Raw genomic sequence first — 286694 nt, 5'->3', positions numbered from 1 at the left:
GTTCATAAAGGCAGACCCACAAGTGGACAACTTATGGGGCACCCATTTTGCAGAGCTGTGGGAACACTCATCTTTTGGAAAAGTCACTGTCATATCTGTGAAAATCTTGTGAAGCCATGATTCTTCCTTTCAAAATGGGGTTCATTCCTAAGACACCTGAGGAATGTAACTTCTGCATGGGCAATGGCGTGACCTTGCTCCATTGCCTTAGCGCAATAACATTCAGTCTTCCTTCTAACAGTCAAATTTACATAGAGACAGTCCCACAAAATTACCTGCTAACAGACCACAGAGAAATTTCTATAGAAGACAGGCACTGAGCAGGAAGACAGCATGCCCCACTTTTACTAACAAATCTGGGTGTCCCCCAAGCTGGTTATTTGAAATTGGATGAGGAGAATTGGTGAATCCAAGATTCAGGGACATTTAGTAACTTTATTTAATGGTTTGGAATGTCAGATATTTCCACTTGGATTTTGGCTCTTTCCTGGGTCCTGTCACCCGTTCCAGAGAACAGCTTTGTCAGGGTCTACCTGCCCTTTTTGTGATTTTGATATACATATTATCATTGGCCTTGCTTATGGAATTTTTCAAACCTCATGGAGATCACCCCTTCTCCTCCTCCTCCTCCTCCTCCTTGATGCTTCTTCTTCTACTTCTTCCCTCACTCTCCTTCTTTCTTCCTCTTATTCTTCCTCTTCTTCTCCACACCCCTTCACTTCACTTTTTCCCCTCACACAAAAATAAAGAACACGCAGAGGTATGTACATGAGTTAGTTTTTTACCCTCAGATTCCTGCCTGCCATAGACACCCAATTCTGAGCCCTGAGGGGATACTGAGGCTGGTGCTCAAGGCCCCTGATATTCTTATACATACATATATACTCATACATAAATATATATTTAAGGAAAGATTAAAAAATTAGAAGGAAAAATTCTGTGTCTATTTCACTCAGTGTAGTGATTTAGAGATGGAGTGTTACCCAGAAGGCTTCTGTGTTGAAGCCTTGGTCCCAGCTGGCAGATACTTGGCTATGAGGACTTCACCATCACTAATGTATTAATCTATAGACATCCACAAATGACGGCATACTCGGGAGCTTGTGTGAGGCAGTGCCTGGTTATGGGAGGCTCCTGAAGCCATGATTTGAAGGCTACAGGGTCTCTCTCTCTCTCTCTCTCTCTCTCTCTCTCTCTCTCTCTCTCTCTCTCTCTCTCTCTCTCTCCCTCCCTCCCTCCTGGCCATCATGAGGTGAGCAACTTTGTTCCAATGCTTCATTTTCTGTCAGGTTCTGCCTCATAATGGCCCAGAAAAGATGAAGCCAGTTCACTGTGAAACCTCAGAAACCAGGAGCCAAAATGAACAGCTCATCCTCCAAGTTGTTTCTCCAGATCATTCTTGCTGTGGTGGAAAAACTAACACTTCAGGATTCCCTAACTGTTAGCATTTTATCATGCCTTTTCCCTTCTTCTCCCTTCCCCTCTCCCTCTCGCTTCTCTCTTACAGATATACCCACACATCACAACAAATAAGCAGTATTCAAAGCATATTATTCTTCAGATACTGCTAACTATATAGACTTTTTTCTAACTTACAGCTAGTGACTTTGTCCACTTGCTGATTTCAGCACCACATTCCTTTGCTGTCTTTTCTACATATGTATGTGTTCATGCCATCCGCAAAAGAAAGATCACAGTTTTGCTTGCTTTCCAGCTTTCTTTTGTTTTCTTTTCTTGAGCTATTGCATTGGCTAGCAAATCGAGTGAAATGTTAAGTACAGAAGTGGAGGTAGGGGATATTTTTATTTTGTTCCCAAATTCAAGAGAAAGGGTCTTGTGCCCTTAAGGCGGATGCTAGAAGCCAGTGTCTCATTGATAGTATGAGACAAGATACAAACATAATATCTCCAGGACCCTAATATTTATCAAATAAATGTACACAGTAATGAAAAAGAAGGCATCACTACTATATTCAGCAATATGCTGCATCTCACTAATTCAACACTATTTTTAAAAAATCCAGAAACTTGGCTGGAGAAATAGCCCAGCAGTTAATACCAACTACTCTTCTAGTAGATGCATTTCAAAAAATTATTTATTTTATGTGTGTGTGTGTGTGTATGTGTGCGCACATGTGCACACAGGCGCCTGAGTGTATGTAAGCGTGTCATGTGTGTGTAGGAGCCCAAGAGGGTGTTGGATCCCCTTGGGACTGGAGTTCCAGGGGGTTATGAGCTGACATGTGGGTGCTGGGAACTGAATTTAGATCCTACACAAGAACAGTAGTATTTTAGCCTCTGAGCCATCTCTTGAGCCTCAGCAGCAGATTCATTTTAATGACAAAAAGTTGTGCTTAACTGGAAAACTCCAAATTCTGAGTTTTACATAGAATCCTTTGGTTTTCTCTCAGTAGGAATCTCCAGCAGGAACTGCCTCCCACTGCAGTTTACCTACATAGCCCCCTGAGAGGTGTCTTTAGAGTCCTCAGATCTACCTAGTCACGTGACATCCACGTAGCACTTCTCAAACTCTTTTTCTTTTTGCTTAAGACCTGGGCAATGGGCCGGGCGGTGGTGGCGCACGCCTTTAATCCCAGCACTCGGGAGGCAGAGGCAGGCGGATCTCTGTGAGTTCGAGGCCAGCCTGGTCTACAAGAGCTAGTTCCAGGACAGGCTCTAAAAAAGCTGCAGAGAAACCCTGTCTCGAAAAACCAAAACAAGAAAAAAGAAAAGAAAAAAAAAAAGACCTGGGCAATGATTCTTTGGTTCTGTTTTAAAATAATCTCTACTATCCAAAAAAGCAGTAGTAGGCTTTGCTTTTAGCAACTTCTATTAGTAGGTAGGTGTTTGGACTGTGTTTTTGCAAATTTGTGGAAATTCCAACAGTAGCTAGGAGTGTCTGTTTACCCAGCCCAAGTGTCAGTGGTCCACGCTGGTTGTCTTAGGACAAGGAAAAAAGCCAGTCTCTAGATGACTCGATCTTGGTGGATACGTGGTGGTACCCACAGATTGAGGAACTCGGGCATCATTCAGTCAGGGATCGCTCTAGAAGGCTTCAGGTTCAGGTTCTGTGTGAGGATCTGCACCTGCTCTGCAAACTTCCATCCCCCTCCCAGCTCCATCCAGGCTAAGACTGTCACCTGCTAGCTGTAGTTGGAGATACCCAACCTGATTAGAAAAGGAGGCTTCTAGGTGACAGGCATTTTGAGACAGCAGTGGAACTCTCTCCTCCAAGCATAACAGTAATTATCATCTTCATCAGAGCAGCCCTGACTCCTTGCAAAAGACAGCCAAGATCAGCCCATTAGTGTCCCTGAAAGAAGGAGGGGGCAGTCAGGCGGTGGAGGCACTCACCTTTAATCCCAGCACTCAGGAGGCAGAGGCAGGTGGATCTCTGTGAGTTCGAGGACAGTCTGCTGTACAGAACTAGTTTAGTCCAGGACAGCTAGGTCTCTTACACAGAGAAACCCTGTCTGGGGGACAGGGGAGGTGGGAGAGTGGGCAGGGAGGATCATTATTAGCCCCTTGACCAAGACTCAGCCACTCCCACCTGCACCCCCTCCCACCCCAACTTGCATAGAATTCTACCCCAGCTGCACACAGTCTTGGAAGGTACTAGAGTACAGTGTAGACAAGTAACTGAAGAGGAGGAGAGATTGATTCTATCTGAGCTGGTTGACTTTGTCAAGTTGACACGACCTAAATCCTCTGGGAGGAGTCTCAATAAGAGATTGCCTACACTGAGTTGGTCTGGGGGCAAGTTGTTAGGGATTATTTTAACTAAACTAATAGATGCGGAAAGGCGCAGCCCACCATGGGAGGCATCTTTCCCTAGGCAGAGGGTCTTCAACTGTTTACGAGCAAAGAAATTGAGCTGAGCACAAGCAAGCAAGTGAACATTTAGGAACCCATTTGTGCTGGTTTGAAAGGAAACGGCCCCCAAAGGGAGCAGCACCATTAGGAGGTGTGGCCTTGTTAGAGGAAGCATGTCATCGTGGGGCGGGCTTTGAGGTTTCACGTGTGGGGATCCAGTGTCATGCAGTATGGCAGTCAGTGGGCTTTCCATTGCCTCTGAGTGAAGATGTAGCACTCAGCTCCAGCACCTGCCATGCTCCCTGCCATGCTCCCTGCCATGGTGATAACACACTGAACCTCTGAAACTGTAAGCGAGTCATCCCAATTAAATGTTTCCTTTATAAGAGTCATGGTTTCTCCTTATAGCAAGAAAAACCTAAGATGCCATTCTTTCTGCTCTTCATTGTGGATGTGATGTGGTTGGCTGTTTGAAGTTCTTGCCTTATTATCCCCACAGTGATGGACTGTAACCTGTAAGTGTAAACTGAAATAAACTCCCTTTTCCCCAAAGTTGCTTTTTGTGATTGTATTTTATCACAATAACAAACATGAAACTGGCAAACCATCTTTGTAGCTACAGGGAATGTGTCATCCATGCTGGACTGAGATTGTTTTTGTAGTTGCTTTGGGGGTCACCCATACTCCTATAAGCAGTCCCTTACCTAGCCTCTGTAAGGAAACCCAATAACCTTATTGGTTCCCCATGTTGGACTTTGGTGCCATCATTGCTTTGGTTTGTCATTGTTGCCCTGTCTGGGGTGAGCAGACATTTGTTCACTTCTCCTCCAAAAGCTCATACAGCAGACCCAATGGCATGTGAGTCTCCAGTCAACCAAATGAAGCAGATGCTGGTTACCAAGGAGACTGAGGTTCGGAGTGAGCATTTGACCTTCTCTGTCTGGGGAATTCAGGGTCTGATTCAGATCCTGCTTTTGCCTCAGCACCCATTTTTTCCACAGCCCATAGTTTCCTTCTTAACCACTCTGACATGAGTGTCTTGCACTCTCTGGTTTGACAATGTCGTCTTTGAAGAAAGCATCCCTTTCCAGGAATTCTTTTCAGCATGCCTATCCTACAGTGTAAGCTTGCACTTCAGATCTTTGTCCTTGCATCCCCAACATTCCTCCAACTGTATCAATAGCATTCCATGAGTGGTTTGGAAAATGGCCTTCCACTTTGAGTCATAGATTTATCAATATTAAATTTTTTATATTTATTCATTTATGTGTGTGAATGTTTCACCTGCATATATGTCTGTGCACCATATGTGTGTCTGGTGCTCAAGGAGTTCAGAAAAGGGCATTAGATCCCCCTGGGACTAGAGTTATGGATAGTTGTGAACCACCAAGTGGGTGCTGGGAACTGAATCAGACCTCCTGCAAGAGAAATAAGTACTCTTAACTGCTGAACTATCTTTCCAGCCCCAAATATCAGTATTTTAAAGGTTCTGCTGGGAGAGAGAGGCTGGAAAAATAGCTCAACAGGTAAGACCACTGCTCTTCCAGAGGACCCAGATTTGGTTCCCAGCACCCACATGGCTGCTCACAGCTGTCTATAATTCCAGTTCCAGGGGATCTGATGCTGTAATGGTAAAAATATCCTCTGCAGGTCCCCAAGTGGCAGCAGTGGGCCACTAGACCACAGCGGACCATGAAGGCAGCTGGTCCCAGAAAGGGAGCTGCATGGCAGGTGAAAGACCAAGACAGATAGGCACACCATGGAGAGTGAGGTTGGATATTTATTTAGTGGGTTATGGAAGGGAGAGGGGTAAGAGGAGAAGGGAGAAGAGCAGAGAGGCAGAGAAAGAGAGAGAAAGAGAAACAGAGAGGGGGAGGGGGAGAGGAGAGGAGCCATGGCAGCAGCTACCTCTTTGGGAGAGAGACAGGAAAAGGAAGGGGCTCAGGTTGCAGGCATGAAGGAAGATCTGCCTGCCTGGACATTGGGTGGGGGAGGGAGTGGGTGGGCTTGTCTCTTAAAGGGACAGAACAGACCATTACTTTCCCATCTCTTTTTTATTTTTTTTTAATTTTTAATGATTTATTTAACTTTATGTTCATTGGTGTGAAGGTGTCAGATCTCATGGAACTGCATTTTCAGACAGTTGTGAGCTGCCATGTGGGTGCTGGGAATTGAACCCGGGTCCTCTGGAAGAGCAGTCAGTGCTCTTAACCGCTGAGACATCTCTCCAGCCCCCCATCTCTTTTTTATAATAGAAAGGCAGGAGGTTAAAGGAATTGGGTGGCAGGTTCTCAAGACTGCTTCCTGCTTATTTGTGGGTGTCGTCTTGTGGGGGAACCCGAGAAAGCTGGATGCTGGTTACATCCTGGTGTAGATGGTCTCTTTGTTCCTGTCCAGTATTAGTGGTATGGAAATGTCTAGTGTCTCTTACACCTGTTTAAGGTATTGGCAGAACAGAGGACAAAGTTAAGTTTAGGGAAAAAAAAATAGAGCCAGGGAATTGAGAGGGGTGTATCTGATCTGTTTAAGGTGGATCCTTTAATTTAGCTCCCTGGAACTCTCAAGAATTTTTGGGGCTTTTGAAAACATAAGTTTTAAACAGCAGCATATTTATATCAGAATGACTGTGACAGATGTTTTTACAAAATGGAAAGTATTTTTAAGACTATGGAAGGCAGCATGAGAGAGAAGTTTGATTAACTTGTATTTGTCCTCACACCTTTATAACTTGCAGGTACACACCTTAATAACTCGTATTTGTATTTTACTGAAATTTGTTTGGTGAGGTTGTCCTTTTAAACTGATAAAATCTTTCAGCTGTTAAACCGTATCAGAGATCTTTGAGAAGGATAAAATTTTAATTGATATTGATTTAAAAACAACAACTTGGTTGGCACCTAGAGCTACTCCTCAGGGTCCTCCATGGTCACTGAGGGTCGTATTTTTCTTTTGCTGTTTAACACAGGGCCTGCCAGACTCCAGAAGATCCTGTGGGCTAAGAAATCTGTAGGAAGACAAGCCTGCCTTGACCTGAGCAGCAAGGCTGTCGATTCCAGTGATTCTATGCACATCTGGAGATCTTCAATTTAGATGAAAGGCAGTTTTCCCCAGTGTTCAGTGCTTGGCAGTTGAAGCGAATTGCAGATGGACATTCTTCTGTGCCCATTTGTCTTCTGTCTTCTTTGGAGGAAATAGAGTGGTGCTGCTAGGAGCCAACCTGTCTCTTTTTCTTATCAAAAGTTTTTTTTTAATAATTAAATATTTAAATGCCATATTCCCCAGATCTCTGAGCAGTTGAGGGCTGTTTACCAGGTATAGATGAGTTATAACTCCAGTATAGAATCTGTCTGGAGAGATGGGTTTGAGTTTGATTGTACTGGCTCTCAACTTAACAGGTAAAGCAGGGTTGGATTAAGAGACTTAAAAGTACATACCAATTTAAAACATGAGACTTACTGTTTTGCAGTCTGTGCTTTGGTGGGCCCTACCAAAGGCATGCCGCTGCATAAAACACACAGGTAACAGAGTCAACACTGGGAAACCAGGCAGGGAATACCTCAGTAAAGATGGCAGGACTTTTTTTGGCTCTCAGTTAAGATGGTGGTAAAGTCACCTGACCTCAGTCAAAATGGCAGCAGTCATATGTTGTATGGAAAAGCCATGATTTTTGAGCTGTGGGGGTTTTAAACAAAATAACGAGAGACCTAGAGGCATAATCTGCCCTGTCACTGAGCTGCCACGCCATAAGCTGTGGTGGGGAGCAAAGGCTGGAATTGAAAACAGCTGGTTCATACACCTACCAAAGGCATGCCACTGCACAAAACACACATGTAAAAGAGTCAGCACGGGGGGACCAGGCAGGGAATACCTCAGCAAAGATGGCAGAACTTGGTACTGACCTGGCTCTCAGTTAAGATGGCGGTAAGGTCACCTGACCTCAATCAAAATGGTGGCAGTCACGTGTTGTATGGAGAAGCCATGATTTTTGAGCAGCGGGAGTTTTACCTAGAGGTGTGATCTGCCCTGTTGTCAAGCCGCCATGCTACAAGCTGTGGCGGGGAGCAAAGGCTGGAATTGAAAACAGCTGCCTCGTGGATCCAACCAATCTAGTCAGTAGCGGTTGCAGGGACAGTCTGAGGAAAAACGGAGCTGGCAGGACACTGGTGGAGCATAGTTTGAGGATTTATACCATAGATGAAAACCCATGAAAAACACCACAGGGCCTATAGAAGAGTGTCCTCTCTATAGGCAGGGTGTGAAACAGCGGTGAATACCGCAGGGGTTGTAGAAGAGCATCCTCTATCTACAGGCAGGGTGTTAAAGTCTGACTGGCTCCCGTCTGGGCAACTTGGAAGCCAGAGAGGCTTAGAGGCCGTTCCGAGCAGTCTCTCATGACAGGGACCACTTACAAGTGGTCCAAAAAGGAAAAAAAAAGAGAGGAGAAAGAAAAATCCAAGGAACCCGGGGCCCCCAAATCAAATGTATCACACAACGTGCAGCGCTAGTGGAGGAGGGCCAACCCTGGGTTTCACCATCATGTTTTTAGCTATGGAAAGCAGTGAAGGCTCAACCATAGCCTTGAAGGCTGTGGTTAGGGGCTGGAAGGGAAAACTTACCACCAAAGCTGCTGGTGTGAGTAGAGGTCAGTGTTCAGGAAGATGGAACATGTGGTTGTTGTGGAAAAAATACCCAGTTCTGAATCCTGACCCTGGGAGAGGGGCGGGAGAGCCTCCTGAGTCTTAGGCACCAATGTAATGGTAAAAATATCTGCTGCAGGTCCCTGAGTGGTGACAGTGGGCCATGAGATCATGGAGGACCATGAAGGCAGCCAGGCCCCAGGCAGGGAGATATGTGGTGGGTGAGAGACCAAGATGGATAGGCTCGCCATGCAGAGTGAGGTTGGATATTTATTTAGTGGGTTATGGAAGGGAAAGGGAGAAGGGAGAAGAGCAGAGAGGCAGAGAGAGAGAGAGAGAGAGAGAGAGAGAGAGAGAGAGAGAGAGAGAGAGAGAGAGAGAGAAATGAGGGGGGGAAGGAGACGGGCCATGACAGCAGCTACCTCTTTGGAAGTGAGATGAGAAAAGAAAGGGGCTCATGCTGCAGGCAGGAAGGAAGATCTGCCTGCCTCGGCATTGTGGGGGTGTGTGGAGTAAATGGGGCTGTCTCCTAAAGGGACAGGACAGACCATTGCAGTTGCTTTCTTCTAATCTCTTCAGGCCCCAGGCATGTCTGAGGTCCACTTACATACACGCAGGCAAAACACTTACACACTTAAGATAAAAATAACTTTAAAAAATATTCTACTGAGGCCTGCAGTAAATAAGCTATCTAATTTCACTTAACCCCCTGGGGTCCAGCACAGGTACCTATGTGCACATCCACCAGTACACACGTCTGAGCTGGGTGAGGTAGAATTGAACCTAGACTCTAGAAAAAGAACTCCTTGGTCACAAACTCCCATTTTACAGGAGCAATTATAAAAAGTTTGGTAGAAAAAATAAGTGTTTCTTGGAACAGAATTTGGAAAATCCTGATATAACAAAGCAAATTCTAGGCTTGAATCAGAGACTCCGTTGTCTGGCCGTTACAGACTCTATCTAAGCGTTGGTGTATCAGAGCAATACAGGACATTATTAGAATTCAAGTAAGATGGAAAACCCTAATAGCAAATGGCTGCTGTGTGCTCCTGTACTGGCCTCCGGGCTTACCCTTCATCTGTCAATATCATTCTCACTGCACTCCTTGGTGGTGGATTCTGGCACTGCATGCAACAGTGCTCCCCAGCACCCGCAGAGCCACAGCAGTCCCTGCATGAAGGAGTCGGAGTTTAAACTCAGGACCCAGTGTAAAGTCTAGACCTTAGCCCATTGCCCCACCCTGTTTTCTTGTTCTCTGTGTTCTTCAGTTACAAGGATACCCTGGGAATATGGCTCAAGCTTCTGCTCATTCATTTTGGCCTTAGCTACTTTAAACCAAAGATGATGGTCTCTGAGCACTTGGGCTGCACTGGAGAGGCTTGGAAATTCCACATTGGCACACTGTGGCATTTCCACCCTGGGTGTGGTGTGGCTTTAAGACAACTTGTTCCGACTGCAGACTGTGGATGCAGCGGATGAGGAGGGAGCACAGGACACTTGGCATCACTGTAGCTACCTCCACCTCCAGGCCTGGGCTTCTACCTACTCTGAGCCAAACTTGCTTTCCGGACCAGGCCCACCTGGGGATGCTTTGTCTGGCCCTCCCTTCCATTTCTCCTGTCATTTCTTCTTGCCTTTTAACTTTTTGTTTTTTTCTTTGTTTGTTTGGTTTTGGTTTTTTTTTTTTTTTTTTTTTTGAGGCAGGGTTTCTCTGTGTGGCTGTCCTGGAACTCATAGAGATCCACCTGCCTCTACAGTGAAAATCCTCTTTAATTCTTAAAAAAAGTGGACGGATGAAGAACTTACAGGCAGACAGGTGTGCAAATCTAAACTGGATGGAGTTTAATATACGTACACATCTGGAACCATTGACTCCAAGTAGCTGCCCTTTTAACTTCCGTTAGCACAAACATTGCATAAAAGAAAGAAACAAGATGTGTGCTTGTGCTTAGCTATCTATGTATACTAGAAACAGAAGCTGTTATTGTTATTTATCTATTAAGGGAAAGCAGGGCTGGAGAGGAGGTTCAGGGGTTAAGAGCCTGTGTTGCTTTCGCAGCGGGCTGGAGTTTTAATCCCAGCACTCAAATGGGTTGCTCACTACCCATTAATAACTCCAGCTCCCGGGATCCAACACCCTCTCTGCCCTCCCTGGGCACCTGCACTCCTGTGCAAATACTCCTTCACAAACACACGCATAATTAAGCACAAAATACATCTTCTTGAAAATGAATTTTTTTCAAAACTTTTTAAAGCATGAAAGCACTCATAAACTGTGCATGGTGGCACACACCCAACACTCAGGAGGCAGGGGTGGGTTCAAGCTCTGTGAGTTCAAACCCCGCCAGGTCTACAGAGTGAGAACTTGCCCCCCAAAAGGGAAAAACACTCCCAAGAATGGGAATGTGCTCGTGAGCTGCAGAAAGGCACGCAGTCTTTTGCCATCTTCTGTTCAACATTATTTGGTGTGTGTGTGTGTGTGTGTGTGTGTGTGTGTGTGTGTGCGCGCTAAGAGGGTACATGCACACGTGAACACACATGCATGTCACAGTACAGGTGAGGTCAGAGGACAACTTGTAGGCCTCAGTTCTTTCCAGCCACCATAAAGTTTCCAGGGACTAAATTCAGGCCCTAAGACTTGGCAGCAAGCACCTCATCCTCTGAGCCATCTTGTTGGCCCTCCTTCATGCTTGGCAACAAGCTCCCCTATGCTCTGAGCCATCTTGTTGGCCCTCCTTCATGCTTTTGCATGAATTAAAGTCTCTCTTTTCACCTGTTGCAGACTGGGGACAGCAGACTTTTGTAAAGGGTCGGGGAGTATATGTCTGAGCTTCCGTTTTCAAATGCATTAATAGATGGCATACAAACCTCTGCCTTTCAAGGAATTTCCATTCATGCCCTCCTCCTCTCTTGTTTCAACGGAGTCTTGCTATATAGTCCAGACTGGCTCCTCTCTCTCTCTCTCTCTCTCTCTCTCTCTCTCTCTCTCTCTCTCTCTCTCTCTCTCTCTCTCTCTCTCTCCTTTCTTTCGTCCCCACTTCTTCCTTTCTGTAATGAGGATGGGGAACTCAAGGCCTTGCCACGCTAAGCAAGTACTTTACTGTTGAACTACACCACACCCCAATGGCTCTCCTTTTTCCTCTCCCTTCCTCCTTCCCCTCCTTCTCCTCCTCCCCCTCCCTTCTTGGCATGGCCATACTATATAGGTCTGGTCAGCCTAGAACTTGCTGCCAGATCAGAACTGTCTTCAAACTTGTATCAATCCTTTGGCTTCTGTCTCCTGAGTTCTGGGATCACAGGCATGGGCGCCGTGTCCAGCTCTCGTTCTCTCTTTCTCTAGTTCTTTCTTTCCTTTTTTTGGTGGGGGGGGGGGAGGTGCTGAGGCTGGAAAAGCTGGAGATTTCCAAGAAACTACCAGTGAAGAAAGAAGCACCAGATCCACATTAACTTGTCTCTGTTACTCTTCGTATTCTGCCGGCCACACTTTGGACAAGAGGGAAGCTAAACTACCAGAGACTCGGGCGGGCTTATGCTGGCAGTGCTGGCAACTGGGAACGTCCCGTCTATTTCCAAGCCCCACCACCATTTATTTTTGTCAGGAAAAGAGAAAGTGTGTGGGCTCAGGTTCCAAACACATCACACCAAGAACTCATTTTTTCCAGACAGAGGTCTTGTGTTCAGGACTTTCCCGACCTCTCCCCAGGGATTCTTGCTGGTACGTGAGCCTAGGCAGTCACTCTGTCATCTGCAAGGAACAAGACAGCTACTCTTAGACCCAGGGTGAGTGAGGCAGAGGTTGTATGTGTTTTCTCACCTATTCCATAGCCAGGGCAATGTGTGTGTGTGGCAGGTGTGTGTGGGGGGGTGGTTAAGCCAGAGGGGACCTGAGGAATGCTGGCCTTAAACCTGGACGAGCATGCCACTCTTGCACACCAGCCTTCAGCTTCAGGGTGGCTCCACCTGGACAGAAGACACCCTCTGAGCGCTTGGCTCCACTAACCCAGGCACATCCTTGGGGTCCAGAAAAATTAACAAATTCCTTCTTCTCTGCCGCGTTCATTCACACATTCACGCAACAAGTATTTCTGAAGGCACCGAGCCATGCATGGCATCTCCAATAGTGTTCTAGACAGTCACACATCCTTCTCCTAGGGGCTTTCATTCTGGGGCCTGGGGAAGAAATGATGAAAACTGATCAGGCAATCCAAGATGGGATGGGGAGCTCTGTGGGGGATGTACAAAACAGAGTCTGGGGATGAGGAGGGTCAGGGAGAAGGGAGAGAAGGGAGAGAAGGGCTGGGATCTTAAGTAAGGATGGTAGGGAGCCCAGGGTGTGGCTCGGTGGTGGCATGCTTGCCTGGCATAGACTAAGTCCTGAATCCATTTCTGCTGCTGCGAAAGAAGTAAAAGGATGAGTGAAAAAAATAGATAGGCAAATAAAAAATAAATAAGGATGGCGGGGCTGGCCCGGACAAGGAGGTAACATACAAACAAAGATGGGGCACAGTGAGTCGTGGGTCACTTTAAGAAAAGTTGCCCCTCCATAGGGGCAACTGCAGAGGCCTAAAGGCCTGGGTTCACCCCAACATTAGGGTGATGCTAAAGCCTCGAGCTGGGATGGGGAGTCTCCAGCCTTCTCTTCGATTCACTTTAACTGGGTACCATTTGTAGATCAACCTCTCTCACCCACCACCTTGAGAGTCCAAGGATCAAGTTCTCCTGTCACTCAAACAGAAACTGGGCATCTTCAGAAGACCCACCGCCACCTGCTGTGGCAGAAGAGATTGGCCTGGGGATGGATGGCGCCTCTCTAGTGTTAGAACCCCAGGAGTGGCCCTGCGATGAGATTGACTTGGAACACATTCACTCCAGCTGGCTTTGTTTCATGCCATAACCCCTGTCTTGGCTGGTCTTTCTTTGATGGGCATTTTAATTAAGTCTGAAGAGTCCTTTGTTTCCAAGGGGGAATTCAGCCCCTTCACCCTCCCACTTTATCCTGCCCAGATAGGAATGTGCCTCCTTCTAAGCAGAGTGCTGGGAGGCAGGATCCCACTCTGAACAGCTGGACCCCTGGCACACCCCTTTGACAAGCCCCTCTTCCAGGCTCAGGGAGTCTTTGCCCTCCTGGCCCCAGACATTGCTCTTTGATAGAGAAGGTGAAAAGATCTGTCATGAATCAGGGGATAGGCACGGAGCCCGCTGCTTAGGCCTTCAACCAGCTATGGCAGCAGCCATGTGGCATCACAGGAATAGTAGCCACCCTCATTCCACAGTTTGAAATGTATATACCATGGGTGACTGGTGGGCTCTAGACCCCAGAGCTGCCCTTTGCCAACAGAGTGCCCAGGCTGGGCAAATGCCTTCTTTCCTAGGGATCTCAGTCAAGCTCTCCGCCCTCCGGAGCCCCGTGAGGCTGCTAGCAGGGAGCTTTCTTTCCAGCGTGCTTTACGTACCCCAAGCTCCCCTCCTTCCATCTCATTTGCTTTTGTTTTTATCATGAAACTGGAGGCTTCCTCAATAAAGCAGCAGCAGCTGCCTTGGCTGTACTGGGTACCGCAGGTGAAGTTATGCTCTTCACACTAGTGCGCCAGTTACAGATAGCGGTCTCCTCGGACCCTAGGATGAGAGGAGCCTGCTCAGTTGGGAGCGTACAACCTATGCTCTGACCCTCAACCACTCAATTCCTTTCTTCCAACTGGTCTAACCCAAGCCTACCTGTAACTTCAATGTCTGTTCACATCCCACATCCCATCATCTTGTCAATCTCCACTACCCATGTCTCTGGGCCAGAGGGCTTTTCCAGAACCAAGGAAGGCACGTCTGTCCATAGCAGGCCTTACGGAATCACCCTCTCCGAGATCAGCAGCCTCCTTCTGTGATGTTCTAAAACTGTTGAGAACAGAGCCTGGTGACACCCTGAAGGCTGGGTCACTCAGCCCTATACACTGCCCCACTTCACCCTTCCCCTGGGGCAACACTCTGCCTGTTTGGTACCGCATCTACCGTGTGACAGTTGGTTTACCCCTCCTGGCTCCTGGCTCCCATTCTGTTTCCTCCCCACGACCCACCTGCAGCTTCGAGATACTCCACCTGTACCTGACCTTGAGACACACCTCAGATGTCACCTGGTTATTAGTCCTCCACCTTGAGGGGAACTGATTTGGGGGATGTTGACAAGAGACTGAGCCCTTAGTTGCAGATAGAGCACTCAACCAGCCTGTGTGAACCTGTGGGTTCAATCACAGCACCGGCCCTTAGAAGCATCCCTGTGAAGCCCCGCCACTCGCTGGCGGGCTGCCTGCGTGTCCAGGCCTGATTTGTCACTGGACCAGCGTGCACCGCAGTTCAGGGACTCAGCAAGCAAGGACTGAACATCTGGCACACCCTGGGCCTGCTAACCCCGGGACAATGACCTGGGCATTTCCAGCTAAACTCCCACCTCTTCCATCAACCGTAAAGTCATCTAACACGGCACAAAAAGGAAACTAGCTACAAGAGTTTGTGTGACTCAGGCTCTCGGCTGGTCATCCAACAGATGACGTGGGACTCAGAGGCTGGGGCCCAGTGAGGGAGGGCAGGTACTCCTTCATGAGTCAGGACGCTTCTTAAAAAGCTGCTTTTCTGTGCCTTGTTTTCTCCTGGCAGATGAGTGGAATGTGGTTGAGAAAGGACGTGCGATATGCCGAAGTCACCCGGGTGTGGAAACACATCATCTGCGTCCCTTTGTGTCCTAACCTCGTAATTAAAAATCTATCTATGCATTTCTCTCTCTCTCTCTCTCTCTCTCTCTCTCTGTGTGTGTGTGTGTGTGTGTGTGTGTGTGTGTGTGTGTGTAGATCGAATGACACTTGTATGAGTTAGTTCTCTCCTTCTACCGTGTGGGATCTAGGCATAAAACCCAGGTCCTCAGGTTTGGCAGCGAGCACCTTTGGTTTTTGAGACATCTTGTCAACCGCTTAAGTAAATATATACCTAAGAAGCATTTGTCTTTTGCTTTTTGGTACATTTAGCCCATTTTGAGAGGGCTTCAGAGGGCCTTAACTAGAGAAAAGGAAGCTCAGAGGGCTCATGCAACCCAACTAAAGAGGCACAGCCACTTAAGGAAAGCCAAGGATGCAGATGAAACTTATGGGAGGTTGGAGATGACCGTGACATGATCTTCTAGTTTTAGCTTCCCAGTGCTGAGATTATAGGTGTATACCAATACACCTGGGTCAAACTTTGTCCTTTTCCATAACTGGAGAGCCAATCAATTTCGACAGACATGATCACATGAAAAAATATTCCAAATATCAGAAATTAATATTTTGTGTGTTTCCTGAGTCCCCTTTGTATTGCTTTAGGCACACTGGTCATTCTGTGAGAAGCCTGCTTGACCACAAAGAGGCTCAGGAGTTCCGGGATATTGACTTTGCATTTCTATCATCAGTGAGGGAATCTATTGAGTGCCTACCATACGCAAGGGGCAAAGACACAGCTAGGCGCAGCTGCACACCACCCAAAAGAGATGAGAGTGCCACGGGTTACTGATGTGGGAAGGGTTGCCAAAGACTGGGAGTGGCCAAAGATCACTTCAAAAAGGAGTTGGGAGGAGCCAGCAAGGGGAATTGGGGAAGAAATCTAGGATCTAGTGAATGTCAGAAACCTTGCAGCCCTCACCTCACTTAGTCCTCAGAAGGCCCTGTGCAGAAGCTTGCTGGTCCTGTTCTGCAGCTAAAGAAACTGAGATTGAGGGACTTGTGGGGTGGAACAGGAACACAGCCCACACTGGCCTCTCAACCCATCCGCACACAATGAGCCAAATGGTGGTACCTACAGAAGTGCAAGGCAGCCAGCTGTGTCCCGCTGCCAGCTGTGGCTGACCTGCGACCCTGAGCTTGCTTTTTATAGTTCAGGCTGGCCTCGAACTCACAACAATTTTTCTGCCTCTGCCTCAAAGCGCTGGAATTGCTCAAGATCATCCTTGGTTTCATAGTGAGTTCCAGGCTGCCCTGGCCTACATGAGGCCCTGTCTCAAGAAATTAACTTACCAACCAAACAAAAAGGATTTCAGATTTCTGATTGTTGCTACTCCCGAGGGCCTGGGAACATTGGCATCTGGGCGACATAGCCTGTGCCCAAGAGCCATGGGAAGGAGTGCAGCATCTCAGGGATGGCCAAGTGGGAGTTTCCTTCTGTGGTCTGTGAGCCAGCAGACCCCCTCTCTGAGCCCCAGTGTCCCTCCCTCCTGCAAAATGGAACAGTGTTGTCTTGAGATTGGAAAATGGAACAGGTTGTCTTGAGATTGGGTATCATGCCATGCTCATAGCAGTGCGTTGATCCTGGTTGCTGTCCAAGCTGGGCATTGCTAGAACCACAGAAAAATAGGGTCAGCGTGGCAGATGCGTCTCTTCTCGAAGCCCGGGTAGTGTGGACAGATGGCTCTCTCCATTCAGAGCCTGTGTAGGGTGGGCTTGCCTGCTTCCCAGGATCACCATGGAGATCATGGGAGTTCACTTTGGACACATTTGCCCAGTATCATGCTGAATGAGTTCTAACGAGTTTCCCATAAATACACACATAGTTCTAGGTCCAAACCCTCCTTCATCCCTGGGGACCCAGTCCTCACTTCTCTGGGCTGCAGATCCCTCTGCTAGTTGAAAGTAAGGGTAGGTACATTTTATCTTCGGAGCTGAGACCAAACCCAGAGCCTCCCACTTGTTATGTAGGCTCTCTACCACCGAGTTAAATCCCCAACCCCTAGGGTAGTACTCAGGGAGACAGCTCCTTTGTCCTCCACCCTGGGCAGGGACTCTGCCTGCCAGCACCTCTTTCCATAGTGTCAGAGATGCCACCGAACACTCCCGCCCTGGGGGACATTAAGCAGATTGACACAGCTGTTAGTGCTGTCTCAGTCCCTCTACTCTGTGTCCTCATGCAGTGAAGTGGGCACAGAAGATAGGGAACCCCCTGGGGGCCAGCAAAAATCCTAGATCTCAGATCTGGGTTAAGCCTCAACTCTGTCACCTACAAGCTAAGTGGTGGCCCACTTTTGGGTGTCAGTTTTGTTGTTCATGAAATCGGGGTAATAGCTGCACCGGTGGCTGGAGGGTTCAGCCAATGAGCTGAAAGTCAGGCCTGGTTATATTCACTCGGCAAGTACTCAGGGCATGGAGCTTGTAAGTATTCTAATGATTGGTAATTATTACGGTGCCTGAGAAGGAGACAATGCCAAGAGAGGCAGCTGGGTGGTGCCCGAGGGCAGGTCTGAGAGTTGAGCTACCTTTAGGTCTTTTCCTCGTTCTGTCTCTCAAAATGAGTTTGAGGGGTTGGAGCGGGAGAAGGGAAAACACTAACTGTGAGCGGGGACTCCAGCTGACTTCCGTGATCCACAGTGTTCCCGCTGTTTAATCCACACAGCTCTCCTCTGAGAGGGCTACTGTGACCAGTCTCATTTTATAGACATCAAGGATCACAAAGTGTCCTGCTCAGTAAGCCTTAGCTACTCAGTCAGTGTTTAGTTTTGAATTACGTTTGTGGGTGTGTGGGGTGTGGTATATGTACCTGAAGACAAGTGTCAGAGGTGACAGATCTCCTAGAGCTGGAGCCATCTCGTGCCAGTTCTAGGAATCGAACTCAGATCCTCTAGGAGAGCAAACATGTACTCAACGCTGAATCGCCTCACCAGCTCTCTGACCACTGCTTTTGCAGAAAGACCCTTGAAGCTGTTGTAAACGGAGGGCCAGCTAACATGCATCACCTTCAGATCCTGTCAGGGACAGATCTGCTGTATTTGAGGGACACCCATCCTAGGATGGAGGGGCTGAGGAACGCCACAGTTTGGCTACTATTGGTGCTATGCCGGAGATGCCCAGGAAGTGAGGGAGGAGGGAATTTCTCCCTGCCCATCCACCTTGGGACTTGCACTGCCCCCTGCAAGGGGCCTACCCTTCTCCACCTGCCCTTCAAAGTGCCCTTTGATTTCGCCCCCGCAGAGTTCACCTGCCATGTCCATCAACAGCAGGCATCCAGGAATGCTGCCTGTTAGGTGAGCGGTGCCAAGGGGAAGGCGGCTTTTCAGGCCCTGAAGCTGCGGGCAAGTGGGAGAGGGAGATCTGGGACAACCTCCACGAGTCCTGTACCTGCCGACAGAAGGGTAGGGTGCTGCAGAAGCTCACGGTGTGCTGGCTCAGAGACTGCTATGCGGCAGAGTCAACCTCTCTGTACTGCTATTTTTATTCTCCTTCTTCTCTTCCTGTTCAACGGTTATGGGGATTTCCATACAACATCCTGAACACAGCGTGTCCTTTACCTCCATGGGTTTCCCATCCTTAGCGTCTACTAACTGCTGACCAAAAAGGGAAATATTTAAATTGTTTCTCTAGTGAACATGTAGAGACAGTAAGCCCTAAGCATACGGTATGGCAACTATATATGTCCTTTAGCTTAGTCTGTGTTTGGTATTAAATATCATCTAGAAATGATTTAAAATGTTTGGGAGGAGGGGTTGCAGTGTGACTCAGTAGGCAGAGTGCTCGCCTAGTGTAGGTGAAGTCCTAGGTTTCATCTGCTGCACCGCACTGGTTAGGTGTGGTTGAGCAAGCTCAACCCTCAGGAGCTGGAGGCAGGAGGACAAAAGACTTGAGGTCATCCCTGGCTACACAGTGACTACACTGGCCTATAATTCCAGTTATTCAGGAAGCTGGGACAAAGCTCAAGCCCTACCTGGGCTTAAAGGGGACAGAAAAACAGAAAGTACGGGAATGGTCTAGGACACATGTCAGTGACAGAGTGCTCACTGAGCATGAGGAAGGCCCTGGGTTCAGTTCTTAGAACCATACATAAAAAGAGGGTGCGGGGGGGGGTGGAGTTTGGTGGCTGCTGAACCTGCTGGGGAAGGCTGATCTGTCTGAAGGTAAGTGGTTACACTGACCCACAGCTCCATAGCTCAAAACATTCTCTTATGTTTACATCTCCCCTTCATCATTGCCACCCATTGCTCGCAGAAATGGTCCAGTGTAGCAAGGACGAGTGGCTTTTCTGAGCCTCCACAGCTGACCTGTAGTGGAGCTGTCACTAGAACCCAGGACCTTGCAGGTTTATCTAGCCATGTCCTCAAAGCCTGGTGCTCACCGAACCATGTCCTGTCCCCTGCACCAAACACCACGGGTGATAGATGATGGGTTGGAATAGCACCGGAGGGGGCACGGTGGCCACAATGGCCAGGCTGGTACGTGAACAGAATGCAGAAGAACAGTGGAGAGGAGAAATATCCTCCACGCTCCTACCCTGAGCCAGCATATTGAGGTGCTGACGGGTTCTGGTCATCGTCCACTCACTCAGCTGGTAGCACAGATTCACCTGAACTCCAGGCCCGGGGTCTCACGCCTCCAGAGAGTGAAGAGTCAGAGGTCCACGGCTCGTCACCACAGGAAGGCAGCTCTGAGCACTGTGATGTGGGTCATGCTTTCCTTGGAACCCGAGGTTCCTGATGGAGGGATGCTGACAGCAAAGAGATGAGGCTAGGGAGGCTCCCCAGAGCCTGTGTTTGGGGGAGTCTATCTGAGATGTGTCTACGAGGGCCAGCAGGGCACAGTGCCGAGACAAGGAAACGTCATACATACCCTGGAGCATCACTGCCCGTGCACCCAAATCTCTTCAGTCCAGTAACAGATTAAATAACAGAATTTGGACTTATTTTTATGTGTTTGGGTTTTTTTTTCCGGTTTTTCGAGACAGGGTTTCCCTGTAGTTTCTAGAGCCTGTCCTGGAACTAGCTCTTGTAGACCAGGCTGGCCTCGAACTCAGAGATCCGCCTGCCCCTGCCTCCCGAGTGGTGGGATTAAAGGCGTGCGCCACCACCACCCTAAATAACAGAATTTGGCCAAGTATTTAGGTGCAAAGTAGGTGAGACCCTGGAAGATTCTATAGATGGGAAACTGTAGTATCTGCTTTATGGCATTTTAGGGTTGATGCATGTATCTGTTGCAGGCACATCTGGAATATTTGGATGCATAAACAGGGGCTAGGGGGTCCACTGTGGGAAACTCCTGAATTCTGTCCTTACATGGCTCTAGCTGCTTTGGGGCCAGGCTGCTTCCATCACTCTGAACTTTAATCATCCGTTCTTATCCTTAGACTTTGTGCTCTCCATTACGGGCTCAGTCTCTCCCCCATTTACTGCTTATTTGGGTTCATCTGGTTGAAGCCTGAAAGGAGGTTGGCTTTGATATACTGAAACCCATAGGGGTGTGTGTGCGTGTGTGTGTGTGTGTGTGTGTGTGTGTGTGCGTGCGTGCGTGTGTCTAGGTAAACACGGAAGCTAGAAGACAATCTCAGTTCTCGTGTCCCAGGCACCATTCATTGCCTCTCAACAGCCTGGAGCTGCCTAGTAGGCTAGGCTGGCCAGCAAACCCAGGGATATTCCTGTCTTTGCCTCTGCAGATCTGATTTACAGGTGTACGCCACCACACCCAGCATTTTATCATCGGCTGATTGGCTGATTTCTCGCTGTGCATGCACAGTGGCACACATGGAGAGGTCAGGGGACAATTTGTGGGAGTTGGTTCTCTCCTTCCACCGTTTGGGTTCCAGGAACCCAGCTGGATCTCCAGCCTTGACAATAATTCCCGTCATCTGCTGAGCTATCTCCCCGACCCATGCCCCGCACCTTTATATGAGGTTGAACTTAGGTCCTTGTGCATGCAAGACAAGCACTTTCCCAGCTAGCCCATCTCCCCAGTCCAACGACCCGATTTTTAATTGATTTATTCACTCGACGACTTATCTACTCTCTCATTTCTTTGAGAGCACACATCTTCTGGGTGACTCTTAGTTTGTGTATCTTAGACAAAAGCAAAACTTTGAGGCTGGACTGAGCTTGGGAAACTTGGGAAAATGAGTGGACATGGGTAGGGTGTGTCAGGACAATGTGACCCGGGGGGACTTTCCTCCTCCCTGCTTGTCCCCTTTCCTCTAATACTGTCATTTTACTTTCATAATGGAAATTTCCATGCCATGTATGAATGCTTTATTTGAAGCATTATAGCAAATTATAACTCATCTATTTAGGTTTTTCAAAACGGGGTTTCTCTGTATAGTTGTCCTGGAACTCACTCTGTAGACCAGGCTGGCCCAAACTCAGGGATCTGCTTTTTTCTGTCTTCGAAGTGCTGGGATTAAAGGCTTGTACCACCATGTCGAGGTAGGAAATTATAATTCTGCATATTAGAAGCTATACTATAATGCTCACTGTGAAAAGGAGACTTTCCCCTACCATGCTGACCAAGCTAACTTACTAGTAGTGGGAGAATGCCAGTCAATCAGTATCTTGGAGACTTCTCTGTGCCAATGGCCTGCCTTCCATCCTTTCTACAAAACCCTCCTGACGGATGTTGCAGGGTCCGTTGGAATACTGGTGTCACCCAGCATCACTGGCCTTCTGGAACCTGGACCTGTTTTCCAGCACGTTCCATACTGTCAGTATTTCCCAGCTGCATGGACTCCTGCAAACTGAAAGTGAGAGAACAGACAGGAATTAACCAGAGAGCTCCATGCCCAGAACAAAATTCCCTGAAACCCACAAGCCAGGCTATGTGGTTTAGCCAAGAATAGCCTCCCTCTCTAGTGATCCAGTATTGAAATGGCTATCTGCTGCCAAGTGGCCACTGCCTTGGACTGGAGACCAGGAAGAGGTGGCCTCGCTGAGGATGCACCACACAAAGTGATGTAATAGTGCCCGCAGAGTAGGAGTGCCCATCATAAATGAGCTAACTGCACACACGACCGGGGACTCTCCCTTTGGGATTGGAGACTATGCAAAACAGCTCTGCACAGTGGATATAAAAACCTGATGGTTGCTGCCCCTGCCACAGCTTCACAGGGAGTTGAAGACTGAGACTCTGGCCTCAGAGGACTCAGTGTCACTGGCTTGAAACTTCTCGGCCACCTTGGTGAGGGGACTGGGCAGTTAGAGACTCTTTTGAGGTTGGGTCTTGCTCACTCCAAGGAGTAGCATAGGCAGCTGCAAGGTGAGTCTTGTATTAGGGACAGCTGCTCTTAGGAGCGGCTTCCTGTTTGGGAAAGCTCAGATCAGACTTTTTTTTTCCCCCTCTCTTTATGTGGATGGGCTGAAGCAGATGGAAGGTCTAGGGAGAACAACCACGGGAGGTTGTGACTGTTCAACAGGGCATCTTGGTCAGATTCCTTCTCTACAGATCTTTACTGTGGTAGCTAGACTACAAAGAAAAGCTTTCTAGAAAGTTCAGAATAGGGGTCACCTGCTGGGAATTTTTTTATATAGCATATCCTGGCTAATCTTTATAAAATGTACCCCTTTCCCACCCCCAAATCTGAAAAAGTGGGGATTATTAATCCCATTTCAGGAGTGCAGAAATGAATTTCAGTGAACTAGCTTCATTTAGATCAAGTGCCTAGAAAGACGCAGGTTGACATCTAGGTCATCAGGGCTCTGAGGTTCCTGGGTGGGCTTTGCTCCCATCCCATCTGAGGATGTCTTTCCCCAGGGAAGGCACTGGCCCCTTAGGAAGCCCAGACACCCCGGGCTGCCAGGCTATGTCTCTCTCCATTTCTTAACTTTTTCTTTTCCTTTTGCTTTTTTTGAGACAGGGTTTCTCTGTAGTTTTGGAGCCTGTCCTGGAACTAGCTCTTGTAGACCAGCTGGTCTCGAACTCACAAAGATCTGTCTGCCTCTGCCTCCTGTGTGCTGGCATTAAAGGCGTGTGCCACCACTGCCTGGCCTCTTATATTTTTCTTAAAGAAGATAACCTCAAGTGCTGAGAATTTAATGCTCCTTTTCCACAAATTATTGATTTCTCCTGGAATAACAAAAGGGAACGCTGGTATAGTGTCCTTGGCTTAAGATGAATAATGATTTCCAAACCAAAGGAAAGGTGGCGAGGATCAGAGCGCCAGCCCAAAGTGCAGGTCTAGCGGGAAGGTTACTATTGATGACTGTTGGCTCTTCTCATCAACAGGAAGCAAGAAGGGTCAGGCGGGTGTGAACACCTCGCTTCAGTGATCCCCAGCTCCTGTCCACCTTGCTTGAGGCCAAGGATAGCTCTCCCTTGAGCCACTGAGTTTTCTCAAGAGGACTGTGGACGCTTCCTTTGGTAGGTGGCTATGTGGCATCCAGTGTTGTTCCTTTGACTTGTTATATGTCTTTGCAAAACAGGAGTCTGTCCCACAGGGTTTCAACCACCGACCCCCAGAGTGCGAGCGTGGGGAAGGTGGCCCAAGGCAAGACTTAGCTGGACTTGGTCTCCATTCTCTGGGACACTGGCACCTGTGTTCATTAAGCGCTTTTTTTCAACCCCGCCTCACAGCCTCCCTCCCCTTCCTCAGTCCCACAGAGATCATCTCGGAGTTGAAACAAGGGTAAAGTCACAGACATGGCCTGCCCCTGGAAATTTCTGTTCAGAGCCAAATCCCACCAAGGTGACTTGAAGGAGGAAAAGGACATTAACAACAATGTGGGGAAAACCCCAAGGGCCGTTCCCAGGTAAGCAATCTCCACCTCCACCTGCCTGGGGTTTCCTTGCCCCTGCTGCCTCTCTCTACTCCCAGCCTCAGAGAGCCTGGTCTCCAGGGCACTGCTCGTAATTCTCTGCTTGCGTCTGTGCAGCTAGGGTGTGAAGAAGGAAGGCCTAGGGCTGTTGCTGCACCCAAGGGAGTTTGGACTCTCTGGAGGAAGAAGGAGGGAAGAATTTGTGAAAATGGAGGCTGGAGAGCCTAGTAGTCAGCTCTGGTGATGTCCTGATTGGCCAGGACATGCGTGCCACCAGTTGTTAGATATTTTGACTATTAGACTACAGAAGGGTGTCAAAATGGCCCTGTGCTGTCCTCAGTGACCTTGTGACTTTGGGCAAGTCCACCTATTTGAGTCTCAGGCAGGTCTGCAGTGTGACCTACCTGATAGCAAGCTGGGGATGAAGTAAGGTGTACTCAAGGCTTGTTGAAACATCTCTGTGTGCCACAGGCGCTTGATAAACAGAAGGGTTTGTCACCATTTACTGAAGCTTTTTCATCACCAGGACTACACAGTGCTGTACCTACACACTTTGACCTTGACCTCCATGGGGTCCTTCGCTGTGGTCTCATTCTGCAAATGAGGCCCTGGCAGGAAAGACTAGGTTGCATGACTGCTAATGATGCATTTTAGAACTGAACTAGTTTAGATGCACAGGCTAGGAGAATTCTAGAGAACGCCAGGGGTCCACAGCCATAGGTTGGGACTTGATCAAGCTGAAAGATGACTTCTGCAAATGTTGCGACAGAGTCATATCCAAGCCTCAGTCTGTAACTGGCTCAGGTTTTGCAGGACTACAGTGGGCAGCGCCCCCTGGAGGCAGTATGCAGGGCAACCCTAAATTTCCCTGTCCCTGTGCTACCAGATTTAGAAAGGGAACTTAAGCAGAAAGGAAGGAATAGCTTTGCTACTTCATAGCCCTGTGTCTTTCGTCAAGTCCTTTAGCCTCCAAACCTCCATCTCCTCACTTGTAGGAAGACAGTTGTCCTGGTAGGATTAAAGGAGGCCGACGCCCCAGGCGCAGAAGGCAGAGAGAACTGGAGGCGACCGTACCAAGGCTGTCAGGAATCCTGGGGCTCAGGGGCCCATGAGCAACATTGCTGGCCTCTAGGCCACCTGACAGCACTTCAGTCTGAGAGTGCTGACTTCATCTCCTCCTTCTCATTTCCTGGTCCCTGCGACCCCTGACCTTTGTCCTCCCAGAATTCATCTGCCCCCACATACCTTTCCCTCCAACTCTACTTCAAACAAGTCATGCCCCTGCTCCAAAGTCTTTGGTAGCTCCCACACTGAGGCTTGACCCTGCCCAGACAGAGGGCATCCCCTCTGACAATCCGGAAGGGGAAGGCTGCCTATCTTCTCCTTTAGGGAAAAGAACAAGAAAGTCCAGGGTGCTTAAACCGTCTTAAGATCTCGTAGTTGGCAAATGGCAAAGGAGGGATTCAAATTGGACAGGCTGGGTTATGATCACTATCCTGGCTGCTGCGCTCTGGGTCCTGGATGAGTTTTATCCCGTTAATAATTATACTTGAAGCTTGCTCACCTGGCACCGTGCTGCCGGTTAACATGCCGACGGAACCTTCCTGTTTAATCAGTGGATCAACGGAGCCGTTTATTAATTGCATAGCAGCCACAGATAATTATAGTGTACATGGTACTATGTCAATAACCAGGCGTGAACTGTTTTTATCTTGTCTAACAAGGCCAGTTTCTAGAAAGTGAAGGAGCTGAGATTTGAGCCAAGTCCTCTGTGCTCTTTCCCTGAGGACCTACTACGTACTACACTGAGAAAGAGAAAAACAAATCTAATTGCCACAGTCAGGGAGGAAACGGGGAGGCAAAGGCTTCCTCTCTAGTTTGGAAAGTCCTGGAAAAGCAAGATGTTAGAGAGCTTTATGTGTGCTGGAGGGGTCAGGGAAGGGAGGGGTAACAGGAGAACGTGCTGAGCCCTCTAAAGGTATGGCCTAGCTGTCGGGCCAGGAGGGGCCATGGCAGATGGCTTTCTGGAGGAGGGAGACCAGCTGAAATGGGACTGCCCAGGAAAGGTGACCAGAGGATGTTCCTGGAAGAGGAAGCAGCCTACAAAGGGAGTTTTGGTCTGAAAGCAGCAGGAGCCGGTTATTTATTTTTATTTTAAAACATACTTTTCAGATCCATGCAAATCAAGAGCCTGTTCCTGGTGGCTTTCAGCTTTGTGTAAACGAGTGATTCAGACGTGTGCAGGGTGTGTCCATGCGTGTGCAGTGTGTGCTTTAGAGACAAAGGGGAAATGTCAGATCATCTAGGTGAACCACAGGGAATTCTGAGCAAAGTTAAGCTAAGCCTTAGTGACTGCGTTACAGAATGCTAAAACGAAACTCTCCTCGGAAAGTAATTTGGACTTGGGTTTCATTTGCCAAAATCTTGGCCAGGAGGGTCCCTGAGGGCTGCAGCCCTACTCCACCTGGGTCCTACTGGCTTCCCTGTTCCCAAATTACAACCTACCAACAGAACAAAATATCGTGGTCCTGTGCCTTCTACATAGTGGGGTCCAGAGGTCTTGAGAGGACCCTAGGGATGCTTTGGGCCTGATGGGCCCCCACTTTTTTCACAGAAGTCACCCGCAACCTTAGGCATTCTTTCTTTTCCTTTTTGGAATCATAAAGGACAGGGAGAAAAGACAGGACGATTCCTGGGAGAGTTTTGTGAAGCAGAGGCAGAAATGGCCCTGGGGCTGTTGTGCGGACCCTCATTTCTCTGGTCCCTCATCTTCTGCCTCCACAAAGCGAACGTAAAAAAGAATTGCCTTCTTGAGTGAATTTCGTTAGGGGAGAGAAAATAAAGGAAGATGCTGGTGCAGCGGAGAGTCTGGGTCGCGATCCTTATTGTCACCGCTAAGGGAATACACAAACCGAGGCAATTCGCGCCGCCCTGCTTGTTGTCCTGGGCCACTAGAGGCCGAGCCGCGAGAGGTGGGCGGGCGCTGCGGTGTTCCGCCGCGATAAAGGGACAGTGCGAGCGAGCGAGCGAGCGAGCCGCGGTGGCCCAACCATGCGCGACGGGCTGAGCAGCGCGTGCGACGCCACCCGGCCACGGCTCTGCCGCTTCCTGCGCAGGATCTTCGGCCCGAAGGTCGCCCGCCGGGTGGGCCCAGCCAGGTACAGCGCGCGGGACCTGGGGAGCAGCGAGGGCGTTGGGAGCCCGGGTGACCCCTCTGGGACGCAAGAGAGGTCCGGCTGAGCGCATATGCCTGCCACCCTGTGAGTGCTTCTGCACCAAGGAACATCTGCATCGCTTTGAGACGGGTTCTGGCTAAGTTGATAGGTTCACATCAAACCTGGAAATCCTTCTGCCTCGGCTTCCCAAATACTGGGATTACAGGCGTGTGCCACTATTTAATGTGTTTTGTCGTCCCTCCACTCCCATACTTGGAACTGACCTGCATTTAAACAAGTGCTCTTCCACACACACACACACACACACACACACACACACACACACACCACTCACCCCACCTTGTTGCACTCCATCTCCTTACTGTGTTCTAGACAAATACCGTGAAGAGGGCAAAGATGATCTTTTACAATAAGACATTCACCCTCTCACAAGACAGGTGGGGCTGACTGGGAGCAGTCGGGACCCTGCCGGCTGTGGATTTAGTACTCTCTCCTCAGCACTGAGTTTTGCCACACCATGACTGCAGATGGTTCTATGGACCTGAGCGAATCCTCATGATTCCTTTTGCCTCCAAGTCCTTAAGGATTCTTCATTCCTATAATGGGCCAGGCAGGTCTCAGCCAGGCTGTGGGTCCTGGGAGTGTCTGCAGGTTTGCCCATATACAGCCCAGTAATTTGTAACCAAGAATCCTGAGCCTTAAATCGCTCATCCGATACCTGGTCCTTGGTCTCCTTTAGCAGATGGCCAGAATAAATCTGCTAACTGATGGCTGGACATAGGAACTGGAGCAAAGCTCTGTTTATTCACGGTTACTCTTTTTCTCCTTAATCCTAATTATAAACGTACTTGAAGAATGATAAAATCTCATATCTATGTGTATATATATATATGTATATACACACACATATATATGCCTTCTAGATGCATAAAGTTAAAAAGGAAAGAGCGAAATGTAATGTTTATCACATTATGCTAATCGTTGTGAACCTTTCCTGGCCTTTCCCCCAGGTGCTTCCAGGACTGCTGGAGCCCACATTCATTCACACGCATGCATCACACGCATGCACTCAGACTGACACCAGAGGGTCAGCAGATATCCAGTCTGAGGCATTAGGCACAACCTAAGCATGCAGCCGTGGACCCTGGGGCCAGGCTAACTGTGGCTCATCTCAACAGTGGATTACAGACAGCGTTTAAAACCTTCTGAAGCACTTAAGTAGACAGTGGCGTTGTCTTCACATCTATTATTGTAGCCCAGCGGTTGTTTCTGATGTAATTCTAGTCTCCAAATAGTGACACCCAGCTGGATCTGAAGGATGGGTCAAAGGAGGGTGGTGGGAATGCAAATCTTGGCTTCCTTTTCTCTTTCTGGTGAAGCATACCAGTCCAGACCAGAGAAGCCTGTCAAAGAAAACATTGCTCAGCTGGGTGTAGCAGAACCTGCCTGTAATCCCAGCACTCAGGAGGCAGAAGCAAGAGTTCAGCTGAATAGTGAGTTCGAGGGCAGCCGGAGGTACAGGAAACCCTGTCTCCAGCAACCAAGAAAGAAATGTTTCGTGATTTTGTTTGTTTAGTTTTGGGTGGTGGTTAAAGGAGGGGTTATTTGTTTGTGGTTTTGTGTTTGTTTTGTTTTTTGAGCTAGCCTCTCACTGGATAACCCAGGCTAAACAATTCCCCCACCCCCGTGGGTGCTGGGGTTCTTCCAGACATCAGTCAGACACCCCACTTTAGTGATACTTAATGACACACCACAGGAGGACTTTACTGAGGACGGTCACTCAGGTGAGTACAGGGACCACTGCAGACTTGCAGTGGAGGGAGAGAGAAGGTTCCACACTAACACAGCAGGGCAAAGGTGAGATATTGACAAAGATAAAGAAGATTATCATTGAACTGACCCAACAAGATTCCTGTAGAAGGTAGACCTGGACAGTCAAACCTCTCTCAGGGATGAGGGATCGGGAGGTCGGTTATTACTAAATGACTAAGCAGGGAGGTAACAAAAACTGGAGTTTGGGCTCTTTGTTTCATTTTATTTTAGATTTATTTATTTTATATGTATGGATGTTTTGCCTACAGGCATGTTTGTGTACCACATGCATGCCTGGTGTTCTTGTAAGTCAGAAGAGGGTTTTGGATCTCCTGGAAGTAAAGTTATAGATGGCCGTGAGCCACCTTGTGGGTGCTGGAAATCAAACCTTAGGTCCTCTGCAAGACAAACAAGTGCTTTTGTAAACGTTGAGCCATCTCGTCAGACCCTGGCTCTTTTGCTTGCTTGCTTGCTTGTTTGTTTGTTTGTTTGTTTGTTGAGACAGGGTCTTACTATGTAGCCTAGTCTGACTTGGAATGCACAAGAAATCCCTCTGCCTCTGCTTCTATGCTTCTATGGTCACAAGTATGTGCTACCATGCTCAACTAAATTTTTATTTTATAAGGACGCACACAAATGGTCTATGTCAAGGTATCACCAAGCCAAGAGACTTTTTTTATAGCTCATACACAGGACCTTTTCAGGGTCGGTGTATAACTTGGTTCAGATGTAAGTTGCTTTATGATGGCTGCAGCTGTCCTTTCCATCTGAGGGGACACACTCTAGGACCACAAGGCACGCCTGAGGCCACCACAGTAATGAACCCTGACTGCGTACCCTTATTGTCCTACCCATTCTTATCAATGATGAAGCTTAATTTATAAACTGGGTAAAGGAAGAGATGTCCAACATTGACTACTAACAACACAGAACTGTAGTAAGAGACCGCTTATTAGTTCCCGGCTGCTCAGCCCCGAAAAAAAATCACACAGAAACCATATTATTTGCCATACTGTTTGGCCAATAGCTTAAGCGTATTTCTAGCTAACTTGTGTCTTAAATTAACCCATCTCCATTAATCTGTGTATTACCACGAGGCTGTGGCTTACCGGGTAAAGTTCTGGCGTCTGTCTCTGGTGGGGCTACATGGCTTCTCCCTTGACTCCAACCTTCTTTCTCCCAGCATTCAGTTTAGTTTTCCCCACCTAGCTCTGCTCTGCCCTATCACAGGCCCCAAACAGCTTCTTTATTAACCAATGGTATTCACAGCATACAGAGGGGAATCCCACATCACAGAACCATTATAGCAGTGCACTGTAGCTAACTGTGGGGTGTGGGTAGTTGAGGGATTGAGCGTGTCAGTAGCTGTCTTGTTTTTTCCATTTTGTTTTGTTCTTCTCTGGTGCCAGAGCTTCATCTTCAACTCTGCTAGAAATGTGACTGCAATTTCTTCACCAGCAGACATGGCTTCTCCACTATTCCTCCCTCTCTCCCTTCCTCCCTTCCTCTCTCTCTCTCCCTCCCTCCCTTCCCTGTCCCTTCCTCCCTTCCTTCTTTCCTTCCTTCCTTTATTTATTTTTGTTTTTCCAGACAGAGTTTATCTGTATAGCCTTGACTGTCCTGGAATTCACTCTGTAGACCAGGCTGGCCTCAAACTCTGAGATCCGCCTGCCTCTGCCTCCCAAGTGCTGGGATTAAAGGCGTGCGCCACTGTGTCTGACTCCTTTTTCCTTTACATTTTCTTTGTTCCCACCAGTTATTTTTTTTAATTTTTAATCTTATTTTTTAAATAGGCATTATATAGCACAGGCTAGCTTTGAATTCCCTATGTAGCTAAGGATAACCTTGAACTCCTGATCTTCCTGTGTCTACTTTCTAGGTATTGGGATCACACGTATGTGCCATCCATACCTGGCTTTTGTTCCTCTCACTTTTTACAAGATAAATACTTGGAGTACCAGGCACTGTGACTTCTCTCTGGCTTCTCAGTACTCAGGAGGCTCAGGGGATGGAGTGCCATGAGTTGGAAGTCAGTGTGATATACAGAGTAAATAAGTTAGTGTTTGGGGGTTGTTTATGTGCTTTGTAGAAAGTTCTCATGTAGCCCAGAGAGGCTTTGAACTTTCAGTGTAATCGAGACTGGTCCTTCTGCCACCATCGGCCAGATGCTGGGATCCCAGGCACGCATGACCATGCCTAAACTAAGGCCTAAAAGGACTGGACTGTTGGAGCATTTGCGCTTGGCTCTCTAAGCGGGCATTTCCCCAGAGCTTCTGTGTGGTCCTGTCTGAGCAGTCTGGCTCATTCCCCCAGACCGTTTTAGCTTTGGGTGGTCAAAGTAGAGATGAAGAGAGAAGGTAGTGACAAGATTCTCTGAGACTAGCTCCCTCGTCCTCCTTGATGGGAAGCCATCCCATCGAGGTCATTCCCACCTCTAGCCCCCATGCTCTGCCTACCAGACAGGGATTCGCAGAGGCCTCCCAAGACCCCCTCCCCGATTCTGTCTCTTCTCATGAGAACTTTCTTTTCACAGTCCGACAACACAGGATGACCCAAGGGTTCACAGAGCTGCCAGGCACCAAAATGCCTCTCCGCAGCCCCTCACTGGGACAGCGCAGGTCAGTGGTTTGATCATAGAGTATGGGAAGGTCCTTTTTCCTTCTCCTGGGGAGATTCAGGCTGCACAACCCTTTGGAGGCTGGGCGGGAAGTTCTAGGGAGTGGAGCAACCCAGACCTGGGGTACAGAGGGAGCCAAGGAGGCTGAGAACAACAGAACGGTCTTGACAATCAGGAGAGGAAGTCCCCAGGATGCACTAGCACCGGATAACTTCCTGGACGACTGACAATATGGGTGTCAGCGGTTTAAGACCACCTCTGGAATTAAAGGTGGGACATTCTAGAATGATCTCAGACTTAGCTACTAAGCCTCTAGAATCAGTCCCTCGCTTCCAGCCATGAATCCCATCTTTCTGAAGCCCTTCCACTCTAGGACTATAGGGAGGTGGCAGAGAGATGCGGACTGGGAAAGGTGTCCCAGGGGAAGTGAGACAGTGGGTATCTGTTAACTTTGTAGCTCCCAACTCAGTCCTTGGCAGGCCCAGCTGCAGCAGTGGCCTTCCCATCTAACTTGAATTCCCCTTATGAGCCAGCACTGGCTGGGCCTTGGGAAGGACAGAAGCCTGGCTCTGGCCCAGCCACCTGCAGTGCTCACCTGGCACTGGGCCAACTTCTGGGAAGGGTGGAGGACTGAGGACTGGCCCTGTGTCTGTGTGCCCCGCTTTGTGTGCCCACACAGAGCTCCGTCCCTCACCCAAGCAGAGGATAGAGGTGCAGGGGACACTTGTATGGGTCGTTGGGGTTTCAGGTATTTGGAAAACCCTGGATGTTTACCCATTTTAGAATGGTCCGGCATCCCTGGAGAAGCTGCGTGAGCCTCCATCGACCTGCCCACAGCATGTGAAGATCAAAAACTGGGGCAGTGGAGAGATTCTGCGAGACACCCTTCACCACAAGGCTGCGTCGGTGAGAAGTCTGGGGGCTGAGGAGGACCAGCTTTGTCCTAGCTAGGGTACCATAAGGGCCCTCTGGGGGTCCATCACATATCCCTTGTACTTAATAGGCACCCTTCTTCTCAGACAAAAGATGCTGGGAGCTCTGTTTTCATAAATTACAGTCAGAAGTCAATAAGGCCAGTTTCCTGTCCAGCACCTGATTAGGCAGCAGATAACTTAGGAGATCAGACAAAAGGCTACGGGAACCAATGTTTTCTTAGCGTTCAAGAGTGTCCGAGAGTTTTCTATTAGGCTTGTCCAAAGCTGACTGAACTGACGGGAAGCAGTGAGCTCCCTGTGACTGGAAGGAAGGGTCCAATGCTGTTTGATAGGGAGGCGACAGTGGTTCAAGCAGCCAATGAATGGGGACTAATTATCTTTTAAGGTTCCCTCCTGTCTTCACATTCCTTATTCTGACTCGAGAATTCACACTAAGAAGCTGAGTATGGTGGTGCACGCCTTTAATTCCAGCACTTGGAAGAGGCAAGCAGATGTCTGAGTTTGAGGCCAGTCAAGTCTACTTAGTGTGTTCTAGGACAGCCAGAGCTACACAGTGAGACCTTGTCTCAAAACAACAGAAACAAAACCCAGAAACCAAACCAAAGAGAGAGAAAGAAAAAAAGGATTCATGCTGTGGTCATAAAGTGGGAAAGAACCAGAAAGCCTAAGAAGGTAGGATGATTCTCAAACCCTCAGGAACTGTGCTTGTAGTCCCAGCACTTGGGAGATAGAGGCAAGGAGTTCAGAGTTCAAGGTGACCTGCTACGTAGTGAGTCTGAGGCCAGCCTGGGCCGTTTAAGATCTTGTCTCAAAAACAGTACCTATCTGGGTGGTGGTGCACACCTTTAATCCCAGCACTCAGGAGGCAGAGGCAGGCAGATCTCTGTGAGTTCAAGGCTAGTCTGGTCTACAGAGCTAATTTCAGGACAGGTTCCAAAGCTATAGAGAAACCCTGTCTCAAAAAGCAAAAACAAAACAAACAAACAAATAAACAAAAAAAACCCAACAACAGTACCCAAACCCCCCAAACAAAGCAAAACAGAGAAACACCATAGTTAGCAACTCGGTGTCCATCTTTCTGGCGTTTCTTTCCGTGCCTCCCTGACTTTAGAATGTTCCGCCACTCATCCATTTTCTCTAGGCTGGCACTGTACCTATGTTCCCCCAGGAGCCAGCTGGGTCTCTTAGAAAGAAAAGAAGACAAGAAGTCCTCTAGGAGAAAGCTATGGAGCTTTCTCTGGGGCTGGTACTGGGTCTTTAGCTAACTGAAGAACAGGGACAGAGAGAAACCAGCTGGTACTCATTGGATCTCAGGAAAAGAAAGAGGAGCGAGGCTGGTAGACCCCCAACGAGAGGATGCCCGCACAGAGTGACCGTGAGTGTAGCAGCCAGAGGAAGGCCAGGCAACTGGCTCAGGGTTGGAGGGAGTAAAGGGAGGCCTACTTACCCCTGTCTCTCTTCCTAGGATTTCAGCTGTGGGTCCAAGTCTTGCTTGGGGTCCATCATGAATCCCAAAAGTTTGACCAGAGGACCCAGAGACAAGCCCACCTCGCTAGAGGAGCTTCTGCCTCAAGCCATTGAGTTCATCAACCAGTATTATGGCTCCTTCACAGAGTAAGTCTGGCTTCTGTCAGGGTGACATTTCCCCCTCCTCCCTGGGGCTATCCTGTCTTCAACTGTCCCACACTGACTCCTGAACTCTGCAGTCTCCAGACTTCCCAGGTTCTAGGCCCCCGAGCAGACCCTGGAGGAGGCCCAGGCACTGACAGTGTAGGGAGAGTGTAACTACCTAGGGTTCTGGCTCCACCACAGACCACTGAGACCTGGGGAGTTCACGGGGCCTCAACTTCCCTGTGTCTAAAATGGGGATTATGAGACAGCCATGAGGTCTGCGCACGGTTAGAACGGTGCCCTAGCCTAGGGGCAATGAAACAGTGACTTGGAATGGATCCTTTTGTCCTCAAGTAAAAGGAAGCTTAGAGACTGTGTGGTCAGGCTTCTCCTCCTAGAGATGTGAGCAAGATTCCCAGAGACACCCCTGGCATCATCTAATCCAGCTAGAGTCCAGGATACATGGCTCGGTGAGGTGCCACTCTCCTGGAGTGTTTTCATCTTCGTACTCCAGGAGGCTTCAGGGAGTACAATGCCCAGACTCCTTCATTCCTAGTCAGTCAGCCAGCCACTCCATTAACAAACAAGTGTCAAGCACCAAGCACGGCCCAGCTTGGTGGTGGAATAGAAAGATTTGTTCATTGCCAGTTGCCAATTTTGCTGCGAATGCATACACCTGTGATCAAGGAGAGGCTGGGTGACATGGTTAAGAGCTGGGGGCCTATCAGCCACCTACACCGGTTCAAGCCTGGGCAAGTTTCTTCCTCTCTCCGGGCCTTGGTTTCTTGACTGAAAATATCTATTAAAATATACCCACTTTGTAGGAGTTTGTATGAAGATTAAATGAATTAAAGGCTATAAAGAACTAAACTGTGCTGGCTGTAATAACTGCAGCTGAAGTCTTAGTTATTGTTGTACATATGTATTTAACTTTTAAGTATTTATTTATTGGTTGGAGAATGAGGTACCTGGGCCTCCAAGTCTTTGAAAGTCAGAGGGTAGCCTGTGGGAGTCAGGTATCTCCTTCCACAATGTGGGTTCCTGGGACTGAACTGAGGTCATCATACATAGTGACAAGTGTCTTTACCCACTGAGACATCCTTCTGGTCCCTCGCTGTGTGATTTTGACACAGCATCTCATGAAACAGTGGAGAAGGGCCTCTGCCCATGATTGTCCTGAGTGCCACGATGACAGGTCCATGTGATAACATAGAATAGAGAACCTTTTTTTTTTTTTTTTGTATTTTCAAGACAGGGTTTCTCTGTCGTTTTGGAGCCTGTCCTGGAACTAGCTCTTATAGAACAAACTGGCCTCGAACTCACAGAGATCCGCCTGCCTCTGCCTCCTGAGTGCTGGGATTAAAGGTGTGCGCAAGTCCATATCTTGGCCTCCAGTAGAAATCAACAACAGCCTGTCCCCCGGTTGCAGGGACACCGGCCGCTGAAGGCAGAGTGGACTCAGATAGCTGTACATGCAAATGTCCCCTGACTTTCTCAGAGTGGCCATCCAGTCCTTTTCAGGACCAAGGGATGCCACAGCGTTCCTAGTAACTCTGAAATATGACCCTGAGAAACCACACCATTTGTGAGGTGGGCCTGGTAGTGCAGGCCTGTAATTCTGGTTACCCTGGAGACCAAGGTCCTTGCAGGAGGACTCAAGGACTGTCAGGTGACAGCCTGGGCAGCAACCTGTCTCAAAATAGAAGTGCTGGGGCCCGGGCCTGAGGATGTCGGTCAGAGGGAGAACAAGCCTAGTTTGGTGAGGTTCAGTTCCTGGTCCCACACACAAAAAAGAACAGAGGAAGAAAAATCATAAAAGAAAATGCTAAAAATAAACTTCACTGGGTCTGGTGGCATGTGCTTTAATCCCAGCACTCAGAAGGCAGAGGCAGGAGGATCTCTGTGAGTTTGAAGTCACCCTGGTCTACATAGTAAACTTTAAGCCAAGGCTACTAAGTGAGACTCTATCTTAAAACAAAACAATGGAAAAATATCTCAGGGAATTGGGAGAAAACATGAAAATTAATTTTAAGAGTGAGACCCTGCCGGGCGATGGTGGTGGCATGCCTATAATCCCAGCACTCGGGAGGCAGAGGCAGGCGGATCTCTGTGAGTTCAAGACCAGCCTGGTCTACAGAGTTAGTTCCAGGACAGGCTCCAAAATCACAGAGAAACGCTGTCTCGAAAAACAACAAACAAAAAACAAAAAGAGTGAGACCCTGACCCAAACGAACAAAACAAAAATCCACTAAAAAACATAAAAAAAATGAAATTTAAAATATTCTTTTAAAAGTCATTGTCCTTATGTGTTTCCCATGTTGTGATTCTCATGGATGTTGGAGGCTTTGGTATTACTTTGTGTGGGAGTGGGTTTTTCAGCTTGCTTTTGCAAGCCAAACTTCCACCCAACCTGTAACTGACTTAATGTGCTTTGAGATCATTTATAACTGTGTGAGAGCCACACCCTCCCTTCCTGACAGAAAATATTCTCAAAGTTACAAGTGGGTATAGAGGGATAAAACCCGACTGTGGCTTCATGAGTTCTGAGCCAGGGAATCCAGAAAGCAAGGGTCTCCCTCTTGAGGGTGCGGTAAACAACTGATTAAATCGATGCTAGCTCCCCGTCTGGCCACCATAGCTGCTCCGCTGCTCATTACACGACCAGGACAGCTTTGCCCAGGGCCAGTCCACTCCTTAGATTAGGACGGAAGAGGCCAAAACAGCTCTTCCAAAGGAATCAGGGCCACTCCTGGGTAAACAACACCAAGAGTTTTGTCTTTCCCCTTTACATGGCATCTCCTTACCATGGGGACTGCTGTTCTCATGCTTGGGTACAGTGTGTGTTGGGGGGGGTATTTCTAGAATCTTCCTCTGATGATGAAGGACACCGATCTCACCCAGAAGTCCCCCTTACAGGGATCTCTGGGGACAAGCATCACCGAGTCTCTGAGTCTTTCTGTAATCAAAAAGGAGTTGCTAAGACCCTCTGCCAGCCCCAAAGGCTGTTCCATTCCAAGTCTCCGCTGCCTTTAATCACAAGTTCATTCTTTAAATAATTTTGTTTGTCGCCATTTCGAAAGCTTGTGGCAGTGCTAGTTGGAAATCTCAAGGTTACTGTGGTGTGCGTGTGTTTCACCGTCTTTGTGACCAAGTCCCTCTCCCTTGGAATACTTTTGAAGTATGCTTAAATCACTGCGTGTGGCTCCTTTGGGTGGGCTGTAGGGTTCTTCAGGCTGAGTCCTGACCTCAGGTCTTGTCTGGGCCTGCCTTGCTTTCTGAGGCACCCTCGAGGCTGCAGTTTTCCCTTGGGTGGAAGGTGAAACAGGTCCTATCCACAGCTAGGAGCCTGGCATTGGCAGCGAGACCACCTGGGTCTGCGTCCTCATTTCTCTGTTTCCAGGCTTGTGTTCTTGGGCCTGGTAAAGACCTTTGATTGCAGAGTAAACACGACAGTCGCTACTAACTTACTTGTGGTGGCATGCATCTGCAATCCCAGGTATTTGGGAGGTGGAGAGAGGAGGGCCAGAAGTTCTAGGCTGGCCTGGGCTACATAGCAAGACCTTGTCTCAAGACGACAGTGATGATGATGACGACAGCAATGGCAATGACAATGATGACAACTTGCTGGGTCCAGCGTAGAAGTGAAAGTGTGATTTTGTTCCACCAGGACTTAGAGCTTCAAGGTGGAGATGGCAGAGGATTAGAAACTGGCTCCTAGTAAGAATGGGTCACAGAGCCAGCTCTACAGGGGACAGCGTCCCAAGGGAGACAGTTTGCTCTTTTGGTGTCCAAATTCAGTTACTGATCTCTGGGGATTGAATTAATCCCCATGTAAGGTCCTGCTATTGTTGATCTTCCTGATGGCTTCCTGTTCCCTAGGGCAAAAATAGAGGAACATCTGGCCAGGGTGGAAGCCGTAACAAAGGACATAGAAACAACAGGAACCTACCAGCTGACACGGGATGAGCTCATCTTTGCCACCAAGCTGGCCTGGAGGAACGCCCCTCGCTGCATTGGCAGGATCCAGTGGGCCAACCTGCAGGTGAGCCTTACGGGCAGAGCCGAAGGAAGCAGGATGGTCAGGTCCTGAGTCAGAGCAGGTGGCCAGGGCTCCTCAGACTTCAGTCAAACCCAGAGATGGGGTATCCCGGGCCCCCTCTAAGAGCCTGGAAGCTTATTTTAGCACCGGGGTCTCTAGAAGACCCTCTCTCATATTAAACGTGGAAGACCACACGCCACCATGAAACAAACAGCAACCTTGGATGTCTCATTCCCGAGGCCTTGGTGCTGCAAGTGTTTGCCTCCAGTGTTTACATTCTTGGCTCCTAGAGAACATTTTATTTATCCTAACCTCCTAGGCCATCGTCTCCTTGGAGGGTCATTTTTTGTTGGGTCCTATTGAGGGCACTTGGATCGAGAAAATCCAGGAGACTCAACGATGGCACACACTCCCATGGCAAAAATTCAAACTGGGGCTATGGGGACTCTCCTTTTTTTGGTGTTTTAAAGCCAGACACTCTTCCTAAAGAGTTTTACCTGGGCCTTCTGAGAGGGATTCTATGTTGGGCTCTGAAGATGCAGAGGGAGAGTGGAGCCATGTGCGTTTGCTAGGCAGTGGTGTGCAGGCTGTCCTCTTTCCCTGGGGATTTCCTATCAGCCCCAAGCCTCTGTCCTCACAGTCTTCCATGGTGCTGTCTTGGGCTGTATGCAGGTCTTCGATGCCCGGGACTGTAGCTCTGCCAAGGAAATGTTCCAGCACATCTGCAGACACGTGCTCTATGCCACCAACAACGGCAACATCAGGTGAAACCCGTTTCCCAGCTGTGCTGGTCCCACCCTGCCAGTCTCAGGCAGAATAGGCTAGAGAGCTTAGGGGAGGGGCCTCTGGTTCCCGGAGAAACTAAGGGGAGACAAAAGAGTAAGGCTTAGCTCTGGAATAGTAACAGGGACTTCTTCCCCATTGGCCTCTGTCACAGGCCAGCTATTTCTTTTCCTTCTAACTTAGAACCATGAGGCAGTGACATCTTTAAGAAGCCACTTCTAGTAGGCCATGCTCACACGTGCCTGTTATCCAAGCACTTGGAAAAGTAGATGCAGGACGATCAAGAGTTCAAAGTGATCCTTAGCTACATAGTATGTTCAAGGCGTTCCTGCCTCAAAAACAAAAAAGAATAGAATTTCTTAGCTGGGCGTGGTGGTACATATCTATAATCTCAGTAGTGGGTAGACCGGAGCAGGACAGACGAGTTCCAGACCAGTCTGGGCCAGACCTTGTCTTGTTTTAAAGAGAGTCTACACAGGAAGCAGAGGCAGGGGGATCTCTGTGAGTTCAAGGCTAGTCTAGTCTATATAGCCAGTTCCAAGGCAGCCAGGGTTACATAGTGAGACCTTGTCTCAAAAACAAAAGCAGGGCTGGAGAGATGGCTCAGTGGTTTAGAGCATCGCCTGCACTTCCAAAGGTCCTGAGTTCAATTCCCAGCAACCACATGGTGGCTCACAACCATCTGTAATGAGGTCTGGTGCCCTCTTCTGGCCTGCAGACATACACACAGACAGATTATTGTATACATAATAAATAAATAAATAAAAAACAAAAGCAAAGCAATACAATAAAAGATTATTCTGCCCTGTTTGGAAAGATAACACTGATTTTCTGACTACACCTTTGCTTTGATATTTCTCTTAGATATGAGAGTCACTGCTTGACATTGTATGCTCCTTGTCATTCCCCTGCACACATACACAGGCCACTAATAGGACCGAACAGCACACTGAATCTGTTATTCACTGATTTTGGTGACCAGCAAATATTTGGTACACACCTGATGGGGACTCAGCACAGGACTAGAATCAGGCCAGGGAAAAGAGGTAGCAGGGTGAGATGCAGAGGTGACTGACACCCCAGAATGCAGTTGCAGTCAACTGCAAACTATGACTGCCAAACAGCCACCAACTGTGAGAAGAGCAGAACTGGCAATGAAAGCCAACATGTGAAAGGAACACAAAGCTCCCTAGAGTGGTGGTCTCTGTTGGTCCTGAAGGACAGGGAGGAACTGGAGGAGGGCAGCTCATTGCCAGGAAGTGATTTCATTCTGATTGGGGCACAGGGACTGCAGAGTGGGAAGAGTGGACGGGGAACTGGCTGGGAGCCCCTGCCCACTCCAGCCAGGGACAGTTGGTAAACTGCAATATCTCTGTCCTGGGGAAGGTCGGCCATCACTGTGTTCCCCCAGCGGAGCGATGGGAAGCGTGACTTCCGGGTCTGGAATTCACAGCTCATCAGGTACGCCGGCTACCAGATGCCCGATGGCACCATCAGAGGAGACCCTGCCAGCTTGGAGTTTACCCAGGTACCTGTCCAGTCTCTGACACATCCCTCTGGGCAAGAACCCAGAACAGATGCAGTGCCATGGCTGCAGACTCAATGCGCCTCTCTCTCCTGCAGCTCTGCATTGACCTGGGCTGGAAGCCGCGCTATGGCCGCTTTGATGTGCTGCCTCTGGTCCTGCAGGCTGATGGCCAAGATCCAGAGGTCTTTGAAATCCCTGCTGAACTTGTGTTGGAGGTGCCCATGGAGCATCCCAAGTAAGCCACCACCAAGGGTACAGGTTATGCATGTATCCTTCTTGTGGGAGGGGATGCTTGTCTTCCTGCAAAACCCAGCCTTAGGCAGTCCTCAGATGTTACAAGGCTGGCTTGCCCTCTGCAGCAGCTGTGGTCTTTCCTCTCCAGCCTCAGCTTTATGAGGAGCCATGGATGGGGACTGAAGGGAGCAGCAGCCTAGCAGACAGGGACCTGAGAACCTGGGAGCCAGTGCCTTCGGGAGAGCCCTTGAATCTCTGTCTGCGCAGCCAGGCCTTTTGCACTTCTCCCAACACTTTTGTTTTTGGTTTTTCATGACAGGGTTTCTCTATGTAGCCCTGCCTGTCCTGGAACTCTCTCTGTTGACCAGGTTGGCCTCGAACTCAGAAATCCTCTTGCCTTTGCCTCCCAAATGCTGGGATTAAAGGCATGTGCCACCAATACTCCCAACACTGTTTAAAATTTTTCTTACATTTATTTAGTGCACGTGCATGTGTGGTATGGTATGCTTGCATGTTTGTTGTGTGATATGTGTATGTGGTTATATTCATAGTGTGTGTTGTATGTGTGATATGTATACTATGTGTACAGTACATATGGTGTGTGTTTGTGTATATGATATATGTGGTATGTGTTTGTGTGTGTGTGTTTATTTGTGTGTGTTTGATATATGTGGTATGTGCTGTGTGTGTGTTTATTTGTGTGTGTGTGTGTGTGTGTGTGTGTGTGTGTGTGTGTGTGTGTGGTCAGAGGTCAAGTGCTGATTCTCTCCTATCATACGTTCCTGGGAATTGAACTCAGATCGTCAGGCTTGATGGCTGGCGGCCTTTACTACTGAGCCACCTCAACGGCCTCCCAACTTTCTTAGGAAAAGGACCCCCCTCCCAGATAGAGGAAGTGTAGGGCCTCAAGGACTTTAAGAACATAACTGACTGAACCTCTGCAGAATACCTCCATATATGGAGACTTACTAACCGGATGGCCCTGGACTGACTGTCCTGTCCTTTGAATACACTGAACTCGCTCCTGCCTCAGGACCTCTGCACTGCTTCTCTGCCTGATATGCCCTTTCCTCAGAATTCTGCGAGGCTCAAATCTTCTCATCAGAAGGTGTTTCCTGTAACATCACCATGGACTCTGAGAAGCTTTTCCTGTCCGCCCACCTTCAACTTAACATCACACTTTGTTTCTCATTTTCTTATGGGGTATTGGTTTACCTCGTTGTGGTCTACAGTCTAGATGCTGAGCTGTAGCTTCTTTGAGAATAGAATCTTGCTTTTCGTTAGTATATCCCCACTGTCTACAAGGGGCAGGGCACATAGTAGGTGCTTAGGTATAGGTGTCTGTGGAATGACTAGCTAGCCAATGAATAACGCTATGTTTGCAACAATCCATGAGTTTGATGCTGTTGGCTCTATGCTGATGATGGGGATACTGAGGCTCTGAGAGGCTAAAAGCCCCCTAGTCAGTGCCGAGGCGGAACCTGATGCCAGAGTCCTTAGCTTCTCGCTGCGTTGTGTTGGGGTCTCGGCATTTAGCCTGGCATATGCCTGACCATTTGCATGAATGATTGGGTAAAGGGGGGGCCTTATTTAATGAATGACCCCTAGCGTGCCCTGTTATCTCTCCCGGTGGGGTGACTGAGATCAACTCCTAAAACGGACATTTCTAGTGCTGGGAATATGGCTCAGTTGAGCATGCTTGCTTAGTATGCTCGAAGACCTACCTTTGATCCCCAGCACTGCATAAACTGGGTTTGAAGAGGCATGCTTATAATTCCAGCACCTGGGAGATAGGAGTCAGGAGAATCAGACATTCAAGGCCACCCTCAGCTACATAAAATCAAGACTGGTCTGGGATATAAGACACTGTCTCAAAAAAAAAAAAAAAAAAACAGAGAGAAGGAATTTCTTTGGTTGACTCTTTTGCTGAACTTAGTTATTTTTATTAAGAGGAGCAGGCAAAGAAGACCCTAACTGCAGCTGGTTCTCCCTCCCTGCCAGGTACGAGTGGTTCCAGGAGCTCGGGCTGAAGTGGTATGCCCTGCCTGCCGTAGCCAACATGCTGCTGGAAGTGGGTGGCCTTGAATTCCCAGCCTGCCCCTTCAATGGTTGGTACATGGGCACAGAGATTGGAGTTCGAGACTTTTGTGACACGCAGCGCTACAACATCCTGGAGGTGACTGGGGCTTCCCAGCTGGACCAGCTGGGGGAGCAGACAGGTGGGTGGGTTCCCAAAAACTATCTCACTCTCAACTCCTGTCTTCTATAGGAAGTGGGCAGAAGGATGGGCCTAGAGACCCACACACTGGCCTCCCTCTGGAAAGACCGGGCTGTCACTGAGATCAACGTGGCTGTGCTCCACAGTTTCCAGGTATGCCAGGCGTCTTAGGGGTGGGTAGAAGCTTTGGCAAGAAGGTCGCCCCCACGTTCCCAATTTTGTCAGGCGATCTTGTCTGTTTCCAATTTCCAGGTGGGTCTATATATGTTTTTCTTTGGGTTCACCTTATTACTTAGGTTCTCTAGGATCATGAACTATAGCCTCAAACTCACGTGGTAACTTCTGATCTCCTTGCATCCACATCCAGAGTGCTGAGATCACAGGTGTTAGCTACCACATCCGGGTTGTTCATTTTTTTAATGTGGTACTAGGGTTTGAGCCCAGGCTGTGGTGCATGCTAGGCCGGCACTCTGAAGCTGAGCAACCCTCCAGTGCCTATTCCATGTATCTTGACTGATGATATTTTCATCTTGTGATGGACCCCCCCCCCCCAGAACAGAGCCCTATTAGGAGACAAGCAGCAGCTGTAAATGGGTTTTAAGTGTGGCTAGACAGGTATTGATGGCAGCTGCAGGCCTTGGCTCCTACAACATTCTCCCTCAGGAATGCCCCTCCCTCAGCCAACTTGAATCCATCTCTCAAGACTTGCCCTCTCTTTGCAGCTGTCCTGACTCCCATCTTCCCCTGGGCCTATCCCTGACACTAGGCTTTCTCCACGGTCCCTCCCAAGCAGCCTTTGCTTGCCTCCCCCACAAATCCCACCAGGCCTTACAAAGATGGCTGACATCCTTCATCCTCCCCCAAGAGGCTTGCTGTTTGTGGGCAGCACTTGGAGACCTGTGCCATCTCTCCTGTACCCATGGCCGTCACAGTACGCGGCAGCCGGACTGGAGCAGATAACACCCACTGAGAACATGTGCTGCTTCACGTTCTTTCAACAGCCTCACGATGGAGGAGCAGAGACAGTAACTGTTGCCTCCCATTTCACAGATGAGGAAGCTGATGGTGGTCAAGGTTAAGGATCTCATAGCTCAAAGTCACATAGCTAATGAGAAGGCAGAGTTTTTTTTTTTTTTTTTTTTTTTGGTTTTTCGAGACAGGGTTTCTCTGTGGCTTTGGAGCCTGTCCTGGAACTAGCTCTTGTAGACCAGGCTGGTCTCGAACTCACAGAGATCCGCCTGCCTCTGCCTCCCGAGTGCTGGGATTAAGAGAAGGCAGAGTTTTGACCACTATATTAAACATACTTCTCTTTCAAAAAAAATTTTTTAAACATTTCTTTACTTAGTGTGGAGGTTGGAGAACAAACCTTTAGGAGTTGGTTCTCTCCTTCTGCCTTGTGGGTTCCCAAGATGGGATTCAGATCTGGCTTGGTGACAAACACCCTTATCCACTTGGCCATCTCCCGAGCCATAAAACAATTTCTCTTGGTTGAATGGCTCTCCAGACTTTGGGGGCACAGCTGCTTTTACTGCATCATTCTAGGCTAGTAGAGACCTCAAGTCCTCTAGCTGTAAGCGGCGGGTAGCTTATCTCCCCTATATTCTGGTCCTCCCTGTCCTCACAGGTGACTAGGAGGGTTTTGTATTTGCTTGTTTGGGAGACAGGATCTCCTGTAGCCCAGGCTGACCTGGAACTCCCTATGCAGCTACAGATGACCTTGATCCTCTGCCTGTACCACTGGAGTGCTGAGATTATAGACATAGGGCCCTGCGCATGCCAGGCAAGCCCTCCACCGACTGTGCTGCCTTTGAGTTCATATTTTTTTTTTATCTGAAACGAGGCGGTGCTGTGTGAGTGGCCCCCATCGGTGGTTCACTGTTTGCTGGCAATGCATGGAGTTTCCGGATGCTCCTCTAGGGTCTGGGAGAAAGCTATCATGTGACTGAGGGCTGGCCGCCATGTGAATGGCTGTGACGATGACCTAGGGGTTCAAATCTGTGGGCTTGGACCTGTGTGTATTTCTGCAGTAATCGATAGAGGACCAGGAGCAGCGGCAGAGCCATTGCATAGATCACCCGCCTTCTGGGGCCACCGCCCTCCAACTCTCCTCTGCTGCCCTTATCTCAGCCCACTCCATCTTCCCCTCCTTCAGAAGCAGAATGTGACCATCATGGATCACCATACAGCCTCAGAGTCCTTCATGAAGCACATGCAGAATGAGTATCGGGCCCGAGGAGGCTGCCCTGCAGACTGGATTTGGCTGGTCCCTCCAATGTCTGGGAGCATCACCCCTGTGTTCCACCAGGAGATGCTGAACTACGTCCTATCTCCGTTCTACTACTATCAGGTCAGGGGGAGCCGCCCCACCTTCCCCATCTTGTAGCTCAGCTGCAGACGCTATGTAGTGTGACTGCCCAGGGTAGCACATGCCAGCTGAGGGCCACCTTGTCTCTAAGGTGCCCAGATGAGACTATACATTATCTAGTGTCCCCAATAAAGAGATACTAAAAGCAGGTGGCCCTCTACCTTCTGGGACATTAATAAAGAAAGCCAAGTGCCCACTGCTTTGTGGCTCCATGTGGGACCTGAAAGGTGCCACTCTGAGCTTTTGCTGAGGTTTGGTGGTGTGGGTGCCATGGGCTTCCATGAGTGCTATAGAGGATCCTCTGCCTCCCCAGCATCCTGCAGTCCTAGCCCAAACATCCGCCACTGTCATATCTCCCTTCTTTCCTGCAGATCGAGCCCTGGAAGACACACATCTGGCAGAACGTGAAGCTGAGGCCCAGGAGGAGAGAGATCCGGTTCAGAGTCTTGGGGAAGTATGTGGAAGTAGGCAGTGTTGCTGTCTGCACTGTGTCCCTGTTCACAGACCCCGTTCCCTGGGTTTTCCATGAAGGACGGGGCATATGGAGAATGTTCTTTATGGTTTTGGTTCCCCAAAATCTAGACACCAATTCTGAGACTCATTTTCTTCTGCTGTCCCAAATGTCCCAAAGGGACTGAGTCAAGGTGTACAGGGGTCACCAGCCAATGAAAAGTGGAGGATGCTTCCCCCTACTATCCCCGGTGCTGTCCCTTTTCCATTGTCTTCTGGAAGCTGACTCAACACAGCATCTGTCTGTCTGTCTGTCTGTCCGTCCGTCTGTCCCCGCAGATTGGTGCTCTTTGCTTCCATGTTGATGCGCAAGGTCATGGCTTCCCGAGTTAGAGCCACAGTCCTGTTTGCTACTGAGACAGGGAAGTCCGAAGCGCTAGCTCGGGACCTGGCAGCCTTGTTCAGCTATGCCTTCAACACCAAGGTACACACTTAGGAGGAAGGAGTCTGGTGAGTGCAGAGGGCCTCCTGGGAGCGGAGGGCTGATGTCTCCTGTGTTCCATGCAGGTTGTCTGCATGAACCAGTACAAGACAAGCGCCTTGGAAGAGGAGCAACTGTTGCTGGTGGTGACAAGCACATTTGGGAACGGAGACTGCCCCAGCAACGGGCAGGTGCGTGGCCGGGGACCTGGTCATCTGGGGGAAGAGGGGTTTGGGACAATCAAGAAAAGAGGTCCAGGGGACAAGAGGTCAGGGGACCTGAAGAGGGCATTGGAAGTAAGTGCTCAGGCCACTCTGGGTCCTTCTTATGCCATTTTCCCAATGGCACACAATGCCTTCTTGTGAATGGACCAGGCTTTATTTATGTTTTTAGATTATTTGAGGAGATTAGCTTTATTACATTGTTTGTTTGTTTGTTTCATGTGTGTGTGCACGTGTGTGCGTGTGTGCGTGTGCACGTGTGTGCATGTGCAGGTATCACAGCCTGCATGTGGAGGAACTTGCAGGAGGCAGTGAGCTGCTACAGCTGGAGGGAGGGGCAACTGGACCTGTCCAGTGGCTTGCCCCAAGGATCTGGATTCCTTGTCTACTCGGTGTGGCCAGGGTTTAAATGGACCCCAATGGGAAAGGCAAACAGTGGTTTTGTGGCTCCTGCCCTGAGAACTCTGATCCTTTGTCTTTGTAGACTCTGAAGAAAGCTCTGTTCATGTTGAGAGAACTCACCCACACCTTCAGGTGAGGCACCCTCCCACAGCCTTGCCTCCTGGGCCGTTTGGGGTCAGACCATGGAAGTGGGTGTACACAGGATGTCTTCTCAGAGATGCCGAGGGCAGAAGCCCTGGTCTGAGTTTTGTCTTCTAAGTGGGTTGAGGATCAAAACACAGGGCTGTCCCTGCAGACTGTAGCTACCATGCATCCTCAGTCTTTGCCCGTGTTCTCCTTGGCAGGTATGCCGTGTTTGGACTTGGTTCCAGCATGTACCCTCAATTCTGTGCCTTTGCTCATGACATCGACCAGAAGCTATCCCACCTGGGAGCATCTCAGCTTGTCCCGACAGGAGAAGGGGATGAACTCAGTGGGCAAGAGGACGCCTTCCGCGGCTGGGCTGTGCAAACCTTCCGGGTCAGTTCTCACTCAGACAGGATGTAATGTCTTCATGCCAAACACACCTGAGCCTGGTGTTCCGGGGGTCATGACCTCTGCCAGGTGTAGGCCAGAGCTGTGGGCCTGATGTCTCAGGTCAAAGCAGCTCTCCCCAAACCCCACTTCACCAGGAGGGTGTCACTCAGGGGTGTTGATCCAGGTGGGAGAAGACAGCTCATCAACTCCCCGTCCTGAACTTCTGGCTTAAGGACTTTCCTACCGATATAGCCTTGGCCACCTCGGGACAGTGGTGCCTTGCTTCAGTCTCCCAGCTCTACAGAGGCAGGGACAGGGACCACACTGCTGACCTCTTGTGACCTGGCTGTATCTCCTACAATCTTCTTTCTGGATTCTTCCTGTAGATGGAGGGAACTTATCTCTGCAGTAAAAAAGGACAGAAGACTTGGGTCTTCTCCATGAGGTTTTCTATCAGGATAGGGAAGCCCTGGGCCTCCCTCACTGTGTAGGAAGAGGATTAGAATATGATTGCAGCTTTCATATTTGCTATAATATCGATGGCTGCTGTGTAGCAAAGCTGGGCTTCTCTGAGCTCCTTCAGTCCCCCATCAGATGACACACTTAGGAGTTTGGGGATGCATCCATTCGGTGTTTGACCAACGGTGGAGGGTGGTGATGGTGATAATGAATGCCTCTCTGCCTAACTTTCCAGGCGGCCTGTGAGATGTTTGATGTTCGAAGCAAACATCAAATTCAGATCCCGAAACGCTACACTTCCAACGCGACATGGGAGCCACAGCAGTATAGGCTCACCCAGAGCCTGGAGCCTTTAGACCTCAACAAAGGTACCATCCTCTCTGCGCACTACTGGTCTTTCCTGCCTGGGTTAAGGCTATCTGAGCAAGGCTGAGAGAATGTAGTGAGAGCAGGGAACCAGCATCAGCAGGAGGGTGGCAGGGGCAACTCCCCCAGGCACTGTGCCAGCCTCTTGACCCACACAAACTGGCCTATGCCACTTGTCCTGCCACTTGGCCTGTGGCAAATCCAGAGAAGTTACAGCTCAAGGACCATGAAGTGGGGGTAGCATGTGGGGGACAAGGGGGCTGGAGTCAGTCTTCCAAAGGGAGCCACATGGCATGAAGAAGGCTTCTGGGAGTGACTCAGGGCAACAGTCGGTGGCTGCACATTAGAACACACCTAGCTTTACCTCTGCCGTGGCCTGTGAATCCCAAATCCCTAAACTACATGGGTGTCCCAAGACTTTCTGTGTCTTAACATCTAATCTGCTTCTCCCAGTACTTCCCAACCTCAAAGCCACTGTTCATCTGGGATCCTTCTGGTTGTTTAGTTTTAGTTAGTTTTCCCTTCTTTGTGTTTCTGTGGAAGTAGGGAGCTGAGACAGGATTTCATGTGGCCTAGACTGTTCTCAAACTCGCTACATGGCCAAGAATGGCCTTGAACTCCTGATTCCCTCCCTCTGCACCCAAGTGCTGGCATCGCAGACTTGTGTCAGTACATCCGGCCAGGCCCAGGGTCTTTCTTTACTTGTGATTCAAAACTAGCAGGGATGTAAGGAAAACCTTACAGGTTCTACCTCAGGACAGCAAGAGCAAGGGTAGCCTGCAGGGATAATCCACTCAGCTTACGGGGCTTCCTCCACATCACAGGGCCTTCTCCCCCGACAGGGGCTACACACACACACACACACACACACACACAGAGCACAGGGGCTCCCCCTCCACAGCACAAGGGCTTCCCCCAACACACACGCAGCACAGAAGCCCCATGCCATCCTATCTCTGTCTCCCCAGCCCTCAGCAGTATACACGCCAAGAACGTGTTCACCATGAGACTGAAATCGCAGCAGAATCTGCAGAGTAGGAAGTCCAGGTAAGGATGAGCAGGGATTCCTGGCTGGTGCTCCAAGATTGCTCTGGGATGAATAAAGGACCAGAGCGAGTTAGTCTGTAGGTGAGGAGGGGAGACGTGCCTGCTGAGGATGCCGCCTTCGGGACCAGCTTCCCTGCTAGTCCTTGGCACCTCTGCCTTTGCCCAGTTTGGGAACTAGGTCTCTGCCTCACTGACCCTCCTCTTTGGACTCTCACTGAAAGGGGTGACCAGGGGACACCCAGACCATTTGGGTCTTCATATCTTCTGTGAGAATATTTGACAAGGATGGAAATCTCTCAACTGGGTACACGAGGGTCATGGGTGACCTGTAGTTTGTTACCTGCATTGTTGTTCCTCTCCCTCACTCCCACCCTTTGGGGAGACTAGCCTCGGTTCTAATGAGAACAGGGTTTGTTCTAGAGACAAGAAAAAGCTATTTCCAATGCTCACACACCCTGGGTGAGATGCTTCTTGTGGCAGAGTTGTGGCCAAACCCTATGGGCTGGGTCCCTTGCTAGGGAGAGCAGTGGCCAAACTCCTTTGGAAAACTATGAAGCTCAGAGGGTACCCAGCTGAGGGGAGGTCCTGCCACAAACCTTGGTTGGTGACCAAAGCTGGAAGAAGCCAGCAGGAAGGTGGCGGGGGAGTGCTTATCCTGGGGGAAGCTGCAGGTACCCAGGGCTCCCGTTTTCTTCTGCAGCCGAACCACCCTGCTTGTCCAGCTCTCCTTCGAGGGCAGCCAAGGCCCCAGCTATCTGCCTGGGGAACACCTTGGGGTTTTCCCGGGCAACCAGGAGGCCCTGGTCCAGGGGATTTTGGAACGAGTTGTGGATTGCCCTTCACCCCACCAAACCGTGTGCCTGGAGGTGCAGGATGAGAGCGGTAAGCCCCAGGCCCCCAGAAAGACCTACCCTCCTCACTCCCATCCCCAAGGACTGGGGAACTGTATCTGTTCTGGTGTATTCCAGTCCCAGCTCACGGGAGAAACTCTGGTCTCCACTGGTAGGGATGCCTCCTGGAGTGTGTTCCCTTACCTCAGGGGAGGTATCAGAGAAGCAAAACCTGGTAGTGTCACCATCACCCAGGAGAAAGTGAGTCAGCCTGAAACTTAGAGACAAGGGAACTTGAGGCATTCTTGGGGTGTAAGGATGCAGATATGGTCCAGATGGGATGCCACTAATATACAATCCTTTTTCCTAGAAGGAAGTGGGGGAGGGAGGGGAGAGTATGTGCCAGCATACAGTAAACACCAGGACCAAGCACCGTGCCAATCACTTCCTACGTGTGGTTCTCCTCGTTGCCGGTGTCAGCCCGGCTTTTGTCGTATCTGTTTCTCAAGAAAGCAGTCAGAGACCACAGGGTTCAGACACTCAGCTGGGAAGTGTGAAGTCAGTTTGAACCGGGTCTGCTGACCTCAGATTGTACTGTGATTGCTCTGCAAGCTGTCTCCTGGAACCCCTGAAGCCTGGCTACCTCAATTTATACCGATCTATCCACTGGAGCCTCTTGATTTAATACCTCGGGGGACTGGAGCCATGAACCTTTCTCTAAATGAGCAGCTAGCCCCTGGGACATACATCAGTCTCCAGTGAACTTAGTCACTATGAATTTGTAGTTCACGTGAGGGTGTCAGAGACTCAAGTAGGGGGCACAAAAGTACATGGTTAGTTTGTCAGGACAATGTCAATACGGGTGCCCAGGTGGGAGCAGTCAGTCAGCCCAGAGCAATTGATCAGCTCACCCAGAGCAATCAATCATCCCACCCTGGCAGCTCTGTCTCAGCACCAGTACCTGATCTTTGCTCTTTCTGAGGCCATGATGTCAGAGCTTTTCCTTCCTTGAAGCTGGGGGATAGGAGTCTTCTGAGAGACCCAGACTGGGCCTTCCTCATCCTGATACCTCCCTCTCTCCATTCAGGCAGCTACTGGGTCAAGGACAAGAGGCTGCCCCCCTGCTCGCTCACCCAAGCCCTCACCTACTTCCTGGATATCACTACCCCTCCCACCCAGCTGCAGCTTCACAAGCTGGCCCGCCTGGCCACAGACGAGACTGAAAAGCAGAGGCTGGAGGCCCTGTGTCAGGTGAGGGTCTGGCTGGGGGGTGAGGCTGGGGCATTTCATAGAGTAGAGGGACCTCTGAGACCATCCTCGCGAGACCCTAGGTGTGACTCGTCTGTGTCTGGTGGGGGCTGGGTATCCTTTGCTGCCCATCTCTAGTACACGGTAGTACCGAGTGAACAAGTTTCTCTGAGAGCCAGCATGGTGTGCCCTGTATTCAAGCCCCATTTCTCTGACAAAATATATGATAGAAGCAACTTAAGGAGCAACCTGTCCGTCAGGGTGGGGAGTCACGACAGCAGAAGTGTGGGTGGCTAGTCACCTGACTTCCCGAGTGAGGAAGCAGAGAAAGGTAGATGCAGAAACCCCGCTCATTTTCTCCTTTTCCTCTCATCTGGAGCCTCAACCCAGGGGAATTCCTGGTGGGTCTTCCCCAGTCAAACCTCTAGAAACACCCTCACAGAGGTGCGTTTCCACGGTGATCCTAAATCCAGTTCACAGTGAAGAGTAGTCAACACATAGCCGAAGGGCACTTCCTCGAATGTGCCCCATGGAGGGGTAGCCTCTACCGGTGGCCTTCGTCTTCCCAAACGTGGAACAAACGTGTGGGGTCAATGGTTGTGATGGCAGGTGGGCAGCCGAGTTAATGGATTAGTGGAGGGACACGCTTGTCTCTGTGAGAGGCACTGGGCACAGTAGCATCACCTCAACATCCCTGCGTGAAAGCTCTAGCAACTTCACTCCACAAGGACTAAGGACATCTAGCCACGATTTGAGCCCAGATCCAACTGGTTCCAAATCGTAGTGTAATAAGGAAGTGAGTCGAGCTGGACTTGGTGGTGCATGCCTGTGACCCCTGTACTCAAGAGGCTGAGGCAGGAGGATGGTGAACTAAAGAACCAGCCTGGGCCAGCAAAGGAGTTCAAAGCCAATCTGAGTTATATAGCAAGACCTTGCCTCCATTCCCCTCCCCTCAAAAAATAGGGCATTGAGCCCTGCCCATAGGGTGCTAATATTGGGGAGGTTTTTGTGTTTTGATTTGTGTTGCTTGGTCTTGGCTTTGCTTTTGTCCTTCTTTTGTGGGCACTAGGAGTTGGCCTCAGGCCTTCATAAATGCCAGGCAAGTGCTCTACCACTGGGACAAACTCCCATCTCTCTCTTATTTTTTTATTCTGAGGCAGGGTCTCACTAAGTTATCCAGGCTAACTCTCAGCTTAGTCCACAGCCCCTGCTGGCCTTGAACTTGAATCTTCCTGTCTCAGTCTTGTGACTAGCTAGGGTTGCAATACTGCCTCATCACACCTTAACTCTACCCAGAATATATGTCTAGGCACAATGGAGAAATGCTGCTTGCTACCCCAGGTCCTTGCTTCCCATCCAAGGTAGTGGCCTCAGCACCCTGGACAGCGCCCTTCTTGCCGGCATTGAGTGAATGGATGAATATTGGGTGGGAGAGCTCCTTCCCTACATACGGCAACTCCCCTAATCCCTCACATTGCCCTTGGCTTTTAGTCCTCAGAGTACAATGATTGGAAGTTCAGCAACAGCCCCACGTTCCTGGAGGTGCTGGAAGAGTTCCCGTCATTGCGTGTGCCTGCTGCTTTCCTGCTGTCGCAGCTCCCCATTCTGAAGCCCCGCTACTACTCCATCAGCTCCTCCCAGGACCACACCCCCTCAGAGGTCCACCTCACTGTGGCTGTGGTCACCTATCGGACCCGAGGTGAGGCAGGCAGAACCAATGCTCTAGATTAAGAGTGGGGGACCTGAGCGTGGACCTGTGTCCACCATGACTTTAGTCACCTATTCCTCTGTGACTCTACAATGCCAAGGGGAGAATTTGCTCATTGGGTCCCTTACAGCCTTCCCTGATCTGTGTGGAGAGTTGAGAGAGAAGGTAGCTCCTCATTCAGGAACGAGGCACCCAAGGGGTCTTGGCAGTGTAGGAAGAGCACCCATCTGGGTTGCATGAAGGCCACAGGGGTTGTTGGTAAGGTCTGTGCTGTCTTTGCAGATGGTCAGGGTCCTCTGCACCATGGTGTCTGCAGCACTTGGATCAAAAACCTGAAGCCCCAGGACCCAGTGCCCTGCTTTGTGCGAAGGTGAGCACCACTCCGGACCCTTTAGAACCCCTGGGCCTGGGGATTCTGAAAATACAGTGGAAGGATTTAGGACTGAGTGCTCCCCTTGGCCTATGAAGGTTTGAAGGGGGTGTGATTTCCCATCTGACTACAAGGTGTTGTGGAGTGCATGGCAAGGGCAATGGTGATGATGGGTGGTGGGGTCCAGCGTACCGTGAGACTGGACCTCTCACCAGAGGTCTCAGGTGTGGGGAGATACTACACCATGGCAGGGAGGATAAAACTTTGCATAGAGCTTAGAGATCAGAGTATCCCTCCATCCCTGACAATACCGCCATACCGTGTGCTCAGCTACCCGGCCCTTCCTGCTTGTGCTTCTGCCTTGGGGTGTCTGAGGTCTCCTTCCTTTGTTTCCTTGCAGCGTCAGTGGCTTCCAGCTCCCCGAGGACCCCTCCCTGCCTTGCATTCTCATTGGGCCTGGCACGGGCATCGCCCCCTTCCGCAGTTTCTGGCAACAGCGGTTCCATGACTCCCAGCACAGAGGTACAGGAAGGGAGCACACTAGTTACCATGATCATTACACATACACATGTACATCAAATTATTACACTCTACCACAGAAGCAGGTAAACAGATTTGGAGGGTTTGTGGCCTGCCCACTTCATTCATGTATCCTCATGTTTCCTTGTTCCTTTTGCTTGTTTGTTTTTTGTTTTGGGGAGGGTTGTTTTTGTTTTTTTTCCTTTTTGAGACAAGGTTTCTTTGTGTAACTTTTGTGCCTGTCCTGGAACTCGCTCTGTAGGCCAGGCTGGCCTTGAACTCACAGTGATCCAGCTGCCTCTGCTTCCTGAGTGCTGGGATTAAAGGCATGCACCACCACCAGCATCTTCCTTGTTCTTTTTTAAATGTATTTGGAGGGGTGCATGTGTCTGGGCGCACATGTGGAGGTCAGAGGTCAACTTGCTTCTCTTCTTCCACCATATCAGTCCTAGGGACCAGACTCCGTGTGTTAGGCTTAATGACTGCTCCCTTCCCTGCTCAACCATCACACCAGCCCATTTTGCCACATTTGTTTGTTTGTTTGTTTTTGTTTCTTTAATGATGGCCTTGTTTTTGGTACCATCTATGGGATAACCCATAGAATGAACCTGTGACGATGACCTCAAAGCTACGAGATGAAATTAATACATTTCAGATAGACATTTTCCTTTTGTTTGAGAAACAGCCCAAAAGAAAGGATATCTCTATGCTTAGAATTATCCCAGGAGGCTTTTGTAGAACCTTTAGCAATGCCTGACATTTAAGACCGTGAACATGAAGCATAGTCAAGAGCATTCAGGAGGTAGTCTGGGATGTCCTGGACACCCGAGGCCTCACCACCTGTATTTGATGTCAGCTGTGTCAGGAGAGATGATTTTTACAAAAGAAGGCCACAGAATTTCTGGTATTTCACTAAAAGAATGCCCTTAGCATGTTAAACACACACACACACCACACACCACACACCTACATATATACATCTGGGACAGAGTCTTGCTAGTGTATCCCTGGCTGGACCAAAAACTCCCTTTACATGGACAAGGCTGGCCTTGCATTTTCAGCAATCCTCCTGCCCCTACTAGCTATAATGATATCTTAAAAGGAAAAAGTAAAATTAAAATGCAATATGGCAAATTAAAAAAAGATCTATGTGTTGACATAATCATAACTGACACTGAACCATGTTCTTCAAGACTGCTTCCATGAACTAACTATAAACGGGGGATAATACCAAATAAGAAACTTACCTGTTGGGCACCTGGTGGTCATGGGTCTCCCTCTGGTGGCCATTGTGGTAACTGCAACCTTCTGGGTTTTAAAGGGCTCAAAGGAGGTCGCATGACCTTGGTGTTTGGATGCCGGCACCCAGAGGAGGATCACCTCTATCAGGAAGAGATGCAGGAGATGGCCCGTAAGGGGGTGCTGTACCAGGTGCATACAGCCTACTCCCGGCTGCCAGGCAAGCCCAAGGTAAGTGTGCCCACCCAGCAAGCCCGTGCCTGGGCTACACGGTCCTCCCTCTCGGAGCCTCCTCCGCTTCAAAGTGGAGAGACAGCTGCACAGCCTCAGTGATATGAAAAGCACTATGAGGAGAAGATCAAGTCCGGAATGGCTTGAGAATCCCACTGTATCTGCAATCCACAATGCGGCCAGCTGTAGGCGCCCAGCAGCCCTGGGTGCAGGGCTGTGTGGGGAAATGGCCTGTAGGTTGGCTTTATCCTCAGCTCCACATTATCATCTTGTTGAATTGATTCCACCAGGGCCCTCAAATGGGCACTGTGCTCCAGGGGCATGAGCAGTCAGTGTAAACTCTCAGCTCAGAACCTTGTTTCCCGAGGATCCCCTTCGGTCCAACGGCTGGACCATCTTATGTGGAAAAAGCACAATTCTGAGCGACTTAGGACCTTTCTTATAAATGGGAACCTGGGCGCCTACACCCCAGTCCTAAATCAGAGCTGGGGCTGCTACATGCTGGGAAGCATCTTCTTCCTGGGGCAGGGAGGGACACTAGCTCGATGGAGCATTTCTGAAGTACGGTGAACTCGGGGACGATCCGTGGGTTCCCTTGGCCTGGATGTTTGTATATCCTGAGCCGAAGTCCTTACTGAAGCCCTCAGTGCTCCTCCTCCCCTCCTCATGGCCAGTGTGCCTGACCACAGGGATCACCCAGGGCTGGTGCCACCATAGTCTCTACTTTTAGGTCTACGTTCAAGACATCCTGCGGACGGAGCTGGCCAGTGAGGTACTCAGCGTGCTCCATAGGGAGCAGGGCCACCTCTACATTTGTGGAGACGTGCGCATGGCTGGGGATGTGGCCACCGTCTTGAAGAAGCTTGTGGCCACCAAGCTGAACTTGAGCGAGGAGCAGGTTGAGGACTATTTCTTCCAGCTCAAGGTATGAAAGTTGCCGTGGGACCCTAGAAAAGGGTGTAGGTGAAGGTCCCGTGCCATTGGAATAGGCCCAGGGCCCCAGAACTGGGAGGGCCCTGAAACCCTCTGCGCCACTGCAGAAAGCTGGGACGGGTTGACTGGCAGGGCTCCTGGGGGCGGGAACTTCCTGTTTCACACTGGCTGCCGGCTACCTGAGAAGTCTGGCCGGTATTTTCCTAGAATCGGAGTAATAGACTCTGCTCCGCACACCCCTGCAGAAAGGATCCATAGAGCAGAGCAGGGCTCTGGACACCAGGACTGGGAGACCTGTCCCTACTGGCTATAGGACACATAGACTTATTTACAGCGAGCTGCTGGCTGGATGCCCTCAGGCCTCTCTGGAAGGACTCTCGGTAGCAGGGCTTGCCTTGTTCCAGGAGCTCAAGGACTGTCCTGTGACATTTCCTTCTGCCCTTCTAAGGCCGTTATGAGGGAAGAATGACTGTTACTCCATTTTGTAGAGGGAAGGGGTCCTGGTGCTGACTATGAGAGCCCAGACACATGGCCTCTCTCTCCCTTTCCCTCTCTCTGTCTCTCTGGTTCCCAAACCTGTCCTTAAGGCTTAGACTTAAGCTCCACATTTATATTAAGTGCCTACTATGTGTTAGAGATTAAAAGCAATTAACAAACCGCCCCCCCCCCATAGCATAGGACATGATCGTGCACACCTTTAATCCCAGCACTAGGGAAACAGAGGCAGGAGGATCAAGAGTTCAAGACCATCCCTTGGTTACATAGTCAGTTCAAGGTCAGCCTCGGTCACGTGAGATCCTGTCTCAACAACAACAACAAAAAAAATGACCAAAAATCCAAGCTAAATGGAGCTTACGTTCTGGCAGGGTTGATAAAATAGAACACATAGAATGTGCGCTGCTTCAGGTGAGAATTAAGTAGAACAGAGAGAGACTCAGAGCAGGTGTGCATTATTTTAGTGAAGATGCTGTGGAAGGGGTTACTGGGAGGTAGCATTTGAGCAAAGTCCCTGAAGGAGATAAGGAAGCAGCCTGTGCATCCTTGACACAGAGTCTAGACTATTCTGTTGGGAGAGCAGCAGGTACAAAGGCCCTGGGATGCAGATTGTTCTGATGTGTGGTGACTAGCAAGGACATCGTAGATGCCTTACAAAGTGTGTTCAATGTGTGTCAGATGTGGTCATGGACTTTTGTCATCAAAAGGGTTACAAGGAGCAGGTGGGGCAGAGGCATGGCACACCCGTAAACCCTAAGGCTTTGGGGAAGCTGAAGCAGGAGAGTGATGTGGTCAGCCTGGGGTATCTGGGCTGCAGAGACGTCTCGGCAGTTAAAAGCATATACTATTCTTGCAGAGGATGACCTGCCTGTAACTTCAGCTCCAGGGAATCTGATACCCTCTTCTGGCCTCTGAGGGTACTCGTACACATACAGCCATATAGCCACAGCCACACACACACACACACACACACACACACACACGAGCACGGGCATGTTCAAAAATAAAGTCATAGCCAGACATGGTGGCACATGCACGCCTTTAATTCCAGCACTCAGGAGGCAGAGGCGGGAAACCAATTTTTTTTTTTTTTAAGAAGAGAAAATAAGGGGCTGGAGAGATGGCTCAGAGGTTAAGAGCACTGCCTGCTCTTCCAAAGGTCCTGAGTTCAATTCCCAGCAACCACATGGTGGCTCATAACCATCTGTAATGGGGTCTGGTGCCCTCTTCTGGCCTGCAGGTATACACACAAACAGAATATTGTATACATAATAAATAAATAAATATTAAAAAATTTTTTAAAAAGAAGAGAAAATAAGAGCTGGGGATGTAACTCAGTCCTTGCCTAGCATATGAGAGGCCTCAGACTTGATCTCTAGCACAAAGGAGAAAAGCTCCCAAGGTCAGATCATTTGGAACCCACGTCCGGGTCCATAGAGAGCAACAGGTGGCTTTGCCCTCAGCCTGCTGCTGTGTGCTCTGGCTTCAAGACCTGGGGAAAGGGAGGCACGAGCAGCCTGCCGCATACATGCCAATCTCAAAACTCACCTCCACTGGCGTTGTGTGGGATGGACACTAAGCAGGTAGTGGGGCCACCATCCATCCATGAAGCTTGGGAAGAGGCTGAGGGAGGGCCACGCGCAGCGCTGTGGAGAAACCGAACCTGGGTGTGACGGCAGCAAGCTAGGCAAGCAGGAAGGCACAGAGTTAGTGAGTTCGTGTGTCACCAGGAAGCTGTTGCAGCCCCGACTGGGAACTGAGAATTGGCTGCTTCAGCAGAGCTGACGCCTTGGCCTCTGTCTCATTTCACAGAGCCAGAAACGCTATCATGAAGACATCTTCGGTGCAGTCTTCTCCTATGGGGCGAAAAAGGGCAACGCCTTGGAGCAGCCCAGAAGCACAAAGTTCTGACAGCCCAGGAGTTACAGCCTCCCACACGGAATTCAGTGATGGACTCAACTCCCCAGCTGGTCAGGGGCCTTTTCCACCAAGTCCTTCCCATTGTAACTCTCGTCAACACACCCTACCAAGTAACATTGTGGACTGCTTGAATCTCTCTTTCCCTCTCCCTCGCTTTTCTTCCTACCTCTCCTTCCTCTCTCATGCTTCCCTGAACCCTTGGAGCGGCAAAAAAAGAAAAAGGAAAAAAAAAAAAATCTCCTGATTGAAGCACTTTGAGTGACCGCCAGGAGGAGCCATGCATCATGTACAGTTATTTATACTTTGTATTTAAGAAAACACCCAAGGCCCTCATGGGCCTTCCCTGTATAATTTCTCGATGAAAATATTGATACAAAATGCAATTTATTTTAATCACCCTGTGTGTTTGATTGAATTTTGTACTGTATATTCCCAAGTAATATATGGGTTAGGGCTGGCGGGACCCAGAGCCTGGGCAATGATGCCCCCATTAGGGAGCATGCTAACCAGGTCCCCTAGGGGACCGCAGATGAAGCTTGTGTTTGCCTGAAACCTTCTGGTCCTGGCAAGCAGCCCGGATCTGCTTCACACACGATGCACCTTCTCAGGGTGTGGTGAGCCCTGGGGTTCTTCCTGAAGACCTTGACCCTCACCCTGTCTTAGAAGATGCTGTGCTTAAGGAGTGTGGATGTAGTTCAGTCAGCAGAGTGCTTACGTGGCATACACAAAGCTGTGGGTGTGATCCCCAGCACTGGATAACCTTGGGCGTTTGGGCACACGCTTGTAATCCCAGCACTTAGGAGGTGGGGGGGGGGGGGATTGGAAGTTTAACATCATCCTCAGCTGCATAGTGAAAGGGAGACCATCAAAAAAGAAAGAGGGGAAGTGTGGGGTGTGCTCCATGGCCTGTTTAATGAGCTCAGCCAGCCACAAGCCAGCTCCTGGGCAAGTTATCTGCATGTGGAGTCTCTCGATGTGAAGGGCACCACCGTCCTCACCTGCCAGGACACCATGAGCTCCTGTCTGCACCAGCCAGGTGCCCTTACCAGACCTCCTTACCAGACAGCACATTGCTGTTCCGTGCCCTGCACCAGGGTGGTGCTGACCTGGGGGGTTGGATTAGCTTGCCTCATCCCCTTCCACAGCTGCATCAGATGGAGCAGAAGAGGCGGGAGAAAGGAACCCACCAGTCTCTGGTTGCCCGTGGAAGCCCCCACCCCCACCTGCAGTAAAGCATCTGAACAGTGTGGCCCAGAGTCCAGTCAGTTTTCCCACATGCTCGGGTGTTCAGTCACCTGGGGGGCCGTGTTAAAATGCGGCCTAGATACTGGGAGATGGCGGAGATGGCTCTGTTGGTAAAGTCCTTGTCATTTGTTTGGACCCCAGCACCCATATAAACTTAGCTAGGTGTAGTCCTGACATCCCAACCCTGGGAAGGTGGAGACAGGCAGACCCCTGGAGCTCCCGTGGCCACCGGCCTAGTTAATCAGTGAGCTCTGGCTGCAGTGAGACACCTGGTCTCCAAAGATAAGGTGGACAGAGATTAAAGAAGATACTATCTGGGGGCCAGCCTCCAGCAACACGGGGCTTTGATAGGAATTCGGGGAGGCTAAACCTTTCTATCTGAGGGGGGTTAGGGAAAGAGGCACTCACAAACTCCCTGATGGTTTCCTTCTTTATTCTCTCTCAGCTCGTGTTTCACAGCTTCTCTCCCCAACAGAACCTTCCAGGCAGTACAAGAGTCAGAACAGCTGCATTCCATTTCTCAAGTGAATGATTTTAGGGGAAAAAACGTGTTTTTCATCTCCCCCACATGATAAGCATTTTACGTATTACAAGTGAAAAACAAATCGCCCCCAAGAACGCACATACATTCAAACCCAAGCAACTTGTTATAAATTGACCATGTGGCAAGCAAGATGTTCTTGTCGGGTCTTCTACTGGCAGGCTGCAGTTTGCAGTTACAAAGAAAGAACCAATCGCTTCATTATTTATCTTGAAAGGTAATCTTATAAGAAGTCTTAAAGGAATCCAAACCTAAACTTTTATCTATGAAAAAGAATCACTTAGCTCTACCTTAAATCTTTAGGGTACATATCCATTCATTAATAGTTTTTTTTTTTTTTTTTACATCAGGAGATTGAGGACAGAAATGGGTATAAGGATTAATCATCACCTTTGGCCATCAACCAAACCTAGCAACGTCATCCAGTAATAATTGGCCTGCTTTGTTCTCATTCCCTGACCTTAAAGAGTTCCTCACTCAACAATGTGCGTTTCTAAATCTTTAGATTGTCTTCTTGGGTTTTTTCACCTCAAAGTTATTTAACAAAAATATCTTAGTCTAATGTTATTTTCAAAGCTTTGTTTCAGCTGTGATGCACTCTAAGACCTGTGAACACATCTCCCAACATTAAGGTTGAAAGAATTTAAACCAGCTGGGCTATTGGGACTCCACTGTTAGTCATTAACTGGAGCCACTGCTTAGGTGAGATTCACAGACCCTGGCTGTGAAACATGTCCTTATATTTATTTTTTATTCATCAAAACTTTGTATAAGTTATCATTATCAAATTAGCTTAGGGAGGGTTCATCTTCTTGACAATCCACAGGTAAAAATGCCCAGTAGAACAGGATGTTTCCAAGAGATAAACACATTATATTACAGACAGTGGAGACCTCCCCACTCATACCATGAAAGAGAGCTGCAGCAAACATGTAAAGGCACAGCAGAAGCAAAAGGCATTCTGGGTTCTGTAGTCCCAGGGCCTTGCCTAACCGAGATTGGCCCATCGGAGGATTCCCTTCTGCTGGGCTGACACCTGGACCTTCAACTGCAACTCAGGGCTCCTCTGGCATGGTCCACAGCAGGAAGACACTTGGGCTGGGCATGGTGGTGCACACCTTTAATCCCTTTAATCCCAGCCCTCAGGAGGCAGAGGGAGATGGATCTCTGTGAGCTTGAGCCCAGCCTGGTCTACAGAGTGAGTTCCAGGATAGCCAGGGATACACAGAGGAACCCTGTTGGGGGGGGGGGGGGACAGGGAAGACATGGATAAAAAGAAGAAGAAATTCAGAATTGACCTCTGGCCTCCACACACATTCTCACTCTCTTACACGCACATAGGCACTTGTGTACACACACACACACACACACACACACACACACACAGGCTCAGTAGGGCAGGGAAGGACAAATGTGGCCCTTTTTCTTTCATTTGTGTTTATGTGTGACAAGGTCACTCTGTGCAGCCCAAGCTGGTCTTGCCTCAGCCTCCCAGTGAGCTGCTGCAGTTTTTTTTTCTCCAAGACATGATTTCTCTGTGGCTTTGGAGCCTGTCTTGGAACTCACTTTGTAGACCAGGCTGGCCTCACTCACAGAGATCCACCTGCCTCTGCCTCCCAAGTGCTGGGATTAAAGGCGTGCACCACCACCACCCGGCTGAGCTGCTGCAGTTCTGACCAGCTCCCAGGTGTTGGCAATGTTGCTGACCTAAGGTCTCAAAAGCAATGGAGGTCTCGATGAGTTAGGGTGCAGGAGATCCCTCATGTGGTGGGTCCCCACCCCAAGCCCCTTTGCTGGGAGGCCTACTGCAGATCAACTCCTTATCCCTTATCCCATTGTCTCCCCTCCCACCCAGCACAAGCTACCAAGACTCCCACAGCCTCTGCCCAGCCTGTCCCTACCTCAGGGGCCCGGGGTTATTTACACAGGCCAGCATTCCCATCAGAGACCATGTGTTCCAGTCCCCACCCAGTTACTCCAACACCTTGTGGGGTTTTAGAGGAGGGACCCCTGTGAGCAGGTATAGGCACCAACCTGCTTCCTCCCAATCCCTTTAGAAGGTTCCAGAATGTCTCCAGACCCATTCAATAAGCAAGTCATCTCTCATGTGTGAGAGAACAAGCATGATTTATTGTATGGACACTGGGCAAGCATGGGGAAGAACTGATGAGGTAATCTGGTCAGTTGGAGGCAGTGGGATGACACCAGGTGGCCTTCCCACGGTGGAGTGATGGGAAGAAGGGATAAAAGAACCAGAGAGGTTAAATATCAGAGAAAGGGGCAGACCCAAGGGGGTCTCTTCCCTCAGTGTATAACTAGTTGGAGAACCATGGGACTGTGGGCTGAAAGCCATGTGCCACATAGCCTGGACACCCACTTCGTAGAACGAAGTGAACTGGGAGTTCCCCCTTCCAAAACTCCTGTCCGCGAGGTGCTCTTCTGATGGCGGATTTCTGAGGAGCCAGGGCCGAGGCAGAGAAGAGAAGGGGGCCCCAGCTCTCATTTCTAGGCCTTGCTTATGTCTGCACGTGGGTCAGTTGGACATCGCCTGCCACTTCTAGACCGTTGATGGCCGGCAAATGCTTCAGACGGTGGAAGTATTCACACAGGTGCTGCCCATCCACGGCAACCTTGAAGCAGTGACCTTCACACAGGATCCACACCTGGGTAGAGACGCCACAACATTTGCAGGGCACTTGGGAACCCAGGCTCGCACCTCCCTTTCCCATCTCTCATTCCTCAAGAGCCAGCCTAAAACCTGGCCTCTAGCCAACCCGAATGGTTTGCCCTTCACCAAACATGAGTGTTCTCTTGGCCTAGTACATTAGCATAGGCTGTTCCCAAGCCTAGAATGTTGTTCCCACCCTGCACACCTTCCCTACAGGGGAAAATGCTGGCCCATCCCTTACAATGACCTACCCTGTCTCTCGCACCCCCCTGACCCCTACCCATTTCAGCCAACCGTCTGCTCAGACCATATCCCTCACCCCCATGATCACTCTCCAGCTGAACCCTAAGCCACTAGCAACAGGAATGCCGGCTCAGGCTGTCTGTGTCATTCTCAATGAGACAACTGACACAAAAGTTAAAGCATTGTGACCCATGGCCACCGCTAAGACTCATATCGCACTGTGTGAGGCACAGGCCAGCACTCATGACACACTGTATGTATGTGGGCGCTATCCAGATGCTGCAGACTCTGCCTGCTCCACCCTTTCTGCTCTATGAGACTCAAGTCTTGTTAGGTGTTTGTTCTCACTAAATTAAAATCGCAGCTCAGGGGGCTGGAGAGAGGGTTCTGCCACTAAGAGCACTGGCTGCTCTTGCTTGCAGAGGCACTGGGTTCACTTCCCAGCTCCCATGTGGAAGCTCACAACTGCCTGTAACTCCAATTCCAAGGGATCAGATGACTTCCAACTTCTGAGGGCCTCAAGCAGGCACACACATGGTGCATGTATATCCATGCAGAAAAACACTCATACACATTAAAAAACAAACAAACGAAAAACAAAAAGAAACCTGCAAAAACCTCAGCAGGCATGACAGTTCACACATGGCAGTCCAATCCTAGCAGTCAAAAAAAAAAAAAAAGCCAGGCTTGCTGCATGTCTATAATTAATTCCAGCACTTGAGAGGCAGAAGAATCAGGAGTTCAAGGCCAGCCTTGAACGCAGAGCAAGTGTCAGGCCAGCCTGGGCTACATGCCTCACCCATAACAAAATACAAGCTCCTTTCACTACCCATAGAGCCCTACACTCTCAACCTTGAGGCAGAGCATGTTGCCATGACATTTTCAAATGATGGCTGCACATTGCCCTGGGGTGGGGCCCAGGCATTGATTTTTCTTATTTAAGCTCATGGGGTGATTTGATGTCATAACCAGGGTCGATAAGGCCTGCTTAGGGTATCAGGTTTCCGGCTGAGTGCCAGCCCAGCTCTCAGTGCACTTCCTCCTGGGCGGCACATAATTGCAGAAGCAAAGGCGTGAACGGCAGGCAATTCACTTTTGGGTTTGATTGGCACAAACTGGCTGGTATGACCTCATGCACGTGCCCCAATCTTGTGAATGTGTTTGCCCATCTGCAGAAAGCAGGAACAACAGTGCCCTGGAGAGCAGAACCGTACAGGAAACTGAAGCAGCATTCAAGCAGTTCAAGACTTGGTTGGGTTCAAGACTAACCTTACCAAGGCCCCGTCTCAAAATAGAAGAAAAGAAGGGAGGGAGGAAGGAAGGGAAGGAGGAAGGGAGGGAGGGCGGGCAAAGCAAAGAAAGAAAGGCTCGGGCCTGTAATCTCAGCTTTTGGGGGGCTGAGAGATGGGTCACCTGAGCTCTAGGCCAGCCACCCTACAAAATGATTTGTAAGTAAGCCTGGGCTAAAGTGAGTCCCCCCCTAAAATAAAACAAAACAAAACACCAAGGAGGGTTGGAGATGTAGCTCAGTGGTATTGTACTTGCCCAGCATGCGTAAGACTACAGATGGGTCCCCAGAACAGGGGGCAGGGGGCACAGCAGATATAAGCCCTTACTTCAGCAGGACAGCAGTCATGAAATAATATTAATTTACACAACATTCTTCCTTCTTTGTGGTGCAGCCCTCATAGCCCCCATCCCATCACAGACTCATGCACCCTCCTCTTGCACCCCAGCATCTTACTGAGAAGCTCTGGCCACGATTGAAGGGCATTTTCCCAGGCATATTTCGCTCCTCAGGCCCCCAGGAGCTGTTGATCTGGGTGTTTCGGACCACCACCTTCTCATCCAAACGGGGATTCAGGTGAAAAGCAACGTCCATCCCTGAGCGAAGGTTGATGTGGAACCTGGGATGGGCAGTTCACATAGACCCTGTCTGACCACAGAGCTCTGGGCCCACCCTTACCCATCACCCCCAGAGTCCTGGGGGCCTGTCTTACCTCTTGGCATTGGGCAGGACCATGCCTGCTATGAGGATGGTCTTGGATGGGTAGAGCCCACTTGAAATGGAGGTGAAGAAAGGTACAGGCTGTTGGGAGGATGAAAACAGCTCATCAGCAGCTGGACGACTCAGCACAAGGGACTGTGGACTCTGAAGTCATGCCTGTGAGTCCTGCATCTTCTGGAGGGAACCCAGGGTCCTTTACTAAGTTCATTAAAGTTAAAAGAAAACCTTCCAGTGTTTCTCAAAATACATTTCAACTACCATGGGAGGAACCTTGACAGGGCACAAATGTCTTGTTGGGATGTTGGGGTTTGAATGAGAATGCCAACCCTCAGATGCTCGTATATTTGAAAAGTTGGCTGCCAGTTGGTAGAACTGTTTGGGAAGGATTGGGAGGAGTGGCCTTGTAGGAGAAAATGTGTCACTGGGGATGGGCTTTGAGGTTTCAAATGACCTGCACCATTCCCAGACACACACACTCTCTCTCCCTCCCTCCTTCCTACAAAATGTGAGCTCTCAGCTACTGCTCCAGTACCACGCCTGCCTGTCTGCTGCCATGCTCCCTGCCACGGACTCTTAAGCCCCAAATCAAACCCTTTGTTCTACGAGGTGCCACGGTCGCAGTGTTTGTGACATCAATAGAAAAGTAGCCAAGGCAGGGCTTCCGTTTGCTCATGCTGAAGGGGCCGTTTAAAAGTTGAAAGTTCTATTCAGCTGCCCACTACTTTACATGGGCATTTTTAACTGTTCACCTGGATGCAGGAACCGTCACTGATCATGCAAGTTAGAGGATGGTCCCCGCTAAAGATGCCCTCCATCTCTCACCGTGCCTAACACGAGCCAAGCTCAGGCTCTCTGTAGGGAACCACTTACATAAGCCGAGGATGGGTACACCACAGGCTGGATTCCGGAAGTCTGTGGGAGAGATCAGGATTCCACATAGAAGCACAATGTATAGAAGTGACACATGCTTCAGGGCGACCTCAATATCTAGCCCTTGAGACCTCCCATTCCCCTTCTCCATCACACCAGCATTTCTGAAACTTCCAGTTGTTTTCCTGGCGCCCATTATGGTCCCCTGCCCTTCTGCCACTCTCTGTGCAGCCCAGCCAACTTAGGGTCCCCCACCTGCAATGCACGGGTGGGGAGTTGGGGGGAGTTAGGCCAGCTGTCAGCAGCGCCTCGGCAAGGGGCTTGACCTTAGTAAGCAAGCTAGAGGCTGGAGCCTGAGTGGAAGACTAGTATGTCTGCCAGTCGTATTCCTCGGAAGACTGTTTCTGAACCTGTGCTGTCCCTAGGAGAAGTCTGAGCTGTGTCATCTTTCTAGTACAGGGCCCATGCCCAGGTTTCTCCACCCTCTTTCATAAGCACTTTGGTTCCAACTTTGAGACTCTAAGGGAATTCTGGTTTTGACTAAAGGAAAGGGGTGGGGCTGTAGAATAACAAAAAATGTTTAGACTTACAGGAAATGGCTGTCCAAAGGCACTGTGAATTGTGTGGATGATGGTTTGAGCCTGGGAAGAAGAAAGGGGTCTTAACCAGTTCTCGCCATTGTGAAAAATATCAGTGCCACCAGAGGGCGCTACTTGATCTTCGCCCTTAAGCTTGAACCTCGAATTCTAACCAGGGAGGTCTTTCACCACAGCCCCTCCCCAGACAGGGACGGGCATTTCTCGACTTCAGGGGAAGCTGGATTACACTAGAGTTCCACCTCACCAGCCTTGATTTGCAGGAGGGAGGGGTGAACGTGTGGCTCCCTCTGGGACAAAGGAACCCATTCCGCCTACTTCCGCCTCCCCAGCGCTGGGATTACAGCACCATCGCGCACCGTCACGCGCGATGTTCGTGAAGTGCTGAGGATCAGACTCTGCTAGAGCTGGGCAAGCACTTCACCGACAGAATTCAGCCCCCAGCCCCATTTTCTATTTGCTCGGAGCCAGCCAAGCAGGCACACCTGCGACCCCTTCCTACCAACACCGCTGAGGCCTGGTGCATGGGGAGCCTTGTCTGCCCTCATGGGGGAGGCTGAGCCTGCCTCTCCTTTTAACCCACAGCAAGGACCCATCATGAAGAGGTCCTAAAATGTAAAAGGATCAAGGGACTTACCACGGGTGCCTGGTGGGCAGGCCGGATGCCCTGAGGCTGAAAAGAATCAAGGGAGTAAAAAAAAAAGGGGGGGGGGAGGTGTTATCTATGGAGTCTTGTGGGTGAGAGACGATTTCAAACTCCAGATGTGGTTCTTGTGGTCAGCTGTACCTTCCTAGACACGCTCACCTCCTTCAAGCCCGCTGCACCCAGTTCTCACCCTCCTGGACACAGGGGTGTCAGGAGACTGTCTCCTGGCTTCCTGAGAGAGGAGTCAATCTGCTGGACCACAACCACATCATCTCTGGGCCCTCAGAGGCAAGAGCACCACCCCCACCCCCCACTTCACCTGCTAGGTGAAAGTTAGCATTCCTTACTCAGCCCACAGCTCCAGAGCTTTCGTAGGAGGCAGCACTCTTGCGTCCCATCCGCCCCCCCCTCCGGTGAGCCCCGAGGCTCATGAGGGTTAAGCCACTTGTCCAGACTTGCCCAGGTAGCAAGCGAGTTAGAAGATTCCAAATAGAATCCAGCCTGGCCATACTGTAACCATTGCATCCTCTACCAGGGTCAACACTAGGCTGCCCTGCGAAGGCTTCCAGAAGCTCCGCCAGTCCTAAAGTTAGTACGGTAGAAAGCGAGTCCCGGCCTGGACCATCATGAACCAAGAAAGGCTAGCACCTTTCCCTGAACCTCAACTGCCTGGGTGACCACAGAGAGAGCGGCTGGCCTTTCCTCCCTGCCCCCATCCCACTCCCCCCCAGAAACCCCTCCCTCCTATGTTTGCTTTCTATTCTCCCTGGTTGGGGTGGGGAGGGAGCTCTACTGCATGCCAGCACTGTGTGAGGAGCTGGAGATACACAAATGAACGAACGAGCCATGGTGTTAGTCTTCCAGCGGCTCCTGGGCATGCGGAAAGCGGGTGGCACGATGAAGATATACAAAGGATGTTGTGACCCAAGCCAGCACAGACAGTCACAAAGCCCACGGTGACATGGGGTGGGTCAGAGTATAAACTCGAGTGCCATTTAAACAAAGAATTATAGTGTAATTAATAGTTTGCCAGGGACCAGGTGGAGCAGTGGAGGAGGTACGGCTGAGCGGGGTCGTGAGCTGGGTCCAGGCGAGGGAGTGTTCTCTTATGCCTTGGAGGGATGGAGGGAATTGGAGCTTGTATTTATTTATTATCTAGAGGTTTTTTGTTGTTGTTTTGTTTTTTGAGACAGGGTCCCACGTAGTCCAGGCTGAGAGTGATCTTGAACTTATGATCCTTCCAGACCCTGCCCCCAAGTATTAGGATTATAAGTATCCATCAGGTTTGGTCTCTGTTTAGAAAGACTTTGGGACTCAACCCTAACAATTTTTACAGCGGGAGAGGGTGAGGTGGAATGTGTTGGGTGAGGGCACTGTGCAGTGGTGGGCAGGGTAGGGGAAAGGAACAGAGCCACAGATGCTGTGTGTGGGGAATTACCACAGGCTGGACCCAGACAGTGGCTAGGGGAGGGAGAGATGATGAAGCGTGGCAGAACAAAGGGGAAGTGACAGAATTCTGGGCAGCTGGTGAATGCGGAGATGGGGCCCAAAGGCCCTGGATAGCTTGTGGTTCTGACCTGCCTCTGGGCTCTATCATTTTGGGACTGATGGACCTCCAGGGGCCCGAACACTTAACTCACTTTCGGTTTGCGGCCCCGGGGGTTCTGTGAGAACTGGCCAGGGTGAGAGAATTGCACCGTGGAGAAGACAGGCAGGACAGGGGCTGCTGAGTTCTGTTAAAACAAAAGCATGTCTGGATGACCGGAAGCAGGGGGCATGGCCAGAGCAAGCACAGGCGAAGAGAGAGAGGGTTAGCTTCTGACCCCGTGGAAAGAGGCCAAGAAAAGGGTCAGGAAACGGGGTGTGAGCCTATGGCTGGGGGAAATGGGCCTAGCATATCCTGGCACACCCAGTTTTTCAGATTATCTCTAGATATTTATTTATTTATTTACTGTGTTTGGTATTTTTGGTATCTGGGTAACACAGAATTCAAGGCCAGGCCAAGCTATATACAGTAAGAACCTGTCTTTAAAAGAAAAAAAATGAGCCGGGCGGTGGTGGCGCACGCCTTTAATCCCAGCACTCGGGAGGCAGAGGCAGGTGGATCTCTGTGAGTTCGAGACCAGCCTGGTCTACAAGAGCTAGTTCCAGGACAGGCTCTAAAGCTGCAGAGAAACCCTGTCTTGAAAAAACCAAAAAAAAAAAAAAAAAAAGAAAAAAAAGAAAAAAAATGGATTTTCACAACTGGGCCTAATCTGTCTTTAAAAGAAAAAAATGGAGAGCTGAGAGATGTCTCAGCGGCTAAGAGCACTGCCTGCGTGTCCAGAGGTCCGGAGTTCGAGTCCCAGCTGCAACACAGTGGTTTTCGGCCATTAGTCCTGAGTTCCGGTGCCCTCTTCTGATACGTGGCGTATCAGAAAAAAAGAAAAAAATAGATTTTTCAGAACTGGGCCTGGTGTTACACGCCTGTAAACACAGCACTGTAGAGACCGAGGCAGAAGGATGGACACAAGTTCAAGGCCAGCCACGGCTATAGAGTGAGACACTGTCTTCAAATAAATAATTTGTTTTCAGAGCTGAGCCTGGTAACATATATTTGTAATCCCAGCATTCAAGAGGCTGACGCAGAAGGGTCATAAGTTAGAGGCCAGCCTGGGCTACAAAGTGAGATCCTGACACCGAGTGCAGCAAAAACTCACACACAGAAAGTTTTCTTGGTGTTTGTTTTGGCTTTTTCTCCTTCCTTCCTGCCTGCCTGCCTTCCTTCTTCCTTCTCTTTCTTTCTTTGTTTTTAATACAGAGATCAAACAGACCCCGACTGGGCTCCAGGAGCCATGCTGTGCCCTCTGATTTGAATTCCGTTTGGTTCCCCAAGCACAGGCTCTTCAGAACTGCCTGGTCATCTAGCATTGGACCGTTGCACAGAAAGAGCAGCTTTGGCATCTTGGAGACCCAGGCGGATTGTTCATTACAGAGAAAGCAACACCAAGAGGGACAGACGGACAGACAACAGGCAGGCAGACAGACACCAAACCAGAGAACCAGTGCAGCCCCAAAGCCACCTGGGGAAGATGCTTGCTGGTGCCCTGCTGAGTGGGCACACGCCCAGCTGGTCACTGCCCTTCAACCCGGGGACAGGTGCCAGCCGCTCCTGACCTGGAAGGTGATGAAGGACACGTTCAAGGAGCCGGAGACAGCAATGGTGTCCACGAGGTGGTAGGGAACACGGTGTGGGTACTGTGTGAAGAAGTTCTTGTTCACCATCACCTGCAGGAAGAGAGTTGCAGTGGGGGCATGTCGGCCCAGGCCACACCTAGCTTTACATTTGGAAATAAAGAGCTGAATCCGCATCTAGCAGCCAGCCCTTTGAGGCAGGGGCATCACCTCCAGTGGGGTGCAATGGGTCACTGCACTCAGACCCACTGTCTACTGGGCTCCTGGCCTTCAGTTCAGACCGTCTTTCACCTATTACTCCAGGCTTATCATTCCTTTTTTAGAATATTTTTAGAGCTATTTTCTTTTATGCATATAACCGGTTTGCCTGTGTGTATGAATGCACACCACGTGTATGCCTGTGGTGCCGAACGAGGGTATCTAATCCCCTAGAACTGGACTACAGATGGTTGTGAGCTGCCATGCAGGTGTAGGGAACTGAACTCCGGACCTCTGCAAGAGCAAGTGTTCTTAACCACTGAGTCATCTCTGCAGTCCCCAGATTTATCTTTTCAAACTTGATTCATGTGAGTTAATTTTTTTTGTTGTTGTTGATGTTGAAAAAGGGTTCCATGTAGCCCAGGCTGGCCTCAAACTTGCTACGTAGCTAAGGATAACCTTGAAGCTAAGAACGACCTGACCTTCCTGCTTCCACTACCAAACGCAGGGATTACAAGGCATGTCCCACCATGCCCAGTGTGTCCAGAGCGAGCTAGGCAAGCATCCTACCCAGTGAACTACATCCCAGCCCTCACCTGTGCGTAGGATGCTTATGAGCCACACAGGAAAGGTTTTGCTTAGAGCACACAAGAAGCCCAGTGTCACACAGACAAGCTCAGGAGTGGACACACTCACCCCACCCCACCTTGGAGACGGTACTCTGAGTTTCTCCTGTAAAAACACTGCCTTCTAGCCTGAAGAAAGGACAGAACAAAGCTGTCCGCAGACACACGGTGAGACTGGAGACGCAGCTCAGTGGCAGAGGGCTTGCCTAGTTCGCAGGAGGCTAGGTGTGATCCCCAGCACCACAAAAAGAGTAGATGTTACTGGGACCTGCGGTGGAGGAATGGAGCCAACTTGGACTTTGGGACCTGTGAGGCTACCTGCACAGGAGGTCCCGCCCTTCTGGAGGAGCTTTTGACTGACAGTTGACACTGGTGTGGGGGGAGGAGAACCACATCTTTCCGATGCTGTCGGGTGGCCGCAATCCAGCAAACAGCTCCACACCCATGTGTACAACACGACTCTAATAAAACCCAGTGAGCTATTGAGGGGGTAAAGACATAAAAGAGGGGGAGTGGGGAAGGCAAAGGTTCCAGAGGGAGTGGAAAGGGGCTGGGGGGGGGAGTGTGTGTACTCAAAATATATTCTACACGTGTATGAAATTATCAAAGAATAAGCAGAGATTTGGGGGATGGGGCTTTGGGTATCTGTTTGCTTGCTTGTTTGGTTTTTTGACACATGGGGCCTAAAAGCAACATGGTGAAGACTGAGGTCTTATTTTCTGAGTAATAAAATCGAGAGGTGTGTCTGTAGACACAGGCTGGAGCACGTGAGGCAAAGGTCGCATCTCTCAGTGAATGTGGCTATTAAAATGTAGTCCACCTGGGAGGGCAGGTTTTTTTTTTTGCGGGGGAGGGTGGTTAATTCCCCACTTACCTTGAAATCTGACCTCTGCACCAGGAAGCAAAGTTCAAAGGGCATTCCCTTCTGGAAGGGCATCTGCATCTTCCTCTCCTCGGGCCCCCACTGTCCCTTCTGCTTCGTGTTACAGACCACATACCCTCCATCTTCAAACCGGGGATTGAAGTGGAAGGCAATGTCATTCTCATTGAAGCCGGTCTGAAAGTTCACAGCTATCCTAAGGCAGAGAAATAAGCTTCCTGGAGCGTGGCTTACCGCCAGGGTTGGACAGAACCGCCTCTGTCCGCTTCATTAGCAAGTTGGCGTACTTCAAATTCCGACCTAACGTACCCCCTGCAGTCACTGCATTCTGCCCTTCCTGAACTCTTTCCTCAGGTAGACAATTTGTAAGGAAAAGTGATGGCAGCAGCAGCAGCAACGACAAAAAACACCCATCTTTTACCCCAGGCTCTGGTCAAGGGACACAGAGGAACCAAGCTGGAACTCAGAGCTCAGAAGGTGCTGTTCAGGGGAATCGTTGCCAACCATCTTACTCGGCCGTATAGCCTGTACGCAGCACCACTGTCATAGCTGGTTTCGGTTGTTGACACATCTGGAATGGGGAAACCTCGGCTGGTGAATTGCCTCTGAGGGTTGACCGAGGAGCACGTCTATGGGGCATTCTTCTTGATTGTCAGTTGGTGTAGGCAGGCCCTGCCCAGTGTGGGCAGTGCATCTCTGGGCTGGGGCTGCATAGATAGATAGATAGATAGATAGATAGATAGATAGATAGATAGATAGATAGATGGATGATAGATAGATAGATGATTGATAGATGATTGATAGATAGATAGATGATAGATAGATGATAGATAGATAGATAGATGATAGATAGATAGATGATAGATAGATGATAGATGATAGATAGATAGATGATAGATAGATTGATAGATAAATGATAGATAGATAGATAGATAGATAGATGATAGATAGATAGATAGATGATAGATGATAGATAGATAGATGATAGATAGATAGATTGATAAATAAATGATAGATAGATAGATAGATAGATAGATAGATAGATAGATAGATAGATGAATAAATAAATGAATAAAGATAACTGAGCACACTAGGGGACGCAAGCTGGTAAGCAGCATCCCTCTGCGGGTCTCTGCTTCAGAGCCTTCCTTGACTTCTTTCTGTGATGGATTGTAAACCTACATGCCAAATAAACCCTTTCCTCCCCAAGTTGCTTTTGGTTGGTGTGCTTTAGCACAGCAACAAAGAGGCAAACTAATACAAAGCCCATCTGGCCAGGCAAGACGTGTGTGGCGGTAGGAATGGCGCCCATGGGCTCACGTGTTTGAAGGCCTGGCCATGGGGAGTGGTACCATTAGGAGGCGTGGCCTTGTTGGAGAAAGTGTGTCACTGTGGGGATGGGTGTTGAGGTCTCATGTGCTCAAGCCATGCCCAATGTGGTACACGGTCTCCTTCTGATGCCTGTGGATCAAGACATAGAACTCCCAGCTCCTTCTCTAGCACCACATCTGCCTGCATGCAGTCACGCTTCTAGCCTTGACGATAGCAGACGAAACTGCTAACTGTAAGCCAGCCTCGATCAAATGTTTTCCTTGCCACATTCATAGTGTCTCTTCCCAGCAAGAGAAACCCTAACTGAGACGCTGTACCCACTGGTCAACAGGGGCCAGCCTGTTACGGTGGTACCAACTACTTTCTGATTGGATTTGAGGCAGAAATTCACGCCTGGTGCTGTAGACCTGGATAAAAGCCTACAGCTAGAAGGTCTTAGGCTCTAATGGAGACGCTAATACCATTGTGTTACTAAAATGGACACAATGTTCACATAAAAACATCTTTATATAATCACGTTTGTGTCTGTAGATCAAAGCTGCTGTCAGCTGTGGGCAGAGAAGCCTCTTTTTTGTAGTGGGAGGTGCTAACTGCAGAAAAAGTGACAGCCACACATGGGCATCAAAGGTAAAAACCAACAAAAACATAAACGGGCCATCTCTATCACCCTCACCAAGGTTCACAGAACGTTGCGGAAGGGAGGGCAGAAAGACTGAACGAATGAAGGCCCGGGGAAGGATGGAATGCTCTGGAACACCGTCTTCCAGGTGTAACGCAGCCACTTCCCTTCTGAGCCCAGAGTAGCTACGGTTATAAGACCCACACAAGACAGCGTCAGACGACAGCACTCTGTCTGGAGGGAGGAGGGCTCCCTTCCCTGGGGATTTTTAAGTAGTTAACAGCAGATGGGGGCAGCCAGAAGTCTTCAGAGATGCAGCCACATAGCCAAGTGACCGTGTTCCTGTAAACACACTTTCACACATGTTCACAGAAGCAACCTTTATGAAGCCCACTAGGTCACACACAATGCATGAACTGGGGGGAGGGGGACTAGTTGGGAAAGGTAAGGGGTTCAGGAGGAGTGGGAGAGAACAAGAGAGGGTACTGCGGGTGAATATGATCCAAATACATTATACACATGCACGAAAATGGCACAAGTAATGGATGATAAAAACATTTCAAAAATTCAAAGCAAGAGAAAAAAAGAATAATGTCTTAGAAATTAATTACAATTGATAACAAAGATGAACATTAGGAATTCTGCCCACTGGGGACTGGAGAGAGGGTTCCAAGGTTAAGAACACTTGTTGCTCTTGCTGAGGACCTGGATTTACTTCCCAGTCACCATGTGGTGACGCACAACCATCTGTAACTCCAGTCCCAGGGGAAACAAAGGCCTCTTCTGACCTCTGTGGGCAACAGGCACACATGTAGTGTACAGACATACACGCAGGAAAAACACTCGCACACATAAAATAAAAATTGAAAATAGTAATAAAGAAAAATGTTTCCCAAGCCAGGCAGTGATGGTGCACACCTTTAAATCCAGCACTCTGAAGGCAGAGGCAGGCAGATCTCAGTGAATTCGAGGCCAGCCTGGTCTACAGAATGAGTTTCAGGACAGGCTCCAAAGCTACAGAGAAACCCTGTCTCGAAAAAACAAAAAACATACTAACAAAAATGCTTCTCAGGAAAGTCCTTTGCACAAGTGGACAGTGTTTGGAAGCTGACACTGTTGGAAGCCAGCCATAACCTGCTTATTGCAGAAAGAATAGAACAAATTCCGGAGAGGTGAGATAGCTCAGCAGGTAAAGACACACACTGCCAAGCCTGGACTCCTGGATTCGATCCCCGGGATCCTCATGGCAGCAGGAAAGAACGAACTCTTCTAAGTTGTCCTTTGATATCCACATGTATGCTGTGGCAAGAGTGAGTGTGTGCACGCATGAGCACGCACACACACACACACACGTAATTAAAAAAATTTAAAAATCATGTGAAATTGTTCTCCAGGCATGAGAAGCCTTCACCCTGAGAGCAGTCTTTATGAAGCATGTTTGGGAGACATATGAGGAATGGAAGGCAAGCACAGACTCTGATCCCAGTTCCAAAGTGTCACTTGATATGACCCTTGACCCACACTAACTTGGCAAGTTCCCCTTTTCACCAACAGTGGTGAAAAAAAAGCTCCCATTTTTGCCCCACTCCTAGGAGGAAGCCTCTCCTAGCCACTTCTGGAGTACAGCCAGGGCTCCAAGGGCAGCAATTAAAATCACAGAAACTTCCAGAGAAGCGGGCTCACAAAAGGAGCACCACCAGTGTTTGCCCTGCTTCCCCATGTCACAGCCAGCTTGGATTCAAGATCCAAGTTCAAGTCTGAGGTTCTCCTTCAGGTGCCACCAGTCCAGCCTTCCCTGAACTCTCAAAGTGGCGGGTGCCAGCTCAGCTACTCACTGGTCTCTGTTGCCCTCACACGGAGCTCTGTCTCTTGTACCCCAACACTGTGCCACACTCAGTGGCAGCTCATGACAATTCCATCAAGTTCCTCTCAAATGGAGAGCCCATTTGAGTTTTCTGTTGGAAAATGGATTGTGGAACATTCTAGGAAGCAGAACACTGATGAAGTCCTCAATGGCTGAAGCCTTAGACATCAGGACCTACAAGAAGTTCCTGTGACCCTAAGTCAGGCACTATCCCAGCTAGGCATGTGTTTGGGAGGCTTGAGTAGACACGGGATCATGACATCAAAGACTGAGTCCTCTTTAGAGAGAGGTCTCGTGCAGCCCAGCCTGGCCTCAAACTTGCTGTGTAGTTAAGGATGAACCTGAACTTCTAATCCTCCTGCTTCTGCCTCCTGGGACCGACATTTTTATTATGTCCCACCACACCTGTGGGTTGTTGTTTTTGTTTGTTTGTTTTTATTTTGAGACAGAGTCTTGATAAATTTCCCAGGCTGTTCTTGAACTCACTCAGTAGCACAGAAAGGCCTTGAACTTGAGATCCTCCTGTCTTGGCCTTCCCTTCCCAGGAGCTTATTTTATAAACCTACCAGGGGCTTCCTTTTTTTTTTTTTTTTTTTTTTTTTTTTTGGTTTTTCAAGACAGGGTTTCTCTGTAGCTTTGGAGTCTGTCCTGGAACTCACTCTTGTAGACCAGGCTGGCCTCGAACTCAGAGAGATCTGCCTGCCTCTGCCTCTCAAATGCTGGGAATAAAGGCATTTGCCACCACCGCCAGGCATGGGGGGCTTACTTTTATAAAGATAGTATATCCCCAGCTAGTCTCAAGCTCCTTATATTGTTGAGGTTGACTTTGAACTTTTTTGTTGTTTTGTTTTTAAGAAAGGTCTCACTATGTAGCTCTGGCTATTCTGGAACTCACTATGTAGACCAGGCTGGCTTTGAACTCAGAGATCCATCTGCTCTTGTGACTTTGAACTTCCCATCTTCCTGCATCAGCCTCTCCCACGCTTGGATTACAGGCATGCACCATCATACGCTGTTTATATAGTTCTGGGATCCACCCAGGGCCTTGTGTGTGCTAGGTAAGTGCTCCACTAATTGAGCTACATCTCCATCCCTGGGATCACTCTTGATAGGAACTCTAAATATTTCCTAGGACTCAAGAGGCTATAGGGCTGGAACTGGAGAGACAGCTCGAGGGGGAGGAGGGAGTTAAGAACACTTCCTGCTCTTCAGAGGACACCAGTTCAGTTTCTGCATCCTCATCAGGTGGCTCATAACTCTGACACTCTCTTCTGGTGTCACCTGCACACACATGGCATATGCACACACACACACACACACACACACACACATCTAAAAAGAAAATTAAATAGAATTGTTATGGGAACTAATGGAACTTCCCTTTTTGCAGCACCATGTCACGGTGTCAAGAGTGCATCCTGTGGCCTCTCTGGCCATGACACTACTTCCCCCTCGGACTGGGAGCTCCCTGGGGGCAGCATACTCAGGAGCCAGGAGTCTATGGAGTCTGTCAATGGCGCCAGGATGGCAGGAGGTATAGGAAGGCCAGCTCTCCATAGCCAGTAGCTCCATGGTTGCTGAGGTAGGGGATTAACATCAGTATTAGGGTGGTTTAAATAGATATGGCCCCCATAGACTCATGCATGTGAATGCTTGGTCCATAGGGACTGGCACTATTAGGAGGTGTGGCCTTGTTGGAGGAAGTGTGCCACCGTGGAGGCAGGCTTTGAGGTCTTATATGCTCAAGCTATACCCAGTGTGGCACACAGTCTCCTTCTGCTGACTGCAGATCAAGATGTAGAACACTCAGCTCTTCTCCAGCACCATGTCTGCCTAAGTACTGCCATGCTTCCCGCCATGATAATCATGGACTAAACCTCTGAAACTGTAAGCCAGCCCCAATTAATGTTTCCTTTTATGAGAATTGCTGTGTCTCTTCACAGCAATAAAAAGACAAATGTCACCCACATACCTATTTGCAAAGGCGTGGATGGTCCCCTGGATGATGATCTGAAGGCCCTCCTGTAGTCCTCCTTGAATTATTCCAGAAAAGGGGATGGGCTGCAGAGGGGAAAAGGAGAGATATCGGTTGGCAGGTACTTGTCTGGTGTGGCAGTACACAGTTAGGGCTTGGGGGCATGGCCATCAAGGGGGTAGAATCCTAGTCACACAGAACTTAGGGTCCCCCACAGATGCAGGTCCAATCCAGTTCATTACAGTCATTCTGAGGATACCAGAAGTTTGCCAGGTTTCTGAGGCATGACTGGCGGCAGACTTCAAGTCACTTCCTTCAGACTATGGAAGGAAGTGACAGCCGAGGAACCTACCAGAAGGAAACAGCATGCAAATGTAAGGAACTAGAATGGTGGTGAGGGCTGCTGGCCCCAAACCAAATTCCCTGAAAGACCTCAGGGTCCCGACTAGGGATTCAGGAGGCTGGAAGACCAAAGGGACCTACCGTTCAGTTTTGGACCATAAACCATTTCCTCCTAAGAGAGGGCTGAGAGGGAGGAATCCCCTCCTACCACTATGTAGCAATGGCAACCAGGACCTCATCCTCAAGGCCAGCTTTGCTGTGGGCTGATGGAAGCAGCCTCGTTCCTGAAGCTCATGGCTCTTGTTCATGCTTGCCCCACAAGCCTGTGAGCCTAAATGTTCCTTCTACCCCAGGCCCCACAAGCAATCCACCCTCAGATCTCTTCCTGATCTCCCTAAAGTGTCCTAAAGGAGCACTGGGTCCCACTGTCACTGTTTTAGAGTCAGAAGGATTCAGTTTGAACCCTCATCACCGCTCAGCATCTGTGGGATCTTCCAAAACATAGTCTCTCTTTGCCTTAGTTTCTCCATTTGTAAGCGGAGATAAACTACCTCCCCTGCTCCCTGCTTGCTTCTTCACAAGGCTGGTACCCCTCTGTCCCCACCTGCCTTGCCTTGTGCTCCTAGAGCCAATTCCCAAACTGGTAACTAATCAACATCCAGAATGCCTTGGACACCAAGCATGGATGTGGGAATCAGCTAGCAGACAGACAGGATTCCCACACCACTCCAGCACTTTTAATGGCTTTTCTAACACCACCTCTGGGTCAACGCCCTAAATAAATGAAATACTCTAGGAGCCAGGCAGGTGATGGAGTTGAGTGAAGTGGCCAGGTGGGGCACAATAGGGAGTGACAGGGATTGGGACAGAGTTGGCCTCACACCGTTTAGCAGGGCACTGGTCACTCAGCTCTAATGAATGGTCATCATCCATGACCAGTGCTGGGGAAATCAAGCAAGCAAAACACGAGACAGTTTAGTACCCTGGGACCCTATTCGGTTTGGGGTTATGCACCCCTCATTCCTCTTAACTCCACTTGGCAGCCTGGTTCCTCCACCTGCTTGTACTATGCATGCACACCCTCTCCAAACGATGCAGCTAGAACCCCCCCCCCCCAGTCTCTGACGGCTGCACCTGCACCAGGCTGAACTATTCCCACATCTGAACAATAATGTAGTTTCCCTGGTAACAATCCAATTTAGACAATTCCTTTTCAAATGGATCCCTAATGTGTTCAGGTAGGAAGAAAAGAAAGGGTTCGTCCAGCCTGAACTGGTTTGGGGTATGGGAGGGTCTCCCATTTACCACCCGGTGCCTCTGCAGGTGGGGGAGGGACATGCACGGTTGAACTAACGAATATATTAGCTATCCATCAAAGCAGAGAACCGCTGAGACCACGTCCCTTAGTAACCAGTTCCCTCTTCTTCTGAACCCTGTAAAAGGAAGCCCAGACAGCAGCTGGGCCCTGAGAGTACTCCCCACACCTGGCCCACTGTCAGTCTGGAGCAGCTCCCACTCTCACCGAAAGCATCGCTTCGGATAAGCTATGCGGCTCCCTCTGCAAATCCCTGTGAGCCCCTTGCTTTGAATTCTTTGGGTAAGACACCAAGAACCTGGAAACACCAACCACAGGTAGCGGATCTGCCAAAGTATTGCCAGAACAGAAGTCCAGGCAATGGGATGAGTTCATGTTCTAATTCTGGAGTGCGGCTGACTCCCCACAAACGTACAAGAATTCTTGTCAGTTGTGGTTCGGCACACCTATGACCTCAGCACTTGGAAAGTGGACGCAGGGGCATCTGAGTTCAAAAGCAATTAGTTAAAAATGCATCCTGTATCGTTAGCGGTATGTGAGAGGATGTTTTCGGTTAAATACGACTGGCGTCATTCTGTAATGACCTGGGATTGGAAAGGAAAGAAGATGAAGGTGTACGAGAACAAGCAAGACAGGCTCTGAAATGGCTGGCTGTTTATAACACTTCTCTGCAGGCGCAAATCAACAGAAAGCAGCCACCCACTGAATTCAACCCACTGGCTGTTAGACCACAAATGCTGGGCCGGTAGAGACATCCACCATGACTTGCATGCTATCTAGGACCTTCCCTAGCATGACAAACTTCTAGCATGTGTTAGTTCTCAAGGCAGAGGGATGGGACTCTAGGGTCGGCTTCCTAGACACAGCTCTTAAGGCCTATCAATCATCTTCAATAATCTGCTAAACTCAGGGACCCCTCAAGCCTAAGCAAAGAGACCCCCTCAGCAATAAACTCAGAGAGCTCTTCGCTCTAAACTTTGACTTCCCGTAAGCTCACCCTCCCATCTAAGACCAGCAACCGCTCCTCTCTAAAGTCTATAGATTTAAAGAACTTCCGTTGTCCTGTGGCTTGCTGTTCCTTGTTCCGTGTTGCTGTTGGATCTCCACCATGTTCCAGCTTCCCCTGCTGCTAATGGCTGGTGTTGTTAAGGAATTTGATTGTAGAAATGTTGTCAGTTCCTACCTATAGCTAACCAGCACCCCAGCTAGATTCTCCTTCCTTACCTAACTGACATTGGCTTCTGGCCTTCATCCTTGAGTTGTCCTGCCACCCAGAACCTATGGAAGCCTTGTGATGGTCCCCTCATTCAGACCGACCCCACTTGTCATCATTCGGGGAGATCCACATCTCACATTGGCTCACTGTTTCAGTAACAGAAACAACAGTGCACCGTGTCTGCGTTCCTTTGTTCACACCCTCATCGCCACAGGCAGCCCGAGGGAACTGTGCGCTGATGTGCCAGGGAAGGTTTGGTTGTCTTGCGTCTGTGATACTAGCGATTCAACTGAGAGTCTTAAATTTGCGAGAGAAGCACGCTTTATTATATCTGCAGCCTGGCACGAGATGATTGTAAGGGGACTTACTCCTCCCGGGGGCTGGAGGATGCAAGCACAGCCTCCTTTTCCAGAGGACCCACGTGAGAGCCCAGAACGCACATCAGGCAACCACTTGTAACTCCAGCGCCAGAGGATCTGATGTCCTCCTTTGGTCTCCCTGAGTACCTAAGACACATGGTATACACTCACAGAGACACAAGTGAAAACCAAAACTCCCCTTGCTTGACTTTTCCTCAGAGCTTTTGCTGGCATCTGAAGACTTGACACTCAACCTGCCAGCACGCCTGGGCAATCACAAGCCGTGAAGACCAGAAAGCAGATGAGAAGGCTGTGAGTCACACATGCACAGAAAGACACAGGTAGAGGAGAACAGACACATGCTGGGCAGTACGGGCTGCTCTCTGAAGAATCAATTTTCCCAAAGAAGCTTTGTGAGGTTTCAGTGTCTTAAAGCAATCGCAAGTAGCCTAGGCCAACTATAGCCTAGGTTGGCCTTGAATTTCCTGCCTCAACCTCTTGCGTGCTGGGATAGCCGTGTGTCCCACCACCCCCAGCTAAAGACTTTAGTATCTGAATTAGTGTCCCCAAATGCTGAAACATTATTTAGCATGAGTGGATCTTATAAGCAAGGCTGTTCATGTCTTAGCATGGAGCAAGGCTGTTCATGTCTTAGCATGGAGCAAGGCTGCTCATGTCTTAGCATGGAGCAAGGCTGTTCATGTCTCCGCATGGATTGCAAAAGACAGGAAAGAACTTAAACGAAAAGGAAAAGGCAAATAAACAAGCTGTTTGCATATGGCGCAGTCTGGAGAGGATGAAGATGAGGACTCTGAGGAAGGATACAGAATCACACCATCTGTATTTATTTCATTTTGTGCGGTCGTGAAGGCCAGAGCCTGCAGTGGTCAGTTCTTTCCCTTCCACCGTGTGGATTCCAGGGACCAAACTCAAGTCGCCAGGCTCGGGGACAAGAGCCCTCACCAGCTGGGCCAGGGTGAGGTCATTTGTATAGAAAGTGGGAGGGGCAGCCAGCTGTAATTTGTAGATAAGCTATCTCCGGAGAAAATCCCCAAGAGAGGCTGCAGGGAAGGTCTGAGGCACACAGCACTCACCCCATCCTCAGAAATGGTCCAGAGCCTGGGAATGGTGACTAAAGTGTCAAAAAAGACTGTGGTTACACCGCCAAAGTCCGAAGTCTCCTGACGCAGGAGACTGCTGGATTAGCCAGCAGGTCTCACCTTGCAAGAGGGAGGTCATGGGGCCAGGCTCTGAAGAGGACTCAGCAACAGAAGAGATACTGTGTGAGAGGGTTCAATGGAGGGAGGCGCCTGTGACCAAGTCTGATGACCCGAGTTAGGCCATCGGGGACCTGTGTGGTGGATGGAAAAGACTCTACCCAAGGTTGTCCTCTGACCTCTGAGGCAGACATACATAACAAACAATGTATTTTTAAGAAGCGGGAGTTGCGGGAGAGTGGGGGGTGTGTTTGTGCACACCTTTAATCCCAGAAGAGAAAGCAGAGACAGGCGGATATCTGTGAGTTCGAGGCCAGCCTGGTCTACAAGAGCTAGTTCCAGGACAGGCTCCAAAGCTACAGAGAAACCCTGTCTTGAAAAACCAAAAAAATGGGGGTTGGAGAGATGGCTCAGAGGTTAAGACCATTGCCTGTTCTTCCAAAAGTCCTGAGTTCAATTCCCAGCAACCACATGGTGGCTCACAACCATCTGTGGTGAGGTCTGGTGCCCTCTTCTGGCCTGTAGACATACACACAGACAGAATATTGTATACATAATAAATAAATAAATAAATAAATAAATAAATAAAATTTTTTTAAAAAAAACAATAAATAAATAAATAATAAAGAAGTGGGAGCTGCTGCGGCTGCTGCTGCTTCTGGGGGACGGGGCAATGTTTGTTGCTGGGCATTAAACCAAGGGCCTTAGACATGCTGAGCAGGCAACACTAAATCACACAGAACCTGAACTTTTGGCTTTGAGACTTCTGTTCCCCCTCAACAGCGAAAGAACAAGGTGTTGAGTTAAACCTGTGGAATTCAGAACTTCAGTAAGTCAGTAGGGGTCTTAGCAGGAAATAATGGGACCTGCATTTGATCCCTGCTGCGGCCTGGGAGTGGGAGGGAGTGGCAGGTATTGTCATCTTTTTCATGGCTCCCACCTCCCTGAGCTGGTCCTGACCCTTCTACTATGCCCTAGTCCCTCCTGGGATCAGTGGCACAGGTGGCAGCCTGAATGAAGCACTCCTGAGAAGAAAAGACAAGATGCCAACAGGAAGTCCCTGGTCCGGAGGGGCCCAGACTGTGCAAATATTTGCCCTAAGAAGAACATACCCTGCTCCCTGAGCAGGCCTGTCTTCTAGGCTGAGGCTAGGGCCTTTGCTTCCATTTCCTGATGGGACATGCAGAAGGCTGCGCTCACTGCCAGAGGGTGGGCAGCTCGGTGGTCTGCTGGGCACACAGTCCCGCACCAGCAGTGGGGACACTGAACCGATATGCTCTCAAGCCGAAAGGCCCAGCTGTTTCAGAAGTTCAAAGCCCCTGCCCGTGACCATCCTTGTCACTTCCCTAAGCATCCCAGCAGTTTTGATTTTAGTGTTTTTGTGGATGAGTAAATGGAAATGCAGAAACTTCAGTAACTTGCCCAAAGCCACACAGCTGGCTAACAAAAAGACCGGGATTTGAACACTAGAACTCACGTTCTCGGCCATAGGTGACATAGGCTTCCTCTTGTGAAGAAGCACATACGTGTTCTTGACCCCTGGCCCAGCAGGGCACACAAGGAGCCATCCTGACCAGCTCCTTCTTCTTCCGAGCCCTCAGGGGCGTCTCATTAGGCATGGGAGCGAGCAACCAAGACTGACCCTCGGGCTATGATAGGGCTGTTCCTCAGCAGCATTACAGCGGGCCTGTGGCCACAGTTGCTGAAGTCAGTGGGTCACTGAGGGGGAGGAGCCCCGCGGAAGAAAGTATGATCCCAGGGCTATGGGGATGTGAGACTACACTTGGCCTCTGTATCTGCCACCATGACCCGCTTGACCTCTTCCTTCTCTGTGGGAGGATTTCCCTCCATATTTAAAAATATTGCTTCCTCCTTTATCTTCTTTGTTTGATTGTTGTAAAGATAGGTTTCAATGTGTAACCCAGGGTAAGTTTGAGCTCCTTATGCAATTCAGGCCTAAAGTACGTGGAGACCTCCTGACCCAGCCTCAAGTACTGAAGTTTGCCTTCTAACTCTAAATAAAGCACAGTTGCCTAGCCAGGTGGTGGTGGCGCCCGCCTTTTATCCCAGTACTCGGGAGGCAGAGGCAGGTGGGTCTCAGGAGTTCAAGGCCAGCCTGGTCTACAGAGCAAGTTTTAGGACTTAGGTTCCTAAGCTACACATTGAAACCCTGTCTCAAAAAACAAAACAAACAAATAAAAAAAGGAGCAAAACCAAACCAAAACAAACAACAACAAAAAAAAAAAAACCCACAGTTGCATGATTTGAAAATGTTAGCCCCGTCTTCTGGGAAACCAGAGAGGGAGTATCATGGCCTTTCTGTCACAATCTGCTCTTGAAGGCCCCACAGAGGCTCTGGACACCAGCTTTTCCCAGCCACCTTCCGTGCAGGTCCCAACTCAGAAGCCTTGACAGTGTGGCTGGGGACACGGGCAACTTCCGGGAGCACCAGGCAAAGCCCAGAACCCATGCTAGAGAAAGCTCTGATGCCAGGCCCTGGCAGCCAGCTCATCCACAGCACCCTGCACATGGTGGGCACACGGCAGAAGGCCCTTGGGAGCACTCCCTTCTGTTTTCATTGCCATCTCTGTAGGAGCGCTCCTCTTCTGGAAATAAACCAAAGCAGTTTCATGCACTGTCACCATCTGAGGACGTTGGCAAGTCCCCACCCTCTCAAAGCCTCAGTTTCTCCACACACTGTGGGACGACTAGTGTGTGTCAACAAGGCTACCTGCAGACAGCAAGGAAGGAACACAAGGCAGCCCTTCGCACACCACACTGAAGGACAGTCCCTACCTCCTTGCCCTTCCGCACACATTCTGGAGGTGTCCTTGGGTAAATTCAGACAGGGTCCTTGGAGGACAGACATCTCTTTGGGAGGGCTTCCCTGCTGTCCCGGGACCACTCTCAAAACACCTATTATGTTCCCGATGCTGTTTAAACACATGTACTATCTGCTTCTCCTTACCCCAGCCTCAGGAGATGGACTCAGTATTAGTCCCATTCTACAGATGTGGTAACTGAAACCAAGAGAGGAGAAAGTACCATGTGTGAAGTCTCCTAGTTTGTAAACGACTGAACAGAGGTCCTCTCTAAAGTAAGTACCTTAAGGGTCATGTGGTTAGCTGGTACCCACCCCTAGAAAGCCCATCTCCATCTCTATATAAACTATCCCCTTTCTAGATGCTACTAGGCACCTTGGAACAGGCATCTATCAGTCTACCCCATGAATCATGATGAGTGGAACCCTTCGACCCCAGAGGGAGTGTGAGTCTAACACGGAAGAAGAGCTACATCAGGATGACCCCACCTGGAATGTCTTCCCATGTGTTGTCTGCGGGTCACTCCACCACTACCCGTGCCACCCACTCAGCTGTTTCCTCAGAGACCCAGAGCAACTTCGCGTGGATGTGACGGTTAGCTTTTCCCTAATCGCCCCCACAACTCACCGGGTTCACGTAGGGAGCTTGGGAGCTGCAGAAAGCCATCTCTCCTGTCTCGGGGAACCACCACTCTTCCGCGCTCGCGCTCACGGACGCACCTTCTGCACGGGCGAGACTGCCTGGGGCGGACTCAGAGAGGAAATAGAAACCGCAACCACTCAAACAGGGAGGAGCCAGGAGTCGGTGGCTGAAGGAAGTGTCTGGAGAAAAAGACCGTGTGGAGGGCTGAAGGCGGGACTTGGGGGAGGACACTGGATGTTCCCTGCTTTGACACTTGGCCTCCCTCTCTGGTGCTCTGCCAGAGAATCAGTTCCATTTGGTTTCTGAAGCTTCAAAGGGTCGTAGCCAGAAGTTTCTCGACAGCCTTGCCGGAGGGTGTGTGTGGCTGTGCTTCTGAGCGTGTTTCATTACGGCATCCGCTAGACTCAGGCTTCGCTTTCCCTGTGTGCGAGAAGCGGTGGGGGAAGACCTGCTTCAGTCCATTGTTTGTGTAGGGAAAGTGATGCTCAGAAAGACGAAGGGGCATGAGCACGGTTGCACAACTCCTTACGGGCAGTCTAAAGTCTCGACGAAGATTTAGGCTTTCCAAGAAGTCTTTCTCCCTTCTGTAAAAGCTTAGCAAGTAGGAAGAACTAGTTTGCAAGAAAAACACCGCCACTGAGATTGTGAATGGGGTGGGGTGGGGGTTGTTCCCTGGGTGCATTTCCTTCTGCCTGTGAATTTATCTGTCTGTTCTCTTTCTTCTCCTCTCTCTCCTCCTTTCCTCTGTTTTGGGGTGAGAAGAGAAAAAGTAGCTGATACAGTAGAATATCCCAAGTGACAAAGAAGGAGACCAAGGGAATATTTGAAATAGTTTTCAAACTAGGCGTGATGGTACCTCATGCAATCCCAGTATGTCTTACCTAATACATAATATCTCCTCTGCTCCTCCATTCCCCCCCCCCCTTCTTCTTCTCCCAACACTGTCACATAGGCCAGGCTGGCTTTGAATTCAGTATGTAGCTAAGGATGACCTTCAACTTCTGATCCTCCTGCCTCTACCTCCAAAGTGCATGGAATATAGGTATGGGCACCTGCACCCAGCACACCTGCTGGGGATCGGACCTGGGACTTTTTACGAGGGAGGCAACCACTCCACCAACTAACATCACCAGTCTTCCCCAGCCGCAAACACAAACAAACAAACAAACAACCCTGTTCTTGTGGTTTAGGTTATGAGTTAGGGGAATGAAGTGGATGAAGCAAAGAATTGCAGGGATTTGTCGGGGAGAGGAGAGCCAGGACAACAGGCTTACTGGGAGTCATTCAGGTCCCTGCCATTACACTGCTGCTAACTTGGAGGTTGCCCAGAAGCACAAACTTGTAGTGAGCAACTATGTCATTCATTATTCCTGGAGAATCATGGGAAACAAACTTATTCCCACCGAATCAGTGTTGGTAAGTGCATACACCCCACTCCCGCCATGGGAGCTGATGTGGTTTGGTGACTGGTCCTCTTATATGGGTCTGTGTGACTTAACGAAAGACATGTAGTTACAGATCTGATCTCTTGCCTGTGTGTCTGCCTTCTGCCTCCAACCATGGGGCTATGCAGTTGGATGGCCTTTATCAGATGGAATCTTGGTTTGTGCTTCCCAGCCTCCAGGAGAGCGAGAAAGAAACAATCCTTCTTTATGAACTAACTAGCCTGCAATATTCTGTTACAGTGTCACGAAACGGTCCTCCAGGTACCAAAGGGAGATATGGTTATCTGCCAGGCCAGCCCTTATCTGTGACACCTTTTCTTCTTGTGCTTAGCCAAAATTTGCCAAGACTAATTGGATATGCTTCCTTAGAGGCACGTGTCTCCTTGTACCTTTGTCCTACTTTTAAGTTCCTCACTCAGCCAGAACCAACTGCATTTAAAGAGCACACAAACTATCCTATTGCAGCAAAATGGGAGGGAAGTTCCTCACAGCCCTCTGGATGCCATGGACACCAAGGGCACTTTTGTCATGGTAGGTATCTACCAACAGCTATTGATTTGGGGCAACTGCAACCCCCGTTTTCTGCAGCTGGGATGGAAGAGAATCCAGAGCAGGACCTGTTGCTTCAGACACCTACTTCTCCTACGCCTCAGCCATTCCACGGCTGAGCATTTACCCAAGGGAATGCTATGGATGCCTGTTCATAACAGCTCTGTACATCACAGCTCCAAACTGGAAGCAACGCACAGGGCACATGAGAGGGACATCAGGGACTCACACATCCATGGAGGACTAGGAAATGGGTACACCCAGACAAGTCTGCGCTATGGCAGTTCTGTGCATGCCAGATTCAACAAGTTAGTCTTGGGGTTACTTCCTGGAAGAGGCAAGGTCTTCTGATGGTATTAAATGCTCCAGATCTTGGTCCGGGAGTAGTCCCTGCTAATTACATAAGATTCTTTTAATTGAACCAGCATCTGCATGTTTCTCTCCAGGTAAAATACCTCAATAAAATAGCTAAAAGGAAAAATCCCCTAAAGCTCTGGAGGAAACAGGAAAACAAGCCCCTGGGTGGTGTTTGATCTGGAGGTGAGTCACAGTTAGCTGTCTCACTAAAGTGTCAGTACCCAGAGGAGGGACCCAGGGTCCTTTGCCCTATAAGGAGGGCCCATTGGCAACTCCATAGGCTAATGTATTTTTAGAGATAATCATTGCAGCAGGGAAATACATTCAAGGCACTGTGCCAATCTACAGAGATTCTGATTTTTTTTTTGTATGTTTTTTTTGAGACAGGATTTCTCTGTAGCTTTGGAGCCTGTCCTGGAACTAGCTCTTGTAGACCAGGCTAGCCTCGAATTCACAGAGATTCGCCTGCCTCTGCCTCCCGAGTGCTGGGATTAAAGGCGTGCGCCACCACTGCCCGGCTGAGAATTCTGATTTTATAACACACAAAAAGCTAGCACAGTGGCCTGAGTTTTATCCTCAGAATGAAAGGTGGAAGAGGAGTAGCCAGGTGGTGGTGGCGCATGCCTTTAATCCCAGCACTTGGGAGGCAGAGGCAGGTGGATCTCTGTGAGTTCAAGGCCAGCCTGATCGACAGAGTAAGCTCCAGGACAGCCTGGGATATACAAAGAAACCTTGTCTTGAAAAACAAACCAAAAAAAGGGGGTGGTGGTGGAAGGGGAGAACTGACTCCCCCAAAACTGCATTCTATACAGCAAGATACCCTATTTACAGTATGTCGTATATATAAGTAAATAACATTTTTGGTTTTCTTTGTGTTTAGTGTGTGTGTACATATCCGTGTATGCTCACGTTTGCCTTCATGTGGAGGCCAGAGGTTGACAAAAAGTGTTTTCCCCAGTTGCTTTCTCTTTATTTTTTGAGACAAACAGTTCAGACAGCTCACAGAGGCTGGAGCTCACTGCTTTGTTTTTGGTTTTTTTTGTTTGTTTGTTTTTTGTTTTTTGAGACAGGGTTTCTCTGCAGCTTTAGAGCCTGTCCTGGAGCTAGCTCTTGTAGACCAGGCTGGTCTCAAACTCACAGAGATCCGCCTGCCTCTGCCTCCCGAGTGCTGGGATTAAAGGCGTGCGCCACCACCGCCCAGAATTCTAACACTAAGACTTGTCCCCAGGCCCAGAGAATCCACAGCTAAAGTATGGGTTACTCTGCATTTTAGAGCATTTGGGGGCAGCAAAAATTCAGCACTAAAATTTGAGACTGGAGATTTAGGGTCCAGTACTACCGTAGTTGGGCCTGACCTCGTCACCATGGTGGCCCGGGAATGGTGCACAGTGCTTCTGTAAAATGACAGCTCTCAGATACTGCGTGGCTTTGGGAATGTGCATACATACTGATGGCCTGACAGCTTCATCAGTGTCCCGAAGGGAATATGAACATGTGAACCTAATGATTGCATGATTTTCTGGATGAATCAAGTAGCGAACCATTTTCACAGATGTCACCCCAGGCCCTCATGACAAAGACCAAGGGCCTGCTTGCTTTTTGATGAACAACAAGGCTCTTCCATTATGTTTAAAGCTGACAGTTTTATAAGTGGGGGTGAGTGGGGTAGAAGCATAGATAGTTATATAAAGACAATGGGACAGAAAGAGAGATTTTACATTATTGTTGCTTACCATGGTATTTTTAGATTTTAAATTTCTATTTTGACATGTATAATTTACCTTGTATGTAGAGTAAAATAATTTAAGTTCAGAGATCACCCAGTCATGCGAGAAAGGAGTCCGAGTCCTGGGTCTCCCCAACCTGGTCTAGAGGTGGAAACGTAAGCCTGGAGGGCAGGCATTTTTGTGTCTTCCCTCGATATCTTTTTGAGGTTTGTTTCTGTTGTTTTGGTCCATAGCCTGATCCCTTTTATGACTGACTAGCGACCTAGCACATGGCCCTGCTACTGGGCATTCATCCATTTGCTTAGAACATTTTGTAATGTGTGTATCAGTGCATGCATGTATCAGTGCGTGCATCATGTGTGTATATCAGTGCGTGTGTGTATCAGTGCATGTGTGTATCAGTGTGTGCGTTTATCAGTGCGTGCGTGTTATCAGTGTGTCTGTGTATCAGTGCATGTGTGTATCAGTGCGTGCGTGTATCAGTGCATGTATCAGTGTGTGTATCAGTGCGTGTGTGTATCAGTGCATGTGTGTATCAGTGCGTGTGTATATCAGTATGTATGTATGTATCAGTGCGTGTGTGTATCAGTGTGTATCAGTGCATATGTGTTTCGGTGCGTTTGTGTATCAGTGTGTGTGTGCCATGGCGTGAGTATGGCAGTCAGAGGACAACTTGCAAGAGTTGACTCTTTCTACTGTGTGTGTCTAGGGATTTTTCTTACATTATGAGGCCTGGAGGCAAAAGCCTTCCCTGGCTGAGCCATTCACTGGCCTCTGCATTTTGGTGACGCTGGGGCTCATTCCATTTGGGACTGTTTGTTTAAAGCTGCTCTGAATTTCTTTTTTTCTTCCTTCCTTTTCTTTTTTAGGACAGGGTTTCTCTGGCTATCCTGGATGGAACTCCCTAAGTAATTAGGCTGGCCTTGAATTTACTGAGATCCACCTGCCTCTACCTCCTGAGTGCTGGGATTAAAATTGTGTGCTTCACACCCAACAAATTTCTTAATTTTTTGTACATATCTTTATGGGGACCTATGACTTTTAAAAAACAAATCCTCACATAGCCCAGACTGGCCTTGAACTCTCAAATAACCTAAGGATAACTGCGCCCCCCCCCCCCCCCCCTGCCTGCTGAATACTGCTGGGTTTTGTGTGTTTCAGGGAGTTAAAGCCAGGGCTTCCTGCATCCAAGCAAGCAGCTCTCAACTGAACAATTACCCAGCCTCAGGACGTAGGCTGTTTGTTTTGAGTAATACCTAGGAATAATAGAATATCTAGGTCATGCTGTTTGTTTTGAGTAATACCTAGGAATAGAATATCTAGGTCATAAGGAAGCTGTATGAATGAGAAGCCACTGAGACAGTTTCTAAGGGGTGAGCAGTACATAATCTCAACAACGATGGGTGGAAGGACCAGTCATAGCCGGTCTCTGCTTTTAGCTGTTTTAGCAGGCTAAAAATAGAAAGTGCTGAAGCTCATACTGAGAGCCTCTTACATGCTAGGTGTACTACATGCCCAGTGCAAAGCTTTCACTTTTGATGAAGTCTGTTTTATATGAAGGGTTGGTACTTTGGGCTACTAAGAAGGCTGTGCCCAGTTGTGGGAGAAAGGGACCCTCCTATATTCTGTTTCTGAAAGCTTTGGTTCATATTGGGAGACTGAAAATCATTTCTGGGTTTTTTTTATTTTTGATATGTGGCATGAAGTCCACTATACATGTTGTTGTTTCCCCCCCAAATATTGCTGTTTTTCAGGGAGATTTTTCTTGTTAGGTATGGTATCTCTTGTCTATAAACCTAGCACTCTGGAAGCTGAGGCAGGAGAATCACACGTTAGAGGTCAGCCCGGGATACATAGTGAGTCCAAAACCAGTCTAAGGTACTAGTATTTTTTCCCTTTCCACATTGCTGTGTAGCAGACTTTTTTCTTTTGGGCCATTAACCAGCTCCCAAATCATGACACAGAGACTTATTATTGGTTATGAATGCTCAGTCTTAATTTATGCTCATCACATTAGCTCTTAAAACTTAAATTATCCTGTTTTGCCGGGCAGTGGTGGCACATGCCTTTAATCCCAACATGTGGGAGGCAGAGGCAAGTGGATCTCTGTGAGTTCAAGGCCAGCCTGGTCTACAGAGTGAGTTACAGGACAGCCAGGGCTGTTACACAGAGAAACCCTATCTCAAAAAGCAAAAACAAAAAATTATCCTGTTTCTCTTCATCTACATTTTGGTTCAGGGGCTTTTTACATTTTCTTTATGCATGTACTTCCATGTCTGACTGCCTGGCCCTGGGCATCTCCCTCTCTTTCTCCCTCATTCTCTTCTCTCTTCTTCTCCTCCCCTTTCTTTTTTCTTCTTTTAAAATATTTATCTCTATCTATCTATCTATCTATCTATCTATCTATCTATCTATCTATTTTTGTATACAGTGTTATTTTCTATGCCTGCCTACAAGCCAGAAGAGGGCACCAGATCTCATTACAGATGGCTGTGAGCCACCATGTGGTTGCTGGGAATTGAACTCAGGACCTCTGAAAGAACAGTGTTCTTAACCTCTGAGCCATCTTTCCAGCCCTCCTCCTCTTTATTATTTTCTCTGCCCACTAGCCCCGCCTGTCTCTCTCTTACCTAGCTATTTGACATTCAACTGTTTATTAGACTGATCAGGTGCCTTAGACAGGCAAAGTGAAACAAATGCAACATATCTTTATGAATGAAACACATCCTTACATTGTTAAACAACTGCAGCATAAACAAATGTAACACACTTTTATACAGTTAAATATTCTGCAGTGTAGAATATAGCACATTACACAGTTAAATATTCCACAACATTGCTGCCCTGATGGGCACTGATTGTTGGTGTATTCCCCCACTTTACACTCCATTTCCTAGTGTATTTGTCAACCCCGATGTCCCCATTCTGCCCAGCATCCTAGGAAGTAGTGAAACCATCCTGATGTGAAAGATACACCTTTGTTCTTTTTCAAGAATGTTTCGAAGCTGGGTGTTAAGACGCTTGCCTATAAACCCTGCATTTGAGAGGTTGAGACAGGAGGATCAGGAGTTCAAGGGGATACCTGGGACCTTATCTCAAAAAAACAAAACAAATTCAAGGTCATCCTCAGCTACATAGCAAACTCTTAAGGTCGTCCTGGGCTCCAGGAGACTATATCTCAAACAAACAAACCCAAGATAATTTTAACTCCTCTAGATGCTGTGTCTTGTGTGTGGTTGGGGAGGGGTGCTGGGACCGAGCTAGACTAGTGCTTTCAGTGAGCTACCCACCAACCCTCTTTGTCTTTTCACAGCAAGTTCAGAATCAGCTGGTTTATTTCCTAGGCTCCAGAACTACCAGAAACACCTTTCCTTTGGATGTAAGCTACCCCGTTTATTTATGTATTTATTTACTTTTGAGACAGGCTCTCATTATGTAGATCATGGCTAGCCTAGAATTCACCCATGCAATACTTTCTGATGGGAAGTTCCCAGTACCTCAGCAGAAACACATTTTTTTTTTTTTTTTTTTTTGGTTTTTCGAGACAGGGTTTCTCTGCAGCTTTTTTAGAGCCTGTCCTGGAACTAGCTCTTGTAGACCAGGATGGCCTCGAACTCACAGAGATCCGCCTGCCTCTGCCTCCCGAGTGCTGGGATTAAAGGCGTGCGCCACCACTGTCCGGCATAAACACATTTTTTTCTTTTGTTTTTCGAGACAGGTTTCTCTGTGGAGCCCTGACTGTCCTGAAACTCACTGTGTAGACCAAGCTGGCCGCAAACTCAGAGATCCACCTGCCTCCACCTCTGGAATTCTGGGATTGAAAGCATGTGCCCCCATGCCTAGCTCACATTTTTTTCTACTCAAGAAATTTGCTACTCTTGCAGAAGACCCACATACAATTCCTAGCATCCACATGACAGTTAACAAGCCTCAGAAACCTGAGCTCCAGGGGATCTGATGCCCTCTTTGTACCTCTGAGGGCACCAGGCATGTTTGTGGTATATATAACATTTGTTAAGACAAACACCCATACACATATAATAAAAATAAACCTAATAAAAATGTTATGTATAAGAACTGGGCAATGGTGGCGCATACCTGTAATCCCAGCACTCAGGTAGGCAGAGGCAGGCAAATCTCTAAGTTTGAGGCCACCCTGGTCTACAGAGTGAGTTCCAGGACAGCCAAGACTACACAGAAAAAGCCGTCTCAAAAACCCAAACCAAAACAATATCAAAAAAAGTTATGTAAGTAAAATTAAAAGTTCACGGTAATCAAAAGATTATGTGGACATTCACATTTCTCCAGTTTATACTACACAACAGATACATTATTTGAAAACTTTGAACTTTATTATAAATAATTAATTGAACTGAATTTTTTTATTTGTAGTTGTAGTTGTAATGGCCTGACCTGTCCCTTTCCCTTTAAGAAACAAGCCCCGCCCCCATCCACTGAGGCAAGCAGATCTTCCTTCTACTTCCAGCCTGAGTTCCTTCCTTTCCACTCTCTCCCGAAGAGGCAGCATCTGCCTCTCTCCCTTCTCCCCCCTTTTTCTCTTCCCCCCCTCTATTTCTCTCTCTCTCTGCTTCTCTCTGCTCTTCCCTTTCTCCCCTCCCCCCTTTCCCTTTCCCCTCCATAACCCTCTAAATAAACACCCACTTTCTCTGCGTGGCATGCCTAATAGGTCTCTGGCTCTCACCCACCACGTGGCTCCCTGTCTGGGACCGGTTGCCTTCTTGGCTCATGGTGGTCTCGTGGCCCACTGCTCACTGCCATCACTTGGGGACCTGTGGCGTTTTATTTTTTACCATAACAGTAGTATTATTGGGGGGTACTCTGGTACCACAGTGTGTGTGAAGAAGTCAGACAGAAGTTTTGGGGAGTCAGTATTCTCAGGACCAAAAGGAAACTCCAGTTTCCCAAACTCCAAAAGGCAGTTCAAATGTCCAGAAATGAGCTTGACCTCCACAACAGGAGGATTTCTGCCAGTTAGATAAAAGCCAGCATCCCTCAGAAACCTGTGAAATTAGTTCCCATTTGCCAAAAGGAGCCATTTCTCTTATTTCTGGCCAAAGGGGACATAAGCTCTCGAATTAACATATGCTTTCAGTGCTTATCAGTGTGTCAAAGTCCATGCTGGCCTTCAGGCTCCCTCAGTATCCAAGTACCTATTCCACATTTCAAAGTCCGTGCTAGCCTGCTAGCCTTCTGATCTCCTCACTGCCCTAAGCTCTCTCCAGTTCAAGGGCTTCCCTCCCCCTAGCTACTCATTCTTCTTATAACTTTGTATTCTCTATGTTCTCTCTCTCCTGCTTTTCTCACTGTTTTTTTCTACTCTCTGTAAGCTACTATTATCCCCTCCTTCACAGACAGCCCTGGCCACGCCCAGTCTACTGCCGTGCCAGCACGGCAACTGTCGTTCTTCTGAGCGAGGGACATTGGGATTAATATGCAACACACTTCAGGTTCTGCAGACAAGCCGTTTATTCCACATTCTCACAAGTATATATAGCCCTCAGCAGGGGAGGCCAAACCAGCAATAGCAGGAAGCTCATCACCGTAACTCAATGGCTTAGGGGTAAACATCCTTAGAAACATTGCTGAAAACAGATTGTTCCTGTTTTCAACCAACCTCAAGAGTGCAAAACAGATCAAGTGGGGGTGCAAAGGCCTGTCCTCTTGGGAGCCAACAGTCTACTAGCCATCTTCAATCTACTTCTTTCTCTTTGCTCTGTATTCTTCCAGCTGCCTCTTCCTGTTCTCTCTCTCAGATCTACTATAAAAACCTTCCCCTTAGCCGGGCGGTGGTGGCGCACGCCTTTAATCCCAGCACTCGGGAGGCAGAGGCAGGCGGGTCTCTGTGAGTTTGAGGCCAGCCTGGTCTACAAGAGCTAGTTCCAGGACAGGCTCTAAAAAAGCTGCAGAGAAACCCTGTCTCGAAAAACCAAAAAAAAAGAAAAAAGAAAAAAGAAAAAAAAAAGCTTCCCCTTGACCGTACCTTGGAGTGGTCTTGTTATCAGCTGATACAAGTACTTTCCTTCCATTGTGGGGTCCAGGAATAGAACTCAGGCATCAGGCTTGCACTGAAATACTTCTCCACTGAGCTTGCCAGCCCCCAATTCTTCATTATTTGGCAACTAAACGAACTAAAATTGAACCTTCTCCATACAGTATTTAAGAGCCTTCATCTTTAAGCAATATGCAGGTTTATCGTGTCAAACTGCTCTCAATACAGATTTTCTAATAGGATCTGTTCTCAACTTACATTTCAACGTAAGCGCAGAAGTCTTCTATTTTAAGTTGCCTCAGCTTCAACTTGAAAAGAAGATAGACAATAGATACAATGGTTTTGCTATTTAATTAAAAAAATGTTACTTTAAGAGTTTGTCGGCTACTAGTCATCGGTATTTTCTATCAATGTAAAAATTGCAGAGACATATTCTGGATTCTTTAAAAATTTATTAATTTCTTTATTTTTTGCATGAGGGCGTTTGCAGGCCACAGCATGCATGTGGGGGTATAGGACAATTTGTGGGAGTTCTTTCCTTCTATCATGTGGGTCCCAGGGATGGAATTCAGGGGAGCAAGCATCCTGCCTGGTGCTCTCTGCTGTGGGCTCTTCTGGGTCCTGCCATGAGTGATGTTGAGCATTGGTAAATGGGAAGAAGGAAAGCTGACTGAGAAGTGGCACAAGGGACCCTTGTGGGGTGATGGGTCCCAATATCGAGAAAGGCACTGTAGACACAAACACAAAAACTCACCCAAAATATGCTCTTTCTCTGGGGATGTGGCTTAGTGGTGGAGAGTGTCTGGCCTAGCGAGAGGTAGCCCTGGGCCCTATCCCAGCCGTACAAAATAGGCAGACAAAAGCTATAGCTTCAGTTCTGTGCTTTTCTTTACCTCTTGTCTTTGTTTTGCTTTGAAGACAGGGTCTCATGTGATTTACGATGTCTTTGACTCTGTATGTAGCCATAAATTCCCAACGCCTCCGAGTGTTGTGATTACAGGTGTGAGTCACCACACTAGCGAGTTTGCACGCTAAAGTGCAACGAAGCTTTAAAAAGAGAAAAGGCGGCATTCAACTCCTGCCTCTTTTAAATTTTAGAAGGATTTATTTATTTTTATGTATATGTGTTAGTATTTTGTCTGTATGTATGCAATTGCATTGTTTATACAGAGCCCATGGGGACCAACCAGAAGAGGTGCCGGATATTCTGGAACTTGAGTTACAGGCCTTTATGAGTAACTATGTGGGTGCTGGAGTCAAACTAAGGTTCTCTGAAAGAGCAACAAGTTCTTTTAACTGCTGAACCATCTCTCCAGCTCTAAGGTGTACACTTGCCCCACCCTCCATCAACACAAAAAGGCAAAACTCATGTATATTGTTGAGGACTGGCTTCGACAAAAATACTTCTTCCCAAGGGAGGGACGTGGGAATTGAAGAAATGTAAGTAAAGGATACGAAGACGCATAGAATAACAAGACAGAAACCATAAGACAGTACCAGGAGGGTATTCCAGGGATTACTGATATCCTGAAAATCACCTGTGTTTATTTTTCCACAGCTTTTATACCCAATGTAAATTGGGGAAGAAGGTAATAAAAGACTTTATTACCATGAAACAAAGGATAACTCATACAGTCAATGCCTTATCACTCTGAGACATCAAATCCTTAGCATTTTGTCGTCCAGGAGGCTAAAGTGCTCTGCTTCATACGCTGGAGACCGCCCTTCCGTAAGACTGCCCTTCTGTAGTGACAATAGAAGGGGCAGAAGTAATTTACATATCCTGAACACCCATCAGGATGTCATTGAGCTACCTTAATATCAGAAGAGCCAGGCAACCGCCTCCTGAATTAGGAGTTACAGTTACGCCTGTCAGTCTCCAAACTCTCTGACCCACAGACAAGGTGGAAATGGGCCTGCAGTTTTCGGCCTCCGCAGTATATGAGCAGAGACAGCAAGAAACTGTTAATACCATGGGAAAATAAGACCACTACCACAAATTCTGAGCCAAATTTGAACAAGCTCTAATTAAATACTGGCCAGGTTGATGGACTCTGGTCAGGTCCATTCCTGAGTTCCCAGAAAATGGCCATGAACTACATTGATCAGGTGTTTATAAAGGCAAATCCACAAGGTTACATACTTCTCCCCTTCGTCCAATCAGGAACAATCATACATCCTGACATCCTCTCTGTCCATATACCTCCTGCCTACGTGTGACTAAGCACATCTTGTGCAGTTCAGTCAACCAAACTTGTTTAGGGAAGTAAAAATATATGGCTTGTTATCTTGTATGAACAACAGACTCCAGCGCCTCAGGAAGTATCTGTCCTTCGGCAAGGGGCTTACAGGTTAGAGGCATTTTTGTTTTGTGGATCTCTTAGGCATAGTCATTTAAACTTAAAACATAACTTTGGCTCTCACATTCCTCCCTTGAGTTGTATCCTGAGTCAGATCCTTGACTCTGGTGGGTACTTGTTTATATTGGGATCTAATAGCCATCAGTTAAACGGTACGCAGACAGGAATTGTCATCTAGTTAAGGCATCAGTGATTCAAGGCTGAAAAGCCCTGAGATGACTGACATTAAAGTTACTATGGAGGAGGAGCCTGGAAATGAGAATGGGGACCAGTCATTTATTTCATCTCAGGTCCCCTATTTTGCAAATTTGGTCTTTTCGTTGTTGGTGGCAGTGGTGTTGTATTGTGTTGTGTTGTGTTTGTTTGTTTTCTAGTACAGCCAGATTATTCCTAATAATAATATAATTGTTGTATAGAAACAATAATTTTCTCTTCAAGTCTCCTTGTTCATGCAGGTTGAGAGACCTATCATATTGCAGAACTACTTCAGCTAATGAATCTACCTGTTAATAGATCTGGGCTTATTTGTTTTAACAGGTCCCTTTCCTGGTATACCAGTAGGGACTCTAGGCAGCCATTGTGTCCTTTATGCCAGGGAGTTTTTGATCTGCCATTTCGGCCTGCTGAAGTGTTCACTTCTATAATTAATCCCTGCTAAAACTAGGATATCACTGTCAGGGCCCAGGAAAGCTAATATGCTAATCAAAGGCTGGAAGGGGGGATTCAGGCAATGGGCATTCATCAGAAGCAGCTGGCTCACTGACCCAGCTGAAGAGATGGAGCAATCACATGTGAAACTGGTTCATATCAGCTTTCAACAAGTCCAGGGCTCACAGTCTGGAGCAGTTTGTAGTCAGCCGCTGATGCTTGGATGGTGTCTGTCAGTCAAGTGGAAATCTGCTGAGACACATATAGATTAGGTACAGAAGTTAAAGTTTAGTAAACTTTACATTTGGAAACTTCAGGCCCATTATCCTGGTATCTGGAGAGGGGAAGAGTCCCAAGACTGGGGGGGGGGGGGGAGAGAGAGAGAGAGAGAGAGAGAGAGAGAGAGAGAGAGAGATCAGGATAGGCAGTTGAGGATACTTAAGCTGTGCTTGTCTGGAGTGTCTGGAGTCCATTTGACCTGTGAGAGGTGGGTGGGTTCAAGTCTTATGACTCCCACAATTCCCTAAAGCTTACATAAATTTTTCATTTACAAAAAAGAGATAAAAGTTTTAGATATATTAGTATTACCATAACCAGTACTGAAATCCATATTGTAGAGAAAATTTGCTAACGGGTGTCTATAAAACATCAGGAGTATACGCATACTTTGAATTATAACAAAAGCTATGGCTTTAGGTTAAAAAGCATGTGTATTTTTTTCCTCTATCGAGAGAAGCAAATATATAGATGGACAGATGTTCATAGCCCAATGAGAAGCACCTTTAAGTCTATACTTTGAAGACAACTAAAGGAAATTTAAAATCTTGAGTCTGTGACTGATTAGTAAGTAGTCAGTGCTCTGCCAGCTTACCAGAACTCCACTGATCAGTGGTGCAACTCTGAACTTTTAAAATCTTAGTGTAATAATAGCTGCTGAGAGCCTTTGTTATTTATTATGAAACATAATTCATATTCAAGGTGCCAACCCACTGGAATTAACTTCTGATGAAGGGAACACGTTTTGCAAAGTTCATGAGATCTACAGATTTTCGAATATCTGTTGCTTCTGCCTGCAAGTGTACATATGTGTTAACTGCATCCTTCATATCCTGTTTATAGCGTATGTGTGCATCTTGTGAATACCTTTCTGATCTACTGGGCATTTTTATCTGGGGACTGTCAAGAAGATGACTCTTCCTTAGCTGATTGTCTAACTGGTATTAATGTTAGCCTATATAGAGTTTTGATGAACAAATATAAAGAGATGCTGCCCAAGTCAAGTGTTATAAGTTTCCATTAAGAGCTGTCTTAGAGCATAGCTTGAGAAAACAGCTGTATTTTTCCCAGCTGCCAAGATAGCCATATACTATCAACTGATATAAAACTTTAAAGTAGCTCTTAGATCAAACCAAGTATTTGCCAAATGGATTTTAAGATAAACTATTATCAGAAAAATACAGTCATTTTTTAATTGTATTAATCTTATTTACGAAGACATGTAGCCAGCTGTGTAATTTGATCAGCCACGGTAAATAGTGCGTAGTAACCTAGCTGCGGTCCCAGGGACAGTAATCAACGCTTTGCATGGATTCCTAACCTCAACTTTGTGGCCTTTGTTCAAACACCACGGGATAAGATTCCCTGACTGGCTAGGGCTAGCTACAAAATATAAACTAACTTCATAGCTCCAAGAAAGAGGTCTATGGTCAAGGGTTACACGCAGGACAGAAAAACATATTTTGAGATTTAAAATGTTTTTAATGTCCCTATGCCTTGGAGAAGGTTAGGTAGCTCATCTGCCATGCCTCCACCGCCCTGCCCTGCAACTCCTGCAAAATCTCTAGGACACTTCTCTCTTTGTAAACAACAAGTCTCCAGTCCAAGAAAGTCCCGCCTTTAGGATCACTAACCACAAAGTGTTTAAGATGTTTTATACACTCGGAAGTATAGGATATAACACACAATTTCCATGTTGCTCTTATTAGTTTAGTTCTACAAGGCTATCTCTAGAGACAGGGTAACAAAAAGACTTCTTCCTTTGCCGCTGCGGTTTTGCAGCCCACTAGGCAGGGGGGTACGGTTCTCTTTTCTTCCTCTTTGGATTTATTGCACTGGGAGTTGTTGGAGCGACTCTGTTTCGTATCATTCACTTGAGAAATAGTATGTGACGTGATGTCTAAAAGATTTTTCTGGGTCTTTATAAGCCGTGTAGAACAAAGAGAGCAAGCAGAAATTAAGCAGAAAATTAGAAGAAACCAGCAGAAGCTGGCAGAAAATCAGCAGAGATCAGCAGAATGGCAGAATGAGAGAAATTGGCAGAATTCAATATGGCAGAAACTGGCAGATTCCATCATGAGAAAGTAAAGAGTGATCCCATTCAACAAAAGCGTATGCTTGGCCCATTCTTTCCTATGAAGTCCCTCAGATAAAGAAGTACTAAGTTTGCTACTCTGTGGAGTTGCTTTTCCCTGAACCCTGCAAGCAGCACAGAATCACGTTCTTCTGGGCTACTGCAAACAGAACAGAAGGGGGAAAGAAATCTGAAACATTTCCCACTTTTCACAGCCTTTACGTCACTTTCCTATACCCTTACGACTTGTACTTATGTATCTTAAGTCATTTTCTTAGGCCCTCAGGACACACTTAGGCTTTCATATCCTCAGATCTTTATAGATCTTGGAACACTTCCTTAAACCCTTAGAACCTGCATAGACTTTAAATAATTTTCTTTCCATTTAATCATTTACTGTAAGACAAAAGTGTTTGATTCCTGAGAGCAGTCATTGCAAATCAAGTCCCCTTACGTAAAGGAATGGTAAAAAGTTCTATCTGAAACCTGCTTATCCCTTTAATGAAGCCTGTTAGCAAGAGAAACCTGCCTGCCTTTCTTAGCAGGAGACTTAGTAGCTCTAGAAAAAGCAAGTCCTGATTTTTACATATGAATTGAACTAACAAGGTGGCTGCAGTCTTGGGGAGCTGGTTTGCCTGCTGCTGTTAAATGACAAATTTACAGTTAGCCTAGCGCCTTCAATGCCCTCAGAGATCCGAGAAGGATAAATTTTACCAAGAAGTTACAACCCAAATGGCCTCTGTATCAGTTAAAACGGCAGAGACTTATCTACTACTTAGATGGTTACCCTAGGCTCCCATGGTCTTGATGACTTCACTGGTGGCAGAGGTCCCAGGGCAGCATCAGTGTTCAGCCACCAGGCCCAGAAGATCTGAGAGGCTTTCCTGTACTGGAGGAACTTGGGGGACCAACCTTACCTTGTGTAGGCAAACTGGGGCAATCAACTCTCTAGTGTCTTGCTTGTTCACAGTTTTTGGGCAGGGTCCTGGGATGAGCGAGGCATTGGAGTTATGCCCAGTGGTTAACATTACCACAATCCAGGTGGGAGTCATTGGTACCTCATCTTTCCTCTTTGGAGACCTTAGGGTCCGAACTAGGAGGGGCATTTCTGTCTTATCACAAAAAGCTTCTTCCATTAAACATTCTAAATTCCATATTCAGCAGATCTCTGAAGAGTTTGAGGACCATAATCTATTAAGTAAATCTGAGCTAATGAAGCTTTGCTTGTTTTTAGTATTTGTTTTAGGCTTAACCTTGAAAATACATACTGGAGACTAAATAAAGTTTTTTCATGCAATTAATTACATTAGTGCTTAGCATGAATACAAGTATAGTTCTGGACATATTAAAGAATTTGATCATTTGTAAGGTGACTGATCATTAACTTGCATGTCTTTATTATCTTTAACAGTTTACAGTAAGTTAATAGCTTTTATAAGATTAGAACTTTATAGCTTTATCCCCATTAGGTTTAGCCTTAAACAAAATAACAATTTCTGAATTGAAGCTCTTTTAGTATCAAAATAAAACTTTTAGTCATGCATATAATGCTAGGGAGACTGACAACTTTACTTTCCCAGTCCTTTCACAGTGCACCCATAAACTTACAAATCTTGACATACAGAAAGTTCATGGACCACTATTCTAAATGTTTGGGCTGCTCTGCTTTGCTCTCCTCTCCCTATCAGAGTCAGGTGACTTGCCTGACACAGACTATAGAGAAGACTTTAAAAGCATGCCAAGTCATAACCCAATTTCAGAGCTAGATTTTCAATAAAGTAGAACAGCATAAATCAACTTTAATATTATCCATACCCAAAAGACATTTGAATCCCTACTAAACTGAACCCAGTGACCAGAAAGCTCAGACATAAATTTTGAGCCCTGGCCATTAAAAACCAGCCATGGTAGCAGTATTAGTGGTGGTGGCTATTGCTGGCATAGGCAGAGACAGCCAAACAAAGCCAATAAACAAAGAACACAGAAAGTCAGACCCATATCTGTCTTGGATCCATGTTTGTAATAAAAGTGACAAAGATGCCAGAAAACACAGACACACACACAAAAACAGACAAAAAACTTTTAAACAACCAGAACCAGATGGGTGGGTGACATCTTGCTTCCTGCTTTGGATGGGAGAGTATTTGGGACCCCAGCAAGGATGTCCCAGATCAGGATCCCACAGAACAGAAGCAGACTATGACTTACCAGGAAGCCTCTGTAGATGCTTGTTGCTTTACTCAGCATGTTAGTTCACTCCGACAGTTCAAAAAACCGAAGGCAGGCCTCAGAGCCCTGAACCATCTCAAGAAGATGCCTCCTGAGACAGCCCCTTAGCCCTGGAGTTCAGGAGTGTAGGTCTGGCTTTTGAATTTGGGTGGGTGGTCTGAATCTCGCTGGGGCCTCCAGAAAATGTTAATCCCACTGTGAGCGAGTAAGACCACTACCACAACTTTGAGCCAAACTTGAAGCAAGCTTTACTTAAATACTGGCCAGGATGATGGACTCTGTCCAGGTCCATTCTGGAGTTCCCAGAAAATGGCCACAAGCTACAACCAGGTGTTTATAAAGGCAAGGTTACAAAGTTATATACTTCCAGACTTTGTTCAAACAGAGACAAGCATGTATCCGGACACACTTCCTGCCTATGTATCCCCCATCTATATGGGATCAAGCACATTCAGTGCAGTTGGTGAAGGGGCCTCAGAGTTGGCACAAAACACACCCAGACACCAAATTCTCAGCACAAAGGAGATTTTATTATTCAGAGAAACAAGGGATGGGTCGTCTTTGGATCTCACAGAGATAGCAATGACTGACTGCCACATAGCCGTTTTAAGGACTCTAGCACGGAAAAGGAGAAAGGGGGTGTCCCTTTCCTAGGGAGAGTTGGGATGGCTGTCTGATTGGCTAGGAGGAGAACAAAGGAGATGAGGTAGCAGGCTTTTTGCCGTGTAGCCCTGTGTCATTTTATGAGGTAGCGTGCCTTTGGTCACACAGCCTGGTGGATCTGAGAGGCTGTGTCAAGGCCAACAGTTGGGTCAACAAACTTGTTTAGGGAAGTAAAAACATGTGACTTGTTGTTTTCTGTGAACAACAGCCTCCAGCATCTCAGGAAGTATCCGACCTTGGGCAAGGGGCTTACAGGTTAGAAGCATTCTTAGGCACAGTCATTAAAACTTAAAACATAACTTTGGCTCTCACGGATCTTGAGCTGTCATCACCCTCGGTGTCACTTTCCATCTCAGATGAGTCCCTCCAGGATCTGTTGATTCTCATCTCTGTGGGGCCATTAGGGAAGAGAGTGACCATACTCCCCAGAGAGCATCCTAGGGAGGGGCCAGAGGCCAGATCCCTGGCAGCTGACCGACAGGGAACGAGGCTCCAGGGAGGGTAGTAGACTCAGAAGGTGAGCTGCATCACCAGGACGGGACACACACCTTCCCACTCTCCCACAGAAGCTCCTCTTCTAGCTTTTGGTTTGTTTGCGTTTCATTTGCAGGGACAGAGAATCACTGTAACCCAGGTAGGCCTCACACTCGCAGCAATCCCCCTGCTTCAGCCTCCCAGCTACTGCCTTTTCTAGTGTTTACATTTGTGCTTTGTAATCACGGGGCAGTGTCTCATGTGAGCTCTCATGAGCTCACGTACAGGGAAATCAAAGGGCAGCAGTGTTTTGTGGGTGGGACTCTGGGACACAGAGCCTGAGACACCAGTACCTCCGGGTCCACCCTTCCGGCTCTGGGCAGCTGCTGAATCATGCTTCTCACCTAGGGCAACTGAAACTGACCAGGTGGGAAGCACACATCTGAAGGGTATAGAGAAGGAATCCAGGATCCCTTTATGAGGCAGAACAGGAACAATGGCTTGGGAGGTCCCAACCTGCCCTTGGATATGTTCCCAACTCTCCCTCCTGCAGACACAGGCCTGGGGAGCTGAGCGGTGGGAGGGGGAGAGCTAATGCTACCCAGAGCTACTTCAAGGCAGGAAGGGTTTCCAGGAACAGAGAGTGGGTGGAGGGAACAGATATCAACAGCCCCCACCTTCGGGCTCTACTAAGTCTTAAGCAAATACACTAGTCATGGCTAGGGAGGGGTAGTTAGCTTTATGAAACTCCAAAGAGAGTGAGCCTACAGTTTCCATAGGGCTGTGTGGTTGGAGGGTGTGGCTAGAAATAGGCATTTCCAGCCACTGTTCCCCTAAGGTTTACACAATTCGGATGCTTCTTAAAGAAAATGAGTGGCTACACAGGCTGCCAGGTCAGGAAGAAGGCCAGCTCCTGAGTCTCACAAGCCCTCGAGGGGGGTCTATTTGACCCCCGAGGATTCTCAGCTTGAGGAAAGAGAAAGTCCATGGAGAAGAAGCTGATAAGTCTTACGGCTCTCCTGAACACCTGTGCATGCCAGGAGAGGAGTGTCGTTCCCCCACCCTTAGACTAAGGGAGTCCTGCTACCCTTTGCTTCCAAAGGATATCAAAACAATTAGAGTCATTAGGGTTGGTGGCTGTGTAAGTTGCTACCTAGAAACCTCCCATGAAGGAAGTGAGTTCAATTCAGCCAGGTGTGAGGAAGGCCTGTCTGCGTGTGTGGCTATAGCAGCTAGGTGGAACCAGGCTAGGGAGGTCTACTCTCAGTGTCTCAGTTTCTGCACTGTAAAATGAAGCTGGTGGCAGGTCTACTTCCTGAGAGGACTGGGGGTTAATGAACTGATGGCTGTCAGGGCGCGGGCCAGCAAAATGAACCTGCTGCGGGTGTTGCCTTCTGTTTCTCCTAATCCTGCCTTGATGATAAGGTCAGGGTGGACTTCTGAGAGGGGGTGGGTCTGAGCTGGGCCTTGGGCAACACAGTAGAAGGATGAGCAGAGGGGCTCTGTCTTTCACATGTGAATGCACATGTATGTCCCCAAGCAGCAAGGTGGCTCTTGGGCACTGTATGGAGAACAAAGTGCACGGCCAAGTACGCTGGAGAAGATCCAGGACTACTCTAGCAGTCCCAGGGTCTGAGCTAAGGAGCTGCAAGCAGTCACAAATAGTCAGCAAAGGAAGAAGAGGTATGTTTACTTTAGAGAGAGATCGAGGTTGACAAATAGGAAGGGTTGAACGGACAAACTGGAGGAGGCTGGAGAGGTGGAGATTGTGCATGGTGCTGTGTCCTAGGGAGTCCTGGGCACAGAGGTGTTTCTGTGCTGGGAAAAGCTGCTGTTTCCAGGTGTGTGGAGCATGAGAAGCAGTGCTGCAGGGGAGAAGGTCATGGTGCAATATTAATTGCACGGAGATATCACATGAGATATGAAACCGGATCCTGGCAGATATCCAGTCTGCCTGGCCGCCACATGGAACCAGAGTCCTCTCTCTAAGGACATGCTATTTATTGACTAGAACTGACCAATTCCATATGGGTGTGTGTAGCCCTGGGGTATCCACCAGAAATGCAGGTGCATGAGAGTGGGGGAACAGACAGTCTAGACAGCATCCAGATGCTACCAATATAGACTCAAGCAAGTATGCACTAGACATTCTTTGTTTTGTGCTGTTTTGCTTTGATTCAGGGTCTCACACTATATAGCCACGACTAGTATGGAACTTGCAGTATAGCCCAGGCTATCCTCAAACTCCAAATGACCCTCCAAACTTTATTCCAAAGTTCTAGAATTACAGGTGTGCACTACTATTCCCAGGTAATAGTCTTCCTTTTAAGGAACAAGGGCAATCTGGGAAGATAGATCAAAAGGACATCTAGTCATGAGGATCTGAGTTTGAATCCCAAGAACCCAGGTAAAGCCAGAATGGTATCATGAGCATCTGTAATCGCAACACTCCTATGGGGAGTTGCAAAGTGAAGACAGGAGAGTTCTCAGGAGTGCAGAGACCAGCTGTCCTGGTGTGTGCAGCAAAAAGCCAACAAAGAGATCTTGTGTCAAACAAGGTAGAAGGTGAAGAATGATATCTGAGGTTATATATACACAGATACACACAAACACACACACACAATACACATGCATACATATATACACATAGATATATGCAGTCACACATATAGACATATACATACAACATATGCACACATAAATAATACACATATACATAAACATATATACACACACGTATATACATAAGCATATATACATACATACATATATACACTGTGAGGGCTAAAGTTATATTTTAAGTTTTAATTACTATGTATACAAGATTTATAAAACAAAAACGCCTCTAAACTGTAAGTTCCACCTGCCCAAGGACAGATAACTTCCGGGAATGCTGGAGGCTGTTATACCTGTAAGATAACAGGTCTCATGTTTTTACTTCCGTTAACAAGGTTGGTTGCCCTAACTGCACAGGATGTACTTGATCACATGTAGGTGGGAATTATGTAGGCAGGAAGTACGTCAGGATGTATGCTTGTCCCTGATTGGATGACAGCGGGAAGGACTTAGCCCTGTAGGATTTGCCTCTATAAGCACCAGACTAATATAATTCGTGGCCATTCTCTGAGAATCCCAAGTATGAATACAGTGTCCATCATCCTGGCCAATATTTAATAAAGCTCCAGACTGGCCCAGAAATTGTGGTAGTGATCTTATTCTCATCTGGTGGAATTAACATTTTTCTGGAGGCCCTCAGTGAGATCAGACCACACACCCAAATTCTCAAGTTGGACCTTCACTACAGGGTTCCAAGGCTGAAGGGTTGCATCAGAACGCACACGCCTTGAGACATTCCAAGGCTCCTAGGCATACCTTTGGATTCATGGACTTTGAACTGCCATGCTGAGAAAAGCAGCAAGTATCTATGGAGGCCTCCCCTGGTAAATCATAGCCTGTTTCTGTTCTGTGGGATGTGAATGGGTTTGAGGGAACCCCAATACTCCCCCTTCCAAGACAAGAAGTGGGGATGTTGCCCACCCACCTGGTTAGGTCTGCCCATCTGATTTCCTTTAGCTACAGCATCTCGGGCGTTTTGGTGTCCTGGACAATGTATGATGGCTACCTTCTTAGGCAAATGTATGGCCTCGAGGAGGCTCAGAATTTCTTCTAACAGTCCTCTTTGTCTGTATATTGCTCCATGTATATGGGCAGTGGCAAAAGCAAACCTGCTGTCAGTGTAGATGTTGATAGACTTCCCCTCTGCCACCCATAGAGCTGGTATCAAAGCCACAAGTTTGGCTTTCTGGGCCGATGTCCCTTCAGGGAGGCTGCTGGTCCAGATTACTTGCTTCCTGTCCACCACTGCTGCCCCCGTCTTCCGCTTACCTTCAACCACGAAACTGCTGTGCTGCCATCCGTATACCAGCTCAGACTCCCAGGCCAAGGCTGATCCTTCAGATCATTTCGGGTACCAGCTTCTTTTGCCAAAATGTCAGCGCAGTGATGGGTAGGTGAGGTGTCATCCATCTCAGGCAGTAGGGTGGTGGGATTGAGGACTGCAGGGGAGTGAAGGTCACTCGTTCAGTCAACAAAAGGCTTTGATCACTTCCGGCCTGGCTCAAGTAAACCTGATCTGTGCCTTCAACTTTGTTAACAAGTCTCTTTCTAATAAAGGCGGGGGACACTCAGGAATAACCAGGAAGGAGTGAGTCACTTGTCTTCTCCCCAAATTTACAGTTTGTAAGGTGGTCCACAGATATTGTTTCTTTCCAGTTGCTCCAATTACTATAGCCTTTGTATTCTTTAGCTTCTCCAGTGGTTGTTTCAGCATAGAGTGCTCAGCCCCTGTGTCCACTAGAAAATCCATAGGGGTCCCCTCACAGTCAGGGTTATCCTAGGCGCGGGGTGGGGAGGGGGTCCAAGCCCCATCCCCTCTAATCATCTTCTTCTAGAGCCAGTACCTTAGAGGCCCTTCCTTTCTTCTTTGGACATTCTCTTGCCCAATGTCCTTTTTCTTTGCAATAAGCACATTGGTCTTTGTCCAAGAGATGCCTCTGTCCATCTTCACTCATCTTTGGACTTCTGTTGCCCATGTTCCCTATCTGTCTAGGTCCTGTCTTCCTTTTCTCTACTACCACTGTGGCCAAAATTCTATCAAATTTCTCTCTTGTTTATGATCCCTCCTGTCCTCTCTTTCCTCTGCCCCCCTCTCTCTCTCTCTCTCTCTCTCTCTCTCTCTCTCTCTCTCTCTCTCTCTCTCTCTCTCTCTCTCTCTCTCTCTCTCTCTCTCTCTCTCTCTCCCTCTCCTTCTTCTTCTCCTCCTCCTCCTCCTCCTCCTCCTCCTCCTCCTCCTCCTCCTTCTCTTCCTCTGTCTCTTGCTTATGAAATACTTTCTCTGCTTCCTTAACCAAATCCTGCAAGGTATGATCCTGCAACCCTTCTAATCGCTGTAACTTTTTCTTAATATCTGATGCTTTTGGGGTGACTACTCTATCATGCCTGTTCAATGTAAGGTCAGTCCCCCAAATTCCTCCTCTACAGGAAAATTTCTCAGACCCAAGTCTGGTAGCAGAAGGCTGTGTCGCTGTGTGTGGCAGCTGAAGATTAAATGTTGTCCTATATGCCAGCCAGAGACTGACCACTGCCCCCAACAAAGCCATCAAGACCACCAGAGCCTAGAGAAACCATTTAGACAGTGGGTAAGTCTCTGTCATTTAATTGATATACAGACTATTTGGATTATACTTCCTGGTAAAATTTATCCTCAGATCTCTGAGGGCATTGATGGCTAGGCTAACGTAGATTCATCATTTAACAGCTCCCCAAGGCTGCAGGTACCTTGTTAGTTCAGTTCATATGCAAAAACCAGGACTTGCTTTTTCTAGAGCTACTAGGTCTCCTGTTGAGAAAGGAAGACAGGGTTGCCTTGCTAACAGGTTTCATATTAAAGAATAAACTTTTTATTAATGATTTAGAAAGGTAAACAGATGCAACTTTTTACTGTTCCTTTCTTTAAAAGAACTTGCTTTGCAATGACTGTTCTCAGTGTCTTAGGTAAACGATTAGATGGAAAGAAAAAGGTTTTAAGTTTATGTACATTCTAGGGGTCTAAGAAAGTATTTTAAGGCATATAAATGTAAATTGTAAAGGCATAGGAAAGTGAATTAGGGTAATAAAAATGTTTCAATTTCCTTTCTCCTCTATGCTATTTTCGTTTTTTTTTTTTTTTTTTTTTTTTTTCGAGACAGGGTTTCTCTGTGGCTTTGGAGCCTGTCCTGGAACTAGCTCTTGTAGACCAGGCTGGTCTCGAACTCACAGAGATCCGCCTGCCTCTGCCTCCCGAGTGCTAGGATTAAAGGCGTGCGCCACCACCGCCCGGCCTCTATGCTATTTTCATACTAAGATTTCAAGTTCAGAGTTTTAACACTCATCAATGGAGTTCCGATCAACTTGTAAAGCACTGCCTACTATTATCAGCCATAAGCTCAAGATTTAAAATTTTCTTTTGTTGTTGTCTAAATATAGACTTAACAGTGCTTCTCATTGGGCTGAAACCATCTCTGGACAATGAAAAGAATGTTTGTTTTTAAACACAAAACCACAGCTTTTGCTATGACTTGAAAGCATGAGTCTATTCCAGCTGTGCTACAGACACCTGTTAGCTGCTTTTTCTACAGTGTGGATTTCAGTACAGATTAAAAATAGTAGTAATGCTAATATACCTAAAACTTTTATCTCTTTTTGTAAACTAAAAAATTTATGTCAGCTTCAGGGAATTGTGGGGGTCAGAGTCATAAGACTTGGATCTACCTCTCACAAGTCAAATGGATTCCATGTAAGTATAGACTAAGTTTCCCCACCTGCCCATTCCTGGGTGTGTGTGTGTCTCTCTCTCTGCCCTAGTATTGGGACTCCTCCCTTCCCCCAACTACCAGGATAATAGACCTGAAAGTTCCAAATGTAAGAATTTTCTTTTTTTCTTTCTTTTTTGAGACAGGTTCTAGGTGCCTGTCCTAGAACTAGCTCTTGTAGACCAGGCTGGCCTTGAATTCACAGAGATCCACCTGCCTCTGCCTCCCGAGTGCTGGGATTAAAGGTGTGCGCCACCACCGCCCGGTGATTTTTCAAGATAGGCTTTGACTATGTAGTCTTGGCTAGCCTGAAACTCTCTATGTTGATCAGCATGGCCCTGGAATCATAGAGATCCACCTGCCTCTGCCTCCCGAGTGCTGGGATTAAAGATGTGCACCACCACTGCTTGGCAAGAATTTTCTTAACATTCCTAAACTTTAACTTCTGTCCCCATTCTATATTGGTCTCATCAGATTTCTATTTGGCTGACAGACACTATCTAAGGATCAGTTGCTGACTACAAACTGTTCCAAATGGCTGAGAGCCCTGAACTTGCTGAAAACTGATGTGAACCAGTCCACACATAACATATATGCATGCACACATACATGGACGAACGCATTCGTGCACACATACACAAATGTGCAAGATTTTAATTATGGTGTTCGTTTTGGCAGAACATATACTAAAATTAGAACAACACAGAGAAGGTTAGCATGGCCCTTGTGCAAGGATGACATGCAAATTCATGGAAAAAACTGATGTAATTGTTCCCTATGTCTTCAGCTGGGTCAGTGAACCAAATGCTTCTGATGAATGCTGAATTGCCTCAGTCCCCTACTGACTCTCCTGGGCCCTGACAATAATGTTCTAATTTCAGCAGGAAGTCATTCCTGAAGAGAGTATGCCACCCCTTATCTTCAACAGGCTAGAATGGAAACTCCCTGGCATGGGAGACAAAATGGTTAATACCTTAACTAGACACATAAATTCTTACCTTGGGTGCTATCAGGATGATAGTTACTAGATCCTAACATAAACAGGTAGTCACCACAGAGTCAAGGTTTGACTCAGGATACAACTCAAGGAAGGAATGTGAGGAGGGCTAAAGTTATGTTTAAAATTTTTTTTAAAACACATTTTTTGTTTATTTTTCTTTTTTTAGATGTATTTATTATATGTGTACAGTGTTCTGCTTGCACACTAGAAGGGGGCACCAGACCTCATTACAGATGGCTGTGAACCACCATGTGGTTGCTGGGAATTGAACTCAGGACCCCCAGAAGAGCAGCCTGTGCTCCCAACCACTGAGCCATCTCTCCAGCCCCTTATGTTTTAAATTTTAAGAGGTAAAAATATAAAGCAAAATGCTCTGGGAATCACAAAGTTATAAGGTTAGAATTTCCCAGGGTCATAAAGCAGATAAGAATTATCCTGAGTGGCACTGTTAGCTTTTTTGTGGCCCCAGAGACGCATGGCTAAAAAGACATCCGGGAAGCACTAAGAGGCAAAAGAAGCTGATTTAGGAGGCTTAAAATTCTAAAAGGGAGAAGGGGAGTTCGTGCATTATACTCCATTCCTAGGTTAAAATCCCGTATTGATAAATCCAAGTAAGAGTAGGCATAGGGGGTTAAAGCCTTTTAGGGTTCGAGCTGGGGGTTCACTGAGATGAGCGCTTTCTCAAGTCAGCTGCAGGAGAATTTGGGACATCCAGTCTCCTTATCAGGGAGGACGATGAGTCAAACAAGATCGGACATGCCATACCCCCTTATCTCTGAAGGTCCCAAATGTGACCTATGTGAATGAAAGACTCCTTTCCTGACCATATGTCCCACCCCATGGGAGATAACTGCAGGGAGCTGACTCCTAATGTTTATCTCGGAATGGAACAGAGATTAGACCGTGGGAACCGAGATTTTTGACTAGTGACTAAATTCTCTCACTGGAGGTCCCACAGAGTCCCCACAGGTCCCGATGGAAGTTACCCAATGAGCAAAAGATCAAGGCAGCCTTTTACGTGTCCACAGACCTTGAGGAACAAATAGACCCCGTTAGGAAACATGTCCCAGTATATATTTTATATATCAAAACCATATAGCTATAGAAATGGTCATCTTCCTGATCACCCATACATATATGTGCTTATAAGATCGAGATGCAATCATGAGATTATATACACACATCGCATGAGATTACACACTACATTGGAGATACCAAGCTACCTTGGCCAAAGTGAGCAGCAGTTTCCAGAGCTGATGGCCCTGCAGACCTTGTCTGGACAGGATTAACCTCCAGCAGAGGACCATTCCTCTGGTGGGCTGACATCCGAACACTAGTTGTCACCAGCCTTGACCCTCATGGCCCCTGACACATACACACATAACACATACACATACGCATGCACAATATCCATACACATAAACACACATAAGCATATACGCACACATATGCATCCACACACACATATAAACACATAACATACGCATACATAAACACATACACATATATACATGCACACATATATGTACAAACACATTCATGCACACATACACAAATATGCAAGATTTTAATTAAAGCGTTCACTTCGGCAGCACATACACTAAAATTGAAATGGCACAGAGAAGATTAGCATGCCCCTGCAAAAGGATGACATGCAAGTTCATGAAGGGTTCCATATTTTTATTTTGTTTGCTTTTGTTAATATTTAAAACATTTGCGTGGCAGGAAAACTAAGGGGAAGATAAAATTTCTTTCTCCTTGTGATATTGTGATACTGCAGGTTTGATTCAACAGGTTGATAGAACGTTTGTTGTAAGACATAAAAGTAGCTACTAACTTTGTGGTCTCAAGTGTTGAGCTGGATTCCTTAGTAGACCAAATAATTTGTCACTTGGAAATGTTCTGAGATATAGCTTCATGTTTAAAAGGAAAAAAAAATAAGATGGCTCAAGTTTCATCCTAAAATTTTTCATTCCCTGTAGTTAATTCCGCATGTATTAGTCCTAGAAGTAACTACACAAGCTGAAACAACGGAGGGATTCCCCAGGTGGCTTGTTTTCCAAAGTACCCAGAACAGAAAACAAAACCCCAAGCTTCCCCAAGTCTTGTCACTCAGCAAGGCTTGGGAACGGACATGCAATGCCCAGTCCCATTCTGTTTAAAAGGTAAATACAGAAGAGATTAAAAAGAAAACAAAAGATTTTTAAATAAGAAAAACGGAACAAACCTAAATTCCAGAAAGACATCTTAAACCTGATGCCCTTGGCTTTGGGCAGGAGTGAGCCTGGACTGTGAGGTGCACTTGCTGTGAAGCACACTCATCTACAGGAAGGCCCATGTCACATATGTATATGTGGGAACGTGGTGAGATAAACTTTGTATGTGTGTGGGTTAAGGCTCAGATCTGCCAGGACTCTTCTAAGAACCCCCCTTCCCCAGCCCCCGCAAACCAAGCTTGTATAAAACAGCCACATAATCTGTAGAATGCCAGCCACGCCAATCCCTCTGGCCTGCCACTTGAAAAGTGTTTGCAAGCCAAGTATCTGGAACTGATATGTGTGGATGTGGTGATAGATACTTATAATATGGGCACTTGGGAGGTGTAGGCAGGAAAATCAGGAATTTAAAGAGTTCAAGACCAGCCTTGAATACATGGGGAGTGTAGCTAGCCTGGGCTACTATGGAACCGTGCCTCAAAAATAAGTAAAGGGGAGGTGGCTCAAATCTGTAAGCCCAGCACTGGGGAAAGCAGAAGTAGGTAGATCTCTGTGAGTTTAGGGCCAGCCAGGGTTACATCGTGAGATCTTGTCTCAAGAAAAAAAAAAAGTGAGTAAGAGGGAAGTTGGGGAGGGACTTACAGAGTTACTAGAACAGGGTTCTGAGGTTAGCCAAGGTGTATCGTAAAGAGTGAGTTCAGGGTTGTTTGTTATTTTGAGACAAGGTCTCGTACTAGCTTCAAACTCTCAATCCTCCTGCCTCAGCCTTCCAGGTGCTGGGATGATGGCTGTGTGCCACCAAACCTGGCTGCAACAAGGTTTTAAGCGAAGATCAATTTAAGGAAAAATAATGGTTTTTGTTGTTGTTGTTGTTGTGTTTTTTCAAGACAGGGTTTTTCTGTAGCTTTGGAGCCTGTCCTGGAACCATCTCTTGAGCCCAGGCTGGCCTTGAACTCACAGAGATCCACCTGCCTCTGTTTCCCGAGTCCTGGGATTAAAGGCGTGCACCATGACCACCCGGCCAAATAATGTTATTCTTATTGTGGTGGTTCATGGGGATGGAGGAACGGAGGAATGTGATACATGATTGACAGACCCACGAGAGCCACTACTAGGGTTCAGAACACAAGTCAGTGGTGGAACAACTGACTTGCACACGTGAGGCCGAGTTCAATCTCCAGTACCACGCATGCACACGCACGCACCTGCACAGCCTGGTGTGATGGTGCATTCCTATAATCCCAGCGCTTGGGAAATGGAGGCAGGAGGATCAGGAGTTCAAGGCTAGCCTTGTCTACTTGAGACCCTGTCTTAAAAGCTAAAACGAGGGCTGGAGAGATGGTTCAGTTGTTAAGAAGAGCACTAACTGTTCTTATAGATGATCTGGGTTCGGTTCCTAGACGCACATAGTGGCTCATAACTCCAGTTCCAGGGCATCTATTGTCTTCCTCTGGCCTCCCTGGGCACTGGGCACATGTGGGGTGCACATGTATGCATGAAAGCAGACACTCATACACATAATTTCTTTAATCTTAAAAAAACAAAAACAAAAAACAAAACCAGACAAGCAAAAACCAATCTTCTTCAAGTCTTCCTGTTCTCTCTGTGCCTTGCTGGGGATGGAATCCAGGACTCTGAAACATGAGGCAAGCAGGCATTCGACCACTGAGGGAAACTCCAGCCTCACTCCAGTTCGATGGGGAGACTGAGGTACTGAGACAGCAGGGGACTCTCTCAAGGTCCCTTGTACGGTTTGGGATGAGTTCTGGGATGAGTTCTGGTAGCCTTTCACAGAAGTGCCCAGCTAGAGAGACTTGAAAACACATGAGTTTGTTCTTTCATCTGAAAGAGGTTGGATGTTGGTGAGTTAGGGCCAGGGAGGCAGCTCCACCATCACGGGGGTTCCAGCTCCTTTTCCTGTATCTTATTTTTTTAAAGATTTATTTATTATGCATACAATGTTCTGTTAACATATATACACCAGAAGAGGCACCAGATCTCATTATAGATGGTTGTGAGCCACCATGTGGTTGCTGGGAATTGAACTCAGGACCTCTGGAAGAGCAGCTAGTGCTCTTAATCTCTGAGCCATCTCTCCAGCCTCCCTTTTCCTGTATCTTATACCATTTTGAGCTAAAGTGGCTGCTGGAACCTGTGTCATCACACCCATATCCAATATAACTACGATGTTTGCTCATTTGAACTCTATTAGCCACAGCCCCAACACCTACCCGCATGGTGTCAACACCATCAGGAAAACACAGGGTGCGCGCTCTCTCTCTCTCTCTGACACACACACACACACACACACACACACACACACACACACACGGCCTCATGAAGCCCAGGCTGGTCTCAAACTCTTGAGTTTCTGATCCTTCTGCCTCCCCCTCCTGAGGGCTAAGATTACAGGGGTGGGTGCACCACCTGTGTATTTAGTTCTAGGGATGAAACAAACCCAGGGCTTCATGCATGACAGGCAAACACACTACGGAATGAGCCCCAGTCCCAGCTGTAAAACATCTACAAACTGTAAATCCAGTGAACAGGGCTTGGCCACTCGGGTGGGGCTTACTGAGCCTTCTCTCCAGGTGGAGCTCTTATCTCTGCTGGGAGGCACAGTAATGGCAGACTGGTGTTTACACAGAGGTCACACCTGCCCTGCTTGAAGCCCTCGCCTGCCACCTGCGGGAACTGCTCCCTCCACATCACTGGCCTATAGTCCCCCTGCGTGTCCTGTAGCTGTCCCCAGAAAAAAAAGCCAGTGTTGTTCTGATGCCAGGTTGCATTCTGAGCAGCACCGGGCACAGATTTTTCCATTTGAGATTTTTCACATTTCAAGTGAAGCCTCCAGCAGCCCCGTAGAGTCCAATAATTGACAAGTCCAAAAATCAGAGAACCCCTGGGCAGGTGGTGAGCGGAAGAATCAGGAGGCAAACGGGGCAGCCTGATGCCCAAGTCTGTGACTGCCCTGGGCACCATCAACTATTATCTACTAGGATGGCTTGGAGGAGGTTCTCTGAGCAACCAGTCACTTGGCTGCCCAGCTGCTCCTGCAGAGCTCATGCATTTGCAGCTGGCTGCACTATCCTAACAGCAGGGGTCTGGCTTGCACCTTTACAACCTGGGCAGGCATTGGGTCCCTGCTCTACTCCGCACAAGAGTGGAAGTACCAGTTCAGAGCAGGGTGGGCCAGAACTCAGTTTCTGCAGTTGGCAAGCCCCATGTCCCAGTAAGAGATCATGCCTCAAGACAAACACGAGCCCCAGAAGACCTTGGTAAAACTTTATTCACAAACGCCAGACCCTAGGCCTGGCTCAGCCAGAGGGTGAATTCTTAGCAGTGGCAAAAACCCCGATATAACACGTTCATCAAGACTCGCCATTTTAATTTAAATTAAAGCATTTCTGGAAGACAAATGTAATTGATAGAAAATATAAAAACTTTTACTGTACAAATTTTACATCACATTCAAAAGAAGCAAATAAAACATGTGCCTCGTGGCCACAGAAGACACTGGGAGCACACAGATAACGTCCTGGCTAGCGCCGCAGGATAGCATGGCTAATCCACCCCCACTCTGTCACTACAGAGCTACACAGGCTTGCTGCTCCCTGCCTGGGCCATAAGACAATGGCCAAGGACTTTGATTTGGTGCATAGGAGTGGCCAGACCAGCACTAGCTAGGATTCATGACTTCACTGCCACTCCGATGGGTTAAGGCCTCCTTGGAGGTGAGGCTGGGAACTCAGGATGCCTGGAAAGGGGCCAAAGTTTTTGCTGGACTCAGACCTTAGGTGGGCAGGCCCTCTGCAGCTCATGCCTTTTTTTTTTTTTTTTTTTTTCCCTTTTTTTGGTTTTTCGAGACAGGGTTTTTCTGTAGCTTTGGAGCCTGTCCTGAACTAGCTCTGTAGACCAAGCTGGCCTCAAACTAACAGAAATTCACCTGCCTCTGCCTCCCGAGTACTGGGATTAAAGGCGTGCGCCACCACCGCCTGGCTTCATGCCTTTTTCCCATTGCCTTCACAGTGGCTATTGGGGCTGAATTCACAGTATCTGTCATCCTTCATGTGTTTCCCAGGAGACAGGGAGAGCACAGAGGAGGCAAACTTTCCTAACCTCAATTCACATTTACTTAAGTAGAAAAGGAAACAGGGACCATGATAGGGGACTCGCTTAAATGAAGGGCAGCACAGCAGCAGGCCTTGGAGAGGAAGTGAGGAAGGTTCCAGCACTATAGCTTCACCAGTGGCTCCAGGGTTCCACGACGATGTCAGGTCCCCTGCATATTGACCCCCCCAGCAGATGGTCAGCTCCTTAAAGCAGGGACCATGGCTACTCTTACTGGTCCCCAGTACGTGCACAAGATCACATTCACTGCAGGGCTCAGAGCTTCTGGCCCTGAGATGTCTACGGTACAGGGTGAGACCGGGTGGGCTGTGTGTGATGGCTTCTGTGGTCTGGTGTTGAGGGGTGACTGAAAGGGCTGACTCAGCTGCCAGCCTGATGACTCATGTTCTACCCGTGAGGGGAGACCAATGCCACACACCACTCACAACATCGTGGCCTCTGGGAAGGGACAGCCATGAGACCGCCACGGAGGCAGTAGTTACAGACTCTGTGGTTTTGGAGGAGGGAGGTCACACCAAGGGCTAGGGGTGGAAAGCCAAAGGGACGCGGAAGTGACATGACGGTCCCATTTCAGAGGACAGATGACCCGTGCAGCACTGAACAGAGGCCCGCAGCTCTTCCTTCTTCCCACACTGGGGCAGGGTCAAAGATGCCACTGTCCCAGCTCTCCTGTAGCATGAACAACTGTGCTGGGGTGGATGTGGAGAGGGTCCCACAATTTCTCAGACACCTGCACTGGACTCTGGTGCTAGGGCAGGCTCTGAAAACTGAGCCTTAGTCGGTGTTTAAGCGGGAGTCACATGGCCACTCATGGGCCAAAATCTACCCACTTCTCCACTCCCATTTCGTCCCCCCTCTGGCTGTGGAGTCGGATGCTGCCCAACCTCTCTCTGTTCAAGGACTGCTCTGCTCTGCTCTGCCGGTGACAGTTTCTGTGGAGCATGTCTGACTTACCACAACCCCTCCTGTCCGCTGGAATGAACACAAGCAGAAGTCTGAGGCTTCTCACTTAAGTGTCTGGACAGCCTCAGGCCCCAATCTGAGCTCAGGGCACACACGGGGGAGGGGAGTCAGAATGGGCTAAAAGGCTTCAATGAGACTGGGGAAGTGTTAGTGGTGGTAGGTCTGGAACCTTCTGGCATGACAGACATGGGTTTTAAAGTGCTAGGGTCACCGTAGGCTGTATTTGCCACCTTCCCTGTCTTCCTCAACCAAGGGCTCACTGGACACACGGCTGATGGGCTAGCTCTTGGCTCTGGGGGTGAACTGAGGCACTGGGGAGGGTGTAACGATAGAGGCTGGGTTCCACAGCCTTCGTGCCTGCCTGGAGGCCACAGAGAAGCAGCGAATGTCTCCACAGACGTGTGGCTGTTTCCTCCCGCTGCAGTACAAGCCGAGCTAAGATCCATCAGATCTGTCTAGAAGCCACCTGGATTCTGTCTGTACTTTTTAACACAACAAGCCTGGAGCAGAGCAGAAACTAATCCAAACTCTTCAGGAACTCCTGACCCCATAGTCCAGATGGGTTCCTGGCCAGGGTTTCCTCTGCAAGTTGAGGAACGGCTGGTGTTCCTTATAGGACAAACAGAGGGACCAGTGGGAGTCAGAGCCAAAGCGTAGGCCAGGGCAAGCCTTCTGTCATGTCCTCTTTTCCTAGAACAGTAACATTCATGCTGCTTTCCTTCCTTCTTGTTCAACCCTGGGTCCCTCGCTGCTGCAGAATCGTAGAATAGGAAATGTGGGGGCATTTCTCTTGCTCTGAAGTGGCAGCACCCTTCTGCGGAATTATTATTAACTACTGTAAAACACCAAGCTTGCGGGGCAGAAACCTCTGTGTAAACACTGGCTGTAGTGGTGTCATCTGGAGAGGCGTGTATGGCTCCGACCCTGAGCCCCACGCCCCTTTGTAATGTACATTCTTCATGGAGGAGTCATGCAAAGCTTTTCCGATTCCTCCTGGTTGCAGTTTTGTGTGTTTCATTATCATGTTTCAGAAAGGAAGACACCCTCTGCACGAACGTGCACGGCCGGCTACATCTTTGGATTACTGGACTCCAGAGCGCCCAGGCCAAACCTTTCAAAGCGGGGCATGACTTTGCTGCTGTTAATGCTGCGGAGAGGAGCAGAGACATGGGTTATGGCTCTGCTGGTTTTGACCAGAGTTAAGATGTCGCTGGCTATGCTTAGCAGAGGATCTCAGTGAGGACAACTGCTCGGCCCATGGCCTTGGCAGAGCTGCTCCGGGCCCGAGTCCTGGGCGTCAGCCACAGTCCCCACCTGGAGAACAGTGACATGGCCTGTTCACCTGACTCGCCAGCACCCAGCAGAAAAGCAGTCACTGTGGGCACGGAGGGTGTTCCCTCACTGGCAGCTCCGTGTGGATGTGGAGCTGATGAGAGACCTGAGGACCTGCAGAAATGGTGTTCAAGTGGGGTCCACTGCGGGGAGCAGAATCCTGAGCCCAAGAGAGATCTGGTCAGGGTCATGGAACCCCTAGCAGATGTGACAGCTGCTCTGCCTCCATTACTGAGTGACAAGTATCACTCTGTTTAGGACATTTCTGAGTATGACTTCTAAGGACTCAGCCCTTCTCAACTGATGCCACTCATGGCAACATGATGCGTGTGTGTGCGTGCATGCCTACTGTCCTCTGTCTTCATGAGAGAGACACAGGGCTTCAGACAGGGCCCATGACCTCAGTGCTAGCTTTGGGCAGCTTTGAACCACTACACCCCTTGCAGGACAATGTCCCAGGGTCGTCAAGCTCCTTCCCATCCTCTGAGCATGCTCAGCAGGGGCTCGTGAAGGTGTTAGTAGGGGCTAGGGACCAGAGGAACACAAGCAAGAGCCACTCTTAGGAGAACCGGAGAGAAAAGACCGTCTCATCCATGGAGGCTGTTCTTCTGCCTTGAGGGGTCACCCTGTTAGTGCCATCCTCCCCTGACAGTGACTCAAGTCAGGTACCCACAGGCCGTATGGAGGGGAGGGGCCGTTGTTAAAAACAGAGCACAAGAAGGAGTCTGGAGGGAGGAGACTGGAGCAGCAGAGATGGCATCCCCTGGGTTAGTGCCTGCTGGCATTTGGAGTCTTAGCAGAAGTCACGGAGCGGAGCTGGCGGTTAGGAGGAAGGAAGCCTGGGGCATGCCAGACAGCCAGGCCTACAACCTACAGACAGAGAGAGAGCAGCGTCAAAACCTGAGCCTGAAGGAGCCAGGGCACAGCGCCTGTCCAGAGCGGCTGCCCAGGGACACAGCTGCCTGCGGAGAATAGGATCCCCAACTCCACCCCTTGGGATGGCAGTGGGGCAAGTTTGACAGGTGGTGTGGGCACGGGGAAACTTTTCCAAGTTCCCATGGGGCCGTGACAGGCACCCCTCAGTTCCTTAAGCCCACAGCTCTGTGTGATGACCAAACTGGCACTCTAGGGAGTACCACTTCTGCTCCCTGATGCTTTCCCTCCCCTATGTATTTATTATTACTATTACTGTTACTAACATTGGTAGTGCTGGAACCTCATAGGTGCTAAGCAAGAGTTCTACCATAGAGTCTCATCCCCAACAATTTGTTGATGCTTTTTGTTTGTTTGCTTGTTTGTTTATTGAGACAGGGTCTCTCCTGGCACTCACTACATAGACCAGGCTGGCCTTGAACTCACAGAGATCCTCCTCTGAAACTGGAATTAAAAGTGTGTGTGAGTCACTGTGCTCAGCTGCCATTGGTGCTTTTACTTCTGAGATTTCACTATGCACCCCAGGCTAGACCCAAACTTAAAATTCCCCTGCCTCAGCCTCCAGGAAGCTGGGATAATAGGCATATGCTACCATAACTGGCTCACTAGATTCTCCTCCTCTGAACGTTACCCAGAAGTGGGATTTGGGGGACTTGGCTCAATGTGCTCACTCTCCCTCACCCACATGCTAGCCCATGTGGTGTGGAGAGGGGTCCTGCATGCCACACCCCTCTGTGAGAAACACTAGCCCAGTGGCCCTTGCTGGTGCCCATTTCAGCTGCAAAAGGTCACTGTGGATTATGGGAACGAAAGCATGGGTGCGAGAAGCTGGCATGCAGAGACAGAATGGAAGCGCAGGTATGCAATGGGACAGTCACACGCAGGCAGGGAATGAGAGAAGTGATAGAAACACACTATTCCTCCAGAACTGGACAGGAGCTCTTAAAGTCAGGGTGGCCATAGCGTCCTCTCCCGTAGTAGCGGCTCCGCCAGCGGCTGGGGGTGCCCGAGACCATTTCGCCAGCAGTTGAAGAGGGCCGTCGGATCCGGTCCAGCCAGCAGATGGGTGGAGGAGTCAGGGTGGGGGGCAGGGGAGATGACAAGACAGGCCAGGGGATCCGCCACCCCCCCGAAAATGAAAAGTGACAAAGTCATGGGGAAAGAAAAGAGAAAGTGAGAGTTAGCAGCCCCGGAACAGAGACCAGAATCAGAAGGCTCATCCTGGCTGTCATGGAAGCCTGGGAGCTGGTGGCTGTGGGCAGGTGGACTCAGTTTCCCATCTGTGAGATGAGAAGGTGGCACTGACTGGCTTCTAGCAACAGGGGTCATCTTTGGCTGCTGGTGCCTGCCAAGTGCCGGCCCAGTGCCAGCAGGGTTTGGTGGAAGAGGAACCCTGTATTCACAGGACAGGGCTTAAGACCTACAGCAGCACAGGGCTCAGCCTGGAGGCCTCACCACCCCTCCCCCACTGTCAATGCCCACACCTCACCTGCCAAGCTTATGGGATTTACCTGATACTTCTGGGCAAAGTTTCTTACCTAAGCCCCGCAGTGGAAACTGAGGCGAGTAACGAGGCCCCACGTCCTGACAAAGGGGTGTGGCTAGAGAGGGGTCTTTAGAGGAGGAAGCCAGAGAGCCAGAGTAGAAACAGGACAAAATGCAGGAGAGATAACAGTGGCCCCTGGGCTCTGCTTCTATGCAGCTGAGTGGCGTGGCCCATTAAGGGACAGCAAGATTTCAGTGCTCAACAGCTCAGCGACTAAGTGGGTACCACGTCCTGACCTCTGACCCTTTCTCCTCTCAGGCATAACTTTCTCACCCTGGTCTAGCCTGGGCTTGGTGTCAGTGATGCTTTAATACAGTGAGTGACATGTAGATTCCCATAGGTGGAAACTGGAGGTGTCTGTCTGCTAAGGACATCTCTCCCCCTCTTCCCCGTGGAAGCCCCAGAGCGTAGTCTGATGTCTGTTCAGCAGAGGGCGCCCTTACACACTCCAGACAGGCTCTCCAGGATCGGGCTTACGAGGGAATACTTACTCAGCCGACTTCCAAAAGTGCCCGGGATGGGAGAGCCGCCGGTTCAGCTTGGGCAGCTTCTCCAGCATGTCCATCAGCAGGCTGAAGCTGGGTCTTTCCTGCAGGTCGAAAGCCCAGCACGCAGACAGGATCTCCTGCAAAGGGCACTGTGGTCAGTGTGTGTGGGCATCTGGGAGGGGGTGAGGGCGCAGATGGACAGGACACTTCATAAGGGTTCCTGTGAAGTCCCTAAGTGCCCTGCACAACTATGGGCACGGAATCCTGAGAAGTAAGCGTTTCAGAAGTGCCACCAACCTTCCAGGTCAAAACGAACTTGCCTGTTTCCCTTCCTCCTCAACTTGCCCTTCTTACCAAGTGAGGCAGGATGGAAATAGGAGAGGGGAATGAAGGCAGGTGGCCTTTGCACATCGTAGAAACGTGGAAGTGTCCATGGGTGAATGTGAGGTCCTGGGACTGTATACAGGGTAGGGCTGCCACAAGTGGGCGTCTCAGCGCTACCAGAGTGAAGACTGGCTGGACAAGAACTGACTCGGGAAGGCAGCAGCCAGCCTGCAGAGCAGCCGCCATGACGAAAGGAAGGCCTTCTCTCAGGGTCCACTCAGCCCCAGCCCCATCTGCAGCCTCGACACCCAGAGGGTGGCCTACACACATGGCCATCACAAGACCCCTACCCCAGGCTTGAGGTGGGTGGAGGGCAGTCATGTCACACGCCCAGCCCACCCTTGGGCCCTGCTTCCCTCTACTCACGCCAACTTCCTTCCCCAGGCTGACTGAGGCCAGGACGCGCCTCACTCCTTCCCCACTTCCGATCTGCCAGATCAAGGCTTCTGCAGGCTGGTGTTTAAAGGGCCACTCTCTCACCTGTAGTTCATACCACACGGTCCTATGGAGACACACCACAGTGTGAGCTATTGTCCACGTCAGGAGCCAGAGACAAAAGGTCAAAGACATGGTCACTCTGCCAACAAGGGGCACAGTCATGACTTCCAAGGCACGCTTCCCAGCCCGATGGCCACCATTGTACTCGAGTGCCGGTGGCCTACTCACCCGAACGCATAGACATCGGCAGCTTTGGAGAAGGGCAGCTGGTCCTCATCCCTCCCGGGTATCATTTCTCGTACAATCTCAGGCGCCAGGTAGCACAGCCAATCATGGGACAGCTTCAGTTGGTTCTCACGCCTGGAAGCCAGGACAAGGACATGGGCCCCTCAGTGGAGAGCATGACTTACACATCTGTGCTCATTCACATGTGGTAGAGAAAACCCAGAGGGGAATATGGAAGTCTTCCTTGCCCTTGAACAGGCTGGGCACTTCTAGAAAGGGAGGCCACAGTTGGGAATGGCAGGGAGTCGCTAGGGACGGTGTTTGAGTCCCTGTACTGAGAGAGTGACTGGTCTGTCTAGGACCTCAGGCCTGTCTGCGATGTCAAACCGGCAGGCTGACTCTTGGCCTGTCAATCTTCCTTGAGGCTCCCACCCCCATTCTTATGGAGGAGTTTTTCTTGCCACCCAACCCCTTTACAATCATAGGCAGTAAAATCCAATGCTCTTTCTCATCAAGGATCTCTCACCCATCACTGAGTAGCCAAGCCGAATGTGCCAGGGGACTCAGCCTCCATGGGTATCCACCTGGAAATCAGGGGCCACGAGGAACCTAAACACCACCCAGACCCAACTCTGAACTGAAACCACACGGCAGAACCAGAACTACGGCAACCTGGCGTGCAGGGAAGGCTCTTGCCAACGACACAGCCTGGGTATTCCACACCCGTGTAGTGCTGCAGCTTCCCAATGCATGCAGATATCCATGGCCAACTCACCGTTCCTCCCGGACCACGCCCGAGATCCCAAACAGCCCGAAGTCTGTGATGACCACTTTGCCGTTATCATAAAAGACATTCTTGGACTTGAGGTCTTTGTGCACGATGCCCTTGGCATGAAGATACCCCATGCCCTGCAAGACAGCCAACCTTATATCAGAGGGTGGGGGACTCTGGGCTTTACTCGGGGCAAGGTGCATTACCCACCCCCCATCCAATCTTCATACAGCAGCAGGAGAAGGATACCGTCCTCACCTCACAGATGAAGCAACTGAGGCCCAGAGCCACCCCTGTCCCAGGCCACCCCTAACAGTTAAACACGGAGCCCAAATCTGACCTCAAACCAGTTCATGCTCTTTCCACAGCCGCCTCAGACTTGGGTAAGGTGTGAGGCACGGGCACAATGACTAACAGTGGGCAGAGGTGGTGGAGCTGGAGATCAGTGATAAGGGCTGGAGACGGAGCTCAGTAGTTAAGGTGTGTTCCCATGCACACGGTCCCATATTCAGCACTCAGCATTACCAATTCTAAATAATCAGGGCTGGAGGGATGGCTCAATGGTTAGGAGCACCTCCTTCTCTTGCAGAGGACCAGAGTTCAGTTTCCAGCACCCATAGGATGGCTCACAGCCATCTGTAACTCTAGTTCCAAGGAATCCAGTGCCCATTTCTGGTCTCTGTGGGCACCAGGCACACACTCGTACACACAGTCTCTCTCTCTCTCTCTCTCTCTCTCTCTCTCTCTCTCTCTCTCTCACACACACACACACACACACACACACACACACACACACGGGATGGGGGCGGCAGATAGATGACAAAATCTTAGAAACGGATTTGATGACTAAGGAGTTCCCTCGATGGGCTCTGCTCCTAGGCAGGGCGACACCCAGAGCAGGTAAGAGACATTCCTTGGAAGGGATCTAAAGTTTGGCTGTTTCCAACATCTTGCCATGGTAACAGGGGAATCCAGACCTGAAGTCTGAGTTCCACGCTCCACCCTCCGCCCTCACTCAGCTAGCACTATGTGGCCTTGGGCACAGTGCTGGCCCCTCTGAGCCTCTGCCTCCTCATCCATCAGGTGAAATGTGGTGGGCGATTCCCACAGCAAGCGCATTCAAGGTCAGGGGCACAGAGCCCATGGTTCAGGGACAGGTTCCCATGGGCTGACTAAGGACAAGCAGCTATCCCTGTCTGAGGCACTGAGTGGAGCTTGGTGGGTGACACTTGCTATCCCAGCACTTGAGAAATGGAGGCAGGGTTTAAGGTCATCCTCAGCTACAGTGGATCTGAGGATGCCCCATCCACATGCACAAGCCCCAGGAGTGATAGCTGGGAAGGCCAGGTTACAGAGATAGGCTCTAGAGTTGAACCTGGACCATCAGTCTTTCTTCACGGTTTCCCCGAGTCTCCACCATAACCCTCCAAGTTGCAAACCTTCTCAGGGAAGGTCAGGTCCCTCCACTCTGCTTTTGATTCTCAATGCATCTCAGATTACTCCAAAGAGAAGTGACTAGGGTGGGGGTAAGGTGGGGGCTGAGCCAGGGCCCCCAGGGGCAAGAGAAGGTCTTTCAGTAAAAAGGGAATAGAAGGAGTGACAGGCCGCAAGAGGCAGCTCCAGAGTATCTGAGTCACCTGTCCTCCTGGCCCCCTTGACTCTGGTGACCCAGATCTGAGGGGGGGGAGGAGAGTAGGTAAGGGCAGGAGTCAGGTGTGGGGGTAGAGCAGAGTCCTTGGTGAAAGACCACACCTGAGGCAGAGGTGACACTGTGCGTTTTGGACTTGGAGGTTTAATTTCTAAGTGTGGCCATGAGAAAAAAAAGGGGCAGACGAAATCCTGGTTTGTCCCCCAATATCATTTTTATCTTTTCCTTTTTAAGATATCCACATATACAAAATGGCCAGAAAGAAGAGGGGGAAGAAGGAGGTGGAGGGGTCAGAAAGGAAGGCCAGTTGACGCATAGAGGCAAAGGGGAGCTCTTCTTTTCCGAGACAGGGTTTTCATGTAGCTCGGCCTAACTCTGAATTTGCTTGGTAACCAAGGATGATCTTGAACTTCTGATCCTCCAGTCTAGCTCCCAAGGACTGGGATTACAGGTGTGCCACCATGCCTGGTTATGGTGCTGGTTACTGAACACAGGACATTGCACATGCTAAGCAAGCACTCGACCATCTGAGCTCCATCCCAGCCTGAGAGGCTACAGATTTTCAACACACAGAGAGGAGTCTTATCAGTGTTCCAGGTTTTCTGTTTTGTAGACAAAGCAGTCTCCCCTGTGTGGTTCAGGCTGAGTTTAAACTCTCAATCCTCCTGCTCCAGCCTTCCTAGCTCTGGGATTTATATTCACGGTACTTGGCTTTTATTCTTTTAAAATTAGATTTATTCATTTTATGTGTGTTTTTCCTGAAATTATATATGTGCATCATGTGTGTGCTTGGTGCCCATGGAGGTCAGAAGAGGGTGTCAGATCCCCTGGACCTGGAGTTAAGGATGGTTATGAACCACTGTATGGGTGCTAGGAATTGAACTTGCAAGAACAAGTGCTCTTAACCGCTGAGCCTGCCTCTCCAGCCCTCGTAATAGTTTGTATAAGCATCGAGTGAGAGGCTCACTTTAATTACTGTTTAAATGAGTACAGAATGGAAAAGAGCTGCCTGCACAGAACAAAAGGGGCTGTTCCCAGGAAGCCTGGATTTGGATAACCACAAATTTGCAAAAGGTGTGGGTCTTTAAAACTTTTTAAAACCTATTTATATATTTTTAATGATTTATTTTTATTTTATGTGCATTGGTATTTTGTCTGCATGTGCATCTGGGTAAGGATGCCAGAGCCCCTGGAACTGGAATTACAGACAGCTGTGAGCTGCCATGTGGGTGCTGGGATGTTGAACCTGGGTCCTCTGGAAGAGCAGCCAGTGCTCTTAACTGCCGCACCATCTCTCCAGACCAAGTGTGGGTCTTTTGAGGCCCTGAAGTGAAGCACTCTGCTCCCCACTGACGATGCTAAGAAACCCTCACCACGCCTAGTGCCTAGCTCTGTGCCAACTGTTCTCTGTACGGACGATGTCATTCTGTCCCTGCTCTCACCTAATCAAGGAGGCTGTGTTGGTATTCACAGGGAGGAAGCTGAGGCTCAGAGAGGCTAAACAAGCTCCGTGAAGTCACACAGCTAGGATACATTAGAATATGCAGTTTCTTCACACTAATTCAGTTCTATTAACACCAGCTGAGTGGTAAACTCTGGACCTGATTGGATGAGACCAGGCTGAAGTGTCCCAGTTAGGAGACAGAGGAGCCACAAACCACCTGGCACGGGCGGATATGGCCTGGGGAAGGACCAAGAGCTCTAGAGGCAGCTGGAACCCCCTCCCCAACCCTGCTTTTACCTTGATGATCTCCTGGGCGATCTGCCTTGTCTTGTTGATGTCCAGAGATATCTTGGGGTCCCTCACGAATGAGTGCAACGTCCGGCCCTTGCAGAAACTGTTGAGGGTAGTGGGGTTGGAAAGAGGCCTGAAGCTGCTATAGGCTAACCCTACTCCCATGGAACCTGGGAGGGGAACTGGGCCCACCTGCTTCTGGAAGGTTCTCCATCCCAACCAACAAGACACGAACATGTGTTTTTTAAACCAAGACTCCAGCTGGAGCCCAACTAGACATGCTTACACATACATGCACATCCATTTCTGGAGGTGCAGGGCCTGCCAGCTTTCCCGGCACAAGGAAACAGCTTGACCACACTCCCAGCCAATCAAGGCCGAACGGGAGGACTCAGACGGGAAGAACTCCGCCTCTAGGACTCTCGGCAGGCTACATGGAGCCTCTGGGCTCACCACAAAGTTATTTTCAGTATATGTAGATTCCAGGGCATCACATCCTGTTGTTGACCGAGTATCGTGTTGTTCCTCTCTGTGCAGCCCCTTGCACTAATTCTAAGCTCTTCAGGAACTGGAGGCCTGAGTGAGAGGAGGATGGATGGACGGCAGAGGAGGCTGCAGAGCTGCGGCACCCCAAGGGGACTCCCTGGGGACTCGCTGCCCTGCTCTGAGCTGGAATTTTATAGAATGTCTCAGAGGACTCCAGTCAGCTGATACTGTTGAGGAGTTCTTTATCTCTGAGAAAAATTCATTTATTGTATTAAGAAAAACAGTTGTTTGTTTGTTTGTTTGGAGTGGTTTGCTTGTTTCTCCAAAGCATAGGTGCAGGGTGCAGGACACCTCATGCTGGTGAGGGCGGGTTCTCTGGGCTTTGTGGAATGGAAGTCGTGAGTACCCGAGTTGGGCTCCAATGCCCACTTACAAAGCGAACATGAAACTGGGTGTGACAACAGACACCTTTATTCTCAATACCCAGGAGGCAGGAGCAGGTGAATCTGAGTTCAAGTCCAGCCTGGCCTACATAGTGAGTTCTAGGACAGCTGAGTCTCTATCAATAGACCCTATCTATGTGTGTTTGTCAACCCACACATCTGTAAACCTCAGTGCTGGGATCCAAACTCAGGTCCTCAAGCTCACACGGGTGTTCCTGTCCATCAAGCCTTCTCCCCAGCTCCCTTGTCTGATTTTAAAGTGGCACAGGCAACCGTTTCTGTGTCTAGGCCTGTTGCTCTGGGCTAGGACATTGTTTTCCATGGAGAATGACAAGCGGGTCACAGCAGACTTTCTGAAGTAGAAACAGGCAATCTACATCAAGACAGCAAAATGTCAGGACTGGGGGATGGCTCAGCACAGCACCCACTGAATGCACAAGGCACCAGGCTCACCCCACAGCAATACACGCACCCCAAAGTAGACCTTAGGCCTATAGTCAACCAACAGCGGTAAAATATGAACCAGCACTGTCTTAGTTATATATTCCTAAATTCAATGGTTTGTTTCTGTTTATGTGCACACAGCACAGCAGGCCTGTGGAGGTCAGAGGACAACTTGTGGGAGTCAGTTCTCTCCTAGGGGTTCTGCCAATCAAAATCAGGCTGCCAGGTTTGTGCACCAAGTGCCCTCACCTGCTGCGTCATCTCGCGGGCCCGCAATCTGCTTTATTTTAATGGAAGGGATACTGAGATTCGCCACACCCACTTTTGTGGGGAGACGTGTCTAGGTGAGGTGCTATACGTGTAGCTTCTGCTCTGTGTCTTCTAGGGAACACTAGGGTTTCCTTTATGCTCAGAGGGGTCTCTTGATTGATTGATTGACTTATTTATTTATGCATTTATTTTGAGGAGAGCCAAGGTCTTGCTATGCAGACCCAGCTTTCTAAAACTCAAGATTCCCCTGCCTCAGCCTCCAGGTGCCAGCACTACAGGTGTATGCTGCCACGCCCAGCTCTGGTGTTCTAACATCAGTGGGCAGTGTGGATGGGGACATGATTCCCTATCTTTGGTTTTCTTCTTCCTCTGTGCTAACCCTTCCACATCCTCCAGGGCATCCACAGAAGCCTCGGGCTTCAGGGACAGGGAAGCTGAGCTGCTCACGGGCCCAGGTGGCTTACCTGGTGATAATGGCCAGGTGGGGTGGGTTCATGCAGGCCCCCATAAAGAGCACCACGTTCTCATGTCTGGTCTGCCTGTAGTTCATCACCTCTTTCTTGAACAGCTTCAGGTGGTCCTGATTGTGGCCATCCATCTCCAGCAGCCGAATGGCCACCTCGCCGTGCCAACGGCCTCGGTGCACCCGGCCCCAGCGGCCCTGCCCAATGGGCTCGCCTAGCTCCACCTGTTCAAAGGGGATGTCCCACTCCTGCAGGTACACGCTGGTCTGGCTGGCTTTTCGAGAGATGGGGCCCCGCCAGGGCCGGCGGGAGCTGGGGAGGTCGTCCACCTCGTCCTCATCATCTTCCGCCTCGGATTTGCCAGCCTCAGGCTCCTCGGCCTGAGAGAATGAGATTGAAAGAGAGGGGAGTGAGTCTGGGTCTTCTCTTCCCGGAGTGCTGGCCAGGCACCACCAGGCCTGGCACCTTGGTCTCCTGTCTGAACACGCAGCTTCTGATGCCTAGGCCCACCCCCCGAGCAGCAGTGACATGCTAAGCCATGCTGCTCTGCAGACCCAGGCTTAGTTCATAATTCTGTCTGAAGGTCAAGATGATGGCTTCTTTCTGGGTCTCATGTAGCCCAGGCTAGCCTCCAACTTGCTATGCAGCTGAGGATGACTTTGACCTTTGGATCCTACCATCCCCATCCCCTCGACGTCTGGGGTTACGGGCGTGCACCACCACACCTGGTTAAGATGTCTACTGCGGTCCTTGACACCTCTGAGAACTGCCTATCAAGCTCCCATTATACAGACAGATGGCTACCCCCAGGCCAGGGACTGGGTCTGTGGGCTGGGAGCCGGGACAGGAGAATAGAGGCTCTTACAACTAGCTCTTTACATTATTCTTCCGTTATGCACACCGCACCCACCCACACCTGCTGCAACAGGCTCCACACCCTCACTCCCCCACGGCCCCCACCACCCTGTGCACCCTAAGAGAGGAGAGAGAGGCAGCTATCTTGGGCCTCATGCACGTCGCTCCCACTCACCTCTGCTTCATGAACACCCAGCACATCTGCTTTGGGCTGGTCGTCGGGCCTAAGAGTGAAACGGGCTTTGTCAAGGAGATCCTGGGCTGGGCCAAGGGTGGCCCTAGGGGAGGCTGGGGGTGGGAATGCGGGTGGGCAGTTACCGCCCTGGCCCTTGCAGCACGAGGTGCAGGGTCCCACACTCCTGCCTCTGAGCTGGCTATCACCACCTTGCAGTGTGAACTTATGTTAATTTAACCCCTCTAAGTGGTTGCACTTAGAGACCTACTTCCCTGGCTGAGAACTGAGGGGCCAGGAGACAAGAGCTCAAGGTAACTTAATGGAGAAGGGGATCCAGAGGCAGGACCTAGGTGTAGCAAGTCCATGGACCATGAGTCTGGACCATGAGTCTGCTGCTGTTGTATATGGATAGGAGGCAAATCAACCCCCAGGCTTCAAGAATGAATCAGCTCCATCCCTTACCAGGCTGGCCCAGAACCAGGGGGTCAGATATGTAGGGTTGTGTTGGGAGGTGGTTGGGGAGGGTCAGGTACGTAGGGTTGTGTTGGGAGGGTCAGGTATGTAGGGTTGTGTTGGGAGGTGGTTGGGGAGGGTCAGGTACGTAGGGTTGTGTTGGGAGGGTCAGGTACATAGGGGTGGGTTGGGAGGTGGTTGGGGAGGGTCAGATACGTAGGGTTGTGTTGGGAGGGTCAGGTACGTAGGGGTGGATTGGGAGGGTAAGATATGTAGGGGTGGTTTGGGAGGGTCAGATATGTAGGGATGGGTTGGGAGGGTAAGATATGTAGGGGTGGCTGGGGAGGGTCAGATATGTAGGGGTGGGTTGGGAGGTGGTTGGGAAGGGTCAGATATGTAGGGGTGGGTTGGGAGGGTAAGATATGTAGGGGTGGCTGGGGAGGGTCAGATATGTAGGGGTGGTTGGAAAGAGTCAGATATGTAGGGGTGGCTGGGGAGGGTCAGATATGTAGGGGTGGGTTGGGAGAGTCAGATATGTAGGGGTGGCTGGGGAGGGTCAGATATGTAGGGGTGGTTGGGAAGAGTCAGATATGTAGGGGTGGCTGGGGAGGGTCAGATATGTAGGGGTGGGTTGGGAGGTAGCTGGGGCGGGTCAGATATGTAGGGGTGGGTTGGGAGGTGGCTGGGGAGGGTCATACCGTGTGCTGTCGGCTGTGCTGGAGGGCGGGGCTGCCTGTGCTGAAATGTCTGTGGGAAAGAGAACAGGAGCAAAGTGTGAGCATGCTTTCCTTCATCCCCAAAGACTAGCACACCAGGGACACCCCTTCTCTTCTGAGCTGTCACCTCTGCTTAGGCCCCTTCCACCAGGATCAGCTCATGTTTTGCAAGCTGACACAAACTTAGTCTCTACAGCCTTTGGTCTATGGCTGCCCCAGGCAGAGGCTCTGGGTGAGTGACTCTAGAGACCCCAACAATTAATACCACTGCTGTGGGCTCAAATGACCCCACTGTGGCAAAAGCTAACACTGCTGCCCCCACAGAGGGTCCTTCTGGAAGGAAGCAGGGCTGGCTGTCATCTTTCAAAGTAGGGATACCCTTTGCCTAGCTAGAGGTCAGGCTGGCAGTTACGCGGCACTGATAACATCTGTGGCACCTGGCGCCTGGTGTGGCTGCTGGTCCCGACTCTGAGAGTGGGTGGCTGCTGTCACAGGGCTGCCAAGAAGAGGAAATCCAGTCTGTGCACCAAGAGGCTCCAGGCTGGCAACTAAGGCCGGCCCTGGGACCCTAGGTGGCCCAGCTGTAGCACAAAGACCCACTTCTAGGGCACCAGAAGTAGACACGTCCCCTCCTGAATGGAACACAGAGCCACACGAAGACCGGTGGCCTGCGAGCAGAGCTCTCCTCTCTCCACAAAGAGAACCAGGAAGTGGCAACAGCTCACGCTATCAGAGGCCCCTTTCCTACCCTGGACAAAGACCTTCCCTCTCAGCCCTCAGCTAGTCTCCTTTGCTGGAAGGGTTTCTCCACTGCTGTCAGAGAAACCAGACTCACACAGAAGCTGTGGCCTTCTTATGGGGAGATGCACACGTGAGCGCAACACCCTGGGCAGTGTTGGGGTCCACGGGCCTCAGAAGCATCTGCTATGACCTCTCCAGCCACCTCTATATTGCCTCAGACCGCCAGGCCAGCATATTCACACATGCTCAGGCCACTCCAGAAGCTACACATGTCTTGGGTGAGGTGCGGGGGCGGGGGTGGGGGCAAATGTCTGGGAAGTCTCACACCTGCCTTTAAAAGAGTGTACTGTGCACTCTGTTCTCCTGTGTTTTTGTTCCAATTAGTACACGGAGCCCTACCCCCACCTGCAGGGCATAGCAGGCCACTCGGGAAGAAATGCTGTGGTTCCCCAGTTGTGGGGGGGGGCACTAGTGTACATCCTAGAGCTGGTAACTACAAAGGCTCTGGGAGGTGGGGGATCACACAGAAGACAAAAGGGGTGCACCCAAAGCCCCTGACAGCCTGCACACACACCTGAATAGAATTATGGGGATAATGGTTACCAAATGCTCCAATTCGATTCTTCAAGGGAGCTGATCCGGAGAACAGAAAAGCCTGGAATAACCAAAATACTGGGGCTTCTAGTCTTGGGAAATCAGAGAAAAGACTATTAGAGTTGTCTAAAGCGCATAGGCCCACAGTGTTGGGTACTTCCAGCGGGAGGAGAAAAGCATTGATCTTATTCGGCCTTGAATGGGGAGGAGCATGGCAAATACAGAAGTGTGCAAAAATAGTTTTTGTAGAGGGAATACAAAGGTTGCTTTACTAAGTGGAAATTTGTCCTTCAAGCAATGAGGTAGTTCCACTGAATGCCAGCAGGTGGCACTGTGTGCTAAGGCTGGGAAAGGCAAAGCCAGCTGAGGGATGACGACGGTGCCTGTATTCCCAAATTAGCGTTCTCTTGTCACTCATTTCTTCAGGAGGCATTAGCAAGCAGCCCCCACCCCTCATTCTGAAAACCCAAGTTTTGGGTTCCCTTCCTTGTGTCACTTCTGGGCAGGGTGACCTTGAACCAGGGGCTGCACGGGATGGACTCCAGGGTTCTATCCAGCAAGGTACTGTCCACATTGGGGTTCACATCTCCAGGACATCTGTCCCTCTGGCCCAGCTGCAGAGGGCTCAAGCGCGTGGGGAGAATGCACCAGGCGGGACAGACAGAGGGTCACAGCAAGGGGCAGTGAGTGGACCCATACAGAGGACTCACCTGGGAAGATAAACTGCTGTCTGTGATGAATGAAGCAGGCAGCTTAAAACAGAAGAGGAGGTGAGTCACACGGTGCGAAGGCAGCGCGGGCAAGGGGTGCATGAACTGGGGGGGCAGGTGCTGGTTATTGGCTTAGGTGACTCTGCCTCAGGGGCTCTGGTGAGCAAAGGTGAAGCCATGCAAGAAAAAGGAACCGAACTAGAAAAGAATCAGGTGTGGTGAGCCCAGGAGCGGAGGGGCTGCACTTGAGATGGGGCAAGGGACCATCTCAGCGGTTGCCTTGCTGAATAGCTGTGGCCAGTGAGCACTGGGAAAAGCTACAGCCAGTTTTGTTCTAGAGAATGCACATGAGCCAGGATGGAGTATGGAGAGCAGTGGCTTTGACAATGTCCAACAGTGTGTGCAGAACGGCCTCTCTCCCTTCAGTCTACCCGACCCGGAAGCACCCTGACTGCGCTGCTTGAGCGCTGGATCCTCCCAGTGCTGGGATTCTAGACAGGGAACCCGCATACGCCACTCGCCTTCTGCTTCTGAGATGCTTGTTATCCTGCCTGGGCCAGTTTCCCACACACGGGCTCCATTCCCCTGCTATGTATGTATGGCTTTACAAGTAGCTGGGACTCTGAGTCTAACCTTGACTCTTCGTGAGAAGGTGGTCAGTCTCCCAGTGCCTTACTGTAAGTAGGGGAATACACAAGCTAGCCCAGACTTTCCTATGAGGCTCCTGGACAGCACAGGGCAGGTAGGGGGCGGGAGGGATTCAAGGTCCTTCCCTGCGGGCTCATCCCAGCCCCCCAGGGATCTGCTCACAAGTCCACTAAGACCATGGAGAGATTGAGGCCTCTGTGCAGGGACAATGGGGCCCACTTCCCTTTGGGTCATCTGTCCCTTGTCTTTTCAAACCAGTGCTTCTTAGAAAAACCCAAAGTAGGTTTAGCAAGACACTTGTTCAGAGAGTAAAGGCAGAACAGAACTGAAAAGGACACTAATCCAGGGGGCACCGCTCAGCCACAGGGAGGGACGAAGTGCGGGACAGATGTCACTGTTAAGAGCACCCCAGCCATGAGCATTAAGGCAGGCACAAGAACAAGCGACAGAAAAGTCCGACCCTTTGGCCCCTCACAACCCGGAAAAGAAGTCCCGAAGTCCCCGGTGGGCCCAGAGGCTGCTTGGCCAGCTGCTGGCTATGTATAGGTCAGTGTGGGTACCGCTAGCCAGACGGGATGAGGGGCGTGGTGGCGCCCTGTCTATTTGGGTTTATGTCAGGAACTAGCGATAGGGGGTTGATCTGGACGCTGTGGGTTACGGCAAACAGGAGCATCAGACAGCGGCTTTCCCTTAGGACTGCAAACTGGGTAAGCCCAGGGCCGAGACAGACAGCAGAGCTGCCCTTGCCAAGGATGCCAAGGCAAGAGTTCAGTGCCATGGCGGCGAGTGGGCTTTGCTGTGCTCCCTGGAGACAGGGCAGCCCAGTGTGGTTGATCCAGTGGAACTGAGGGCAAGAAAGGATGAGATCCTGACTTCTTCCTGCAGCTCCTGGGCACTGCATCTGAGGGCGGCGGGGCTCAGCGCTGTCCCTCCAGAGTTGTCCCAGGACTCACTGTCTCCACTTGTTCAGTGGGGACTACCTCATTCTAATTCCCCAGGGTCTCTGGGTGGCACATGAAGATGAGGTCTTGTCTGAGAAGCCAGTCCCAATCACACAACTATATATGCCAGAGGCCCAATGCCCTTTTGTAGGTTTTCTGCTCCATACTGTGCCTGTCACATCACCCTTGAACTCAGAAGTCACCTCTGAGAGAGGGTGAGGCTTGGCAGGAGCCACCACAAGCACAGGCAAGCAGCCTTGGGTCTGACCCTCGCTGTACCACTGTACAACGCAGGGCCGCGGCCACTCCTCCTTTCTCAAGCCCAGCAAACTCATCTATAAGAAGGGTGCAACAGCACCAATCCCACGCTCAACAAATGCTCCACAGACACAGATCTCAGGGGACACCCCTAAGAATCCAGAGGTGAGGTACCTGGGAAGCTGAACCTGCCGTCCCGCTGGCCAGGTGAGGGGTTGGGGGGCGTGGTGGCACTGGAGGGGTTAGATGAGGTCAGGAAGGGCGCCGGTGATGAGGGTGTGGAGGACGTGGTGGAGGATGGGTTGCTGCTGGAGTCCAGGTTCATGGCTGGAGGATGTTCCTGAAGGACCAGAGATGCCGGGCTGGGCAGGGCTGCAAGCTCAACTCAGCCACTGCCAACCTGCTGAAGACTTCCCTTTCTCCCGCTCCTTCCACCTCCATGAGTGGAGGTCAGGCCAAGAGATCCTTGGGGTCCTGTTCTGTAGTCCCAAGATTTCCTGGGACTAATCTATGATGAAAAGACACTTGGAGACCCTCCCCTAAAGGGTTCCTGCCCATCTCTCTTACTGCACTTCCTACTTCCCTCTGGAAGTCCATCTGAGCCCTAGCTGGAACTATGTGTGTTCTTCCTCTTTATCCTCCCATGGCACCCAGCATACTACATCCAGGCCCCTTAACACACATCTTGTCAGCTGCAGACAGCCGAGGTTGGCTTGCTGACGAACACTTCTCCCACCCCAGCACCTGCCTGGCTCTGAACTAGAAACCCAGCTTCTTAATGAATTGGATTTGCACTCTGACCAACATTTTTTCAGTTTCTGCTATGTGCCGGGCACTCTGCAGACAGCAGGGTGATGTCAAGGCACAGAGTCTGCAGTTTTGTGATCTTGTCCTAAAAGCACAAGGAGAACCCACAAAACTCCACAAGAGGGCTGGAGAGATGGCTCAGTGGTTAAGAGCACTGCCTGCTCTTCCAAAGGTCCTGAGTTCAATTTCCGGCAACCACATGGTGGCTCACAACCATCTGTAATGAGGTCTGGTGCCCTCTTCTGGTCTGCAGACATACACACAGACAGAATATTGTATACATAAAAAAAAAAAAAAAAAACCTCCACAAGAGGCAACAGCTTGGGCCAGTGTTGCCTGCCATCTTGCAGGGTTAAGAATTAAAGGACTGGGGGCGGGGGCATATGGCTCAGCTGGTGTGGTGCTTGCCTAGCACACAAAGCCCTAGTTTTGGTCCTGGTACTGCAAAAAGTGGGCATAGTGGAACAGGCCTGTAATCCCAGCACTCAGGAGGCAGAGGCAGAGGCAGGAGGATCCCAAGTCCAAAGTCAGTCTTAGCTACAAAGTGAGTTTGAGACCAGTCTGGGGATACACGAGACCTTGTATCAAAAAAGAAAGGGGGATGGGGTGGGGGCGTGGGGGGAATTCAGAGCTAGAGACTCCAGGAACTGACTGCAGGGGCAGGCCTGGTTTATCACACACTGCAGCTTCAATACCTGTCCAGCCCTGTCTTGCAAAAGGCAGGTGACAGGCTCAAACCTTGGACAGGTGTGGTTTCTAGTCAGAATGAAATAGCTTCTGGATTTTAAAGACATTTGAGTATCATTTGCACGTGCACATATGTGAACACGTTTTTACACGTGTGTGGAGGCCAGAGGCTGAGACACTAGATACCACTTCCCACCTTGTTTTCGGAGGCAGTGTCTTTCATTGATCTGACCAGACTGGCTCATCAGCAAGGATCTTCCTGTCTCCACTTGTCTTGTACTTAGGATCACAGGTGCACCACTATGCCTGGCTTTTTGTTGTTTCATATTGAGACAGGGTCTCCCTACATAGTCCTGGCTGGCTTGAAACTTGCTATGCAGACCAGGCTGCCCATGAACTCACAGGGATCCGCCTGCCTCTGCCTCCTGGGTGCTGGGATTAAAGGTGTGAGCTTTATGGCTCTCATGCTTGGTTTTGTATGTGGGTGTTGGGCATCAGAATCCAGGCCCTAAGCGATCACGCTATGGACTGAGCCGTCTCTCCAGCCCCAGAGACATTTAGTTTATTAATTACCTTCTACCTATGGGAGGGGATTTTCTAATTAGGACGGATTAAAGCAGGGCTTTTCTAGTTGTGTTGATAAGGACTACACACCAGATTCTGGTCAGTAACTACGAGGCTGGGCTGTGCCCCTTAGGACAGAGCGGGGTAGATGGCTTGGAGCTCGGGACCTGGGCACCCAGGGATCCTGGGATCAGGGGGTGCAGTCTGCAAGGGAAGCCAGTATGGCAGGGGTGGAGGAAATTCAGGCTCAGCTCTTCTGCCTGCAGCTTTGTGCAATAGCATCAGGTATGATGCAGGCTGCCTGAGATTCCTACCAGGGTTCTACTACTTCTTAGCTGGGTGGCTCTGGGCAACTTCCTTGACCTCTCTGAGCTTCCATTTCCTTAGCCTCACACCGTGACTTATGCCAGGGCACTGCTGTGTGGATTTGTAGCAAAACGAAAGGCGGGCATGTAGTTCACAGTAGATATCTAATGTTTGCCCATTTGACCCGCTATCTTGGACCAAACAGTACTTGGGATCATGCTTTAAGACTTAACCAAGCTAAAAGGCCAAAAAGCCAAAAGGCCCAAGAGGGGTCTAGGAGCACTTTGGGTTAGGTGGATTGCAGATCTGGTTCAATACCTTTATTTCCTAGGGCAGAAAGGAAAGCCTTAGACAAAACAGGGTCCAACCTGTTAGTGTCACGTATAACAAGCTTCTCTCTTCCAAGACCTGAGGCTGGGGGTGACCAGTGCACCCTGAAGCTCACAGAGCTGAAGTTGGCCTGGCCTGCCAGGATGGCTGGCCTGACTCTCATTCTGTCCCCACTCCAAGGCTGTGGATCCCTCCCCCACCCCCAGTCCCCAGCCTCTCTGCACCTGTGCGGCTCTGACACACGTCTAACCGGAGCTGCAGTGTCACCCAAGGACAGGTCGCAGCGGCTGCACCACAGGCACCCACTCAGTGACCCCAAACAGATGCTTCTGACTGTCTAGCATGTGCAGGGGACAAAGTGGATGTAACAGATGTGTGGGAGGGAACAGTACTGCCTGGATATCTGGGGACATCTGTGAAAAAGGGACTGGGGTGGGGAGGTGGCTAAAGGAGAAGTTAGAGAGGAATGAGACAGGTACTCTTGCCCCCCAGCAATAGGAGCCCCATCCTAGTGCCTGTGCGTGAAACACTGTTATCCGGCTCCAAACAATCCACGAGGGGAGCTCAGAGGGATAGAGCCACTCATTTAAGGTCACAGAAGCACAAAAGGGGATGGTGGAGACTCACAGCCATGGCTGAGGACCCGCGGGACTGTGTTCCCCTGAACGACAGTATGTTGAAATCTAGGCCCCCTCCCCCCCCACCGTGGTGCTATTGGGAAGCTGCTCAGACCATGAGGATGGTGTCTTCATAAACAGGGTCATTGCCCATATCAGAGAGGTCAGGGCAGCTTGCTGGGCTCTTCCATTATGTGAAGACACAGTGAGGGACCATGAGGAATGGGCTCTGGGAAACCTGGGCCTCAGTTTTTCCACCTGTAACACGGAGCATGTACATGCCCCTCAGAACTAGGTTTTGGGCACACAGTAGGTACTTAGGAAATGCCGGCTCAGAAATGCCAGGGGTAGGGGGTCATGGGAATCACCACATACAACTCCAACATGGACAGAACCACACCCGGGATGTGGCTAAGCCAAGATCCCTGGTGCGCCCCAACCTTGTCTGTGCCACAGATCTTGGATTGTGGTGTGGTGTCCCACTTCCCCAGTAAGCCTGATGAGGGGGTGTTTTGTGAAGGACATCCAGGGCTGGGGCTGGCAGTGCTCTTCTGACGCAAGTGCAGACCCCAGGGCACTGCCAGCTTACCTTCTTTGTCAGGGCCTTGGGCAGGGTTCCAAAATGGGGCTCTGATGCTCTGTCCACCGGGTTGTTGATGTCTGAGGGGACAGACTCTGTCCTCCGGAGCCTGGCTACTGTTTGGAGAGGAGGGAATCCGTTAGCAGGAACAGATACCACCGAGATGCACCGTATTCCTGGAAGTGGGAGAGGGCAAGAGCAGGCACTCACGTGGGAGGAAGGATATTCTGCAGGCGGGGGCTTCCTTCGTGCACCTGTTGTGACATTTCAACCTGCAAAGGGGGAAAGTTAGCATGTAAGGGGTACCCAGAGTTACCCAGATGACCCTGACACAGCTTCAGTTTCCCCAAAGCTCAACAGTGTTAGCTTCAAGGTGTGGGGGCACCCTGTGTGCCACAGCCACTGTCTTCTATGTCCCCACAAACCCCTCTCCTGTTTTTAAGGGGAACTACCTTCACTTCCAAAAGCTTGGGAAAATCTGACCTTAAAGAAACATTCCAGAGGTCACCAGCATCAGCAGGGGCCCTGAAGCTCCCAAGGGTGCTCTCATTCAGGCACGGGCTAGTCTGATGGGCAGTCCCCAGGCAGGAATGGGGAGAGCTGGGTTCCCCTTTGGGACTAGCCAGTTGGTCCCACAAGTCTCAATGTTCCTACTAACAAAGTGGGTGATGGAGCTACTATAAGCACAGGGCAGTGTGTAGCTCAGGGGCCGCCATGTGCTGGCCACACCTGCATGGGAGCTGAGGATCTCATTTATAGCCAAATGACCAGTTTGCTCAGAGGTCAGAGAGTCCTCAGGATACAGTTCATCATGAGACCCTGTCGCCTCCGCCCTGATGACAGCTCAGGAGTAGCCACTCATGGGAGCTCAGACAGGCTGAGCAGATCAGCTCCCCCATGTCTAAATGGTAAACACGAAGCCCAGAAAGGGCAAGTGCCCTACTCCACGTCACACAGCAACAACAGGGCACGGGCGGCTAGGAAATGAAAGTCCAGGCCACCCTCTGTAAGGTGTGTGGGCAACCAGATAGCAGATGCCAGTCTGTTGGCTCTCACTGTTCCCCACTCATGTCCCTTCCCACTGAAAGCCGAGCAGCAACACGGCCAGTCTCTACCTCTCCTCACTCTGCCCAGGCATAGGGTAACTCTGCTGCCACTGCCCGTCCCTCCGGCCCGTCTCTCAACTTCAGAGCTCCTCCTAGATCCCGGAGAGTCCTCGCTTTCTTCCTGGCCTTCGAATTCTTTCTTTCCTCACTCTACCTTGGAAACTTCTTTGTTTTTCAAAACCCACTGCAGATATCCCTTCCTTCCAGGAGTGCCTTACTTCACCCTTCACACGGAAGGAGTGCCCAGTGGCACTGTGAGCAGCTGGCTAGGGAGAGCCCTCGAGTCTGACCTGACAGGGGCTGTTACAGGGACAGGCGCCCGCTCCCCCCCCACCCGCCAGCACCTGCTCCCCCCCCCCCCCCCCCCCGCCAGCACCTGCAGTGTTTGCACTTCACTCCGAACATCATGCTCTTCTGGCACACGTTGCAGACCTGTGACAACCATGACTTTGTGGAGAACCTGCAGGGGCAGAAACGTGTGGAGATCAGAGCCTGACCTCCGGAGGGGTCCCATGCATGGCGCGCAAGGGGGGGGGGAAGGGGTTGCAGCTTCCCCCAGGCATAGGATTTCCCAGCTGCTGTCAGTGTCTTAAAGCTTGTGTGGCCACCGGCACCAAGTGTGGCATCAGCAATCAAAGCACCGGTGTGCACGACCCCCTCGGACCCAGCAATTCCAGTCTTTGGTATTTACTCAACATGGTAGTCCCAGGGATGAGATGTCACGTGACCTGTGGACACTGCGCTGCTGCAGCCATACACCACAGTGAGGCTGGAAATACCATGTCTACCAGTAGGGGTCCACAGTGCCACCCCCCACACAGAGAACACATGCAGCTCTTTCCACACACGTGTGCAACCACCTCCAAATCTCAGTATCAGATGACCGAACTAAGTCGAATAGGACATGATGCCACTGCTATGAAGGTCAAGCACAGGAAAAGGTCAGCTGTGATGACAGACTTGGACCATAATGGCAGGTGGCAGCATAGTCAGCCGGGAAGAGCCAAAGATGACTCTCAGGGTGCTGGACCGCTCTTCATCTTCATCGCACACACTGGGGCACAGCTATAAACTCCTATGTATGTTTGGCTCTCTGTAGAGCACATGGACTTAAAGAGGAGAATAAAGCAAAGCATGGAGCTGTAATATGTGCAGTTCTGTGTGAGCAAGGAAACACCACACACACACACCCCTGTGTAAATCACTCCCAGATGGGTACATGACCTATCTGCAGGCACACTGAGAAGCCGGGGCAAGAGTGGCAGGGACTCTCCTCTCTACCCCTTGAAACCTCTTCAATTTTAAGCATATGTACTGTAAGTCTAAAATCTGCCTAAACAAAAGCAAAAACAAACCAGAAGATAGACTGGAAGGAGAGGAGGGACTTAAGGGGAGTGGTGTCCTTCAGCACAAAAGCACAAGGCCAGCCCAGGGAAACACAGCCAGCCCTTTCAATTTTGGAGGAAAGCGCTTTTTGAAAACACAGTTCATCATAGTAACAGCAGAATGACTGGCGACAGTGTTTGTGGAGCGGTTTGTAACACACCCACAAACATTAGCTCACTTGAGGATTTCAACCACCTCCAAGAGTTAGGCGGGTCCAGGAATCATCTTGAAAACCAACTCAGAGAGGTGGGCAATGGTCTAGCCTAGCTGTGTGTGCCCAGAGCCTCTTCCCTGAGATAGCGGCTGAGTGATTCTGGTGAGGGCAAAACTCCAAGCAGAGGTCCCTCTGTACCGAGGTTCAGGCTGTGCTCCTGCAGTGACCTCAGATGCACTGCTCAACCCTTGGGAGCTAGAACTCCCCTTTGGGTGAGAACTTGAGGCCAGCATCAGCACAGCTGGAAAATAGCCCACAGTTTCCATGGAAACCACAGGCCCTAGCAAGTTGCAGTGCCCTTGAGACCCTGACAGTGTCCTCTGTTGTGATTAGAACAGACTTTAGCAGGGACAACCAGAGCATGGTCAACCCAAGGCACTATCCTGCAATCTATCCAGAACTCTGTGGCCAGCACACTCCAGTCTCACAAGCACTGAGGCCAGACCTCTGGAGGGTCCTTGCCACAGGTCTCCAGCAGCCCTCTCTTATATGAACAAACATTAATCCCTGGGATTGTGAAAATCCAGATTGTTGCTGGGTGAGATGGTACACACATTTAATCCCAGCAGTTGTGAGGCAGAGGCAAGAGGATCTCTGTGAGTATGAGGCTAGCCTGGTCTACACAGCCAGTCCAGGCCATCAAGGGCTATACAGTGAAATCCTGATGGTGAGACCCAAAGGCTCTGGAAAAATGGATTCTCAAGCTCCACAGAGTACCCTGACTGACAGCATGACGCAGAGGCGAATGTGGAAGAAGGTTGGGGTTTCTGCCCATGACTGTGGCCCTGTTTCTCTCCAACCCGGAGAAGGTAGGAGAGTGTTTTCCCTCAGCAGGATGAGAACAAGACCCAAGGAGGTGCAGATGAGGGACAAGAAGGCCCAAGAGGTGTCTGATTAATAAGTCAAGAATTCAAGGTGGGTTCGAATCTGTTCACCACAAGACAAGCAGGCAAGCCAGAAGCAATGGGCGGCCAGAACAGACCCAACAATGCCCTGTGGAGCCCAGGCCAGCTCTGTACTTCCCCACAGCTGAACCTACCTGTGTGTCACTGAGAGCCCGATATCCCTGCGTACCAACTGTGGGGATCCATGAGGGAGATCTGTGGGGGAAGGAAGCCAGGTCAGGAGAATGAGGAGGCTCTGTGGGGCTGGCTCAGAGGTCACAGGCTAGATGGGGCATGGCGCTCTGTTGTACAACACGGAAATGCCTCACTGAACCAACATCCATCAAGGCGGGATGGGCCAGACCCAGCCAGACAAGGAGAACAGGAATCAGCCTCACGCTGGATGGCTCTCCAGCACGTGTCTCTGCCCAGCTCTGCAGTGGGCACACTCATGGGTCTACCTATGATGGGTCTGCTGGAGAGGCAGCTGGAATGCAAAGGCAAGGGAAGTTCATATGCATGCCAGCCTCTTGCCCCCTTTTATGGGCATCTACTTTTAGGGCTCAATATTGGCTAATTCTGGTTAAACAGGAGGAAACTTGACCTCAGCGGAGGGAACAGGGCTGGTCAGCCATGCAACTCCACCGTACCCTTCCAGCCAGCCACACTCAGGAGGCAGGTCTTGCTGAGCTGGTGGAAGAGCAAGCGGAGGGGGTGGTTCTTCTGGGCCATCCCTTGGGGACGTCCCTGGTTCCTCTTTCTCTGCCAGGGAGAACCACAGGCTTGGAGGGCCCCCTCTGCTTACCTTCTGCAGCCCTGGGGGCTCCCTTTCCTGACATGGGTTCCTCTAAGAGAAGGCATCCCAGTGTTTAAGGCAAGGTCGGCTTTGCAGGGGAACAGCAGCTGGATACTGTCTATCACCCATAGTCTATTCTCTGAACCCCATTCTCTGAGACCCCCCAAAAAAGATTCAGGGACCCATGACTCCTCAGTGCTGATCAGTAGACTATTGCCGGTTTTGTCCTTGATAGACAGGGCCTGGATTTTATCAACGGATCAAAGGTCTCCATAACCCAGAAAAATCAGGAGCACGGTGCTCAATGTCCCTTGAGTCAGCACCCCCCCCGCAGGGTAGCTACTGCCCCTCTCTCCTGATGTTCGTTCACACAGATGGTACTCACAACACACCGACTCATCTAAGGCCAGGCACCATCGATTCAAGAGCACAAGGAGGGTGTAAGTCCTCCCTTCACACCAAAGAACTGTGACCGTGACCAAAGGTCCTTGGCCACCCACAGCCCTGTCACCTGCAGCTCTCTGGCACATCCCCAAGAGGCTGCTGCCCCTCGACTTCCTCCTAAGGTCACCCCACTCGGCCAAGGTCATCTAAACACACCACTCTGAGAGCTGGGAGCTGCCAGCTACAGAGAAACAATGGGAAAGCGAGAGAGCAGGCGTCATGTCGGCCACAAGGACGCAACCGTGTGTGTCAGGTAGCACTGATCTGGATCTAGACAGAATCCTGGTCCTGAGAGCCCCACAGCCTCACTGCTGTGGTCCCGACACCACCACAGCCACTGGAGAATAAGTAGTGATATCCAGGACTATCCGAGGGTCAGAGGCGTGGGCTTTAGTAACAGTCCCGGAGAGAGAAAAGCAGGTACCCTCCTCCTCTCCTTACCCGAGTCTTCCTGGGACCCTGCAGGAAGGACTCAAGGACTGTCACTGCCTGACAAGGCCTGCCTGCCCTCTCTCCCGGGCCTCTGTTATCAGCTGGCTAGCAGGACAACAAATCACCACTTCACATAGGAAACCCCAGACACTGCTGCTTCTCTCTCAGAGCACCCAAGGCAGACCCAGGAGGCCGGGCTGACCCCTCTGCAGTTTGTAAGTCTCTGTGAGGGCCTGAGCTGCCCCGGAAATGCCTGTCTCCTAGAGAGGGGAGTCCTGAGATCTCGGCAGGGCAGGGCACTTGGTGGATGACGTCTCCTAGACAGAGCACAGCTTTCTGAGGCAGCTTAGAGAAAGGAGTAGGCACAGGGGTCACTAGAGCGATGGCAGGGTGGAGACAGGCTTGGTACTGAGCTCATGTGCACCAAGTGAGACACTTTCAAAGTCTCCACTTCCCATGGGCTGCACTAAGGCCAGGCTGTCATTTAAGGCCAGCTGTCATTTCGCGGAGTGGTTGCCAGCACTTCTGCTTCTGCACTAGGCAGCCAGCCAATGGGGCTAAGGTAGGGGCCAGAGAAATCCACCCTAGCCAGGGACAGCGACTTGAACATGATTTCCGGTGGTAGAAGGGATGAAAATGAATTGTTCTTACCAAACCTGGAGAGACAAAAAGAAAAAGGGGGTGATGTCACCACACTGGCTCAACCTGTGCCTGGAAAACTACCTAGTGATAGACTAGGTCAAGAGCTGACAAGGGTCAGAGGCCTGGCTCTGTGTAAGCCCTGCTAGCCACCCAGCAAGGCATACTTAACTCTTTTTTTCACCGAGGAAACAGTAGCTTCCTCGGTCACCTGACCCATGGGGGTTGTGTGCCCAAGGTCCAGGAAGGGGGTGGGTGGGTTGGTGTGTTAGAGAGACAGGGGACTGAGGAGCAGAGCAGGGATTCAGCTGTGCAAAGCAAAAGGTGGATTCCAGGAAGGGTCAAGTAGGGAGGTGCTCTGAGCAAGCCTGCCTTCTCTGCTGGAACTCCCCCTTCCCAAAGAAGGCAGGGGGCTAGGGAAATGAGGACTTCCTGTTGCCCTGGGAGTTACCAGGGAGCCTTTGTCAGGGCTGAATCAGGTGGCTGGGTTTGAGGGGAATGGACTCAGAATCCTGAGGTCTGAAGGCAGTGTTCCTGGCTTGAGGATCTGCTCCCTGTGTGAACACGGGACAAAGCCACTGCTCTTCCCAGGCTAGATGAGAAACAAGGCCATCGGCTTCAGGCCACCGCGAGGACCTGCAATGGACCACGCAGCAATTCTCCCATTCTCTACAGCTGCACCTGGTGACGTCGGGGCTTGGTTACACAGCTGGATGGGGGCGCATACAAGGATTTTTCTAGGTTTCTGCTCCATGGTCAATAGTGCCATGCATCTCAGCCACCCAGAGTCTGACATGTAATGGGCCCAAGATAGGCTGCACGTGAGCAGAAAGGCAAGAAGGCCACCAAGGCCCTGGGAACCCTCTAGAAAAGGAGTCGTGTCACAGAAAAAAGGGTAATAAGAAAAAGAACCCACAACTGTCTAAACACCCACCGGAAGGGACACACCGACTAAGTTAAATGCTGGCATGCCACAAGCAGGTTTTTGGGTCAGGTTGCTTTGATTATTACAGATATTGGTAGTGGCGGTGAGGAGACAGGGACACTTTTTATGGTGGTACCTCAGAGGTACCACGAGCCACCCACGCTCCTGCCTTTGGGCCACGTGTAAATGCTATTTAAAGAGTTGTTATACTGTGTTGTTAAGAAACAAGGATAAGAGAAAAACTGCAGGCACACCCATTTTTCTCCCAGGTGTTTTTTATGTGTGCTGGAGATGGAAATGTTCTATCACGAAAGCCCGTCCCCAGCTCTTTCCCAGTATTTTCAGTCCTTCAACGGTGGATCCTCAGATGCAACCCATGAACACGGGGAAGGAACTCTATATAATTGCCAGTACACAACATCTAGAATTCTGTTTGGTCTGTCAGTGACCAGTAATGTTCTAGACAGGAGCTGTTCCGCTAGCCTACGAGAATGAAGTCTTTGGCATTTTAAGCACTGGAGATACAGGGCTGGTTTGTTAATGTGGCCTAGTCTAGCCTATCCTGACGGATATATGGCACCATTTTATATATTTCTGTATGTACAGAAAGAGATCTGTTGGGATTCGGTCCAGCTGCATCAAAGAGATGGCCACCTATTTTTTTCTCCACACTTCTGTGTGGGTTGACTTTTATCAGTCCTTTGTATGTACCTAAGAGGAAGTCAGAGAGCAAACGTACCTCATTGGGGAGACTTCATCGATTCGGTTTCCAAGCTGGGATTCATGCGACTTGCTCCGCGTGAGTGTGGGGAAGTTGGGCAGCAGCTGGAAGACCTTGCGGCTTGGCGGTGGGGGTGTCCTCGGCGGCTTCAGCTTGGTGTGCCGTCGTAGCTGGGGTGTGGTAGGGGGTGTGATGAAGCTGTGCAGGGCCCGGGGGGTCAGCCGGCCGCTGGCGTGCAAGGGAATACAGGTGTCCGAGAGGCCCTCACTGAGGCCAGGAACTGGAGAGTCCGAGGCAGGCAGGGCTGACACGGAGATGGAACGTGGGCCCTGTGTGCTGGCACCCACTCTGCCCAGCGGGGAGAGCATGTCCACTGAAGGTCCCGAACTGCTTTCCCGCTGTGCATCTGCCGAACTCCAACCAGAGTCCTCTTTGTGTTCCCCTCCTGTGGGCCAAGGGGTCAGTCAGAAATACAAGGGATGAGGGTGCCATTACTATCAAAAGCACGGCACTTTGAGGTGACACTGTTCCTCAGCGGCAGCAGGCTCTGCTCCCAGCTCTGGCTTGTCAGGGGCTCTCGTGCACCCAAGAGCGCCTTCCATGGTGCTCAATCTACTCAAGGGGGAGAATGCTGGGATACCCACCCCAGAGTGGGACATCAGAAAAGGAAGAGGTGACAGATCCTGTAAAAAACAGAGGTATTGCGGAAGGGAAAATTCTGCTGTAGGCCATTAGCTGGGTGGGGATGGGAGGGGGCACACACCTGTGATCCCACTATTCAGGGAGGTAAAGGTGGAAGGATCAGAAGTTCAAGAGCATCCTTGACTACATGGTGAGTTCAAGGTCAGTCTAGGCTACAGGAGACCCTGCTTCAAACACCAAAAAGGAAAACAAGAAAAAAGTCTTCACACATCAGCTGTGTGTGGTGGTGCATGCCCGTCAGAGACCCTGTTTACAGGGTAAGACCTCGTCTCAAAAACAAAACAAAGCAGAACAAACATTAAACTAAAGCCAAGAATTCAGCCAGGCTTGGTGGCACACGTCTGTACCACAGCACTCAGGGAGCTGACATCAGAGGACGGTGAGCTCATGGCCAACACAGACTACATAGGAAGAAAAGACCAGAGACCGAGAGGGGAAATAACGGCAACATTTCCCATCCTCCACAGCCTAACACTGAAAAGTACACCTGAACTTTAGTGACCCCTGGGGTTCACATTGCCTTCACACAATCCTACCAGAGGGGCAGCCATTCCCTTACTGTGCAGAAGAGGAACTGAGGCCCAGGATGTCTGAGCTCTCACCAGGGTGCAAGCAAGATGCTCTGGCAGCTTGCGACCCTAGTGACCAGTGAAGAAGTCATGTGCGACAACAGGAAGCTCGTGACCTATCACAGGAATGCTGGAGAACTGCTAACGTGTCCCTAGGGCTGTGTCCTGGCTCAGTGGACCTCAGACATATCTAGTACCACACACACTCAGGTGCTGTCACCACTTAAACTCTGCCCTTTGGGGGACAAAACACATCAGCTGGGCGTGGTGGTGCCTGGTCTCCGTGAGTCTGAGGCTAGCCTGGTCTACACTGGGATCCTAGGCCAGACAACACTACACAATAAGATCCTGCCTTAAAATTTTTTTAAATACACACACACACACACACACACACACACATATGGCTAGAGAGATGACTCTGCAGTTAAGAACAATGGCTGCCCTTCCAGAGGTCCTGAGTTCAATTCCTAGCCACCACATGGTGGCTTACCACCATCTGTAATGAGATCTGGTGCCCTCTTCTGGCCTGAAGGCATACATGCAGACAGAATACTATACATAACAACTATTTTTTAAAAATAATAAAACCGGGTGCCTCCCTTTTCAGCCTCAGGGGGGACGGAGCTGAAGCAGGCAGCTCAGATCTTTTAAACCTTTAAACGAGGCCTGCTTCCATTCATTGGCTCATTTCAGTGCCTTCTCGGAGTGGTGGTGGGAACCAACTGTTTCCAAGAGAAGACATAAAATGTCTGTGAATAATAACCTGGGGAGACTGTGGTAATGGCGGGATTATGCACGGCCTGGGACAGCCCGGGCACACACCTGGAGAAGAAGCTGCAGATTTCTCCTAACTATGCCGGGCTCAGGCTACACTGATACCAGAGGGCCCTTGTGAGCAGAGCCGGAGCAGCCCACGAGGACAGGAGCAACAGGGGACTGTTTAGGGGAGGGGAGGCTGGAATGCAGGAAGCTAGCGGAGGGGCTGGAGCAACACAGATGCCTTCCTGTGTGTGTGGGAGGCCTGTCATACAGGGCCTGTCCTGAAAGCCAACTAGGATTCCTAACAATGGCTGAAGCTTCCTAGGGCAGACTGACCAGAGCAAGTGGGCTCCAAGGCCCGGGAGACTCTGAGAGGGCTCGCTCAGGGCCAAGCCCTACCATACTACTTTTTCAATAGTCACACCAAAGCTGCCTCAGAAACCCCAAAGTCCCATGTCCCAGGGAGCTGGCCAGGCCTGGGAGCACGGGCAGGAACAGAGGCCTGGGGGAGGGAAGCAAGCCTTTCTTACCCAGGCCGGTCACCCTCCGAAGGCAGGTGAGAGCTTGCTGTAGCCGGCTACACTCCTCAGCGCTGGCCCCCCAGCGCCGCAGCATCTCCTTCGCCTTAGACTCGTCCATCTCCAGCAAGTCATCCAGTGTTAGCTCTTGGGGAATCTCCTGGGGGCACAGAAGGGACAGGAAGAAAAGCTGGGGGAGCTGTGAGGGAGTGTCAGCCCTCTGCTCCGCAGGACAGGCCTCCCAGCTGAGTGGCAGGAGCCAGCTGCTAGCTGAGCCCCTGACTAGAAGCCACCAATTGTCAGGAACACAAGCAGAACTCTCACCTCCGCCCTCAGTCTCCCAGAGACAGCAGCTGAAGTGGAGTGCCACCTTTGGGCTGGGGCTAAGGGGAGGAAGAAAGCACCAGAAAGGTCTGGATGGGGACTCGCCACCTCTCCCTCCTCCCCTTAACTCTTTGGTACAGAAAAGTTGGCGACTGTGACACCTTTGGTAGCCCTTCCCAACTTGAATGTGTCTGGATGGTACAAGAGAGATGCCTTGAACAAGGATAACACAATGAAAAGAGCCCTGGCCCAAAACTGCAGAGGAGCTCGCTGACCTGCATTCAAGTCAGTCAAGGTAGGTCGGCCATGGGCCTGCCTGCTAATCCCATCTGTTTGAAAGGCTGAAGCAGGAGCATCCTAAATTCAAAGTCTGCCTGGATTAGAAAGGGAAGTCAAGGCCAGTTAAGACAACTCAAAGACCGTGAAAGCTGAGGCTGTAGGTCAGCTGGCAGAGTGTTGCCTGCCACACACAAAGCCCTGGGTTCTCACCCTGGCACTGCACAAACCAGGCCTGGTGGCACATTCTAGGCCTTTTTTTTTTTTTTTTTGGGAAGGGGGTTTCGAGACAGGGTTTCCCTGTAGCTTTGGAGCCTGTACTGGAACTCGCTCTTGTAGACCAGGCTCGAACTCACAGAGATCTGCCTGCCTCTGCCTCATGAGTGCTGGGATTAAAGGTGTGCGCCACCACTGCCGGGCATATAATTCTAGCTCTTAGGAGGTAGGGGCAGAAGGATCACAAACTCAAGGTCATCCCTGCCTACATAGGAAGTCTGTGGCCAGCCTGGGTTACATAAGACTGTCTTAAAAAGGGGGGTAGGGTTGGGGAAGCAGGGCTGGATGTGTAGCTCAGTGGCAGAGTATTTGCAGCTCGCTGGCTCACAGTACATCTAGAGAATGAGCCTCAAAGGGCTACACTGCTGGACAAAACCCCTTGGGGGGCACCCCAAGATGGAGCGTGCCTTGTCTGTAAACTTGATGACTCAAGTTCAATCTCCGGAACCCAGACAGGAGAGAACTGACTCCACAGTGATGTTCTCTGACCCTGTACATACACATGTAGTGTGTGCTTGTGCACAGACCATACAAGCATTAATACTATAATGAACTTTCTTTAAAAAGCTATTATTGGGCCAGCAAGATGGTTCAGCAGATACGAGTAACTTGAGGTCGAACAGGACATGAGTTTTCTTCTTCTTCTTCTTTTTTTTGTGTGTGTGTGTGGTGTTTTTTTTTTTGTTGTTGTTGTTTTTTGAGACAGGGTTTCTCTGTGTAGCCCCGGCTGCCCTAAAATTCACTTTGTAGACCAGGCTGGCTTCAAACTCACAGAGATCCCTCTGCCTTCCGAGTGCTGGGATCAAAGTGGGCACCACCACATCTGGCTAAGTTTCATTCTTGGATCCCATGAGGTTGCAGGAGAGTGGTCATTTGATTTCTACATGTATGCTGTGCTTTGCCCAAATCTGCAGACACACAGACACACAATCTCCTCGGGGGTGAAGGGGAAAGTGGCTAGACAAGATTGTTGTCCTGTTTGGAGTGAGAGAGGGTCTCACTCTATAGACCAGGCTGGCTTTGAACTCACAAAGATCTACCTGCCAATGTTTCCCAAGTGCTGAGAATACCACTATGCCTGGCTTTAGAAAAGTCTTTGGTCTTGTTTTTAAATATTAATTTTTATTTTTTGTGTGTTTTGGACTGCATGTATGTCTGTACACCACTTGTGAGCAGTGCCCACAGAGGTAAGAAGAGGACACTGGATCCCCCAAAATTGCAGTTACAGACAACTGTGAGCTGCTGAGTGCTGAGAATTGAACCTGGGTCCTCCGGAAAAGCCAGTGAGCCATCTCTGCATCACCCTTAGAAGAGTTTTAAGATGACCCTGTGAGCTTTTTACCTCCTGGTGCCATTCCTGACTACATTATATGGCAGCACTCAAAAGCCCTTCAAAAGCAGAAGGTTTTCTCTGGTTAACCTGAGGAAGTCGATTTAAGAAGAACTCCTGCAGACGCTGGAGATGGAGGGTCACCTGAGAAGGAATTTGGGAGGCCTCTCCAGTGGCCTGTAGGTCGCTGATGCCCAATGAGAAATCAGAAACTCAGGCCTGAATGACATTCCCCCAATACAATGCTTTGGCTAGGTAATTTGATGGAAATGAACTAAAAGGCCTCAGAAGCAGGCTCAGAATCCAGGGCCCTCTCACCTGGTCTTGCTCAGCTGCATTAGCCACCGCTGCCTCTGTCCCACCTAAAACCCCACCATCCGCCACTGGTGACCAGGGACAGAAGCCACCGACCTTCCTCTCCTCTGTAAGATGATGCTGGTCCCTTGGGCTCACTTAAATTCCAAAAAGTATCATTTCACGTGCAGCTGTTTCTGCCTCAGACCATCCACTGCCCTAACTATGAGCAAGGACCTCTCAAAACTGCCCAGACCCCTCCCTCCTCTGCAGAAACAGAAGGTAACTTTAGGATCGTGTGGCCACTGGGGATAATTGGATGGCATCTGTGTGTGTAAATATGTTGTTTTTGTTTGTTTGTTTTGCTTTGTTTTGTTTTAATCCCATTTCACCTTTGCCAGTTCATTCCAAGGGCCTGTGAAAGGAAATTTTCTTCTGTCCCTAAAGTCACCTAAAGAAACTAGATTCTGCTATCAACCTAAATATACTTGGAATGGATCCTTTCCCGTAAGCTTCCAGAAAAGAGGCTAGCTAGCTTGGCTGACATCTTATTTGGCTTTGTAAGAGCCTATGCAAGGAGGGTTGCAACACTGGCCTGGGGCTGGGCCATCATCATTCTCCCTTTACAGAGCTGTGAACTTATACACAGGTGGAACCTGAAGCTGCTAAATGGGACCCAGCATTAGAAAACTCATACAAAGCATGAACACTGAGTTAGACTTGATCTCAAAGCTGGACCTTTTCTCCCACCCACAGACTCTCTCTCTCTCTCTCTCTCTCTCTCTCTCTCTCTCTCTCTCTCTCTGCTCTTACTTTTCCCCCTCTCACTTTCTCTGAGGTGTATTGGGGGGGAGGCTGGGGGTTGAGTAAATAAGCAATTATTGTAAACTAAGGTACAAACAGGTACCGGGAGCCTGTAACCAGCTACATGACTGGACCGGCCATCTGCATCTTCATTGTCTTTCTCGGCCTCCTTGATGCCTTGTAAGACTTTTCACATTTTCAGGAACTGGGATGGCTGCACATCCCCCAGCGTAAGTGGAGAAAGCGGGGAAGTGATTTTCAAGGACTCTGAGGGCAACCTGTATGTATCTAGTTTCTGTGTTTTCTTGGGACAGGGCTACACTGTATCTCTGCTGGAACTCATTTTGTAGCTCAGGGTGGCCTCCCAGCCCCAGGTGACCTTTCAGCTTCAGATTCCCAAGTGCTGGGCTACAGGCCTGTACCACCACACCCAATTCAAATTTTATTTCAAAAGACTGAATTCACTGTCAGGGAATCTACAGTGCTGCAAATCTTAGACTCAAGTGTCAAACTGACCTGCTTTTTTCAAAGTCCGAGTGGGCCACGCCCCTCCTCCCACAGCACCTGAGGCAGGTACATGTGCCTCAGCAGCGGTTTCTCCACTTCCAGGACTCTGGCAAGACTCGCAACACTGTTTACAACAATCCCCACCACAGTGAGAAAGAAACACACAATACCAAGAAACTCTCTGCTGTCAGAAATCCTTCCAGCCCATCACAGGAAAGCCCACAGGAAACCGCTGCCGAGAGCAGCTTAGGGGGTGGTGATTAAAAAAGGAGTTCCCACATGGGAGCTTTGCCCCCTGCCCGCCAGCCTTCCTTTGTTTCCCCAGCAACTGTTCTTCAGTGCAGTGCAGTTGGGCATCCTTCCCCTTCATTCTGCCATGGAAAGAAGCCTGACCAAATTGTTGTGACAGGGACAGGTGACCTTTACCCCCCCACAAATGCACTCAACCAACAGCTGGGTGGGACACAGCACACACCTGTAATCCCGGTTCGGAACGGCATACAGGAGGATCTTAAATTTGAGGCCAGCCAAACCAAGAGACAACTACACAAAGCAACGTTCTACCTTGGATGGGACCTCCTCAGTCAGTCACCCACAGACACCCATGCATGACTACGCACCCACAGGCACGCCCACTGTCAAGAACGCTGACTCAGCAGCGCCTGGTAAAGATGAGAGCCATAGTGGCCATGATGGAGTCAGGCACGGAAGCCCCAACCTCCAGCCTGACTAGAAAGCTAATAGGAAGGGCTCTTTTTCTTTTTATTCTTACCCCCTTTTCATCAACTATTCCCTTTCAATTTCTCAAACAAAACAATTATGTTCATTATGACCTTCCATTTGCCAGTACGATATGCCCACCACCTTGTGTGTGCTGTCTCCCTTTGAGATAACTCAAGAAGTCCATGCCAGTCAGTCTACAAATGAAGAGCTCACACGACTTATATGGCAGCCTGTCAGATGCCAGAGCTCCTGTCACTGTCCCACACTGCCAACTGCTAACCTGAAACTCAGAAGCTCCCATCTCGGGCAGAGGGCTACTTCAAAACAGCCTACGTTCCAACAGAAACACCTAGTAACGTGGAAGGTCCTTTGTTCTTTATCAAAGCAAATAACTTTCCTGGAAAGGGAAAATAATATGCTCAAATCCCTTTCCCTGATACAAAAAAAAAATGTAAAAAGAAAAAAGGATTGTTTTATAGCTTCAAATTTAGCTATAAAGAAAAAGTGTCTCACTGTACTGAAGCCTGCGGATCTGTGCCTCCGTGAATAAGGCAGAAGTGTGGCCTTCCCCTTGCCCCTACTTTTCAGGATTTGATTCAAATCAGTGCTAAAAAATGGGTGAGGTCAAAGTGGGGCAGCAGGGGTGCTGGAGAAGCTCTCATTAGAACCCTTATCTGCTGGAACCGTCCCCGCCCCTCCAGCATGGGCCACTCAGTGTTTCCATCTGGCTTCTAGGGGTGTGAACACACAACCTCACAGGGATGCAACCAGACTGCCTGGCACTCCATCGACATCATCATTCTTGAGTGACAGTTCTTTCCACCACTTACATCTCCTTGGCAGGAGGAGGCAGACAGGGAACTTGGGGAGGGGCAGCCCCAGTCCCCAAGAGTTGCGGCAATGCAACTGTCTCTGTACTTATCTTTTTATGAGAAGATGTTTTCTGCCACAAAAGGGAAGGCTAACCAGAAACCCACCCACTGCTCTCAGTATTATCGGGATGGAGAAAGCCAGGAAAGGCGCCAGAACTTCCGGCATTAAAAAAAAAAAATCAAAACTGGTCTAGGCTTGGTATGGGCTTGGTATGCTATGCCTATCATCTAAAATTTGGGAGGCTAGCTGGGAAGTGGTGGCGCATGTCTTTAATCCCAGCACTTGGGAGGCAGAGGCAGGCGGATCTCTATGAGTTCGAGGCCAGCTTGGTCTACAAGAGCTAGTTCCAGGACAGGCTCCAAGGCTACTCAGAAACCCTGTCTCCAAAAACAAAAACAAAAACAAAAAAAAACAAGGCTAAGGCATGGGGACAGCAGTTCAAGTTAGATGTGGCTACAGAATAAGTCTGAGGCTGCATGGGTTGCCTAAGACCCTGGTTTTTTGTTTGTTTGGTTTGGTTTGATTAATTAATTTACTTTTATTTTATGTTCATTGGTGTTGCGTTCCCTGGAACTGAAATCACAGATAGTTGTGAGCCACCATGTGGGTGCCAGGAATTGAACCTGGGTCCTCTGGAAGAGCAGTCAGTTCTCTGAATCACTGAGCCATCTCTCTGGCCCTCGTTTGTTTGTTTGTTTGTTTGTTTTTTGAGATTTATTTATTTATTATGTATACAGTATTCTCAGTATTCTGTCTGCATGTGTGCCTGCAGGCCAGAAGAGGGCACCAGATCTCATTACAGATGGTTGTGAGCCACCATGTGGTTGCTGGGAATTGAACTCATGACCTTTGGAAGAGTAGGCAGTGCTCTTAACCACTGAGTCATCTCTCCAGCCCCCTCGTTTGTTTGTTTTTAAACAGTAATGACAATCTGAGTTATCTTTGAATGGTTGTTTTTACTTGGTGGCAACTAATCCAGACAGGTTGGTGGACACAGAGCCTGGGGCCTGAGGATGGAGGCAGCTGGAAGAATGTGATCCTTCCCAGTGGGGGATCTGACCACTAAAATCTTCCTTCTGCTGGCACATGCGAGAAACCTGTCTTGAAAAAACTAAAAAACTAAAAAAAAAAAAAAAAAAAGGAAGAAGAGAAGAAGTTCCCCGAGGCAGGCATGAGAGAAGAAAGAGAAGGACTCGGGACTGCCCAACCTCTTCAGGAGATGAGCGTCCCGCGAGCGCACCGCCTGGGAATGGTCCTGGCATCACACCTCAACCCAAACAACTCAAGGCCTCCAGACCTCGCACACAGACGTGTTTCTCCCACCCACCAAGACAGGCACAGCACAGGGAAGTATGCGTAAGGAAACCAGGTCAAACCAGTCATTCCAAGTGCTAGAGAACCAGAAGCAGGTTAGGGGTCAGCCTGCTTCCTGCTGAAGGGGAGCTCACCATATGAGCCACTGGGAAACCCTCGCTGGCTGGAGAGGCCCCCTGGTTGCCCACCTACCTGTAGGTGGTACATCTTTTAGAAGATAGTCATCTAAAAGCTAAGAACAACGCCTGCCCCACTCTGTCATGCCCTAGAGATCTAGAGAAGGGAGGGAGGCTGGCAAGCCGCACCGGTTCTGAAACTGCTGCTCACTCCAGCTGCTGGGCCAGAATCAAATGTGTTAACTAGAAGCTGAGAGAAGCCATATGCCCAGCCACGAACTGACATGCCTTGGGGTTCATACGGAGCATGAGCAGGGCACCAGGAACATGGCCTCCTCGGCTCTGCCATTTTCCCTCAAACCATGACTTATGTTTTCCAGTGAGTGACATTAAGTTATCCTTTCTGGCAATAATGAGGAAGCAGGGCCAGTTGCAAACTGAGGTCATCCCAGCCTGTGACAATTAAGCCACGCTGTTAACAGGAGCCTGCTAGTCTCTGTTCTCTGTAGCCGAAGGCAGGGGAGGGTTTGGCCAAATATGCCCCTGTCCCCGCCTCCGCCCCCAGTCTCCAGCAGCTGGCAGTGGCTGGGGTCATAGGTCACACTGAGTATCAGATGGTATCCTGGGACTTACCAGCAGCCACGGGGCAGCCTGGGTCTATACTTAGAAACCGTGTCGGCTGCCACAGGGAGCCGTCTGCACACATGTGGTCCAGGGGGAGGGCAGTGGTTAGGCCAGAGGCCCTTTTGCCTGGCATGGGCCACATACACACAAATACTCTGTAACTCCAGCCAGAACTGAGGAGGCAGTTGGAGTCAGAGCCTCGTTAGGGTGAGCTCTTAGCGGTTGGGGATAAAAGCAGCTGCAAGGAGCTCCCAGGAGGCCTCCTTCCCACCCACCCGTTTCAGCTCCTCAGCAATGCATGCCAGTTCCTTCCCTGGTACTTTCCACCACTGCCTGGTACAGCTCTGACTCTGAACTGCACCGGTGCCACTGTCCAGCATCAGTGCCACCTACCTGCCTCAGAGCATTGGTCCAGCCTTACTTCCTCACAAGGGCAGAGAAAGGCTCCTCCCACTCTGCCAAGGCTCTCTAACGCATCCCAAGATCAATATGTAAATGAGTAGGTGTGGCCATGTTCAAATGACACCCAGGGACATTAAAACTTGAATTTTATATCAGTTTCATCTGTCACAAAATATTTTGTGCCCCCCACCAGTTAAAAGAAAAACAGTCTTCATTCTTTAAACAATGGTGGGCTACATTTGGCTTGTGGGGTGGGTTTACTCAGCCACTCCATAAACACTTGCCAGCTATGTCGGGCTTCATCTTCTAGAGTCCCTGGGCCTCACTGTCCCTCCCTTCCTGCTTCCCCTTGCACTAGCATCCCTGGTCCTACCCTAGCACAACATCAGTAGGAAGGGGTCATCCAGGCCAGGCGTCAGGCCAGGCCCACACCTGCCACTCAAACCCAGCCCGTGCTCATCAACACCCACGTCATCGGCACCAGTTTCCAGAAACACCTGCTTCGTTGCCAGCTGAAAACAGCCAGACATGGCCATCAGCAGAAAAACACGTGTACCCAAGCTGGCAGGGGACGGTACAGGGTGGGACTAGTTTTTCCCTGACTCCATACCCTCCCTCAATAAAGAGAGGGCTCCTAGCTTAGGCAATAGTGGGAGACCCTGTCTCAATAAATAAACATACTATCCACAAGAGCCCACAGTAAAGCTCAAGTCAAAACTGTCATTGTCTGATCAAGACTCTGGGTTCAGCTTCCCACACAGAACAAAACAGAAGACAAGACGACAGCTGGAAGATCCTTTCTAAAACAGAGGCCAGGCTGCAGGCTGCAGAGCAAGCAGTTCAGGCGCTCACTGTGATGCATTAGATCAGGGTTCAGTTCCAGGTCCTCTGTCTGGCAGCTCACAGCCACACCTGTAACTCCAGCTCCAGGGGCCGCTGATAACTCTGGCCTCTGTAGACACCTGCATTCGTGTGTGTGTGTGTGTGTGTGTGTGTGTGTGTGATGTGTGTGTGCGTGTGTACTTGTGTATCTGTGTGCATGTGCACACACGGCATGTACACAAGCTTAAAATTAATAAAAATAAATCTTAAAAAAATTAAAGACCACTTGAAAGGAAGTCTTGGGGTTAGGGCAGACAGACTGACTACAGCCAAAGAGCTACAGAACCCTTGAGTGACACTTTGCTTCAGCGGGAACTGGCAAATGAGAAACGCCCATCCTGTGCCACACAGGCCCAGACTCAGAGGCCCTTATCTGACCCTGCCCTGCTCTAGGGCACAGCTCCCCAGATCTTCAGGCTTCCCTGGCCTCCTTTGTAGAAGAGGCATGAGGAGGCACCAGTGGGTGACAGCTGGGTGACCAATGACCATAGGATATGCCATCACACCCAGCCACTTCTTGAAGCAAATGGGGAGCTGTGACAACAGGCCTAAACTGGGACTGCCCCAGTAGTTCAGGGTGCCATAAAGGGCTAGAGATAATCTGAGACATTTCCTAGGGACAACCCAGTCCTCCTAAGGGACAGCCAACTCCTTGAAAGAGCACAAGGACATGGCCATGCCTCCAGCCATCTTTACTGTTTGCTGTCCCTGATATCTTCCCTACCCAAGTTCCTTCCCACATCTTCTCTGTACCAAGGACTACACCCAGAATTTTGCATACGCTAAGCAAGCACTTTACCTGTAACTTCTAGCCCCAGTCCCAATTTTCCCACTCTTCCTACCTACATCTGCCTCCTCCGGGTTTGTAGGACGAGAACTCTGAGTACAGGTGGCGAATCCTGCCACACCAGCATGTACCCAGTGTGCCAAGTGTATCACAGCTGCACGCCTGACCCCCAGCTTCAGTCCTGCAGGACCAGGAGCCTGATCCCAGACCCCTCTAGCAGAGCGCCACATCAGCGGCCATCACAGGAGGTTTGTCTTCTGGGTAGTTTGTCCGTCTGTCTTGGCAGGGAAAGAAGTAGGCTGGTGGCAGGAGCCCAGGGCTGGAGATCTGAGAAGCAGACTCTGTCGCAGACAAGGGATGCATTGTTTCCAGCTCCCCATAGGGTGCCCAAACACGAGGCACTGGAGAGCTCTCATGAGACCATGGGGCAGGCAGTTCTCTCTGTCGTTTTCCAGGGCCACTGAATACTAACAGCTTCACAGCAACACTGAGCCCCAAAGCTATGGAAGCCCAACAGAGCTTCTGAGACGATGGCTAGGACCCGAGCCAGGGGACTATCACCATAGCTACCTGGTTCAGAGGACATGAAAGGAGCCGATGGATACCCAAGAAAATGAGGAGAAACCCATCTCCTGCCAAAGTCAGAGGCAGACTCCAAAGGGACTTTAGAGATAATCTAGCGCAATAGCGAATTTACAGAGGGGAAAACAAAACGCAGGACCTAGGGAGGAGGAAGCCTGCTCTTGTCATCCAAATAACAGCACTGGGGCAAGGCCCTGGCTACCAGTACCCCACAGAAACCAATGCCATTAGGCTGGGCCTCAGGGAGGTCCCCGGCTTCTATGGCAGCTGCACCCTGTTCATGCATTAACTGGGGACTGCAAGAGAACGAAGAAACTAGAGACGGAAACAGACAGGAAAACTGGGGTTGGGTGGCCCTGGTTCTTGGATGGAGGAACTGCAGCACCCTGGAAGATCACTGTGATTATTCCATACAGCTGGACAGGCAGGAGTGTCACTGCATACAGCTGGACAGGGAGGAGTGTCACTGCACACAGCTGGACATGGAGGAGTGTCACTGCACACAGCTGGACAGGGAGGAGTGTCACTGCACACAGCTGGACAGGGAGGGGTGTCACAGCATACAGCTGGACAGGCAGGGGTGTCATTGCACACAGCTGGACAGGCAGGGGTGTCACTGCACACAGCTGGACAGGGAGGAGTGTCACTGCACACAGCTGGACAGGGAGGAGTGTCACAGCATACAGCTGGACAGGCAGGGGTGTCACTGCACACAGCTGGACAGGGAGGAGTGTCACTGCACAAAGCTGGACATGGAGTGTCACTGCACACAGCTGGACAGGGAGGAGTGTCACTGCACACAGCTGGACAGGGAGGAGCGTCACTGCACACAGCTGGACAGGGAGGAGTGTCACTACATACAGCTGGACATGGAGGAGTGTCACTGCACACAGCTGGACATGGAGGAGTGTCACTGCACACAGCTGGACATGGAGGAGTGTCACTGCATACAGCTGGACATGGAGGAGCGTCACTGCACACAGCTGGGCAGGCAGGAGTGTCACTGCACACAGCTGGGCAGGCAGGAGTGTCACTGCACACAGCTGGACAGGGAGGCAGGACTTAGGGTGCACCGTCTGATCGAGAGACAACAGCTCTAGCTAATCTTGGCTGAAGTGGAGTCTGCTGGGGAGCAGACTTAAGGCAGTAAACATGGGGGAGAAGGTATGGAAGACATTTTCTGTACACGCTGTTAACACCCACAAGGAAGGGTTTGCCATTTTCCTTTGAACCTCTCCCTGTGGGGAAGGCTTTCCCATCTTCCAAGAACCCCTGAGGCTCTGGGATCCTTGAATGGCTGTGCCCATATCAACAGCATACAATCACTCAGCGCTTCACCCCTGCTCCCGGCAAGCCCAAGCCCTCCCTACCCAGGTGTCAAGGCCCTGGTCCTTCCAGATCTGAGCTGGTGGAACACAGACACTGAGGGGAAGTCCCTTGCCTCTGCCATGAGCCTCACTTCCAAAGTAGTGCCAAACCACATGGTGGACTCGTGAGACAAGAGCCCTATGCAATACAAGGCAATCAGTCCTGGGATGTCGCTCCAGGTCCTGCCAAGTTCCTAACACAGATGATGGCAAGAGAGAACAAATCTATCCCACCCAATCCACCCCTGCTTTGGAGACAGGCACACTTTTCATTACAACAGGAAGATGGAAATCTCAAAGTGTCAGCTATACCCAGCACCTGGCTTCTTTGACAAGGCCCAGGGTCTAGAGGGCCCAGGACCCACTGATTCCTGCTCAGTTTCTCAACACGCTTCCCCCTTTCCGACCAGTTTAACCATAAAATAAACAGTTATGGGCGCTGCCACCACTCAATAAGCAGCCCAGGCATAAATGCTTGCTAGCTATGGAAACCGAGACTCCAGATGATTTAGTTAATCATCTTGGGCCACAGCAAGTAGGTGCTGGCCTTGGCCCCATTTCTCTCCAGTCAATACTGCTATTCTGTGTGGTTCGGCTTCCCTGTCCTGACGACCAGAAGCTTCAGGGACAGGCTCAATCCCTCACAGCAGTCACAGGTCAGCTCCTGTGGACAGCAGGCTCAAAGCACAAAAGCAGCCAACCCTTTCATTATAAAGATGGAGACAATTAGCTTCCAAGATTCAGATGGCTCTAGCTATTCTCTGTGACAATAAAGGGAGGGAATATTAAATGACAGTACCTCCCCTAAAGTGCGCACTCTTCTGATATGTTCTATAACCAGTTGGCAAAGCGAGGACTCAAGAGTCCAACCAAAGGGACCCGTCCTGAGGACCCACGAAAAGGCATTGCACTGCCTACCTCACAGCTCCTATTTGGTGCAGACTGGCTTGAGCCTTGGGCTCCTCTCGGCAAGGTGGGTGGCGGGGCTTCTGGGTCCCTTGCAGCCTTTGTCATTACCCAGTTCCACAGGCAATGCATGGTGAGGGGGCCCGAGGTCGGCAGCCCTGGGCCCCGGCGCACTGTCCCATGGAAGAACAAGGCAGGGAGAGGGGTTTCTGTTTTCATTCCTAGCGAACAGTCACTGTGGCCAAAAATAGTTTGTGCCTGGGAGCTGGGGAGTCAGCACATACTTCCCAGAGCAGGTGCTGGGCTGCCTCACAGCAGGGGTGGGGACCCAGGCTGCCAGGACCCAGTTTTCTCTGCCTCACTGCCTCCAAAAGGCTACAACTGAGTCAGGAGGGAGCACTGTTCATCGCTCACCTCCCATGAGTCACTGGGGGCTCTCCACCTCCACGTGAACCACAGCTACCCTCCAGACCCCATCTGGGACATCCAGACCCCATCTGGGACACACAAGCGCCTTAAGAGTTACAGCACACCCTGGACAGCAGACAAGATAGCAGCGCAGTAGCAAGTGCAGCTGTCACACTGCTGGAAGTGACCCCAGGACCAGTGACCCCTCCTCTCTCAGAATAAGAAAATAACGAGAAGGAAGTCAGGGTGGACAGCCAGTGTCTGGGGGCAATTTCATTTTCTTTTTGAAGTTTTTCTGTACTTTCTAGTTTTCGTACAATGAACACTTACAGTTAGATTTGGGGAAAGCAATAAATAACTGTTTTTTAAAATAAATAAAATTAAGGGTACTAGGGAGATGGATTAGTTGGTGAAGTGCTTGCCACACAGGCAAAGACCCAAGTTCAGACCCTTAGAGCAAGTAAAGGAAGCCAGGCGAGGTGGCCCATATCTGTAACCTCAGGATTGGGGAGGTGGAGACTGGAAGATTTCCCCAGGCTTGCTGGCCAGCCATTCCAGCCAGTCGGTGAGTTCCAGGCTCAGAGAGACCCTGTCTCCAAAAACAATGCAACAAGCAATCGAGGAAGGTACTGATGCTGACTTCTGGCCTCCACATATGCATGCGTGCACACACAGATGAACACATGCACACGCTATAAACACACTCAATAACTGTAAAGACCTCAGGCATTAAAGAGGGAAAGATGTAACAAGGGCCCATCCATGAGAACTGAGAGAGAAAATAACAAAGAAGAGAAAGAGTCTTGAGTCCCAGTTTTGCAGCCAGACTTCCTGAAGACTCTGCCACTTCCCAGCTTTGTGGCCGCGAGTAGGTGACATGTCATTTAGGTTTTTCTCCTTTTGCTGCACCCTGAGCATTACAGCAAGCTTTCTTGAAGATGACTGGGAGGAACAGATGGGACATCTAGGTACAGCTCAATCAGTCCCAAATACAAAGTGAGTCCTTGAAAAATCATTACAACCTAAATTCACATGGGCACTAAACAACCTTAAAAGAAAGGAGCCTAAGCTGGGTGGTGGCGGCACATGCCTTTAATCCCAGCACTCAGGAGGCAGAGGCAAGTGGATCTCTGTGAGTTCGAGGCCAACCTAGTCTACAAGAGCTAGTTCTAGGACTTCCTCCAAAGCTACAGAGAAACCCTGTCTTGAAAAAACAAACAGAGAGATCTGCCAAGAAGGAAACAGCCATATTTGCTGTGTTTGTCCGGGAAGCAGTAAGACCATCAGGCTGACCATTAGTAAACAGAACTATTATCCCTCCCTAGACTTTGCCCACTTTGAACATGAACACACAAATGAGCACTGAAGAGCAGGGAAAAATCTAACCTGGGTACTGCAGTGGAAACCTATAACCGCAGTACTTGGGGTATGGAAGCATGAAGGTCACAAGATCAACACAGTGAGCTCAAGGCCAGCCTGGGATCACCATATGCTGTCACAGAACTGGGGGGGTAGGGAGTAGAGTGGGGCTAACCCCGAGAAACAGTGATTATCTGTGAATGTGATTGTAGGTCTTACTTTCTTTGCTCATCTGTATTTTTTTTAAAGATTTATTTATTTATTATGTATACAGTAGTCTCAGTATTCTGTCTGCATGTATGCCTGCATGCCAGAAGAGGGCACCAGATCTCATTACAGATGATTGTGAGCCACCATGTAGTTGCTGGGAATTGAACTCAGGACCTTTGGAAGAGCAGTCAATACTCTTAAGTGCTGAGCCATCTCTCCAGCCCACTCATCTGTATTTTTTTTTAAAAAAAGTATTTATTACTTTCTTAGAGAAATGTCAATTAAAAAAACAAAACCCAACAGCAACAGAAGAGTTGCCTTACCAGTTATATTCTGGGACATGGTCCCAGCAGAGCCACAGGGGAGCTGAGAAGCCCTACTAAGGCATCTCTGAGCTAGAGGCCTGTGGCTCCTCTGTGAGCACAGGACTCCTGTCTGCTGATGGCCACATGACCCTCAGGTGACCCTCTCCTATGGCGGAGAGGGGCGCAGATGCTATAAGAGCTACAACAGTAACTGTTATCCCACCAGGATGAGGTCACAGCCTTCTGTCCTGACGCTGGCAGAGCTTTAGGGAAGTCCTCTGGAAACCCGACCACCATGTGACGTACCGAAGATCACCACATGGATCTCTACCTTCTTCTTCCTCTGAAATATTGAGACACCCAGGCAAGACTTGAATTTGCTATCCTCCTGCCTCAGCTTCCTGGGCAGCAAATACTGCTAAGCTGCACCACCATGCCCTGGTCAGGAACCTGTTTCTGAATGCTGATGGCCCTTCAGGCTGCTTCACCCAGGCTGAGCCCTTCTTATCCTGTTACTGATTGCAGTATGTGACCATGTGACCAAAGCAGATCCAATCAGAGCCCCCCCCCCCCCCCCCGAGGTTTGGCAGCTACAGTTCCAAGGGAAGAGGCCCTTCTGACAGGCAGCATGGCAGTGGGAAGGGCTGAGGCTGAGCTGCCCAAGTCCTACAAGCCTGCCACCCAGGGCTGCCCATCCAGGAGGCTCCACCGGGGGCTGCCCATCCAGGAGGCTCCACCCGGGGCTGCCCATCCAGGAGGCTCCACCCGGGGCTGCCCATCCAGGAGGCATCAGTCTCTGTACACAGACTTGCCCAGGCTTGAGAGTGAAGTCTACCGGTAGCTTCGTTTACTACAGAAAAGTCACAGCTGGAGGGAGGAGCACACACCAGCTTTACTTGGTAAGTACTTACGATGGCCCTGTTTCTAAACGTTTGGTCAGCAAGAGGCATAATGACAACAGAATTACAGGTGTATGAGACACCTGCCTTGAGCTGTCTTCTTTACCGCTCTGAAATCTGGACAATGAGATGCTCCTCAGAACAGGGGCTGAATGTGTTTGGGGTGGCATGTCTCATGAGGATTCTAGGTGTCACACAAAGAGACAGGCTGTGCAGACATTAAGAAATTGCTCCACCTACAGAAGGAAGTAAACTACAGGATAGGACACCAGCACTTGAGATACTTTGGCCATGGTATGAGAATGAGTGACGGCAGATACCCGAAGACAGCACTGCTTGGAGGATGCACTGGATAAGGCAAAGAGGAAGGCCCAAAAAACACTGGACAGACAGCATAAAGGAAGACTGTGGAATCTTGGATATGACACAAGCATCTGGGACTGCCCAGGACAGGAACAACTGGAGAACCATAAACAGGCTGTCCATGCATGCTTAAGCATTGCCGGGGCATAAATGATGATGGTTTTCTATCTAGCCATCCTTCTTTCAACCAATCAACAAAGAGCTGTGTGCGCTGGGACTTTCCTGAGCACTGGGGTTATTAGTGTGAGCACGATAGACTCTTTCCCAGCAAGAACCAAGATAAAGAACAAATTCAAAACTAACTAAAATGTGTAAGGGAAATTTGTAAGCGCTAGAAGGGAAACAGCGCTGAGTGAGACAGTGGTGGGTACAAGGGGCATCTGATTAGACAGGGTAGCTTCGCTAGGGCCCTGCAGAGGACGAGGAGGCACCAGGCTGAGGACAAGAACCACACGGGCAGAAGAAATGAATATACAAGGACCTGTGGCTGCAACAGGAAATAAATAAATAGCCTGCCGTGTTCCAAGGCCTGGGCAGAGGGAGAAGGAGACATACACTGAGTACTTCAGGGTCTGCAAGGGGATGGTGACAAGGCTGGGTTTTATGCTGAGTGTGACCGGGTATCGGTGAAGGACTGATCTCGGAAAAGCCAGATTTGTGGATATGCAAAGCAGAACCGGGCCAAGTCTCATGAACGATGATGCGAAGGGAAGGGAAAGTGGACACGGGAGTGACTCCGGAGGTGTGCTGCCAGTCGAAGAGGCACAGACGGATCCGGGACACACATGGAAACAGCCGGAGGGATCTGGAAACTGAGTGTGGGGGCTAAGGAGGAGAAAATACCAGACATGACTCTACACTTCTCGCTAGAACAGCTAGCAGACAAGAAAAGAGGCGCAGAGAAGTTAAGGGACTTGTCCAAGCACACGGCTGGCGGACAGCAAGCAGGATTCTCTCTGCCTCCCTGGCAGGCCTTGGTTCGTCTATCTAGAGGTCACACTCTCAACAGCCTTCCTTTCCAAGCCTCCTGCTTGCTCAAAGTAGGCAAAGCTTTAGGAGCAAGGGACCCTAGAACTTACCTGATACAAGTTGTTAAAAAGAAGGGTGACAGACTAAGAATAGATGGCTCAGTGGTTAGGAGTGTTTGTACAAGGATGAGGACCCAAGTTCAAATCCCCAGAATACACATAAAAAACTCAGTGTGGCTACGTGCATACCATGTACCTTAGTACTGTGGGAGCAGAGACAGGGTAGTTGTTGGGGGTTGCAGGCTACTAGCCAAGTTCCCAGGTCAGCAAGAGACCCTGTCTCTAAGGAATAAGGTGGAGAGTGACAGAGAAGGACACCCAACATCCTCCTCTGCCTCCACATGTGCACACACCTGCATGTACACATGTACACACTCTACACGTTTCGTTTTATGGTAACTGAGGCAGGGCAGTATTGACACAAACCTCTCCCTATGCAATCTGGGTCATCAGTCTCTTTTAGAGCAATCCCGTCTTCACGGTGGCCCTCCCAGGGGAGGAAGGAGCACGCATGCAAGCTAGCAGCTAAACCACGGGCCACAGCATGAGCTGTTGTTCAAGTCCAGCCTGGAGACTGAAGACACAAGAGCCTCGAAATAGCTGTTATGATGACTGGTGAATTCAAGGCCTCCCCAGAGACTGCTGGCATGCCACCTTCACTGGTTCAGATGACAGAGCTCCTATGGCATCTCAGCCCGAGGGGCAGAAGAGCTATGGATGATATGTGAACTAGAGCATCCAGAAAGCATACTAGTGTGCAGACACTGGGGACAGAGCCGGGATTGAAGCAGCCGGATCTCTGTCCTCATGGCACATCCAGTCTGGTCACTTTGGGCTGTACGCAATAACCTGCAACTCCAGAGAGCTAGGAGATGGACTTGTAGTCCAAAGCACCACACAACACAGGTGTATAAGGTACGCTCTCACCTGTGGCTCTTTACAGACTGTCAGAGCCCAGTGGCAACCCTGCCCTAGACGCTTAAAAGATACCTTGGTCCAGAATCAGAAAAAAAAAAAAAGATGCATTATTCTATCAACCGGAAAATGGCATATACCTAGAATGGGGCCCAGTGTACAACCATGGCTACACACGCGCTCACTGAGAGAGTGAATTAACTAGTGAAAAGAGGGAGGTGTAGCCCTGCACTCGGGACCTGGGGCCTCAGCCACTCCCTCTGCACCTTGGCTATTTGTAACCAGTGTATACCTCAGGGCATGCTATCTTACTCATCAATGAATCCCTGAGATAATTCATTTGGGTACCTAGCAAAGAATGGATGACTGACGACGTGAAGAAGAGAAGGGACATAAAGAAGAGAAGGAAGAAGGTGGGGAGAGAAGAGAAAGCGAAGGAAGGGAGGAACGAGAGGGAAAGGCAGCCAACTCTGTCACCCCACCACAGGCAGTGACACTGAACTGGTGCCTGGGGTGGGGTGGAGCCCGTGGCGTTGGATCACAACACGCTGAGTTTAAATTAAACACTGACCTTGCCATCAGCTAAGTCAGTGCACAGTTCTGACAAGTCACTGGATTTCTCTGAGCTTCAGTTTGCTAAGCCAGAAACGAGGGCCCTTTCCCCTTCCCCAGGCATAAACATCACACAGGATTGTTGTTATGCCCATGTTCTTATTAAGCTTATCATGGCTGGCTGAGTCCTCCATTTGTGACAGGCATGCATGGGTGTGCATACCTCTCTCTCACACACACGCACACTCCCCTACATTAACACTAGCCTGTCATTTGTATCTTCCCTGCCACACACCAACTCCAGCTCTCTCTGGTCAGATGTGACAGACAGAAGCATGCTGGCCCACCACTGGCCTCTCTGCTGGTACATCCTAAACAGGGAGAGCTCTGGTCCAGCATAAGAAGCTGTTCCTGAGATCCAACATCCATAATGAGAACTGCCATCCAACACCGCAATCTCACTTCCTCTGGTGCAGTGGGCCTGCTTCCTGGGAAGGTTCCCAGTTGCTGGGGCCAGGCCTCTGGTGGGTAAGCAGGGCTGACAGGAAAAGAGGCTGGGAAAAGAGCCACAGGACTCATTCTGTTGATCTATACCTCAGGGGCCAAATGCCAATGTGCTTTTTCTCTTTTTCCCCGTTTGCTTCGTAGAGAACCCTCCTATCTTTGGAGCCACACACAGCCACACATAGGCACAGCCACACATAGGCACAGCCACTCCCAGCCTGTGGGAGGCCAGGACGGTGGCAGTAGTCAGGCGCTCATCCCCAGAGAAGACCTCTGCTGATCTAGAGTTGGGAGGACAGAAGAAAGGGAAAAGAGAATCCTGCCTATCTGGCCCACAACACAGAGCCCTTTACCAGACCCATAGGCTCAGAAGTGCCAGTCGTAAGAGCTTACGCGGGAACAGACATACAGCAGCAGGCTCTGTGTTAGACCCCACGTTCTAGGCAGCATCCGCCTCTGCCTGTTAAAACTGGTCCCAGCCGGCCCTTCCCACTTCCTTTAACAACTTCCAACAGGGAAATTGCTGAGGGGAAAAAATGGCTGCTGGCCAGCCGGCTCTGAAATCATTTCCCCAGTGGCAGCCAGAAACCAAAGCTGTGATGTTTAGATTTAACCTGTGGGGCAGAGGTGGCTGGGAATGGTTAGTGTGGGAGCCAGCGGGAGGGGCCTTGCCTCTGAACTGGCCCCCAGATCTCCTTCCCATCCCCGTGACTTTTCTCCGGGCCATGGGGCCCCCAGCAGGTTGCTGCCTTTCTCGCTTGCTTCTCTCTAGCAAGCCCATGGTGAATGAACTTTGCCTGCTAATCAGTGGGAGCTTTATTTTCCTTAAAACAACTCCAATATTCAGCCTTCCCCACTTGCTTTCTCACATGCTTCAATTACCCCGCCCCCTCCAGTCAAACCCACACAGGCAGAGTTCCTGAACTGGCCCGGTTTCCTCAGCAGCCCCCTCCCAGACTTCTCTCCAGTATATCCTACGATCACAGTTCTGGCTTTTCCATCCACAGGGTTCCCACAGACACTCCTCCCTTGTCTGGGTGCTCTTCCTGCCCTAGTTAGGGGCTGGTATGGTCTGATGTCTTCCCCGGAGTGATCTTTCCTTGACTGTCTGGGAGGAGTCTGTCTGCTGGCCTTAGACATGCCACGCTGGCTCCCATCAGAGCATCTCAGGTCAGTTCTCAATCTGTGTTTTACCCTAGCCCAGGGCTCACGGGGCAGAGAGTGTCAGAGCATTCAAGCTCGCAGGGGTGCCCTTAGGCAGAGTCGGGACCCGCACAGCTCAGACGCAGAAACAACACAACATCCACATAATTTAAAACTCATGTTGATAGAGAACCAGGCAGAGTTCAAGTTGTCAGTGTATCTAATACATCATTTCCTGGGCTTACCACACCGCGGAGCGGGGGAGGGAGTAGAGCATTTCCACCACCGAGGTCCCACTAGGCAAAAAGTCTGCCCTGGGTCTGAACTGGGCATCCACAGGTGTGGGGAGAGAAGAGCCACAGTAGGCTCTGAGCTGTGGAGGGCTGGGATTCACTCAGGTGACCCAAGCTAGAGTCATCTGAGAGGAGGGAGCCTCAGCTGAGAAAATGCCTCCAAACGACTGGGCTATAGGCAGGACTGTAGGCCATTTTCTTAATTAATGATTGATGTGGGAGAGCTCAGCTCACTGCGGGCAGTGCCACACCCCTGGGCAGATGGTCCTGGGCATGAATAGGAAAGCAGGCTGAGCAAGTCATGGGGAGCAAGTCAGAAGCAGCATCCTCCAGGGCCTCTGTACCAGCTCTTTCAGGTTCCCTCCCTGACTTCTTTAGTGATGAACAGTGCTGTGGAAGTGTAGCCTAAATAAATCCTTTCCTCTCCAAGTTGCTTTTGGTCATGGTGCTTCATCACCGCAATAGCAATCCCAGCTAAGACAAGTAAGGGCAAAGGAAGTGTGGTCCCCTCCGCTTACCAAGAGCCTGGAAGTGTAGCCGTCACTCCATAATCATGTTAACTAGCTAAGTAATTCTTTTGAGGCAATGTCTTGCTATGCAATCCAGGTTACCGGCAAACTATGTAGCCCAGGCTAGACCCAAACACATGACCTTCCTACATCATCATCCTGAATGCTGGGATTAAGGGTGTGTGCCACCACACGGGCCTGGTTTGAAGGTCCTCCTCCTTCAGCTACCAGGCACCATTGCCTGGAAAGTGACCATAAGCACTGTCCAGTCCTGGTGCATAAAGCTGAGGTGATGGTTAGCCAGCCCTAGGAAGGCGATGTTGTAAAGGAGAGCCTATCTTCATACATACATGCATACATACATACATGCATATGTCTTCCTCAGCCATGAAGCTGTGAAGAGCCAAGGTCAGCACAGCATTCAAGAGGTGGAAGGGACAAATCCCACCACAAAAGGACCACTCCCCATTACACACAGAGGCTTCAGGAGCAGCCCTAAGACACATCATCCTGGGGTGAGATGTCAAGGCTGGACCCTTAAGCTGCCAGGCATCCTGTATCTGGTATGCAGAGATGGAGAGATACTGAGAGGAACCCAACACCTCCAACCTCTGTCCCCACTGATGCCAGGCACTCTGGGGCTAGTATATGGCTTCTGTGGGCACAGGTTCTCAGCCATGTAAGCAAGTAGTCCCATCCAAACACAGTCATTCATAACAAGATTCCTCTCTCTCTCCCTCCCTCCCTCCCTCCCTCCCTCCCTCCCTCCCTCCCTCCCTTCCTTCCAGAGTTGAATATATAACCCAAGGGCTCAGTGTGTGTGTGTGTAGGGATGGGGCTTTGTGGGGGGGTCTTTCTTTACAACTCCCTGATGTGGGATTCCTCTTTGTATGCTGTAAATACCACTGGTGAATAAAGAAACTGTCTTGGGCCTGCACAGGGAATAGAGGTAGGAGGGGAAAACTAAACTGAATGCTGGAGGAAGAAGGCAGAGTCAAGGAGAAGCCGTGTAGCCCCACTGGAGACAGATGCTGGAACTTTAGCCGGTAAGACACAGCCATGTGGCAATACACAGATTAATAGAAATGGGTTAAATTAAGATATAAGAGTTAGCCATTAAGAAGCTAGAGCTAATGGGCCAGGCAGTGATTGATTATTTCTGGGCTAAGCAGCTGGGAACTAACTATCGGACTCCAACAACTACCCTTCCCTGGGATGTCCCTGCCCCCACGGAGCAGGCTAGCCATCACTGCAGCTCCATCCGCAGGCTGGGGCGTGCTCGTGGTCACTCTCCAGGCAGCAGCACTCCATCTACCATTGAGCTGCAGCCCCAGCCCATTGTCAGACATCCTAGAGAATTCTCTCACCATTGTGCTGTTTAAAAAAAAAAAAAAGTCAAGTGGATGTTCTGGATTTATACAAAGGCGAGAAAAAGACTAACGTGCAGAATTCGTGCTGTGTGATCCCATTACAGCAAACAAAAGACAGGAAGGGAACGAACGTGAACTGTCAGTCTCAATGACTGTGGCAAGCCTGGAGAGGTCTGGCAGTGTCCCTGCCTACTGTGAGCAGGGCGGTTATCTCAGAGTACAGAAACAGGGAGGCCTCTGCGTGCTCACTTCCTCACAACCCTGCCGCTGTGTTGTGTGAGACGCAGTTTAAAGGCACCCATCGGTATCCATGGGGCACCAAAGGGGTGAAAACACACAAGGCCGATCTCTGAGAATCCACCACTGAAGAAGCCTGGCTTGGGCCTGTGAGGTGGAAACAAGCTTGGGTGAGAGGTTGGGGGGCGGAGGATGTGTCCCAGCTCTGACCACGGGACACATGTTCATAGGAGCCCAATGGGAAAGCATTGTGAAGAACTTCCTGAAGGACAATGGGCTGAAGTGTTGGAGAAGGTCTGCCGCTGAGGTGGCACAACACCCCCTTCTCCCGCCCTGCACACCCCGTTTGGAGGGTTCAAAAGGAGGGGACAGCATGGCTCCACACAGCTTCCCCAGAGCACCTCATAGTACACGACTCTACTGCTCTGGCCTTCCTTTGTTTCTCAAAGAACCTGCTTGAGGGCTGGAGAGATGGCTCAGTAGTTAAAAGCACTGACTGCTCTTCCAGAGGACCCAGGCTCAATTCCCAGCACCCACATGGCAGCTCACAACTGTCTGTAACCCCACTTCCAGGATATGACACCCTCACACAGACACACATGTAGGCAAAGCCCCAATGCACATAAAATAAATCTAAAACAAACAAACACGCACCTGCCTGAGGAGGAAAGGGCTGAGAAAACTATCTAAGCCATTTCTAACGGGGTAAACAGAGGCCCAGAGGGATGAAAGCGACTTGCTTAGGGGGACATCGGTGGCCAAGGATGAAGGGCCCTCAGCACACCCACAGCACCTCGGGTTCTGGGTGCCCTCGCGCCTGCACACCTGTGGCAACAGTACTCAGGACTGTTCCTGTTCTCACTGGAGAGTAGCCCCAGCAGCAGCCACCCAACCCCCCTCCCCCCTGGGCCTTCAGAGGGTGCCTTCAGCCAGGCGGCCACAGAATGTGTAATTCCTGTCCAGAACAAGAAGCAGATGCCACGGGTTCCTGGCTCCTGACCCTGTCTGAAGGGCATGCTCCCATGCCCTGGAAACGCTTTCTTTAGGGAGCGGAGATCTGCAGTCCGTATCCCTCAGAGGAGACTCTTTCCAGGTCAAATGTCAGGGTCTCTCTAGAAGGATCTATATTGCCACACGGAGACATCCAGCCAGCCTTCTGGAGAGGCTGCCAGGCTCTAGGCCCTCCCTGTGGCAGGCTCTAGGCCCTCCCTGTGGCAGGCTGGGATGTTGACGCTGCAGTTATTTCACAAGGGCGTCAGCGGGACCTCTGGACTCTCCATCCAAGGGTGGGGACCTGTTAGCTTCCTTAACAGCAGGTAGGTTAAGATGCGAGGGTAAAAAGGCCAGGGAGATAATGCTACCTAACCTTCAATGTCCACGGCCTGGGCCAGTCTGGCACAGTGAGAGGCATGCCACTCCATCAAAGGCCCACGCCTCCTGCAGGGTGGAGGAAGGGCTGGGAAGGACTGGGGTCCCTGGTTTCTGTGATAGAGTACATATATGCAAGGAGACATGGAACTTCTTAGGATCACCGAGAGAATAGATGAAAAAGGGGGATCCTAACTATTGCCCAACAAGATACTGAAGTGGGGAGACAGAGGGGAACACGGCACCTACCCACACATGCAAGTGGGTAGGAGCAGCCTCTGCGGAGCAGCTGCCTTCTCAGGTGCCAATGTCTCCAAGTGAGAGGTCGCAGGCAGCAGGCAGTGTTCCTGTCCTCTGGCCCTCACCTTCTGTTCTCCAGAGCTCTCCTTCCCAAAGGGGCTTCCTGGCTCCATCATCCACTTACCCATAGGCCATGCTGTCTATCAGCTCCTTGGAGCCAAGGCGCTCACTGTTTACTGAACACCCGGCTCTGCTGAGTCATTTAGGGCTTCGGGACTTAGTCAGTGCTTGACTTAGCGCATCGTACAACTTGGCCTGGCTGGCAGGCTTCTAACCTGGCTGCCATCACACAGCTCTCAGGGGCCGCAGCAGCAGCTGCAGCAACGCTCCACATTGCCACCCACTGCCCTGGGCACACTGGGGCCTCTCCCAAAGATGGAGTCTCCCAGTTTTTCAGGCTTTTGCAGAGAAGTCCTTTGAGGCGTAAGACCAGCTGCCAAGTATATTTTCAGAAAACAAAGGGGGTGAAAGGGCACAGTCTAGCGTCTAGCACCGTGACCTTGAACCATGCATGCATTTGTCCTCGTCACTAGCTCAGTGACCATGCCTGGACTGCTATGACCTCAGCTGAGACACTGATGTAGATCCTGGGAATGGAGGAGACACAGTGTGATTCAGATGATGGTGGCAGCGGGGGCTGGGGTGGTGGCTCAATTTGTTTCTGCACAATTGCCAAGTCTATGTACTTACAACTGTGCCCAAATTGTACGCCCAACCTCCTTCCTGTATGGCAGAAGACTGATGAACGAGGAGGTAGGCGAGGAGACAGACAGAGGTTGTAGCTCATTATACTCTGTGTATGTGTTATGTGCACCCACGTGTGTGCGGGAGTGCAAATGGTTGTTGTACAGAGCAGTTTCCCTCAGTCCTATTCCAACGCTCCCTTTCTGCCTACAACGTGGACCACGCTGCACATGAGGGTAACTGGGCCAGTCAAGCTGGGATCCACTCGCCTACCAACCCTATGGCAGGACAAGGCACACTTTATGTTGGGGTCCTTTTCTATTCAAGAATATCTCCTAGGGAAATTGTCGAGTATTGATGAAGACCGTCATGCTAGTACTGGTCACTGTCATACCTAATAGCCAATGGCTGGAATTCACCTTCGTCTGATAACTTACCATACCCACTCTGTAAAACAGTAATAAAGAAGCAATAACTAAGACACGGAAGTGTGAAAACGTGAGAAAAACGCAGTGGGTTCTCTGCCAAAGGATGAGAGCGAAGCCTAAGATTACACCAGCCGGTCCCAGCGGGAGCTGCCACAGACGCGCTAGGTTGAGTGGCACAGTGACATTCCAATCTGAGTGGCCACATGCGAAAAGGACACACACAAACCAGAATAAAAAAGCAGGAGCAGGGCGACCCATCACAGCTCTCATAAAGGTACAGCTACAGCCACATGAGACCAATGGCTCCCGGCCTGGCTGGCTGCTCCGAACCCCCTAAAAATGTCATAAAGATTTTTACAATGGGGGAAAGGATCAACATCACAAAGGATTGTTTTATTTTGTTCCTGAGTGGCAGGGCTATGCAAGACATTCTTCCCTTCTTTCTGTTTTTCTCAGAGCCTGCACACAATGGATTTAGCTTTAAGCACTAGCGGGTTAGTCTTTTACATTTTAGAGACTCGACCTGTCGAGGCACAGCTTCACATGGTTGCTACGGTAGCTCCATGGACATGTGATCAATGAATGGCCAGTGTGGTCAGGCTGTCCCAGTTTATGAGGCACTGGCACCTGGGGCACTTGCTGTAGCCACAGGTACTCTGGGTTCCTACTGGATGCTGCTGTTCCTCAAAGCCCATACCATCCTCTCCCCCTTCCCAAGAACAGAGCATGTAGCCCCCATATCTTAGCCATGTGAGCCTCGTTCTCAAGGTTTGGATGTGACCCCTGCTTGTCCCCACTTGTCTGTTCTTGGCCTGGGTCTTGCTGCATACCTGCACCACCTCGGGCCTCACGTTGAAGATATACAGCCAGTCAGTGAAGCGCGGGTAGCTGTTGAGCTCGGCAGTCCTGTCACTGGGGGTCACGCTCAGCTTGCACTGCCGCTGCTTGCAGATGTACCGCACCAGCTTCGCCTGCAGGAAGTCCAGCAAAGACAAGGTTACCTTTATGGGTGGCACAGGTATGTGGCAGCCATGTGCCCTCTGAAAGAGCTCAGGCAGGAGCCAGCAGGGGGCAGGGAAACCCTCGCTGTCATTTATGGTGAAGAAACGCTACACGGGGAGAGGAGTTAAGATGGTCTGGTCCCAAGTATGGAGTCCCTTCACTGAGGCTGGCTAACCACACTGCCTTCAAGACCAGCTCCTCAACAGTATTCACAACAGCAGCCAGATAAACAGAAGCCAGCCTTCCTGCTTGGGGCTCAAATATGGCTAACTGATAACAAGGAAAGGGGGAGGCTTGCAAAGATAAGCAAGCTTCCAGCTGTGATTCAGACAGCCTGGGTTGGGGCAGAAGGTTTCCCCTGGCTCTGTGATGCTGGACAAGTCATTTATCCTTCCCCTCCTCAGAGGCACACGCGCACGCACACACCACACACGCATATACACACAGATGAGATGGGAACAAGCAGTCAGCTCATCACTGCACAGAAAGCACAGATGTTAGCAAATTCCAGACCCAGGGGAAGAATGTCCAAAGCTTTCAAAAAAAAAAAAAAAAACCCTCAAGCCTCAAGGAAGATAAGCCTGAACAAGGACGGACTGACCCGGGTCAAGCAGAGAGCTCAGAGCAGCACTGAGGGACATAAGGGCAGAGGCAAGACACACAAGGAAGGCACAGCTCAGACAAGCTTGAAAAGGAGGCTCTTCCAGCTGAGGCTACCCAGCAGGCTCAAACAGAAGGGAGCATGCCACCGTCCTCCAAGAACACCAAGGAGAGCAGCTACCTGGTTTGGCTAAGCCAGTGGCATCCATGATCTTATCTGAGACCAGACTCTAATCTTGCAACTCTCAGTGTCCCTCCCCCCAAAGGCAAGCACCATCTAAACACCAGACCCTGTCACTTAGACACACTCAGGCCCAGACAGTTTGGCTGTCTAAGTAATGTATCCCCTTTCCCATCACCATAAAGATCCCAATGTGCTTCTCAAGAGCTGGATGACATTTTAATCTAGTTAACATGCACCCAAAAAACTGTAAATATTGGTTGACCAGATGGCTCAGCGGGTCAAAGCACTTCTGTTACCAAGACTGATAAACTAACCCTGAGTTTTACCTTTGGGTCCCACATGAAGGAAGAAGGAAACAACTTGTCCTTCGACTGTCCCATGTGTACTATGGAGTACATGCACACATGCACGCATGCTCACACACACCCCACAGAGAACATTTTTTTTTTTTTGTTTTTTGTTTTTTGAGACAGGGTTTCTCTGTTGCTTTGGAGCCTGTGCTGGATCTAGCTCTTGTAGACCAGGCTGGTCTCGAGCTCACAGATATCCGCCTGCCTCTGCCTCCTGAGTGCTGGGATTAAAGGTGTGCGCCACCACTGCCTGGCGAGAACAATTTTTTTTTTAAAGCTAGAGAACTGAGGAAAATATCTGACATCAACTATTCCACACACACGTGCCCACAAGAATACATACACACACATGCACAACACATAGACTAATTTTTTTTTTAAAAAAATATGGTTTGGCTCCACCAATAACCCCCAAAAAAATCCTCTCCTCAGCCCATCCAAGAGTCACTCGCCCTCTCACAAGGTCCCAAATCATGCCAACCAGTGTCAGGAGGGTTAGCAGTAACAGGAATCATTGGTAGGGGGAAAACGGAGTAAAAATAATCCACTCAGGTATATGGTTAGGATGTTTGGTAAAAGTGCTTTCACAGGTGAGCACAGGATATCCCTGCATCCTGTTCTGATGCCCAGGGCAGACAGTACTAACCACACTCCTCACTGAGCCCAGAGCCCAGGATATCCCTGCATCCTGTTCTGATGCCCAGGGCAGACAGTACTGACCACACTCCTCACCGAGCCCGGGATAGCCCTGCACACTGTTCTGATGCCCAGGGCAGACAGTACTAATCACACTCCTCACTGAGCCCAGGACATTCCTGCACCCTGTTCTGATGCCCAGGGCAGACAGTACTGACCACACTCCTCAGTGAGCCCAGGACATTCCTGCACCCTGTTCTGATGCCCAGGGCAGACAGTACTGACCACACTCTTTGTTGATTAGTCTCCCAACCCCCAGTCTATTTGCTATTCTACCAGGAAACCTAAGATCCTGAAAAGATTTTCAGGGCAAAGTTCACAAATGTCATTGCACAGATGCCACTTTTACTGTGCAGACCTAAGTGGGGACACACCCATCCTTCCCTTAGGCTCGGATTCATTCTTTACAGTATAAGCAGAGGCAAACTCGAAAATCAGAGCCCCAAACCATCCCTAGCTTGTCTGCATGCCACCCCACCATGCCTACTGCTTTCCTGGTTCCCTCACCTAACAGCCGAATACGTGCCTCCCAGAGGAACAGGTCCCAGCTCAAATCTGCCACTTACTGGTGGGTAACCTTGAGGAAGTTCATTCCTTTCTCTGAGTCTTAACTTCACTCCTCTAACCCCCCAAGGAACTAGCTTATCCTGAACGAGGATATGGAATCCCCACAAGTAACACATTCGGTGCCCCTACTCTACATGAAGGCAGGGCCTGCGCCTCTCACTGACTTCTGCCCCCTCGTGCTGGGTACTGCACCTGGGTGTGGCACATGCTCATAAATGGCTGAAGACGGAAGGAGGACAGAAACGCCAGGGCCCTATCCTCAGGATCTCACCCCTCTCCCTTTTCCACACTAATGGAAGAGGCGAGGCCCCTAGGGTTAACAACAGTGTTGGTAATGCCCATCCATCCCAGTGTGGCTTCATGCTGGACCTCTGGGGATGATCGGTGACGCAGCTGTCTTACACAGGATTTCGGCTGTGACCAGCTAATGCAGGGAAGTACCACCCCGGCCTCGGCCTGAGCCAGCCTGTGGGTCTCCGGTTCTGCGTGTCCGCCCTGTTCAGCCACTCACTCATATTTGTGCCAGTGAACCTCTGGCCAAGAATCCTTGGGCCTGGGCTAGGTTTCCACATCCCTTCCTCCAGGAAGCCTCTTGGCCCTTGCCCAAATGGATCTCAGTCCTTCCAGCTTCTCCACCTCCCTTCCTTTGGTATGAGTTCTGCAGAGCCAGGTCTAGTCTGCATCTCTGATCACCCCTAGAGCCCAGGAGCCCAGTACACTGCAGGTTAAAAAAAATGGTGGTGTGCACCTTACTCCCAGCATTCAGGAGGCAGAGGCAGAGGCAGATGGATCTCTGAGTTTGAGGCCAGCCTGGTCTACAAAGCAAGTTCCAGGACAGCTACACAGAGAAACCCCCCCAAAACAAACAAAAGTCAAAAAACCTCCTTCGCAGTGTGGCAATGGACCTCCCAGCTGCATTCACTCCGCTCTGCCGTCAAACTGTGCCCCAGTCTCATCTTGTTCTAAAAGCTGTGGGGATCTGGGCTAAATATCCCAAGCAGGCCATGGGCAGGACTGTGTAGAACTTACAGTAACCCCTCATTACACCCAGACCACAGCTCATACTGCCAGTGAGGCCCAAGCTGAGGATCAAGCCCCTGATGCGCTGTGACTGCTGGCAGCTCTGGGGTCTGCTGTCCCCTGTGAACTCACTCTGTCCCAGAGCAGCGCTCACTCCCGCCCTGCACCGAGGGCTCCTGTCACAGGGAAATGGAGCTGCTCTCACTTTTTCTGAAAGTCAGGGCAATCACTGAAGCATCAAATGGCCACTTTCTGAGACAAACCACAGCAGGGCCTGCCAGCCCAGCCCAGCCCAGCCCAGCCCAGGGGGTGCCAAGGGAACTCTCACTGGGGGTATTATTTCCTCTACCACAAACCCCACAAGATCTACATTTTCCGGAATTTAAAAGCACCTGAGGTTCCAGGGAAGTGACCAACAGTGCCAGGAGCCATTAAGATGCTGGCCACAGCGGAGGACCTTGGTCTGCCCACCCCAACACCCTGGGAGTCATTTGCATTAAGAGGGTCTGCCCCACTGTGCTCTGACACACAGCCAGGTTTACAGAGCTGGTAGGCTGCACACAGCAAGCAACCTGTATACAGCAAGCACTCACTAAGCAGCCTGGACTCAAAGAGCTACCTTCTGCTCAGAGCTTTGACAGAGTAAAGACAGAGAAAAGCCCCGGGGCTCAGCTCCAACCTGGGAAGGACAGTGGCACTTGGAGGCTAAGGTTGGTCAGCTGCCATCTGCAAAAATATTTAGAACCATCAAGAAAAACACGAGCCCCACAGCATTATTGTCAGCTATTTGGGCCATCCCTGGAGATCAGTGACGTGAAAAAGGCCTTGTACAGGGTGGCATTCTCATTGGCCTGGTGATGTCAGGCAAACATACTATCCACATGCAAGGACATTCAAGCCTCCTGTTTATCTCTAACACCTGACCCACCTGGTTAGTTCTTTTGTTCCATCCCTGAGGGTGACACTCGGACAGACAGACCGTGGCCCCATGCCACCTCCCCAGTGGAAGGCCTAGATCACTTCATTTCAGTCTTCCCATCTGTCTGCTGCATCCCCACTGGACTCCACTGTCAGTATTTTCTCCAGCACCCAGGACACAGTGAGTGCTCGGGAGACGGGACCCTGTGAGCGTCACTCCAGCTCAGTCAGTAAGGTTGCCTCAGTGAGAAGAGACACACAGACCTCTCTGGTGGATGTCGTCTGAGCCACACTTCATACCTCTGCAAAAACACCTCTTTCCAGAGAGCTGATTCTGCAAATGACATCAGCTCCATCCTAAAGTTGCAGGGCCTAGCAAGGCTCATGAGGTCCCTTCTGTAGGAGACCTATAAACCAGAGATCTGGACTAGCTGAGTGGCCAGATGCCAAGACGTTTGTGGTCCTGACTCTGGCTCAGGTGTTGATGATTGCAGGGCATTCCCTGTGGCCCAAGTCTCCATGTCCAAAAGCAGCGCGGGAGGTTATGTCTAGGGTAGCAGATATGCAATGCTGGAATATACAGGGGCCAACGGGTGCCAGGAGCAGGCTGAGGGAGACACCAGAGTCACTTGTACAGAGGCAGGTTCTCTCGATTATGAAAATCACAAAATTGTGTTAGTACTCAGTTATGAACCTTGACGTAGAAACCACCTCCCCATTTGTACAGGGCCTAACTCTTTCTCTTCCTGGTTTCTCAATGGCACGTCCAGGAAGTAGGGATTTTTGTAGATCCCTGATAAGCACCAAGGGACATCCAGTCATCACCCGACTCCAGACCTAGCCATAACCCTGACGCATCCTTCTCCTACAAAATAAGCACCTGGAACCCAAAACATTACAGACTCTTACGCGCTTAAGGTTCGATTTAGTTTTACTTTATTTTTTGAGACAGGATCTCACTGTGTAGTTCTGGCTGGCCTGGAACTCCCTGTGTAGGCCAGGTTGGCCTCTGTCTCACAGAGATCCACCTACTTCGCCTTCTGAGTGCTGGAATAAAGAGGACACAAATAGGGCCGCCACACCTGGCCTTATTTTTATGTATGTGTACATGTTTGTACCTGTGTACATGAATGCGCGTGGCGGTTTCTGTGAAGGGCAGGACAGTGTCAGGTTCCCTGAAGCCAGAGTGACAGGTGGTAGTTAGGGGCCACCCTACACAGCCCCAGGAACTGGAGACAGGTCCTCCGCCAGTATAGCAAGTGCTCCTAGCTACCGGACCATCCTTCCAGTCCCCTTTACACGCTTTGGGTGGGATGTTCATTTACCCAAAACTAAGCAGCAAACAACACAGCTATGCTGAGATGGGTGCTGAGCAGCTGGCTGGGCTTACTCGCTGGCTAAGGGTCCCCTCCTCACCAGCCTTAGCACAGCGACAAGAACTTTATTGTAATTTCTGGATCACATAGTTAAAGAAATGATCTGGTCTGATGTTCTGCCCCTGAGTCCCGCATAAGCTCCCCAAATACTGACTTCTGATACCCACTTTCTCAGCCTGGCTGAGCTGTGTTGACCACTATACACAGGATGGCCCTGGGAAAGACTTAACTCTCTTGTGACCCAAATCCAGCAATGCCTGCTCTGTAGCAGGCAACAGACATGTACATAAAAGCCACATGCATCCACATGCCTCCTAAATGGGTCTATACATCCCAGCAGACCACAGTCTCTGCTCCGATTTGCAGCAGTCCTTGAGCTAAACTTGATCAGCTCCAAATTTATTTAATGCCTACTCTCCCCTGCCTGGCACCCCCGAACATGCCGAAGTCCTAGCATGTTCTGCAACCTGAACAAAGCAGCTGGACGGCCACGCATCGTCCCTGTCTTCTAAATCTACACAGACTCTAGCCTATAGGCTCTGGCTTTGGATCAGCTCCTAGCTCCCCAGCACCCTGTGTCTTTCCTCCCCCATGTGCAGCAATGCACACACAATAGTGAGTGGATGCCCACAGCAATCCTTGCCAGAGTCAAATCCCTGGCTCCATCTTTCCAACCTATGGAGATCACAGAAACTCTCACGAGCCACTACCCCCAGAACAGCCTTAGTGCTCCTACAGCTGCCGTCCCTCCCTTACCGCCCCTCTGCTCAGTCCTGGGGGTGCTCCCTTCCAGCTTCCATCTCGTCTCCAAAGCTGGATGCTTCTGGGGACTTCCTGCCAACCCAGCTGGCTAAGTACTCTGGCCTGGCTACCAAGGCCAATGTGTTGCAAAACAGTTTCTGGGAATGTAAGGAGGGCTCCGGGGGCCGCCACACGGCTGCTGGCTCCACTAATAGGCATGGGCTGACCGCAGCACTTGGCCCTAGAAGTGGCCCCTTGGCTCTCAATCGAACCCTTCGGGGTCTCGGAAGGGCCGACATTAGCAGGAAAAGGGGAGAGCAAGACAACATCAGCCAGAAACCAAGGGGTGGGCAGAAGAGAGACGCAGCGGCCCCACGCTGAGTATTGTGCAATGACCTTCCCTGGCTGGCTCCTCAGGGAAGCTGCCAGCCCGTGCATTTGTGCAGAGACAGCCTCCCTGCAAGCCTCCCCACCAGCAATCCTGCCTTGACGTCAAACTCCAAGTTGGGGAACTTCAAACAGAAACAAACAAGTCTGCCCCAGACCACAAGAGAAGATGTCCCCAAGGAGGCCGACACTGAGAGCGGCCACAGCTGGGAGCGCCGAGCTGACTGCCCTGTCCTCATCCACCAGGACTGAACTCTGTGACCTACCCCTGCCTGCTCCCTGGCCTTGTTGGCAGGTGTGAGTGCCCACTGAGGTACAGGGATGGGTGCAAGGGACCCTGCCCTTGAAGCGCTCACAAGTCAGCTGGTGTCTCTGTGCAAGTGTCACCGTCTCTGATAATATCACCAGTTCTAACTACCCCGAGACTACGTACTGAAGCCAGGAAGTAGACCGGCTTGGTCAAAAGCACTTGTGGGGCTTGCTGAGAAACTCCAAGTGCAAGCCAGGCAGGGTTGACAGACAGCCAAGGATTCGAGTTCTCAGTGATACCTGCTGAGGCCGTGAGCTTCAACAGGGTTCGTCTGTCCTACGACTGCATCCACCCAAACAACCAGGAGTGAGCCAAACACATTGCCCTTTGGAAAGCAACCTTTGCCTTGAAAAGTCTGTGGGCGATCTGCCTCAAGACTGTTTTCCCAAGGTTTGTTTCCTGCCCCGACTAATTACTAAGACCCCAAACCCTACCCTGTGTGTTCTTAGTGCCAGCGCCCCTGAGGCGCCTCGGAGACATGCTGGGCTAAATCAGAAGAGAGCAAACATCCCCATGTCCTGAAGTGACTGCCCTAGGCAAGAGAAAAGGGTGTCTATCCATCTTTCAGTCATTCAGTAGTCAAACTGCATCCTCCCAGGGTTAGGCATGGTGTCTGTCAAAAGTGGCATGGTTCCCAGGATCCAGCTGAGACAACAGATGTGTCCACAGGCATGCCTGGCTGGGGAACGCAAGAGACAAGGAGGCAGAGAACAGGCGTGCCACCCTCTGAACATCCATGACACAGTAGCCTCAGCGGACACAGGTATGACACCCTCTGAATGTCGCCAACATAGAGGTCTCTGGTGCTTTGTACTTCTGTTGGGAAACTGAGAGAAGGGACAACAGCTTAGGTACAATGCACACAACAAGGCCTTCAGGCACACCTGTGCTCTAGTCCCAGCACCCCCACACAAACAACACGGCTAAAAAATGAGTTTATGCCTCAACTTTGCAGTCACAAAGGCTGGTGCACACACTATGGGAGCTCCAAGAGACTGGCCCAAGTGGGAGGTGCCTGCGATTTCCACAAGGCATCAGAAAGGAGAGCATACCTAAAATGGCTGAGTGAGCCAGGGGTGTGGCATGTACTGAGGGAAATGTGGGGAGGGCATGGCAGTTGAGGACACCCTATGAGCAAAGATGAGCATCACAAAAGCTCTAAAACTGGGGGAGGGGGACAGTCAGAGACTAGATAGGACCAAGAAGAGAGGGGTCAGGACAATACTGGCTCATAGAGAACATTAGAACAATAATTGGTTCAGGACAATACTGATTCATATAGGTCCTAGAAAGTTCTGGAAACTTTTTAGAAGGTCTTGAAAGACCACAGCACTAAAATAGCTATAATCATGCAGGTATGGGGAGGGAAGCACTAGGAGAAATGTGATCATATTTGCATTTCTGAATGATTATCATTTTGGAAACCATGAGGAGAACAGATTGAAGTGGGCGTGGAGAAACCAGAGACAGGAAAATCAAAGAAGCCACCACAACCGGCAAAAGATGAGAACAAACGGTAATTTATCTAGTGGTGGTGTGGGCAGAACGACGAAGCTGATCCAAGAGATGTTTTATTGGCATTTTTACTCTGAAGATAAGCCTTCCTTCTTGCCCGTCCCGGGCACTTCTGGCATACCAGCACAATGGAATGCAGGAAGCTGAAGCACTGGGGCTCACAGCAAACGCGCTAACCATGCGGAGCCCAGTTTGCTGTTTGGTTTACTAGAGCCTGGCACTCTGTGCGTGTTGGGGTGGAGGTGGGGGACCAGCCAGCCTGCAAACCCAACAGCCCGGGTGTCCCCCACTTCTGAACACAGTACCTGCCTCACATCCCAGGCAGAGGGGACCTGTGTTTCCCAGTGCTGGGGGAAGCCAGACAGAGACTGCGTGGATCATACCTGTGAGCGGGGCCAGGCCTGAGAGGGTCCCCATAGCCAGCCTGCCACACGGGTTCTGCCCACTCCTCTTCGCGTCTTTCCCATGGGAACTGCAAAGGCCAAAGGGGCTCACAGCGGCGTGGGCCACAGCTCATGTCTCACTTCCACCTGCTGCCTATGGCTTCAGGCGACTGACAGGCCACCTGACCCTTTACTTCCTCTGTCTTAAGCGAGGGAAGAGGTCTCTGAGCAAACAAAATGTCACTATGAGTTTTGAGCACCTGGCATGCCGAGGGCTCCACAGGTACTCAGTCATGGTTTCCTTCTCTGCAGCCTTCATCACGGGAAAGGCCTGGTAGGGAGACTAGGTGATGGGAGGCAGGATAGACTTCCAATGGCTAGTGCCCAGGCACAGGATCTGGCTTACAGATCTGTGGAGACACACGGCGGCTCTTTGAGGGACAAGACAAATACAGATGAGCGCCAACCTGTACCGTTTACAATCCACTGTGCACCCCAAGGCCCGAATGGTACCTCTGAGTCTGACTTACAATGAGGCCAACGTGAACCCCCCTTCCACCAGTGACATAACCAGCCACTGTGCTGACAGCACTTATGATAACATGTCAAGCCCTTCGTGCTGACTGACAATACTTCACAATGCTTGGAGTGCTCGCTGAATTTCACTGTCAAGCCGCTATTTATCAGAACTTTGCTCCATCTCCACACGTTCCTGCAGCCTGGCCACCCTGCCCCAAAGGAAAGCCTGGCTTTTACCGAGAGACTAAGATGCTGAGTCCCAAGCAGGGTCACTATAAGGAAGGCGGGGAGGGAGGTGGCCTGATAAAACATCACCCCTTTCCAGAAGGGAGCCCATGATGGCCACTGAGGGGCTATTTGATCAGGCGGCTAATGGGAAGGGAAAGGTGACAGAGAAAATAAACAGACGCCCAGGGGAAGGAACTGAAAGGGTGAGGTGATGTCAGCTGTGGGAAGGGAAAGAAATCAAGGCCACCAGACCAACAAGCAGAAGCCAGAAGGCTGCAGGCTGGCCTTCCAGCCCTGAGCCCACTGCAGCTGGGCTCAGCAGCCAGGCATCAGCGGGGCCTCAGAAGGGCTCGCTAACAATGGCGCTACAGAGCTGCAGTAGGAGCGTGCAGGGAGGGCCTGCCAGGAACCCTGCAGGCCTGGACAGCTCACATGACCATTGCTACTACTGGTCAGCTGCCTAAGCACACTCAGTTTCTTTCCTTATCTGCAAAAAGGCGGCGGCAGTGGGGGGCAGAGGGAGCCTTCTTAGCACTAGGCCAGGCAGCCTGACCATTCATAGTTCAGCCACCTTTACCAAGAAAATTCAAAAGGCCTGGGACCTTTGAAGTCTCTAACTAGACACTTAAGGTTCTCAAACATTCTGCTGCGCATTTACTAGTCAAACCTGGCACTCTCTTTGGGCATTCCTTGACAGTGGGTAATCGCAGGGAGGCTGGCCCACCTTGAAAGATGGCTCCCCGGGGCCTCACTCTTCCCCGGAGGTCAAGAGCAGTTCAATGGCCAAGCTAGACAGTATAAAACAGAGTCCTGGGCAGAAAACTCCAACAAACCGTGAGAGTTACCCCGCCATAAGTGGCCTGAGGGAGCAAGCCAAAGTGGCCTTGCTGCAGGGAGGAACCGGGCTGTTTTCTAGGCTTATGCTGGGGTGACAACACACAGACATGTAAGCACACATAGATACAGACATGCGCACTCCCCTGCTACCCCAGAGGCACTCCACCTGGACAAAAAAGGGATGCATGTAAAAGCTAGTGACTGGCTGTTTTGCCTTTCTGACCTCCAGGCTGAACCCTAATTTCTGTCTCTGGGTTTTTATTAACTGTGCTACACCACCCCCATTTCACAGAGACATGAACCACAGACAAGTGGCCATAAATCATGTAGCTTATGCAGGCAAAGGAGGGCCTGCATGAAGGCAGTGTGTGGTGGCATTTCAATTGTATTCTAGTAAATAAAGACTGCCTGAAGATCTGAGAGTAAAACAGTCCCACTGCTCAGCCTTACAGACCAGGTTATGGTAACACACACCTTTCATCTCAGTTGTTATAGAAACCAGGTGGTGCATGCCTTTAATCACGGTGGTGCACGCCTTGAAGCCCAGCCCTAGAGAGGATATAACGGGAGTTATCGCCTCTCAATACACAGTCTCATTCTGAGATTCCTAGAGATAGGGTCGCCATTTCACATTGAGGTCAAGGTAAGAGCCAGGAGCTGGCTGTTTGGCTTTTCGGATCTTCAGGTTGAATCCCAATTTCTGACCCTGAGTTTTTATTAATCGTGCTTCAGCAGTGTGACTGTCATGCCTACTCTCTTTGCCATAGGACAGTTAGGGTTTCTACGGATAAAACACTGTAACCAAAAACAACTTGGGAAGGCAAGAAGGGTTAGCTTCAGCTTACACTACCAGGTAAGGGTCCATCAAAGAGGTAAATCAGGGGAAGAGCTCGAGGTGGAATCTGGAGGCAGGAGCTGGAGCAGAGGCCACGGGGGAAAGCTACTTACTGGCCTGCTTTCTTACAGAACCCAGGGCCACCAGCCCAGGCATGGCACCCCCCACAGTAAACTGGGTCCTTCCACATCAATCAAGAAAAAAAATGCGCCACAGGCTTGCCCAAAGGCCAGTCTAGTGGAGAAGGATTCTCAAATGATGTTCCCTCTTCCCGAATGACTCCAGTTTGTGCCCCGTTGACATAAAACTGAAAGGCAGAATGTGGGGGACCTGCTGGGTGGCAGGCAAATGATGGGCATCTTGGTATGAGGATTGCATGTAAATGGGGACCCAGAGGTCAAGAAGCCAACACAACACCACTCAATTGGCTCCTTGCCACAGCAAACACCCTCAGCACAAGCCTAATAAATACCCTGCACTGCTCCATCCATCTTTCCCTAGCAGGCCACCCACCCGGCTGTAAACCCAGCCCTGGAACAGACCCTGCAGGCCATACTCCTGTCACACACCATACATCACCGACAATGCACAAACCGGGGGAGGCAACTAGCAGCTGCTCTGCCATGTGACTAGGAGTGGCCAGAATTTTCCAGAAGGCCTGTTCTCTACCTTGGAGAGAATTCATCTGCACAGTGCTGTCCCCTCACGGGGACAACAAGTCACAGTTCACTCCTTCCCACCCATGGGCAGAAAGAACCAGATTGAGGGCCTCCTGTCCCGTGCCAATTGCAGGAGCTCTATGTACTCAGCCTTCTGGGGTACGCGCAGGCGCACGCACACACAGTATTGCATAAGATCCAATTTCATCCACATTCAGACCTCAAGCTAAACAAGCAGCAAGCGCCATGGGCTGTAACACGCTGCGACCCATTTGGTGAAGTAACGCATACCTCAGGTTTCACTCCAACGGACAAAGCAGCATTAGAGTCTCGCCTAGCCAGGGCCAGTCCAGGTGACCCAGATCCAAACCCAGATACAGGTGACCCATATCCAAATGTGTGCACGTGTACATGCGCGCGTGTGTGCATATGTAGGTGTGTGCACATGTATGTACTTGTGGAGGTCAGAGGTCAATGGTGAGTGTCTTTCCCTATTCTCCATCTTCTCTTTTGGCACAGGAATGCTCAGTGGACCTAGAGTTCACTGACAGCCTAAGCTGGCTAGCCAGCAAGATCCCAGGATCCTCTAACCTCCGCCTTCCCAGCACCTGGGGGTTTTGCGTGGGTTCTAGAGATCTGAATTCAGATCCCCAGGACAAGCATTTTACTGATTGATGTATCTCCCCAGCCCTGTCAGTTATTTTTTTAAGACAGAGTCTCACTATGTAGTCTCAAACTCTCAATTCTCCTGCCTCAGCCTTCATGGTGCTGGGATGGCAGGCATGTGTGTGCCACCACCGCCTGGCTCAGCCACTTTATTTAACAAATCAAGGGCTGACCTATAAAGTATCCAAGCACTAATTCACTGGACTAGGCAGCAATTCAGTACTGTAGCTGTCTCATGTAGGGATGAAAGTCGTACTCAGAGATGAAGTAACCACCAGAGACGGAGGTTAAAATCCAGATGATGTCATTCCACTGTGCCAGCCAGCCTCCTGAGCTGGACTGCTGGCTGTCAGCTGATGGATGGACTTATGAGTTCTCAGCCTGCTCTGAGCCACTCCTCAGAGAGGTGGGGCTGAAGCCAAGCCTAAGGCAGCTTCCGTCTCAGCAGCCCCAGGGAGTGTTCTCCCCAGAAGAATCATCCACAAGACACAGATTCCCCCTAAAGCAGAGAAGGCTGGGACCAGGCAGAAAATGGAGCCAAGTGTTTGCTTCCAGACCCCAGGCCAGAGAACATGTAATCAGTGCCACCAGATTGCTCTGAAGGCCCTGCTTCCTCAGGCCTGCAGGGCTGCACCCTTGAGCGTGTGGGAGCAGGGTTGAGGCTCTGACCCTACAGGGCACGAGGCCTTCTGTACTCATATCTGACCTCCCGAGGACTCAAGCACTTGTGTTTTCTTCCTGAAAAAGGAAGCCATTTCTCAATCTGTTGCTACACAAGATACTAGGAAACCAGAAGCAAGAGACGCATGGGGCCCAGGTACGCAAAAGTAGAGAGGGAGGGGCTGCTGTGGTTGGTCAGTTGCTGGTGGCCTAGCTGAAGAGTCTGTCCTGGGCCCTTGACAAGGGAACTGGCCAGAGGCCCCGGCTTGGGAGCCATGAAGAAAGCGGCTATAAAGCCGCTTAGTCAGCTACGACAAAACCACAGAACACGTTTCAACACACAGTTTCGTGTGTAGTCTTATTAAGTGACAAAAGCAGAAGCAGAATTCAGTATGACAGATTAGTAAAGCCATGTTAGGGGCAGGCAGAATTCAGTATGACAGATTAGTAAAGCCATGTTAGGGGCAGGCAAAAAAAAAAAAATCTCTAGCTAGAAAGCACACGAAATGATGGTACGCACCAGAAATCCGGCAATCAGGAAGCCAGGCCAGGAGGATCAGGTGTTCAAAGCCTGTTAGGGCTATACAGTGAGTTCAAGGCCAACCTGAGCTACACGAGACCCTGTCTCACATCAAAGAAAGCGGAGCTTGAAAGATGGTTGAGAGAACACTGGCTGCTCTTCTGGAGCACTTGGGTTCAATTTCCAGCATCCACAACCATCTGCAACTCCCTGTCCAGAGGATCAGTGCCCTCTCCTGGCCTCCATGAGTACCAGCTATACACAAGGTGGCATTCATGCATGCTGGCAAAATACCATACACATAAAATAAAATAATTTAAAAACTTAAAAGAAAAGTAAGGAGGGATGGTAGTCACAGGGAGCCGGGGGTGGGGGAAGAATGGCAGACACAGGGAGCCAAAGGGGTGGAGGGGGGGATGGCAGACACAGGGAGCCAAGTGGGAAGGAGCAGGCACTTGTTCTTCTCTCTCGGCCTTTCCATGTTCTGAACACTGTGATTACACAGGCTGATTTTGCAAGGCTGTTGCCGGTAATGATATGTGTCAAACTGTTGAACAGGTACTGGCTGTTTTACAGCATGGCAGGATGGCAGGGTGGGTGGTGGGCTGCCCGTGTCCTGTCTGTAGGGGAGCCGAGGCAGGCCTTCCCGCTGAGGCTAGCTCTGGCAGTCACTGTGCCAGGCCTGATGGATACCAGAAAAGTGAGTTAAGTCCTACTCCACAATTTAAAGACCTTGACTTCAGCTCAGGTCAAAGGTATTGACTTGAATGAGAACGGGCATCCGACAGGGCTCTACCAAAGAGGCTGTTAAGGGGAAAATTGAAGGCGAATGTTACGGTTGGGAGGAACATGAGGACCCTAGCTGATCCTAGAACCCCTGTAAAATCTGAAAAGAATAACAAGGACAATCACTGGCTAGCTGCATTCCTAGCTTCAGATTCAGTGAGATCCTGCCTTAAGGGGGTAAGGGAGAGTGATAGGGCAGGACGCCCAACATCCTCCTCTGGCACGCATGCACACGCGCACACGCACATGCGCACACGCGCGCACACACCCACACAAACACACACACACACACACACACACACACACACACACCTTTTGAGAAAAGTGAGATATCAGGAAAGATTTCACAGAAAAACAGGCTTTGCCCCAGATCCTGGAAAGTCAGGAAAAATCCAAGAGGAATCACCTCAAAGGGAAGTGACGGTGGCCCAGGAGTGGGGGTCTGTAACCCCAGCTACTTAGGAGAGCAGGGAGATTGGGACTTCCTGGATGGCCCTGGCGACTTAGTAAAACAATGACTTAAAATTTAAAAAGCGGGGCCTTGGGGCTCAGCGGAGGAACAGGAGCCTCACAGGCTTTCTGCCCATCTTCACAAAGAAGGGAAGTTACAGAGTGAGGGACCAGAGTCCCCCTCGCTGATAAGTAAGCAGAAAGTGAAAACATGCAGAAGCTTTGGACAACACTGGCCGTCCCCACACATGGGGAGGTTGTGCCAGGCCCCTGGAAGGCAGATGGGGAGCTCCCCCCTGTAGCATGAGCTTCCCCAGGTAACTCGGAACCCCAACCCCAAGTCCACTTCTAGGAATTTCTCTTAAAGAAATAAGCCTGCTTACATGGAGATCGCAGAAGTGCAACTGAGAAGGGCCAGCCACAGAAAGCAGGCTGCTGTGGTCTGCACAGCTGTGACAGAGACCAGAGAGGCCTCTGAGAAAAGTCCTATGGGAAAGGACTAAAGGTGGGGGGCATACCCATGGACACATCATAGCAGATTTCCAAGTCAAGTCAAGAAAGCTGAGCTCACAGAAATAACCTCCAGCCATCTTTGCAGTTAGACCTTCCAGTATCATTTTCCTTTTCTTTAACAGTAAGGCCAATTTATGTTTTAAAATCAAACATATCAAAACATAACACTGGAAATAGAGGTGGTGTGTATGTAGCCCAGGCTAGCTTCATTCACAAGCTGGGAGGACAAGCCTGTGGTATCATATGCAGCTGGAAACAGAGGAGATATTATTTGATGTTCTTACTTTTTTTTTGTATTTTTTTCCAAAGAACATGTGTGATTTTTCTTGAAATTTTTGAAGTCCGTAGTTAATAATAATTGTTAAAAGGGCACACGCATATGCCAAGCGCACCCCATGGAAGCTAGCAGACAGTTTTGTGAGATGAGCTCTCTCCTTCCATCTTTAAATAGGTTCTGAGGACCAAACTCTGGTTGCCAGGCTTGTGTGGCCAGCACATTCTGAGCCCTCTTGCCAGTCTATGTGCAAGGCTTATAATCAGGAAGCAATGTCATTCACTGAGATGGTAAGATACCAAATGGGGTTTCAAATGGGAGGATGGGCGTCCTGAGTTTGAAAACACCTGCAGCCAGAACAAGGAACCCTGTGTCTGCTGTAGAAGAGAAACGACTGAACTTTATAGAAATCCCTGAGCATTTATCCTCTTAAGACTGGAGAGTCCACTGCCTCTCTGAAGAGCTAACCTAGTCAGGACTGCTTCTGCTCATCAATGAAGTCAGATCTAACTGGATGCACCCACGGCAAGCAGGACACTCAATGGAAAGGTGAGTTAATTAGAGCATCCTCAGAAACTAACGGTGCTTGGTGAAGATGCTGCACCCTGCGCCCTAGCGCCAGAAATGCTGAGCTATGAAACACACTGGTCCGAAAATCCAGAACTAGGAAGCTTTCTTCCTAATGAGGCTGGTGACAAGCGGGAGGAAGCACTGGCCACAGCCTGCTACATTAGCACGGCTTTCAATGTTTTTGATACCCAGGATGTGTGCCCCAGAGAGGAAATTGATAGTTCGGAGCCAGCAGGACAGATCAGAGGTGAAGGGTACTTGGTGCAAAACCAGAAGGTCTGCATTTAATGCCTGGATCCCACAGTGAAAGGAGAGGACCAGCTCCTGAAAGTTGTTCTATGACCATCACATGTATGCCATGGCATGTGTGCACCCTCATACGCACATGCATTCACACACTACCACCCCACCCCCCTTTCTCACCATTGTCACTACCACCCTCATCATCACCACCATCATTTAATGTCAAGCGAAGCTCCGGAGCAGGCCTGCATGCTGCAGGGTGGTCAGCTCTTCCGTCATGGTGGAAAATGCTCTGGCGTCCTCACCTCCCAGGCCAGGCGCTTGTTGGTTTTGCACCAATTCCAGCAGGAATGCGTTTGCAAAATGGGTCCCGGCCTTCTCTGCCTTGTAGGATAGAGTTTGCTGAGTATCATTTAACTCCTTGAATCTACCCAGCTTCGATGCTGCCCTTCGAGCGGTCTCCACCCCAGCCCATGGGCTTCCTGCCCAAGTGAACTGTCTTCTGGGCAAAGCTGTCAGTGCGGTGAGAGAGGCCACTCTGAGCCCAGGCTTTCCCATTTGTGACTTAGTGGTTGCAGTCTAATCCTTTGCTCTGCCCGGTGCCCAGGCCTGATCCCTGTACCCTCTCACCTCTCAAGTCACCTCCTTTCTCCACTGTGACAAACTGAGTGTTACAACTGGAATGGAAGGAGGACTGATCTAGGTTATAGTTGGAGGTTTCTGGCCATGCTTGGCCACCGGGAACAGGAGGGCAAGAGGTCATGACAGGTGGAACAAGCAGAGGAGAGGGAGGAAGGGTGAGGAGAGCCTGCTCCCACCCTCACCTCCTGGTTCTCATCCCTTCCAATAACACCATCAGATACAAATGGTCAAACGGTCAACCCACCGCTGAGGTCAGGGACCCCAGGACCCTGTCACATCCCAGCCTGTCAGCTGAACAGCCAAGTCTCTAACACAAGCCTCAGGCAGCATTTCAGCCTGAAGCCAGGCCACCAGCAGGAAGAGCCACTTCCCTTCCATCTCCTCGTCCTCCTCCTTTTCCCCTAGTGCCCTCCCCCTGGATCTGAGCCTCCTGCTCTTCCCAGTCTTCTGGTACAGAATCCATCTCCACTGCTGCTTTTCACTCAGCTTCCTGGAGCCACAGTACAGGCCTCTTGCTCTGCGCACGAGCCGTCCTAAGGTCTGGCTTTTCTCCTGCATCTCCAGCATCCTCACCATCTCCAAACATACGCCTCCTAAACCAGAAACTCCGCCCAGGTAAAGGGCCCAGTGGCACCCCCACCACAATAGGTCTGAACCTAACCCACATATTCCATTTTCCATCATCTGAGTGTGATTGAGACCCCTTCTTTTTCTTTTTTGTTTTGTTTTTTAGAGACAGGGTTTCTCTGCAATTCTGGCTATCCTGGAACTAGCTCTTGTAGACCAGGCTGGCCTCGAACTCACAGAGATCCACTGCCTCCGCCTCTCGAGTGTTGGGATTAAATGGGTGCCACCACCGCCTGGCCCTTCCTTCCTAACAGAACACTAATGTGCTGGCACCTCATTTCCATCCTCCCTCACAGCACAGTGTGCCTGTGTGACACTGGCATCTGGCCAACGACAGACAAATGGGATTCTTGCACGGGGATTATGAAAGAGTACATCAAGCCCTTCTCCAACCCATCATCCTCTACTGCCGGAATTTGGTGGCTGGTGCTCTGGCAACCATCTTGAAACATATAGACAAGAGACGACAGAGAAGTAAACCAGAAAGGGTCTGGTTTCTTGGTGACTCTACCAACCTAGGCCTAACACCATTTTCACTCATTTTCCATCCAATAGGTCCTTACCCTGACTTGGCCAATAACATCAATGTTTACTTTCTGGAAACCCTTAGCTGTTTATTTACCAATTTCCTCATTAATTATAAGCAGTTTCTGGAAAGGAGCATGCCTCTCATTTTTTAAGTGAATATTCCAAACATAACAAACAGTGACTCCTCCCTGTCCAGGCCTTTTTATTTATTTAATTCACTCTGTGTGTGTGTGGGGGGGGGGAACATACACGCACGATGCACATGGCTGCCACAGCTCTCATGAGGGGGTGAGAGGACAACTTTCAGGTGTTAGTTTTGTCCCTCTACGATATGGGATCTAACTCGGGTCCCCAGTCTTTCCGGCAGATGCTGTGCCCACTGAGCCTCCTCACTGGCCTTTCATAGTGTTTGTTACACTGGTTTTGCTGCTGGCTGTACTGTTTGCTTTACCTGACAGGAATATCATTACTCCATGCATTCTAGACCGGCGTCCTACCGATCACTTCCTTAAGCACAGTCAGGCTGACTCATAAGGAAGGTAAGGAAGGCGGGGTCATTGAGTGGTACTCTGCTCCCAGTGTGGGCACACCACAGCGAGCTGATAACACCTTCCTACCCACAGGCACTGGGCTGCTCCCAGCTCCCCCTCGCCACAGAAAATGCCACACTGCATGTTCCCACCTGTCTCATTCCTGCACCTCACATCTGCCTGACTTGACACCCCAAGTGTGCTTTCTGGTGATGGGAGTCTTATACCTTTAGCTTCATCTTGTTCCACTTAGCCCGGCCCAGACGCCCAGGTCTGGAGAAACAGGGGCCTTCCCTGGACCAAGTTACACTTAGCTCTGAACCACAAGCCCTAGTCACATGATGGGTGGCAGGCTTCTACATTCTCTTCTTATGACCTAAACTAATCATAGCAGAAATACAAAGTCCCCCTGCCTGAGCTCCCCTTCCCAAAATGGCTGCTCCTCGGTGACACACGGTGCTGACTCCAAAGCCAGTGCATGTACCAGGCTACATACAACATCTCCCTGAGAGCCAAAAAAAGGCTTTCTTTCCCCTGCCGGCAGCCTCTGGGGAAGAGACCAAACCTCTGCACACCTCACCCCTCAAATCAGTTGATCTCAAGCCTTTGCCCAACTCAAAGAACTTTCAAAGTCCCCACCTCCACCCCTCCCCCTGAACACATAGGCTGCAGGGCAGACACAGCTCAGCTTCTTTCCGAAGTTGTCTCCTGATAAAGGAAAGTCCCAGGCCAGGAGAGGGGCAAATTTGTTTATTTCCAAACACAGCCACGTTCAGCTGCGACATGTATGCTGGTTGGATGGGTTCACTGCAAAAGCCAGCTGGGAGGCAGGGCTGCGGGAGGGGGCTGGAGCCTCAGAATGGGTTATTTTTAGGTAAGCCAGTATTCCTAGGATCATGTTCACAGCCCCAAACCAGGCCTGTGTCCTTGCTCTGGCCTGCCACACACTTTTCACCAGAATGGGCCTCAAACGCAAATGAGGCCCTCACCACCTCACTGAGGGCTCAGATCAGACGCAGCCGACTGCCCAACTCAAAGCCGTAACCAACATCCACTCTTCCAGGCCACATTTCCCATTTCCCGGACGCCTGCTCAGCTCAGGTACTAGGGCTTGTGCACAGCACAACCATGAAGCTGTGCTCTGTAGCAAGGAAAATAAACACCCCGAAGCCACAGTGAAGCGGGGGATACTGAACCAGACAGGGTCAAATCCCAGCTACGATCTCTAAACCCAGTTACTCACCAGGCTTGAGGCAAGGGAGGGTTGAGTGTTCAAAGCCATCCTGGGTAACTTAATGAGACCCTATCTCAAAATACAAGTGAGGGAAAGGCTTGGGGACACCGCTCAGTTGCAGAGCATTTGCCCGAGGTGAGTGAGGTACGGGGTTCCAGCTGAGCACTTCAGAAGAAAACAGAACCACTGTCTACAATAACACCCCAGGCTGGCAGCCGTCAGGGCTTTAGAAATCCCATTTCACAGACCAACTCAGAACCTGCCCCAGGAAGATGGTTAGGGGCCACTCAGCCAGCCTGTTCCCTCTTCCCAGGGACATCAGGAAGACCTGACTAGGAGGGCAGGCAGACTGGACACTGCCTTCCCAAAGCTCACCTGGATTCTCTTGCTGTCAGCCAGCGGGGTGCACCCTTCTGTGGGTAGGGCTTGCTGGCTCCTTCTACTACCCATTAAGAGGGTGGTGACCACGAGGTGCAGGTAGCACCCTCCAGTGCCAGACAAGGCTCCTCTCTTGGGGAAAGAAGGCACAGGAGCTGCAGCAGGGCCTGGAAACTGCAAAGGGCTCCCTGCTTGGGGGGAGCCAAGAGGCGAGTGATGTTTTTTTGGACAACGGGACAGAACAAAGCAGCATTGTGATGCTCTCTGGGCAGGGAAAAGCAGCAGAGGCAAAGGGGCTTAAGGGCCTGTGGATTTGTTAGTGGCTCATTTATTTATCCAGCCAACAAAAAGCAATGCAGGAAAGAGGCAGGCAAGGCTAGGAGAGTCCTAAACCTTTTCAAAACAGTAGCTCATGCCAGGCCTGACCGCATACCTGTTATCTCAGCATTCAGGAGGCTGAGGCAGAGAGATTATAAGTTCCAGGCCAGCCTGGGCTACACAGTGAGATCCTGTCTCCAAAGAGAGAAAGGAGAAAGGGAAAGTGAAGAACAGAAATCAGAGCTTTCCCAAGTTCATGTCCAGGGCGGGGAAGGAGATCATCCCCTCTGCCAGGTGTGAGCCATCTACAGAGGCTGTCACCTGCTGGGGTCAGCTATCAGTCCGGTGACTGCCCTTAGAGCCAAGCAACCACCATGCTGTAGAGTTCACTGGTGTCCCTTGCAAAAAGATGGTCCCAGCTGGACTTGTGGACTAATTACACCCTTCTATGGGGTGACTGATGGGAGGGTCATGAGACCCTTACCTGAGTACCCAGCTGCTTCCTTCACAGCTCTGCCCTAACTCCATGTGGGCTGGGGGAGGGGCTAGAGTAATAGACCACAGAAGACTGGGGTGTGGGGGCACACGATCTATGTGGCTGTAGGCAAGCCCTCATTCCTGCTGGGTAAAGAGTTTCCAGGTGCTACTCGCAGAGGGAGGCACAGCCACACACACTCTAAATCACCTGTCACCTACAGTCTGAAAGGAAGTCCAATAACTCACTGGTCCCCGGAGTGAACTCTAATGGGATGGTGCCTTGGTTTGCCATTGGGACCTTGGGAGGACGGGTTGTTTATGTTTCCCCTGGAAAGGCATGTTAGCCACAGAAGACACAAGGACCACTTGAGTCTAGGAATGCATCCAGGGTGTGACCTCAACTTCTTACTGTAAGTTTCAGTAGGAGGGGCATTTCCTCTCAGAGGGCTGGAGAGAAGGGCCACGCGGACTGCATGTGTGGACCATGGGGCGGTGCCTGTGGAAGTTAGGAGCAGAGCAGCCCACCTCTAGGGTGCGCCGTGTTGAAAGTGTGGTAGCCAGACACCAAGGGCTGGAGGCAACTGCAGCTCGCTACCTTCTCCCCCTGCAAAGCACCCCACTGGCAGACAGAGTAAGCCCCGTGGGGCCCAGTTTCAACATCCTAGTCCCAGTTGGGGAAACTGAGGCTGGAGTGGACGAAGAGCTTCTAAGGCTCACAGCTTTCAGGAGTGGAGGCAAGACTCGAACCCTGTGTCAAAACCACCCTCTTGGTGTCTGGTCGCCATTCCTTCAGTGCTGTCGCCCCACTCGGCAATGGTGGCGGTGATGCTGGGTTTTAGGCCACTGCGTTGCAATCACTACTACTCTTGGGTGTAGGGGAGGAAACAGAGAGACCAGGTGTCCTGCCCAAAGTCACACAGCTACCTTTCCTAACGCTCTTGAGTTTAGCCTGGGTGTGACAGGTCCCTTAATGAAGCGGGACTCTGTACCAGAAAGGGGAATTAAGGAGGAAGTTACTCTGAGTAGAGATGGAAGAAGCAGAAACAAGTCAGCCATGGGAACGGGTTGTTCATTATCATGATTAGGGAATGCTGGAAACTCCCTCCCCTTCTTGAAGAGTGGGCAGAAGGGTGAACGTGTGAGGGGAAGGGTGGATGGGTGGTGGGTGGGAGGGTAGGCTGGTGGGTGGGTGTTACAAACTCTCTTACATAGCAGGTCCATGGAGACTTGTGAAATGGGAAACCTGATCAGAGGCTGTCACTAACCCAGGGGAACGTGTCATTCTTTTCCCCAAGATCTGTCCCCCAATGGTCCAGTCTATTTGGTAACCTGCCCCAACCAAGCACAGCATTTGAAGGTGAGAAAACCCGTGGTGCCCACAGAAAGGTGCATAGAGGCAGCGATGACAGATGTAAGGAGAGCTGTGCAGCTGGCACAGGTTCAGAAAACATCATCTCAGCCCAGCGTGGTGGCACACGCAGGTATCCCAACACTCAGGAGGCTGACATGGAAGGACCATGAGTTAGTTCCAGGCCAGCCTGGGCTATATAACAAGACCTTGCCTCAAAGTGGGGGAGGAGGCATGTAAATTTTGGTTTGAGCATGTTTCTTGGTGGCAAAGTACTTGCCTAGCACACGTGAAGTCCCAAGTTCAATCCCCAGCACTACTAAAAATTTATTTAAAAAAAAACTGGAGGTAGTATAATTGCCTGGGATCAAAACAACAGGATAAACCACACTTCAACAGGGACCAGACTGCAGACTTCCAGCCATGAGGGGACATTACGGGAGGGGTAGGGGTGGGTCTATGTGCCTTCTTGAACTACTTTCAATTATTTTAAAATACATTTTGGTGATTACTGGCATAACTCTCCATTACTGAAGAAATGTTATCTAATGTGAAACAAATGTTCCCCAATAAATCAGGGCATCTGCCCCTAGCTGGCCTTCTTCTCCCTACTTCCTTAACTCTGGAGAGACCTGATTTTGCCCAGGTTAACAATGTGCTCAGCTTCCGAGGCCCCATGCAGCTGGTGAAATGGGACCCACTTCAAGGAAGTTGTTTTTTCTCATAGGATGGGTAACAGGCAGGCAAAAAAGACATTACACTTGAATACAGACGTATAACCTAAAAAGCAGCAGCTACTTTGAGAGCATGCAGCCCTGTGTGGAGGATGGTAACACGAGACAGGAGGGGCAGCACGGAAGCCAGGGACTGCTAACCTCCAAACTCCCCGTTTCCTAGGAAACCAACTCCTTGCTTTCCACAGTGGTACTAAGATTTATTTCTGATAATCAGGGCAAAGGAATCCTAACATTTTTATCAAATCCTAATTCCAGGGCAAAGAACATGGCTGTGGTGGCTTCTCTGTTCCTGCTAGTGGTCTATGAACTTTGGAGGGTCCTTGGAGTGCCCAATAAGCACAGGCTAACTCTTGCTGGCAGCACCCTGCTTGGAGCTGTAAGGGGCAATGGCCGTGCACGGGTGTTATGTCTGCTGCTGGCTTGGTTTTGCAACTTGGAATTTTGCTAGCAAACAGAAAGCGCTTTATGACAGAGACTAACAGCCACAATGGGACCTTTCTGCTTTCATCATGAAAACACATTAAGAGTTGAGCTGCCCCAAAAGCTGTGGCCAGAAGCCTTGGCCCCCCCGACCCCGTACCCTGGAAGGCCTCCAGAGCCACTCAGGAAGAAACACTGAGACCGACGCCATGTTGGAGCAGGCAGGGCTTAAAGAGCCACTCACTCAGGTCAGCAATGCGCTGTGATGGACCAGCTGGGCCCCCACCGCCCAAAGACCCTCTTCTCCATCTCTGTCGCTCTCAGGTCCCTTGCTCATGCTCCACCTGCTGACACAGACGGGCAGCACACATGCTTCAACATCTTGAACATCTGAAAAGCCAGTGTGCCCTCTAAGGAGCTCAGAGGAGAGATGGGACAGTGGGCAGAGATCCCCTGGGGCCTGCCAAGTCCTCATTAAACAGTGATCTTTTCCTCTGTGTGTACAAGACTGATGTGAATTGGAATAAGAGGTAGTGAGCCTGTTGCTAGCAGCCTCCAATAGTGTGTGTGCAAAGGCCCACATCTCTCTCACAGACAGACATACACAGACACAGACAGACAGACAGACACACACACACACACACACACACACTCACCAGGACATGTCTGATAGTGATCACAGTGGCATTCTGGGTAGCAGCTTAGAACTAAACAAACCAATCACTCATTGGCAGGAAAATGACAGACCTGGAGTCACCGTGGCTGTGTACATGGCTCAGGGAATGAGCAAAGTACTTCACGAAAGCTTGAGGACCCGGGTTCAAGCCCAGTGACCACGGAAAAACTGGGCACGGGAGCACTGGAAGGGACAAGAGACAAGCAGATCCTGGTGCTCACTGGCCAGCCAGGCTAGGCAGTTGGCAAGCTCCTGGGTCAGTGAGATCCAGGGTGGACAGTGGATAGGGAAGAAGACAGCAACGAAAACGCACAAATGCAGCTACATGCGAGAAAACTGCATGAGTTTTCTAATGCTGAGCCAGACAGACTCCCACATATCTGATATAAGAAATGAGCAAAGGGAATCCCAGCACCAGAGGGATATAATTTAGTGGCAAATCAGACTTCAAAGCAGGGACACAATGACTCTGAGAGTCAGGCTAATGTCACTTGTGACAGACGGGAAAGGGAAGATGGTCAGAGAGACCTCTGGGCTCTGGTGGATCACTAGGATCAACAGGCTGTGGCTGTCCCCAGCTGTACATTAATGCTCTGTGCACTCTGAATCTGAATTGTATTTTAAGATAAGTAGTTACAAAGGAAAGAGGGAGAAAAATGCGTCTGAACACAAGTCATTTTTGTGAACCTTCAAAATCCCTTGACTGGACCTTAAGCTACTTGGGGGAACTCCGGGGAGCTGGCACCTCATCACTCCAGCCAGAAAGTGACGAGGGCACAGCCAAGTCCTCTGGCTTGCAGGTTGTTTAGATCTAATTAGGGCTCCCTCAGCAGGAACCACAAGATCCTCTGGGGAAGGAATAGTTTGAGACACATATGTATTTCCTCCCTGGATCAGAGATGGACACCTAAGAGAAGCCCCTGTCCTGGTATAATGAAGATGGACAGGCATGCAGGGTCAGCGCAACAAAGGCAGTGGTCGGAACCGCAGAGAGAAGACAGGGTGAGAGCATGGTCTGCTTGCTCCAGTTAATGCCACAAGGCCATGTCAACTGTACAGAGCCTCTTCAATATTTTGCAGGGGCTTCTGCTCTCCTATAAGGCCCGCCTACACGGGCACATTTTCTCCCAGAAGCAGATTCTCACTGAAGCCTTGGTTTCCTGGAGGAACGTCATCACCTGACACCAAACTGCCAGGTTTTGTGGCATCGGGCTAACAAACCTAGATGTTGCACAGCTATGGCTTTTGCCAGGGAATGGGGATGTTAGGTGGCCTCTTCCATTGGTTTTCGATGGCACTGTTAAGACACCATCAGAACCCCCTTTCCTCGAGCTACGACTCACCAAGCTGCCTTGAACTCACTGCTTCTTTGTTGATAGAACCACAAGCCACAGCCGTGTTCCGGCAACCCGAAGCCCCCACCCACCTACCTCAGGTCCTGCAGGAAGCCTGGCCTCTGGGTTTCCAGAGGGCTGAGTATCACCCTGTTTTTCTCAGTTGCGGGTCCTAAGAGACCATGGAGAACACTGGGCTCCTGCCCAGCAGTGCTCAGCAGCAGTGGTGCCCAGCTGCACCCTCTACTTCCTGGCACGGCGTTGGGGCAGGTAAGCCTTCTCTCCCCAGGCTCACCTGTGCCTCAGGCTGGGAAAGCTGGCCCCCTATCTGTGGTTCACAGTGACTTGGTGGCGGCAGCTGTCCCACGTGCACTGTGTGACGCTTCCGCAGGAGCGAAGCACAGGGAAATCCCAACCTGAAGACTCCGCCCATCTTTTTGCTTCGAGCAAAAGCAATAAGAGAAGGAAACTGACAGTAAGGGCTTTTTCTTCCACTTAAAATCCACTCGTCTAATTAATGCGGGCATGCCGCATGTGTGGGGGTCAGAGAGTAACTTGTAGGTGTCGGTTCTTTCCTCTTAGCACTGGGTCTCAGGTACTGAACTTGGGTCACCAGACTTGGCGGCAAGCACCTTTGCCCACGGCATCATCTCACTCCAAAGTGCTTTTTCTTAACACTTCCTACAAGGTTTGTTCAAGAGTTGCTTGCTCATATCCACCTTCTGGGATGCCCTTCTATGACAGGAACAATGGTCATGCTACCTGCTCTTGGCTGTGAGCATCGAGGGATGTGAAAACAGTCACTCGTGAGCTGTGCAAGACCATTTTATAGAGACTGAGACAGTGCCTGCAGGACTGGATCATGGCGGCCATCCAGAGGGAAGTCAGGAGCAGCATCTATGCTTGCAGAGGATGCTGGGCAGACCCCACACCACCCAATCAAATCCCTTGGGAAAAGAAGGTGGAGACTGAACCGCCGCTCTAGACCCACCAGGCACCACGGTGTCTTGTTCAAGTCATTTCAGCAAGCCCATTTTACAGACAAGAACACCAAGGCAGGGGAGGTCATGTTTAAGTTACTTTAAGCTAAGGCCACTTGCTCTTCAGCCTTAGAGTTTGGATCTGTTCTTCCCAGTTCTCTTCTGTCTGACAAAGGTGCACTGAACTAAGCGCAGCGACTGCCCACGCTAGGCATGCTTTTCCAGTGGCCAAACCTTCTACACATTCCTAGACGATCTGCACAACTTTTCAGGGTCTGTCTGAGCCTCACTAATATTCCCATTTTATAGAGAAGGAAAACTGAAGCTGGGGAGATAAAAGATTTGCCCATGGTATCATAGATAACCTTGCCAAGAAAGTAGTGGATATTCTTGCTCTCTGCAGGTTAGAGCAGCATGACTTTCCCAGACTCCTGGGTTCTACTACCACTCAGGCTCCCACTGGGCCTGCCTCTTTCACAGACACCAGTGGGGGGTGGGGCTTTTCACTGGTCCAGGAAACAGGCTTATAACAATGCCTGAAGCTGCAGACACTGGCTTTTCCCACTCACTCTACCTGGGACCGGGGACCCGTGGGGACCTCAGGACAGATGCCCAGCACCTAGCTTCTCTGTGCATTTGCTTCAAATCTGAGTAACTCCCCAGTCCTCTCTAAACCAGCCACTCCACCTGGAGAGACTTCCCAGTATTCTACGAACGTGACCGGGATGGCTGCAATAGTGGGCCCTTGCTCCTCCTTAACCCAGGAAGCAGGCCCAGGCACAATCCCTTCCCAACTCTAGTTTGTCCTCTGTGGGGCAGGACAACGAATGCCAGTCTGCACTGTCTAGACAGCTCTGCCTCACACATGGGCAACAGCAGCTGCGGGCTTTATTCCACCCCAGTAGCTGGGATAAAAGCTATTATTTATTATGTATTTACTTAGGAGACAGCAGCTCACGAAGCCCTAACTGGCCTCAGACTCCCTGTGTAGATGACAATGACCGTGAACTTCCAATCCTCCTGCCTACATCTCTGGAGTGCTGGGAATTATGGGGGTGTGCCACCACATCCAGTGTATGTGTCTTTGGGGACTGTAGCTCAGAGCCTCAAGGAGGTGAGACATGCACCCTACCAACTGAGCTACAGCCTCATCAATGTTAAGGAAATTCTTATTTAGGCAAACATACTCAAAACATCATGTGAAATCAAGTGTCTACAACATACAGTACACAATACACAAAAAGTGAGTGACTTTACACGCTTTTGTCACCCTGGTCTTCTAAATCCGCCATCCACAAGATCACCCAGCCAGGCCAGCCACACGTGTTCATCTTCCCAACTTCCCAGGGCTAATGGCTACCATCCTGAAGATGGCAGAATGGGCACAAAACGTACCAGGGATTCTGTTGGATGGTGCCACTGCTCTCCACTAAATCCTGGGTGCTTGGAAGGAGGCTGACACGGGTGGGGCTCCTCTCTGAATCCCCACGGGGACAGACTTCTCTGACAGCTGGGCACTGGCAGGAAATACCTGTTTGTCTGGCTGTGAGAATGCTTTCCCCTCTTGCTTCCTGGACTTGGGCAGGGCTGGGGGTTTCCATGACATCTGCAGAGCCCAAAGCACTGTCTCTGGGGAGCTGAACCAACACCCAGACCAGAACGAATTGAAGCCTGGGGTTTTCTGGTAGGGTGGGGATGGAAGATGAAGGCTGAGCCTCTGGCGGGACAAACCCCTACCAACAGCTACAGGTGTGGGGGATGAGGCGGGGAGGTCACCACACCAGCAAGCCTGTAGAGCCAGCAAGAAGAATGCCTCTCAAACTGCCATTCTGAGCTGGTCTCCCCCACCCCGACCCCCACGAGGATACCAATTTCACTACTGCAATCAGGAGTTAGAATAGTTATTACTCCTACACGAAGTGAAGCGGCAGAGTCGTCTCTTCAAAGTGATGCTAATTTGACCAAGACAGATCAGCTAGCAAGGGGCACAGGCCACGCTAAACAAAGCTCACTGCACTCCAGTCCCCAAACTTACTATATTGGTGTCCTCGGTTGTTGGTGGAGAGGGATTTTAACATTAAAAGATATCTTTTACTCTTTAGCCTCAACATTCTGTATTGGCCAGCACACGCCATGTCAGGGAGGAAGCGTGAACACAGGAACACAGTTAGGTGGGGAGCCATGAGCCAGTGACTCTACTCCGACCATGCAAGGTACCCTTTAAAAATTAATTTTATGTGCATGAGTGTTTACCTTCATGTAGCTATGCATGACTACATGCATGCCTAGTGCCTGTGAGGGCCAGAAGAAGACATCAGATCCTCTGGAACTGGAGTGACAGTTGTGAGTCACAATACGGCCTCTGGGAACCAAGCCCTCCATAAGAGCAGCAAGCGCTCTCAACCACTGGGATCTCCCCAGCCCTACAATGGATCCTTTGAAATGACTCTTAAGGCAGATTTTATTTATTTATTGCTTCTGTGTATGTCTATGAGCGCTGTGTGCATACTCACATACCGTATATGTGCGGAGGTCAGAGGGTCAGAGGACAACCTGTGGAAGTCGGCTTTCTCCATTCCCTACTCAGTTATCCAGTTATCCGGCAGGGCTGCCAGCGCCCCCACCCACTGAACCACCTCGCCAGCCCAGTGCATCTGGTTTAGAGGCTACTATCGTCTGAAAAAGAAAGCACGGGGAAAGTGCCAAGGTGACCAGCTATGCCCGCATCTGTCCTGTTCACCCCTGAGATCTGGACGTCAGCCTTATCTGGAGCTGGTAAGATGTTTGAAGTACAATTAGAAATACATTCATTATTTATGTCAAAGAGGCAGGAGCAGGTACGGCTGCCGCCGACCCTTTGGCGACACCAATTCCTGGCACCACAAGGGAGAAACACAGAAAACCGTGAACCGTCACCATGTGCCTGTTCAGCACTAAACACACTAAGTCATCAGCCACAGGACAACCCCTACGGAGGCAAGCTCCCGTCTCAGACTCTCTCTACTGATAAGGCAAAGGAGACATTAATAACTTGCTCAAGATCGGCCAGTCAGGGAGTGGCAGGCTGGAACTCAAACTCAGGCACCGAGGCTCCAAAACTCCCAGCCCTTTTACTATGTCTGACCATGGCAATAACAAGTGTCTGGGGCCTGTACCCCATAATGAGTCACCCGCTGAGGCAGAGACCGCTGGCACCTTCCTGGATGAAGAGCCAGTTGCTCCCGGATTCATGGGGATGGTGCGAGGGGCAGAGGCAGGCCCGCGGGTGCTGGGGAAAAGCACAAGGCTGGGCGAGCAGGCCACTACGGAGCCTACGGCCAGTTCACACTAACCTCTGCCGTAAGAAGCGTGAACAGAAGAACAAGCAGGCACCCCTCCCTACCAGCTCCCACACGATCAAAAGGTCAATCCCACGGCACACAGGCAGCAGGTCCCCTCGGGAAGGTGCTACCCAAGCTGTCCCCAAGCTCTGGCTCCAGTCACCCTATATGCAAGAGTTCTTTCAGGACCTGAACTGAGTCGCTAGAATGCATATGCCACTCTTTCCGTCTGACGTGTCAGGGTATCTGTCGCCAAGTTTACAGGGCAATGCCCTTACCCCTGCATGCTGACTTCAGCAGGAGGCAAGTGGAGACTGTTTCCTGATCATGCCCTTTTTATAGACGGGAACACTGAGGCTCACAGGTGCGTGAGTCAGGCTGACTTTGTTCTGCACTGCTGAGAACCGTGCTGGTTCAGTCGGGGTCAGGGTGATGAATAGCATGCCGTTCAGCATGGCAAGCTTGCTCAGGCCGAGACAGAAGCCAGAGCCCCTGACTCAAGGCCTAGGGATGGGGTACACCTTATCTTCAGTGCTTGGAGTCCCTAGGGACTGGGGGTGCTTGCTACAAATAGGAGAAAAGTAAACGACACGCAGCTCTCTACTTTCTCCCTGCTCAGGGCTGTCCTACTCGGTGGCCACCCAAGCTGCTTCTATGCTCTGGCAGCCACACTAGAACTTCCCTCACTTCCCTCACCCCACCATGGCGACTGGCAAGCTGAGAGAGGCCCTGGGAAGGCAGAGAAACTTTGCCCTTAAAACACCCACGTGCAGCACCTGTGCGCGTGAATGGCTGACAGCAGCCCAAGCTCACGCAGGAGTAGACCAGGCACAGCTGCTGGATCCCAGGAGAAATGACACCAGTGGCTGAGGTGGCTAAGTAAACCATCCCTTGTAAAACAACCCCCCGGCATCCCTGAACTTCCCTTGGGGGACCGGCATGGCATCTCCACTACAGAAGCAATCGGTCAATACTGTGGGCTGGCAACAACCAGCTTCACAACCCAAATCTCAGCTTCATATTCCTGTGGCACTTGGTGCACACGAGTCAGGATCAGGTAGGCTCCGTGTTTAACAGCCATCCCCCAGAAATTAGGGTTGAGATAAAACGGGGTGCACATGCCATTCTTACCTGCGCCCACTGTGAGCAGGTGTGGGGCTCTACTCAGACCTTCCCAGACTCAGCGGATGGGGGTCTAACAAGGGAAGGACTGTGGCAAATTACAGGAGCTCTTAGGAGTCCATCCCAGGACCATGTTACTTCCTACTAACAGCTCACTGGCTAATGAAAGTCACATGTCTACACCTCAAAGGTAGAAGGCAGAACACCATGATCCCACCATGAGCTTGTTCACTTGAAAGAACCAGAAGCAGATGGGACAGAGTATCTGGGCACATGGTTATGACACAGCACCAGGTAAAAGGCTGACAACAGTTACTTATTGGGGGGGGCTTTTTGCTTTGTTGAGACGGGGGAGCTTGCAGTTCCAGTGAGGATGAAGCAATCCTCCTGCCTCAGCATCCCAAATGTTAGGATTAAAGGTGTGAGCCAAGACGCCTGGCTTGACTGATCATTCCTTGTGATGGGAATCTGCTCTGACCCTGTAGGGTATTAAGCCGCATCTCTGGCTTGTAGCCAGCAGCCACCTCCTCCAAATTATGACAACCAAAAGCGCACTGGGTGGGGGGGTGTGAGAAAGCTTCTGCTTTAGATGGTGAGCACAATAATCTTTCGAAGAAAATGATGATGTCACCCTTCTCCCACAAGAGTCTTACTCAGATTTGTCTTTGCTGATGACTTAATGGTTCGGATCAGCTCATGTGGTAAATTGCTTGGCACAGGGCTGGGACACTATGGAGGACTCCACAACAGGGTGGTGGCATCACAGTTCTGCTGCTGGCACTGTGTCCAGGGTGAGAACAGACAGGGATTTCTGTTCTGGGGAAACCAGCTGGGCCCAAGGTCATCCTTTGCTGGGTGGGAATCCCAAGTTGGAAGGCTCGTGGGGAACTGTTGCCATGTGTTCCTATGATTAAAGTCGAATCAACATCTGGGTGGTGACTCTGCCAGCCAGAGAATGCAGGTCCAAGGATGGGCTAATGCTCCAATGTGGGCAGCATGGAAAGACAAGCGGGCATCTGCGCAGGGAAGGGCTTTCAACTAGGCGCTCCGTCATGTACAATCCTACAGCAATCGTCTGTGCGGCTGCATGTGACTAGAGGACACCCCCCTTCCTCACTGAGAAGACTCTCTGGTAAGCATATGATAATACCTCTTAGGCTCAGCTCCAGAAACAGCAGACCTTGTTCCAAATTCCATCTCTGCCATGTTCTAACCATGTGGCTTTGGCCAAGCAATCAACTTCAAAGCCATCCCCTAGTCTGTACCCTGCCTTAGGACACCAGTTCTGCACACGGATGCGGAACCAAGACCCTAATTCACACAAGTTTCATCAAACTGACATCCCACATGGCCCACGCTCAGAGACATTTTTCAGTTGCTGACATGATGGTGACCCACCTGGCCCAAATCGTCAAAGGAATTTTAACAGTCACAGTTTTGATCAACCTGAAAACCCTAGACATCCCAGGGAAGAGAATCTCAGTTGAGGAATTTCATCAGACTGGCCCACGGGCATGTCTGTGAGGCATTTTCTTGAATGCTGATTGATGTGGGAGGACCCAGTCTACTATGAATGGTACCATCCCTGGCAGGGTGTTAGGCTGAGCAAGCCAGGAAAAGAAAGCCAGTAAGCAGTGATCCTCCATGGTCTCTGCATCAGCTTCTAGCTCTAAGTTCCTGCTTGAGCTCTTGTCCTGGCTCCCCTGAATGACAGACCCTAGTCTGTCAGTTGAAATAAACCCCTTCCTCCCCAAGTTGGTTTTCATCATGGTGTCTGTCCCGAGAGACAGCAACCACAACAATGACAATGTATACCAAGTGTTCGTCAGAGCCTCCCACAGCAGGCACTGGATGAGGGCCGCTCCCTATGGGGACAATGACTTAATTTAGAGCCTTGGTTGGTGCCCTGCCTCCAAAGCAACCAAGAGAAGTCTAAAATCTGCCTTGTGGGACTCAACAAGGATTATATGAACAATGCACGATGGGAGTTTAGCACAATGGGAAGGGCTCGACAAACATCAGTAAGTATTCTTACAGACCTACAGGGCTGGGCCTGAATCCATTCTGCAGCTTGCAATAGAAACTTAGGACAAGGTCTGGCGTTGAGGAAGGGCTCAAAAACAGTCAACCATTATTATTCACTTGTAGCTTGCCGGCCCTTTGGAGGGAATCCCACATCCCGGGAACCACCTATGTCTGATCTGTGCCTGGTGATTCTGTGCCTATAGCTAATTTGGGGTCTGTATGTATAAACAGTGGGGGCCAGGCCTAGCAGCCAGAGCCAGGACCCCAGTCCTCTCTGTTCTCCTTCCGAGAGGGCTTACTAACTCCTGAAGGTGGAGGTCATCGTTTCTCCCAAACCTCACACTTCTGCACCCTAACCACTCATATCTCTTCCAAAGGGGAGCCCTTCCCCAGCGAGCTTTCCCTAGATTTCTAGTTGTTACAATGCTGTGTTTAGAACCTTAAGATACTCTTTCCAAACAATAGATTTTAATGTAACCAAGTAAGTTCGAAATAAAGAAGGGCCGGCTGTGCAGTGCCCGCCCTCGCCCGCCTCTGATAGCTATGAACAGCAGACCTGTGATAGCATCACTCACGGTGTCCTTTGTCGTGCCAGGCACAGTCACCTGGAACACGACAGCGGCTGAGACCTGTGTCTTTCCACAGCATCCCCCCTACACTGTCCTGTCAGTGCCTCACAGCTGCCACCAAGATGGCCTTGGGTACATCACCCCCATCCCAGCACACTGATACCAAAGGGAAGATCTTGGGCTACGGACGTACCTTAGTGGTCGAGCTAGCACGCACAAGACCCCACCCCACTATGGTGGGGAAAGCATGTAGGGGTCACCTCGAAAGCAGGCACACAAGAGGCTAGCAGGGCACAATGGTAGGCCTGGCCTCTTGATATGTACGAGGTCTACTAGGTAACCTTGACGTTGGCCAGAGATGGAGAACCACTGGAATATCTGGAAATTCAGTCAGTCTGAAAAGATCCACTGGGACTTTTGCTCTGGGAACACCCAGCTGTTCCCCTAAATAGAAGAGTCAAGCAAGCCGTGGGTAAGGACAGCGGGTCAGGAGGGACAAGTGTGACTACAACTGAAAGAAGCACACACCCACACGGCCCATTCTTTCAGTGAAACCTCTAGACGCCTGCCCATGCCACCTGGAAGCACACCATCACCCTGGCAGCCTGGCGTGTTTGTGTACTAACTGCTCAGCTTTCCAGAAAGGTGGCTCTCCCTCTCAGGCAAGCACTGGAATGTCTCCTGGCCAGTCCTCCTGGCCTCCTCACGGCAAGCACGTCATTAAGTGGGCAGCCCCAACACTGGTAGCTCATCACTTTGGACACCGACCACCAGAACTAGCACTTATTTTCCTTTTCTTTTCCCTTCTATTTACTCATTTTTAAAAATACTGAGCTGAGGGGCCGAAGAACAACTTTGTGGAGTTGGCTCCTACCAAATGGGCCCCTGGGGATAGAATTCAGGTCATGTGGGTTGGCAGTGAGTGTCTTGGCCACAACAAACCATCTTGCTGGCCCAGATGTACTCACTTTTTAAATAGACTTTATAGCTTTTACCATAGGGACTTAAGTACTCATGCCACACAGAGATTTCCATAAAACCAAGAAGAACTGGGCGTGGTCACACAGCTGTAATCTGACACTCAGGAGGCTGACACAGAAAAATCATGAGTTCAAGGACAGCCTGAGTTGAAACCTTGCCTTAAGAAATCAAGGACTAGGGGTATAGCTCAGTTCTAGAACACTTGCCTACCATGTCCAAGGCCCTGGGTTTGAACCCTGGTGCCACAAGAGAAGAAAAGAAAGAGGAAAGTAAGGGAGGGAGGGAAGGAGGGAGAGAGGGAAGGAGGGAGGGAGAACAAGTATAATAACCAAAATTAAAATGCTATTAAATCTCTTGTGCCCTGTTTCCTACAGAAGGCTAGGATTCTGAGTCCTATTTTCTCCAAACCTCATTTGTGGTTTCTGAAAATGGATGTCACACTCAGACTTTATGTGAGAAGCCATTCAAGGGAGCTAGAGAGGTGGCTCAGTGGTTAAGAATACTTATTGCACTTATAGCGAGAGGCCCTGGGTCTGATTCCCAGCACCCACTTGGTGGCTCACAACTGCCTGTAACTCCGGTTGCAGAGCATCCAACACCCTCTCCTGATGACAGCCAGCATCAGGCACGCATGTGGTACACATGCAGGCAAAACACTCATATACAAGAATTAAAGTATTTAAAAAGAAGATGAAGAAGCCATTGAAGGTCTGTATACATAAGACCATAGGTTCAAGCCCCAATGCTGTGCGAAAAGGGGAGTAGGGAGAAGAGGAAAGGCTAAGGGAAAAAGGGGGCGGTGAGGAGGGAAGCAGCAACAACCACACAGCTGGAAGGAGTGGCTTCTTCCTAACAGGACTTAAGGCAATCAAGGTCAATTCCAAGCATCATCTAAAACCACCTGGTACCACCAGATTGCTGGTCTGGGGTTAAGAGCGCAAATCCCACTGTTACCTCATTATCTTCTCTGCAGAGGCTTTCTCCAGGGAGTCATGAACACACTGATCCTTGAACAATCCCATCCAAGTCCATCTTAGTGAACTGGGTTTACTTCCAGGAGCACAATGAGGGGTCACTTACAAGAGTGTGGTTGTCCCCAAAACAGTTGCCTTACTGAAAATTCTCAGCCATCATGAATGGTTTTCTACAGTTAAACGGAGACTTCCCCTCAGGTCATCTTCCACCCCGTGTACTCTAGCTTCCTGACGCTATACAGTTAGGACAGAATCACATACATCTGGGGGAGCAGTACAGTAAGGGGTACAGGAAGCACAGTCTGGACCCTCAAGGCAGGGTCTAATGCCCCCCACTTCCTCCTACCTTACCTTTAGGGCTCTTGGAGTAATAACAGTAGTAGTTTCGGCATAAAGGCTATTACACTCGGAGACAGCACACCTTAACAGTCCCCCCCTGAGCCTGGGGATCACCACAGGAGGCTGCCAGCCCTTGCGCAGGTGTGCACGGTGGAGACGGATCATCAATAACCCCAACAGCCAGCCTGCGTGGCCCTCACCCCACAGGAGGTGACTGGAAGAATGAAGGGCCAAGCATCTTAAGAAGCAGCTTCACAGCCGCTGCCCCAGTGGGGAAAGAGAGAAGTCCCATAGCTCACCATGAAAAGTCCCAGAGCGCTTAGGGAAGGCTCTTATGTGCAGAAAATAAGACAAAAGGCTCTCTAAACTGTCGGTGTAAGTGACGGAGCTGACTTTCACAGCAGCGCTGGCCGGCCTCTCGCTCACGCTCTCTTTAGAGCAGTGGCTTCTCTCACACTGCGGCCCTCTGATACAGTGCCTCATGTTACAGTGACCCCAACTGAAAAGCTATTTTCGTTGCTACCTCATAACTCTAATTTTGCTACTGTTAGGAATCATAGCGCAAATCTCTGTGAATTCCGATGGTTTTAGGCGACCCCTGTGAGCAGGTTATTCCGATCCTCCGTGGGGTCACAACCCACAGGTTGAGAACCACTGCTTTAAAGGCTCCATGAAGTGGGATGTCAGTGCCAACACATCACTGGTACACCATAGCCCCTCGGTGTCCCTCTCTAAAACAGGGTTCACTTCCACTCAACTCTGAAGAGCACAAGAGGGGACAAGAGACAGGACAATACCAGGAAATCTGGCTGTGATCAGTTCAAAGATTTAAAATCTGGCAGACCCACTCCAAGGCAAACCTGAAACCCCGCACCCCACTCCAGGCCTTACCCAGGGCAAACCTAGTCCACAATGCAATTGCTCAAGGAGAGGCAGGCCTATCCTGGGAGCTGGGCTGCAAAGGACTCAAGATGCAAATGGAGTTTGGTCACTGGCCCATTGAGGTCCCTATAAACCAGAGCCTGGACTAATGGGACTAAGGGCAGAGTTCAGAAGGTTCTAGAAGCACTTACTACAAAAAAAAAAAAAAAAAAAAAAAAAAAAAAGGCTTGGGAACAATCACATGGGATGCAGAGAAGGAAGCACTTTTCAAAGTGTCCCTCTGGCTTCTGGGGCCAAGTGAGGGCACACTAACCATAATGTGCAAATACAATCCTGCCTTTGAAAAAAACTCCAGAGGCTGAAGCAATAGCTCAGTCAGCAAAGCCCTTACACACGAGCGGTAGGGCCCAAAGCCAAACCTAGCACTCAGGTAAAAAGCCAGGAGCACGGGTGGCACTTGTAAACCCCAGCACTAGAAAGGCAGACAGGAGAGTCCTTGGGGCTTGCTGGCCAGCCAGTCTAGCCAACTCAGCAAGCCCCGGTCCCAGTTAGAGACTTATACACGCTAGCTGGCTCCTGAGGAACAGCTTCTGTGGCTGATGTGCGCCCGCGCTTACACAATCCCAACAAGCAACTCCCCCTTAACTCCCAGCCTTGCAGCAGATACCTGCACCTAGTCAGTGCCACACCAGAAGAATCCCCAGTGTGGACAGACATGAACTCAGTTCCACCAGGCCTGTGTGACATGAAGAAAGGGCCCCCTAAGGCCTCATCCTGTGACTCTGAACTCAGAGACTAAAATACCCAGTTGGCAGTCATGAGTTACCGAGTGGGGACAGCTCAGCAGACAACACTGCTTTCGGGATTTCTGAAGCTAAAAGGGATGCTGGTAAAGATCACCAGGCCTCCCTCTGGTGGCCCATTTACACCAAGGAAGGCTCGTGAGGGGACTGTATCACAGGGAGACCAGGAACTGAGCCTAAGGCATCACGGGAGCAGGTACCCTGATAACCCCAGGCTCCTGGGCCAGGTTACTCACTGCCCTTATCCTCCACACTGGTCTCAAGTTACAGAAATTCCCAAACACATGCAGAGTGTCACACAAAGACATACATCCTGGCAGACGAGACATGGCGTGGTCAGGGGGACAAGAAGGCGGTAGAACCACTGCATAAACCACTCCTCATCCCGCATGTCCGCTCTGTGACTGAAACACAAGTTTCCAGAAGACGTGGTTTCTAAAAGCCAGCCCAGCGTCCCACACATCTTTCCCTGCTCAACAGGTAAAAGCCTCCAGGTCTGTGCACAAATGACGCCCACTCTGAGCACGTGGGTCTCCGCCCCACGTCTACCTGTCTGCCCCACCCACCCACCACCCCAGCTGCTCCACTTACCCAGATGTGCCCACCGAGACACCCCTGCAGTCTCTCACTGGGGCTGCTGGGCGGGAGCAGGACCACTTGGGGCACCTACTTATGGGCTGGGCAGGGACACAGCCGCCTACCAGGCACAGGGAGCCACCCAGCAGGCCACACTGAGTCAGAGGCCAGGGTCCAAAAATCAGTTTCCTGGAGGACCTGTGACACCACCCAATGGCTCACGCATAGCTATCAGGGCAGAGACAGGCCTGCCAACCGGGCACGGAAATCGGCTCCATCAAGATTTTTTTTTTTAAACTGCACAAGTGCCAGAAACCTCTTCCTCTTGATAGGACTTTTAAATGTAAATGAAAAGACCTGTTAGTTCAAGTCTCTGGAATGCCGATATCAGTTCCTCAACTGTCTCCAGGAAAACATTCCCTCTGCTGGAGTCAGAAACAGCAGGACTCAGCCCTCCTGCCCTCTAGTCCGGTCCAGAATAAGGACACTGGCCAGGCATGTGACTCTCTGTAAATTGTCCCTTTCACTTTTTATGACAAGGCTAGACTTCAAGATTCCCAATTACTGCCACCTGCTGTTCCTTCCCACATCCAGAAAGCCACAGGCTTCAACTGCCACACTCTGCACACCTCTGGGACCCCAGGACACACAGCCCTACTTCCAAACCCTGCACAAAACCGGGGGGCAGCTTCGCCCTCAAGTTCAAGTCCTTGTGTTGTTTTTGTTTGTTTGTTTGGTTGGTTGGTTTTTCCAGACAAGGTTTCTCTCTGTAGTCCTGGCTGTCTTGGAACTCACTCTGTAGACCAGGCTGGCCTCCATCTCACAGAGATCCACCTGCTTTTGCTACCCGAGTGCTGGGATTAAAGGCATCCACCACCACCACTACCCAGCTACACCCAGCTTTTTGTTATGTGGGTCCTGGGGATGGAACCTGGGTTTTCATGCCCAAACATCAAACAATTTACCAACTGAGCTATCTCCCCCGTACCCTCCTGTACTTTTCCCCTTGCTGTCAGACAGAGTTAGGGAGAGGAGAACTGTTCACAGATCTCCAGCACGCCCAGGCCCCTGCTCCGAACCATAGCAGCCATCAAAGTCCATGTGGGGGCTGGCAAGAAGGCTCAGTGGGGAAAGGTACTTGATGCCAAGCCTTCGATCCTGGGAAACCACACTGTGGAGAGAGTGAGAGAGAGCCAACCCTCACAAGCTATCCTCTGAACTCCACGCCTCCACTGTGGCATACAGGTTCACACAGAGAAAGAGAGAGAGAGAGAGAGAGAGAGAGAGAGAGAGAGAGAGAGAGAGAACAAACCCACAGAGTCCGCGTGGATGGCAACTGTTCCAGGAGAAGGGACACAAGCAAAGGGCCTCAGGATGCCTATGGTTCCAGACACATACAAGAAGACAGAGCGAAAGGCCTGCCAATCACACAACCATGGGTCTCTTAAATTAAAGGGAATCAACGGGACAGCAGAACCTCACACAGCTGGGGCAGGGGCTGTTCTGCTTTTTAATTTCTGAGCAGCAGGCAAAACCTTCAGCCCTGCTAGAGAGCATCACCAGTGACCCCACTCTTGCGGGCCCCATTATTTCCTCCCCAAGCTCCCCTCCCTCCTCAGCACACCCCATAATTAGAGTTTAGGGCTGGGGCTTTTTATGATGTCGCTCTTTAAGTGACAACACAGAAGGAAGGGTTATTTAAATCCAACTTGCAAGGGAAAACCAGCATTGTTAAAAGGGCAAAGCAAGAGCGCATTTCCCAGGTTTTAGGTAATTTAAGGTCACTCCTGAGAAACGAGACAGAAAGAGGGGATCATGGAACCAGGCAACAACGGCCTACAGGGTTTTCCTGGGACTACTCCAATACCCAGCTTACCCATGACTCTGTGAGAGTCACATGCTTCAATGGTAGGACACATGGAAGATTACTCTCAGAAATGGATGCGAGAGGAGGCCCAGAGCCCGACAACAAGGAAAGACACCCTCAGCCCCGCCTTTGCTCCTCCTGCAGGGGCCATGATCCTACTTCCTTCCAGTCTCTCTGATCCTCCTCACCCTGGTATAAGTCTATACCTAATACGGCAGGCCCTCCCATAATGCAACGATAGGCCCTTCTCCTGGGATGAAGCCTGTGGGATCTGTTCCTGAAATGAGGCCTCATGTGGAAAACTACATGTCCATGATGTCCAGACCTCCGAGGGATGAGATCTTCCCACTTGTCCCACGATGGTGCTCACCCAGCCTTGGCATGACTTGGCCAGATAGAGAAGCCAGAGGGGCTTCCCTATCAGCTTTGTATTACTTGCCCTATTTCGTCGGATACCAAGGTCCTGTACCTGAGTGTTTGCAGCAAACTATTCTCTTCCTAGCAAAGAGAATTGTTTGTGGGGAGAAATGGGATTTAAAAGTACACTTTGGCCAGGTGGTGGCGTACACCTTTAAAGCCAGCACTTGGGAGGCAGAAGCAGGTAGATCTCTGTGAGTTCAAAGCCAGCCTGGTCTACGGAGTGAGTTCTAGGATAGCCAGGGCTACATAGAAAAACCCTGTCTCAAAAAAAAAAAAAAAAAAACCAAAACAGTAATAACAGTTTGGTGGCTGGAGAGATAACTCAGCGGTTCAAAACACTGGCTGTTCACGTAAAGGACCCAACTGGAATCCCACCCAGAACAACATGGTGGTCCACAATCTTCTGTAAGTCCAGCTCCGGGAATCCAACGTCCTCTTCTGCTCTCCACCGGCACCAGGCATGCACAACACACATGCAGAAAAAACACTCATACACATAAAATAAACACATTTTTAAAACGTTAAGCACAGTTTTGGCTAGGTGTGGTAGCATTGCACTCTGTGAGTTCAAGGCCAGCCTCATCTATGTCCTGAATTCCAGGACAGCCAGAGCTACATAGTGAGACCCTGGCTGAAAAACCAAACAAAGTGCAGTTTTCATGTGTTTTATGAACTATGAACATAAAAATGAAGACAGTTCTTTTAGTTTAGCTTTTTTTTAAGAGGGAAGGAAGGGAATGTGCTGAATTATGTGATACTTGTGGGCCTTGGGGCTCCACCTGGTTTGGCAGGCAAGAATAGGCAGCGTGGAGATGATCACCAGGGTAGCTGAGAAAACCTATTGGACGGAATAATTCAAGGTCATGATTTCCTATGGGGACCAAATATTCCCAGCCATAGCCCCAGAACTGGTTCCCTGCCCCCATTTCCTCAAAACCTGTCTTTAAAAGGTCATAAAAACAGAGAATTAGAGTTGACAGCCTGGACTCCACACTCGACACTGACCACAACTGGGTGGACTTAGACATAACTGGTCAGGTCACCGAGACTCAACTTTGTCATTTTCAAAGTGCGACAGACAACAGTGCCTGTTAGTTCATGGTGTTTCCTGGGGCTCCGAGATCAGGCTGTCATACACGCCACACACAGTTGACTGTTGGGCTGTCAACTGCAATTGAAACGATGCGGGCAAGGGTGGCGAATTCCAAGTGGCATCCTTAAAACAAGATCGTGCCCATTTCCCTCCCCCATGAAATACACTCTCCAGCTAAGACAAAAAGCAGTTTCAAAAGCCAAGTTCTAAATGCCAACACTACTTAATGAGCGCCTACCAGGAATTAAAACATATTTTCCAAATCCTTACTGTTAGCCCTTCCTTGTGGATGAGGCACCATGGCTTGAATCTGTTACTGATTACACACACCAAGCCTAAATGTAACTGCAGATTAAAGGAGCCAGGATTCACAGCAACGGCTGCCTAACGGTCTTGGATTCTGGGCTTTATTGACTCATGACTCTCTTGCTGCAACAGTATACATATCTATTACTCAAAATGTTCTAAGACTGTGACAGACCCCAAATTCCCCTGATTTAGAAGTGTCAAGGACTGAGCCCAGAGAAAGGGAAGTAGCTTGTCCAGGATGGCAAGGACAGTCTCAGGCCTGACTCTGGAGGAACCTTTGCCATCAGATGCCCAATCTTCCCTAGAGGAGTAGGATGCTGGGCAGATGCCCGCTGCGGAGCAGCGAAGGTGAGCTGAACAGGGATTCTGGGAGGGCAAGGCTGCCTGACCCGTGCTGGCTGCTGCCTGCAGCACGGCTCGCTCAGAACCACGGCCTCCAGGAGATCCGCGTTTAAAATTACCTTCCTAGATGCTTCATGCGCTTCTATTTTGAAGCCACCCACTCATAGCTGTTGCTCACACCCTCCTCCCATGTGCAATTTAACTGCTTGTCAGCACCGTCTGTCTGTGGGCAAAGGAGTCCCATCAGGTGGCTGACCCAGTCAATAATTAAAGGGAGATCCCGCAGCCCTGGCGGAGGCCTATTGAGAGGAGGGTGCCCTGCTAAATTAGACATGGGAGGGAGGCACGCTAACAGCTTAGCAACTGCTTCCTCAACAGATGGTGAGCAGGGTGCAGCCCACAGAGCAGCCTGCCAGGGGCAGGGCAGAGCAGGGCAAGGGCAAGGAGCCTCAGTTCAGCAGGCAGGGCCATGAGAGCCTGCACTCTCTCCCTGAACACGCTCAGCGATGATGGCTCTGCAGCAAAGGTCTGCACCGTACCGGCAGGCCCACCACCCTCTTGGGACTAAAGTGACACCCAAACCTTGTATTTCCCTTTCTTTTTTTAGTGGGAGGAAAACACCAACTAGAGAGTAAAATTTCCCAAAGCACCAGCCGTCTATGGGCAGGGTGGGAAAAAAAATCAGCTTCCACTTCATCTTCCCACCAAAGTGAAGCACATGAGAGCGATTTGTGCATGTGTGTACACGGACGTACATAGAGGCTTTGTGAGACAGGGTTGGACCAGTGACAGACGCCTGTATTTTCAACTATGCTGGGCTACATAGTGACGCCTTGTCTCAAAATCTAAAAGAGAGAGGGAGAAAGAGAGAGATGGAAAGAGAGAGGGAAGGAGGGAGGGAAGAAGAAAAGGAGAGAGAGAGAGAGAGAGAGAGAGAGAGAGAGAGAGAGAGAGAGAGAGAAACAGGTATTGTGACACACACCTGTGATTCCAGTGCTGGAAAGGGTGGGGGCGGGTTGCAGGAGAGGAGGATTACAGATACCTGGAAAGCATGAACAACCTGACAGACTCTGTCTCAACAGTAGAATGCTTGTGTAGCATTTATGAGGCTCTAAGTCCAACCCTCAGCACCACTAACAAACAAACAAACAAACAAATAAAAATAGCTGGGACCAGATATGGGGACTAATGCTTGTCATCCTTGTATTTGGAGGTGGGCACAAGAGGATAAAAAGTTCAAGAATATCCTTGGTTACAACGAAAATCTTTGCCAGCGTGAGCCAGGTCAGGTGTGGTGGCACACACCACAATGCCAGCACTTGGGAGGCAGAAGTAGGAAGATCTCTATGAGTTCGAGGCCAGTCTGGTCTACATAGAGAGTTCCAGACAGCCAGGGCTATGTGGAGAGACTTTGTTTCAAAAACAAGCAAAGAAAAGGCTGGGCATGTAGCTAAGTTGGTAGAGGGTTTGTCCAGCACACACACAGAGCTCAGAGGTCCATCTTAAACACCGCAGAACCCAGTCACAGTGGGGTAGGGCTGTCTTCTCAGCACTCTGGAGTTGGAGACACAGGGTCAGAAAAGTTCAAGGTCATCCTCAACTACACAGTTGAAAGCCAGCCTGAGCTACCTAAGATCATCTCAGGAAAAAAACAACAACAACAGATCAAACTGAGAGTATATCTCAGGTTAGGGTGTGTGCAGTTCAGCGTTATGGTGCGTGCCTAATCACAGAACTTCAAAATTGATTCAGTCTTTCCCCTATTACTGAACACATAGCAATCTCTAACTTTACACACAATGAGCTTCGTGCATAGATTTACATACTTGAAGGCTATAATTTCTGTAGGTGTCCAGGTCCTGTGCAGGGGACTGCGAAATCCTAAAACTATACATTACTGTCAAGTAACAGTGTAAAGTTAGTACTGCACATGAGAGCTACACACTGCTTCCTGGACCACTGGGGAAAGGTGACTGAATCGACAGAACACCCAGGCACTTGCTTGCTCACTTGCTGAGACTCCCATCCATCCTTACCAACCAGTGAGGCCTGCTCCTCTCCCTTGTGGGCTTTCCATCTAGGCACTCACTTGGAAGAGGAGGAGCACTGTGGAGCCTGAATGAACTCTATGGCTATTTTTACCTATGTTTTTACTTTTTAATTTTTGAGTTTTGTCAATACCTGTGTTTTGTAAAACGTGTATGTTTCTCTCTCTCTCTCTCTCTCTCTCTCTCTCTCTCTCTCTCTCTCTCTCTCTCTCTCTGTGTGTGTGTGTGTGTGTGTGTGTATGTGTGTGTGTGTGTGTGAGAGAGAGAGAGAGAGAGAGAGAGAGAGAGAACTTGGAGGGGTCAATTCTCTACTTCCATCATGTAAGTCCCAGGGACTAAGCTTGGGTTGGCAGGCACAGTGGCATGAGCAGGCATGCTAACACGTGCCTTAACCGGATGAGCCATCTCACCAGCCTTCACTTGTATTTTTTAATGATGAGGACAAAATATTTTTACATTTCACAATCAAACTTTATTTTCCATCATGTATGAGCTAGTTTGTTACAGTCTATTACAGAGAACACCACCCAAATTATTTAAAAGACATTAATGATTGCTAGCATTTAGGCAGTATCACTGTATGCCTGGTGTATTACATTATCAACAGCCTCTTACAGAGGGAGAAACATGGTGACTTTTGGAGTCACTCAGGCTCTCTGACCCTTCACCTGAGCTCAGCAGCTATGGTTTCACAATTGGGCATCTCCCATACACAGAACAGAGGGGAAGGAATGGCAGATGGGTGATTGGCAGAAATAGCCAGGCTACCAGAGCCAATGAAGAAAGGGAAGAAGGAAGACTAGAAGGAAGACGAACGAGAAAGCACAGAGGAAAAGGCACATGACATTGCACAGGGAACATGATGCTCACCTCAGAAACAGAGGTGCCATGCAGGGCAGTGGTGGCGCACGCCTTTAATCCCAGCACTTTGAAGGCAGAGGCAAGCGGATCTCTGTGGTCTACAGAGTGAGTTCCAGATAGCCAGGGCTACAGAGAGAAACCCCAAAGGTGCCCTGTACCCTTCAGCGGCCCTCCCACTCATGCCCCTCTGCAGAAAGGCAAGGAAAAGCAGAAGGGCAGGCCCGGACCCCGGGAATATTGCACAACGCAAGAACAGGAACTCTCTTCTTAGAGTGCAGTCTGCAGCAGGGCTCCATGGACACCCTCCCTACAAATAAGCACAGTGACCGGTCCGGCCAGGGGTCCCACAGATACCTCTGCTTCCATGGGCCTTGGGGAAGATACACACTGTCGGGATACCCCAGTACCCACAGATGTGCAGAGTAACGGGATACCGTCACGCAGACAAAGCCACAAGGGCTCCCATGCCTAGAGTGTCTACATGTTTTGGAGCTGCCTGACAGATCTGGGACTGACGCAATAGAGCATCTTTCAGGTCATTTTGATGAATGTCAGTTCCTGGAAGCAAGGAGAATTACTGCAGTGTTGATGGGAACAGCAAAAGACTGGAAACACCCTAAACATCCATCAGCGGGAGATTGGTTTGAAAAAAAAAAATAAAAAGCTATGTGGGGTGGTGCACACCTATGGACCCATTGGGAAGGTTGAAGCAGGAGAACTATATCTCGTACATGGTGTGTACCACGCCAGCCAGGGCTACATACACGGCAAGCCCCTGTCTCAACACTCAAAATTCCTGATACTAATAATGACACAGGCACAAAGAGGAAATAGCATGCAATTGTTAAAAAGTAATGAAATGATGGGCTTGGTGGCACACTTCTTTTATCCCAGCACTTGGGAGGAGACAGCAGATCTTTGAGACGTTCAAGGCCAACCAGGTCTCTACAGGGAGTTCCAGGATAACCAAGGCTGTACAGTGAAACCCTATCTCAAAAACAAACAAACAAACAAACAGAGAAGAGTGGGGGCAGTGAGTAGCTCAAGGGTAAAGGTGCTTACCACCAAATCAATCCCCAGGACCAACATATCGACAGGAGAGAATCTATTCCCTTACGTTATACACACTCTCTCACACACACACCATACCATAACATATGTGAACACACGCTAAATAAATAAACAAATGGAATACAAATAATTTAAAATTTTGAAGTGTAAATGCCTCTGAAAAGGGAAAGCAGGTGGCCGTGGGGAGGGAGGAACACCGCAGTAGAAAATGTGTCCGTGAAGGAGGTTTCCTCTTTTACTCTACAGCCTTCCATAACTTCTCAGTGTCTTGTACTACATGCATAAATTGCCTACATTAAATATATATATATCTGTATATATATACAGATATATATATATATATATATCTGTATATATATACAGATATATATATATATATATATATATATATATATATATATATATGACAAAACAACACACAGTAACTGGCAGTTTTCCAAGAGCGTTTCAACATCACAGAACAGGAAGGTACTCGACCATCAGTTTCCCCATTTACAGCGATAGCCACAGTCCAGAGGCGGCAGCATGCCCTGGTGACAGAAGTGGCAGTGCATGCCCACAACCCCTGCCCTTCAGAAGCACAAGAACAGCTGCAAGTCCAAGTCCAGCCTGGTCTAAACAAAGAGCTTCAAGCCAGCTAGGGATACCTGCTGTAGAAGAAGAGGAGGAGAGACAGTGGGGAGAGGGGAGTGTTGGAGGCAGCAGGGAGAGGGGAGTGTTGGCACATACCTTCAATTTAATCCTAGCACCTGAGAGGCAGAGGCAAAGGAATCTGTGAGTTCGGGCCACCTAGGACTACATCAGCAACTACACAGTGAGACCAGCTCAGACAACAAGGCACATTGCATGTGAATGACAGGTTCAGAAAGAGAAACCACATCTCCAGCGTGCAGGTCTGTTTTCTCTACTTCCTACTTTCTCTCCACCAGAGACTCAGGGTGCTGCTACCAGCGTGACCTGACCTGGTTAAACCCTTCCCAGGCTGCAGGCACAGGAGGGAAGGGGCCCACAAGTCCCTGAGGGAAGTCAGGACAGAGTCATGGTTGGAGCACCCAGGTGAGAAGCCAGGAGTAGGCACATGGACATGGGATGGGGAGGGGGAAAGTCTGCTGCAGCCTCCAGTCCTGACTCTGGGCACTCGGCCAGGATGGCCATTCCTGTGTCCTCAGCAGGGAGCCTGCCACTTGCCCTGATGCCTTCATGCCAGCAACCAGGCAACTAAACAGCCTCAGATCCTAGACCCAAGCCTGCGGTGCCAACCAGAGCCAAACCACCCCTGTTAAATACCACTCCTGTCAGCGTGTTTACATAGAAGAAAAACCTTGAAGAACTGTGCAGAAGATCATAAAACCTCAGAGCCAGGGGGAGTAAGAAAATATAATGCTTTTCCTCTGCAGTAAAAATCCACCATGTCCACTTCATTTATTGGTGGCCAGAAAAAGCCCAGTCCAAATCTTAATACTTAATACCTAGTTAGCAAATGCTAACAAACCTAAGACCAAATAGTCTTTTCAACAAACTCCAGCCCACTGAGGGCCAAGACTCGGTAGGAGCTCCAAGGATAATTAGAATGACTACCATTTGGAAAACATAGACCATAAATATAATTACGCCAGACATGTGCCACTATAAGGACCTCCCAGGAGCCCATGAAGAACATCTTAATGATCCCATTTTACAGAGGCAGAAACCAAAGCTCTGGGGTGAAACAATTCATCCTAGGTTTCAGAACTAGCAAATGGCAAATAGGCCAGTCTAGCTCCAAAGTGCCTCCCGACACATACTTCACAAGACACTGCCCTGTCTGAAGGAGTTCCCCTCTGCAGAATAGTACTTCCTCTAAACCCACTGTCAGAAGCAAGGCAGAGAAGCCCATGACTTAGCGTCCCCAGATGCCAAAGTCCATCCATCTGAGCCCCAAAAGGGTACAATCTAAGCAGGCAGAGGTAGGAACTGAAGGGTGGGGGGCACAGCAGTTCCCAGGAGCTCCAAACATCTGTCCATGTGGCAACCGGAGTGCTGGGCTCAGACCAGGGGCCCTGGGGACTCTGCATTCAGTGACACCAGAGTCTCAGCCTAGAAGAGAATTCACAGGCGCATCTCTACCTCCCCCTCCCCCCCCCCAGAGCAGGCATCTTGCACCAACTGACCAACTTCCAGAAGTAATGTACTTCTCTTTTCCTATGTGTCCAAGTGTCTGACACCGTCAAATGTTCAGTAAATGTTTGCTAAGTATTATCATCACCCTCTGGAAGGTATGAAGGACAAAACTCTCCTTGGATGTGACACATTGCAGGGCCCCGAATGCTGGCGTGAACCAGACCAAGACCACAGGAACCTCCTTCACAGTCTGCTTCTCAGACAAAGTACCTCTCCCCCAAAAGCTCAACTCCTCACCATGAAGCAAAGTTGGCCTCATCTACAGAAGGAACACACACAGTCAAAAGACTACACCCGGCACCCTACATGCTAAGGGAGTTCTTGATGTTGGAGGTCCTGCCAGGAGGCCACAAAGGGCTGCGTGACAGAAACAGACCTTACATTAGCCCATCCTTTGAAGGCCTGTTTCTGTAGACACACAATTCTACGGACCCTGCGTGGCAGGACAGCAGTCTGTGAGTTCACTGTACAAGTAAAAAGACCTACGTTTGGAGCACGGCGTGTGTCCTGGCTGGTCTGTGTCAACTTGACACAAGCTAGAGTCATCAGAGAGGAAGGAGCCTCAGCTGAGGAAATGCTTCCATGAGATCCAGCTGTAAGGCTGGTGATCCTGGGTTCTATAAGAAAGCAGGGCTGAGCAAGCCACGGGAAGCAAGCCAGTAAGCAGCTCCCCTCCATGGCCTCTGTATCAGCCCTTGCCTCCGGGACCCTGCCCTGCTTGAGTTCCTGTCCTGACTTCATTCAGTGATGAACAGCGATGCTGAAGTGTGAGCCTAATAAACCCTCTCCTCCCCAACTTGCCTTTTGGTCATTGTATTTCGCTACAGCAATAGAAACCCTAACAAAGACAGGATGAAAATGTCTTTTATGGAGGGGTACACAGAAGATCTCGTCTACTCCAACAATGTGGCAAAGAAAGGCCAGCAAGGGTTGCCCGCGCTGACAAGGCAGAGGTCACACAGGAACAGACATGGGATGTCTCAAAATGGAGCTATCCAAGGCCCCAGGCCTAGCACCCTCCCTGCTAGAAAAGATAGGACAGAAAAGGGAAAGGAAACAGACGAGAGAGACAACTCAGCCAGACAGGAAGAGCTCCAGGCATGGTGAGGAGAGGCAAGCTTCAAGCCTGAAAACTCAAAAAGCAGCCCTGTGTGTTATGGACAGAGATTCTAGGGCTGGCATCAGGAGGCCTAACAAAAGCCTGAGAAGCAGGCACGGTGACACACTGGAGAAGTGTGACTCCTGAGGGCACCGGGAGCCCCCACCAACAGTCCACCTCCTTTGGTGCCATGACAGGGAATGGAAGGCTGAAGTAGCCCAGTGCCTGGAAAGCCCAGTGCCTGGAAAGCCCCGTGCACAAGGCTGACAAAAGCATCACCCTCCGCTGAAGCAATGCATGGGTGTTCCAGGCACAAGGAAGCCCTCGGGCTGAGACCCGCAGACTGGGGGGGGGTTGCACAACTTATGGCTGGGTAGTCTTTCCCAACAGTGAAAAGGCCGCTTTCTGAGAACACCCACAGTAAGTAGGCAAAGAAGGGAGACATGGTAGTAGATGCAATGTTGGGTTGGAATATGCCAGGACCCCACCTGTGTCTGCAGAACGCCAAGAATCCACATCACATTTTCTGAATGGGCCAAGTCATGGACGTCAGAAACAAAGGCTGGGGAGATGGCTGAGTGGGAAGAGCGCTTGGTGCACAACCACAAGGACCTGGGTTCAGACCCCAGCACCCATGTAAATAGCAGGCTTTCTACAGTTACAGTAGAGATAAGAGTGTTGAGGGGCAGAAACGGGAGAGTGGCTGCAGAATGCTGGCAGCCAGTCTAGGGAAACAGTGAGCTCCAGGTTAGTGAGAGAAGAGGCCCTGTCTTAAGGGAAGTCAATGGAAGAGTGACAGAGAAGGATGCCCGTGTCTTCCTCTGGTCTCTGAAATGTGTGCACACACACCTGCATGTATATACACATGCACAAGCATGCACGGGCACAAAATGGTGGAAATGCCATCTCTTTCCCCTCCACAATTCACCTCAAACCTGGGTCTGAGGTAAGTTTCCCTAATAGCTGGCTCTGAGAGAGAGGTTGGCCTGCAGCAAGAGGTTCAGGAAAGAGGCCTGAACAGGGAGGCTGACACTAGGGTCCAACGGCAGGCACAGACAACCCTGTGAAGACCTCTGGAGCCAGGAAGGTCATTAGACCTGGTCTCCGATGGAGATGAGAGGCTAGGGTTTGTACCCCAGCTTCCAGGTGGGGTGAAGACGACATTCCCTTTGGCAGCAGGGGACAGGAGGTAGGCTCCTGAGGGGTCCCTGCTGCAAGCTGCCCCTGCTGCAAGCCTCGCCTCTGCAGCGGGTTCCCCAAGCAGCTCTCGGCTCCAGCAGAGCTTCAGTCCAAGGGTTTCAGAAAGACACCGTACGAGAAGTCACGGAGGAAGAACACTGTCACTCATGGAGGCTCTGACAGGATCTAATGTTCTCAGTACTGGTTTTAGATTATTTTTAAGAACACATAATTTCACTTCAAAAAAAAAAAAAGCCTGTCGACAAGTTGCTCTGTGAATTTTCCATTTTCTTCCTCATCGTGCTCAAGTTCCTACTTCACACACCTGGAAAAAAAAATCTATTTTTTGATCTGTAGGCTCAAGCCATGTCACGTGAGCAGATACTCGCACTGAGCCAGGGGCCAGGGCTTGGCAACAAAATGGTTAAAACTTAACAGTGGGGATAAAATTAAACCTGAGAAATGTTTGTCACATTAAATTCTATGAAAATGAAAATCCATCCAAAACATTTTTACATAAATATGGCATGAAAAATGCAGGTTCACTGAAGAAAACCTGATGGAGGAAGGAAAGTCACCCACAAGTGTGATGGCACAGCTCTATGATCCCAGCCACTGGGGAGTCTGAGGCAGGAGGATTGCAAGTTCAAGGACTGCCTGGGCAACTTAGTGATTCCCTGTCTTAGAATTAAAAAACATTCCAAGTGGGCAGGGAATATGGCATGTTCAAGGCCCCTGGGCTGAATTCTAGAACAAAACAAGGAAAGGCAAGTGCCAAGAGGAAAACAAGCCAGCTAGAGGGCTACTCTTCAACTCTATCCCCATGCATCCATGTCTCTCGGCATTTGTTTTTCCTGTCATTTTCTTTTATATTTATTTATTATGTATACAACATTTGGCCTCCATGTGTGCCTGCAGGCCAGAAGAGGGTGCCAGATCTCATTACAGATGGTTGTGAGCCACCATGTGGTTGCTGAGAGTTGAACTCAGGACCTCTGGAAGAACAGTCAGTGCTCTTAACCTCTGAGCCATCTCTCCAGCTCATTTTTCCTGTCTTTTGAGACAGTGTTTCATGTATCCTAGGCTAACCTTGAACTCCAGATCTTGTGTCCATTTCCAAAGTGCTGGGAGGCTATATACCTCCTTGCCAAGACCTTCACCCTCCCTCCCTCCTTCCCTCCTTCCCTTCCTCACCACCCCCCCCGTCTCTCTCTCTCTCTCTCTCTCTCTCTCTCTCTCTCTCTCTCTCTCTCTCTCTCTCTCTCTCTCTCTCTCTCTCTCTCTCTCTGAAACAGGGTTTCACTGGATCTGTAGACCAGGCTGGCCTCAAACTCAAAGAGATCCGCCTGCCTCTGCCTCCCAAGTGCTGCGATTAGAGGCGGGCGCCTCTCATAATTGGACTCCTGCTTTTGTCTGTTAGTTGTATAGCAGGATCACTTTTTAACTCTTTACAATAAGTACGGTGTTTTTAAAGGCTGTCATCAAATGTGCTTGGTTTTGCCGGCACGAGAGCCCAGGGATGTATGTTTAGTGTTCTAGATATCAGGGTTGTATGCAGTTACCATCAGTGTAAAGTATAAAGCACGCTGTGATGAACATCCTCGGGGTCAAATTCCTCTGAATCCTGGCTGGCCCTCAACACAAACCCCTGGTGCCTCCACTCAAGTGACCACTGAGTGTGCCTCAGGCTGGGCAGGGCGACAAATGTTTAGAAATCCCAATAGAAAAGACCCAGGCTCCGTCTAAAAAAAAAAAAACAAAAAAACAAAACAAAAAAAAAAAACCAAACAACCAAAATACATAAAACAAAAAACTCTTCCCCGAAAAACCTAAAGAATGAGATCCTCAAGCCTGAGGCATTAGCAGCAGAGAGAGGAAGCACCCGGGAGTCCACCTCAGCATCTCCAAAGGCTAGAGCCTCCCTTTGGTTATTCTGCATGTATTTAGATGAGAGGAATGGAGGGTCAGAGGACAATCCTCTGGAGTTGGTTCTTTCTCCACCATGTGGATCCAAGGGATTGAATTTCGGTCAGCAGGCTTGGCAGCAACAGCCCTGACCCACTGGGCCGTCTCACCTGAGCCTTCATCGTGTCCTAAAGAGCTTCTCTGTCATAAAAACAAACAAGCAAAACCATGTAGAGGGGATGGAGAATAGCTCAGCCGTTAGGAGCACACACAGCCCTTGCAGGGGACCTGGATTTGGTTTCCGAAGCACAGATCATGGCAGCTCACAACCATCTGCAACTGCAGTTCCAAGGGTTCTGCAGCCTCTCCTGTCCCCACACAGCCATGAGCTGCACATGGTGTGGTGTATCCATGCAGGCAAAACACTCCTACACATAAAACTTTAAACAATCCAGGGAGACACCTGATATTGTGAAACTGGCCTCCGGCTTCCACATCTGCATACACGTTCATGGAACCTACCCTCATATGCACAGACATGCACACAAGCGGGGTGGGGGCACTATAACACATGCTGGAAATTGTAGCATGTGCCCATGATCCTAGCGCTCAGAAAGCTGACTCCAGGGAGCTGCATATTCATAGGCCAGTCGCAATAGTCTTGACTACATGACAATGTCCCTGTTTAAACAAAAAACCAAACAAAGAAAGCCAGACATGTCAGTCTTCATCCTTAAAGGGACAGGAAACCCTTCTTACAGGTTAAGTCTGCCTCTGTGAAAAACAGGCAGCCATGACTGAAGGGGCTGATCTCGCAGTGATGGTATCCCGGGAGGGCTGAAACAGGCAGCAGGGAGGGATCATGGGGTTGTAGTTTTCCCTGTGTGGCCAGATTTCAAACTTGCATCACCATGGTCCAGTCTGCTGGGACACAGGCCAGTCAGGCTATCACCTCCACCAGTAGAGGGCCCTTCTGCAGCTACTTTGCCCTTCTGGACACGGGACTCTGGGCTGGGACACAGCATATCCGACTGCCGGCTCAGTGACTAGAGTCTCGTAGGCACTCACGTATTCACTACTTCTGTTAAAGAATACATACAAATGCTTGGCCTGCCTACGTGTCTGTGTACCATGTGATGCCTTGTACCCTCAGGTGTCAGAAGAGGGCATCGGATCCCCCTGGAACTAGAGTTACAGGTGGTTGTAAGCCAGCATGTGAGTACGGGGAGTCAAATCCAGGTCCACTGGAAAAGCAGCAAGTGCTCTTAACCACTGAGCCTTTTCTCCAGCCTACGCAGTAACAGGTAAAACTGTGACATTACAGCGCTGAAGAAGGGATTTTTACAAAGAAAAGCAACCACCACCACCCAATTTATTTCACTCTGGCTTTCCCATCTATACGCTTATTTCTGCCAATTGAGTGACCATAAATGCTGCAGGCATACAACTTTGCCAACTGGGTATCTATTTTCTTAATGTAATGTCATAAACGTGACCCTGCTCTTTCCAGCCTCCTAAAGTAGCATGTGGGTCCATAGTAACCCACACATGGCATAATGATCCATCAGGGCTATAGCACATGTGATTAACCACATCCTTGCACTGGACAGCTCTTGTTGTCTGCTCTCCCGCCGGTATTACTGATAGTTTTACTAGGTTCTCATAAATTCTGCCTTGTTGCTGAGTCATCGCCTTAGGAGAAACTCCCGGGAGAGATGGAACTGGACCAGACATTGTGTACTGTGTTCTACAGGACCATGTGAGAAAGGGAACATCAGGCCAGACCAAGGAGGATCTTCCATGCTGAGGCTCAATGCCTCACTCTCGGAATAAGTAAGGACAACTCACCCACATGACGTTCTTGCAGGTGGCAGGCATAGCCTGACCAAACCAGAGTTCTGCCAGCTGCCCAGAATCAGAAAATACACTTTGTGCAAGTCAAAACCACACCTTTTTATAGCAGGTCTGCATCCTAGTCTCCATATTGTTCTTTACTAAAAAATTAAGAAAAGAGGTTGGATGTGGCCTACCCGCAGAGTGCTTGCCCAGTAAGTGTGAGGCCCTAGGTTCCATCAGCAGCACTGCAGGAGCTAAGAAAGGTAGTGCAGTAGTCAGGAAGGTCAATAGTTCAAGGTCATGCTTGGCTACAGAGCAAGTGAGAGGCCAGGCAGTGTCACAGGAGCCCCTGTTTCAAAACAACAAAAAAGCATAATAAAAAGAAATTTTAAAGTAAGAAATACGGCGCCAGGCATGGTGGTGCATGCCTTTCACCCCAGCACTTGGGAGGCAGAGGCAGGCAGTGTGGGGTGCCTTTCACCCCAGTACTTGAGAGGCAGAGGCGGGCGGACCCCTGTGAATTCGATACCAGCCTGCTTTATACAGCGAGACCCTGTCCAAAGAAAAGAAATGCAAAGGATAAACCAAGTTTCAGAACAGTTTCTACAGGGCAGAGGCAGGGTCCACCAAAGCATTCACATGAGACCCCAAACATTCTCTCTCCTCACTCTTCTATTTTCACAGCCCCTCCCTCCTCCCTTCCTGGACGCTGGGTCCTGGGAGCAGGGGCAGGCATGTGACATGCTCCCTGCAGGCCAGCCTAGTCTCCTTGAGGGCTCTCCAGTGAGCCAGGCCCACTCCTTGGGCTTCTGCATTCACGCTCTGGCAGCTGCTCACGGGACAGCACAGTTTCCCCTTAAGTTACTGTCTGTGCCTTCTCCCGGCACTTAAGCGTTAGTTCCGCAGAGCCCCGTTTCACCCACTGTCTTCACAGTTTAACCCCCCCACCCCGGCTAGATCACATCAGTGTCCAGCCCACATGGGTGCTAATCAAATACCTAATGAGAAAATAAGAAGCAGGCTGGGATTATAGCATGCACAAAACCCCGAGTTTGATCTTAGCATTGAGTAAGTCAGCATGGTAGTGCACACCTGGAATCCCAGCACTTGGGATGTGAGACAGGAGTGTCAGAGTTCAAAATCATCCTGGGCCAAATAGTCAGCTCAAGGCCAGTGTGGGCCACATGAGAAAGAGAACAAGGGAGAAAATTAAAAAATAACAGCAGATTCTGGTGTGAGAACATCGTTACTCTGGGTCAGGCGCTGCGCTTCATCGCATGGCTGCGAACAATCCTTTGATAATCCTCACTTTAAAAATAAGAGACAGTGCCCAGGCAGGCTATAAGCACCTTGCCCCACAACACAGTCAGGAGGGAAGTGTGAGCTCTATCAAGCATCAGAAGCTGTGGTCTCACCTACTATGGTGTTGCTGTTCACCCTCCTGGCTCAGCTGCCAAAAACAGACATGGTCAGCAGCCAGCTTCTCGGAACAAGATAAAGTCCCTACATCCTGTGACTGAGAGGGGAGAGGAGGAGACAGGCAGTGAGGCGGGGCAATTGGCCCCAGGAGCCCCCACTTCCCAGGGGAACCTGGTTTGACAGCCACGGAGTGAGGAGGGCCAGTTTGCAACAGCAAGTGCGTCTGGGACTTCACCAGCCAGGTGCTTTTTGCTGCCAGAGTAGGAAACTGACGAAGAAATCTGCGGTCAGAGAGGAAGCTAAGTCTAAGGTGCAAACTGCCCAAGACAAAAAAAGTCTGGATATTTGAGGCCACCAAATCTTTCTAAGAAGGATCAGAAGCTACTCCGAGTGAAGGAGTGACCAAGTTTCCACGCGGTAAGCTGTAACCTGCGTGGCTTTCTGCGCACAGGTCTCACAAGTGCGTGAACGGGCTCCCTCTCCCTGTCCTCCTCTCCCCTTCTCCTCCCCTCCCCCTCCCATAAACCACCAGCCTACCACACAAAGAAGGCTTCTTGTCCCCTCGAAGACAAGTTTCCATTTGCCAATGGAGTCATCCTGTTCTGTTCTGTCCCCTTGACCAGAGTGAGTCAGGGCCACCAAGGGGAATCTCCCTGGGCACTTACCACCTTCTTTTTAGTAAAATCAGCCACCAACATTTAAAACACAGCTGTGCCACATGTCACCTGCCACACTTAGCTTTTCATACAGAGCACTGTGGGAGTCGAGCCTGTGCGTGGCTGCGGAATCCAGGGCGCCCCCACCAGAGCCTGTTTCTCACAGGAGGCCTCACCCCAGCTTGCTTCCCCACCAGCAACCAGCCACTTCTGGCCCTGACTCTTTTCTGTTACTTCAGTTTCCAACACTCTGTTTTCCTTGTGGGTTTTGTTTTGGGTTTTTTTGTCCTGTTGACAACTTTACAGTCTTCAAAATGGCAACAAAAAGGAGAGATTTTCAAATCCTTTCTCCCAGCATGATTTCTTTCAAAATTCTAAGCACTAGCAAATATGGGAAGGGGGCACGCATGCAGCACGGAGCGCATGCAGCACAGCGCACATGCAGTACAGAGTGCATGTAGCATGGGGCAGATGCAGCACAGGGCGCATGCAGCACAACACGCATGTAGAACAGCATGCATGCAGCACAGCACACATGTAGTGCAGCACATATGTAGCACAGCACATATGCAGCACAGCGCACATGCAGCACAGCACTCGCGTGGAGGTCAGAGGACAACTTTTCCAGAGTCAGTTTTCCTCTTCCACCATGTGGGTTCTGAGGCTCAGACTCGGGAGTCAGGCTTGGCAGTGAGCACCTTTACCCACTGAATGATCCCACCAGCTCCCAAAACCCCAGCTATGACCCAAGACGAGGCAGTTTCTGAAGGGTTCAATGAAACACACCAGTATAACTACAGGCATCTCTAGACTCCACCAACGCCCTTAAGGCTGATTTCTTTATCTACACAATGGACCCATAGAGCTATTGTGACTCCAAAATTCCCTCAGAGAACTCCTGTTGTGTGCTGTGTCAAACCAGTCAGGTCCATCTCAAGTAAGCCCTCACTGTGGGATGAAGAAACAGGGAGCCCAAATTCTCCTCCTCCCGGAATCCGGCCTTCCCTTCCCATTTAACAACAAACTCCCATGCAGGGGGCTCAGGAACGGGCCACCTCTGACTGACCAACAGAGCTTATGAGTGTTTCCGGGTCAGGACAGCCTCTTCCATGAGCCCATCCCCAGAACCATCATGAAACTTGCAGTTCTCCAGATGAATATATTCTAGGCTGTCCAAAAAAAAGATTTCATGGGGTCTAGGACTATGGCTCAGTTGACAGAATGCTTACCTAACATGCATGAAGCCCAGAATTGGATTCCCAGCACCATATAAACTAGGCATGGTGGTGCACACCTGTAATCCCAGCACTCAAGAGGTAGAAGCAGGAGATTTATAAATTCAAGATCATCTACATAGCAAGTTCAAGCTTAGCCTGGGAAACATAAGATTTTGGCTTAAAAAAAAAAAGATACAAGACATTTTGAAGAATCTATCCACTCGGATTTCACATTCCTTCTTTGCCCACCCTAAGGAAAGAAAGCCAAGCCAGAGGTGGTGGTACCAACCTGTAATCCCAGCACTCAGGAGGCATTGACTGGGAGGAGGATCAAGAATCAAGGCCAGCCTAATCTACAAGCAAGCTCCTATCTTAGAAAACCAAGGGCAGAAGATAGAGTTCAAGAGCAGAATCCTTGCCTAGCATGTAACAAAGCCATAAATGGGGGGAGGGAGGGGAGAAGAAGAGGAGGAGAGGAGGAGAGTGGAGCACAACACCCCCAGGACCACACTCCTGGCAGAAGCTAAAGCAAAAGTCTTAGTAAAGATCGGGCAGCTGAGGTAGGAGGGGGTTTCCCACGTCTCCTTCTTAGGCACTGTTTCCCATAAGTGGGTGCCAGATAACCACACCTGGTCTCAGCAGCCCTGCATCAGAGCTGGCCACCTCAGTTCCCAGCTCCTCCCTTGGCAGAGGTCCAAGGCGCCCCCAGTAGGGCTGGGACCACACTCCCGTTCCCACAATGAGGGCTGGCAGCACACAAGGTGTATTTCCCAAGCTCTTACACACCTCAGTGCAGAGATGAGTCAGCCAGGCAGCCTGGGGAGCCTCAACCTCGTTCACACCTCACCGACACCTCCTGTGGGTTTACTCAGTCTCGTAGCCCTGGCCAGCCAACCTGCTAGAGTAAAGCGCCTCTTAGACAGACTTATGGCATGCCACAGAGCAGTGTCCAGGAAAGGGCTAAGGAGACATGTGGGGAGAAAGCACTCTGTGTCGCCATGGTGTCCCAAGTACCGTGTCCCGCCTCAAGGCTACCACACAGCACAATCAATCTCTCTGCCCTGACCCTCTTCCCAGCTGCAGAGGCATTCTTGTTCCTGGACCCCTTCCCTGGAAAGACCCCCTTTTCCACCACCCCACCCCCAAACTAAGGCCATAATCTCCACCTTCTCTCTCTCCCCACTTCCCACTCTCCTGTCTCAAACCACATCTCTCTGTCCCTGGCTTAGTAGCTGTTTCCTTCCACTAGAGTCCTTGGCCTTCCCTGCCAGTCTCCCCCAGCATCTAAGGGAGTATTTTTTGAGCACACAGCAGGTGCTCAAAAAATACGGAAGGAATGCACAAGTGAGAAAAAGCAAATCTAAGATGAAGAATGATCTAACAGGGCTGGAGAGATGGCTCAGTGGTTAAGAGCATTGCCTGTTCTTCCAAAGGTCCTGAGTTCAATTCCCAGCAACCACATGGTGGCTCACAACCATCTATAATGAGGTCTGGTGCCCTCTTCTGGCCTGCAGGCACACATGGGGACAGAATATTGTATACATAATAAATAAATAAATATTTTTTAAAAAAAAGAATGATCTAACAGGGCCAAAAGAAATGTAATAGAGGGTATAGGAAGAAGAGCACAAATAAATAGATTAGCAAACAAAGAAGAAGCCAGGAGATGGTGGCGCACACACGTCTTTAATCCCAGGACTTGGGGAGGCAGAGGAAGGTGGATCTCTGTGAGTTCAAGGCCAGCCTGATCTACAGAGTGAGTTCAAGGACAGGCTCCAAAGCTACAGAGAAACCCTGACACAACAGAGACAGACAGACACAGACAGAGACAGAGACAGACACAGACAGACAAAGAGACGCCCCAGGCTCTTTAACCTAAAAATTCCATTCTATACTAAGGAAATGAATTCAGAACAGGAACAAAAGAGGAGCCTGTATAAGAATGATTCCAGTCCCACTATTTAAATAGCAGGATTCTGAAAACTGAAATGTCCAAAAACAGTGGAAACACTCTGGCAGGCGACAGCAAGAAGTATCACATAGCAATTAAAATGACAAAACCAGAGGAAACATACAACGGTGGCATGTTTTAAAATAATGCTAAGCAGAAGCCAGGCCTGGTGGCTTAGTCCTGAAATCCCAGCTACTCTGGAGACCACGGCTCACAAGTTCAAGGCCTGTGACAGAGTAAACTGAAGGAGACCCGGTCTCAAAACTCAAAAAGTAAAAAGACAACATCACCAGCAGGACAGCGCCTGTCTGTCCTACATGAGGCCCTAGGTTCAATCCCCACACCTGCAAAGGATCCATTAATGCTAAACAAGAAAATGAGTAAGTGCATTGAATTTCTTCTTATATACTGGGTTCTGTTTCATGAACCCTCTGCATCTGGGTAAATTCTCACAAATGTCCAAAATAGTCTCTGTGTTCCCCTTATCTACCAGGAAAAAATAAAAAAAAAAAAAAAAAAAACTACACAGAGAGCTGAGCAACTTGCCTAGGGTCAGAACTAGCAAGGAGTCAGGAAATGACTGTGTCTCACTGGCCCCAAAGCCCAGGCGTACCCTTGTGTCCTTGGAGTGGCCCTTCCCATAAGGACATCAGAGAGGCTAAGCCCAGCAATGTCCGACAGCCAACAAAGGTGACACAGCACCTGAAACACCGGAGAATGCAGCAGAAACCTATGGGACCAAAAGCAAGCCACTGCCGGTGCCCAAGAACCCCAAGAAAAGCAAAGAAAGAGCAGTCAGAAAAATCAGGCTTCTGGGCCAGGAAGTGCCAGTAATCCCAGCACTTGGGAGGCAGAGGCAAGTGGATCTCGGTGAGTTCAAGGTCAGCCTGGTCTACGGGACGAGTTCCAGAACAGCTAGAACTACACAGGGAAACCTGTCTCAAAAAAACAAAACCCAAACAAATAAACAAACAAACAAACAAATAAATAAAAACAGGCTTCTGGAAAAACTGTGTGGAGCCAAGACACAGGCCTGCAGAGGCCAAGGAACGTGTCTGCCAGTCTGGACCTACAGGAGGAGCAGAGGACAGCATCTACCACAAAGGTCCACAGCCTTGAGGCACTTAATCCACATATGTTAAAACACCCTCATCTAGTTAATGAAAGGAAAAGTAAGAAAATAGCCCGAGCCACAGAGAAGAGCGGGCAAGTCACCCAGGCACATCACACGTCGCACTCGGTATGATAACAGACTCCCAGCTACGGGGAGGGGGAGCCAGGAGAATAAAGAAGCCCCCATCCCTGAGAGGTGATGACTTCAAGCTACAGCAGGAGATGACCTGGCAGTGCTGACAGAGCAGAGTGGAACATATTTGGGGCTCGTCCTAGTCTAGGGACACAGGAGGCAGAGAGCTAGGCAACAAACCCTCCCTCGGTCTCTCCTTCCCAGAGACCCACTGCCTAGGGCTACCACTTCACAAACGGACTTCCTCGAGAGTGAACAAGGCAGATGACCAAGATTGGCCAAAGCTGCTTCCTGTAGAAGCTTCCTCTGAGCTGGAGAATCACTAGGAGGTGTGTGTATGAGGGGAGAGGGGCTGTCTTTCAACATACCCTTCTCTCTACCTTTGCATGTTTGAATAATGAAAGTATAATGAAATTTTAAAACATGTAGCTAAACACATTGGCAAGCACCTGCAGTCCCAGAACTCAGGGGGCTGAGAGAAGAGGACTACTGAGCTCGGGGGCCAGCCTGAGCTACAGTGCAGACATCTGTGTCAAACAAACAAGGGGTGGAGAGATGGCTCTGTGGCTAAAAGGCATCTTCAGATGTTTTGACAAAGGACACAAGTTCAGTTCCCAGCTCCCGTGTCTAGTGACTCCCAACTGCTTGTGACTGCAGCTCCGGGAGGACCTGGTGCCTCTGGCCTCCACAGACACTTGCACTTACTTGCACACACCACACACAGACACAGATACATAATTTAAAACAAAATTAAAATAAGAAACAAACAATAAGGCCGGGATGACAAGATAGCACAGCAGGTAAAGTTTGAGGACCTGAGTTCAATGCCCGGTAAAGGATAAAACTGACTTGCTCACTCGTACATGTACATGTACATGTACACACACAGACATACTATAATAGATGCTTTTTTAAAATTAAACTGCATTGCACAGGCCTATAATTCTTGCACTTGGGAGGTGGAAGGAAAATCAAAAGTTCAAGGTCATCCTCAGCTACACAGTGAGTTTAAAGCTAACCTGAGTCACTGTCAAAAAGAAAGAAGAAAGAAAGAAAGGAAGAAAGGAAGGAAGGAAGGAAGGAAGGAAGGAAGGAAGGAAGAAAGAAAGAAAGAAAGAAAGAAAGAAAGAAGCCAGGTATTGATGGCACATGCCTTTAATCCCAGCACTAGTTCGTGGCCAGCCATCATCTACAGAACAAGTTCCAGGACAGCCAGGACTACACAGAGAAACCTTGTCTCCAAAAACCAAAACCAAAACCAAAACCAAACAAAAAAGGATCGTCCAGGTTGCACATCCTTGGCTCTGCAACACCTTACGCTACAGTACTGCAGCTCCTTGCACCTCAGTTCCTTTTCTGCAAAGTGGGTGATGGGTGGACTGCCACGCACACTGGTGTGAGGAGTTCACGCCAGAAAGTGCTCCTAGCAAGGAGGCCAGGGCGGTGGTCAGGCAGTAGAGGGCCAGCCACGGTGACACATCCATGTTGCAGCAGGTAAAAAACGTGTGGCCATTTTACTTGGCCATCTGGGGAAGATGGAGCAGGCTGCCACCCGTGCAGTCACTCTGAAACCTCAGGCAACAGAGAGGGAGCAAAGGCTGGAGAGTCCTCACAGCGGCCCCAGCCAGCTTCTTCAGGCCTAGGGGACAGAAAGAGCTCCGCCTCTCACAAAAAAAGCCACCACCAGCAACAGGAAGCTGCTTCCTTTCCTCTCCTTCCGAGCCAGCATTTCCTTTTTTGTTTTAAAAAGCATTCCTTGTCTGCAGCCCAGCCCTTCCCCTCCCCTCCAGTCCCGGGCTCAAAGGCACCCACAGCCATCTGTAGTCTCCCTCTTTGTTTTCTGTCCTACCAGGAATGGGGGGAGTGGGGAGGCGGGATGCCCAGGCAGGCAGACCTCTCTGGGCACCAGTGGTGGCAGGATTAAGTGCCCAGGAGACCACCAAATCTAAAGCACATCTCTCAACAAAAGGCTGAGTCCACTGGGGCTTGGGCCCCTGACCACCACCAAACCCTGCCTTGCACCTCAAATGGGTCCTACAGTTTATAAAACACCTGGAATAAAACCAACACTGGCTCAACCTGGGCCCACAATTTCTAGTCTCTTTCCTTGCCCAAGGCGAAGGTGTTTCCTCAGCTGTGTTTGGTAGGGAAAAAAAGAGCCCTGGAGGAGTCCACAGGAAGCCTTGCAGGACTTCTCAGGACCTTTAAAACAAATCCCTAGCCTCTGAATTCAGTTGTGGGCAGAGGGAAAACACACTAACATAATACATTCTCCACGGAAAGCCCTCTTCCAAAGGAGCACTACAATATGGGAAAGGCTAAAGGATCCCAGGCTAAGGACCCCAGGCTTAGTGGGACACTAGTCTAAGACCCTGTCCAGATGACTTTTTTAAAACGGCTTGTAACTGGGGCTGGAGAATGGCTCAGCGGTTAAGAGCACTGCAAGCCCCTGGTTCAGTTCCCAGCACCCACATATCAGCTCAACCACCTGTAACTCCAGTTCCAGAGAATCTTCTACTGTCTTCTGGCCTCTGAAGATACCAGGCATGCACATAGCACATACGCATACATGTAAGCAAAACATTCATACACTGTGGTGGTTTGAGTAAGAATGCACCCCAGAGGCTTATATTTGAACACTTAGTCACTACAAAGGAGGATTACTATTTGAGAAGGATTAGGAGGTGTGGCCTGTTGGAGGAAGTCTGTCATTGGGGGTGGGTTTTGAGGTTTCAAAAATCCACACACACACACACCCCCACACACACACCCTGCCCCTTTCTCTGCCTGCCTGTGGACCAGAATGTAGCTCTTGGCTACTTTCCCAGCACCATGCCTGCCATACCTCCCCCGCATGGTGATAATGGACTAACTCTCTAAAACTGTAAGCAAGCTTCCAATTAAATGATTTCTCTTATAAGAGCTGCCTTGGTCATAGAGTCTCTTCACAGCAATAGAACAGTGACTAAAGCAGTCACATAAAATAATCTTTAAAAATCAAAATGATCTAACTTTTTTCTTTTTAACCAAATTCTGCGTGTACTGGGCATGGTGGTATAGACCTGAAATTCCAGCACAGAGGGCACCAAGGTTCCAGGAGAATCGCAGCAACTTAGAGAACCACCTAGTCTAGTTCCAGGCAATGAGGGCTAAACAGGAGACTTTTAGATAGAGAGTGTCTTTTTTTTAAAATGGGAGAAAAATAAAACTCAAATTAATCAGCTACATTGATTTCAAAGCCTTCAGATACGGTAGGAGACCTCGCCACCCCATGGGCAGCTAGCCTTGCATCTGCAGAAAGCAAAATCTCCTGATCAATATCCTGCCAATATAAGCCCACAGTTGGTGCTGTGGGGAAATTTATTTCTTCTAATCAGAGCTGGCTGATTCCTGTACTGCATATTTTTATTCCCCATTTTTCCCCTTAAAATTGTGAATTCAAGTGTTAGCTCGTTCTTGTTATTATTCCCAGGGCAGAAAAATGAAGGGTGGGGGGGAAGGAGTACAGTACAAAAGTAAAATGCCTTTGGCGTGGCAATCTGACCAGTTAAAGCACTCTGCTGCCCACCAACACCGGAACAGAGAAAATGCAGACATGTTCAAATGCAAAGGTTTGACGGGTGGCGGTGGTGGTGGCGGTGGTGGTACTTTAGATTGAGACTTCTTTTCAATGTGTAAGAATCTGTGACAGTTTTCTCATCTCAGCAGCTGGCCCAGAGTAAACCTCTGCATTTCCACCTGGATTTTAGAATAGAAGAAGCCAAAGAGGATGTCGGAGAAAGCTACCCATAGAGAACCAACGGCAGGCTTATATCAGCCACACATTGATAGGAAGAGTTTTGCTCTCCACAGATGTGAGGTAAGCTGCCTATGGGGCTGTGAGGTCCTCTACCACATCTGGAAACAACTAGAAAAAACACAAAACAAAACTGTATCTCTCTCTTTCCTTCCTTTTTTAAGCTCCAGGGCAGTTTTATGAGAATGTGAAAGGAAAACAAGGCAGGCAGGCTATAAATCATGGGAGCAGCTGGGAGGAGGGAGATGGAGAGGACGAAGAGAGAAAACTAGCCCTTCAAGAGAATGGTCAGGTTCAGCAATGGAGGTGGTGAGCTTGGAGGAACCGGAGAGGGTCTTCAGGCAGCAAGTGAGAAGCCCAAAGTGTGCAGGAAGCAAGCAGGCTTTTGGCCAGTATTCAGAAAAAGATAAAGAAAAGGAAAAGTTATGTTTCTCTGAGCAACCTAAAAATAAGCAGACCAAGTGACAGAGGCCTCACCAAACAGCCCGTGGCTGGCCTGGAACTCACTCTACAGCCTAGAGACCAGGCTGGCCTTGAACCTCAGTGAAAGCTGACACTGAAAACAAGAGCTTCAACAGGCCTATGTCACCCTAATTATCTTGATAGCAAAACCAGCAATGAAGAGGATAAAAACACAACATCTGTAGGAAGGTTTCAAAGCCCAGGCTCCACGGGAGGGAAGGTTTGCAGGACAGCTGTCAGTGAGCAAGCCTTGAAAGAACAGAGTCAGGGCCAAAGACAGTCAGTCCATTCAGTCTGGGTGTGGTGGTGCAAAAAAAAAAAAAAAAAAAAAAAAAGATGATCCATTCAGGCGAGTCAGGCCCACACTGGATACTTCTGGAGCTCTCCAAAATCCCAGCCAACCCTCAGAGTCCCTCAGCCTGGATGGAGCAGAGAGGGCCCAGCCACGCTTCAGCCAAGTTCAAGGCACTGTCTTGTACCACTCAGGGAGAGACTCTCAGCTTAGGACTCTTCTGTTAACCACTGCTAATGCTCCCCAACAGGAACTCCGCTTAGCAAAGGTGCTTGTCGCCAGATCTTCTGGACCTGAGCTCCAATTCCTACAAGCTGTCTAACGTTCACCTGGGCACTGTGGCACACACACACACATCCACACATCCACATACATAAAGAAATGTAATTTTAAAATCAAGGTGTTAAATTTTTTAAATGGGCAGGTACCAGAGAGCTGGAGATATGGCTCAGTGGTTACAAGAACTGGCAGCTCTTCCAGACGACCTGAGTTTGACCCCCATCTATATGGTGGCTCACACATCTGTTAACTCCAGTTTGAGGGGATCTGACACTTTCTTCTGGTCACAGAAAGCACAAGGCACATATATGGTAACATATATACATGCAGGCAAAACACTAAATGATTTTTAGTTTAAATGGACATATGCTAAATGTAGTCATACATTTTAATTCAGCAAAATCTTGCTTGCATGAAGATATGTCAGCATGCAAAAAAAAAAAAAGTAAAAGTAAGCATTGAAAATTGGGACATGCTGGCAGTGATGGTGTAAACCTTTGACCCCAGCACTCAGAGGCAAAGCAGGCGGGATCTCTGTGAGTTCGAGGCCAACCAGGTCTACAGAGTGAGTTCCAGGACAGCCAGAACTGTTACACAGAGAAACCTGTCTCAAAAAGCTAAAAGAAAAAAGAAAGGAAGGGAAGGAAAAGACAAGGCAAGAAAATTGGTATCTGGTTAAAGGAATGTGTGGCATGGGTGCACGGCTGGCCACTGATGGCGACACTCAAAGTGCACATGCTGAGACAAAGACACTTACAAGGCACACACTACAAGCTCCTCAGGCACACGCATGTACCTTTCCATGACAATGCACAGTAGAAAGCTAGGAGGAGTCGGGGGTGGAAGGGACGGTCCCAGGACGTGGCTCTGACAAGGCCATAATAGGTGATTTTTCTATTATCTAGGGTGTTTCCCTTTTGCAGAGGGAACATGTATTAATGTGTATCTTAAGCACTGCAATTAAGAGTAGCAAATTAGAGATCTATTCCTTGTCAGGAATTGCTCAGAAAGAAGAAAGCATACAGAGTGGGCAAGGCATGGTGGTGCACACTTCAGTGCCAGCACTCGGGAGACAGGGGCAGCAGGGACTCCAGGCTCGAGGCCAGCCTGTATACAGAGCTAGTTCTAGGACAGCCAGAGCAGCATAGAGCAGCCCTGTCTCAAAAAAATGAAAAAAAGCCGGGCGGCGGTGGCGCACGCTTTTAATCCCAGCACTCGGGAGGCAGAGGCAGGCGGACCTCTGTGAGTTCGAGACCAGCCTGGTCTACAAGAGCTAGTTCCAGGACAGGCTCCAAAGCTACAGAGAAACCCTGTCTCAAACCCCCCCCCCAAAAAAAAAGAAAAAAAAACAACTCTCTGAGTAAGTTGAACTCAGAGCAGCTTCTCCTTTCTCAGAATGAAACCAGCAGGCTGGGTGCCTTACCTCCTGCTTTGAGGATGTTCTGAGCTGAACAGGAGGGAAGCTACCCAACATTCAAACACAAAGGCTGCAAAGTGGCCACTCATCAACCCACTGGGCTGGAATTGAGCCAGTCCTGGGCTTGTCTTTCATGACTGACCAAAATTCCTCTCCCAAGCCTCCCAACATCGGTGTGTAAAGGCGGCTGCAACATGAGTTCTCAAGACCAGGGTGTGGTGGCACATGCCTGGCATTTCAGCCCTGGGGATGTTCCTCATGTATGTGGACCCTCTCTTTGCAGAAGTCACTCCCATGAACACTGGGGCATTAGCAGCTAGGAGGGGTTCCATCCCTACCCCAGGCAGCAACCCTAGCTTTCAGGTCCTGGGTATACCCCAGCCCTCTATCCCAACCTCCAGGTCCTGGGTGCACCCCAGCCTCCAGGTCCTGGGTACACCCCAGCCCTCCACCCCAGCCTTCAGGTCCTGGGTACACCCCGGGCAACAACCCCAGCCTCCAGGTCCTGGGTGCACCCCGGCCCTCCACCCCCGCCTCTAGGTTCTCGGTGCACCCCAGCCCTCCACCCCAGCCTCTAGGTCCTGGGTGCACCCCAGCCCTCCACCCCAGCCTCCAGGTCCTGGGTGCACCCCAGCCCTCCACCCCAGCCTCCAGGTCCTGGGTGCACCCCAGCCCTCCACCCCAGCCTCCAGGTCTTGGGTACACCCCAGCCCTCCGCCCCAGCCTCCAGGTCCTGGGTACACCCCAGCCCTCCGCCCCAGCCTCCAGGTCCTAGGTACACCCCAGCCCTCCTTGGCTCACAGCCTTCACAAACAGCAGGTCCTCCTTACGCCTCCTCTGAAGGACATCTGGGAAGTAGGTCTGTCCAGAGTAAAAGTTGCCAAGTGAAAGCAAACACCCTCTGAACTAAATGTAAAAATGCCTGCCCTGCAAGGACATTTTTTAAAAAAACAATAAAATAAAATAAAATAACCAAAAACGATAGCTTAGGGGGCTGGCAACATGGCTCAGGGGAGAAAAAGAGGGCTTTCAGCCAGCCTGATGGCCTGAATTTGGTTCCCTGAGCCCACATGGCGGGAAGGAGAACCCACTCCACAGAGCTGTGCTCTGACCTCCACAAGCACGCTGTACCTAAATAAAGGCAAAAACATTTGAAGGCTCAGCTCAAGGACCCAACCAAGGCTTTGTTACCTTCCCACACATCTGCAGACGCCGTCAGCGTCACCTTTGTGCATGGTCCCTCTCTGAACCACAGCCAGCAGGCAGGCAGGGAAGCATCTGGTATGGAATGCTGCTTCCCAGGATTGTGAGCCAAACCAGGTGTCAAGAAACAGCCCTGCAGCTAGGAGGCGGTCCGTGTCTATCCCAGGCAGCAACCCCAGCCTCCAGGTCCCGGGTGCGAATGCGTGTGATAAGGTCTCCCTCCAGCATTCCCACCCTCCTTGGCTCATGGCTTTCACACACAGCACGTCCTCCTTAGGCCACTTCTGAGGGACAGTTGAGAAGTGGGTCTGCCCAGGTTCAAAATCACCAATGTGAAAGTGGACACCAAAAGAGACAGGCCCTCCTCAGCTCCACATCCTGTTGGTGATAACTGGAGTCTCTCGGGCAAAAGGTTAAAACCGAGGCAGCGAAATGACACTTTCTAGACACTGCATGGGTGAGGAAAAGAGAACCAGGTTCTACTCGCATCTTTCTGGGGACGTCTGACTTGGGAGCTGTCACCAAGACTGGCAATGTTTCCTACGAAACCAGTAAGTCAGACTGACCGATTCCACAGGATTCCTAACTCAGAGCCCACTCGGAAGAGCTCTCTGTCAGTCATGGTAGTGGAGGCCCTGCTATGCACCTGCCTGGTTCCCCTTCACATGGAACAGACCCCTCACATCCAAAGACCCCACCTACCGGAGTCCAGGTAGCCACCAGCTAGGGCTGCCAGAAGCACATCGGTAGTGACAGAAAGTTGAGTCAGTGAACATATCCCTCCACTCTTGGTCATTCCTCTGGGCACTTCCAGGGACCATGAGGAAGCCAGGTCCTAACACAGAAGCCTCTGAACTCTGCCCAGCCCAGTGGATGAGGGTCAATCCTCTCTGCCTTCCCAGGCACAGCAAAGCCTCCAGGCTACCTCTGCTCTGGGGCAACTGCTCAGGGAAGTGTCCAAAAGCAGACTGTACCCATGACTGTTTCTGTTAGCCTCTCCCCATAAGGACTCATGAGGAAAGCCCTTTAGGGACCCAAGCCAAGACAGAGCTTGTTTCTGGGAGGTGCTAGCATGCTGGCAAAAAAGGAACAGACTACATAGCACCAACGAAGTGAACGAGCATGAGCCGGCATGGGCATCTGCATGGCACACCACGGTCTCCCCAAACACCGACAGGACCCACAGGAAACCCCAGACGGGAGCAGCAGGCCATCTGTAGAGCGGGCCAGGTGTCCCTCCATGAGCACAGCTGGAGAGTGACATCTCCCCTTGCTGCATGTAGGAGTCAGACCTCTAGAGGGCCTTCCAGAGACAGGGCACCCACTGACCCAGCCCTGCAACTTCATTCTAGAAACACTGAGTTCTGGTTGTGTCTCCTGCCCTTTCCGTTTAGACAGGGGAAATGTGTGTGATGAAGTTGGTGGGCCCCCCGTAAATCCTAAGAGGTTGAGAGGAAGACAGCCAGCACAGCCCTGGGTAGGTGGGGAGTGAACATTAAACTCTGGCTCCTTTCTCCTCCTTTCAAGTGTAGTATTGGAGATTTAATCACAAGGCCTATGTATACAAGGCAGTGTTCTACCATGGAGCTACACTCCTCACCCCTTTAATCCCCTTTCAACCCGAGCCAAACTGCTCCACAGAGCAAAGCTATCAGCAGATAGCTTTTCATCATGACCTAGGATCTTCACAAGCAGCCTGCCCCTGGTCAGGGTCCCACAGGGGACATCCCACGAGCTGCCACTCTCATTAAAAGTTTAGCTAAGGAGGGCCAGAGTGGGCTGGGCCTCTTGAGATTCTGCCAGAAGTCTGATATAGTTGGATAAGCCAAGCTCTCCAGTCAGACATCTGTGATCCTAGCACTCAGGAGACAGCGACAAGAGAATAGCCATGAGTTCAAAATCAGCCTAATCTCTATGCTGAGTTCAGCAAGGGTTACAGAAGACTTATCTCAAGGTCACATACACACAAATCAGAAATCTGGGACTGGACAGGTGGCTCAGCAAGAAGTTAAAAGAATTTACTGCTCTTGCAGAGGATCAAAGTTCGTTTCTCAGCACCCACATGGTGCTAACCTACAACTCCAGTTCCAGGGCATCCGATGCCCTCTTCTGGCCTCCTCAGGCTCCTGCACACATGGACTGCACACAATACATTTTTTTAAAGAATCAGAAATTGATGAAGACATTGAGAATGGCCCAGGTTAACTGCCTTTCTGCACAGCTGGGGTAAGTTGCCCTGACCCAGCCTTCTGGGATGGCCTCCTGCCCTGTGTCACCACCTGCAGGAAATCAGTTCTACGTGCTTCTTCTTCTAAAGGCACCCTGTGCAGGAATGTCACCAGAACCCAACCAGGGAAAGTTTATAGGCAGGCTTTTGGTAGCAGGGCAGACACTGACTCCATTAAACACTACAGGTGAAAGCACTCCATCCCCACTTTACAGATGGGAAGTCAGAGTAGACATTAACAGACTTGCCCAAGGGCATCTAGACAGAAAAGAGGATCAGTCACAAAGCTGTGTGGGCCTTCTGTTCCTACCTAGCACTCCTGCGGTCAAGATGCTCACCATAATAACGGCATCTCCTACACAATCTGTCCAGTACATCTGGGTTTTAGTGCGTGTCTTAAAACAGGGATATCTACACAGAATAGCATACACAAATGTTTAATTCAGCCCAACAGAGCGTGTGAGTGCATACATATGCACGAGTGTGCGCACAAACACACACACACAGAGACACACACACACAGTCTAAACCACAGAATGCAGAGCTTTTCAGCAACAGCCTGAAGGGAACTTACTCCAACCTCTTCCAAGCAGATGTGGAAGGTGAGGCCCCAGAGATGAAGTGATTCACCCAAACTAGCTGGTAGCAGTCCTGGGGAACCAGCCCCAAGGTCAAAATTCCCATTTGAAATCTCCCAGTCCTGTCTTTCCAGGGACCAGAAGGACCCTTTCAAATACACTGCAAAGAACAGGGCATGTGTCTTGTTCATACTACAAATGACCCCTGGGCCTTTGACTGCCACCAGGGATGACCTCACAATGCACCCAGTAGGGAGACAGCTGCCTAACCAGCTCAGCGGCCTGAACATCTGGAGACTCTGGAGTATCCTAATGCCACAACTTCGTCAAACTGTGCAACATTAGAAGACAAAGAATTTGCAGAGAATAAAGAGTAAGCCATTCGACATACACCCTGGGATCCAGGAGCACCTCAAAGGGACGGGGAGGACTAACGGAGGCCAATGAGAGAGCATTCTCTCCGCCCAACAACACAGCAGCTCGAGACACACACTGCCGGACGACGACCCGGAACTAAGACACACAGGCCTCCTACTGTATCAGCTTAAAACCGAACTTTGCGGGGCACACACTCAGCTGTGTTCAAGAAATCCACATGCGGGGCACAGAGCTTTGTTGGTTGTTTTTTTAAGTAAAGCCCTGGTCGGTCCTGCTATAGCAACTATAACAATAATAACAATAACAATAATAATAATTATAATTATAATAGCCAGCACGGCTTGGAGTCTACCAATGTCCCTGGCTTTGTGGCTTTTTTGAAAATACAGCTAAGGAAGAGTCACCCTGAGCATTTTGGATCAAACAAGGATTCAGGCTTGTGGTGTGAGAGGAGGGAGTACTGGTCTTGTAATAAGTACAGCAATCATCGGCTGGCTCTATGGCAGCTGGCAGATGCAATTAGTAATAGTGTGTGTGTGTGTGTGTGTGTGTGTGTGTGTGTGTGTGTAAAATCACATATCTAATAAAACAGACATCCTTGCCAGGTGAGGAAAGGTCCATCTTTAGGACAGAGCTATTAACTGACCCTCTGAACTTTCAAAGGTCTTCCAGTCCTTGGAAGCAAGTTAGGAAGGCACTAGTTTTTTCTCCAATGTTTAAGGGATGGAGGAGCTCCCCCTTTTGAAATCCCAACCATCTTGCCGGCTGGTTCTTCCAAATCCTTTTAATGCTGCACTTCCCAGCTATAATTTGAGAGAAGACAGCTCACACATCTTATTTCTCATTGCACTCAGGTCATCTCTGTCAGCAACCCCCCTTAAGTACTGTGTTCTTACCAAAGGTTCCCTTCCTCGGTATAATCCTTCCTAGGCCAAAGCCCAATGATTGGGATGGAGTGGAAAAATCAATGGCTAATTTAATTTTAAACAGTTAACCAGTGTGACAGCGCGAAAGAAAAGCATCCCAACGCCTGAACTGCAAAAATGCTGCTTCAGCAAACACTTTTTGAAAAGCGGCAGACAAGTCCTGGTGGAAAGGGAAGGAAAGGGCAACAGGATAAGGAGAGTGGGTAGTGAGGGAAAGTCAGCGCCACCGGCCGACGCTCACACTTCAGGGGACGTCCCCTCGTCACCCCAGCCCACGCTACCGGGCTTAAGCACGCCGAGAAAAGTCCAGCGCGTGATTCAGTGGGACAATGATTACTATGGGCACTGGAAATATGGGGTGAGGACAGCGAGGGGTTTGCAGTGTGATACCCGCGAGCATCCTACCCGATACGCGGGTCCTCTAGCCTCAATCCAACCCCCCACTCACGCCTACTCCCCCAAATCCTTCCAAGGTGAGCGTTGGTAGTAGGTCCTCCCGCCACCACATCAACGAGCCCAGGCAAGGGAGGAAGACTCTATAGAGCCAGCAGACCCAGCTGCAGGATGCAACTCGGGAAGGAAAGCAGCGGGGCGGCTCCCGGGCCACAGCCGGGTCGGGACTACGGGCGCTTCGACCCCTTACCTCCAGGGTCCGGATCTCCTGCTGCGTGAGGTCGTTGGACACGGAACACTTGGTGCGAAGCCCGCGCAGACTGCCGATGGAGATATCGATGAGCTTCTGCAGCTGGCCACACTGCTGCAGCGCCCGACTGGCCGCGGCCCCTGCACCCCCGTCCGAGGCCGCCGCGGCGCCCCCGCCGCCGCCCTCCTTCTTCTCACCCATCGCCGCCGCGCGCAAAGCCGCTCTATCCATACCTCGGCATCGGGGCCGCGGGGGGCCGAGGCAAGGAGCCCGGGGGGCACGGGCGCCTCGGCGGAGAAGCCTCAAGCCGGGAAGGCTGCACTAGGAGCGCCCCTCGGCGCGTCCAGAGCCTGAAGTCCCGAGAGCCGGCTGCCCAGCCCGCTCCTCCCGCCGCCCAGACGCGGCGGCAAAGCGAAAGCCTCCACGACCCGACGGCTGCGGTTGCTGGAGCCTTTAAGCGGCCGCGGGGGCCGGATCGTAGCCGCGAGGCATGCTGGGATTTGTAGTCCACACCGCGCCATCTGTCTCTTGGCCCGTGCCCTCGGGGCCCCGCCCGCATCTGGCCCCGCCTGACGCCTAGGAGGGGCTGTTCTGCGCCTGCTCCAATTCGTAAACCTCGTGGTCTCTGGTTCCTTTACCCACATCTCCCACTACTACCCTCTTCTCACACACGCAAGCGCGCACACTTTAGTAGCTTCCCACGATCCGAATGGGGTGGGGCAGGAGCTTACCTAGATGAGTCCTGTAATTTAGGATATTGAGGGTCCCGAATTTTTGCATGAGCTTAGAGGCCTCCACGTATGGGAATGTGCCGAGGATGTAGCTCAGTGGCAGAACATTTGCCTGGCAAACATCAGACCCTAGGTTTGATCCCCCAGCAATATCGAAGGAAAAGAAAAAGACCACTCCACTCTCATCTAGTTCTCGCAACACTTGACCCCGAGTGGTCTTGGTGTTCGCTTAGACCTTGACCCTGAAGATCTATACCAAAGTTAAAGGACAGGCAAGGAGAAAGGACTTTCTTCTGTGTTCTATTGACTCAAAATAAGTTTAGCGTGCCATCCCCTGCAGATGACATATAGGCGGCAACAGTTTGGAGCAGAGAGAACCTGAGTTCACATTTGAGTCCCACCACGCCACTGCCTGTTAGGTGAACCTGAGCAAATGGCCTTACCCCGGGTTTCCCTTCACATCAGATCAGGTCATAGCCACCTAAGCTTTCTAAAAAGAAGATTATGTTCGCACAGAACCTAGATTAACTACTGGCATATGTGGTCATGTATAAACGTTAGCTCCATTCTAAACTCAGACGTCCTGAATGAGACCCTGAACCCAAGCAGTCAGAGGCCACAGCAGCAGAATTTCCCAGTATTTCCTAGCGTAGCATTTAAGCCTCACTACACCTATTCACTCTCCTATCAATCTGTCTCATCTATCAATTAAAAAGGGGGGGGGCGGGGGGAACGAAGCCAAGTGTGGTGGCACACATGTTTAATCCCAGCGTTCCAGAGGCAGAGGCAGGAGAATCTCTGTGAGTTCAAGACCAGCTTGGGTTACTTATTTAGTCAGGTCTTGCTCCCAAGCGGGAGTGGGGTGGAGAGATGGCTCACCAGTTAACAGCACTTGCTCCTGCAGGACCCAGAGTTCTGTTCCCAGAACCCACATGATGGCCCACAACCATCTGTAACTCCAGTTCTAGGGGTTCTGAAGCCTTTTAACCTATGTAGGCACCAAGTTAGTCACATGGTGCACATACATGCATGTGGGCAAAACACTCATACGCATAAAATAAAATTAGCCTAACAGAGCAAAAGGAATCACTGATACAGGTAGGTATGGTAGCTCATACTTATAACCCCAGCACTCTAGGGGCTGAGGCAGGAGGATTCCTCACTTGAGACCAGCCTAAGCTCTATAGTGAGACCCTCTATCAAAGGATGACAGTGACATAGCAATCCTCACGGGACATGCACAAGATCCCTGTGCTGCAATCACAGATCCCCCAGCCCTGACCATTACCTGAGCCCCACTCCAGATCCTGCCTTAGAGAAATGACTACCCTGAGAGAAAACCACAGGGGTGGTTTTTCAAGCTTGTACAAGCATCACGATCAACTGGAAGACGTGTTCATCCTCGAATGATAGCCCCAGAGCCTGTAGCTTCCTGATCCATAGATCCAAGCCTGGGCCTTGAGAATTTGTGTTTCTAGGAAGTTCCTGGGTGGTATTGACGCTGCTAGTGTGGCTACCATGCCTTGAGAAGCCACAGTGCAGGTCGATGATAGACTTCTCAATCACTCTCCACCTTATTGCTTTGAGGCAAAGTCTCTCACTGAACCTGGGGATAGCCAGTCTGCTAGACTAGCTTCCTAACAAGCCTCGGATTACATACAGGCATGCGCTGCTTTCCCTCCTTCTATATGAGTGTTAGGGCATCAAACTTGGGTCCTTAGGCTTGCATGGCAAGCACTTTTACCAACTGAGACATCTCCCAGCTCTTGGAACCACTTTTGTCCCCACACCCTGGCAAAGACCCCTGCTGTCCTATGACCTATGACATTCATGCTACCCATTCCACCATGGTGGCAGCAACAGGGTTGTTAGACAAATGTCAGCCTCTTGGATGCTATCCTTGGGCACCTGACCACATAGGGCATATGTGTACATTCTCTCTCTCTCTCTCTCTCTCCTCTCTCTCTCTCTCTCTCTCTCTCTCTCTCTCTCTCTCTCAACAATAAATTACCCAAATAAATTCAGTGAGTGTTGGTTGCTATAAAGGAAGAAAAAGTGTGGTCAAGAAAGTACTCTCTGTTTACAGAGCTGAGATCTGTCAGTTATTATTTTAACTATCCTTTTTTTTTTAAATAAGTCATTCTTATTTTATGTGCATTGGTGCTTTGCCCTGGGTGTCAGGTCTCCCTGAAACTGGAGTTACAAACTGTTGTGATCTGCCATGTGGGTGCTGGGAATTAAACCCGGATCCTCTGGAAGAGCAGTCAGTGCTCTAACCACTGAGCCAACTCTCTAGCCCCTGTTAGGTATTTTTGTTTTGCTTTTGAGCCAGGGTGTCACATACCCAAGACTCAAACTCACTATGTAGCTTAGGATGTGACTTTTCTCTCCTGATCCTCCAGCCTCTGCCTCCGGAGTGATAGGAGGTGGGTGTGTGCCACCACACACAGCTGAACAGAATCTGCATAAGGAAATGAAGCTGTGCACATGGTTCTTCAGGAAAGGGCCCAGGGGCAGGAACTTGACATCCTCCGGAGAGAGAAGGAGGGCCCATGTCACCACAACACGATGAGAAAGAGCAGGTGGAGACACATTTACACATTCATGAATACACATAAACACACACACACACAGTGTAAAAATATGGGAGAGAAGGTAGGATGCCCCTGAAAAGCAAGGTATAGTAGCTTAGGCTTGTCAGCCCAGCTACAGAGAGAAAGGAGAATCTATCTGTTCAAGGTCAGCTTCAGAGTTCTGTGCCCAGTCTGAACCACACAAGACCCTCTCCCAGACAATCAAGCACAGCTCTCTAAACACACAAAGTGAGAGCCATATATATATTCACATAATGTATATTTATATATAAATAATTATATATAATACAAGTATATATTATGATATATCTAAGCTGTTTCTGTGACATATTTTTTATTATTTTATTTTGCAGAAAAAGCTTAAAAAATAAAAGAATCCCTCCAACTGCAGCATGAAGAGCAAGCAGCAAGGGACTAGGGCAGAAGCAGCAGCTTCCTATTTTGAGACTCCTGCAATGGAGACAGACTCAATAGAATAAGCCTGTGAGTGAAAGGGGAGAGGAGATAGGAGGTATGGCTCATCCTGGCAGTGGCACTGCTATTCCCCAGGACTGGGCACTTTGGGAAGTGCTACCCTGCAGCCAGGTGCAGGCTGGTACCTGGGGCTCACATCTGCTTTCCTGGCAGTCACCTATGTCAGCAGTACAGCAGGAGCAAGCAGGTTTCTGCTGACGTCTAGGGTAACCCGCCCAGAGCTGGGTTTCCTGGATGCCATCTTCAATCTAAGAAAAGTGTGTGTCACCACGGAGAGATGCTCTTTCTTGGGGCTTGTTCATTGAGAAAGCACTAGACCTCCCTATGTAACGTAGGCTGGCTTTGAACTCACTGTGTAGTTTCTAGGTTGGCCTCAAATTTATAGTGATTCTTTTATCTCAGGTTCCTGGTATTGGTATGCCGCCATACTAGTGTGAAATGCCCTCCTTCCTTCCTTCCTTCTTCACCCCTGACTTCTCTCCTTTCTTTTTCCCTCCCTCCCTCCCTTCCTTTCTTCTTCACACGAGCTAAGCAAACACTCTTACCATAGCGCTCCATACCTAGCCCCTCAGATGTTTGTATATGTAGATGAATGTGGCATGTATGTGATGGGTGCCCAGTTGTGTATGTGAGTACCTGCCTGGGTCTGTGTGCATGCCATAGGGCCAGAGGAGGACGGCAGGCGTCATGGTCTGCCACTTTCTGCCTTACCCCTTTGAGATAGTCTCTCCTTTAAAGAGATTTTTAAATTCTCTTATTTATGTGTTTGTAGGTATGTATGTATGTATGGCACATGTGGAAGCCAGAGAGAGGTTCTGGAATCCATGGAGCTAGAGTTCTAGATAGTGGTGAGCTGCCTAGCATGGGAATCACACTCAGGTCCTCTGGAAGAGCAGCAAGCAGTCTTAAGTACTGAGCCATCCTTCCAGCCCCCAAGAAAATCATTTAATGGACCTGAAGCAGCCTGCGAGCCCCAGCAGGAATTCTGTCTCCCCACCCCCACCTCCGCGCACAGCGCTGGTGTTACAGGTACCCGTGCAGCCACACTCAACTTTTCACACAGGTTCTGAGAACTGAACTCGAGGCCCCTATGCGTGTTCAGTAAGAGCGCTCACCGTCTGAGTCATTTCTCCCCAAGAGCCACTTTCTCTATTGTTATGACACATATCTGAATGTCTGTACTTTCCTTGTCCCATCCATAAAACAGATATTCACTGGGGGACAAAGCCATGTTCAGCATGGGGCACACTCTGGGCACACTGCTGGGACTAGTAGGGTCACCCATCCCTCCGTATCTTCAGGGTATTGGCTCCAGGACTTTCTATAGATCCTAAACTCAGAAGATAAACTAGTCCCTTACAGAAAATTGTGTAGTTATAGCAAAATCTGGTGGCGTATACCTATCATCTCATTTGTGCCCACAAGTCCAAGACAAGCCTACGTAGTGTGTGTGTATGAGTGTGTGTGTGTGTGTGTGTGTGTGTGTGTGTGTGTGTGTGTGTGTACAGGTCAGAGGACAACTCTGGTCCAGGGCTGGATCATCAGGCTTGGTGGCAATTGCCTTTACTCTCTGAGTCATCTCCCTGGCTTCCTTGCTTAAAAAGAAAATGGGTAGCACTGTCTTGAGAAGCACAGTGTCTTGGATGTGCACCAACCTTTTCCTAAGCACCCATCTCTCCCCTAATGCCTGTGCTTAACCCTGTATTAAAACGATTTCTTGGGCTGGGGATGTGGGATGTAGCTCAGCAGGTACGGTGCTTACATAGCATTCACAAAGCTCCAGATTCAGTTCCCAGAACCACATCCACTGGGCCTGGTGGCACATGCCTAGAAACCCCAGCCCCCCCAAGAGGTGGAGGTTAGAGGTTCAGAAGTTCAAGGTCAACCTCAGCTACAAAACAAGTTCAAGACAAGCCCAGGACATGGAAAACTCTATCTCAAATAAACAAAACAAAAAAAAATAGACTGGTTTCTTTCTCTTTTAAATTTTACTTATTATTGTTGTGAGTAAGCACCTGGAGGCGAGGGAACAACTCTGACTCCCCAACAGAACCATGAAGTCTGTCCTTTTACGTTTCTATAGGTTCTGGGGGGTGAATTCAGGTCATCATGCTTGCATAGCAAAGGTGCTTGCGGGCTTGGTCATCTCACTGACCCACAAACCTGTTTTGCTTTGTTTTGTTTTGTTAGTAAGCTCCAGCTTTGTTGTAGTAAAAACCACAAAATACAGATTAATAGTTGCCTGCATCCTACCTTAGCCTCCTGTCACCTGCTACACTTTCAGCATCTCCTGGTTGTCTAGAACACCTCACACAGTACCAGTGCTGTGCACAGAGCTTCTCTATTCTGTTGTGCAATATTGGTTTATACTACTTGAAGATGTGTCACTGTGGTTGGTTTAATAAAGAGCTGAATGGCCAACAGCTAGGCAAAGGAGATAGGCAGGATGTCTGGGGAGAGGAAGAAAGAGCAGGAGGAATCTAGACACATGGGGGGAAAACAGGAGGTGAAAGATGGAAGCGAGGTAATGCCATATGGTAGACTGTAGTAGATTACTATACATGGGTTAATTCAATTGTAAGAGCTAGTTGAGACATGCCTAAACTAAAAGCCAAACTTTCATAATTAATAATAAGTCTCCAAGTCATGATTTGGGGCTGGAGGCAGAAAAGAAAGGCCAACTACAGAATGGTAACAAAGAAAAAAGTCTAAGAGGTGAGGGATGTGGAAGAGCAAGGCCCTGGGTTGCATCCAGGTCACTACAGGGGTGGTCGCGTATCTGCGCATCAGTTCAGACTCTATTTTTGAAAACTTTCTTGAAATCAAGTTTCACTCTGTACCTGTGTGACAGATGGTCCTCACTACCCTTACTCCACAATCTTGAGAGTGGGGGGCTGGTGGGGTTTCGGGTCTTGATGTCTTTGCTTAAGCTGTCATTTCTTAAAACATGTCTTTAATCCGTTGTGTGTGTATATGAGAGTGCAAGCCCACCACAGCATTCATGCAGAGGTCAGAGGACAACCGCCGGGTGTGGGTTCTCTCCTTCCACCACGTGGAAGTAGACTGAGCTCAGATCATCAGGCTTGACAGCAAACACCTTTACCCCCTCAGCCACCTTGCCAGCCCCCCCACAACAGAGTACCACTATGTAGCCCAGGCTGACCTCACAGCCTTCCTGCTTCAGCCTCCTAGGACTCGTATTCAGTATATTCTGGCCGTCCCTTGTAGCTGCATCCTATCTTCCTCCACATTTCTGCCTGTTCTGTTGACCTAATTCACAGACACCTCCCTCGTCATAACCGCAGAGTCACCGTGCCAGCCCCCACAGCCCGTAGAATTTTGCTCCCTAACCCATCTCCCTAGCTGGCTCGGGAATCCAGCTGGACTTGAGTTGACCTCATGTCCCTGGCAAAGCTCTTTACCTTTCCCGGGTTTTCTTTCTTTATCTGTAAACAGTGAGTCTAGGAGAGCTGGTGCAATGGTTCACTTGGGAAGCACTTGTCACGGGAGCCTGAGGACCTGAATTCAATCTCCAAAACCCACATAAAGGTGTAAAGACAGAACCAGCTCCACAAAGCTGCTCTCTGTCCTCCATGTGTGTGCCGTGACATGTGTGCTCACCCAACACGCACATACAGGTAATACTTTTTGAAATATTTAATATTTAATATCAATCTGAGAGCCCCTCCCTCCAAGTGGCCAAGGGGTAGAAGAAATAAAGCGGCTAGGGCTGCTTACCCAGCAGTAGCTGGGGTGTGTTTGCATATGCCTGTTGGGAGGTATTCAGTCAGCCAGAGAACAGGCTTTTCCCTGGGGAGACTGACTGATAATGTGCTTTCTAGAACACATACCGTTACCTCTGGTGCAGTGTGGTCAGAACTAGGCTCTAGGCCAGGCTGCAAAAAGGAGCCAAGTTGAAAAATGTCCTTCTTGTCAGGTGTTGGATTATACCCAACACTTAGGAGAGTGAGACAAGGGGATTGTTATGAGTTCCAGGTAAGCCTGGGCTACATTAGGAGATCCTATATCAAAATACTAAAAGGAGGAAGAAGGAAGGAAAGAAAAATAACTTTCTTAGGATTGAAACTAAAGACACAAATATACACACACTTACACACACATACACACACACTCTCACTGTCCCTCTCTCACACACGCAAACACTCTGTCTCTCTCTCACACACACACATGCACACACACACACTTATACACACACTTACAAACATACACACACTCTTCTCACACACAAACTCTCACTGTCTCTCTCTCACACACACACACACACTTTCACACTCTCACACACATACACATTATCTCTCTCTCTCTCACACACACAGACACACACACACACACACACACCTTCAGGCACTCAGGCAAAAGAACTAACTGCATTCTGGGAGTTGCAGGGAGAAATTGGCCAGAAGAGGCCAGAAGAGACCAGAGGACATACGAGACCTTTGGCTTCCAGTTACCACCTAGCAGTTACCACCTAGGCCATTTGTCCTCTTTCACTTCCAAAGTCTTTGCTAGTTTGAAGACACTAGGGTACAGCATCTTGTGACAATTTCCTTCCCCAGGTCAGGGTCTTCTCTTTATGTACCCTGAGCTCTGGCTTCCTCGCCAGCCCTAAGCTTCATCAAAGCCTCTGGTTCTTACTGTCTCATTTCCACTCTAACAGGCCCCTGTGCTACTGTGCCTGGCCTCTCCATCTAGACCACCGCCTGGCTGGCATCTGGCAAAGCTGTGCTCCTTCTTCGAACCATGTGAACCCAGCTAACATCCGTCCTTCACATGGCCAAGCCCTCCTTCTGTGAGGCTGGGTTGAAGCAGCTGTCAGTGCTGGAAGAAAGTACACAGCCCTGCCACCCGCTGCCCTTTAAATGCGTGACCACAGACCTCAAATTGGCATTCTCCAGACCTGGCAGTTCCACCAGCCTTTCCTAGAAAGTTCCTGTTTCTGTTCTCTAGGACAGCTATTCCATACTCTCTTCTCTCAAACACAAACTTCCTTGTACTCCTCTGCTCTGGCTCATCCTTTTTGGAGAAACAAGAAGCCAACAAGCTGGCTATGCCAGACTTTTTGCCCCTGGGCCCAAGCGTCCTTGAAACACAGAAGTGCCTTCTGTTGAAGCCTAAGTCAGGCTTGGATGCTGACTCTGAATTCCAGGCTGTGGAGCAGGCTCAAAGCTTCTGAGCCACAGCAACCTTGTCTCTACAGCATCACTTTACCCCATCTGCCCTGTTACTCACGCCTCACCTTTCAGACGGTGTTTCTCTATGTAGCCCTCGCTGGCCTGGGACTTACTGTGTAGACCAAGCTGCCCTTAACTCCTATTGCTTGCCTCTGCCTCCCAAGTGCTGGGATCAAAGGTGTGCATCACTATGCCAGGTGGTTCGTTTGTTTGTAGGAACAGGCTCTCAAATCCCAGCCTGGCTTTGAACTCCAGATGTTCCTGCTCCCACCTCTGGGGTGCTGGGATTATAGTCTTGTGCCGCTATACCCAGTTTAAGGGTTGCTAGAGATCATATCCTGGACATTATTCATGCTAGGCTGACACTCTACCAACTAAGCTATACCCCTAGCACCCAATAATGTTGCCCTTTCTTATGTCTTCCGCACTTTGAGCAGTGCACCATACACAGCAACTGCTAAATGGTTGTTGAATGAATACAGTAAAGGACTCTGCAAATGGTATATTGCAAGATTAAATCAATAACTTAAGCATTCTGTTATACTTTTAGAAGAATGACTGCTGATAAATAGGTATGGATTATACTGAATAAAAAACATTTTTGAAGATTTATTTTATACCGTCTTAGGGTTTCTGTTGCTATAAAGAAGCATCATCATGACCACGGCAACTCTTATAAAGGAAAAATATCTAATTGAGTGGCTTACATTTTCAGAGGTTTAGTCCATTATCATCATGGTGGGGCAAGGTGATGCTCAGGCAGACATGGTGGGGGAGAGGTAGTTCAGAGTTCAATATCTTGTGCAGGTAACAACAGGAAGGAAGCATTCAGAGACACTGGGCAGTATCTTGAGCCTACATGAGACCTCAAAGCCTGCCTCCATAGTGACACATTTCCTCCAGCAAGACCACACCTACTCCAACAAGGCCACACCTCCCGTTAGTGTGGCTCCCTTTGGGAGCCATTTTCTTTTAAGCCACCACATATACATATGGATGTTTTGCCTGGGTGTGTGTGCACCATGAGCATGCACGGTGCCAGTAGAGGCCAGAAAAGGACAGCATCTAGTCTGGAGTTACAGGCAGTTGTGAGCCACCACGTGGGAGCTAGGAACCGACCCAGGTCCTCTACAAAGCAACACGTACTCTTAACCTCTGAGGCATCTCTCTAGCCCCTTCTATTGCATTTTGTTTGGTTTTGATTTGGGAGCAGCGTCATGCTATGTAGCCCAGGCTGACCTCAAACTCTCCATCCTCCTTCAGCCTCCCAGGAATCACAGGTCTGCAACAAAACTTTCATTGCCCATTAAACTTATACACAGACATGTAGTGGCATTTCACTTGTATTTTAATAAATAAAGCTTGCCTGAGGATCAAAAAAGTAAAACAGCCACCCTGGCTAGCCTTATAGACCAGGCAGCAATAACACACACCTTTAATCCCAGTAGCCACACTAGCTTGTCATAGAAACCAGGCGATAATGCTGCATGCCTTCAGTCCCAGAACTAGAGAGGATTACAAAATGGGAGGAGACAGCGCTCAGACACAGTCTCATTCTGAGATTCCTGGAGACAGGATCACCATTTCAGACTGAAGTCGACGTAAGAGCCAGTGGCTGGCTGTTTTGCTTTTTGAACCCCAATTTCTCTCTCTGAGTTTTTATTAATTGTGCTTCACACACACACACCACACACACACACCACACACACACACACACACACACACACACACTTTCGACCCTTTAGTATATATGAAAGCATCTGAGAGTCTGGTCCTATAGATTTGGCTGTAAATGAGGTCCCCTGTTAGTATCACAGAATCTGACAAACCAAAGACTGAGATCATCTCTCTGCCCTCTGCTTCTAAGATCCAGTGGGAAGCATAAGCAAAAAGAGCCCGGGCTACAGAATGCCATTCCCATTGTGGCCTTAATTCAGTCACTTTATTGCCAAGTTCTCCTCTGCAAGACCTGAGTAGGTTACAGAGAGGACGTAAATGGGTACCTAAAGCCCCCAGCCTCTGAGCCTGGAGCATGCAAGCAAGTTGTACTAATACTAGACCACAGTGTGTACACGAATTTCTTGATCCAGAAGCTTCCAGTAGTCACCAGCTGCAAAAGAAAATGATACACCTAGACTGGGTGCTGAGTTGACTTAGTAGCTGTTTTTTGCATCATTTCCTTCTAGAAGTCCTCCTTCCCCTCCAGGCTGATTCAGATCACATGTTCCAAGTCTCCCACATTCCCAGTGCTTATAACTGGTGCCATGAGATATGCCAGCCTCCTGATCCTATGTGCTGTCCCTCCAGATCCTGTGTGCTGTCCCTCCAGATCCTGTGTGCTGTCCCTCCAGATGTCCCTCCAGATCCTGTGTGCTGTCCCTCCAGATCCTATGTGCTATCCCTCCAGATCCTACATGCTGTCCCTCCAGATTCTGTGTGCTGTCTCTCCAGATCCTCTGTGTTGTTCCTCCAGATCCTATGTGCTGTCTACCAGACAGGAGCTTTAACCAACTCAGCCAAAGTACAGTTCTAAATTCTCCCTTCCTTTTGCATCTCTTGCTGTGGACTGTGGGCCTATGAAGAAAGAGACCTTCACACAAACTATAGTGTTCCAAAAAGCTTGCTGTTTATTGTTGAATCCAGAGGTGTAGCCAGAGTTTTTCATCCCACCAGCCCATTTCCAAATATCCACTCAGAGACTTACTATTAATTATAAATGCTTGGCCAATAGCTTAGGCTTCCAGCTCTTACATCTTAAATTTACCCATATTTCTTATTTATGCTCTACCATATGACAGTACCTTTTTTTCTGTGCAGCATGTTCATCTCCTGCTTCCCCTGCATCTGGCTGGCAACTCCTCCTGACTCTGGCCTTCTTTCCAGCATCCTCTCAGTCTGGCTCTCCTGCCTGACTTCTTCCTACCTAGCTATTGACCAGTTGGCTTTTTATTAAAGCAGGGAGAGTAAAGCGCATTCACAGTGTACATAAGTATTATTCCGCAGCACGGGGGAAGCTAAAAGCTCCTTCCCTAGCTGTGTCTACTGTCCCAGGAGGGCCTGTTTTACTGCAAGGGAAGGCAGAACTAACTTCAGTCCAGAAAGAAGATGAAAGAAGGGAAGAGTCCACCCTTCAAACCCTCACCAGGATGCCTGTGCTCAGAATTCCACAATCGACAGCCATCTACTGCCTTCCTGACGTATGCTCCTCCCCAGAGGCTGAGGGTCGGGGTGGGAGGCTAGGTACTTAGGTGGGGAAGGATCTCCAAAACACCCTGTGATTATTTACAAACTTGTAGCTAGCGTCCTGACATAAACACAGGCTTACAGCAAGCCTGCCCTATTCCTTATGTCCAGTGCCCAGACTGCTTTCACCAAATGTTGATATGTGGCTCTTCTTGGTACCCACTCCCCTTATTACTTTTTTTTTTTTTTAAATACAAGGTCTCATATAATCCAAGCTGACCTCTAACCATCCCTTGTGTCAAAGGCAATGACTGAATTTCTGATCTACCTGCCTCCACTTCTAATGTACTGGATGACAGCTGTGCACCACCACCTGGGCTCTGTGCATGCTGGCCAAGCACTCTGCTAGCCAGCTGTGATCCCAGCCTCTTTAAGCTTATTAAGTTAGTATACCAAGTAATGGGTTTCTTTACAGCATTTTACACACAGGCACCATCACACTTTGTTATTACTCATCCCCTTACCCCATCTCCTAGATGGATTTATTTTTTAATTCATTAATTAAATTAATTAGAGACAAGTTTAACCTATATATCCTCTGGCCTTAAGCTTATTACGTGGCGGAGGCTGGCCTCGAATTTGGGATCCTCTGACCTCAGACTCCCCAGTGCTAAGACAGCATGCATGTACCACCATATCTGGCAGTTACACGGCTCTCGTTATGGTGGTGGTGTCTTTTTTGGGTTATTTTGTTCTTTTTCTCTTTGAATGTCACAGACATGAGTGCCAGGATTGCATGATTCTGAGTGAGATTTTGAGTGTGAAATGACTCAGCGGGATGCCCCAAGCCGGCAGCTCCTAAGGGATATCAATGGTGCCTCAAGGGGACTCCATGCCTAGATGCTGTCAACAAAGAGAATCTGTTCTCAGCCCCCATCCAAGTGGGAATTGTCCCCCTCCTACCAGAAAATGCCTTAAAAGAACACATTCTTGGCTGGTAAAGGTATTTGTCTTGCAACCCTGATGACTGAGTTTGATCCCCAAACCATTGTAAAAGAGAAAACCAATTCTCTGACCATGAGAAGCAGCATGCATGCCATATACAACACACACACACACACTAATAATAATGGTAATAATAATAATAATAACAAAAACAAGGGTTTGTTTGTAGGATTTTTTATTTTGCTTTGCTTTGTTTTGAAATAGGGTCTCATTATATCACCCTGGGTAGCCTGGAACTCTATGCTGACAAGGTTGACTTTGAACTCATAGATACCTATCTGCCTCCCACCTCCCAAATGATAAGATTAAAGGCAGCACCACTATCCTCAGCCTGAAATATGTTTGTTTGTTTGTTTGTTTGTTCATTTGTTTCAAAAAGAACAGGATGGGAGTCCCAAGAGAACTCCCACTAGGAGACAGAAAGGGCCCAGTGAGCAGGGGAGTGTAGGGACAAGGAAGGGACATGAAGCAGAGGGGCCACAGCTTCCTTTCCTTCCACCCACATTCAACCACAATTCCCACCAGCTGGAACTAGAACACACACACACACACACACACACACACACACACACGCTTGGTTTTGTTTGTTTGTTTGTTTGTTTGTGTGTTTGTTTTGGAGACGGGTCTCCTGCAGTTCAGGATGGCCTGAAGCTGACTAGGTAGCCAGGGATGACCTTGAATTTCTTATTCTCCCAGGATTACAAGTATGTGCCACCATGCCCAGTTTATGCAGTGCTGGGTCTTAATCCCAGGGTTCTGTGCATACAAACAAGCACTCTACCAACTGAGTATACCCTTTGCTCCAAATATGTGGCAAACAACTTTGCCAGCTGGGCCATCTCACTACTACAGAGATCTTTTTAAACTGTGAAAAATGCAGACCGTCAGGTATTGCCCTGGTCACACAGCTAGAACCACCGCTAATGCACAGAGGAATTTGTATTTTATATATTCCTATTATGTGTATGTCTGAGTGTAGGTTTGTATACATGAGTGCAGTGCCGTCAGAGAGCAGAAGAGGGTGTCAGATCGACTGGAGCTGGAGTTAGGATTGAACTGATAGGTGTGTGAGCAGTGTGCCCTCTTATCTATTAAGCCATGTTTCCAGTGCCTCCCCCATCCACCCCAACAAAGATCAACCAGAGAGAGCCAGATACAACCCTCAAGCTAGCCCTACTATGCTATTCTCCCCAGGGTTCATGTGGTGGGGGCTTCACTCCAGTATGTTGACATTAGGAGATAGAAAAGAACCTTGAACTGGGGTCTGTTAAGAAAAAGTCAGGCCTGGTGGTGGTGTCGTTAATCCCAACACTCGGGAGGCAGAGGCAGGCAGATCTCTGTGAGTTTGAGGATAGCCTGGTCTATGGAGGGACTTCTAGAATAGCCAGAGCTGGACAGAGAACTCCTGTCTTGAAAAACAAAACAAAAAATAAAGAAAAGAAAAGAAAAGAAAAGAAAAGAAAAGGTCATTGAAGAAATTATGTTCAGGAGAGAGCAGTTTAGAATATAGCTCTCACAGGCCGTAAGTACTGGGGAAACGCTTGCTATGGAAGAGCGACCCGGCTCCCGAGTCACCTCTGCCTTTTCCTGTCATTGTATGACCTCCCTCTGTAGCATTAGTCCCATTACAATGCGGTGTAGCTCGAGGAGCCCTCACCAGGGCCCCAAAATGTGAGCAAAATAAACCTCTTCTTTAAAGTATCCCAGCCTCCGCTGTTTTATTACATTAACGGGAGGTGCGCAAATAGGATTCATAGGTGTCTCCTGGGCCACCTGCAGTCTCTGCATCGATAATTTTCAGTTAGCGCTCCCTGAAGCTTTCCTTTCGTCCACCCCAAAGCTTTCCCATGCTGTGCTTGCCTCGGAAGCTGTGCAAAGACAAGCGCTAGTGGCTGACTCCTTTCTCCGTTCTCATCTGGGCGGTCATCATTGGTTCCCACTCTTCGGACTAAAGGAGGCAAAAGTAATGGAGACAAGGAACTAATAGAATCTGCTTTCTAGGTTTTCTCTTTAAGATAGAGTCTCACTATGCAACCCAGACTGGCCTGGAACTCACCATGTTGACCATACTGGCTTTGGACTCAAAGACCCCCCGCCACTGCCCCTACTGCTTAAGTGCTGGGAACAAAGACATGTGCCACCATGCCAGTCAGATCTACTGGAAATAAGAGAGAACAACTTTGCTAATGGAGAAGCAGGGAAGTGGGGTTGCAGGGAAGGAAAGTGGGCAGGGAAAGAGACTTCAGTGAGCAGTTGAAGGGACGGTGGCCCCCTGACAGATAGGTGGCATAAGGAGAAGACTGTGTAGCACAGGCTAGACCTTACTATCCTCCTGCTTCAGCCTCCCGAGGGCTAGAACACAGGTGTGAGCCACTAGCCCAGGCAGCTCAAAGCCGTGTTAGGTCTCAGGTGTCACTGTGATTTGGCTGTTGGAAACTTAAGCGCCACATTGACGGTATTTGGGAGTGGGTCCTTTGGGAGGTCGTTAGGGTCAGAAGAGAACATGAGAGTGGAGTCCCATGACCTTTTTATCGAGTTTATAGGAAGACAGATTGGAGCTGGCCCTCTTTCTCTGTTTCATTGTGCAGTGCACACCAACCAGAGGCCAGAGTCACACGTGCCAGCCTCCAGAGACATGAACCAACTTCTGTATCAATTACCCAGCCTCAGGTATGTCAGGTTCATCATAGCTACATGAAATGGGCTAAGACTAAGCCTCCTTGGTGAAGGGACCCACAGGAGCAGTAACATCCTGAGCCTGGATGCAGAGGAAGACCAAGCCTGCACCTAACAGAGATGGTTTCTATAGCCACGAGCCAAGGTGAAGCCACGAGGAAAGAATGTGGCTGGAGAAGAGGTGAGGAAGTGAGGCTGAGCTGTAGTCAGAGCTGTGCAGACATGAGGAGGCCACGGCAGACAGGAGGAGGCCACAGCAGACATGAGGAGGCCACGGCAGACAGGAGGCCACGGCAGACAGGAGGAGGCCACGGCAGACAGGAGGCCACGGCAGACAGGAGGAGGCCACGGCAGACAGGAGGCCACGGCAGACAGGAGGAGGCCACGGCCGACAGGAGGAGGCCACGGCCGACAGGAGAAGGCCACAGAGTGACTGAGAGGAGAGAAAGAAAGCCCAAACCTGCCCCATTCTCCCCAGAAGAGCAAGGGCTACCCCAGCATCTGCTCTGCCCTTCTTGCCAATCTCGCCTCAGGCCTTAGCTCAGCCTTGAGAGCATTCTGTTGTTTCTGACCTCTGTGCCTGCTTTCTTCTCTAGTGTCACAAAAGTCAACGATAACTCTTTCCTACTCCGTCAAACACGTTGGAAATTCCTGGCATAGAAGGTGGTGGCACAAGTCTGTCATCCCAGCAATCAAAAGGCAGAAGCAGGAGGATTAGGGGTTTGAAGGCACCCTTGGCCTCTTAGCCAGATCCTGTCAAAAGGAAAAAGAAAAGAGAAAAAGAGCAGAGGGAGGAGGCCCTGAGTGTGGGTTCTAGGGATGGTGCTCCCGCCATCAGGCTTCTCGGCAAGCGCTCTTACCTGCTGAGCCATCTTGCTGGCCCCTGACTCCTCATTTGTGAGCACCAGTGTTATGCATTCTCAGATACAGTTTCTGTGTTTTCCCCTCTTTATATGTTATGAGCCTGCCCATGTCTCCAGAAAATACACAGCACACATTTCTGCACAATGCGGTACATTTCAGACATAGTGTCCTAGTTAGGGTTACTACCGCTGTGATGAATGACTGTGACCAAAGCTGGTTGGGAAGGAAAAGGTTTATTTGATCCTTATATTTCCATTTCACTGTTCATCACCAAAGGAAATCAGGACAGGAACTCACACGGGGCAGGAAACTGGAGGCAGGAGCTGATGCAGAGACCATGAGGGAATGCTGCTTACTGGCTTGCTCATCATGGCTTGCTCAGCCAGCTTTCTTATAGAACCCAGGACCACCAGCCCAGGGATGGCACCACCCACAATGGGCTGGGCCCTACCCATCAATCACTAATTAAGATAATGTTCTACAACTGAATCTCATGGAGGCGTTTTCTCAGTTGAGGGCCCTACCTTTCAGATGACTCCAGTTTGTGCCAAATTAACCTAAAACTAGCCAGGACAGTTACTATGTTCTTTGAAAAAGATGTTTAGAATCTTATCCTATGGATTGACCATCTTTTGTGTAACTGCTCCCCACCAACAGAACATTTGCTACTTTCTTGCAGAGGAACGCCCTGCTTTGCACATTCAGTCCTAACGCATATCTTTGGACACATCCCTAGAAGTATGATGTCGAGGCCAAAGGAGGCGGCTGCTGTTTTTAATTTAACAGATATTGCCAAGAAGATCTCCAAAGAGTACAAGTCGAGTTTTGCCAATGAGTGTGAATGAATCCTTTGTTTCTCGGTGCTCTTGCCAAGACCTGGTGGTTATTGTCAATGATTTTAACCCAGTCACACTTGTAATGGAAAAAATGACATCGCATGACTGTCTCATCCTGAATAGTGTAGAATACAAAACAGGATCCCTGAAGTTGGTCATGATATTTCCATTTTCTATATTTTTACTTTCTTTTTTTAAATACATTTTTAAAAGATATGTGTATTTCTACTTTACGTATTTGAGTGTTTTGCCTAGATGTATGTCCATGTCCCATGTCTGACACTGATTCTCAGGAAGGTCAGAAGAAGGCATCGGATCCCCTGGAACTGAAACTACAGATGATCGTGAGCCACCTGATTTGGGTCCTGGGCATCAAACCTAGGTTCTCTGAAAGAGCAGCAAGTGCTCTTAACCACTGGACCAGCCCGACATTGTTTTTAAATTTTCTCATTTGCAAGAATTCCTAGTAATAGTAGATTAATTTGCTTCCTATCATATAACTGTTCCAAATGCTTTATTTAGCTTTTGAATACAAGGTCTCATGAGGCTGAAGACCCTATGGTTAAGATCAAACATTGCTTTTTGTTGTTGTTGAGACAGGGTCTCACCATGCAACCCTGGCTGTCCTGGAGCTCACTGCATAGACCAGACTGAACTCAACTTCAGAGTTGCCTCTTCCCTCAGCGGACTGGGATTAAAGGCACTTGACACCTGTGCACAAGGTACCACTTTTGCAGAGTACCATTTGTTTTTGTTTTGTTTTGTTTTTTGTTTTTCTTGTTTTTTATTGTTTTGTTTTTAGTTTGTCTGGGTTTTTTTTTCTGTTCTTGTTTTGTGCTGGGATCATATCGTATCACTAAGGCAGATTTCGGTGGTGCTAGGTCTTGAACCCAGGGTACTGCAGACATTAAGCTAGCAGACAATCAACCCAGCTACATCCCCAGCTGCCCTTGCTCACCACACACACCCTTATGACAGGGTTTTACGTAACCCAGAGTGGTTGGGAACTCCTGATCCTCCTGCCTCCACCTCCCAAGTGGTGGGGATTACAGGCATGTGCCACCACACCCAACTTCTTTATTTTTTCCCTTATAAAAGTCTGAAATTTTATGGGAATGTGCCTCCTAATTTTTTCTCCCTGATTTTATTTTGTGTGTGTGTGTGTGTGTGTGTGTGTGATGCTTATAAAGGCCCTGAGTACCTCAAATGTCTTTTCTAAAACCTACTCATCTTCCCCCTAGAACTCTACTGTTTTTGTTTTCTCACATCTAAACATCTTTGAACCATCTGGAAATATTTTGATGTTGAGAAGTAGGACCTTGTTCTTCTTTGTAAATATTTATCAAGTGAACGAAGGAGATGTTCTCCAGCCCTAAGTAAAGTTGATGACCTCCTAAGGGATCGGGTTAGATGGTGAGTAAAGTTGCTTGTTCAGTCAACAAATATTTCCAAATCACGTGCTGGGGTGGTGGAATGCAATAGAGAATCGTATCAGATATGGCTCCCACCCGTGGGGCTATTACAGTTCACGGAGGAGGCAGACACTGGCTAGACAGTTTGCTGGTTATAAAAGCTTGCGGAGGAGACATGAGCATATGGTAAAGGAATCTATCTTGGTTTGGGGGTCAAAGAAGGTGTCACTGGTGGGAGAGGTTTCTCAAGAAGGGGTTTCAGGGCCAGGACTGTCTGTAGAGAGACTTTATCACAATGACAAGTGCCCCACCCCCACCCACAGGACCCTGGAGGGAGAGGACACCTGGGAGTTGGTCAAGATGGAAGCCTGGATCTTTAGTACATATTCCTTTCTCATCCAAAGCCAACGGACTTGTCTGCCCCTGTCCCCCACCCTCCCGCAGCTTCTCTCAGCTAGTACCTTTCCCACTGTGAGCCTCCTCTGCCAGTAGCAGCCCTCCTGGAGGCTGGGGAGGGAGGCCAGCCCTGACGTGGGTATCTGGGCATCCCACCACAGCACTCACTGCACAGGTCTCTAAAGATGCTGGTGTGGGGCTGGAGAGATGAGTCGGGAGTTGGGAGTGCTTGTCGCTCTTACAGAGGACCTGGGTTCTCAGCACCCACACGGTGGTTCGCAATTGTCTGTAACACCAGCTTCGGGGGCTCTGACTCTCTCTTCTGGCCTCTGTGGTTGATGTGGGAGAGTCTTCTGTTTGTGTTGATTTCATTCGTTAATACAGAAACTGCCTGGCTCATTTGATTGGCCAGCCCTTAGGTGGACGGAGTAGACAGAACAGAATGCTGGGAAGGGAAGTTAATAAATCGCCATGCCTCGGCTCTCTGAGCTAGACTGCCATGCCTCTCCTCAGGGAGAGAGATGCAATGAAGCCAGTCACCAGGTCAGACATGTTGAATCTTTCCCGGTAAGACACCACTCGTGGTGTTACACAGATTATTCGATATGGGTTAGTCAAGATGTGAGTAAGAGGCTGAAACTAATGGGTCAGGCAGTGTTTAAAAGAATACAGTTTCTGCCGGGCGGTGGTGGCGCACGCCTTTAATCCCAGCACTCGGGAGGCAGAGGCAGGCGGATCTCTGAGTTCGAGGCCAGCGTGGTCTACAAGAGCTAGTTCCAGGACAGGCTCTAGAAACTACAGGGAAACCCTGTCTCGAAAAACCAAAAAAAAAAAAAAAAAAAAAAAAAAACAGTTTCTGTGTAATTATTTTGGGGCATAAGCTAGCTGGTGGCCGGGAGCCAGGTGGTGGGGACCCGGCCCGCCAATCACTACATGTGGTCACTGCATGCACTTAGTAAACCGACAGGCAGAACACTCATACACACAAAATCAAAATAAATTTTAAAAATTTTTTAAAGAGCAGACACTGTAGGTATTTGCCTGTATCCCAGCACTTGGTGGGGAGAGGCAGGAGTAGTATGAGTCAGAGGCTAGCCTGGGCTACAAACCAAGACACTGTTTCTCTCCCTTTCCTCCAAAACAGCTGCTGGGGGACTTTGAGTTCTACGGGCAAATAAGAGTTAATAAGACAAAGAAAACAGGGATCTTTTATTTATTTGTTTATTTGTTTATTTGTTTATTTATTTATTTATTTATTTATTTATTTATTTTTGAGAGAGAGAGGGTCACACTATATATCCCTGGCTGGCCTGGACTTGCTGTATAGACCAGATAGGCCTCAAATTCACAGAGATCTGCCAGACTCTGGAACTTAAGTGCTGGGATCAAAGGTGGGAGCCACCATGCCCAGAAAGAATGGAGACTTTTTCTATGGACAACCTGTTTTCTTCTGTACAAGTAGCAAAGGATATACTCCGTCCTCAGGATTACACAGCAAGCACCTTTACCAGTCTTGCCTTTCTTCTTTTTAAATTCGAGATTTACTATTTAGTTTTGATTATGCGTCTTTGTGTGCATTGGGGGGGATATGTGCACATGTGTGTGTGTGTGGGGGGGTGCCCTCAGAGTCCCATTACAGGTATTAGATCTCCTGGAGCTGGAGCTATAGGTGATTATGAGCTGTCAGACACGGGTGCCGGGAACCAAATCCAGGTCCTCTGCAAGAGCAGCAAGCACTCTTAACTGCTGAGCTGTCTCCAGCCCTCAGCTTTGCTCATTAAAAAAAAAAAAATCACTCTTTATTCTTTTTACATTCGTATGAGGTTGTTGTGGTGCCTCCTTGTAATCCCAGCACTTGGGAGGCGAAGGCAGGAAGCTTGTGACTGTGAGGTCAGCCTGTGTACATAAAAAAGACCCTGTTTGAAAACAACAGGAGGGAGGAGAGGAGAGAAGGAGGGAAGAGAGAGAGAGAGAGAGAGAGAGAGAGAGAGAGAGATAGAGAGAGAGAGAGAACTGTCGCATGTCCTTTGAGAGCCCTGGCCTGGAGTCAAGAACCTCGGGCTTCTGGACATTCTATTCCTGTTCTCCTTAGCCGTTCCCAGGCCACTCCTTTCCAACATCACCTGCCTCTGTGTCCCATTTCCTGGGACGCAGGATTTTGTGAAAGCAGAGACAGGACCAAGGCTTCTCGGAGTGGGGGGACAGTGCATCTCTCTCTAAGGGGGAAGAAGACTGATTTGACTTTAAAAGCAAAGCAACTGTCTCTTGCCCTGTTTGTCTTGGAAGGACATCAGGAAGCCAGCTAAAATGGCACTGACAATAGTTAGGTTGAACTCACCAAAATAGCTTCCAGACAGACAGGCAAAGAGGCACTGTCCCCTGGTTTCTTGTCTGGAGGCGCTGGCTCCCAGCCTATGCTTCCAGTGCGGATGGGAGCAAGTTCCTGGGGGAGATACAGCCCCTCATCAGCACATGCCCAGAAATTCCCACCAAGAATGAGACTGGACAGACTATGACAATGTGCTGACTCGAGGCTTTATGTTTCCTGTTAGAAGAAGCATCCCAGGGGCTGGGAGACGGCTCTGTTAGGAAGTGTTTTAGTCCATTCCTTTGAGAGGACAATCCTGAGGGCTTAACATTTCTGGTTTTTCCTGGAGATCTGTGGGTGCTGGGATCTTTGCGCTGTGCTCCCAACAAGAAGCCACTTCTGCTTTTGGTTCCCCCAAAGCCTTCCCATTTCCAAGCAGTGTGTCCTTCTCCCTGCGGAAGTCCATGTGGTTTCAGGGAACCAGCTTTGTTCACCTTCCACCCCAGCTTCCTGGTAGATAAAGGTCTCCGATAAAGCACCTACATCAGGGCTGGCCAGACAGCTCGGAAGGTAAAGGTCCTTGCCACCAAGGCTCATAACCTGAGTTCAGGACCTGGAGCCCATGTAGTGAAAGGAAAGGAGAGGACACACTCCTTGTCCTCTGACCTCCACATGCATGCTGTGGTGTGTGCATGTTCTCCCTCTCTCTCTCTCTCTCTCTCTCTCTCTCTCTCTCTCTCACACACACACACACACACACACACACACACACATGTACGCATACACACACATGTGAAACAATAAAGTTTAAACAATTCTACCTATAATTCCAGTCCTCCTAAATCTGAGGCAGGAGGAACCCCATGGGTTCAAGGACAGCCTGGGAGATGTGGTGGGTTCTAGGCCAATTCAAGCTAGAGAAAACCAAACTATCTCAAAAACACAAACCCGAAACATCCCGCACAACAAACCTATGCCATCCATCTATATTGGCTCGAGAACAGTCATGTGACTAGACAGGCCAATCAAAATCTTTCCCTAGAGCTTTAAATTGAATTTATTGGCAACAGGATGGTTAGTTACTGCCTGGTGAATTTCTCACCATGGAAAAAGACAAGCTGTGACTCAAACTGGCAGGGGAGAGAGCAGAAGCCTCCAGACTATGGGCACCCTGAGGACCCAGCCATGCCTCTACTGCTCTTGGGCTTCCTAGATATACAAACTGGTGAGTTCTTATTGGTTTACTTACTTTAATTAAAAATTTTTAGGCAGGGTCTCACTCTGTGGCCTTGGCTGGCCTGGAACTCACTATGTAGGACAGGCTAGACTCCAACTCAGAGAGATCCACCTGCCTCTACCTCTGGGGTGCAACCATGACCAGTCAATGTTTGCTTGCTTTGTGGGGTTTGGGGTTTTGTTTGTTTGTTTGTTTTTAGGACATGGTTCTCATGTAGCCCAGCCTGGCCTCAAATGTGAGGCATAGTTAAAGATAACCTTGACCTTCTGGCCCTCTCAGCGCTGGCATGACAGGCGTATGCACAATGCCCGACACTAAGTTCCCTCTGTTGAGTAGTGTAAGATGGAGGGTCATAGCCTCACTTGCTTAGAGAACCCGGTGGCATGGTGAGCACCCACTAAGATAGAACAGCCCCAGTGGGGCTGAAGGGAACGGGGAGGGGAAAACAGAGACTACAAACTCCACTCTGGACCATCTTGCCAGCCACCCACGAGCCTGCTATGTGACTCTGTACCCATGGTGCACTGCTCTGATCTTGGGCCTGCCATCTGCAGAGAGATGTACTCATTTCCAAACTACACCGAGACTACATGTTCCTGGGAAGCTGCAGAGAGTGGGACACTTTCCAGTAAAACAAATATAAAGAGATCTCCCCAGCCTGGGGAGGAAAGAAGTAGGGACATGTGCCAGGCATCTCAGCGGCTCCTCCCTTGTTTAACCTTCGCCTACCCACCCAAATATTAGGATACAATGTCCATCACTCCGTGTATGCCCCTCACCCAAAAAGGACATTTTTTTTAAAAAAATGTTTAATTCTGTGGGTATCTATGTGTGTAAGTGTTCACGTGTGTGAGGGAGCGTGTGTGTATTTGTGTGCGGTATGGAGGCCAGGCTGATACTGAGTGTCTTCTCAGGAACTTTCCACTTGTTTGTTTCTTGGTTTTTCAAGACAGGGTTTCTCTGTGTAGCCCCGCCTGTCCTGGAACTCACTCTGCAGACCAGGTTGGCCTTGAATTCACAAAGATCTGTGTGCTAGGAGTAAACTGCTGGCACAACCTGATTTTTTTTATAATTTTTACTTTTAGAGTATATGTCAGTGTCTGTGTGTGTGTGCCTGTGTGTGTACGTGTGTTTCTTTGTGTGTCTTTGTGTGTATATCTGTATTTGTGAGCCTGTGTGTGGTGTGTGCCTTTGTGTGTGTACGTGTGTTTCTTTGTGTGTTTTTGCTTATATAGCTGTATTTGTGAGCCTGTGTGTCTGTGTGTGTGGTGGTTTGAAAGAAAATGGCCCCCAAAGGAAATGGCCCTTTGGGGAGGAATGACTTCGTTGGAGTAGGAATGACCTTGTTGGAGGAAATGTGTCACTGTGGGGCCAGGCTTTGAGGTCTCTTTTGCTCAAGATACACCCAGTGTAACCATCAGATCATTTTCCTGTTGCCTACAAGATGTAAGACTCTCATTTAATTCGCCAGCATCATGTCTGTCTTCAAGTTGCCATGCTCCCCACCATAATAATAATGGACTAAATCTCTGAAACTGAAAGTGAGCCACCCCAATTAAATGTTTTCCTTTATAAGAGTTGCCGTGGTCATGGTGTCTCTTCACAGCAACAGAAACCCTAACTAAAACAGTGTGTGTGTGTGTGTGTGTGTGTATCTGTGTGTCTGTGTGCACCCACCATGGTGTACATGTCACCATCAGAGAAGTCAATTCCTTTCTTGCACCATGTGAGTTCCAGGAATCAAACTCAGGTTATCAGTCTTGGTGTCAAGTGCCTTTTTACCTTCTGAGCCATCTTGATGGCCCCTCCACCTTATTTTTTGAGGCAGAGACTCTCACTGAACCTAGAGCACACTGATATGTGTAGACTGGCTGGCTAGGAAGTCCCAGGAATCCCCCTGTCTTTGCCTCCCTGGTGCTGGGATGACAAGCACAGGACACTACATCCAGCTTTTACCAGAGTTCTGGGAATTGAACTCCTGTTTGTGTGGTAAGCACACTACCAACTGGGCCATCTCCCCAACTCTCCAAAGTGCTTTCACTGGAAAGAAAAGTCTAAATCAACCCTCTAAGAGGACTCAGAAGGGAAGAAACTGGTGGTGTACAGAGAGGACCAGAGACCCCACGTTTCAGTCACTGTTCTGTTGCTATGAAGAGACACCATTACCATGGCAACTCTTAAAAAGAAAAGCATGTGACTAGGTTCTTGCTTACAGTTTCAGAAGCTTGGTCCCTTATTATCACAGTGGGGAGCAATGGAAAGGTGTGGCAGGCATGGCACTGGGGCAGTAAGTAAGAGCTTTACATCCTGTCCTCAAGCAGGAAGAAGAGAGGGGCAAAGGAGGAGGGAGGTGGCATGGGCTTTTGAAACCTCAAAGCCCACCCCCAGTGATACACTTGCTCCAACAAGGCCACTCCTCTTCCTAATCCTTCTAATCCTTTCAGAGAATTCTACTCCCGGGTGACTAAGCATTCCATTCTATAAGCCTACGGAGTCAATCTTATTCAAACCACCACACCCCACTCACCACAGAGCTGCTAAGTGGCAGAGGTCTAATATGATACACAGCTCTCAAGCTTGAGTACTTGGGTCATGTGTTCTTATCATTGTTCCAGACAGAGGAAATCTATGACCTCTTTAGGAAAAGCCCAGGAGAGCCTCTACTAAAAACAAGTAGAGGAGCTGGAGAAATGGCTCAGGGGTTAAGAGCCCTGTCTGCTCTTCCAGAGGCCCCAGGTTCAATTCCCATCACCCACATGGCGACTCACAATCACATGTAACTCCAGTCTTCAGGTGCCAGGCACACATGTAGCGCACAAGCATACATGCAGGCAAAACACACATAGCCGTAAAAAAGCTAAGTAATTTTAAAGGGCAAGTAGAATTCTGACACATCAAAACTGGCAGAGTTAAACAGAAAGCGTGTGACTGTTGAGATACAAATGACCGCCTTCCTGTAAGGAAGACTCCAAGTAAAATTTCAGGACTCGGGATAATCGTCTGTCTGTCTGTCTTGTCTGTCTTATCTTTTTCTTTTTTCTTTCCTTCTTTTTTTTTTTTTGACAGATTTCATTTATGTAGCCCAGGCTGGCCTTGCGCTCAGAAATCCTCCTGTCTCAGCCTCCTCTGTGTTGGGATTATAGGCGCTTGCCGCCATGTCCAGCTGAGGATGGACTTTTGTCATGAGGATGGTGAAACCAAGAGACAGCCATGGTCAGGTGGGCCACAGCCCTCCAGAGGGGGAAAGTTCCTTCATGGGACAAAGGAACCAGGTGAAAGAGAAAGCCAAAGAGGTTAGAAGTTTCCCTGAGGGCCAGGTTAAGCGCTCCAGGCACTTAGCATTTCCAGTGAGGGGACCCTCTCCAGAGAGAGAGTGAGGGGACCCTCTCCAGAGAGTGGAGGGACCCTCTCCAGAGCGGGCAGAGTCACAGTATGGACGCCAAAGGAAGCAGTGCTGCTGTTGCCTGACCCTCTTAGCCCCTGGCTGGAGAGTGCATCTGTGGGGCTGCTGCTGCTGCTGCTGCTGCTGCTGCTGCTGCTGCTGCTGCTGCTGCTGCTGCTGCTGCTGCTGCAGCCCTGAGACTTGGGTGACTTCAGAACTCAGCCTCTCCCACTTCCAAACACAGACTGAAGACTGTTAGCTTTCAATGAGTCCTCTGGGTCTCCACTGCTAGACTGGGACTCCTGAGACTCATAGCCAACGCAGTGTACAGGCAGCCATTGTTGAACTACCTATTTGCTGCTGTGTAAGCCAATCTAAAAAAGCCTCTTTGGAATACATAATTAATTCTGCCAGTTCTGATCCTCTAGGGATCCCTAATTAATTACACTATCATTAATACCTTTTGGGAAATCATTTGGTTGTTGAAAGCATTTAACCATTTTTAACATTTCGTGTGTGTGTGTGTGTGTGTGTGTGTGTGTGTTGTGTGCATGCATGCACACGCACATGCATGGAAGTCAGAGGACAACTTTCAGTAGTTCACTCTCTCTTTCCATTACGCAGGTCTGAGGGAATGAACTCCGTGGTCAGGCTTGGTGGCTGACCTTGCTGGACTCAAAGCATTTAATCCTTGATTAAATCAGTCATTCTACATAACCAACGTATGCATATGGGTGTGTCTTCTGTGTGTGTTTGAGTGCCCTTGGGGGAAAGAACTGGGCACTGGATTCCCTGGAGCTGGAGTTGTGAAGCACCTAGGAACTCAACTTGGGCCTTCTGGAAGAGCCCCAAGTGCTCCTGCTGCTGTCCATCTCTCTAGCTGCCTGTTCCACTCCTTGCTCACCTACTTTGAGGAAACAAGCCCAACACAGAGTAGAGGAAGCCCTCTACTTAAAGATGTTGGTTCCAGTGTTGTCTGGAGCACTAGAGAGTTATCAGTAAATCTTTTAGTCCAGTGTGGAAGAATTCCGGGCAAGACAGGCTCACCATTGATAAGGTATCCAGCACTGAGGCCTCTGACACACAGTGGGCCTCTGGATGTCCTAACCCCTGGGCTCTCCACTGCCCCATTCTGTTTAGACTGGCTTGGTTCTCAGAATCAGTTGTCACCCCTTGTGCCCCCCTCACCCTCACTCTTTGCCTGCCTGAGCGAGCGGGAAGCAAAGTGACAGAGCATGCGCTCTCTGTGGTAAGCCTTTCACCCAAAGCCTAGCGCCCTGCCCGCCAGCAAGATGCTATCATTATAGTCATGGCAATGGCAGTGATTGTGGTGACTCTAAAATTCAGTGTGTATGAAATGTGCCAGGCACAGCTCTGGGGCCTTCTCCTGAGCTAGCTCATTCCTTCATCACACGCTTCTCATAAAGCACTTGGGGTTTGTTGTTGTTTTGTTTTGCAACAGGGTTTCTCTTTGTAATAGCCCTGGCTGTCCTAGAACTCACTATGTAGACCAGGCTAGCCTCTCCCTGCCTCTGCCTCCCTAGTGCTGGGATTAAAGGTGTGTGCTACCACTACCAGGCTCAGTCAATTATTTTGATTTTTAAGACAAGGTCTTATGTATCCCATGCTTTCCTTGAATTTGATATCTAGCTGAGGGTGACCTTGCCCTCTGGATCTTTCTGCCTTTATTTCTTGGGTTCTGGAGTTCCAGGAGTGCACAATATGCCTGGTTTATGTGGTGCTGGAAGCCAGGCCTTTGTATATACTAGGTGAGTTCTCTACCAAGTGAGCTACATGCCCAGCCTAGTGGACTGTGCTTTTTCCTTATCTAGATGTTGAAACTGAGCTAACAAGCAGCTGGCAAGAAGCCTGACCCACATTTCATGAGCACATATGTGCTGGTTTGAATGAGAACAACCCCCGTAGGCTCATGGGTTTGAATGCTTGGGCTCCAGTTAGTAGAACTGTTTGGGAAGGATCAGGAGGTGTGGCCTTGTTGGAGGAGGTGTGTCACTGGGAGAGGGTTTCAAAGGACCTGCACAATCCCCAGTGTCTATCTCTGTGTCATAGTTGTGTCTCTAGATGAGAGCTCTCAGTCAGTGCTCCAGTACAATGCCTGCCTGCCTGGCCCCATGCTCCCCACCATGAAGATAAGGGACTGACCCTCTGAAACTGTAAGCCAGCCCCCAATTAAATGCTTTCTTTTCAAACTTGCCTTGGTCATGGCACCTTTTCATGGCGATAGAACAGTAACCAAAACAACCTACCTACAGAGTTTCATGATATGTTGTTCTAGAGCATTCTCCTAAACTGGTTAACTGTTGTCTCCATACTTCTGGAATCTTCTTTGCCTCATCTTTTCAATACTAAATAGTTACTATAGATGACCTGGACAGATGCTGTGATGGAAAGTCAGGACACGGAAAAGCAAGATCACTAGTGTTAGACCACAAGGGTTCACAGGAGATCTGCTATGAGGACAAATGGTAGACTCTGAGAAGCTGGAAATTGAGGTTTGGGCAAAGGACTGTGAAGGGACAGATGAGGGTACTCTGCCTATCACAGGGCCTGGAAAGATACATGAGGATGAGCCATCTGACCAAGTACTGTAAGTACAGGTGAACATGTGTGTCTGTCTGTCTCTCCCTCCCTCCACCTACCCCCTCTCTCCTTCCTTCTCTTCTTCCTTCCTTTCTTCTTCTTTTAAGATAGGGTCTTGAAGCTGGGGATGATGGTGCACCCCTTTAAAACCCCAGCACTCAGGAGGCAGAGGCAGGCAGATCTCTGTGAGTTCAAGGACAGCCTGGTCTACAAAGTGAGTTTCAGGACAGCCACCCAGGGCTACACAGAGAAACCCTGTCTCAAACAAAACAAAACAAGACAGGTTAGCCCAGAACTTGCAGTGATCCTCCTGCCTCAGTTCCTGAGTTGTGGTGTGTAACCCAGCAAGGGCTTTGGTGAGAAGGCACCACATGACAGAAACGTGCCCTGGGCAAAGCTTGGTGGTTCCTCAGAACCATTCTTATAGGTCTTTTGAAATCCAGAGGAGTGTCCAACCCTGCTCACTTTGCTGAATTGGTTTAGACCGGATTGTGTAGGACACATTTGAATCCTTGCCTTGTCTCTAAAAAGCCCTTTGTTTTGTGGGAATTGTAGGTATTCTGGGAAAAGTCCCACAGGCAGCATTTTTGTTTGTTTTTTTTCTGGCAAGTTCTGGAGGGAACACTGTGACCATACAGTGGTCAGGCTATTTCAGCAGCACATAGTTGGGAAGGGGAAATTAGCCACCATGGAGGGAAAAGTGGAGAAGAAGATGCTGACTCCACAGGGAGAAGCTGGGAGAAGCTGAAGGAATCTGGGGAGAAGCTGGGAGAAGCCAGAGGAAGGTGGGAGAAGCTTGGGGAAGCTGGGAGAAGCTGGGGAATCTGGGAGAAGCTGGGGGAATCTGGGGAAATCTGGGGAGAAGCTGGGGGAATCTGGGGAGAAGCTAGGGGAATGTGGAGAGAGCTGGGTTGTACACCAGGCCTCTAGAATCCTCAGCAACCCTCTCTACAAAATCACAGGGTTGAGTATCTTTCTTCTAAGGTGGCAGGTCAGACTGAGTGAACAGGGTCACATAAGCAAGCTCTGGGCCACAGGTTGAAGGGACAGAAGGAGTTCTGGCCTTATAGGATGAGGGTTGGCTCACAGGTCCACTGACCCTCCTTACACCTCTGAGACTTCATATTTTAGCATCTACAAGTCTCAATCAAGAAACACAGAAGCTGGGCCGTCAGGGATCCTGTTGAGGGTCTATCCTAGTCCTTCAGCATTACTGTAGCAAACCACCTGAGACTGGGTGAGCTATCTATACCCATCTTATTTTAGCAAGACTAAGTTTTTCTATTATTATTATTGATTTCATTAGTTGTGTTCTGGAGAGTGTGTGAAGGTCAGGGGACAACTTGCAGGCCTGGTTCTCTGATTTGACTCTAGGGGTCCCAGAGATGGCACCTGAGCCACCGGGTTCATCAGGAGCCGCCTTTCCCTGCTGAGCTGTCTCACTGGCTTTGATTTATTTATTAAGTTGCTTTTTTGTTGTTGTTTGTTTTGTTTTTGAGACAGGGCCTCATGTAGCCCAGGCTAGCCTCAGTTGTCTAAAGTTGGCTCTATAGCCCAGGAGAACACTGTTATATTGTTCCGCTTCTCATGTTCAACCATTCTTCCGGCATGAAGCGTGGGCTTCCCTTTGGTGGGTGGCTATGTGTTTTGCACTAGGGGTTTTAAACAAAGCAAAATGTTTTCTAATGATTTTTGTTTCAGTGACTTTAGGACAAGATTAAAATCCTGAACTCTAGTGCCATTAAAAAGAAAAAGAAAAGAAAAGAAAGGAAAAGAAAAGAAGAGAGTAGTCCTATCCAGGACATACAAAGAGCTCCCCTGAGGCTGGAGAGATGGTTTGGCAGATATGAATACTGACTGGTCTTCCAAGTGGGTTCCCAGCTCCTACCCCGACAGTTCATAACCACTTGCAATCCAGCTTCAGGATCTGACACCCTCTTCTGGCTTCCTTAGACACCCACACACATGTGACACATACATATAAAAAGAAACCTAAGATAAACAAAACTCCTACAAAAAGATAATGCAAATACAAATAATCCACCTTAAAAATGGACCACAGGGGTGGGCAAGAAGGCTCAGTGGGTAGTGGCACTTGCTGCCAAGTCTGATGACTGGAGTCCTAGTCCCAGAACATACGCGGCAGAAGAATAGAACTGATTCCCATAATTTGTCTTCCTGCCTCCACATGCAGACTATGGCACAAGTATACACAGACTCTCACACACACACTGTACACATAAAATAAAGAGATGTCTTAAAAATGGACCAAAAGGGCAGAGGAGAAGGTTCAGTCAGCAAAGTGTTTGCTACTCAAGCTTGAGGACCTGAGTTTGGACTCTTGGCCACCATGTGAAAAAGCCTCGTGTCTGGGGCTGGTGAGATGCTCAGCGGGCAGAGGCACTCACAGTCTTGAGAACTTAATTCAATCCCTGGGACCATATAAGGGTGGAGAGAGCACCGCGGACTCCACCGAGCTGTCCTCTGACCTCCATGCACATGGCGACAAATGAATGACACACACGCTCCTTTGTCTTTTAAAACCTGGGGCCAGCAAGATGGCTTCCTGTAAAAGGTGCTTGCCTCCAAGCCTGATGTCCTGAGCACGATCCTTCAGACTCAGATCATAAGGAGGAAAACTACTTCCTCTAGCCTCTGACTTCCACAGGCACGAGTTAAGGTGTGTGTGTGTGTGTGTGTGTGTGTGTGTGTGTGTGTGCCTGATCCCGAGAATGTAATTTAATTGCATGTTCATGTTCATTTAGTCTCTCTCTCTCTCTCTCTCTCTCTCTGTGTGTGTGTGTGTGTGTGTGTGCGTGTGCGTGTGCGTGCGTGCGTGCGTGTGTGTGTGCATGTGTGTGTGTGGGTCAGAGAACAATGTGTGGGAGCAGGCTGTCTCCTTCCACCATCTAGATCCTGGGATGAGCCCAGCTTGTCTGACTTGTAAATGGTCATCTTCACTGGTCCAATAATAATTCTTATTATTTAGAGACCCTGACCCAAGGTCTAAAATGCAGACAAATGGAGGGTCATAGTGAGCACTTAACTATTCCAGGACATGTATGTCCCTGTTCCTGAGGTCTCTGCTTTGTCCTGAACTCGCCCACCCCGGGGTCTCTGTGCTGTAGCTCTAATTAAAGGCCACCATTCTTCCCACAAGCAAGATGTATCTGCTCAGGGCAGGGCCTGAGGAGCGCTTTGACCCTTTTCTCCCAGAGAGTTTTGGCCTTTTTATTTCCTCCTTGGCTCATTTTTTAAATAATTTATTTTTATTTTATGTGCATTGGTGTTTGGCCTTCATGTATGTCTGCATGAGGGTGTTGATTCCCCTGGAACTGAAATTACAGACAATTGTAAACTGCCTTGTTGGGAATTGAACCATGGTCCTCTGGAAGAGCAGACAGTGTTTTAACTGCCAAGCCATCTCTCCACCTCCCTTATTTCTTCATTCTTTTTTTTTTAGACAAGGTCTCGTGTATTTCTGTTGTGGAATAATCCTTTTTGCTCACTGTAAATATGTATTACTCTTATTTGCTAATAAAGAGCTGACTGGCAGGACAGACCTAACAGGAAAAACTCCGCCTTCTTATTCCAGGCTGGCCTTGAACTCACTATGTAGTAAGGATGACACTGTAGCTGAGGATGGTCTTGAACTTCTGATCCTCCCATCTACCTACAAAGGCTGATATTGTGGACACAGTAGCACCAAGCCTGATTTCTTGCAGTGCTGAGGGTAGATCCCTGGGCCTCCTGCGAGGTAGGCAAGTTCTCTACCAAATGCTGGCTGATAGATCATGCTCTCAGAGAATGGCACACACCCACTTCTCTCTCCTCTGTGCTGTTTTCTCTTCCTCCCTCCTTGCCTTCCTGCTTCCCTCCCTGCTTCACACCCCCTTTAGTGGTTTCTGGGCCTCTGCAAGGCTAGAAAAGCACTCAACCTTAGTGGGGGGGTCTCTTTATTTTTCTTCCCTGCCTTTACTTCTATCCGTGTTCCTAACATGACAGGGTACATACTTGTTTACTGTCTGTCTGTCTGTCTGTCACACCAAGTGTCAGCTCCACTAGGACAGAGACCAGCTTGTTCACTACTGTGCATCAATGCCAGGAATAAAATACTCAGTAGACACTTGTGCCTTATTATCACTGTGCTCTCGTGACAACCCTGGGAGTGTGTGTGTGTGTGTGTGTGTGCGCGCGCGCGCACACGCGTGCACGCGCGCACGCGCATGCATTCATATGGGTGCTTATTCGTGTACAAGTGTGTTCCTCAGACACTTTTTCATTGGCTTGCAGCTTGCATTGGCGTGAGCAGAGCTGCCTCTGCCTCCCCCAGGCTGACACTACAAGTGTGCACCACAACTCTCTGCTTTTTTTGTGGGTACTGCAGATCAAACTTGAGGTCTCATACTCACCAACCAAGCTCCATCCCAGGACCAACTCTGGGAGACTGTTTTAGAGAAAGTAAACTCTCACTGCCTGGCATGGTGACTGTGGTGGTTTGAATAAAAATAGGCCCATAGGGAATGGCACTATTAGGAGGTGTGGCCTTATTGGGGTAGATGTGGCCTTGTTGGAGTAGATGAGTCACTGGAGGCAAACTTTGAGGTCTCAGATGCTCAAGCCATGCCCAATGTAGCAGTCTCTTCCTGCTGCCTGCTGATCCAGACATAGAGATTTCAGCTCCTCTCCAGCACCATGTCTGCCTACATGATGCCATGCTTCCTGTCATGCTGATAATGGAATAAATCTCTGAACTGTAAGCCAGCCTTTTCTTTTCTCAGAGTTTTCTCATGGTGTCTCTTCACAGCAATAAAACCCAAACTAAGGCAGCAGCTCAAACCTCTAAAAACACTCTAAAGGCTAGGGCAGGAAGATTGTCTGCACTGCACAGTGAGTTCTAAACCAGTCTAGGCTACAGAATAAGACTTAATCTTAAACAGTCTGCCAAAAAATATTGGAAAAATTTAAAAAGGTATGGATCACTGGACCTAATATTTCATATCTGTAATTTCAGTTCTAGGGAATCTGAGGCAGGGCTACCACAGCTCTGGGGCTAGCCTGGACTACATGGTTGGTTGTTTTCTGTGCCAAATTCATCTCTAAGGGTGAGGAAGTACAGATGTATCCTTCTCATGATTTTTGTAAACTGGGAAGGTCATGTTATGAATGATTTCAGTGACTTCCCAGAGGTCTCATGACAAATGGCTGATTTCAAACTTGAACCTGGGTCTTGGGAGCCCGAATGGCCTTTGAGCCACACAGCAGCCGACCAACAGTTCAACCTCCAGACAAGACAACAGAAGGCTGAGCTGTCAACATAGGGGCGATTTGCTGGTCACTGGTGACCAGGGAACTCTGTCTCTCCCAGTCTCACATCCTGGGAGAGGGTGGGACACATGTTATCTCTTCTTTAACTTGGTGGGGGAGAAGAAAGTCAGACCACAGTGTGTCTGACACAGCCCAACATACCCTGCTTTCCTTTCACGGCTGACCAACACTGCCAGCTATGTGTGGCCTGACATACACTCACATGAGCTTCCTTGTGCATCGAGAGCCACAGGTCTGCCGGGCGGAGTTCCTTAAGGTAGGACAAGGCGCAGGGAGGGGCTCAACAGGAGGAGATCTAGAGGCAGAGGCAGGAAGATGAGGAGCTTGGGGCCAATCTGAGTTTTGTGGGAAGTTGTACAAGAGACAGAAGAAGCCATAGTGTCAAGTCTAGCAGAAGGTTCTCCCGATGAGACAAAGCAAGCTGGTGTGTGGGATCAAACACAGGTGCAGTGAGCAGCCTGGCCCTGCTCAGTCCTCCAAACTGTGGGACCCATTAGGGGTCTGAATTAGCCGGAAGTGCCTCACTGCTGCCTGTCACCTCCACTTGACACAACATTTCCCATTACTCATTCAGCCCAGGTGACCTACCCCAGTTCCGCCAGTGACATCACTTCCCTCAGGGCCAGCCGAAGGCTGCTGACCTCCTCCACCGCCTCTGGGATTTATCAGCACCCTGCCTAACCTGAACCAGGAGGTCCCAGGGACTTTTAGTTCCTGGCGCAAACCTGGAGAAGACTAATGTCTAATCCTGGAAGAGCCAAAGATCAAAGGGGCTATGCAACACAAGGAGAGCCATTTTTCTCTCAATCTGAGAGTGATTGCTTCTAAGGGCAGTCAATGTAAAAACTGTGAAGACCTTTTCCACGGTAAGGCATGTTCCTATAAGAAGTCTAGAGGTCCCTGCACCCCATGAAGCTGATCTACAGACACCCAGAGACACACATCTGCAGTCATGCCTGAAAGCATCCTATTTTCCCAAGCCCCTCTCCCCAGAAACCATTGCAATGATCTGAGGCTCTCCAGCCCTAGCACAATGGGGGGTGTTTCCCCCTTAATTACAGAGGCGTGCTGGGAGGAGGCCAATTTTGTGGTAAATGAAGCAAGGATTTGTCAGGGAGAAGGAAGATGAAAAGAAGGCTCCAGTCTCGTGTTTTGCCAGAAGGAGAAGGAACACAGAGTCCTCATGCTCACGGCTCTCGTACTAAACTTAGCCAGCTCTCATGGTTCCAGAGTTGGCAAATCAGCTCATGGGGTCCTAATAAACAGCCATGGGCTCAGTGACTCATTGACAGCAGCCGTGTGCAGCAGGGAGCTTCTTTCCATCAGCTAGTACCAGGATGGTGCTGAGTCTCCTCCACACGGAAGGCTTGTGGACCGTGAGGTGGGACAAACTAGTGTTGTCCGAAGAGCCAGAGAGGCCTGCAGATGACAGAGTCCAATGC

At 49.7% G+C, this 286694-nt stretch overlaps 3 protein-coding genes and 2 non-coding genes across 10 annotated transcripts; 3 read left to right on the top strand and 2 right to left on the bottom strand.

The window, feature by feature from the left end:
- The first annotated feature begins 23838 nt into the window (after nucleotides 1-23838).
- Nos2 (nitric oxide synthase 2) lies at nucleotides 23839-58698 on the top strand. Its single transcript, XM_038325380.1, has 26 exons — nucleotides 23839-23948; nucleotides 31476-31560; nucleotides 32343-32465; nucleotides 33960-34108; nucleotides 37985-38147; nucleotides 38817-38908; nucleotides 40314-40455; nucleotides 40551-40690; nucleotides 42691-42865; nucleotides 42959-43060; nucleotides 45060-45254; nucleotides 45644-45726; nucleotides 46062-46206; nucleotides 46290-46394; nucleotides 46909-46958; nucleotides 47171-47345; nucleotides 48037-48169; nucleotides 49136-49214; nucleotides 49915-50096; nucleotides 51132-51295; nucleotides 52784-52991; nucleotides 53283-53370; nucleotides 53771-53892; nucleotides 55211-55359; nucleotides 56090-56284; nucleotides 58600-58698. The coding sequence occupies exons 1-26, from the start codon at nucleotides 23839-23841 to the stop codon at nucleotides 58696-58698; spliced, it is 3453 nt and encodes a 1150-aa protein (XP_038181308.1).
- Nucleotides 58699-62603: 3905 nt separating this feature from the next.
- On the bottom strand, nucleotides 62604-86193 carry Lgals9 (galectin 9). 2 transcript variants are annotated; one of them, XM_038327623.2, is made up of 11 exons: nucleotides 86091-86193; nucleotides 78190-78278; nucleotides 72397-72598; nucleotides 70681-70791; nucleotides 69165-69257; nucleotides 67516-67551; nucleotides 66873-66923; nucleotides 66283-66324; nucleotides 65405-65493; nucleotides 65149-65311; nucleotides 62604-63156 (listed from the first exon to the last, which is right to left on the bottom strand). In XM_038327623.2, the coding sequence occupies exons 1-11, from the start codon at nucleotides 86127-86129 to the stop codon at nucleotides 63010-63012; spliced, it is 1062 nt and encodes a 353-aa protein (XP_038183551.1). In that variant the 5' UTR covers nucleotides 86130-86193; the 3' UTR covers nucleotides 62604-63009. The 2 variants fall into 2 exon arrangements, with proteins under 2 accessions (XP_038183551.1, XP_038183552.1); XM_038327624.2 differs by lacking the exon at nucleotides 69165-69257.
- Nucleotides 86194-108841: 22648 nt separating this feature from the next.
- On the bottom strand, nucleotides 108842-251418 carry Ksr1 (kinase suppressor of ras 1). 5 transcript variants are annotated; one of them, XM_038328674.1, is made up of 20 exons: nucleotides 251034-251418; nucleotides 177355-177495; nucleotides 151275-151422; nucleotides 148733-149159; nucleotides 147081-147085; nucleotides 144913-144973; nucleotides 142650-142733; nucleotides 141378-141439; nucleotides 141177-141283; nucleotides 137451-137616; nucleotides 133367-133415; nucleotides 132216-132264; nucleotides 131186-131565; nucleotides 129085-129181; nucleotides 125699-125832; nucleotides 124927-125058; nucleotides 124627-124762; nucleotides 123880-124013; nucleotides 122758-122838; nucleotides 117755-120724 (listed from the first exon to the last, which is right to left on the bottom strand). In XM_038328674.1, the coding sequence occupies exons 1-20, from the start codon at nucleotides 251262-251264 to the stop codon at nucleotides 120646-120648; spliced, it is 2703 nt and encodes a 900-aa protein (XP_038184602.1). In that variant the 5' UTR covers nucleotides 251265-251418; the 3' UTR covers nucleotides 117755-120645. The 5 variants fall into 5 exon arrangements, with proteins under 5 accessions (XP_038184599.1, XP_038184602.1, XP_038184600.1 ...); XM_038328671.1 differs by lacking the exons at nucleotides 117755-120724; nucleotides 122758-122838 and adding an exon at nucleotides 108842-108972; XM_038328672.1 differs by lacking the exon at nucleotides 122758-122838 and having other exon boundaries at nucleotides 117755-121779.
- LOC119813778 lies at nucleotides 111932-112037 on the top strand. Its single transcript, XR_005285238.1, has one exon. It is a non-coding gene; the product is annotated as a U6 spliceosomal RNA (small nuclear RNA).
- LOC119813775 lies at nucleotides 113846-113949 on the top strand. The gene has a single exon (XR_005285235.1). It is a non-coding gene; the product is annotated as a U6 spliceosomal RNA (small nuclear RNA).
- Nucleotides 251419-286694: the final 35276 nt, after the last annotated feature.

This window comes from Arvicola amphibius, chromosome 4 (genome assembly GCF_903992535.2).
Source record: "Arvicola amphibius chromosome 4, mArvAmp1.2, whole genome shotgun sequence".
Taxonomy (NCBI): Eukaryota; Metazoa; Chordata; class Mammalia; order Rodentia; family Cricetidae; genus Arvicola; species Arvicola amphibius.
This window is presented reverse-complemented; position numbering and strand designations above follow the sequence as displayed.

Bases quoted from the DNA above. Each gene is read 5' to 3' on its own strand.
- Nos2 (XM_038325380.1), top strand. From the start codon at position 23,839: ATGGCCTGCCCCTGGAAATTTCTGTTCAGAGCCAAATCCCACCAAGGT. The intron at 45,727-46,061 runs GTATGTGGAAGT...CTGTCCCCGCAG, and splicing joins CGGTTCAGAGTCTTGGGGAA to ATTGGTGCTCTTTGCTTCCA. The intron at 46,395-46,908 runs GTGCGTGGCCGG...TTGTCTTTGTAG, and splicing joins ACTGCCCCAGCAACGGGCAG to ACTCTGAAGAAAGCTCTGTT.
- Lgals9 (XM_038327623.2), bottom strand. From the start codon at position 86,129: ATGGCTTTCTGCAGCTCCCAAGCTCCCTACGTGAACCCG. The intron at 72,599-78,189 runs GTATGTGGGTGA...TCTCTGCCTTAG, and splicing joins ATCCACGCCTTTGCAAATAG to GATAGCTGTGAACTTTCAGA. The intron at 70,792-72,396 runs GTAAGTGGGGAA...CTCTTCCTGCAG, and splicing joins TGCAGAGGTCAGATTTCAAG to GTGATGGTGAACAAGAACTT.
- Ksr1 (XM_038328674.1), bottom strand. From the start codon at position 251,264: ATGGATAGAGCGGCTTTGCGCGCGGCGGCGATGGGTGAGAAGAAGGAG. The intron at 149,160-151,274 runs GTAAGAAAGGCT...CTTGGCCCACAG, and splicing joins TCGGAGGGTGACCGGCCTGG to GAGGGGAACACAAAGAGGAC. The intron at 120,725-122,757 runs GTGTGTTTCTAT...TCCTCTCCGCAG, and splicing joins TGTCCAGTTCTGGAGGAATA to CATTAACAGCAGCAAAGTCA.